The 259982-nt window shown below is 36.7% G+C and overlaps 21 protein-coding genes and 4 long non-coding RNA genes across 36 annotated transcripts; 12 read left to right on the top strand and 13 right to left on the bottom strand.

Annotated features, from left to right (window-relative positions):
- Positions 1–23236: 23236 nt before the first annotated feature.
- On the bottom strand, positions 23237–25753 carry RYBP (ring and YY1 binding protein). Its single transcript, XM_065313025.1, has one exon. It carries the CDS (start codon positions 25542–25544, stop codon positions 25047–25049), a length of 498 nt encoding a protein of 165 aa, XP_065169097.1. The 5' UTR covers positions 25545–25753; the 3' UTR covers positions 23237–25046.
- Positions 25754–37591: 11838 nt separating this feature from the next.
- On the bottom strand, positions 37592–42776 carry Ppa (Partner of paired). The gene has a single exon (XM_065311447.1). It carries the CDS (start codon positions 42474–42476, stop codon positions 41058–41060), a length of 1419 nt encoding a protein of 472 aa, XP_065167519.1. The 5' UTR covers positions 42477–42776; the 3' UTR covers positions 37592–41057.
- Positions 42777–48284: 5508 nt separating this feature from the next.
- On the top strand, positions 48285–54194 carry LOC135799817 (uncharacterized). The gene is made up of 4 exons (XR_010550067.1): positions 48285–48936; positions 49062–49095; positions 50627–50653; positions 52817–54194. It is a non-coding gene; the product is annotated as an uncharacterized lncRNA (long non-coding RNA).
- Positions 54195–55090: 896 nt separating this feature from the next.
- On the bottom strand, positions 55091–90217 carry LOC135798911 (uncharacterized). 3 transcript variants are annotated; one of them, XR_010549803.1, is made up of 8 exons: positions 90080–90217; positions 69465–69548; positions 57051–57102; positions 56849–56996; positions 56681–56732; positions 56517–56568; positions 56353–56404; positions 55091–56240 (listed from the first exon to the last, which is right to left on the bottom strand). It is a non-coding gene; the product is annotated as an uncharacterized lncRNA (long non-coding RNA). The 3 variants fall into 3 exon arrangements; XR_010549802.1 differs by having other exon boundaries at positions 56849–56900; XR_010549804.1 differs by lacking the exon at positions 56681–56732 and having other exon boundaries at positions 56849–56900.
- LOC135798910 (protein Wnt-5b-like) lies at positions 63213–95747 on the top strand. Its single transcript, XM_065311893.1, is given in 8 exon segments — positions 63213–63954; positions 69398–69550; positions 75721–75956; positions 78746–78781; positions 78784–78925; positions 80439–80550; positions 90054–90156; positions 94758–95747. Coding segments are annotated over 7 exon segments (1125 nt in total). The 5' UTR covers positions 63213–63954; positions 69398–69410; the 3' UTR covers positions 95114–95747.
- Positions 95748–96163: 416 nt separating this feature from the next.
- Positions 96164–98519, top strand: Gint3 (GDI interacting protein 3). Its single transcript, XM_065310770.1, has 6 exons — positions 96164–96323; positions 96379–96616; positions 96678–97314; positions 97423–97668; positions 97731–98018; positions 98074–98519. Exons 3-6 carry the CDS (start codon positions 96784–96786, stop codon positions 98323–98325), a joined length of 1317 nt encoding a protein of 438 aa, XP_065166842.1. The 5' UTR covers positions 96164–96323; positions 96379–96616; positions 96678–96783; the 3' UTR covers positions 98326–98519.
- On the top strand, positions 96331–96757 carry LOC135799885 (uncharacterized). Its single transcript, XM_065313118.1, has 2 exons — positions 96331–96616; positions 96678–96757. Exons 1-2 carry the CDS (start codon positions 96331–96333, stop codon positions 96755–96757), a joined length of 366 nt encoding a protein of 121 aa, XP_065169190.1.
- Positions 98509–102565, bottom strand: nito (RNA-binding protein spenito). 2 transcript variants are annotated; one of them, XM_065310768.1, is made up of 2 exons: positions 102370–102565; positions 98509–102140 (listed from the first exon to the last, which is right to left on the bottom strand). In XM_065310768.1, the coding sequence occupies exon 2, from the start codon at positions 102122–102124 to the stop codon at positions 99875–99877; it is 2250 nt and encodes a 749-aa protein (XP_065166840.1). In that variant the 5' UTR covers positions 102125–102140; positions 102370–102565; the 3' UTR covers positions 98509–99874. The 2 variants fall into 2 exon arrangements, with proteins under 2 accessions (XP_065166840.1, XP_065166841.1); XM_065310769.1 differs by having other exon boundaries at positions 102454–102565.
- A 373-nt stretch (positions 102566–102938) lies between these two features.
- Positions 102939–111186, top strand: LOC135799816 (kinesin-related protein 4-like). The gene is given in 5 exon segments (XM_065313026.1): positions 102939–103333; positions 103409–104222; positions 104531–108010; positions 108012–110610; positions 110669–111186. Coding segments are annotated over 5 exon segments (7377 nt in total). The 5' UTR covers positions 102939–103182; the 3' UTR covers positions 111002–111186.
- Positions 111187–116175: 4989 nt separating this feature from the next.
- On the bottom strand, positions 116176–120831 carry Cul1 (cullin 1). The gene is made up of 7 exons (XM_065311282.1): positions 120653–120831; positions 119510–120101; positions 118638–119450; positions 118130–118578; positions 117857–118078; positions 117570–117789; positions 116176–117506 (listed from the first exon to the last, which is right to left on the bottom strand). The coding sequence occupies exons 2-7, from the start codon at positions 120065–120067 to the stop codon at positions 117426–117428; spliced, it is 2343 nt and encodes a 780-aa protein (XP_065167354.1). The 5' UTR covers positions 120068–120101; positions 120653–120831; the 3' UTR covers positions 116176–117425.
- Positions 120832–121339: 508 nt separating this feature from the next.
- On the top strand, positions 121340–127871 carry LOC135798675 (DAZ-associated protein 2-like). Of its 5 annotated transcripts, XM_065311572.1 has the most exons (6): positions 121341–121675; positions 122624–122755; positions 125162–125254; positions 125373–125497; positions 125616–125780; positions 125837–127871. In XM_065311572.1, the coding sequence occupies exons 2-6, from the start codon at positions 122743–122745 to the stop codon at positions 126017–126019; spliced, it is 579 nt and encodes a 192-aa protein (XP_065167644.1). In that variant the 5' UTR covers positions 121341–121675; positions 122624–122742; the 3' UTR covers positions 126020–127871. The 5 variants fall into 5 exon arrangements, with proteins under 5 accessions (XP_065167643.1, XP_065167646.1, XP_065167644.1 ...); XM_065311571.1 differs by lacking the exon at positions 122624–122755 and having other exon boundaries at positions 121340–121675; XM_065311573.1 differs by lacking the exon at positions 122624–122755 and having other exon boundaries at positions 121351–121675; positions 125628–125780.
- Positions 127872–127877: 6 nt separating this feature from the next.
- Positions 127878–128302, bottom strand: LOC135798676 (uncharacterized). The gene is made up of 2 exons (XR_010549764.1): positions 128203–128302; positions 127878–128139 (listed from the first exon to the last, which is right to left on the bottom strand). It is a non-coding gene; the product is annotated as an uncharacterized lncRNA (long non-coding RNA).
- Positions 128303–128558: 256 nt separating this feature from the next.
- Positions 128559–132583, bottom strand: Cyp49a1 (Cytochrome P450 49a1). Its single transcript, XM_065311278.1, has 9 exons — positions 132483–132583; positions 132148–132394; positions 131834–131950; positions 131025–131101; positions 130759–130960; positions 129508–129676; positions 129199–129447; positions 128882–129115; positions 128559–128820 (listed from the first exon to the last, which is right to left on the bottom strand). Exons 2-9 carry the CDS (start codon positions 132360–132362, stop codon positions 128707–128709), a joined length of 1377 nt encoding a protein of 458 aa, XP_065167350.1. The 5' UTR covers positions 132363–132394; positions 132483–132583; the 3' UTR covers positions 128559–128706.
- An 8852-nt stretch (positions 132584–141435) lies between these two features.
- LOC135799217 (mitochondrial intermembrane space import and assembly protein 40-B) lies at positions 141436–142262 on the bottom strand. Its single transcript, XM_065312232.1, has 2 exons — positions 141889–142262; positions 141436–141830 (listed from the first exon to the last, which is right to left on the bottom strand). The coding sequence occupies exons 1-2, from the start codon at positions 142124–142126 to the stop codon at positions 141634–141636; spliced, it is 435 nt and encodes a 144-aa protein (XP_065168304.1). The 5' UTR covers positions 142127–142262; the 3' UTR covers positions 141436–141633.
- Positions 142263–142798: 536 nt separating this feature from the next.
- On the bottom strand, positions 142799–147728 carry Rab8 (RAS oncogene family member Rab8). Its single transcript, XM_065312231.1, has 4 exons — positions 147207–147728; positions 145989–146049; positions 145281–145626; positions 142799–144568 (listed from the first exon to the last, which is right to left on the bottom strand). The coding sequence occupies exons 1-4, from the start codon at positions 147328–147330 to the stop codon at positions 144473–144475; spliced, it is 627 nt and encodes a 208-aa protein (XP_065168303.1). The 5' UTR covers positions 147331–147728; the 3' UTR covers positions 142799–144472.
- Positions 147729–147786: 58 nt separating this feature from the next.
- On the bottom strand, positions 147787–148691 carry LOC135799215 (rab-like protein 3). The gene is made up of 2 exons (XM_065312230.1): positions 148506–148691; positions 147787–148449 (listed from the first exon to the last, which is right to left on the bottom strand). The coding sequence occupies exons 1-2, from the start codon at positions 148582–148584 to the stop codon at positions 147812–147814; spliced, it is 717 nt and encodes a 238-aa protein (XP_065168302.1). The 5' UTR covers positions 148585–148691; the 3' UTR covers positions 147787–147811.
- Positions 148692–149222: 531 nt separating this feature from the next.
- Positions 149223–151795, top strand: LOC135799209 (probable tubulin polyglutamylase ttll-15). Its single transcript, XM_065312220.1, has 2 exons — positions 149223–151458; positions 151532–151795. Exons 1-2 carry the CDS (start codon positions 149797–149799, stop codon positions 151640–151642), a joined length of 1773 nt encoding a protein of 590 aa, XP_065168292.1. The 5' UTR covers positions 149223–149796; the 3' UTR covers positions 151643–151795.
- Positions 151796–151823: 28 nt separating this feature from the next.
- Positions 151824–153921, top strand: LOC135799211 (probable tubulin polyglutamylase ttll-15). The gene is made up of 2 exons (XM_065312221.1): positions 151824–153517; positions 153577–153921. The coding sequence occupies exons 1-2, from the start codon at positions 151919–151921 to the stop codon at positions 153685–153687; spliced, it is 1710 nt and encodes a 569-aa protein (XP_065168293.1). The 5' UTR covers positions 151824–151918; the 3' UTR covers positions 153688–153921.
- On the bottom strand, positions 153514–155480 carry LOC135799213 (N-acetylneuraminate lyase-like). 2 transcript variants are annotated; one of them, XM_065312227.1, is made up of 7 exons: positions 155338–155480; positions 155207–155277; positions 155075–155148; positions 154679–154999; positions 154458–154603; positions 153944–154100; positions 153514–153885 (listed from the first exon to the last, which is right to left on the bottom strand). In XM_065312227.1, exons 2-7 carry the CDS (start codon positions 155266–155268, stop codon positions 153719–153721), a joined length of 927 nt encoding a protein of 308 aa, XP_065168299.1. In that variant the 5' UTR covers positions 155269–155277; positions 155338–155480; the 3' UTR covers positions 153514–153718. The 2 variants fall into 2 exon arrangements, with proteins under 2 accessions (XP_065168299.1, XP_065168300.1); XM_065312228.1 differs by having other exon boundaries at positions 155207–155274; positions 155338–155474.
- Positions 155481–155758: 278 nt separating this feature from the next.
- Positions 155759–158656, top strand: LOC135799208 (synaptic vesicle 2-related protein). The gene is made up of 9 exons (XM_065312219.1): positions 155759–155989; positions 156046–156205; positions 156278–156499; positions 156561–156624; positions 156710–156835; positions 156894–157108; positions 157169–157462; positions 157527–157701; positions 157770–158656. The coding sequence occupies exons 1-9, from the start codon at positions 155827–155829 to the stop codon at positions 158124–158126; spliced, it is 1776 nt and encodes a 591-aa protein (XP_065168291.1). The 5' UTR covers positions 155759–155826; the 3' UTR covers positions 158127–158656.
- Positions 158657–158704: 48 nt separating this feature from the next.
- Positions 158705–161592, top strand: LOC135799207 (O-acyltransferase like protein-like). Its single transcript, XM_065312218.1, has 11 exons — positions 158705–158972; positions 159030–159181; positions 159234–159484; positions 159536–159800; positions 159878–160011; positions 160062–160230; positions 160294–160478; positions 160535–160655; positions 160714–160906; positions 160973–161124; positions 161448–161592. Exons 1-11 carry the CDS (start codon positions 158705–158707, stop codon positions 161574–161576), a joined length of 2019 nt encoding a protein of 672 aa, XP_065168290.1. The 3' UTR covers positions 161577–161592.
- LOC135799212 (zinc finger C2HC domain-containing protein 1C) lies at positions 161578–175425 on the bottom strand. Of its 4 annotated transcripts, none has more exons than XM_065312226.1 (6): positions 175286–175425; positions 168233–168361; positions 163191–163865; positions 162451–162903; positions 162347–162391; positions 161578–162270 (listed from the first exon to the last, which is right to left on the bottom strand). In XM_065312226.1, the coding sequence occupies exons 2-6, from the start codon at positions 168257–168259 to the stop codon at positions 162010–162012; spliced, it is 1461 nt and encodes a 486-aa protein (XP_065168298.1). In that variant the 5' UTR covers positions 168260–168361; positions 175286–175425; the 3' UTR covers positions 161578–162009. The 4 variants fall into 4 exon arrangements, with proteins under 4 accessions (XP_065168298.1, XP_065168297.1, XP_065168294.1 ...); XM_065312225.1 differs by lacking the exon at positions 175286–175425 and adding an exon at positions 170977–171520; XM_065312222.1 differs by lacking the exons at positions 168233–168361; positions 175286–175425 and adding an exon at positions 164054–164396.
- On the bottom strand, positions 173152–188715 carry LOC135799214 (uncharacterized). Its single transcript, XM_065312229.1, has 6 exons — positions 188554–188715; positions 183773–183820; positions 181246–181525; positions 181026–181053; positions 179538–179592; positions 173152–177232 (listed from the first exon to the last, which is right to left on the bottom strand). Exons 1-6 carry the CDS (start codon positions 188606–188608, stop codon positions 176874–176876), a joined length of 825 nt encoding a protein of 274 aa, XP_065168301.1. The 5' UTR covers positions 188609–188715; the 3' UTR covers positions 173152–176873.
- An 8328-nt stretch (positions 188716–197043) lies between these two features.
- Positions 197044–243952, top strand: Nrx-1 (Neurexin 1). Its single transcript, XM_065311764.1, has 21 exons — positions 197044–197297; positions 197665–198428; positions 204539–204592; positions 220817–220952; positions 230687–230842; positions 231529–231689; positions 231750–231776; positions 232156–232314; positions 232728–232880; positions 233720–233827; positions 233892–234084; positions 234348–234539; positions 237653–238041; positions 238272–238380; positions 238447–239241; positions 239356–239475; positions 239531–239709; positions 239770–239941; positions 240114–240355; positions 240500–240800; positions 240859–243952. The coding sequence occupies exons 2-21, from the start codon at positions 197826–197828 to the stop codon at positions 241572–241574; spliced, it is 4965 nt and encodes a 1654-aa protein (XP_065167836.1). The 5' UTR covers positions 197044–197297; positions 197665–197825; the 3' UTR covers positions 241575–243952.
- A 703-nt stretch (positions 243953–244655) lies between these two features.
- Positions 244656–255847, top strand: LOC135798435 (uncharacterized). Its single transcript, XR_010549704.1, has 3 exons — positions 244656–244714; positions 247330–247373; positions 253481–255847. It is a non-coding gene; the product is annotated as an uncharacterized lncRNA (long non-coding RNA).
- The last annotated feature ends 4135 nt before the right edge of the window (positions 255848–259982 follow it).

The following is a 259982-nucleotide window of genomic DNA, read 5'->3' as shown; positions in this document are numbered from 1 at the left end:
TATTCTCTATGTGTGACTGAATTTTATGTCGCTTCCTGTACGCCAGGTGCATCTTGAGTCTGCGAAACGCAGTGTGTGGTTCTTCATCCTTGCAGAGTGCAAATTGTAAATTGCACCCTCCTAGCGTTCGAGCCTCACACGGCTCTCACGTCTCGCATTCCCCCGGTCGCCATCCGACTTGATGAGACTGCTCCATGCTCGCATCAGTTTTAGTTGTGTCGTGATGCAAAATGCAAAATTACTAGCACCGAGAAGTGGCAACATGATCACGTCACATAATTTCAACCCTTATTTCCGCTAAAAGATATAAGATATTAATAATCGTGAGAAGAAACAAACATTTTGGAACATTTGTTAGTTACAACACGTATAACTCAAGAACGAATGGACAAATTTTGATGATCTATGATTTGTTGGATTTAGCTTAGCCCCGAATAGAAGAATAACTATTAAAATATTAAAAATTATTATTTAAGGGGTGTTAAATAATGGAAGAAACTTGATATAGAGATTTACACATAGCTATAGTTAAATAATTAAATCCGAGGTGGCGCTAAAGTGCAATATTTGTATATTTTAATTAATTAAAATAAAAATGCTAATATTATTAATGGAATCTACACAAACAAGGTTTTAAAAAGAAAATAAAAATTAATTATAATTTTTAATAAACACTACGATGAAGAAGTCACTGACAAAAATCTACTTCGAAGCTAAATGAAAAATTGAATAGAAATTTTTACTCGAATTGGTTTGCTTGACTCAGTGTGATGTCTAGTATGCTTCCCAGTGTGAATGAAAATATGCGAATGTCAGCTGAGACTTATGGTGCGATTCTGTGTTCACCACTTAACAAACGAACGTACGAAAGCTCCAAGACGCTTCGTACGGCGAAGTTATGGATCGGCCTTAAGTGGTATTCTGAGCGCGCATCTATATCTTTACCTAAAGTCAATCCCGCTGCACCCTAAAATTTGACAGAAAGCGCGCGAGTTTCAAATGTATGGGTTCTTCAATTATTCAAATAAGCAACAAATATGTGTTAATACTTATTATTTCTATTTCGGTTCAATACTGACGTTTGAAAAGTCGCAATCAAAAGTTGTTATTGTTCATTGTTTTGATTTTTAAATTACCTTTGAAGAAACACAATCATAAAATATAAATAATCTTGTATATGCTACGTATTTGGCTCATTATCAGCAAATACTTGTGAAAAATTGACAAAATATTTATCTCAAATTTATTGTTTTTAGGAGTTTTTTTTTTTAATTTGAAATTTTTGCTTGAAAACGTGGAATTTTGCATTTGAAAAATACAGATACACTCGATGCGTGCAATTCTTTGTCATCTTCATCTTTTTTCACATCTGCTGAGCACACGGCTCGGCAAAATATTCCACTTACCAATTTCGATGAATAGGCAGACTGAGACAGCAGACGACCGAGTGCGGTTGTGAGTGAGAACGAAGAGCTGCGGTAAGGCAGTTTCACCCGCGCCAAGAGAGCAGCGCATGCGTACAACATGTTACGAAGGCTATCGGCACCCTCAAGCTGCTCGAAAAATTGAGGCGACCCGAACCCTCCAAAAGACCTCCGTTGGGCACTCAGAATTGCAATTTGCCTTCGTTCGACAGTACGGCACTTCGGGTGCTGCTCAGAATAACACCATTATTGTGAGCTCAAGGTTATGTATAAGAACTCTCGTTGCTCGCCCTCCCAATATCACCTTTTGAAATTCGAATGTCGCATGTATTCGAAGGGTAGTTTTTAAAATCGAGTATAATGCATCGTGTGGGTCGAGGGCCGTCGAATATGAAGAAAGCCAAAAGAGGGGTGACTGCCAATGTGGCAATGATTTCGAACCCCTATTTTTTATTTCATGTCAAAACTGGATCAATCTTTAAAACTTTTTCTTAAAACATTTCCAAGTTGTTCGCGTAATCATTGTTATTCTATTTCGTACAAAAGTTGTGTTTCTGAGTCTATAATTATCCGAAACGTTTAATTTCGACTTAGTTTAAGTCGCCTTTTTTTCTGTGTGTGGTTTTGTGTGTGTCTATTATTTTATTTTGATTTTCGGCTGTGGTCATCAGCCGTTTGACTCGCCTTTTCGGTTGTAATGTGTAATTTAAGCGTTTTCGGTTTTCCGGCCGTCGCAACAATGCAATCGAGGCGCAATACCTGTCTATCAGCGTTAATGCCACGTCGGGCGGCGGCGTCAGACTTTTCTTTCGAGACGACGTCTCTCGAGGAGACGGGCCGAAAATTACAAGCGCGCGCGCGAGCTCGCAAAGAAGAAGCGGCCTATAACTGCTTACAACCTCACCGAAAATCATCAACGTCAGCCGAGAAAATTACAGGTTATGCATACACAAACACACAAGCGGAGCAAAGGTTTCGATTTAACTGGAAACCAGATTTTTCTGTTTTTTTATGATTTTAATTTTAAGTCATTTTTTTCTTCAGTAAAAATTTGCTCTACAATTGCAGGCGGTTGGAATTAGTTAGTGAATAGGATCACGTAGCGAATATTATTCGAAATTGCAGCTACTGATATACGCCATCCATGGTATTCTCCGCAGCGTGTTGTAGATTTTTCTCGCTTCATTCATCAGCCGAGGTTGCATCAACATTGCGCATAATTGCAGTAATCAGTGCAAGTGCGCTATTGACGCAAGAAATCAAGACTCAACAACAACGTGACCGCAACGTGATCTCTTATTTGGTCTTTTCTTATAGAATCTGGAATTCTCATGCGATGACATCGAAACACACAGCCGCACACTTTCGTCATCGTCATCATTCTCAATCACGAAATCGCGTTTTCTGCTTAGAAACGTGATATTAAGCGTTTTAAAATGTAAATAATTAACGAAAACAATTTAATTTTCTTTATTGTATTTTTTTTCTATGAATTCTGCAACATGCAGGACTCTAAAAACTAAAAGTCAAGCAAAGAAGTAAAGCAGATGAAGCAATTAAATATTTAAGAGTAATTAGCGCGTCGCGTCGTTTCGCTTCTCACTCTTCTTTGACGCTTTCTTGCGTAATAGTCGCAGAGTGCATTTTTCACAAACACGCACAACTGGTGCAATGGCAATGTTTTTTTTCTGTGCTCTTTGCAACTGAACGAGCGAATAGTTTACGTTTGCATTGACTCTATGACTACTCTAGTCGGTGGTTTTTTTCGCGTTGCGGCATTTGTGTGGCTGCGCCGTCGGGCAGAAAATTAAGCTGAAAAAACGCGTTCCGCGTCCACGCAGCCGTTTGCATAAATTTATGAATTTGTGCCACGCACATTGAGCAATCGGCGAAAAGCCGAAGCGCAAGTGGAGGATAAACAAACAAGTCGTTGTTGTTGTAGTATAGAGCATCTGACAAAATCGGTGGGAACTAGGATAAGTCGAGTCGAGCGCGTCCAAGTTTTTATTTCGCTTTTTATTGCTCTGCGAACAATGAGAATCTTGCTAAAGCTGGTACTGCAAGAATGTGAAATGTGAAGTAATAGTGTGTTTTTTGTTTTTACTTTTGTTGACATTCTTTTGGCACAACAAGCACATTGTTTACGGCGGCAATATTTTTTTCTGAATGCACACATGAATGAGAGGAATATAGTATTTTCAGAGATGCACCGAATAGTTGCGGATTATTATGCAAAAAAGTTGAAAATTTAGCCAATTATTTTATTGGTTTATACCAAAATTAGTTGGGTTAGTTAAAACATTTATAACTTAAGAGCGGCTGGACAGATTTTGATGATCTATGATTTTTTGGGGTTGTCTCTGTCTGGAATAGCAGAATAACTCATAAAATGTCAAAAATTAAAACTTGAAGGGTGTTAAATTAAGGATTGAAATTAGTATAGATGTTTAATCATAGTTGTAGCTAAATAATTAAATCCGAGATGGCGCTAAAGTTCATGTTTCATTTCTTTAAAATAAATTTGTGATTGTAAATTTGTAAATATTTGACAAATCATTCGAAATTTCAAAAACATTTTTTTTAATTTTTCCGAAAATGTAAAAAGAAATAAAATTCTTTCGAATTCTAATTTTAATATAGCATTGCTCATTTAATAGTCGACTTGTTGAGGGAAAATATCGCGCCCACCCCTGTTGTTCACCGGCATTGTCGCGTCACGTATTATTCGAACGTCTCCCGTTCGTGGGCCCGCGCCGAAACGGGAAATGAAACCTGCAGAAATTGCATTGTACGACGGCGCCAACTATCCGCATGCACCTAGATATATTCCGAAAGGGTGGTTTGCCCATACCCACACCCTCCGACCATACGTACCTCGTGCGCGGCATGCACGCACTGCGCGCGTCCACAATTCGCGAATGTGCAACACTAGGGGTGCAAGAGTAACTATATACCTATATATACTGTAGTAGGACTGAGGGTGTGCGGTGCGGCGGTATTGGGGTGGTCGAGGCGCCCCCGAAAAGGGTGCAGTAATTTATGAGGCCGGGGTGCAGCCTCCCCAGGACGCGACCATCAATCATTGGGGGTGGTTTGCCCCCGGGCAGCGGCAGCGCCAGCGCAAGTGCAATCTATGACACCGCTCGCAGACCAGTATCTGCAACAAAACTGCAATTGCACATAATTATATAGAGTGATACCAAATTATTTAAATATAGGGGAAAGTAGCCATATTTGGACCGTTTTTATATTTTTTGATTTATGAAGCCACATATAAACTGTCAATAAAAATTAAGTAGCGGAAAAGTAACTCACAAGGCTTACCAACACAATGATATTTTTGATTTAAGTAAAAATTATATTTACACCCCTCAAATTTTAATTTTAAAAAATTGTGTTTTTGGTCCAAATTAGGAGACCGGTTTCTTAAATTGGACCGCGCGGTTTCCTAAATTGGACCATGCTTTTTTAACGGCAATTGACACAATAGTAAATTTTAGTTTTAGCACTAACACAAGCACATTTTGTATAAACCAAAGTGCGGCATTTCATACACTGGATCATTTCGAAGATTTGTGCTCGTCCACAAGCTTTTCTAGGAGGTCCAAAAAATGATATACGTTTTCACTGTTAAAACCCGATGCCTGTCTTCGGTCCAACTTGGGCAACTTGAAGAATTTATATTTAATGATCAACGACAATCTTAATATAACATAACCTCTCAAAATTAATACTATAAATTATAGATAAATAAATAAGCTTTCTGATGATATAATAATAATCGGTAAAACTAACGTTTAAACGGCTTGACAGCTTTTGCACTTACGTCGTTATAATAGATTTGATAATCAATGATACACAAAGTTGTTGTCACGACGCAAACACGCGGCAAGTTTTAACCCAAATAGTTGCATTAATTGTTTATAAATACGTGTAAAATAAGGGACCTGTCTATTTTTGCACAAACTTCAACAGTCCGCGGATATCGTGGTGGTCCAACTTAGGCGCTGGTCCAACTTAGGCTACCTTCCCCTATATAAAATAATTATAATCAATACTCATTACAATTAAGTACACCTGACTTTAAGCAGACTTAACATAATGAATATAAAGTGCGTAAGATATTACAATTAATTAGCGGATTAAAGCTCATTAGGAGAATCGTAGAAATCGATTGCGCATGCGCATCATTTAATGAAATGAAATTATTAATGTAAATGATGTGTTAATTAAATAATTTGTGTTAATTATTAATCTTTAATCCGCGGAGTTAATTTAAATATATTTATTACTATTGGCAACCAATAGTAATTAGGAAACTAATACAATAAAATCCACCGTGGTGAAACTAACCTCAAAATATTTTTCTTTTAGTTTGTTTGTTGTTGTTTGTTAAAGTTTAAATTATTGGCGTTGGACTTGCGCCCCACGGTTGTGTCGGTCGGGGTCGTTTGGTCGTTATTAATTATGAAGGCTTTAATTAAAATACTTGATGAATATTTAGAGCGGCTCGGACGTGCGAGCACATGCTCTTTAATTATAATTTAACTTTTTGCTAATAAAACAAAACTAGCGCCGCGTACGTCGTACGCATTCGCACGACAATAAACTCTATCATTTATTAGATATTTTTATTTTGAAATATTATTACTGGTAATAAAAAAATAAGTCATTTCATATTTAAATTTTTTATTTTTTTATTTTTATTTTTTGATATGATGATGATAGATGGCGCTGTGGGGTTTAAGTAACATATGTTTGACTTGGTCGACTTTAGCACCTTTACGTAAATATTTTTTAGCCTTTTTAAAAGGCAAATAATTAAGCAAGATGTGGAAATTGTCTGCCGGCAGCAGGTGCGCGACTGGACTTGTCGGTGTCATGCCTTATGTCGTGATGGACACTCCCAACTTGACTTAAGTCAGTTAACTCGCTATTCTGTCAAGTTTAATCAGTTTTTTCACGCGTAAATATAGTGGACGATGAGAAACTTTTTCCTGAGACTACTTAAGTATTTTAAAAAGCTAATAATTAGGTTTAATTGATTTTTTTTTAATTTTTTAGTTTTTTGTTTTTTTTTTAATTTTTAAAAGTTGAAAATCAAGTTTTATCATTTTTGTTACGCTTTATACTCACCTAGACTCTTGCGCACCCCTTCATTCATTTTCACCCCTTTTTGCGTTGGAGTTTTCGGATGCACACTTTGAAAAATGGTTTAAACCACTTTTATCTCCAAATATGCAATTTCTCTAAGCGGCGGGAGGCGGGCGCGCAAGTTAAAAAGGGATTTCGTGGGGATGCGACGCAACGTAGCATGTCGCTGTTAAATGAAACGTTGGCGGCGACGGCAGCGGAGGCGGCAAGGGTCCCCGTTTGCTGCCACCGCCAACGGCAAAGCAAACACACTTTTCCGAGAAAACGAATGCGTGCATTCACATTTCACATACGCGGCGTACATTGCCGAAGGGGGTAGAAAAGGGAAAATACGCCGTGGAATATGTGACATGGAAATGTGTACGAAAGCAACATTTACTCCACGCACATTCGGGCGTATCTATTATTTGGTTTTTAATTACAAAAAAATATTTAAAGCACAAAGAAGTAAAGGTTTAAAGAATAAACTTAAAATGTGAAGGATAAAAGAGCAAAAGAGAGTCAGGGAGGTAAAAAAAACGTAGTATAAGAAAAAGAGCTAAGAACGGGTGAAAAAAGTTTTCGCTGAAATGCGACACTGGGCCATCGGAATGGACGCACTTAATGCAGCGTGAAACTGATGCGAAAACTTTTCACAAGAAGCGTAGAACAGCCGAAAAAAAAACAGAAAGAAAAGTCTAAGGCAGAGTCGCAAAAAAAACGAATAAAATAAAAGGAAACAGAAAACGAGTAAAAGTATGAAAGCTTCGTAAAAGGAAGGATTTACAAGATAAAAATACATTTTAAAACACGTCTAAGGAAAGAACAACTTCCGGTTTTCGGAAATTTTACAAAATTTATTTACTTTTATCTAAAATTCACAAAAAAATATTTTTCACTTTAAAATTTTTCTGTAAATTTTTTTTCTTTAAATTCAATTTTTGTTATTTTTTGGTTTCCAATGTTTTCCCTAGACGTCAAAGTTAAAAAAATGTGAAAGTACGCAAGCAAACAGGACGCAAGAATAATCCTTGAAAATTCCCTCACACTCTCAATGCGCACACTGCCCAGCATTTCTATCTTTTATCGCAGTTTTTCCCATCCGGAAAATTCGCCTTTCTTTTCCTCTGATGCAATCCGTGAGCACTAGAGGGAAAACTAGCGGCACTAGCCCGCCGCCCGCACGCTGGCACAATGTACGCTGCTGCATTCGTACATTTTTCACGTCGTTCGGCGCGTTTCCACCCTCGCATCGACCCGATGATGTTATCCTTGTTCACCTCGCTTCGTGCATGGAGGACGAGGGCTACGGCGCGATAGGGAGCACTATCTATAAATATCGCAGTCTATGCTGTGCCATGCCATGTACTAAAACGCACACCAACCCAGTAAGATATAGTTATCCTGTTTTACTGCGAAGCGTTGATGGTGCTAGAGAGTGAGGGCTGTAGCTGTACGCAACCCTTTCGTGTGCATGCCGAGGGTTATTCTTGTCGCGCTTGGAGGTTGTCAGGATAACGTTGTCCTTGTCAGCGTCGCACGCCACGAATTAAAGGGGATGTTTACTTCGATGTTGGCAGGATTCAAGCGGATGTATTCGAATGCTATTTAAACAATTATTTTAAAAATATTTTTAGAATACTAAATTATAAAATATAAAAAATTTTAAAAAATGATTGTTTATTATATGATAATATATAATATAATATTATTCGTTGAATGGTTTAAATCTGAAAAGTTAATCCTTGAAAATAAAACAATTCTCCGCGGTGGAATCGTGTTTGTCTAGTTTTATCGCTTTATTTAACGAATCGCATTGATTTCCTCGTCGGTTGGCGTTGGTGGAATTGCGGAATTAATTCGACAAGTAAACAACCATGCACCGTGGCGGAGAGTGCATCAGCGTGCACAGACATCAGGTACCTCTACATATATATAACTTTATGGTGGGTGTATTGGTGTGTTTGCTATGGTGTTGATTTTTTTTTCGTTGTTGTGTGTTTGTTTGATTGCGTTCTGTTTGCGCTTTACGCTGGTCGGTTGCGGCGTTTTTGCGCGACGATGCACCCACCGCAAGCGGCGATCCGTCGATAATTCGTTTATTGCCATTGCAACGCGACTTTCAGATTCAAAGGACGAAGGAAAAAAAGAGATTTAACTGGAAGCATGAAAAACACTTTCACTTTTAGAAAAAACAAAAAAATAGAAGGTAAATAGCAATGGCTTTAATTGACCAGAATCAGAAAATTGTTTAAGTGCCGGAAAAATAGGAAAATTTTGAAAAAATTGTTAAAATGCATGTGAGATGAACAACCCTAGAGTGAGGTCATCTATCTGATGAGGAAAGATTTAAATTTTAGTTTAATTTTTGATTAAAATTTGTTTTTTTGGATTAAATCCAATAAAAGTTAAATTTTTCGCTTTGTAGACTCAACAATGACGTCATAAGCAATACTATACATTTTCCTGAGTTCAAATAACACAAACTCTTAATATTTACTAAAAAAAATCAACAAATTTCTTCAAAAAATTAGTGTTTTTACAAAAAATATTTTTTTTTGTCATATTTTAAGTCAATTTTTAAAAACCATGTTACCATACTGATTGAGGTAGATTTACGGGTGTGTTAATAAATTGTGTGTTTGTTTTCGGTGAGTTTTTGAGGGCAACAGGTTAAAAACAAAATCCTCTTACGTAACTTTTCATCTCATCCAGCTCGTGACACTCGGCTGATGGAGTCAACATCAACTAGACTCTACTAGACACTCGTCGCGAAAACGCGAATCGGCCGTGTTTACCGCGGCTGACGACTACTCTTGCGCTTGCGTTTTTGTTGGCGGTGTCGGAGAGCGGAGGTGGGGCCGTCAGCGGCGAACGAGATAGAAAGATAAGTGGAAGCGATTGCGGTAATGACGCAAAGTCCACCGCGCGCCGCGAGAGTCGCGAAGTCCTCGAGCACGCGAACAAGAGGACGGCACTCGACATTGCTCAAGACCTCACCTAATTTTCACCCACAGAAAAAAACACAAATTTTTAAAATTTAAAATTTTTTTATAAAATTTTATCAAAAAATTGTTTTTTTTCTGGATTTTTATGCATTTTTATCGAATTTTTCTGAAAATAACTTCAATTTTCTTACAATTCTCATCAACTTTTTCCAAGTTTGTTTGTAAGACTGTGAATCGTTTCGTTTCATTCCGAGAACTATTAAAATCTTGACGTTATCGCATCGTATCCCGTCGTATCGCATGACACTGTGCCTGCGTTGTTGTCATATAAAATGTGTAAAACGCGTAAATGTGTAAAATGTAGAAACGCAGCGTGGAATCTCCAGAGATTCCTTGCCGATAAACACAAACTCCAACTCTAGACGCCAAAGTCAAACTAAAGACAGATAAAAACACTCGGATAGTATTTGTATTCAAAACTAGAGAGAAAAGTGGAGAGAGGAAAACAAAACGCTAAGAATCTTCCATACAGCGTCAATCGAAGAGTTGTCGAGATCGAGATGGAGATGAGAAGATGCAGAGAATGCAGAATATACAAAATATAAAATATTCCAGCGATGCTCCACTCTGACTTTACTTACTTTACTTTACTCCACTCTAGTAAGTTTAGATTGCGAGTGGCCGCTTGATAAACGCTGCTGCTGCTGCTGCTGCTTGCTATCTCGTCATATTTTCATATTTTCCAGAAAAGTAAATAAAATATAATGAAGCGCATAAACCGTCTCGACATTCCAAGTATATCTCCGATCAGATCCGTAGCGTCATGTGTGTACAATGTGTGTTCACTTCTTAGACGGGACTTAGTTTTAGTTAATTAAAATATTCTCGGGCGCGCAAATGAGCAAAGCGTCAAAATATCGGATGACTTATGATGATTGATGGAAACGACGATACGAGCACAGGCGGCGCGCGGGTCAAGCCCACTCGGAGATGAGTTGTGGAGAATCGTAGTAAATTGAGACATCTATATGGTGTCTAGAAACTGGAAACTGCGGTTCACAAAAAGTTGGAGTTTTTAAAACGTTTGTGTCAACCGAAATTGCTTGACCTTTTCGTCAAGTGCGTTCGAACTATAAATTACTATGAGAGGAATTTAAAAATGTCAAAATTTACATTTTTAATTGTTTTTTACGATGACTTTTGGTGAGTCAATATTTTTTTCGAGGGAAATTTGTTAGAATTTCTTGGATTTGCTTCTTGCATTCTAAAATGGGGAGCGAATGTTTATCTCTATCGTACTTCCGCAGGAATACTCAGGAATATTGCGGGTCTGTGCGTGCTCAATGCTAGATTCTACATTCTACTAAATGTCTAAATTTTTACCAAAATTTTCGTAAAATTACCAAAAATTATGTGTAAAAATCTTTAAAAACCAGAAAAATAATTATATTTCAATATAAAATATATATAATTTATTATTTGATGTGATTATCCTTAAAATAATCTAAAATTTGAAACATGAAGTATTCTCACAACGTCGCTATCCTGGAAGCAGGTCTTGTCTGGTCCTGCCCGGCCTGGTCTAGCCGCGTCCTGATAAGGCTTCGAGGTGCTCTACTCGACCAACTCACACAACGCGCATGCGCGCCGCCGATTTTGTTATTCTACATCATCACAGCTCGCCTGGGCGACTGTGTTATCCTTAAAGCGATAGATCCTTGCGTGGGTGCGCAGCGAAGCATGCCGGCGGTGCGCGGGGCGGTTTCCCACCGGCTGCGCGGCTTTAACGTCGACATTTCCGAAATGAAACGCAACGAAATAGGAAAAAGACGACGGCGCGACGCGGAGGAAAGGCTGGAGGCGGGCGGGCGGGCGAGCATGAGAAACGAGGGAAACGGGAGAAAAAAGTCGGAAGACGAACGACCCGAGTTTGTGCGCGCGTTCGCTCCCAAACCACCCCCAGCACATAGAAACACAACGCGCATATAGCCAGCAACAGTCGCAATAGTAACAAAAAGAATAATGTTACAACATTAATAAGTATTTTGATGTTAAACTAGCATAGACTGAAAATTAACATAATAATAAGTGTGCTTTGTGCATACATACATTTTATCAATAATAATAATAATATGTGCCGGGTATAATTATTCGCAGAAATAATTGCGAATTGTTGCTATCGCTAATTCTCTATCGAGTGGATAGGAATCTGCAGATATATTTTCCCGCAGCATCATTCTGCGTGCCTGCAAATTGCATGCTTCGATTGCATGCGATATTATGCAGATGAGAGCGCCTCGTGGACGCTGCTCTCGCTTTGAAGTGCGCAAAATATTATAATCACGTTCAACAACCCGAAACCCTCCCCTCGAGCACGCCGCGAACACGAAATATTGCAGATTTAAATATTATCTTGCGCGCTCGCATTAACAGAGCGCGCGCGGATTCTAGTTTAATTCGAGCGACGATAACTTGATGCGCGCGGTGTTTGATATTGGAACATGTTTAGGCCAGTTGAGTTTGTGAAAATGTTTCCGCTGCGCGTGGAGATGTAGAAAAATGACTGACACTCGTCCTGCATTCGCGTGCATTGCGTGTTGCATGCTGCATTGATCTGATCTAGGTTATGTGCGTGTGTGTGTGTGTGGGTTTTGTTTCGACGAGTTTGGTTCGGTTCATGTTTATATGCATGACCGCAACAATTTTCCGCGTTGGCACTGCGTGCACGATGCGTTTTCCTCTCTGTACGTTCAATTTGCGCACATTTTCCGTACGGATTCTAATGATTCAACATAATATTCTCTTCTGTATATGCATAAGTATAAAACTTGTGTATTCTTATCATGCAAATTCGACTTTTCAACCCCTTTTCTTAGTTTTGAGGATCTTTTATTTCACTTGACGCTTTCTTTGCCTTTATTATTGTTGTTGTTGTTGTTTGCGCGCGCGTGGTTGTTGCGCATTGTTGTTGCTGCCATCTCTGCGCGCATGATAATGCTCGCGTATTGGGGCGGCTGCCAGCGGGGCGGTAGATAGTGGTGTGTGTGTGTGTTGGTAATATGCCGGCGCGCCGCCGAAGCGAATGACTGATGAGGCACATGGGAGAGACCTCGTTGCGATGCGCTCCCTCGGCGGGCGCGAACCCTCCAGGAGATGCGGAACGAGCGAAGAAACTTTGAGGATGCTTGGATGGGTGGACGGGGGGTTGTTTGAAAGGGTTGATAAGACACAAGACGCGAGCTGTACACAAACGAAACGAAAACGTAACACAAACGCGGCGCGTTTATTACAATCTTGTAAAAACATCAGAAAAAGAGGTTAGGAGAAGAATAAGTTTAGAATATTCACTCATAGATGGCACTGAATATTGCTGTCTGTATTTTGTGAAGGTTAGATCAAAAGATATTTTTTATTTTGGTTTAAAACTTTTATTTTGATAAAAATTGGTTAGGAGGAAAATAAGTTGAGAATATTTAGTTATAGGTGGCGCTGTATATTACTGTCTATTATTTTTGAAGGTTATGTTTAAAATATTGCTATAGGTTACTTTTGTTTTCAATTTTTTATCTTTTTTAGTTAAAAATAGGTTAGAATTGAATAATATTTAGAATTTTCAATCATAGATGGCGCTTTGCGTCTTTATTTTATACAGTTTTGTGAAGGTTATATCAAAAAAATGTTGCATTAGGTTAGTTTTGTTTCAAAACTTTTTTTCTCTTTCTTTATATTCCAAACTTTCAGTCTTTCTGCAACTTTATGCAAGTTTTCCATTCTTTCATGCGCTTGTTCTGCATTTGGTAGTGGCACTCGTGTTTGGTCATGTCGTACTTCCCCCCGTTTTGGTCGCGAATGTTTCGCCTTTCGTTTGTTGCTGGTTTTCTTAGCGAAAACATTGTTTGCATTGTTCTCGGCGCGCTCTCGCGGTATTTGGCGTTTGTTATACGCGCCGCGCTTTGCTTTCGGCTTTAGACACAATAAAGTCGTCCGAGAGTACATATCGAACGCGAACACGATGTACGCCGGCCACAGCCGCAACACAACATGCACACGATACAAGTTAAGATACAACCAACAACCACAACACTCACACAGCATAGATTACTAGACAATGAGTGTGCATGTACGCGTAATAACCGTCTCTGATCTTGACACTATTACGCCGCACGTTCCACTTTTGCAACGGTTTCAATGCTCAATGATTCAATCGCGCAGCATTTACAAATCCAGCATATTGCTTCGCTTCTCTACTTGAGTGGAGGACAAAGTCCGAAATAATTTTAGTTGTACGCACATATAACATTTTTAATGTGTGATATATGATGTGCCGGCGTTTTAATGATTGACAGACATTTGTCGGTGCGTTAATTTTTTTTCTTTTATTTTATGGATTGCGTGAGATATTGAGAATTCATTCGCACGAACAAAATCCATGTCGCAATCGGATGTTTCAAGGCTGGTCCGCTCTGATTGTCGGCTTGAAATTTCGTTTTCAATGAAGAGAAAACGCCGCCATATACTATTATTTTATTTACGCAGCTGTATTTGCATTTATCACTCAATTCAACACACAAGTCTAAACATTAATGTTTAAATATTGATAAAAATGAATAATCTATATTTGGCGCAAGCCGACGATTTATGCGCTATTCTAATGCGTGTGTGTATTTAGTTGCCTATGTTGTACATGTACGCATAATAAATGTCGATGCCATGTATTCGGCGCATTAACATTCGTGCAACATGCGCGCCCCTCATGCGGCGCAGTGCTACCAACCACCTCACTATGGTGAGTTAGTGAGCTATCGCGACTATCGTGGGTGTAGGCACAACGCACAACTAATGTCTAATGCGACCAGCGTCCATGCCCGACATGCATCACCTATAAATACACGTTATACACGATATAATCGGCGGCTGCGTAGTGGTGCGCACACATGGACGCGCACAATCGTAATATTTATGGCGCTGTGTGTGTGCGTGGACGAAACTTTTAATTAGGGAATATGTTGTGTTGTTCTACATTTAATTAGAAAGCAGGGCGCACTCACTGAGTGCACATGTACGCCAAACGGAGGAATTGCATATTCGTGGAATTATACAGGGTGTTTACTCATAATAAAAATTAATTTTATTAAAAATTGTGATTTTAAGGGTAAATTTATATTTAATTTTTATTATTGGGTGTTTTGGGTAATTTGCAGAATTTCAACCCTTTGAAGCGAGATTCTGATGAATTTTTTTTTAATCGGATTTCGAAAATTTTTGCGCGTAAAATTAGCGGCCAGCGTTAATTTAATAATTTAATTTAAATACATGATTTATCGATATAGCCGAGCCGCAACCAAATTAATAAATATTCGCCACCCTTCGCGGAATATAATCGAAATAAATTACATGCGGCGTATATCTGCCGATAGATAATTTGATTATCAAAAGTTTGATTCAATTAGCAACTACGTAATCAAAAAGTTTTAACCGGCACGTTTTTAAAAATTAATATTCTCTAAATTTATAACAAAAAATACACAATTTAAGCGTTTAAAAAATATTCTAGGATGATAGTTGTGTTCTTATCGTGTTTGATGATAAAATATTGCTCTCGTTTCCTTGCTCGCTTTTTTTTCTTAAGACACTGGTCTGTTTCATAAAATTATCAGTTTATTATCGGTATCTGTAGCTTCATATCTGCCCTCATGAGTTTGTGTGCTTGTGTGAACAAGAAATACAGTATGCCCATAGATATCTTTCCGTTTGCAGGCCTCTGTCGGCTTTTCAGACTTTCGTGTTTCTATTTACGAACGCAACGTTTTCGTTTTTTTTTTCTTGCGATTTTTTTCTTATTTTAAACATTTCTGTACGTGAATCTCGCATCCTGCAGCTGTGTGTGTTCGGCACGTGTGTGTTTATGCGCCTAGGTGCTTTAATTCCTTATCACACTCGCGGGCACGAAAGCAAAAACCGCCCGCCGAATGTTTTCTTTGCGCCGCCGCCGCCGGGCAGAGCAAAGATTTCCCAGCGTTTCCAATATTCCAGCCGCGCGCGTTGGTTGGTACTGTGCTGCACAAAGCAAGCACAAATCCACTGGATGTTGCTGGAAAATAATTAACTTTAAAAAAATACGAAATTTGAGTGTTTAACGACGAGTTTAAAGGGTTTGCACTATTTTTAAAGCGTAAAACAAAACAAAAAGCAAGTTTTCCAACAGAAAACTTGTTAGAAAAGGTTGAATAGATTTAATTCCAGCAAGAGAAACAAAGAACAAGCCGTGCTTGCTAAGAAAACACACCAAACGAATATCTAGTGATAGAGAGAAGGAGAAGGAGAGCTGTGATGAAGTAAAGAAAGAAAATGTTGGAAGATGTGTTGTAAGGAGGAAGAAGGAAGCGTCGTTCTTGGGAAACTCTGCTCCCCATGCTCGAGCGTCCCAATGACAAGTGTACATTCCCAACCTCCAGTCGCCTCCATCGCACCCCGAACCATTCCACACTCTGGGGCGCTAGCAGCTCTGCTAGCAGCGCACTACCTACCCTTATCTCTCTTCCTTCTTCCTCCTTCCGCCGCCGCCGCCGTAGTCTATATATGTGTGTGTGTTTCTTGCTCGAGGGCCGCACACGAGAACGGACCGACATTCCCCCCGAAGCGCACACGTACATTGTGGGGGGAGCACGCCGGCGTCGTCGTCGTCGCGCGCGCGTGCGGGGGTGGCAGGCGGGGGCCGCTGCACGAACGCGTGGGAAGGATGTGAATCGGGGCGCCCCAGCGCTCACCCATACTCCCCTCCAATGATGAGGTGGGGGGCGGCGGACAAGTTTTTGCGTTGTGTACACTAAAGGGGAACTGCGCATGGTTTCCCGGTGGGAATTTCCCGAGCGCACGCGGCTTTAATGCGCTTTTCCAATGGATAGACCGGTAGAAATTCCTAAAAAAATTAAACTTCGCGTAGAAAAATATTAAAATATAAAAATTAAAATTTTACACAATAGATGGCAGTACAATATAACAAAAAAAATTAAGAATTTTATTATTATTCAAATTGATATTAGTATATTTATATTCAGATGTTGTTTTGTAAACGAATGCTAAATACACATTGACGTCATTCTAAATAGGGGTTAAGTGGCCTCAATTAGCCGTAACTGTAATGCGTAATTTGTTCGAAATGTCCGCCTGCGTGTGTGGCGCTGTCTGTCTCGCCACGGATATGCAGATATGTGATATGTATTTATATTTCTCGTGAGCTGTTGAAGATCTATACGGATACCTATAACAACTGTAGCGGGTATCATCTTACCTACTTTAGTACTCAGCCGTTACATTACATGTTTGTTTTGTGTTTGCATACATCTTTATGCATGTTTACTTGTTTATGTTTAGTTTGGGTGAGCGGAAGAAAAAACGTTTGAGGTTAGGTTGAGTTTTGTGGGTTTTAACCTACACTAACGCCATCTTTAGCGGAATTACATTGTAAACTCTGTGTCGATCGACTATGTTTACATTGATTGCAAAGGTTCGCAATTAATTTTGCACGCAAATACCAGCCGAGCACCACTTGCAACTCACCCCATTTGTGCTGGCCGCCTCCCGGCATGTCCGTCAGGTCCATCAGCGTGTGTGCATTATGCACATGATGCGTACAATATGTTTTTGCCGAGTGGCGCATGATGGTGGTGTGTGGCCGGTAGCTTCGATTTGCCAAACAGCGGGAAATTTCATCAGTTTCGTACAAACAAAACCTCTTCCATGGTTATGTTACAGACGAGTGAGTGTTTACACGCGCTGCTTGTGCAAATTTTCCATTATAAACAAGTCCAAGAACTTGTAGCGAGTGGGAAAATTAATAATTAACAAATAATCAAACATTGAATGTACGACAAACAGCGAATTTATTAGAGAGAATAGATTAATATTAATAATAAGAACAGAGTTTGTTTTTGTGTAGGAAATAAAAATTTGTGCTTGTCCAAGATGAAAACATGTGATGAAATGAGCAATTCCGCGTCGCGGGGAGCAATTAAAGTCCGAACGGAGCGCGCGAACTTAAATTACACTCACACATTCACATATACAAGTGCAGAGAAGTGCAGACTGCAATATTCTTGCGCCGCGCCGCTTAATTGTCGTTTGACTACAATGCCCTGAAGAAAGAAACGAAATTGTACGACGTGAAGAAGGAAATAAGAAGTTGTTGTTTGTGCACTATGCAGCTAGAGATTTGTTGTAGGCGCCTTCTCGCTTTTTGCATTTCGTTGATTAATAATTAACGCAATTAGCATTAATGTCGTAATGAATTGTTAATTATTGCGAATGTTATTAGTTTCTCGCTAGATGCATTCAACTCGGCACCAGAAGAGAGACAGAGAAATAGAAATATATTGAAATTACTAAATGGATATAATTTGCAAATAATGAAGATATTGTTTGTAAAATTGCAGTTTACACACAAACAAATATTATAAATTAGTAGAAAAAAAGCCCACAGCGCAGGTTAATTATTATTTTTCATGTCTTACTCGACGCGTACTTCTTGGTCGCTGGCGCTCGCTGCTTAATTAGTCCGTGTAATGTTTATTAATAACAGTTCGTACGTTGTGTACGGTGTTTATGCGCTTATTCAGCGCGCCATGGTCGTCGAATCCGGGCGCGATCCAACCGAATCGAAGCGGGCATCGCACGAATTTCCTACGTATGAACGCATCCACTAACGAAGGCGTAGATATTTTTTATTTTCTTGTTTTTAATTTTAACTAAACGGTTCAAACTTTCGTCCGACTCCGTTATAATAGACGCTAAATAATTTATAATTTTCGAAATTTCTTTTTGTTGAAAAAAAAAAAAGTTGTGCGTATTTTTTTCGTGTTCTTGTTTTTGTTGGAGGCTAGGAATGTTTGTAACTTGAGAATTAATTCCGCGTCCTGCGAGGCTCGGGCGTCGCAGGCTCCTTTCCGACGTCTGAACGCTGGTATCTCGAATTTCTCTCTTCGCATCTCTCGAGTTACACACTAGACTGCGAATGTGAACTCTGCGAGCGCTGTTTGCCCGACTCTCATACAAGCACAATGTCCGCATGTGTGTATGCATGCATTGCGTCTGTCGAGTTTTGTTTGCATGAATTTCTGAGTATGTTTGCGTTACACTCTCTACATACATACATGCACACATACTAATGTAATCATAAATGTGTGCTGGATAGTATGCAGATGCGTTTGGTTTATATCAATTTGTATGTGTGTGTGTTGGGTGTAGTATAGTATGCTGTGTGTTAGTTTGGTTGTCATGGCAACGCAGAGAGGAATCCGGTCGGCGGGCCCTGGCACGGCGTTGTGTGTGATAAGAAAACGTCGTCGGACTCGCAAGCCACTTGAAACTATCCAACGATTCGACAAAACATGCGCTAACAACAAACTTGTATTTTTTATTTGTGTGTGTGGGTGTGTGTGGCGGAAATAAAACTAGCGCGATAATATTTATTTAAATAAATTGTGTTTATTGTTTGCCAAAACAAAAAATAATAACGAGTGTTGGCAGGAAAAACACAGCACACAACCAGACAAACAAAAACAGCAAAGAAATAAGGCTGCAGCAAACACAAAAAAATGGAAAACAAGTGAAAAGTAAAACGAGAAGTTATACAACAAAACATGAAGGTACAAAAGCAACAAAACGAACATGTACAACGCCGAGCAGCACGAGAAAACAGAAAAAAAAAACGGAACGCGACCGACAGCGGCAAACATACATACAAAAACTCGCTGCCCTCTGAGAGAAAATGTGAAATGTGAAAAAGACGATGCGAAGGAAAACTTACAAGCGCTCCAGGAATGCACAATGCTGGAAAACATTCGACAACCTCGAAAAAATAAATAGCAAATTTAATAAGGAAAACAATGCACGAGGAAAAAATAACAAATTAAAATAACACAAACATTCGCGGTATTTTTTCGAAGGAACTGAATAAAAAATGAAAATATTTTTTGTGGAAAGTAGATCACGCACTCACCGACCAACTGCAGTAATTAATAATTAATTATCCAGATTAAAAAATAATGAATAATATACACTATAAAGAAACGTTTTTGTTTGTTACACTTGCTACACTTTTGTTTCGTGTGCGTCTCACACGTTTCATGTTTCTTTTTTTTTGCGGTTGCGTTTCAGGCCCAGGGAACGCACACTCGCTTTCGTATTAAATTTATATGCTAAATTTCGTTAATTAATACAATAAAAAGCGGCACACACGGCACTCGCACAAAAACTGATGCCGAATTTAATTCCACGCGATGGCGTGAAACTTTAATTAATTAAATTAAAATTAACATTTTACACCAGAGAGAAAAAAAGGTGCGGAAAAAATAAAATTTGAAGAAAAAGTATTGCACGCGCCCAAAATAACTTTAAATAGATAATAATTGTTTGTGATGGCATTGAGGTGATTTTTTACAACGCGAAGTGAATTCCTGATTGTTCCTGCAATTCCTGCCGGTTCTGACTCATGCCAATTGTTCGATCACGACATCAAGGCGAAACCTCGCCGAACCTTTTGCATCCTCGTCGATGCAATAACAATTTTAATTTATTCGCGCATTTACTAGAGTAAAATAACGTTTTCTTTTTTGTTTGTGCTTACTCAAGGTCACCGAATGCAACAAACATAATTCCTTTTGTTTTATACCAGCTGAAAAAAGGTTTATTATTTAAAACTTCTAAATAACTTCACTTTTGACATGTTTATGTGTTGATTATGATTATAAATGTTTTTATGTGTTGTGGAAGTTGGAAGTGGCAAATGTTGCAAATCATTGCAAGACTCTGGCTGTTGGTTGCTTTCGGTATTTTTTCGCCAAGATTTATCGGTTCGCTCGGTGTGCGTTCTTTCTTTGATGTCATTGTTGCACCCACGGAGGCGCAAAGTCGTGTAAATGTTGTGCGCCGGTTGCGCGGCTGCAGTTTTCAAGGATTTCAATGATTACCATCGTTATTATTACATTGCGTTGATTGTGTGTGTGTGCATGTGTCGGTTTTTACACCTTGCGGCTAAATAAATTTAAATAGAATTGCGAAAACTTGGAATATATATATATAAATATGGAATATTTATAAATATTGTCAAGGTTTTTTTTCGCATGCGTTTTTTTGTATAATGGAATTGGTATAAAATTTAGTGTTTTAATGAAAGTTGGTGTTTTGTTTTGTTTCGTCGGGGCCATTACATCACATGTCATAAACAGCAACGGCTTCAGAGCGGCACGAATAAAAGTGTCGACCTTCGCGTCTTTGAATTCGTGCGCGCCCGATTCACCGTTAGTTCGCGACGGTCGCGAGGAGTCGCGAGCATCACGGATTCACGGCGAAGAATAACAACAACAGAAAAAAACGCGCTGGAGTGTCTAGAACATAAATGCCGACCAAGATTATTTCAAGAAACTCGGTATTGGAACTTTCTTACTTTTTTGTGACGATAGATGGCGTCAGTGTCTATGAAATTTCATAATATTACTAGCAACAGTCAAAAAATTGTTTTTTTGTGTTATAATTGCGAAAAAATGGGAATTTGTTCACAAATTATTTCTAGAAATATTAATTTAAGTTTTCTTTGATTGAATATTCTTTGAACACGCTGTACATTTAATATTTTCATAAATATTAGTTTTGAAAATAGTTTATCGTATTTCATTGAAAACTATTAAAAAATCATTTTAAAAATTGAATAATTTGGGAAAACCAACCAAAATAAATGTTTTTTGAACATCTTTAGTAACTGGCAATACTTAACCCTAACCTAGATGTGATTTTTTACGCGTTAATAACTAAATACTTATCCTATATTTGAAATTAAAAAAAAATGTAATTACAATGCAGTTTGTTGCTGATTAATCATTTGTTTACATAACGTTAATTAGATGCTCAGTGGCAAGTTGCTGCCGATCCATGATAACTAAATTTGTTGTCGGTCGTAATCGTGGCGTCCCGGAAATCGGATAATCAACTTTTAGGCCATACCATACACGCTTTGATTCGAATGTGTGTATATTGCCATTTGCCAAATTTGAAGTCGATTTCTAATTAATAGAATTTCCCAGTGTGTGCGCGCACGTTGCGCGCCTCGGCGCAAACAGCGAATTTAACATTTTCGAGCGTTGATTAGAACAAACGAATTATAATTAAACTCTAAATACATATTGTTTGCGGTTAAAAATTGAATCGAACTTGTCAAATATGTGTCGCCATTTTGTGTTTCGTTTTGTTGTTTATGTTGCTGTCGACAATTTTCACATTTCAAAATAGAATTTAAATTAAATGTGCGCAGCGCACAGTGGTGAGTTTTGTAATAAATCTGCTTCTGTAGGCAATGGAAAATACTATTGCAGAACTATTGCCGAAATGAGTATGGCGGGTCCCGGTTCTGGACTCTAAAGTCTGACGCTAACCCTAAAACATAATGGCGCTGTTGGAATTTCATTTCGGCAACCATTAATATTGATCGCGCCACGTTTGCTCATCAATATAACAAAATTACGCTTTTGTGGGGCGCACCATCCCTGGTTGCCTAGCTGCAGAGCCTTCGCACGTCACGAAATGAACTTGGGCGAACTTTGTTAACGCTTAACTAACAAAAGTAGTGTATAAGTTAACTAAAATACTAATAGTAAAAGTTTACACTTTAAACTCACGGTGATATTAGTTTTGTGGATGATATTTCAAAACTACTAAGTCACAGAGGTCGCTAGTTGTAGTACACATCTATATATATATGAAACAAACTTACTGATATTGTGCTATTTATAGCTATATTTGAATTAATTTTCGCTCAAATGAGCAAAATAACTATTAAAACATCAAAAAACTAAAGACAAAAGTTGTGTAATGCTAATATATCAGAAACATGAATCTTATCTTAATTATAAACCTGAAAATTTAGTAAAAAGGGGTATGTATGATTATATAATTAATTGTGCCGTAGAATAAGAAAATATTTGCGTAATTTTGCTTTAAATCGGTTTACATTGAACGGTTGAAGCCCGGTTTAAGTTTGAAATAGAACGTGTGAAAACTATTTTCCATTTTCCACGTGACGCGCGATGCCAAACATATCGCACCGCTACTGACGCTCTCAAATTTTCTATTTTCCTAGAAAGTTTTTTTCTCCGACTTAAAATCAGGGCACATGTGAGATAAACACATTATTTCCTTGAAACAGAAAAAATAAAATAAAACAAAAACTTTTCAAATAAATACTTACCAAAAATATGATTTACGACTATTTTAAATTAACTCCAGATAATACATAGAAACACCCTGTATAATAAATATAGATTAATATGAAATATTGAAGATTTGCGTCTTTTTTGGTCACTGCTCCACGTTGGTTGGTTGGCAGCAGTGGCTAACACCCAAAATCCGAATTAAGAATAAGCCACACATTTTCCAACTCGTGCGAACCGTCCGAACAGCTGTAACTACACGTGAGTTATCGACAACGCGACGAGTGCGCATTGTAAATTACAGCTAACTGCGGCGCGCAACTGAAATAAATAGGTGCGCGCGTCGTACGCGGTTTCAAAGGAGTAAACAACATTCACAAACCGCGCACAAACACCAGGAATCTATGTACCAACTATATACAGGAGTACAATTCCAGGTGAAAACTTGATCAACACATTACACACACGCGTGTAAATAATACAGCCATCAAATAATGTGTAAATAAATAAATCGCTGATGACAATAACAATGTAATAAAATAAATCGCCGTATATTATAATTCATTTAATAGTTTTACACGTCTCGTCGCCGTCGACACATCATCATAAATAGTCATAATATTCATTCATATCAATATACAATATCAACAATGAGCAATTAGGTAATTTCAATTTCCATTTCCATTTCGATTTCAATTTGCGTGCAGCGCATTGATTTAAATACAATGTGTTAATCGTACACTTTTGTAAGCGATAATAGAACAGCTTCTATCGTGTTTTTTTTTTACGTAGTATAGTTTCTTTTTTCGTTTCTCATCTCAACGTAATTTACAATTATACAGTATTTTACATACAATAAATGCATTTTCAATGCGAAGCTGTAAACAAACTGATTTCATGTGATGTGTTTATCGTTTTCGAGGTGCACTCGTAAAATGCGCATTTAAGGATGTGGGAAATTACTGTGTGTGCATGTGTGTTATGAATTAATTAACATATGTAGGCCTCGTTTTTGTACTTTTTCCCCCCTGCAGGAAAAAAAATTAAGATTTCTTTAGTTTACGATTCATTTGTTGTTCGAAATACATTATCGTCATTCTCATTCCGATTCGGTGTGAAATGCGTGATGTAGATAATTTTATCGCTTCGTTAATTGATAAGCAAACACACATACACACACTGACACACTGCGTGTGGCGTTCGTAAACGAATTAGAGACCAAACAAAACATTTATAAAAAAAAAAACGCGCGCGCGCCGCGCAAAAAACGGCAATTTCGAGCCGAACAACAATCCCAAACACGCGTTCGATGAGGTTAGTAAATAAAGCTGAAAATTGCCGCGCGCGTGCACAAATGCATCCCCTTTTCACAATTTCCACGCATGTGGAGAGATGCATGTGTAACACGAATCGGAAAAACGCTGCGCGCCCGGTGCGCGAGCGTGTTAATTACGGCGCGCCACTCGCGACGTTCAATTATAACCAATTTCGCCGGTCGATTCCATTAATTAAAAACGCTCGAAAAAATAATGCGACAATTACGCGCGGTGTGCACTGGCAATTAATTCGGCTGCTCTGGTCGTGTGTCGCGTTTTTTGCACCCCCTCTCTCTATTATCAATTTGTGTATTGTTTTGTTTTGTGTTTACGTGCGTCATTGTAATCTTATCAGTCTTGTTTTGAAGAATTCAAGTACAAGTAAAACAAAATCAAATGCAAGTCCTCGAAAACAAATAATTATGTATATAATTTTGCCAAGTATAAGTCGAAAATTAATTTAACAAGTGAAATATTATGGGCAGTGTACATTTGTAGTGTAAATAGCGCCAATATGACAGAAACACATAGGATGTTTCATGAAGTAAACAAAATTGCAAAACAAAATCAATAAAATTAATTTTTTTTTTTAAATATGGAAACACCCTATGTGTTTAAAAGTATGGCAGTTATGGCGGCTGATATAAACAAAGTCCTTGGATAGTAATATTCCTGAATCCATCATCTCATGCAGTTTCTTCATTGTCGAATTGTGTTCGCTATGTACAAAATTATAGGTAACCATGTTTTCTGTCACTGTTCGTGCACAACACCAAATAAATAAGTTCTTTTTGGCAAAGCAAGTCCTTCAAGTTCAATTTATCACTGCTTCTGTTTCTCTGCGGCGCATGCGCAGTTAACGCAACATAATTTTCACTTTAACTAACTAAAAACACCACTAACTAACAAACTATAACAACGCTGTGTTGTTAAACAAAGTCGTGGTGAGTTCTCGATTGGTTTTTCTGCCGTTGCAACGGTTGAAGTCGTATTTGTTGCGTTGTCATCGTTTTGAGGTTATGGGCCTCACCGCGCGTCCATGCTAGACTCACTATGCGATTCCGAGGAAGAACTGCTGGTGTTGGCGGCCGCATCCTGTGACTTCGCTGCTTTGGGCTTGTACTCGGTGATGACGACGGTGACGCTGTTGACGGTCACCTCCCTCGTCTGCGCCGTGCTTCTATCGACATTCTTGAGCCGCGCTGGATGGCGACGCTTCTTCAGCGCGCGTTTATCTTTGCCTAGCCCGCGTGGATGATGATGGTGGTGTCTACCGACCGGCGGCGCGGGGTGGGTGCTCGTCGCCGCCGGCAGGAATTGGCTGGCGACCTGCTGGGCCACCAGCTGCGGATTAATGCGCGGTTTTCGCGTCGACGTGCCCTTTCGCACGTCGCACATGAGGCACTTGAACGCCTCGGCGTTGTTGCGGTACGTGCACACGCTGCAGTCCCAGAAGTTGTCCTCGAGGGCGGCCTTCGCCTGCCGCTTGGTGCGGCGCATCGGCGACGACTTCTTGTGGTCCATGGAGGCGGCGGCGGCTGGGTTGGCACTGGCACTGCTGCGAGGACACCGGCACCGCGGCGGCGGCCGGGCATCAGAGGACGGCAACGCGGCGGTGATAACGCTTGCTGAACGCGGCGGTCATTTTGCGGCGCGGCGATGTTGATCGTGTCGCGAGCGAGCGGCCATTTTTCGGCTTGTGTGCGCGCCGCGTCAAGCGCCAAACCCCCTCTATACGAATACTCCCAGTCGCAACGTTGCCAAGCGTATCACCAAATATATTTTATTTAAAAAATAATAGAAATACACGTTAAAATTAACAAAAAACATCAAAAACATTTAAAATATAACATATATTAACATACAAACTAATTATTATATGAATAACACTAAAATTTTAAGATTAATTTATGTTTACGAATGAATTTAAAATGCGACGTTGCCGGTTGTCGGTTGTATTTGAGTTTGCTCCATTCACACACTGAATCTCCTCGCTTCTGTACGCCGTTCACAAGCATACGAATGCTTTACGTATTTACGAATAAATCACAAACGTTTGTTTTTATTTATCATCGGCGTTTGCCCGTCGCAGCATGCTTTTATTGCCCACTAGTCGCGTGATTTATCGAGCGGCTGTTTGTTTAACGTTCGGCGCGCAGTCTTCCCAAACAACTTTTACCACTTTCAATCGGAAAGATTAATCTACAACCTGCTTAATCTCTGCGTGCTACAAGTGTATTTTCCAATTTTGTCAATTGCACAAAATGCGCGCGCCTTTGACCACACATAGATGAAATGTTCCAATTCACCATCAGGTATTCGTTGTATTAGTAATATTTGTATAATCTAGTTTGTAATTAGTCATGATGAACGCCGACGTAGAATGCGCAGCTATGCATCCATAGTTTATGGCAATTTTCGATTGTTTATGCAAAGTTAATTTTATCGCTTTGCTGGACGGCATAGTCCATTATGCTGTCTAATTTGGACGCGGATGCCGCTGATACCTCACAATCGCCCCGAGGATGCGAAATTGCTAATTTATGTGGACGCGCATTACCCTTCTGATATACATGTTCCAACATGACAGATATGACTATTCTGACACATGTCATACATAAATACATAACCTGCAGATCTACATAATCTAGAGAAATTAAAAATTAATTTTTTTCTGAAGAATCTAAGTGATTTTTTACCAAAAAATATTTCTATTCACTTGAATAGCATTTTTTTCTTTGGATAGCGTGCACGTAGCCACGATCGCATGCTGGCTATCAAGTCAGACGTGTACTACTCCTTCGTACAATACCTTCGCACGCACACTCATACGCTGAAAAAAAAAACACACACAACAAAAACGCCGAGCCGAACTGAAAAACTGCTTCAACATAGGTAGAGGTAGAGACTGGTGACTGTATACATTCACGATGCACGTCAGGCGATGCATGTCTACCTCTTCTACATCCACCTAAACTTCTGTCCCGAGACTGAAATGCATGCGATGGTTGTGTCTGTGTTTGTGTGTATACACTATGCAGTCAGGTACAACCGCGACTGGTGGAAAAGAATTCGAAATGAAGAACAGAGGAACAGAACCGAACACGCATCGCACGTCGCCCATCGGATGTTGGTGGATGTTATACCCTTGCGAATGCACAAATGCACGTGCAACACAACGTGCAGCGAGAACTCTTGTTGCACGCGATGCAACACAATTTTGAAGTTTGCTAAAATGAAATGAAATGAAATGCAACTTCAAAAATCGTTGATTTTTGCATTGGCGGAAATTCCGTGTTTATTGTTTGCTTGATTTATTATTCTGGATAGTTTGCAATGCCTATGTTTGGGCAATAATTGCCAACGTGGCTACGTTGTTTTCACACCGCTAAAGTTGCAAAATGTTTTCGCTTTTTTTGCCCCGCGCAAAAGTTTCAAATTTACTAGTGAGATTTCCCAAGCTGTGTGTGCGCGCGCGAGTTCCACGCATCGATGACTTCATCATGTTCTTTGTTTACGTTTTTTTTTGTTGATTTTTTACGTGCGTCAGCAATATAATCAAAAAAATTCAAATTAAGCAATACTATAGCTTAAAATTTTTAAATTAATGAGTTTGTGTGTGTTTGTATTGATGTATTGGAAATATTCGAAGAACAAGTGCATCGTGAGTCACCTTTTTCTTTTCTCACGTGCGTGATAATAACAATAACAATATGAGATCACGAAGGTCCTTTCCTGGTGATTATGACTCGGTCACTTTCTTTGTGTGCGTTTTTCATGCGTATATCAATGGTTTTCTCGGCTGAAAACCACGTGGTGGTTATCGAATTCTCTTTGTCGTCTTTGGGAATGTTTCGGCAGGTAGATTCCTCCATCCGCCCTCCTCCATCGGTCGTCTTATTTGATCATCGTCTTGGCTCCACAAGAGAAAAAAGCGATGCTCTGAGTTTAAGTACCTGATGCAACAGAAAAGAATGAAGGCACGGAAAAAATACGAATGCCAAAGATCCGAACTTCACAACGTCAAACACACACACTGTGAAGAAGAAGAAAAAAAAAACACACCGAAAACGTGAAGCCACTGAAAATGTTGGACTTGGTCTTGATTCTCGACCGAGAAGACACAAGGAGCTTCTTGGAACACACCGCAACGCAGCGCTCGAGATGCGGTAACTTTTTTTCCTTCGATGCACAATTCCAAGAATTCCAACTCGAGTTGACTTTTTTGTTTCTACGCTCAAGTTTTAGTTTCGGAATGCAACTTTTTGAAGTACTACACATACACATACACAAAGAGTATAATTAAAAATTAAATTTTCATTAGTAATCTCAGAGAATTCCGTGTGTGTGTTGTGATATGTTGAATTTTGAATTCTGTTCCCTTTGTAGAAACAAACCAACTAAACCACCTGAGGTTCTTCCTCTATGAGTCTAAGTTAAACCCTGTGTTTAGTGAAGAAATTGTCAGTGCATGTCTGACTCCAGCAAGTCAAGACAAGGAAGGCCTAGTGGGGTTGCACGAGGTGGTCCTCGCTTTGCAGGCAAGAAATCCACGTCGCGTCAAAGTCTAACTTGGAAGTCGACGTGCACACGCATCCCTCGGCTTCACCCTCGACTCCTCCAACCTCCCCGCCGGCGTGCCAACACACTACCCCTCGCACTGGGTGGCGTGGAACAATATCCAAGCGTCGGACCTGCCAAGATTGCACCGCGAAGGCTGGTGGAAAGCCTTCGAAGACATAAACCGAACCCATGTAACTGTCACGCGTGACAGCGTTGTGGGGGAGTCTGACGCCACGGCGCGCACAACCACCGACCGATATGAATATCGTATGCCGGCGTAAAATGCATAATTTATCGTGTGAATTACGAACTGAGCACATCATCCTTCATAGACCCGCCTATGTTGAAGAAATTTTCGGGAAAGTGAAATTATTTCAAACGCAGAGAGAAGAAAAAAAAGTTGATTTCTGTTGATGTTGAGAATCTGGCGCAAGGAAACGAAGTTCACAAATTGGAAGCAAGCAAAAGGTGGAACCGCGCGACAATGAAGGGCGGGTATGGGGTATATGCAAACCCTAGGACGCGGGGTGCGATGAAAAGCAAACCTAACGAACGCCGTGCGCAGCAACGCACAATGCTACGCGGGATGGAAATTGTGAAACCGTATTTGCGTTGCCATCGAATTGTTTCCGTGTGAATCGGGCGTAAAACAAACTCGACTTGCCGCCCCTACGACTCTTCCATCGCAAGTTTTCCAACTTTGATTTTTACGCTTGCCAACTTAAAATAATCAAATACAAACACGCCAAACATCATACAAACTGTTTATTCAATATTAGACATTCGTATATTGCAAAATTTCTTTCATAGCTATTAAAATGGCGGCTGTAGGTTGAAAAAAGTTGATTTTACGCATTGTGGATGCGAATATTTATAGTTTTTTATTGTAAAGTCTCTGTGTGAAGGTTGTCCCCATGCAAATGTGTTTCGACGGCGGTTTCAAGCCGCACACCGCCACCGCAAAGCGTGGCACGACCACACGCTATCTCTCTCTCGCTCACTCGCACTTCGTTGGTCTGCTATGTTCTGGTCTGAGGTTGACGAGCTTGCGGTGGCGCTCTGCGTTACGAATTCGCAACGTCAGCCAGTTTCATTTCCAGCGGCGTGTGCCTGGTTAGCAAAACTATTGAAACCGAATTTAGAATTTTACCTCAAATTTAAATTACATTAAAATAAAATAAAAACAGAAAAAAGCAAAAAATTTAAAAAAAAGTGATTTTACATTTTACACGTGTCTATGTTACGAATTCTTCACGAGGATGCTGATGTTGTACCTATTCTGGTTCTGGTTCTTGGTGGAAATGATGGATGCGCATTATTAAGGCACGCAGCTCGCCGGAGACGTTAATAAGCCGCGTTCAAACAGACATTAAAGAACGATATTCCCTCATTAGCGCCGGGCGAATTTACCACTTGCACCAACCTGTCCTGTCACGCTGCTAGTCGTATCGTAAAGCGAAACGATTTTACGCCGTTGACGATTTTTCATCGCTTTGGCAAAACTTTGTTTCTTTGTTGTCCTGTTTCTTTGTATCCAAAACGTGAAGAGAAAAAAAAAAAAACGTGGAAATGAAGCGGAAGAATCTAAATGAACGCATTTTTCACAAATTGTTGCATGAATCCAAAGAATTCCAACTAAATACAAAAAAGAAAAACAACAACAAGACAGAAAACAGTCAGGAAACTAGTGTAATTTATTGATTAGCCGAGCGTTTGCGGATTGTATAGGTTTGAGGAATTTGATTAAGTCGCAGGTAATGGTTTAATTTAATTAAAACTCTCAACTTAAATTGAACTTTGCGAATATCTACGAGTTGAACATTTTTTGCGCGTATTTCTTTGTTTTTTGTTGGTTGTTTCGCGTGGAGATGTAAAAAATTTAAAAATAGAATCGCAGTTAATTGGAATGTCTGATTGATTTTCGTATTGGTGGAATTTCATGGTGCTTTATTAGGTGTGCGTTTTTTTCGTTGTTTGCGAGATAATTGCATAAGTAGGCCTACCGGCTAGCGTAACGAAACGGTGGCGGTCGTGTATTATACCCATTGCTGCGCGGGGGCTCTCGTGTAATTGATAGGTTATTCCGTATCATTATCGCGGAGGCTTTTTTTCTGTACATTTTTCTACTCGGCGTGCTACTATTAGGCCACTCACACCGCATGCGTACAAGTCTTACTTCCGTACATAGAAATCATTTTTATTTTTCGAGTTTTTCGAGTTATGAATGAATCCCGCCCGAATTTTTTAGCTAATTATTTATTTTGCATTATGTGCGATTTGTTTTCGTTTGGCTGGATAAATAAAACATCGATAAAATCCATTTCGGAATTTTATGATTGCGAGTTGATTGCGATATGTTTTATAGGACGGCGACGCGCCGCTGGAAAACGGCGCACTATATATTTAAGGCTTTCGGCGTGCTGTGGAGCTGCGGAGCATGTAAGAATACATAAATGATTGCGACGCGCTGAATGGCGAAATGCTTTAATTACGCTTCGGCAGGATATAGTCATGAAAGCACTTCCGTCTTGCGTATAAAATATAAATACGGATTGGAGTGGAGCGTTGAGCGCGCTTATTGTCGCGATAATAATAATTTGAGCAGCGAAAAACAAACACGGGTGGAAAAATTAAGAAAAAAATTTTTTCCTGAAAAGTTTTATGCAAAATTTTAACTATTCTGATAGTAATTTGATGTTTTTTGCACATAAAACAATAATTGTCCAATGCAATTGTCATTTCCTTATAAAATTCAAGGCAAGTCGCATGGTCAATGACGAATCGGATGAGTAATACATCTAGATTCTAGAATAAAGAATACCTTTGCCCAAGAATGACTCTAGCTTGAACTAAATATATAATATATAATTTTCCGGCTTTTCCACACTGGCCTGATAAAAATAGTGTGTCGCAGCGTAATAATACGAGTTCGCAGTACACCGTAGGTAAGTACACCGTGGGCTTTCGGCTTGGCCTGGCTTCGGCGGTGACTTGCACACACGTGAAGCCGCTGGAAACGAACGGAACAGCAGCGTGCGCGCGCGCCCGAAACGGGAAAACCGTACGCGGCGCGCGTATCGAGGACGCCGTCGTCGTCGTCGTCGGCGACGGGCGCGACTCGCCGGCGCGGCGCACGGAGGCAGCCGCCGCGATATTAAAGTGGCACATTTGATAGCGACGCGCCGCGCCGGCGATATCTGCTTTAGTCAGTCAAGTGAAACGATCCGATGAACCGTATCGCGCGCAGCAGCAGCAGCGAGGCAGGCCTGGACCAGCGCCAGTGCCGCCAGTGTCGGAGATGACTAGACTAGCGTCAGCGAGACTCACGAGACCCGCGAGTAGTTCTCTTGCATCGCACACATGAGATCACACACATGCAGCCAACAGCAGCAGCAGAGCAGCGCGTACGCTCCGCCGGTTTTCGCCTTTTGCGCGGAGGCCGCTACAGGTTCTTGTCATTTACATGCGCCAACTCGCGAATGCTCGGGCATACCTACGTACACTTTAGTTTGGCTTACCTAGTTTTCGGTTTCCTGCCAGAAAACTGATTTTAAATGCTATCAATTATTTAATCGTACGAATTTCCACCAGTGGAACATTTTTAACCTTAAATTTAGCTTTTATTCAGCGTCGATAGATGGCGCAGTGGTACAAATGTTAAAATACAGTTAATTACAACTAATTTACGCAAATTAAATATTAAACTACTACTTTACAGCTGTCTATTTGCTTGTCTCTTACTTAATGTCTTAACTAATACGTTTTATGCTTGTGTAATAATATTTTATTTTTTTTCATAATTTTTAACCTTTAATTTCAACTTTTACTCACCACCAACAGATGGCGGAGCATAAATGTTGAAATATAGTAATTTACAATTAATCTACGCAAATTAAACTTTAAACTACTACTTTATACTAACTACCTACTTGCTGGTTTCTTACTTAATTTCATAATTAATGCATTTTACGAACATGTAATAATTTTTTTTCATTTTCTTTTTTTGCAGACACAGAATGATTATTCGAACGCCCTGAAGATGGTGCTACTTTCCAGATAAGTACGGGATTAGCTTTTTGCGTTTATTTATTTATATATTTATTTAGAGCTTATATCAAGCCGTTTTTATGTTTCAATCCTATATTATACGCGCATAATCTCGCAGCCGGATCGCCACACGGCCACACCACCGCGTTTTTTATTGTTATTATACGCGGTTCGACTTCCAACGTCCAACTTTCCGATTTGAGCGAGAAAGAAAAGGCGACGTGCGGCTGAAAAAAAAACACAACACAAGCCAAGCCGAGAAGTTTTAATAATTATGCATATTCCGGAAAAAATACCAGCGCTCGACGATCGGCCTGGTGTATAACTTGGACTTTGCTTTGCTTCGCTTCGTTTTCTTAAGTTCATATTTTATTTTTTATTATTTTTTATACGTTTTTCTGGCGTATATATAATATATGTGTGTGCGCGAGTGTTGTGTGTGGCTAGTCTGTCGGTTTGCCCGTTCTTGAGACTTGGTTTGGTTGGTTTGGTCGCTGGCTGACAGGTACTCACATACATATATACAAAATGTATGTATATATATCTACAAGTTGCGCACATGGGCGTGCATGCAAATGAGCTCCGACACACGTGCACACACGTACGCATGCATGGTCGAGGCTTTTATGAATCTAAATCAGGAAATATGCATAAACGGAAATATGCCGGGGCTTCGTGCGCACACTCACACACACGGCGCACTTAACCGGCCGACGCAAAGTTTTCTTCTGAAACTTGTAAAACTGAAAACTAATAATAATCAGTTATTAAAGTTGAAATTTGCGTTATTAGCTTTTGTTGCAGTTTATAGGTTATGGTGTTGCTTAATATGAAAAAAATATCGAATTTGGAAAACGCGTCAAAAGATTAAAATAGTTTTAAGGTTCATTTAGGGCATTGGCAGATTTCATTTCAATTCCATAACCCTTAAAATTGATTTCAGTTATTTCAATTTCCTCTCGGCTGTATTTTATTCGCTGCTACATATTTATAACGCGTCTGTCGAATCCATGCATTAGACATTAGACGACGGACGCTCGAATATTGCGCGCTGGCGGTCGTGATTCAGGCGACCCACTGTGATGTCGTCATGGCAACGTGAATTATAATTTGTATCGGAATTATTATTATTATTATCATCAGCGCATAGCAGTATGTACGAGTACTGCAAGCAGACTAAAAGAGACTTTTGTTGAGCTGTTATGTGATATTACAGATAGCATATAACATTATATACACAGAATGGAATAGGATATTATATTATAAACAAATGTGGTGACTTGTCAAGGACAGTGGTTTTATGATTCAAGTCGAAGAATTTGAAAAAATGGGATATTCTTCCAAAATAACAAGATAAATGGTAATATTTGCTAATGATATGGGAAAAGTTAGGTTATGAACCGGATATTATATACAATTGTAGTGAATATTGAAAAACAGTGATTTTATTGTCTAAATTGAAGAATTTTACTCAAAGAATTCATTTTCTTCTCTAAAATAACAAACTATAAAGTAATATTTATTAGTAGTAGGGAAAAAGTTAGGTTATCAACAGGATATTATAAACAAATGTGTGGATTAGTCAAAGATAAGAGTTTTATTGTCAAAGTCGAAGAATTTAACCAAAAAAAAAGCAGAATTTCCTCAAAAATAACAAGATATATAGTGAAATTTGTTATTGGTAGGGAAAAAGTTAGGTTATGAACCGGATATTATATACAAATGTAGTGAATATTGAAAAACAGTGATTTTATTGTCTAAATTGAAGAATTTAACTCAAAGAATTCATTTTTTTCTCTAAAATAACAAACTATAAATTAATATTTATTAGTAGTAGGGAAAAAGTTAGGTTATGAACAGGATATTATAAACAAATGTGTGGATTAGTCAAAGATAAGAGTTTTATTGTCAAAGTCGAAGAATTTAACCCAAAAAAAAGCAGAATTTCCTCAAAAATATCAAGATATATAGTAAAATTTGTTATTGGTCGGGAAAAAGTTAGGTTATGAACCTAAAATGAGTTAAAAAATCATAGTTTATGATTGAAAAGTTGAGATAATTGTAAATCACTATAAGTTGAAAGTATGTACTTTCCTATTAAAACCAATTAGCAAATTGATGTTTTGCACTATGCCCGCATGCGGCAGCCGATAGCCGCCTCTCCCACTCCTCCCCTGCCGCCCCCTTGCGCTGAAAAACGAAACGCACGTTTCAATCATATCGTCGCGGCGCACGTAAACACTTGAAACGCGAGTTGCGACGATAGGAGCAGGAGCGACGCACACACGTATCGATGACTGTGCTGCGCGAGGAACAATAGCCCGGCAAACACAAATAGAACTAATAATGGTCGCCGCCGATCGCGAATCGAGTGATACCGCGGCTGCGAATTTAATCCGGGCGGTTTCCTCTTCTCGTCCCGCGCCCCCCACGCGCGCTAGCATGCAATGTTTACTTGTAATACCAAATGCGATAAGCGCGCGAATAAATAAAATCGAAATTAATTGATTTCCAAACGCAGTGTGCATGCAAATTTCCGAACAAACGAAATATTTGTTCTCGATCGTGAAACAAAAAGGGAAAAATTCTCGGCGCTGTGATGAATTGACGCGAGGGAGAGTAGAAATGTCCCGGCAGGCGATGAGAAATACGGAAAAAATAAATAAACAATGCGTGGCGTTTGTATGGCGAAAAATGCGAAGAATTTTATCAACAACATTGAGTCGAAAAATTCGCAAATAAATGGGGAAACAGGGAAATGTAGCACACGTACGCATCGGATGTGTCAGCTGAATGTTTGACAAACTCATGAATACCCAATGTAAACATATATTTATAATATCAGCTGGTTCAGCAGGTTTGCATACTTTTTTGAGGTTAAGTGTGACATTCACTTAACCTAATACCAGTTTTTTCCTCTATCTGTTAATTCAACGTTTGTAGTTATTTGGTGAGCACAAAGTTGATTAATCGTTGTGGTAGGAAAAAAGTTTTGTAGCCAGTTATGACGTTATGATGTGATTTATTGTGTGTTGCGGGAGTGCGCGCATTCGATGCAATTTTCACCCCACTCCACTCCATCCTGAGCTACAGCGCGACGACAAGTCGACGGGTTCGGCCGGGATGGGAAGGGAACACACCGAGAACAGCACACAATATGCAAAGGAAGCAACTTGTTGCTCCTCGCTGCCGCCGCGCGCGCTCCGCGGCTCGCCAGCGCCCGATGACAAACAAACAGCGACGGAGGGGAAAAAAACGAGGCGCGCGCGCAAAAAAATTTATCGCTTCTGTTTTCGATTTCGGATGTTCGCATGCACGGCGGCTCACCTCGTGTGATGGATGCTCAACTACACCTAAAACATAATATGTAGATATATGTACGTATTGTGTAATTACTAACACACTACACTGCATAACTACCGATGTGTTTTTTTTTTTCGCATCTGAGAATTGTGAAACTGATGCTGTGTGTACAAATTGAAATATGGAGCGTCGAAAAATTACGTGTGTATGTGTGGTGGTGTTTGCGACCGATGCGGCCTTGAGTGCCAATTATTTTTTATTGCGGTAAGTGGATTACACATTACTGCCATCATCCACGACGAAACACATTCCGCACACAGTTCGTAGGCAGAATATAAGATTCAACATGGAAGACAAAACCAAGGTTTCATTTTTGATAAGAAATGTCGCAAGTTTTTTGGTTGCAAAGTTCTCAGGGTTATTAAAGCAATAAATTTTGCTTAAATTTCATTATTTATCTGAAAACTAAGAATATAGTGAAATATTAATTTTTAGAGTTGGCAACACTGCAGCTGTCATTCGTGAGTTACACAAAGAATATCAGAAGAAATTAAAACAAAAATGTAAAATTTTACTAAAATTTAGTGAAATTTCTATTCCTAGCGTTGGCAACACTGCAGCTGTCATTTGCGCAAAACACATGCACATGAGGTAATTTAAGGTTAGCGTAAAAATGAAGAGTTCTCCGGCGTCCAGCGTGTGTAGTCGAGAATAATATATTATATGGAAGGAAGCTTGGAGGCAGGAAATTTCAGAACACGCACGTCCGTCGCGCTCCCGTGCGCCCGACATTTCACCATGCATCCCAGAACATCAAATGGTAGGTGCAATTTTAATACTGTACAGCCTACATATACTCATCACTCACACACACACATAGCCAACAATTCTCTTGTTACTATCATACGAGTTCCGATTGCACCTAATGTTTATTGGGACGTTGACTTTTGAAGGACATCAAACCATATCGTGCGCTCACAATAACATGTCACGTTATGGCAGGCCTAATGGCTGCAATCCCAGACATGCAGTAGGCATATTTTTAGCGGCGTTATCATTTTATTAATTACTACGTATTGCATACGTATTGTGTTTTTGTTTAAAATGTGAATGTTCTCTTGGAAGAGAAATGCAATTCGTCACGTGAATGTGCAGGCAGGAAAATTGCAATTGCAGGCGATTGGCACCGTTTGTAGATTTGTCATTGCAACTCGTGTAGACCAGTTCACATGATATTGCAGCGCATTCCCAGACCGTGTCCGATTCGAGACACTGTCAAGCGTTCACCGCCAATCATGCATTTTAAAAGCCGTCGCGAAACACGCCGAAAATCGTACTGTTTCAACACCACATTCATGAATTCGTTGTCAATGATCACGCACATTCGACGTGAGTTAATAACGTATTGTTATTAACGTGCAGCAAATCCGTAAAATGACTAAGTGAGTTTCGTGCACCTTGAATATCATTAATATCTCCAACAACAAAACGCAGATTAATCGAATGAGGCATGCATTAATGCGATTGTGTTGTTATTTTGTTAATTGTTGATCCACACCATGATTTTAATTAATTTCACTTACCTTTACATGCGTGTATGCAGTGTGTAGAATCATCTGTAATAATTTTTTTTTCGGGGAAATGAATACAATGAGAGATTTGATTTCTCAATAAAAATGTATTTATTAAGTCTTAGATTTCGTTTTCTGTAGTTTTCATTTTCGCAATTTTTAGTTTGTAATTAATTAATTTGCATCTCTTCCAATTCTCATTTCTTTATACAAAACATAACATAATTTCTCAACAAATACGCATCCAACTTGTTTGGTTCTTCGTTCTTCAATTATTTCTTGCTCGGTTGTCTTCTTAATATGCTGTTTTTGGGAGGAAAACATTCTTGAAACAAATTACAATATATTTGGTTTTTCGTTTGTGTGTTTTTGAATTATCTTTTACGGTTCACAAGACTTTATTAAAATTGTGTATGATGTGAGTCCGTACATGCATTTTCTTCATCCGGGTCGGTATTTTTTTTCGTTTGCTCTATTATTTAGAGTTGTTTAGATTTAGTTTTAGTTACATATGTACAGGAAAACAATTTGTCGTTTTGGTAGGAAACGAATTATTTACAACAAGCCAATTGCGCGTCGCCATTTTTATTTATTTTGCGTACGTGCGTGTTTTATTTTTGTGTTTCAATGTTAAAATTTAAATTATTTAATGATCAAACGAAAACAAACAACAATTTCGTTTTTTTTCGGTTACGTAAACATAATTTTCTATACACAAAAAAAACTACTGTACAATTAATGGTAAAATTAATTTTGAACACATTTTCTCCTCACTTCCCTAGAGTGCTGGTTGTAATTTGAGATAAACTACAAACAAACAAATTGATCATCACGAAATTGATTGGAAAAATTGGGAAATTTTTAAATTGTTGCATTAATTATCAGGGGAGCTTTTAACAGAGTACTCTCGCATGCGCTGTAAACAATAAACAATGCTCGTTAACAATGCATCAAAATTTTACCAATGTTGTATGCACTTTGTTGTCACTTTCAAAGCGATATCTCGAAATAATCATTATATTTCGTGGGTTTAGATTTAGAATTTGGGCGCAAAAAATTCTCAGGCCTTGGGTTTTAGTTTAGATTTTGAAGAATAAAGACCCCGACCCGTGGTATTCACTAGTTTTGAGTGACAGCAGCAGGTAGAACCCGCCGCGCCACACACACACACTTCGGGGTGGTTTTGTTCCACGAATCTGAGAGATTTCCACGCTCGCCAGCATCAAAAGAGAAAAGGTCTCGTTGGGTCGAGGCTTCCGAGAAGCAAGCGGCGGCGGTCTGTCGAAGGGCGCATTACGTCCGAAAAAAACCCTCGCTCATACACACACACACACACGTATTAAGAGAGGGTGTACCGGCCCGTTTCTTCTTCTCCTCGGACAAAAGCACACGTGCAGCGCACATCTTCGCTTCCTTTCGGATTGGATGCGAGAAGAAGGGTCCCTCGGTTTTCGAACAGGTATGCGCGCCCGGCTGGTTTGGTTTTTGCTGGGTTTGCTTTGAGCCGAGCACTTTTGAAAATATGCTGCGTGCGAGAAACGAATGGATGTGCTGCGCGAGCGAGACGCGAAGAATTTATATTTAACAAGCGTCGGCGTATGTGCTGCGGCCCGAAAAGAACGGATGCAGGTTGGGTGCACCTTCGGAGATGATGCGCGGCTCTTGCCAGACGAAAATGTCTGGAAAGAATAATGAATGCCGAGACCGCGACGCGCCGAGCGAAGAAGAAAACGGACGAAAAAGGCGGACAGCCTGTGCTGCCAGCCAGCGTCATGTGTGTATGTGCGCTCTGTGTGTGCTGCTTCTTCTCTTCTCGTTTGATTCGGGGGCCTGAAAGAGCAACAGGCAGCTCTTATTCTCATGCCAAAACCAAAAAGTTGAATACAGTCCACGTCTCCACATTATACACTCGACACGCATCCAATGTTACACATCCATATCTACAGCGCGGGTTTTTTCGCTTCTTTTGAAAATAAATTTTGATTTTTGACATGGCTGACACATTCTGAACTCTTTGAAATGTTGTCGGTCGTGGTTAGTTGTCGCGTTTGCAAAAACTGGATTCGACCTGTTTAGGCATTCGTGTGGCCTCTGCGCTTTGCAAGCATGCACATATACACGTTGTTCGCAGTTTGATCGAAATTTAGAATTTTTAATTGCTTTGACTATCGTAGAAAGATATTAAGCGTAAAGCAAAACACGCTTCTTGCATCTTTATCAAGGTGTAATTCCGCGTTTCGATGCTTTCAGCGCTCGGCTGAGCGGCGCAAGATCCATTTTTATATCGTCGTTTTTATTTTACGTTTATGCCGCTTGCGTCAGCGCCGCTTCGTTCGTTATGCTGTTATACGGCTTCTCGGCTTATCAGAATCTCGCATTATTTCTTATCAAAAAAATAAAAAATGTAAAAGCACACAACTGGCGCGTAGTCTTTTTGCTGCGAGGGACATTAAAAAGTCTACTCTAAAACCAAGAGCCTAAAAATATCATATATAAAAAAGAAACCGTACGATAAATGTTCAAGGGGAAAAAATGTGTGTTAAATTTCGATTCGGCTTGGAAAAACAATGTTGAGGTGCATACAACATGGCATATTTTATACTATTGCTCGCACGTTGCGATGCGAGGTGTGTAATGTCGTTGCAAAATTACTTGGATTTCGAAAACAGCGCGCAGCAACGGCGCCCGCGTAACCAACAACGCCTCTAACGCAAAAAGCAAAAATGTGTCGCAAGGCGAAGTTGCGGAGTTGCTCTAGCAACCAACAACCGCGCACCTCGCACTCGGCGTTTTCCATTTTAATATTTTTCTTTTGTTGTCTTGTTTTTTTCCTGCTGTTCATTCAGTAGTATCTAGGCGATTCGCTAGACGCAATTGTTTCGCACCTCGCAAATTTGGGCATTGTTCATTCAAAATCGTGTTGTATGTCTTGAAAAACGAATTTGTTTATTGTTCACAAGCGAGGTTTTTGGTGGTGGTTGCAAAATTATACACATAGGTTGTTCCAAGGCTTGGTTTGACGCACGAAATTTCGCTTGTTTTCAATCGATTGCAAATTGTTGCCATAGGTGAGCAGCGCCAACCACTTTCAAATTTTCCACCACACAGAAATGTGGAAAATATAAAAAAAACAATGATAACAGAGATGATCTTAGTTTGTTTGATGATGAAATCTATCTCTGTGTGGGCGATTGAAGGTGGTTGGCGTTGCCGTTTAGTTGTATACTCGTGTTTTGCGTACATAGGTAGTATAAGTGTAATAATAAAGATCATTTAGTTAAGTTACCAATTTAGTCGAACGGTTACATCATTCGTTTATAACTATCACAGCTCATTGCGCACACATCTCGGTACGTGGTTTAAATTTTTTTCTCTTCAATTAACTAAATTTAATATTCCTACAATTATTTAAATTTCATTGAAATTGTCTGTAAACGTCCTTCTCTCTGCAAACTTATCACTTGCTCCCGCCATCTCGGTAGAGTACTGTACATTGGAGATCACCTTTGTTCGTTCACTAATTTGTTGCAAAAAACTAACACGAAATGATGTTTCACCTAACGTGCCACAAGCCCAGATTGAGTATACTCAGCTGCGGTAGCTTCATGATCCGCTCCAGGCCCACGGTGGTGATGCGTGTGCATCCGTACAAGTCTATGCACTTGAGCCGCGTGAGGCTTTCGGCGATGATGTTGAGTCCGCGATCGGTGACCAGACTGCACTGGCCGATGTTGAGGGTCTCCAGGTCGTGGAGCGTCTTGGCGATGCGTGCGAGCCCATCGTCGGTGATCTGGCATGCGCTGAGCGAGAGACTTTTCAGATTAAACAACCCCTGCGATATGTGCACGAGTGCCTGATCGCCGATCTTATCACAGAACGAGACGTCCAACGAGGAGATGCGTGACCCGCCCTCGGCGAGGTACGCCATGCCGATGTCGGAGATGTTGTCGCACGCGCGTAGATTCAGTTCGCGCAGGGAAACCATCTTGGCCAAGTGTTTCAGCCCGCTGTCGGTGATGCTCACGCAGAAGCTGAGATTGATGGACTTGAGCGATGTGAGACCGGTGGAGACATGCTTCAGCGCTTCGTCTGACAGCCGCTGGCAATCTTGCAGACCAAGGTATTCGAGGGACTGATTACCGGAGGCGGAATCGCTATTGAGACCTGCGAGATGTCCAATGCCTTGGTCGCTCACATGCCAGCAGGAGCGCAGGTTCAGTCTTTTCAGATGCTTCAAACCCCACGCGATTAGCACCAGCCCGGTGTTGGTCACGTTACAACAGCCGCCCAATTCGAGCACCTCGAGATTCTTGAGGTACTGCGCTATCCGACCTAGAGAGTGATCTGTGACTTGTTTACAAAGGGAGAGGTTGAGTTGGGTGAGCGAGGTGCTCTCGGTGTAGAACGCGTTGACGATGCCGATGTCTGTCACGTTGTAGCAGCCGCTGAGGTTGAGCGACTCCAGATTGGGGATACCCTGCATGACGTCGCGCAAAGAGCGCCGAAGGGAGAGCACCTGCACGCGCTTGATGCCACGCTTGACGAGCGAGGCGAAGAGCGATGGGTTGGCGCGCCGCAGGTGCAGCTTGGCTTCGACACCGCGCCACACGGACTTGCGGTACGCGGCGTCGCGCCACGTCGTGCACACCTGCGCCGCCCGGCCCTTGTCACGAACCTCTAGATTTCCGAAGATGATGGCAAGGATCTCTGGATACAGCGATGAGATGTGTGTCTGTCCCGGATCAATCTCGACGGTCTCTTCTTCGATGCACTCACGTTGCAGATAGTGCAGCTCCTGTACGGGGGTGTGAAAATGCTGGGGCTGGTGCAGCCGATGGTGGTAGGGCTGGAAGCGAGTCGTACCATGATGATGGTGTCTGAGTAACGCCGCCGTGGATAGCAGCGGCACTGGTAGCTCTGTGAAGAGCACTTGCGTCGGATCTTCCATCATACTGGACACTACTGATATCATAGGAGCATGTGGTTCAAGAACTTTTCGAAACTCACACTTAACACACACGCGCGCGCGCACAATGTGGTCAGCGCACAGCTAGTTGCGCTCTTTCGACTTAAGTCACTTTCGAAACTTGTCACTGAATTCAAACGTACGTACGTACACACTCGGATCGTGTCGGGTCTTACGTATACGTGCAGAGCGGCGGATGGGTCTGAACGGCACTGCTCGCGCTCGGACCGAGCGCTCCGTACGAACTGACGAGTTGAGGAGTGTGTGGAGCGCACGGCACGCAGTCGGGTCGTGGCGTTGTGCCGCCGTTGCCCGCCGTCGGTCGGTCGACGCGTTTGGGGAAGGCGCGCGGCTACGATTGGTCGGAGCGCGCGTCACGTGCGTCGACAGCCTCGTATCGATTCGGTCGCTCGCGGCGGCATTTTTAAGTTTCTCGCCGAGCGAAGGCTAGTTTTCGAAAAACCCATCAGCCCGCTCGTGTTCCCCACCAAACGCTGCTCGCACGCCGCATGCACGCCAGCCAGCGCTGCGAGGGCGGCTTGCCGGCGACGAACCACCTAGTGGGGGACCCACAGCGGCAACACACTATCTCTGCGCCTCACATGTTTACCATGGCGAGCGTAAAAAATTGCCATGTTGGGAAAACAACTTGCAAAAATGTAGGGTTTTCCTTACGACGCACACACAACCGTTATCTTGGTGCTTCCAAGAAGCCGACCGCGGAAAAGCCTAGAATTAAAACCCGACAAGCATTTGCAATTCTTACATTGTTCTTCTAATTTTCCAATTTTCATTGTCTGCAAGAATGTGCAACAAACGCTCTCCGCAGAAAGAAAAATATTCCGCATTCTACATGTGAAGTTTTGTGTTTGTTTGTCGAGCTTTTGTTTTGCGAGTGTTTGGTCGTTCGCTTGCTTTTTGCAAACAGAAACTTTTTCCCCAGCACTGGGCTAGCGCAAAAAGCAGCAACAAAAACGCCGCGACTAGAAAAACAACAAAAAAGAAGCGCACATAGAGAGTATAGTTGGAAGAAGCGGTAGGAAAAAAGCGCCCGAGCGCGCACATGGAAAACGAGTAAAAAACGAATGGAAGACCGAACGCGCTCCGACTCGGGCGTTCTCTCGTTCGGCGTGTTGCGTGCCGCGAGGCGAAAGAGGAAGCGGCGCGAATCGGCGTGGGTGGAACTGAGACGACGCGCTGTGCGCCGGATGGCGATATGCGCTTGAAAATTCAAGCGGATAGATTCGAGCGTCGAGCACGAAACTCGAAACGCCGCCAGCAGGCTAGAGCAGGAGGGCAGGCGAGGCAACGCAGTCGTAACCCAAACCATGCACTGCATACAGGATCTTACAAACGCCGTCGTACCTCGCTGCCCTCTTAACACATCGCCGTCCAAGCCCCTCTAGAATATATCGACATAGCAATGGCAAAAGGTGGATTTATTTTCCGCGTACTCGTCGTTTGTTGGTGAAGGTTTCAGGGTCCGAGAAGGTTCGGCTGGTTGTTTGGATAGCACCCGGTGTGTGGGATATAGTCTGCAACACATAGAACAAGTTCCATGTTCCAACTTCAACTTCGGTTGCGACTTGGCGAGGGCGAGTCACTGCGGAGTTGGCAGTGGCACCGCGGCGAAGGCAGCTAGGCGAGACCCAAGTCTCTTGCGTGGCTTGTGCACATGGGCCTCGGGTTCAATTCGTTCTTGTTTCAACCATCCTGGACGGGCTTCGTTCGTTCCTATCACACAGTTTCGAAAAATTTGTTACGTGATTCAAAATTTCCTTCTTTTATCTTCTTCTTCGCTCAAAACTCGCGGCATTGATTCTTGACAACATCTTCTTTTCGCTTGAAAACTTGTCAAAAGTTTGTTATAACCCTTTGGTGGTTTCGCCTGTTTGGTCTTTGATCAATCATAATTGTGTTTTTGCGTTCGTTTGAACATAAACTTCTGGCGGGCGCATCGAACGCTTATCGATTGTGAATATTTTCGAGCCTTTTTTTTCCTTTTCTTCGTTGCAAAAGAAACGAGGCGGAATGAAAGGCGAACCGCCGAGGTCCGAAGTCAGAGTCGCTGAGAGACGTATCGAGTTTCCAACTTCTCGACGCACTCGGTGCGCGTAACACATTTGGAAGATGGAAGATGGAAAAGCGAAATGAGAAACAAGATCTCTCGCGGGCGTTGTTGCGAGCTGCGCGAGGCCTTGTATTTGCTTTTCGTGCAGACTCTCGCAGCCCAGAGTAATATTAGTCAAGTACATGTAGCATTATAAAATGTACGCAAACCAGAAAATAAAACAAATACAACCTTCACGAGATGCTCTAGGGGGCGAACAAGAAAGAAGAAAAAATTCAATTTTATAACAACAAGAAGAAGAAACAAACACAACGCGTACTAAATTCTCAAATTGAACGTCCTGTAGATTATGTGTACATTTATTATCAATAGCAAATAGCCTCAGCGTATATACATATTACACATAATACATACTTGAATAAGACTTGCCTGGCCGTATATTTGGATTCCCTATCCGCGGCGATGGCGGAGTGCGTCAATAAGTTATGAAGTTTATTCCATTCCTTGCCATTGCTATTGGTTCACGTTCGCACGGTGCGTATATACTACTCAGTTCCCATGCGTTGTGTTTGCTCATAGCAAACTTTGCATACAGTGTAATTAAAATTTAAACTCTTCAAGTCATTGAAAATATTTTTATGCGGGCCATCATCTTCTGATAACGAAATCCATTATAAGAGTCATTACAAAACAGCCAGTTTGACCACTAGCAGGTTAGTGTTTACACCAATCTATTTTTAATTTATTAATTAATGCAGGTAATGAATGCACGAATGTTGAAAGTTCTATTTCATGCGTGTTTTGCAATTGCAAATAACGTTATTTTCATATTATCGAAAAATATTTTTAATTTTTATTTTATATTAGATTTAATTATCTCCTGTGACTCTCCTCGGGGTTGGGATGATGTTTGTTAATAAACGGACTCAAATAAAGGAAAAATAAATTAATTTGTTTCAATATTAAAAAAGTGATAAAATATAATAAACGCAAAATTAAAATAAAAAGCTGCCGAAAGCTGGAGTACACGTGGCCCGAATTCGGCACTAACGAGACGAAATTAAATAAAGTAATGCGCGAAATAGAAACGAATCAAATGAATTAATATACGAGCTCACATATCAGAATAATAAAAGACCTAACGAAGCGCAAATGTCGAAAATTGCGCGTGGATATAAAAGTTGGGAGCGCTCGGCGCAAATAAAACAAAAATTAAATTAAATACAATAAAAAATGCTAACAAAAATGAAAACGAAAGTAAGAATTGTGCTAGGGTGCAATTTGTCTCAATTTAGTGTATATTTTTATTTATTTGACATTTATTGTTGATTAACTTTTGCTTGACTTTCCGTGAATTATGTATTTACATTTAAATGTTTGTAAATAATTACCTGTATTGATTATATATTGCTGCAACTGTCAATTTTATATTGCCGTCACTAACGATAGTTGAATGAATTTTTAATTTCTGTAAAAATTCTCAACCGCAAATTTCCACTTTATGTGACGCACATTTTTTGTGTTCGATGGGAAACGATCGATGCGACGAATAAACGCGCCCGTTTCGTACGTGCGCGACTTGTGTGTTTTGCGTTAATATAATCATCATAATTCGCAATAAAATGGTTAGCGCTTAACCATAAAGATAACTACGAACCGCATAATTACGTTTAATTCGTTTCCACTCGCTCATTCAGTCGGCGCGCGCTCGCCGGCGCGCTCCGCGTTCGTTACCTATTCGTTATTCGCGTTATTGTGATTACACTTTGGTTCATTCATTCTTCGCGCATATTTACGAGCGGACGCGTTTCATTCATTTTCGCGTGCACTTTTTGCACCCGTTTTTCATTTCTTTCGCCAGCGCGTTTGGAGCGTCAAACACTCGATAATTGAGGGATTTCAAGTTTAATGAATTGTTTTGCCAACTGCACTTGAAAAAGTGAAGAGGAAAAATGTAAATTTATCGATTCACACATATTACGCAACTGAAAACGAATGCGAATGTGGGCGGAATTGCAATTTTCCGCGCGGCATTCTTATGTAATTCTTTTGTTTTTCATTCGCATTATAAACGCTTGCGAATATTTAATTTTTATCTTGTATACATTCATCTCTGAATAAGTTTAGTTTCAATTATTCAGATTTAGAATTGGACGGCGTGGACTTTTACTTTTCAGCTGTTTAAACAATCTTTGGTGTAGTAAATCGTTTACAGCTTCCAATTTTCCATAAAATAAAATGTATTATTGCTATTTACGGAAATATCTAAATAGCATCTATGAAGTAATAAAACGATTTTCAGACCTCGGACGGTATATTTTTGAAGATTATAAAATCTGCGCAAAACGACAAGGAGTTATCGAAGATTACGCCGACATTGCAACCGGCGACCCGGAGAATTAGAGGTCGAGTAATAAAATAATTAGTTTACAAGGGGGTTTCGTCGTAAAGTCATCATGCACCGTTTTTCGGCACTGTCGGCGTCGCTTTCCAAATTCTCTCCGGCGTTTACGAGCGGCTAGTAGGCGAATTTGTTTACCGCCCGCGTAGTTTTTAATTCTATCTTTATGATGCGCAAAGCGCGCCCGGCTTATTGTCATGCGATTCTTTTTCGCTATGTTACAAATCTTTTAAGTATTTACCTAGAATTACGAAAGTGGTGCAAAGATGCGATACGCTTAGGGATTATAACGGAGTATCTTTTATAATCTGCGGTAGTATAACTGACCGGTACCTACTGTGTTCAGAAATCCCAGAAGCACATTTCGAAAAATTGATGCAACAAGTATCGGTGCGACAAGTAGCTAGAACTAAATATTAAATGTCTTAAATAATACTACTAAAATTTATAAATTATTATTTAACACATAGGTATTTAATTATGTGAAGATGCATCACAGATATAAATATTTTTCAATCGTATGTTTGAAGTTAACATCTTGCTTTTGACGCCATTTCTAAACATCTAACCAGGTATAAATATTTTCGAATAGCGAACAGTTGTTTGCCTTCACAGAAACATTCTTTTCGGCACACAATTCCGCACAAACGCTAAATGTTGCCTGATTATATTGAGGTATTGTTAAATCATGCGGCTCGTTAATATTTTACGTCTATTTTCGAAAAGTCTAAGTTGAGTTTTGTTGACTACACTAGACTTGCAAAGATCAAATAGTGCCGAAATTGTGCCCAATCACTACCAATTGCCACAATAAATCTTTGACGCGCCATCCGATTTTACCCAAAACTTATTCTGCAATAACTATTGTGTTGGACCAATGAGGTGATAAAATGTTGTCATCAATTGTATATAATTTTATTTATATAATTATTATGCGCATTTTTATTTTATTATCACAATTATAATTTGAATGAATGAATTTTCATGCATTTGTATGATTAATACGATTATGCTGTTTTTATATCCAGTGTTAATAATATTAACATTTTGTTGAACCAGTTTTAATGTTTTGATCAAGGTTTCACCATAGGCAACTTATTGTGCACTCAATGTGTATTATGAAAATGTAAGCGAATTTTATAAATTTCAAAGATTTCCTTATTCAAGAAGCAAAAGGCATCCAATTATCTACACTATCTAGAAATTAAAATAAAATATAAGCTGTATATATCTTGTATATACGCCGACTCAACTATCTAGCACTAGCTAATTTTATAAATTTTAGCACAGTGTAGTCGACCCTTTAATTTGTGTACTACAAATAAATCTAGGTACAGTTTTAGTAATCACGAGATCACTTACGGTAAATTATATTTCCAGAATACATGAACGCGGTGCGTTATTAACATCCAACAGACTGGTAATCTATCAATAATTCTTTAAATCAAGCCTAGATGGCGCTAGAATGCACATATTTGTATTAAATTCGAAGCACAGTTATCGCTGCCTGTTGTTGGTAGGTACTAGTGAGGGTACATAGCCTTAAAAGGAATCGTGCGTGGCTGTGTGTGATAGTGTGAATTGGTGCAGCAGGTTTTGTTTTATCTGTTAGATTTATTTGTTTACGTCCATGAGACGATGTGCCGTCGGAACTCGGAACTCACACTATTCATGGAACTCAGGTGATTCAATTCGCGCAGTTGTGAATGACTTATCGCCGTCGCCGAAACATACTGAGTCGAGTAGAAATTACGAGTATGTGCTCTAGTAGTTATTCTGTGTATTTCTTTCGCGAGTTGCCATGTTCCGATAGCGATTGATTCGGTAAATTGAGTTATACATTCTATCACGTATCAACGCAATGTAATAATAACAAGTGTGCCGTGCTACTGATGATTTATAGTGTGTGCAATGTTAGAAAACGTGATATTTTTCTCTGTCGGATGTTGGATGTCATGGATTACAATGACTAAGTCGCGAGAACATGTTACCTTGTAAGTAATACATATCAATGTGTATACATGAATCATGTTTTAATATAAGGTTTTATTTCACGGTACTTGATGTGTAATATCTTAGTATCATGCAAAATGTTTTACATAGTATTATTTTGTTACAGTAGGTACTTGCCGTACATGTATGGAAGATGACTGGTAAGTAAATAATTAAATTCACCTCAGGCAGGCTCGCACAGGTAGAAATCTAGTGTGTTGTTGTTGTTATTTGGGGTATTTTATCTCAGAATTATCAATTAAAAATCGCATCATAGCTTTTCGTATACCACGTCGCCTATTTGGATTATTAATGAATATTGCAATTATACTTTTCATTTTCTGTAATCGCGTACTTGTGGATTTTCAATCGACAAGATCTGTCAGAAAAACAATTCCAAAGTTTCGCTAAATATTTTGCCTATTTTCTGTGTTTTGTGGTGGAAAATGAGTCATATCTTGAGAATCATTTAGATAATCACAGTTTTCTCGTATAGCGAAAATGCTGTTTTTTTAAAATGATATGTAGGTAGCACAACCGCCCAACCGCAATATTTTCAATGTTTTGGGATGGAAATTTGGTCCATATCTCGGAAATAATTGGAAAATTTTTAGTTTTTTCTTGCTCAAGTTATAGAGAAAGAGTTTGTTTGTGAAAATCATGTTTCTTTCAACCCGCTTAGTCTACTAGAACTACCAGAAAAACACCCCTAAATTTCGCGCATTTTCAGTGTTTTAAGGTGGAAATTGGATCATATTTCCGAAATAACTGTGAAATTTTTATTTTTTTCTTAGCCACGATATAGAGAAAGAGTTGGTATTTAAAATGATGCTTTTCCAACCCCTTTAGTCTATTAGAACTACCCGAAAAACGTCCTCAAACTTTTTAGCCTTAGCCTTGGCTTAAAATCGCTTTTACAATTACATATTGTGAATTTTTGAAACATGCGGTGGAAATTAGTCGGTACCTCGCGAACCATTGGTGAGATTTGAATAATTTTTTATATTTAGTTAGTGCAAGAGTCATTTTACGCCGTACGACATTGCCGCCCCCAATAATCATGCTAGATATGCCTTAAAGTCGCTCTCAAACTTTTACAATTTTTGTGAATTTTTGAAACACACGGTGGAAATTTGGTGGAACTATACCTGCACATTTTATTTTAGTGCATATTGTAAATGTTCAATTTCAGTTCTACACGCTTACCTATATCGAGGTTTGCGTATAAACAACTTTTTAGGTATATCGTGATAAATGCCGCAATGCTGCACTCACGCTGCGATCGTTCGACAGTTTCAGTCGACAGTTTCAGTCTGTTCTTACCTGCATGCTGCTCGGTACTTTTCTTTCATTCATTTCGACTACATTAATTACATTACATTTTATTATCGGCACCTAATGACAACAAAAGTGTGTAGTGTTATGCTAAGGATGATTTGCACTAAACTCGTGTTTTCATGTGAACGACGGACCACTACGTCAGCTATTGCATTATTTCGATGATGAGAATTCCAATGAGATATGTATCCTATTGATAATTTTGAGTAAGTGTAATTATTGTCTGTTCTTGGCAGGATTTACCGGGAATGATGTCGATTAAAATATTACTAATCCATTATCCGACGGAACGTATTTAAATAAGTGTACATCATAGTGCGTGTTCTCACACAGGTGTTTTCTTTTCTGTTTCAGTACTTTCTTTGATTACCCGATACATAAGTAAGTTTGTAAACATATTTACATCATAATTACATTTTTGCCTTAAATCACATGTAACGTGAGTACGTGAGTAACTCAAAATTGACACATGCTGTCGGGTGCGTCTTTCGTCTCGCTGCACACTTTGGACATGTCAATCACCGATTTAATAGCGTGAATTTATTCCAACTCGCATTTTCTCGCGTTGACGTGTTTTAGTAGTTTGTCAATTAATTTTGAGAGTAATATATTTGTAGAAGACGATTTAAATTTCTCTTCGCGTGTGGCCATGAGTTGCCGTCGGCCCACACCTTTTGCCTTGCTTGTGGCGTATTTGGTATAAATGAAGTAATTTCCAGTTTGCAACACCCTGTATGTTTGTTTTTCTTGAGTTCCCATTGTAAGAAGTGACTCGTGTTCAGGGCACCGTATGAGGGTAGCGGTAGAAGTGACTCGTGTTCAAGGCACCGTATGAGGGCAGCGGTGGAAGTGACTCGTGTTCATTTCGTACGTGGATGACTGTATAGCTGACTCCCATTTGTCCATTTTTAAAGAATTATAATTTCATTTCTGATACATGCATTTCAATTAGCTTATCTTATAGAAAATTATCCGTAGATTAGTTTACGAGATATTCGCAATTGAAATAAATCGCCAAAAATTGAAAAATTGCAATTTTTAACAGTTTCAGTCGCGTTTTAGAACTTTTACCACTTTAATTTAATTATTTTACATTTCCATCTGATAGAGAATTTTCCATTCTTCCATAATCTACAATTTTCTGGTTGCTATCTCTTTTAGTTTAGAAGATATTCACTGTCGAAAATCGGGGAAATAAATTATCAAGTATCTCGCGAACCGTTCGTGCGATTTCAATGATTCTTTTAAATTTGCATAGCGCGAGAGACATTTTATACGATACGGCCTTGCCGCCCCCCAAAATCTCGCTAGAAGCGCCTTAAAATCACTCTTAAATTTTCACGATTTTCATGAGTTTTTGAAACACGCGGTGGAAATTTGGCTATATTTCGGGTACCGTTCGTGTGATTTTAATGATTCTTTCAAATTTGCATAGCGTGAGAGACATTTTATATGATGCAGCCCTGCTACCCCTCAAAATCACTCGGGAAGTGCCTTAAAATCGCTCTCAAACTTTCACGATTTTCATGAATTTTCAAAACACGTGGTGGAAATTTGGCTGTATTTCGGGAACCGTTCGTGGGACTTTAATGATTCTTTCAAATTTGCATAGCATGAGAAGCATTTTATAAGATACAACATTGTTGCCCCCCAAAGTCACGCTGGAAGTGTCTTAAAATCGCTCTCAAACATTCACGATTTTCATGAATTTTCGAAACACGCGGTGGAAATTTGCGTATCTCAGGAACCGTTTTTGCGATTTTAATGATTCTTTCAAACTTGCATAGCCCGTGATGTATTTTATATGATACGGCCTTGCTGCTCCCCAAAATTATACTGGAAGTTCTTTAAAATCGTTCACAAACTTTCACGACTTTTATGAATTTTCGAAACATGCGGTGGAATTTTGGCTGTATCTCGGGATCCGTTGGTGCAATCGTTTTTATCTTATTTGTAAGTTGCGTTGAAGTTTATAACTGATGTGAAACATTATATTGTATTGTATTTTAGTGCACATCTGAAATATTTCGGTTTCAATTCTTCGCGCTTATCGGGGTTTGTGTATAAACAACTTTTTGTCTCGCGATAAACGCGCGCAATGTTGAGTTCACGCTACCAACTTTCGATCATTTTAGTCTTTTCGTAACTGCACCCCGCTCGGAATCTTCCGTTTATTCATTTCGATTACATTAACTACATTATTATTTATTAATTAAAAATCGGCATAAATATCGGCACTTAATAACAATAGACGTGCATAGTGTTTTGTGCATGATGAATTCCGGGTAAAATGATAATAAAACTTGAGCTTCATCCATGCGTTAGTGGTCCCTCGGCTATTGGATTACTTTGATGCTGAGAATTGAAATTAGAAATATGTATCCTATGGATAGTTTTGAGTAAGTGTGATTAACGTCTGTCTTTGACAGGATGTCGCGGGAATATTGTCGGTTAATATAGTGCATGTTCATTATGGGACGGAACGGGTTTAAATAAGTGAGCATCATAGTGCGAATTCTCACACACGTGCTTTTTTTGTTTCAGTACTTTCTTTGATTATCCGACACATTGGTAAGTTTATAAACTTTATTAAATCACAATTATGTAATTACATTTTTGTCTTAAATCACACGTAACAAGTACCGTAATAACTCAAAATTGACGCGTGCCGTCAGATGCGTTTTCGGTTTCGCTGCAGACTTTGCTTTTTCCATGTCAATCATCGATTTAATAGCTTGAATTTTTCTTCGCTTGCATTTTCTTTTAATGTCATAATGCTCCAATCGCGGAGACATGTTTTAATAGACAATTTAAATTACTTCCCGCGTGTGTACAGACTTGCCGTCAGCCGACACATTTTGCCTTGCTTGTGGCGTATCTGGAGAACCAATCGCAAAGTAAATTTTAGGATCTCAATAAAATCATATTGATGTTTTATTTATCCATCACTTTCCTACCTTTTCTTTTTTTAATTTTACATTTTATAAATTTTAATTTTCTTTGATTTTTCTTCTAGCTCTCTATTCTTAATTAAAAATGCAGTTGTAGTTTTGTTATGTCACCCTCTCGTGAATCTAATTCTCTGCATCGAAAATTTTTATTATCTTATTAAATGTAGCTATTTTCTTCTTATATCGCCCTATGCATTACTTTTCCTTGTCCTCTCATGTAAAACTGACTAAATTTATCGTTTCCTGGTCGTTTTCTACTTAAAATTTGTATTTTGTTTTTAAATTAAGGAGTTTCCTATTTGTAATACCCTGTATGTTTTTTTAAAATTTCCCATCATAAGTTTTCTAAATTTATTATTCCCGAATGTTTTATTTCTTGAACACTTGATTTTCTTTTTGTAGCACCCTGTATATTCATTTTCCATGTTGTTTGTGAAAATTTAGCTTTATCTGTTGTTTTTAGGTTTTTCTTTTCACTTCGAATTTTCTATTTGTAACACCTGTATGTTTGTTTTTCTTGATGTCACATTGTAAGTTTTCTAAATTTGTCATTCCCTAGTGTTTTCTTTTTTGAACTTTTGATTTTCTTTTTGTAGCACCCTGTATATTCGCTTTTCTTGTTGTCCGTCAAACTTTAGCTTTAACTGTTGTTTTTAGGTTTTTCTTCCTTGCACTTCGAATTTTCTATTTGTAACACCCTGTATATTAGTTTTCTTGCTTGTCGATGAAAACTTTTTGTTTGCACTTTAAATTTTCTTTTTGTAACTCCCTGTATATTTGTTTCCATTTTTAATCACGCAATTAGGTATTTAATTAATTTCTTTATCCCGGCTGTACTTTGCGATGTGCTACTTGCTTGCATGTTCGCGGCTATGCAGGTCGTAAATCCTGTTTCAATATGGCGGCATGTATTTTGTTGACTTGTAAAATCTAAACTTGTATTCTATTGTTAATAAAGAAATAGTAAGATATATTGACTTCTTTGATTTGTGTGTACCCCTTCTATCATTTCAGGAACAGGTCTCTAAGAGAGTTCCCTCTCTCAGGGGATGATCCCCACTATAAAAATTGTTAAGGTTTACTTCATGATTTGTGTATTCTTTCTCTCATTTCAGGTACTGCTCAGAACTTGTAAGAATATTTTTAAGTGTCTCCTCTCTTGAGATGACTTAAAACTTAGAAATATTTTTACAAGTCCTTATAAGGATTGTCCTTATAAGGAGTTCCCTCTCTCTGGGGATGATCCCCCACCATAAAAATTGTTGATATGCCTGAGTATCCTGGGGATGAAGCGTAGAGACATCGTAGCTGTAGGTTGGGCCGGGAGCGATGGACGCATTGAAGCAGTTAGACTGTCATAACGACACGTGCCAAAAAATTTAAAAATCTAGGCCTCCCTGTTCATCTATCCCTCCTCTATTCTCTACTTTACTCTCTTCTTCTCTTCCTTCTATCTTCTCCTATTCTTTACTTCCTTTAATTTCTCTTGTTCTCGTTTCTCCACTTACTTTCTTACTTCTCTTATTGCCTTCACTTGTATTTCAATTTCTCTTATACTTCATTGCAATTATATATGCAACCCAAATTACATCTGATATTTTTATATTTGAGAAAAATGCCTTCTATACCTGAGATTCGATCCGTGTCTGCTAGCATGCCAGCAGGTGCACGTCTCCACTCGACCACCGAGTGCTTTTATCGTTAATATTTGAATCTCCTATTTATGTTTCTACTATATTCAACTTTTTAAAAACAACAACACAAGCCTTACCTATGTTGCACTCACATAAACTTCATATGAAATATGATTTAAAACGCATATCCTGAAAGCGACAAAGAGGATGTTACAAAGAACTATGAATAAGAGTTTCATTTTAAATTGATTTTTATTAATTGTATTTAGCAATACATTCTTCATTTTTTTAAATAAAACGAACGTACGTACGATTCAAGCCATTTTCCTACGTATCATCAAGCCACAACGCTCTCGTATCAAAAGTTACACACAAAGTAGAATTGTTAGTAGAATTGATGTTACTACTCACTGAATTGCTTTTGCAATTAACAATACCATTTTGGCCTATAAATGCAATTGGAATCCGTACGCCCAACGTAAGAGATCCGACGGCCGGCGGATGATGGCTAACACACGCGCAAGTATCGAGTCGATTCGAGATAAATCACTTGTCCAGTAGTTGATAGCAATTGATGACTAAACAATTATAAGGCTTGCACCTTATTAAAATCGCCCGAAATCGCGACGAACAAGGGCGGAGAAGAAAGAGAACACGCGCGCACAGCACAATTCCGTGCCACTGACTAAACAGGAAAAAATAACAGCCAATACGTCAGCGCAAGATGTACTGAGCAGTATAGCAAATTGTCACTTGAACCCGACGACGCACGGTGACCAGTGCGGTACTGGTCAAATTTCAAATGGCAGCGCACGGCGTGCTGCGCAAGCCAAGGTCGAACGAAAAGTAAAAACAAATTGTAGAAAATTCTGCAGATCATATAAAAAACATGGATTGAACATGAAACTTAGAGTATTGCTCTCTTATTCTAGCTCACCTGCTATCACATCATCCTGGTATTTCTATCTCAGTCACTTGAACGAAAATTAATAAAGCACAATCCATGTTATATATAAGCCAAAAACTATTCAAAATGACTAAATGTAAACAGTTACAAGTTATCGACATAACAACGTACGAAACGTACAATTTATCTAACAATACCGTTCTACAGGTACATCTCCTACGACATTAGAATATAACGCCATGAAGAATTGAATTTTACATCTTTAGGGACCTCGCTGATATTACGCGGATGACGCGTTCATGTGCTAATCCCCGAAAACCAGCAAAATCAGTGCGTCGAAACACAAAAAGTTAATTTTTCTCGCTAATTCATAAGTGATTCATATAAGTTACATATGAAAATGATAAAGAAATTAATTTCTTACAATCTGATGCAAGAATGGTCCTTCTACGATGTCAGATTCAGGTGCAATATCTCTAAAACAAGCAAAAATTAGTCCTTCGAACATAAAAATGCAATTTTGGGGGTCAATTTGTGAGATAATCGCAAAAGTTATTTAGGGAAATGATAAAGAAATTAAATACTTACAATCTGATGTAAGAATGATCATTCTACGATGTCAGACTCAGGTGCAATATCCCTAAAACAAGCAAAAATTAGTCATTCTCATATAAAAATGCTATTTTAGGGGTCAATTTGTACGAGAATCACAAAAGTTAATTAAGCAAATGATAAAGAAATTAAATATTTACAATCTGATGTAAGAATGGTCCTTCTACGATGTCAGATTCAGGTGCAATATCTCTAAAACAAGTAAAAATTAGTCCTTAGAACATAAAAATGCAATTTTGGGGGTCAATTTGTGAGATAATCGCAAAAGTTATTTTGGGAAATGATAAAGAAATTAAATACTTACCATCTGATGTAAGAATGATCATTCTACGATGTCAGATTCAGGTGCAATATCTCTAAAACAAGCAAAAATTAGTCCTTCGAACATAAAAATGCAGTTTTGGGGGTCAATTTCTAAGATAATCACAAAAGTTATTTAGGCAAATGATAAAGAAATTAAATATGTACTTACAATCTGATGCAAGAATGGTTCTCCTATGATGTCGGGCTCGGATGTCGAACACCTAAAACAAGCAAAAAGTGAGCCTTTGCGACACAAAAATGTAATTTTTGTCACTAATTCAAAGGCAAACTTAAATTATTGCCAGACACTCATCTCCCTGTAAAAATTACAAAATTAAGTCATGGATATAATAAAGATTTGCAATACTTACAATTTGAAGTAAGGATTATTCTGCTGTAAAGTGCCGTTCAATTCCTGGAGCCCTGAAACAAAAAGTGTAAAAAACAGTCAAAAGACAAAAATTCTATTTTAATGGTTTCCACGTATGAAAATCACAAAACTACATCATGAATTTACTAAAAAATTACAATATTTACAACAACACTTACAATTCGATGCAAGAATGATTAGTTACACACATACTTTATATACTGAGAAAGAAACCAGGTGTTAAGCCGTGCAACGTGCGGTGCAATTCTCGTGCAGACTCAATTTAGGCTGATTTAAATACTATTCCGACAGAAGTTGGAGTTCGCACAAACGCTTATCGTTAAGGGTAACACTGCCACTATTAAAGTCTATATATAAAATGTAGACAAAAATGAAAATATTGAATAAAACACAATATACAAAGAGTAATACGCACTTGGCGCTGATCGGAACCATACTAGTTTCAAAACGTGCGCGCTGTTGTTTACATAGTGCGAAATACTAATAACTGCTTCGTGATACAAACATTTTAAAATGTATAGAGCTATTGCTAATTTGAAGGTAATATACGAATTATTTTCTAACTGCTACTCACGTTTATAACCATTACAAGCGAGGTTATTTAATATTGGAAATAATTTTAATATTGACCTGTTTCGTAATTGCCATATACCGCAGAGAAGAGTGACTTGTACGCTGCAATTTGAATGCAATAAAAATGAAGCCCTAGCGGCACCTATGAATGAGTATTTTAATTTAGAGCAATATATCTAGTGAAATACAGATCGCCTGCGCTCTTTTATTAAAGCAGGAACCTAAAGGAGGTAAAAGAGCAGTGCAACTTGCATCCAAGGAATAACAACATAATAATTTAAAAAAGTATTGAACAATTATTAAATATATACACGTATATATTTTGTACTTGTAACGTATGTTGGTTTGCCTACTATAAAAGTTCAATACAAAAACCACAGGCAACAACCCATTCATGCAGATGCCTACTGCATGTGACTATTACAGCTTTGGTACGTGTAAACCAGGTGGCGGTGTAAGTCTGTACTATATTTTTACTTGTAATCATTCATATAAAAATTTATAGAGGTGAAATGAATCCACGGCAAGATTTTGCTTAAAACAATGATACTTATTACAGCCACCCATAGAAGCAGCCATGCATCTGTAAAAGATATCAACTTGAAACAATAGACGCTTTAATCATTTCGCATTGCAAACGAAACAAGGAGCGCCTTGTTTTATCCGCTCTTGCACTTATTTTGTGCAAAACTTCACGATGCTACAACAAAAGTTTTGAAGTATAAAGTTGCACAAAGAGAAGAAATAAATATGGTTTTTGCATTTTTGCATTTACGGTTTTGCACGTCGTGCCTACGAGCAATTATGATAATTAATTGAAACAATGAAGCACTAATAGATTATAATAATGGCCAAAGCCCACACGTCGTACGTGCATACGTGTAAATTGTGAATGAGCGCTGTGCAAAGCAGAAACGTTTTCATGTTTGAATGCGCGTGGTTGAACTTAGCACTCTTTCTGCTTTATCATACCGAACGCAACGATGCACTTTTGTACAAATGCGTCTCTGGGAAATTGTGCAGGAAACTTTAGCCATTTCTTCGGACAAAGACATTTTTAATTAACAATCATGTTCGGCAACGCACGATCAAATCGTGTGAGCGTTTAACATTAAAGCGCACGATTAATTATTATCATTATTAATTAGCATATCAATAGCAGACATAGCGGATAAACAATTTTTAAGCGTAAAGGTGCAATTTATCATTTGTTCCGCGCACAAGAACCTTCTTCTTGCGCATGTGCGTTGCTTGTTTCTACTTGTGGGAAACGCAAATAATACTCATAAAAAGTAATTAATCGCATGCTTTCATCTCGTTCGCCATCGCCATCGTATTAAACATTGATTAATAGCCTTAAATGTTACAAACCACGAAAGTGGAAATTAATTACGACTACAATTAATATTTATAATGCATTAAAACAAATAAAATATGATCATTCAAATCAGGGGTCAAAGAAAGTTGTGTCTCGTCTCCTTTTTTTGATTTAGATTTTCGTGTGAGGCTCTATCGATAGCGTGATTAGTAATTTAGATATAAATCAAAGTGGATGGCATGGATGCCACTGGGGAAGCTAATTAACTACGAAACCCTTAATTTCAAGCAACCCGTCTGCAAACGACTACCCTACGTGGCGATTTATCGTCATTATGTCATTAAATGCGGTAGGAATCTTTCTTCTCGCCGTGCGGAACGAAACTGTAATTGAAATAATCACAAATGACGCTGGCGGGTTGAATAACAATTCGAAAAAATCAACCCGACAACGAAACTTGCGAGGGGCCACATTTTTTGGCCACCGTTTGGTGATTCTCAGGTAAGAACAGAAGATAAATTTGAACATGAGAATCGTTTTCGGACGAAAAAGATTTAAGTACTATTATAGACTCAGGTGTATTTAATTAACAGTTTGAAACTTTGGTTTCTATCACTAAAAAACGAAATTTACACTTTTAAATTTTAGTTTCGCTAAAAGCATCTGTGCAATCTTCGCAATCTTTTAATTTACGATAACGATTAACTTAATATTCGCATTGCGCATCTGACGTCTGAACTCAATCTCCTTTTTTTGCGGCGCGCGCAATTTCCACTTTGTTTATTTAACACACAACCAGCGCAAAAGATTTTATGAGAAGCCATTAATACATGATAGGCATTTCGAAAGACTTAAAAGTTTCATGAACTACAACTTAAGAGTTACAACTAAAGAGCAAAGAAAGTTTTAATTCAAGCTGTGGTTGCAAGTAGCTGCATGCAACATTGTAATGTGTAAGTAACTACATGTCAACAAAATAAAATAAAAAACCGACGAATGGATTGATCGATCCTTACTCGTACCATGTAAAAGTACATTACAAGTACAAGTAATATCGAGTGCATGTTGCCCGTAGCGCCCATCAGTGAATGAAGAAGATTCACGCAGTTAAAGTGGAGGAAAGCGTGTCAATCAATCGAAGTCTGTGAAGACACAAAGGTGGTGCTTTGCTTAACTTTCTAATTGATTTTTACCGAGAAGTTGATGTCCTTTAATTTACATTTTGTACCGCAATATGTCACATAAATATTGTTAAATTGTTCTAACGCAACCAACGTAACTTAAGTAACATTTAATACCTCACTAAGAAAAATAAATTTATTTTAACGATAAATTTTACTTTACGTAGTAAGAAACATATGTTGGCACATAGCTGATTTTTTAGTTTCAGGGGCCATAGTATTACTGAGTTTAAATATAAAAGACAACTCATTTCTATGAACTTCCTAAATTTTTCAAATAAAACTGCGACATGTTTCGTCAAATTACATATATAAGTATTGTAAGTAGCAAAAAAAAACAAATAGTTTAAACTCCATTATTAATTAAAATAATTCAGTTTTAAGCAATGCACCATGAAATTTATTTCACCTATACTCGTTAATCACGACACTCAGTCATCGAATAAATTTATCACAACGATCTGAGCTGTGCGAGAATTTTTTTAAATATAATTATTATTTGTAGACAACAATAACCTAACCTAAATGTCGACAAATTATACAAATTTATAAGTCGCTTACTTTAATAAACACTAAAATTACAGCATAGACAACACATACTAACACGTTGCAGGCGTCAGCGGTGATAAATATGCCTATGAATATGCAAATTCGCATGATGTGGACGTGCATTATGGTGCAGTCTGGCGTTTTCAAGCGGGAAACATATATTATAAAATTCTTTGATATATTAGACCATTGTCCTATTGTCACATTTAATAACCTAATTGTGCATAATAATCATGTCAATTTACACCATTATGATTTAGTCGATTACAGTGTATCTAAAAATACGAGCCAAACAAAGACATTGCATATAAATTGAAAATTGCTCTAGTTTGTTGTAAACATACAAAGTGTTATCATATTATATAATTGATATTTTCAAAGCCTTAAATGAGAAATATCTGTTTGGGTGGAGTTTTAAAGCGAATAACAATAGCACACAACCCAAAAAATGCATCAATAGAAAGAATTGATTTACGATTCATGAATAGAAATTGCCCTGCTTTGATTCCTTGATGCTGGGCAGAAGAAAAGATTCGCCGCGATTCTCTCGAATCACAATCGACATTCCGACTGTGTGGTGCATTACATTGCATTACACATCTAATATTACCATCATCATTTTTTATTCCTTGCTGTGTAACAACACCTCTCTAGAATTGTATTAAAGTGCTTATTAAATATTACACACAATTTAGCTGATTATCTAAACGCTTAATATGTAATTAATTAAAACCGAACAGAAATCTTCGTGTCCGATTAATTTTTATCGCATTGAAATCAACTCGCAGGAAATTTATGTACTTACTGTGTGTATTATTTTGTAGTGAGTGCATTATGCGCGTACAACAATAAGTCAATGTGTCAATATGAGCGGAGCGTGTGTGGTCCTCGGGTTTCTCTGTCGAAGAGACCTTCCTCTTATGAGTGCCTTGCTGTCGAAGAGGGACTTTTTCTTTTTTAATTAATTCCATTATTGCATTATTATTGGCGTCGTACGGTAGTTTCGCATTTATTGCGCGCGTATTACGTGCGTTGAGACGAAATTAAAGAGGCTGTGTGCTACCAGAGAAGCTGATAAATGTTTAAAACTCCCGGCGAGGACAAAACGAAACTGGTTATGAGTGAGTAAATTGCCAAATTTTCGTAATTACAATACAAAATACGAAAATAAAATGAGATATTATGGCTTTAATTTAAATTAAGTATAATAATGATAATTATTTCTGTACACAATCTTGTTTTAAATTATATCATGTATTTTTTTGTTAATTATTTTGTACTTTACTTTACTTTGTTAATAACACTTTAATATTTACATAAAAGTGACGATTTTCCTGCTGCCGCTTGTTGATTTATGCTTGTTTGTTCACGCGGGAAACCTTCAATTTAATTTGTTTATTATAATGATTACAATTGCGATTGCAATGTGCATTCGCACCGACACGATTACGTTTCAATTGGCATATTGTGATTTGCGTTCGCCGGCGCGCGCGTTCAAGTGACAGACGCTGTAAATTTAGTCTAAGGCCACACCGGTCACAAAACGCCCAAACAATTAATGATTTTGCGCTGCCGCGAGTGAAAACACACACGCTTTCGTGTCGGAAAACAAACGCACAGCGTGTGCGAAATCAAACATGCGCGAAGTTTAATTTAAACACAAACGTTACGCATAATGATCTAACAATTCTCTTACAAGTCTCTCAACAAGTATGTGTTATGATCGCAGAAAGTAATAAGCATAATGTGGGTGTGTTGTTATTCAGTTTACGATTTGCACTAGTTATCATCGTTTTTCTGAAATGTGTGGAAATGAACACGATCTAAATTCACATTGCGAATTAAATTTTGTTTGATCACGTCATGTCCTGTCATATCATATTGAAAATTTCATGACTTTCATTGTGGATTTTGAGCTGTCAGGCGAGCATTGTGCTTTTTCAGGTATTTTCCAGTTTTTTTTTTAATTCGAGCAATGAATACCGAACTTGTATGAAGTACACGCAGAAGGGTAGTTACCACCCGTACCGGTGCTTCTGGTACTGGTACTCAAAATAGCATAACTAATTATTAAACCCCAAAAAAGGGGTGACCGGTATTCTGCAAGTAAATAGGATTTTTCTATGCAAAAATACCCAGGACCGTATTACATTCTTTCGAAATAAAAATAATAATATTAGAACATCTCAAAAATAAAATACGAACTTTTAGAGGTTTTACTGCGCCTGCGCAGTAGTTCACAACATAATATTATATCAAAAATATTATTCTACAACTTTTGAGGTTAAAAATAAAATTTTAAATGCTTCCCTGATTGCGCATTGTAGTAAAACCTCGTATTAGTCGTATTAACGTGTGAAGCGCAACAACAAAGGCCCCGCAAACGCCGGTGCAAACTGTTTCATCCCCCTTGTCGGCATCATCGGCGTGCCCTCCTCGCAGCGTGCGTGCCCGTTTGTCGGTTCATTCATTCATTCATTCATAGGTGAGCGTGTCCGGCGTATATCCGCGTTCTCGCGGCGCGCTCTCTTCAGTCTCGCGCGAACTGGTGCGACGGGTGGTTCAACACAAGAGCTGCTAGACAGTCTCTAGGTGCTGAAGACATAGAAGACGTCAAGTACGAGTACGAATCTCAAGAAGACTAAGTTTTATTCAGCGAAATATAAAACGGATATATTTATATTTATAGACTGATTAAACTTTCCGAAAAAGTGTTCGTACAAATGTGACATTGTCTCAAGGTGATAAACTCTTCAACTTGTTCGGTACCAGTGTTTTTTGTGATTTAAAAATTTCGCTGATGTGCCGATGTCCAGTCTGATGCATTCGCGAGCTGTGGGTTTAACGCGGCGCGGCGCGCCTTTGATGAGTGCGATACGCCGCCGTCGGCGGGTTTGATTAAAGAACTTGGCGCTCCGAACTCGCCCAAGAGTGGTGCATAGTGCCCAGAGCCCATTGCCCAGCGACTTCTGCCCGACGACACAAAAGACTCAATAACTCGACGGACACGCCGGATGAAAAACTTTACGACTTTTTAAAGCGAAAGATACCAACTCGCTCTGCGGCGCGCAGGACGATAAAAGATACGCGAAGAGATACAACGCGAATCATTAACGCAAACTGATGTACCAAAGTGTACAACGCTAATAAGCAACGCAAAGTTTTTGTTTCATTAAAACCATCCACATAAAAACTTAAGTGAATTAGTTATTAAATTAAATTATGCATAAAATAGTGTGATTTGGATATATTTATTTAAAAATGTAAGTATTAAAATTAAAAACTAACGCCATCTGTCATTGAATAGCCTTAAAGCTCCCATTTTTATTCGTGCACTTTCTAACATCGAAAGAAATACCAATGCGAATTATGCAAATCTATCGCATAAATAAATAAGCAGAGTTCTACAAGTTGTACACGACGTGCAAGAAAACCACATGTACACTTCTTGTACTTCAAAGTACATGTGCGCACACGGCACTCATGCAATATTCATGGCAATTAACGACGACAAATAATTAATTAAAACGCGCACAAGCGCAATGCAATGCAATGCAATGCGAGAAAAGGATAATACTTGCTACAAGCTTTTAGCGCTTAGGCGCATCATGACTTAGCCAAAAAGTCCAAAGGCTTAAGCTATGCATGCGCGGCTTGATCGTTTTGAATGTAGAAAATAAACGAAAACAACGCGTGAGATGTAACCGAACCACGTGTAAATCATTTGAAGCGAATGTTGTACGGAATGTTTAGCATAAAACAAATACAGCATGCAAAAAGCCAACTTGTAGTTGTAGTGACATCGAAAAAGTTAATCATGCACCTACGATATCCGCATTATTAGATATGCTAAGTTTATGCAAGCAAATTGAACAGGAAATTTATTCGTGTACCAATATGTATAATGTATTTAAAATAAAACTAACGCCATCTCACGAGTGATAGCTCAAAATGTGTTGTCTGCGTTTTTGAGTTGATTATTGTTGCGTCCGAAGCAATTTTCAGCGCACAGACTTTACATAGTTGTTTTGCAAGTACGCTTCATTGCTGCCAGAAGAAAATGCCACTTGTAATTGCCCTTTGCAATGCCCGGTCTGCAATGGCGATGTGCACAATGAAGCTTTTGTTCCTCGTTCCTTCGCACGTACACTGCAGTTAGTCGCTGGTCATTCTATCCGAAGATTGCGTATTCCTCATTCCTTCTGGTTTCATGCTTCATTCAGCATTCCAGCGTTTTCATTTTTTATTTTCAATTTTTTTAATTGTTTTGCTTATTTAAATATTTCATACTTAATATTTACACGGCAATAAATGATGCGTTCCAGGTTTAAGAATTTGAGTATTTAGCATTTGAACGTTTATGATTTGGGAGTTATTTAAATGATAATTACTCGCCGTTCACGCCCAATCTCAACACTATTCGTACAAGTCGAGAGGAAACGCTCTCGGCACTAATTCAAAAATTATTTTTTCACTCAATGACTTGATGACTAAAATTACGAAACTAGTTTATACCAAGTGTCTCCAATTTTTGACGCTTAAACTATACAAAAATTAAAGCAAATATTAAGTTTTTGTTGAAGTATAAAATATATTTTAATATCTGACCGCATGCTGTGATTATTTAAGAGGTAAAGAAGTAAAAAACTAAAAATTAAGTGTTAAAAAGCTAAAAGTGTGATATCAAGCGCTTAATTTATATGTTTTTAATGTATATTTGATGTTCCCTAATGAACAAGCATGAATAAACTGAAAATTTAATATTTTCTTCAAAGATTTCGACACTTGCGCCACAATTTTGTCATCACGCATTATAAATATAAAATAATACATTCATAAAAGTCATGGAAACTTACAAATCCAGTTGTAAATTAAATAAAACCCTGAATATTCATTTTTATCATATCATGGCTTACCAAAATTGCAAATATTGACGTGAACAATAAACAAGGATTAAAAAGGATTAAATTCTTTTCAAAATATTTTATCAAAAGTTCAATGTTAATGAAATTAAAAGGATTAAAACCGAAAAGCAAAAGTTGAAACTATTTTAATTAGCTACCGTTTATAAACTTGAACAAAAAACTAAATAGATTTATTTTTTGTTGCGTCATTTTATAAACATTATAATCAAAACCACACACGCATCAAATTCTAGTTAAGTATAATTAACCCGATAAAAAAATATCGGATATTAATATCGAGCAAAATTCAATTAAAAACCTGACGTGTAAGATGAAACTTGCTATAATTTTGGTTTCAAGCCATCTAATGCCAGTGAATGTATGAGGCTGAGCGTGTGGCAAACACCAGAAGTTGAGAAGTTAATAATTACCGCTGGTGTCTTTACCTCCTGCGTGTTTATTGCGTTCTGTTGGCTGGCAATGAGATGAGACTAGTTGGACATCTCACCTGCAGTTTCTGCAATGTGATGCTTAGCTGTTTAGCTCTTCGGTAGGTCGGTAACGAGTTGGCATTAATTGCCGACCGTTTTAATTCAATATAGCTTAATAATTGTACGGCTACTTGGGAAAACCGCGACTAAACATGAGATGACTTGACACTACGTGCTGTTGAAGAAGTTTACAACTTAGGGACTTAAAAAGCTAGAGTACGGAAGTTGTTGGAAAGATAAGTCCATCAACAGTTAAACACGTAAATGTAGACGATGTAGATTTTTTTGCCTTTTACAGCGAAAAAACAGTAAAAATATAAATTTATGCGAGTTTTATACCCAGCTATGTTAAATGACATAATCTTATAGAGGTAATTTTTGTTTTTCTTTATTTTTTCCTTGAATTTTTTCGATATTTTTATGTTTTAAAGTAAAAGTAATTAGTAATTTAAATATGGAGTATTCTATGTCAAATTATACATTCTTGCTTCAATTTTTTTCTCTTAGAATTTAAATAATTTTTACAATTCCTACAAAAAATACTAATAAAAAAGTAGCTCGTTGACGATTTTATGATGAAATAGAGATAAAATGCCGTATGTGCCCTACCTAACCCCATTTAATCAAAAATAAATCTTTTAATGAATAATAACCGTCCTGCATTAATTTATTACCTCTTCGCTGAAGAATAATGTCGGTGATTATGTTTCGCGTAATTATAATTGCAGCGACCAGCAATGGTAATGGAATGAAACAAAAATTTCAATTGTGTACTTTCACAAAATTCCATTTTCCAACCTAACCGACCAACCGACCGTCAGTTAAAAGCTTTAAAAGTTTCTTGTCTTAAGGCTTCTTTGTACCCACCGTGCGCAGCATTTACATATCTTAAATCTCGCTGAGTTATTACAATAATTGCGCGGATCCGCGGCGGAATCGGAATCGGAATTGCGGCTTTGCTGGAAGGCTGGAATTGCATTTACCGACTCACCGATTGAATATCAAAGGTCAGGCATGTGCTTTCCTCGCCGCAGCAACCGGAGAGTTTTCAATTTTACCGCGAACACCGAAGATACACTCACTCGCTGAGATACCCAGCCAGTTGTTGTTAATTTAGAATAATCTCTCTATATATAATCATTTTAAGCAGGACTCTCCAATATTTGTCAAATTAATCTAGAATGTTTATTTTATTTCAGCAAAAATGTTAATTTGAAAATTTCATAATTACAGTGTATTATTATTTTCCAAATATGGCGTTTAAAAAGTTAATTTAAAGCTTTAAAAATGACAAATTGTTCAAAAGCAGTTAATTATCATTAAACGTCATGTCCGTGTCATGTTAACCACGTAAAGTCAGTTTTTCATGCGCTTTAACACCAATTTGCCTCTTGAGGCTAACACGAAGCGCAACAACAACCGAAAATAACGAACAAAAAGCACTGAAACTAACTCGAAGGCAAAAAAAAGTTTACGCTTGTATTTGTTGTATCCTGATGCTAAGTAGGCTTAAACTCCATCTTAGCTTAGAGCTTAAGCGTCATGTTGGGCAAATAGCCGCGCAACCGAATGATCTATAGCTCGAATGGTGGTGATTTATCGTCGCCACATTAACTTTTCAATGTTTTCTTCAAATGCGTACACTAAAGCGCTGCATTTCTTTTTTCTTTCAACTTGTAAGTGTAAAAGTTAAAGACGTGCTGTAACTAAAAGTCAATGAAATTAAACGTTGACTTGAGCGTGTTTAACGATGATTGCACTAGTGCACGTTATATACAAAGTGTCCGGGCAGGAATTTTGCTTCTAGTGCTTATCAAGGGCAAACAGGCAATAATTCAATTAATCTGTAGGTTTATCAATTGGTTTAGTACTGCGCAAAGTGTTGTTTCACTTGTTTCCAATTAAAATGGAATTTTATCATGGATTGGCATTGATTTGTCATCAGACGAAAGCAATTTTAATTTAAAATCGAATTAACATTTGAACTAGACAATTATTGTGACTGTGCGACTTTTGTTAAACATTATAATATTATTCAGCTTCGAAATGTTTAGATAAACAGTTGAAGAGTTTGCTCAAAGACTTGAGACTCGCGAGAGACGTGTTTTTCTCCTGCTGTGCGCGTTATTGCTAATTCAATCGATAATTTAACGTCTTCACAAACGATTGCGACATTTTCGAATTATCTACATGGTGTTAAAACAACAAAAACAACAAAATTTTCTAAATTTTAAATTTTTGGAGTTTTAAAATAGGTTATGTATATATAACTGGTTGCCTATACTACAGGAGTAACAACCGGTAGACAATTTTCGTCGTCTCGCTATTAATAAATTTACAATTATTAACACCTGCATGTATAAAATACTTCCAAGTAGGTAGTTTTCAAGAAATTCATTATCCATTGCTGCTCGTAATATTTATCGCTGAAATGTGTTAATAAATGTTTGGAACGACGAGCCGTAAATTCCGAAACTAGAAAATCAAAACCGCAAGCAAGCGCAGCGCACAACTGAAAGTGCAATCGAAGACGTCAAGCTCAGCGAGAATTATTTATTGACATTTCAGCGACGATTTATGGATAGTTTCAACAAATACATAGCGCTACAAATTATCAAACATTGTATAAATGCGGTTGAAAATGTCAGCTTTTCTTTTTCATAAAATATACAAGATTCCAACGAAAATGCTACTTGTTTTATCAATAACACAAGATACAAACCGCCAGCATTATTTTATTGCCTTCTATATCAATGCGTGTTGGTTAATGCTCGATTCATGTTGGAAAGTTGTGTCAGTTACTTCTAATTTAGTTTAATTTTGAATCGAAATAAATCAGTTGTTATGACCGATATTATCCATTTCTAACGATGCAATTGTCCGTGTCGTGATATTACAATAATGGATAATTTTCAATGATAGAATGTAATTTCGGATAATAATAACAATTGTGCGATGCTGTAAATTGTAAGGAATTCCACGTAGATCTTGTGACGCATGAGTATTATTAGTTTCAAAGTTGCTTTCATCACGAAATCACGACAACGCCATAAAGTGCACTATTGAAATTCAAATATTTTACATATTGAATGCATACAAATTAAAAAAGAAAACTGCAAAACAACAACGAGAAAGATTCAAAGGATGCAGAAGATACAAAAGAATTTAGGTTAAACTTATTCGTATTGCTTGCGCATGATAGGTCAAGACAAAACAATGCGAAGAATTTAACGTTTGTGGACAGAATGACATTCAATTGTTCCATATTTGCAGAAAACAGAAAATTTTAATTATTTTGATGTTATTTTCAGATTAACCATCAAAATGACTTCGGGTAATGATACAACAAGTACGAAATTTCGTCGGAAACCAACTTACCTAATCTTGAAGCGTGCGTTCGCCATTTTGATTGTTTCCGGTTTGGCCGAAGCGGCGCGACGATCGACTCCGAATGGATCATGGCTGTAAGTAAACAAGAAATTAAATTTAAATTAACAATACACTTTTAACTTGATACCACAAACGAATTAAAATAGTTTCGACTTTCTTGGCTTGTGCACAAGTGTAATAAAGCAAGTTTATAATAATTTTTTTAATTTACAACTTGCATTCTACAAGTAAAGAACTTAAGAATACCAGAACGCAGTGCACTTTTCCAGCAGCATCACAGCATCTCACTCTGACTTAATCTCGATACCAATATCTTGGTTTAATTTTCTTCGTTCCATTTCTTATGCACGCGCTGCTCGCCGAGTAAAAAGTTTCTCCTGTTACACTATTTGCACGTTGCGCGTTTGCTCGCCAACGTCCGATATAATGTAGATGCACATAGTCGCAGGCTTTGTTTTGTCTTGTGGTGGTTGTACACACAGGTCGTAACAGTTTCTCTTCGGTAGAGCAGCGGCGTGACAGTCGATCGTCGAGCGTTTTGAATTTATCGATTTCTTGTCGCTTCGATTGCTTCTTCGGAAGCAAGGCGCGCGCGAGCGACTTGCTAAACAACAAGTGGGAGCAGTTGTGAGCACAAGTTGTGCGCAATGAAATCAGAAATGAGGAATGAGTCCAGCAAACGCCAAACAGTCCTTATACGAATGGTGTCTGCATGGTAAATAGCCACGAGCGCGCAGGTTATAATTGATAGTTGGATGATATTTTACACTTTACACCAGCAAGAAGAAATCAATGCAAAGATATTATTTACATCATAATCAGCAAAAAATCTAAATTGTTGCATTAAATTAATATTAATTGTAAGATTATCATTGATTTTCTTGAATAAATATATTAAAAATAGAAGTTGTCATTGGCTGCACCCAAAAGTCCGGCACACATGCGCGAGATTCTTAAATTTCACCGGAAGTAAATAAATTATCGAGGATTACATTTTCAACATTAATAAATACCTTCATATGCACTTTAAAGCTTTAAATTCTTAACTAGAAACAGCGCAAATTATATTGGTGTTAATTAAATGTCATTAAATGCCAATAAACGTTGAAAAGCGCATTCTTCGACGCGCTTTGACACAACTCTAAACTCTCTAATTTATAATCCATACATTCTTAAAGCTGTTAAGAAAAACAGCACAATTAAATACAATTTTTATTAAATGACGAGAGAAACACGCGGACATGCAAACGTTTTGAAATTATATTTAATTTAATTGAACAGCTTCCTGATGTCAAATAAATTCTTGTACGTAGAAATATCCAGTGTGATAATAATCAAAGATCATCGAAGCGTCGTGTATAAATATTCATATTGAAATCGATTCGTATTCGATTAATATTTGATGTAAATTGAATTGATTCGATTCGATTTTGCGATTTTCTGATTTGAGATTAATTTAAATTGCCAACAAACCTGTATTTTAATATTCAACCAGAGATGAAGATCCTAAAGAACATAGAAAGATCTAATAATTAAATATTTTGTGCGTTTATAATATTAGCAACTTTAGTTGAATGTCACTATAACGCTTTATTTCTTTAAACTTGACTACGTTGTATATTCACTTAATTTAATAATCAAGAGCTAGTGTTAATTGGAATCTTGAATATTTAGCCTTTGAAGTTCGTTAATAATATTTTACGACGTATTAAAACAATTAAAATAAATGTTTGAAACGACCGCAGTAGTCCTTAATCATCATAAAAATAATCAAAGCATAATTTAATAAAAATGAATTTTATGTTTAAATAATACCAGAATTTGTCCATGATCAAAGTAAAATTAAATAAAATTAATTATTTTTCTGAGTTTTGGACGCAGGAGTGGGTATTTCTGCTCCAAATGCTCCAAATGCTATAGAAATTAGAAATACAAATAATAATAGCATTTTTATTTTTAAACCCTAATTTTAGACCCTTTAAGTAATATTTATGCAACAAAGAATAGTCTATTAGTTTTTCCTAGGTATAAAACATCTCTATACCAAAATATATCAAAATTGGTTCAGTGACTTTGATGTGAAAGCGTCACAAACATACAAACATTTTTAGAATGTGTGTATTAAATCATATCTTAAGTGATCTTAATCTTTATAAAAATGTTAAGTCAAATAAAGCTAGAGATTGAGATCAGATTGTGTTGATAGTACAATACCGAATTTACAACCAGAGTATTGACGATATCGGAGATATTCGCAACCTACACTAAATTTTATTTTCATCCATTTTCTTTTCAACCTCCTCCAGTTACAAGTACCTACACTAACTAACTACATTATGGACTGTCTATGGTTATGGCCGGCGCAATGCATTCAATGCATTTAATTCCCATTTTTATTGCTTTATTATTGTGATGTGCTTCTACCAAGCGTCAGTTTGATTCGTAGCATTCCGAGATTCCAAAATTCACACCCATGTTTGGCGCTGTCTCGTAATAAGAAGTTGAAAGTACTTACACACGGCACTGCTACGTTCTTATCACATTTATGTAAGAATAATAATAGAGTATCGTAATAATGCGAGGTACATGTTCTATTTATGAGCCACTTTATTCGGACGCAAGGCAGCATATGGTCTTGCCCAACTCACAACAACGACAAAAGCAAAAGCTGTGTGTACCAATGTTTAAAGTCGACGTGTTGTATTGAAGCTTTCATTCCATATATCGATTTGTACGCCAAGTAATATTCGTACCTATCGGGCACTATTTTCCATGTGAAAGCGAAATTTCATCGTTTTGTTTCAATTTAAGGAATTGCGTCTTTTTATTCTATTGAAAATATTTATTTTATTATTCCTTTTATTCCGGTGCGCATTGCGTACCTATATGTACAATATTTTATTAGCCCGGTCATGATATTAAAACTTCAAACCGGAATAAAAGCACTACAACAAAGGGTATACAATGGCACAAAGAACAGAATCGAGAAGGGTTCGAAAATCAGGTCGGCAACCAACTGTTCCATGGAATGGAAGTACCTTTTGCTTGTGCCTCTAGAAGTAAAAGGTAAAAGCGTGCAACGAAACAAAAAATACCACCAAACATGAAGGAATGCCGTAATAATGTCAAGGCTCATTCAGTAATTGTTATCTATGGCTATAACTTGGCCCTGGGAAACTATCATAGAGAAGTTGATGACTGAAAGGATGACAAGAAACAAAATGTATTTGGACAGTTCTGAAATAAATGAATAGTTGGATTTAATTAAAAGTTACAACAGATGAAAACAGTAGCTTTTATTAGTTTAAAATCTAAATATTAAATACTAGTTTTGGCCCGCGACTTTATTCACGTATATTTAAATAAAAATTGCCTAAGTTATTACTTTTCATGTTTCTTAGGCGTCTTAAGCTGAATCCGAAAAATTAAATTCAAAATTTTAACCTAAAGAAATAAAAAATGCTAATAATGCACATTGCGCTATCACAGTTTTAATTATGTTACTAAAACTACAATAAAATGGCCATACCATCTTTCATCCCTTATTTTACACCCTTCAAGATATATTTATACAATTAAAAGTAGCCTATTTGTTTTTCCTTAGTTAAAAATATTTCTATACCAAAATTTATCAAAATTCGTTGGAAAGTTTTCATGTGAATGCGTTACAAATACACAAAAATACAAATATTTGTTCAGTGTATTTATTAAAATAATTTTGTGATTTTCTTGGATTGTACAATTTTGTATGCGAGTTTTACATGTTTCGCCCTGTGGGCATCATCAGAAACTTTTCTGATACAAAATTTTTCGCATACAAAATTGTAAAATCCAAGAAAATCACAAAATTATTTTAATAAATACATTTTATAAACCATGGATTACGTAATCAACTTAGAAAATAATAATAATAAAAAATTTGTTCATTGAATATAGAAAACTAGGTAAAACCTTTTAAAACCACCAGATTTAATGATTAATTACAAATACAGTAAAAAATCTGAAAGCAAATAAATTAAAAGAAGCAATCAAAGAAAGTAATAAGTAAAAAGCAATTCAAAGCCATAGAACTCTAAACAAAAATAATAAAAAGCACAAAATGAGAGAAAATATAGAAGAAACTAGTTTTTCAATTAGTGCCTTATCGGAAATCAATTATTGAGACATTGAATCACTCAGGCAATGATGAAAACGAGTGTGCTCTAATTAATCGTGAACTTTATCAACTAGTTTATAGTTTACTCGTAATGCGTAAAAGCAATAGCAATCAAAGACATCAAAGTAGTGGAAAGCACCAGCTGCGCATGCGGAAATTTAAAATCTTATTTAAAATAAAAAATTTCATTTTCAGGTAACAAAAATGTCTTATCCATCAATCATCTGAATATAAATATATCTAATAAATCAGTGAATGACCGAATGAGTGAAAACGTATTTACCAAACAAAATATCAAAGCTTTGCGTGCGCGCTTGTGTCGTATATCAACCATGGCATGTTATTAATACGATTATTATAAATATCAGCCAGGTGTATGCGCAGTGAATTTAATTAAACGTTGCGTAACGAGCCGAGAATAACGAGTCATTGCAGATCGTGAGCCAATAACTGCAATTTCAATTGCTTTCAATTTGATTTCATCGAGTAACTACCGTCGTATTTTTCAATTGGTAATAATATTAATTAGCGCAAGATACTTATCAATTCATTTCAAGTCGTTAGAAATAATTACGGCAGCAATAATAACAACATTGAGGAAATTAAATAAGTAATAAAAATACTGCGCCACCTAGTAGTGAGTAGCTCTAAGTGAGTCATAAATATCACGAATGTTTTAAAAGTAATTCGTTTTTACGAGTTTTTAAGGCATAAAACAAAGAAAAAAAGTTGCAGATTCTCGAAGAAAGGTGAAATAATAGCTGGTTTTCACGCACGAACGGACACATCCTTCGAGAGTGTCCGCGTTCGTGCAGAAACTAACAATTTAACGCGTTTTCTTCACAATGACCACCTCTGGACCAAAACTACCATCGCACCAGTGTGCGCGCGCACACTTTACTTTCTTGGGCGACTTTGTACCAAGTCTCCGAGGCGTGTTGTTTCGCGATCGCAGAGGAAATGCGCATGGTCATCCCTTTTAAAATTAACGTCAATTAGTTACATGCCGCGCACGAAGCGCGCGCGGTTCTCTGAAAACACACTCAACTGCTAACACTGACCAGATGCATTGTAGATTGTGCACTTACTGATGATGCTGCGCTGCTGTGTAGTCAGAGCATTCCGGTATAACGGACTGATTTGTGTGCCGTAAAGATGTGCGCTAATTGTGCGCAGTGCGAGCGAGCAACCAAATCGTAAAGTGCCCTTCACATTCCGGAAATATTTACGGATTATAAACATACTTGTACTCCACCTAGAGGCGAATAGCCTTAAAAGCGCAGCGTATATTTATTTTTTTCATTTTCATTAATGTTATTCCGAAAAGTGCGATAATTCCATTAGTAAAGTTAATGTCTTAATGCTCCAATCTCGAAAGTGACCGTACATAAATCCTGACAAAAACTCAACACTTTTAATTATACCCACCATAATCAAACGTAAATTTAGACAAAAAAATTAAAAGTCTTTCAGGGTTACAAAGATACACGGCACAAAAAACGTGGTGGCATGCATAAAATTAAGATATTTGGTATGAAGCATTTTTCAAATACGGATTGATTGGACTCGAGCGTAAAATGGTATCTTAACTTTACTTAACTTAAGTTGAATGCAAACATAGCGACTATGGTTTATACACGACGAGAGTATCTAGAAATAATTTTATTAATTAAGAAGTAAACCCAAGTGAATTATTTGTTTTACGACTTTGTATGGCGCACAATCGCATTTTTTCGACGCTTTTACGCAGAAGATTTATTGCCAATCGACGCTAATGATAGTCAACACACAACTTCCACAAGACGTGTCACTCTAGTCAGAATAGAAGGCACATTAACAGACTCCAAAACCGCAATCAAGCCTTATTTACCTGTGTGTGTGTCTTGACTTCAATTCCTGATCATGTGGCTCCCGTAGAAAATATGTATCGACCTCGTTTGTTGTTGCTTTTGCGCTTGTTTTATCGATTCAGAGAATTATACAACGTTAAACTAATCATTAATTAGATCAGTTTAGCGTTGCGTTCAGTGCTTAATTACGTTATTTATCTACGGATTGTTTTGTAATGTTTTATTTTGCTTTTTGCAGGCGATTGGGGATGATAGTTAAAGACCTCAACTCGGAAGCACCGCCAACATGCAAGAATCTGCCGGGGCTGAGTGCTGGTCAAAGCAATTTGTGTAAATTGTATAGTGATCACATGCTTCCGGTTTCGATGGGCGCGCGACAGGCGTTAACAGAGTGTAAACATCAGTTTGCGCATCGGAGATGGAATTGTTCTCTTTTGGATGGGGAGAATGTCCTAGGACCAACTATAAATTACGGTAAGTTTATGAATTTTTAATACTTTTTAGCAAATTTTTGTGAAAAAATGCAAAATTGATGTTTATTTAAAAAATCTGGAAAAAAACGATAAACGCCAGGATATGTAAAACACCAATAAAAGTGAACAACTCAATACTGACGGGAATAAATATTGGCAACGCGGGTTGCATACAAATTCAAAAAAATCAAAAAATATAAATTTAACCTTATTATTCTTGAATAATAAATAGTGTAATTTCGCCGACTTGGTTTTGATAAAATTTTAAATCCTTGAAATGATAGCCAGGCAAAAAGAATAAAAATCGCACAAGAATGTTAATACGCTGCGATCACATCGCAGAGTGAGTACAATTACTGAGAATTGCCAAGAAGTGCGAATTACTTTCATGACGATTCCTGATTGAGGATTCGTCGCACACTGCAAACCCGCGAACATACAAATCCTGCGCTTTTTGCACGCAGTTTTGTTTTTTCGCGTTTCATTCCCCAGCAAACCGCAACAATTGCAATTTCAACCACGTCTGCATTTTCTTATTCTTCTTAACTTTATAAGTATCACGTTTTTTACGAGATTTTTCTCGACTCGTTTCCGACGCGAATGTGACGACGATGCGCCGATAATGCGTGTTATATTTGTTTTTTCACCAACATTAAGCCAGAAAAAGACAACACGCTCAAATAAAACAGAGATACGCGCAGAAAAAGATCGAATCTGTGTGTTCTTATAGCTGCACTTAGCTGTTTTGAGTTATTTTTATGACATTCATACCAGCGGCGCGTGAAGTCAAGAAGACGCAGCGCAAAGAAGCAGGAAAAAACATTTCATATCGGTTGAAGTCATCAAGCATCAGAAAGACGCAGCTTGTGGCTTGATCATCAAAGTGTAACTTTTACTAGCTTTTAGTTTACCTGGAAAACGTTTTATGTGGCGCTTTTGTTCTACCATATTTACGGAAAAATTAAATTTCTAGGAAACTTCGAACAATACATGTTTGTGCTACTACACATGCGCACACGCATGATGTATTAACTACATAAAATTGATTTGTTTCTTTCAAGCGTGACTATGACTTAGACAATATAATAGCTAAAGTCGAGCCGAGGAATAAAACGTTTCAATTTATGTACGTGTGTGTATTCGATACGCTAATAGATTCAAATGTAAGCAAATTATAGTTCAATAACAGTCAATCTGGGCAGCAATAATAGATTTTCATTTTCATTGCAGTGCTTTACAAACTGTACGGGTTTGGATTTTTTTCTATTTGACCCCCAGAAATAAATTGTCTTTAATGATTCGAAATTGCGTCACTTTAAATCGGATTGATTCGTTTATTAACTTTATTTGTTCGAAGAAATTTTATGATTCAATTATTCAATACCAAAGAATTGATTTATTTTGCTAGTTTTTGAACATAATTCTCAAACTTTTAAAATTAAAATTTTGTTTCCTGTGTTAAATTTCTTTACCTCTATTTATTTACACATTTACTTTTGTTGTTTGCTATGGTTTTTATTTGTATTGTTTGTATTTACTTGCGGATATGCTTGACGTTTGGGTTCTTCTATTTTTTAATTGTTTAGTTAGTTCAAATGTTAACACAACGCATTTGAGGTGCGTTCGTCTTCCGACTATTGTAGGTTATTGTCAAATATTTGTTTTGGGCCAAGTTGAAGTTTAAAGCGAAAGGTGCCGCCGTCACGATTTTTTGTTTTGTTTTATTTCGACTAGGTTAAAGTCTAAAAAGCCGCCTATACATACAATGAATTTTTAGCTATGCAACAAAAATAAGAATCACTAGTGAAATTTGCGTATCACCTAGAAAGAGTTTGAAATAAAATATTAATGCAATAAAATGTCAAACATTTGGCAAGCGATGAGAAAAACTTCTTAATTTCAATAGAAAACAATAAAACAAAATAAATCCAACAAAAAAGACATAAAAACCGCAAGTTAACGAAATTTGCAAACAATTTTATCTCGTTTTTGTTGTTAATTTAGTATAGTTCGCAAACAAATAAAAACATGGCCTAAATTTAGTAACTAAACCAAATAAATCTGGTTTTTAGGTTATCATCTACCATTGTATTAAATAAAAACGTATAAATTTATTTCTTATTGTAATTTTTTGCCGTACAAGTGAAATTTACATAACGAAGCGTAACTAATCTCCGGACAGTTTAGCAGTTGGAATTTATTTCACGCATGAAACAAAGCTGCCCCTCCTGCAAAGCTGCACCGAACATTTAGTTGAGTTATAGATCCGTAGATCCATTTAATGCACTCTTTCTTGCACTCGTTCTCATACAACTGGTATTTAGTCACACACAATGTTTTTTTTTCATATGTGTTCTCTACATGAACATGAACTGGTTGGCAAAACAAATAAACTTAGTCATAATCCTATTGACTGCAGAATATCAGTTGGAGAACAAAACCGGAAAATAAACTAGGATTGCGTATGTATACTTCTGCTTCAAAACTAAATCCGATCATAAAACATATAAACACGACTTTGCCGGGGGTGGTGCTCATCCGTGCATCAACTCGCAGCTTAGGGGAATAAACCAACAGTTTTCCCTCTTTATGAGGAGATTTACCACTTGAGTTCAACCACAATTTGAAGATAGACTGAATCGGTGAATGCTACGATTGTAAAAGTAGTGAAAGATGTCTTTAAGTAAATTTAATGTCGTCTAGACATCATAACTTGCAAAAACTAAATTAGAAACTGTGTTTATGCGAATTGAATTTGTGTTAAATGCTTGCTTAAATTTTGTGTTTCAGCAAGTCGTGAGAGTGCCTTTGCTCATGCATTATCTGCAGCGGGGTGACTCATTCGGTGGCACGCGCTTGCAGGGATGGTCAGTTGCAGTCCTGCGGGTGCAGCAGGAAAGGACGACCGGCAAATCTACGGGAGGAGTGGGTTTGGGGAGGATGTGGAGATAATCTCGAATATGGATACAAGTAAGCATAAACAATCTTTATATTTTTGTTGGAAATGAGTTTTAAAGTGGCTATTCACTACCTAGACAGTAAAATAAATATTTTTTACTTCTACCTTTAAAGCGTCAATTTTCCACGGTTTTAAGACACGAAAAGTGACACTTTAATCATAGGAGTCCAAGGTTGTGACTAAAGTACTTTAGTCACGAGTATAACTTGCGCATACGCATTTGCTTTTACCTAGCGTGTATTTTCTGTTAGCACCCTGTATATTTAATTTATTTCCTACGCGTATTCGCTTCGCCGCTTGTCGGCCCGCTTGGCAAGCGATACATTTCTATTTTATGTCCGAGGATTAACCAGATACAAACAGATATTGTAGATTGCAGGATATTCCTTATGCGCGGCGCACATGTGACTGGAATTGATTCGGATTCGGATGCGAGGATTCGTCGCGCCGTCGCGTTTTACTAGCGTCGCCGATTATGCTTCACGCCGCACGGATTTGACGGATCGGCAGGGGTGGTCCCGCTGCATTCAATTCACATTCATTCATTCAAAGCGGCAACTGATCTCGCTCGTATTTCACGTTGATTTCGGCCACAAATAACCGTCGTCGGTCGCATAGCGCATAGAGAAATAGATTTCGTTTCAAAGTCGGCGCAGCAGCGGCTCTCATCTGTGCCGACGCGGACAGTTTGAATGAACGAGGATCGGTTGGCGGCAGCGCAAGTTGGTCATCGCAATAATTCATTGACGTGTATTATGCGCGTATAGTGAGACGAAACGCAAACGAAATCACACACTCCAATTTACTAGATAGCGTACAGCCCCGGTCTTGTTGCTGCTGTGGAGGGCAGATAATTCGACATGCGTTACGTTCGCGTGACGAATCATGTCATGCTCGGATTTACATTCGTAATGCTGAAATTATCACAATAGGATGGCGCAGATAACTAAAAATCCAATTTTTCGAATAATTTTAAAACCCAAGGGTGGTATATACTCAATACTCCATTTATCTAGTACTTTATTTTTTAAATTTATATTTTTATTGGTGACTTTGTACTGTTAACCTAAATTCTTTTCTCTGTATCGATTTTAAATCCATAAATAATTAACAGACAAATGCCTACGGTAGTTTTTCACATGCCACTTGAAAGTTAGTCAATAAAAACTAGTGAGAAATGACTCGATGACACGTTGATAAACAGATAAAATAACCGAAGTGTAGAAGTGATGAGGTGACGTGCGTAGCGATGTCGAGAGATCAAGAAATGCAAGATTAATGAGCTGGAAGGCGCATTAATTGGCCGCGATGGCTTGTCGCGCGTCTCTTCAAAGTCACGAAATCGAAGCGATTGAGACATTCGGTTTGATGAAAAGTTGCCAATGAGAGATTAAGTAAATAAACAACTTCCGGCTGCTATTTCTATGATAATAACACGACTTGTAAAGAAGCGTAATATCAGCTTAAACGGAGTGATCTTGAGATTGAAGCGTGTTGATTATTTGGCGTTGTGATGTTTTACAGGTTTACGCAAGGATTCGTCGACGTTCGTGAACGCGAACGTAAATTTCGACGAGGCAGCAAGGATCAAGGCAGATCATTGATGAATCTGCATAATAATGAAGCTGGAAGACGGGTAAGTTACCAAAAATATACATATTTAATCGCAATGGCAAAAAATATAAATTTTAAAGTTTAAAAATTAAAACAAATAAATCTCATCATTATCACCTTAAATTTATGGAATTGAAAACAAAAACACGTTGAAAAACGTTGATTTTAATCATCTAAATTTTGGAAATGCAAATTCTTTCATTAATACTATTTTTTTCATCTAAAATAAAGTAATAATATTCTTTCTTGTGCCTAAACCACTACTTGATATACAATGACAAATATTTCGATGTAAAACAATATTCAATGACACGTTTCGAAATGTCAAAAACAATTGCTTGTATGTTCACACTCGTGCGCGCTCGTTATTCGCATAAATTTGCATTAAGCGTTCAAAATTGTCTGCTTGTACCCGTGTGCAATGCACGCGAATCCTTATTTACATTATTATTACCAATGCAGATGCACCACTCACTGCGTCCTTACCATACACACACCTCTCTTCCAGAGGAGAACGCAAACAAATCGCAAATTGAAAAATGTTGTAATTTCAGTTTTCGATCGCGCGGGCGAATAAATCAAGCTCACACTGTCGTTTGATTTATGTCTGAATGTATGAATTTATCATGCGCTAATAAATTTATTACAAAATTACAAATACACTGAATGTTGCATTAAGATCAAGCAGAATCACAATCAATGCAATAATAAATCATAGATAATAATATTCATGATTAAATTTATATACTCAGTGTGGAATATTATTATGAGTAAGGCTACATTGCATCCATAATTAAATTAGTGCATTAATGGAATTAAATAAATGACTGAATTACAATGTGTGTAAAAGTGCTACACTACAGGCTGGTGTAAGATGGAGGAGAATAATCAAAAGTCAAGTGCATTCAGTGCACTTACTCTTGGAGTGCAGCGACAATCGACATTTATTTGATGTTTCCATTATGCAAATTTAATGCGAATCGAAGGACATTATGCACCATGAGGACATTTATCAAGTTTATCGCGGGTATTTATTTATGTAGATATTTGTCGTTGCATAGAGGCGCGTCTGTGCAAAAACAAACATCGAGAATATTACAATTTATTGCAAATTTATCACATTCCTCAAATGAATAGCAATGATTTTTTTTAACATAGGCAACCTCTATAACCAGACTATTATTATTTCAAGCGTAGACCACCCACATTACGATGTAATCATAAATTCGTAGTAATTTTGATGTCTTTTTAAGTAATTTTAATTTGTTCCACTGAGAATTTCGAGATGATTTCTTCTGAAAAGCGTGGATACTTTTCTGAAACGCATTAAAAATACTCTCGTAGCCCATGGAAATTACACGGGAAAGTTATGTAAAGTTGATTCGCTAATGGCTGTGACGAGATAATGTAATGTGATGTAAAGTGACGTGGCGGTAATGTGGGCACAATGCCCGGAAACGTGGAATTTTCAGCTGTGCGCCGCTCGAAATTTACGAGATTGCTACCTGACAAGAGATCAAGTAATGGTAATTTGGTTGCCTAATTACAGGGTTGTTATATATTATTATCGAAAAAGCTTAGTACACGTGTAAAAAATAAGATTTCACTTTAAAAAATATATTTAGACACGTAGAATGTAAATATTTTTAAATACAAACGCAAAATGTGAAGAAATCATAAATTATTCAAAATTTTGAAACAAATGAGTTGTTAACACTCGTTTAGCTGGTTCACTTGATAAGTTGCGATTGAATCATCATCATCATCGGTGATGTAGGCCCCGCAGTATCAAAAGATTGCGCCACTACATCACGCTGGAAGCAATGGAAGCGAAATTGAAGTAGCGCCAAGTAGCGAATTCCGAGTGGCAATCAAAATGCAAATTTAACGACAAGCGCGCACGCACTCACAGACTCACTCATATATTCATACAGTGTCCACATACTTGACTTAAGTCAAGATGATCAGGTTAAACTAAACTGAAAAAACTATAAATTTTATCATTTACATTATGAACAAAAAAAATGCAAACGTAAAATATAATCAATTTTCACTCACTAACGGAAATGATCCGGTGCTAATCTTTAAGTTTTTAATTGAAGTTAACTTAAGTCAAGTTAATCTAAATCTCAACCGGTTAATACATGCTCAGCGTTCAATTTGTAAGCACTACAAATCTATGGATTATGACAAGTTGCAAGAAAATTGGCCAAATTGGCAATTTGCTTACGCCGCGCACTACGGTTACTAATTGAATATTGAAATATTGTAATTTATACGGCGATTAATATGCACTTTGAAATTTACGCCCATCAGAGTATCAGATGTAATTTAATGAATGAACCATCATTATCGCTATCACTGTCGGTCATATTTGTATTTAATACTTTAATATTTTTATAGATCGGAATATAGCTGCGTGCATTTAAATTTATTTAAATTATGAATTAACAGTGTTTGAGTGTTAATATATTCATCATCCTGCGACGGTTACAGACAGCATCAAACGTTTCCTAATGGCAATTGATACTTCCTGATATTATAAATGATAATAAGTAGAAAAAAGAGCAATAAATTGACATAAAAGTCAAAAAATTTATATTTTTTAGCGGATGAACATCCGTTATTTTGATTTATTGTGTAATTTAAACTGGAAATCTACTTCACACCTTGGGTATTGTTCTAATTATGTATTCAAATGCACTTTACATTACTTCGGACTAATTATTATTATGCATTGTTACATTCTCATTGTTCACACACTTGAAATCTGCATGTTTTTGTCTAAAGTGTCTAAAAACGTTCCTTTGTTTTCTTGTTTTTTTGGCTTTAAACATAATAAATCTAAAAGTTTGACACGTTTTAATTAAACGGTGTCAAGTGTTGCATTGTTCATTAGTTTTTTGTTCTATTCCAAGATCAGTTTCTTATTATTTCCTGTTTGGGAATTTTAAAACGCGCGAAACGTAGTAAAATAATAAAACGTTTAATACAAGTTCAAATAAAACTTCAAATGCATTTTTCTGATTTTAAAAGAACAAAAATATGTAAAACAGTAAAATAAAATTCATTTCAAAATGATTTACGATAAAATAAATGCAAAAAACGCGTAATATTCAAATAAAACAATAAAAAACTAATTCTACAAGAAATAAGTCTCAAAATGCATTTCTCTAATTTTAAACAAAAATATATATAAATAACGATGACACAAAAGTAATTGCATACAGATTATTAATAAAATAAGTGCAAAAACGCGCAATATTTGAGTGAAACAATAAAAATCTAATTCCACTTCAAATAATTCTTAAAAATGCATTTTACTGATTTTAAATTCACAAAAATACATATAACGGTAAAATAAATTTAATTATAAAATGATTAATGATAAAATAAGTGCCTTCCCTAGATCAATTTACTCGAAAAACCTACGCGTTTGTGACTAATCTACTTGTAATTGTACTCCAAACATCTCAAAAACAACAAAACCACTAATTTAATGCTTGCACCAAACACGATCTCAAGATTAAGATGTTCCTCGATACTTACATAATCTGTTTACACACGTTTAACCAACTTGCTATAATTAGGTAGTTGAGATAAAGAAGACGAACTTGTAATCCTGATTCGATTTCGATTAATTACAGTGATTACTTTAATAGTAGGAGATCAATTTATCTACAGTTATTTTGAATAAATGTTCAATTTTTATCCAACCTATGCATTATTATTATAACATTGTAGAACTCTAAGCATATTACAAAACATTGTAATATATAAGTGTTTGAAAATACATGTTGCAACTCAATTTGTTTCAGAGATTGCATGCGCGCAAGCTCATACCACATAATTAATACAAATTAAGATGTCAAAAGTCTCCCGACATCCTCGACGGACTTCCTCGTTCCATCTCATGACTCTAGCCGTGTCTAGTCGTGATAGAATTTACTTTCTTGCCGACGAAATTGTTTGTTTCATGGCCACAGACCGCGAAACTATGACACGACATTGATTGAAAGATCACTTCACTTTGATAATTTTATTTACCACGGAAGAAAATTTCTAATTTCCAATTTGTTAGACGCAGTCAGTTTACGATCCGAGAAGATTTACACTCAACATTTTATGCATACTTGGATACATTCTAGAGGATTATGATTATCACTATCAGCATTGGCAAATTTGCTGCGTAGCGGCATGGCGGCTAATAAGCAAATATCAAAAGAGATTGAATAATTGACTAATTTAATAGGTATATTGATATGATGCTGATTGCATGACAGCAACAAACAACAAAAAACGCATCTACACGTGCATGCAATTTCCGAGTAAACTTAGTACCGTGAAAATGCGCTTGTGCATGTGATGCAGGTTTGCGGTTTGTCAAGGTGTAATTGATGCCGAGATGGCATGCGATAACAAGATGCCGAGATCAAAAGAGATCAGCACAAAACTAAAACTAACTTTACAGCCGCCACGAAGACACTGTAGTAAAATCGTCAACATCTTAACATCTTATCTTTAGTATCTGCTAGAGCGAAAATCTTATACAGTTGTAAATATTTTAAAAATATTTAAATGATAATTTATTAAGTTCTAGTTGAGTGCTTCCAAGTGTATCTGTATCTGAAGTAACAATAGCCAATACTTCAAACAAGATCATCAAACTCTTTGGAAAGTTATCAGTTAACAACTATCTTTAGGTAACAGCATTGATAAATGAAGTAGTAAAGCAAACAAAAATTCAATCATAAATTCCAATTGAATATTCTAAGTCACAGTCGGAGAATAGCACTCAAAGATCAAAATATTCAATCTGTAAGGTTTTGACTCGTCGAGGAAATTAATTAAGACTAAAATTTCGTAATGTTTGATTAGTTTGACGACTTGAGTATCAAAATCGTTAGTAATTTCAAACTTTCATTAGCATTGCATTAAAACTGACATTTTTGACTGGTTTTTGTTGATTTTGTACGCGTTTTGCTCGTAGGAGTTGATAGGCAGCTACTAATAAAACTGACGGTTGTTAATTAATTCATCCCGGTTTTGGTCATCAATTAGTACACGTCACTAATGTGGGTTATTACCAATTAGTGATTGACAATGATTATTGACTTAAAATTTTAATATTTAGTGCATAATTTTCTTACTTCAGGCATTTTTTCAACATAAAACTTTTCAAAAGTTTAGAAAATTGATGATAATCATCATTATACTCATGATCATCAATGTTAACAGTGAAACAAGCTCTATAAAGCTCAAGAAATGCAACAATCATGAATTATTATTATTTATACAGAGTGTATCAATAAAAGTATGCAATTACTCATAAAATATGTAAATAATAACAATAATAATACACTTTGTATAAAACATCCCGTGCGGTTTATCAATATGCGTAATTAAAAGCCCGACTCAACGTGGGCAGTCGCTCCTAATATAAAGTCGCGTCACGCCGCTAATGGCTTTATTAACTATATTTTATTCAACCAACAACCAACAACAACTAAAAAGCCAACGTGCATCTGTGTATTTATAAAGTTCTCCGTTCATGATTCCCATTATTATCAGCTTCTAGCCATCCGCACGTTCACTAGGATGAGAGTAAAAGATTCAACCAAGAAACAACTACATTAAATAATAAAACCTCGAGATGTGAGATGTGAGCGGCGTGCATATTCAAAGTTATGCGCAGATTGCGTGACTATTAACAATGTTTATCTTAATTATTTCGGCTTCAAACGAAAAATTAATAACGCCGCGCCGCAGACAAGTCGAAACATACGTTAGCGAGGAATGAAGTGGGCAGCAGAGTAGTAAAATAGACACCGCGCTCGAATATCATCGAATCCGGTAGTCGATTATAAAATATTTCAAAGCTTAGCGATTATAGAATACAAACAACGTTTCCAACAAAATAACTAGCATAATTAACTAGTCATCTACCTATTAATACCTATAAAAATGGGAGCAGATAAGATAACATTTTAATGTTTATATTCGACTTAAATTGATTTTAATTAAAATTAAAAATCTCGAAGCGTTGACATAATTATCGCGTTTATGTCCGCGATTATGAATTTATAACTTGTCATGCGTATAAATTTCGCGTGCGCGCTCAACCCCGCTGTAATTAATTAAGCTAATCGTGATTAATTGGGTTAAGTCACAGATCCGCGGGTATCATAATCCGCGCATGCGGATTTTTATTGCAAGGGAAATAGCATATCGAATTGCGAATGCAAATGCAAGCTGTAATTGATATAAAACTAACTGATGTGAAACTAAAGTGATTGAATGATTTTCTTAGAAAATTTAGAAAAATTATGTTTTAATAGTTCTAATTTCCTGCGAAATCAAATAGTTTAGACTTTTTGTTTGATTGCGCTTACGAGTAGGTGAGTAATTTGTTTGATAATTTCTATGTCCAGAAATGCGGTGGATTAACGCAAGTGCAATACGTTTATGACGCAGTTTAATGCGAATTTATGACTGGGGATTATGCGTTTATGCGTTTATTAATGCCCCACATGCTCCACAATGATTACACCGATCAGCGGATATCAACTTCAGCTATAACATTGATTACAATCTGCAAGCACGTTCTCGCCATATGCGTAATCGTATATTATATCAATTTTTGATACTGTGGAAAATATATAAAGTTGATTTAGTAAAATAAGAAGTGTAATTCGGTTTAACGACATTTGAACGAATAGTGAATTGAGTTATATACTCAAGTTATTTTTCATACTATCTATATATGTATAAAACAAAGTTCGGTTAGTTACAACATTGATAACTCACGAACGCGTGGACAGATTTGGAAGAAATATGATTTGTTGGATTTGTCTTCTTCTCTAATAGTAGAATAATTAATAACATATCAGAAATTATGACTTTAAGAGTGTTAAATAAGAAATAAAAATTGATACACAGGTTTAATCATAGTCATAGCTAAATAATTGAATCAGAGATGGGACTAAAGTGAAATATTAGCAATTTTCATTATTTTTAAATAAAATTGTAGCAAATTAAAACATAAACTTAAAATTTTATCACTTTCATTTGCGAATACGTAATCTAATAACAGAGTTTATGAAGATGCCCTCAGGGCGAAACATGTTAACTCAACATATAAAAATTGGAAATCCAATATTCACGTAAAGTTTATAAATAAATATTTCAAAAAACTTGTAAATTAATTCAAGTTTTGAATATAAGCTTATCACAAATAACAAAAATCATCTAAATATCCATTTATTTCACAGCACAAAAAGATAATGCAGATTTAATTACTAGCAGGACCACAGCAAATTCATAATAAACTTATGACTTTAATAGGAAATCGTAAATAATGTCATTAGACGTTGCGTTTTCCTTGAATTTAGATGCGTAGTTTAATAGATTTAATGATGGATAAGAAGCAACTAAACAGATTATGAAAATTACGAAGCATCTGATGAGAATGCTCCGTAATGAAACAAGATGCAAGAAATTGATGAGAAGATAATACGATTATAATCATGTTTTTTTCTTCTTCTTCTCTTAACCAAAGCTACGTGAATTAAATTAATAGGTACTTAACAAAACATTCGAGAGAAAACACATATGAGAAAACTGATTATGATTAGAACTTTCTTCTCATCAAAATATTAACGCGATAAAATTTACTTTTCTATGAAAATATGCAAGTACGTGGAATTATTAAACTGAAAATAACTCGTCGTGACATAATGGGTGTCGATTTACAAGCGATTCCAGCGAATTGACATGTAATAAGTGCTATTAGCGGCCTTTGTAAAAGCCGCCATTAACGAGCTCAATAATTATATAATTATGCGCGAATGATTATTGAAACATGCAATTAAATTAATTACGTGGGGTACGCACGCATGCAAATTCTACATCTATGGTTTTTCAATATCTTTTAGTACTTCTGATTAAGTATAGGTCATTTATATTGCCTAAGTGGCTATTTCTCTATTTACGCATATTGCATTCGTTTAATTGATAAAAAATCAATTCCTAGTCATTTTCACTTAGTGCAGTCCTGATTGTCATCATGAAAAGAGATTATGTAGAAACCATTAGTGCGGAACTTGTGAACGCAATGAGCAATGACTATCAGAGTTGAGTTGAGTTAATGGTTGTTCATCATGGTGGTAGGTACTTATTAACAGTATATTACTTATAACAACATAAAAAATAATAATATCTTTTCCAAAGAAATCATTAAATGACTAAACCGTTAAAGAAAATTGAAGATTTTGCAAGAAAATTGAATAAAATTTAATTTTGCACAAACTGTTAATTCTTTTTTTCTATTATTATTAATGGTAAACAAATCCGTGAATCCGTCACGCTCTATTTATGGATAGTAACGATGATCGGAAGAACCTAGAGCAACATAATGCAAAACTAAAGATGTGAAAGGTGCAGAAAATCCAAGAAAAGCGTGCAGCTTTGAAAGAAACTTGAAGTGATTCTCTAACAACGAACGGTCCACTGGACATGAGAACACCGGGAGCGAACAAACGACAGCCATAGACGGTGAATAAATAATTGTACTCGTAGTCAGTTTCATTTAGAATATAATACAGTGGTTAAGAACAGGTCGAGTCCAAACCACAAAACCACAAACTTTAAAGAAATTACAATTTCAAACTAGAAGAAAGTACTGCTTGTACTACAAATGCGATAAGTTTAAGATGTGTTTGTAAAATGGCTAAAAAATAATGGAAATCGGTGAATAATTTCTCTAAATGTTATTAAAACTCCAATTAATTGCAAAATTTGTGTTTTAACAAGCAGAAAATGTAAAAAAAAAATAAATTAAATTCTGTGACATCAATAAGGTGTTAATTAAAAGCGCAATAAAATTCCTTCAAAACCCATCGAATAAATTTCTTCTCACAGGAAAAATGTGAAAGATAAGCCTACGAAATGATATTTCAAGCTGCGTGTGATTAGTATTTATTGTAATAATAAAATAACACGTCATAAAATGATTTAATGACATTCTGAAGGTAAATGCGCCGCTGGCATGCCCACCAGCTGAAGAAAACTCACCGAAGAGTATTCAACACAAAATGTTTGTTGCTGTGCGGGCATATAAAACCAATTTAAAATAAAAACTAATATTTTATATCATTTTTATGATGCGCAATCAAACTATATACACAAATTTAATTCCTGTTGAAGGGCAAGGAAAGTACACATATTAAAATAATGCACCTTGGTGAGTTTGTTTACAATCTCGATTCTCAGATGTTAGTTCCGAGTTACGGAAAAGAGAAAGCCGAACACCATGGGTACCATGGACAACACACAAAATGTGTTACTAATTAACCTTAAAAACTACCTAAATTAACTTTATTTTAATACTATCTAATAAAATAAATACTAAAAACAAAGGAACTTTTAATAGTATTATTTGTGCATATGTACATATTTATTTGATTTAAGATTTATTTTGATTTTAATGTCCTAATATTTTTATGTTTCATGTTCGGATATCAACAGGCAGTCATTAAGAAGTCGCGAGTTACCTGCAAGTGTCACGGCGTTTCAGGCTCCTGCTCTTTGATCACCTGTTGGCAACAGCTGCCGACCTTCAGGGAAGTTGGTAAGTCTATCGCGGCGCATCGCATCGCAAAATCACAGAACACTTTTACACAACTTTATCGAATTAACAAAAATCATATTTATAAAATTTGCGATGCGGAACTACGAATGATGACGGTTGAAAAGTAGGAAAAGACGTAACTTGTAGGTTAGAACTACGTGCAAAATAAATACCCCAGTTGGTGTTTTCTAGGGTCCCTAGAATATTCGTGCATACTCGTGGTACACTCGGGTGTTAATATGACATTCAAATGACATATTTTTGTATTGTTTACTAAATTTAAAAAACAATACAAATGAAAATAACACAAAAGAAAGTTTTTTAATACTTAAAACATTTAATTAATTGAATTCAAACGCAGTCATGCAAATAACAAAGAATTTCTATGACCTTATCAAGTAATTTATTGTCTTCCTTGCCTGCGTCATTGAAAAGTAAAATTATTTCTCCGACAAGTCCATAACAATTAATAACGACTTGTTTCCTGGTTGTTTGTAGCATAACTTGTCGGGCCTTCGTCAACACCTTCGTGCAAACGAGTTAATTAATAATTATTTAAAAAAGTACCCCGCGCCTATGTTTCTTCATGCACGCGCTTCATGCATCGTGTGTTTTGTAACAAATTACGTGCCTCATCGCGCTGATATTTGTAATACGATATCTTCCACTTATAATTATTAACATTTAACTGAAAAAAGTTTAATTTATTGAGAAAAAGATATGACGTATGAATTATGAATACATATTATCGATATTTATTACTATATGCACGAAGAGTTGATGAATATTTATAAGCTGTATGAATATTAATTAAAACGTCGTGACAATCGCGATGATGGCATGAAATGCATAAATTGTTCATAAATTTGCACGAAAAAACCATAAATTACATTTCAATAACGCAATACATAAAAAATGACGTGTTTTACGTATTTTTACGCATAAAAATTAAAGATTTGAGAAAGAAAATTTTTAGGTTAGAATTTCGTGTAATTTGGTTGAACACAGAACAGGTTGGTGTCATCTAGGGTCCCTAGATTATTTGTGTATATCTGTCATACACTTCGCAGTTTGTTTTAAGTATTTTTACGCGTAAATATTAAATTTTGCGTACAATGTTGAAATATTTTTACTTCTGTGTATTCTGCGTAAGTAGTTATGAACAAATTTGGAAATAATTTGTAGGTATTACGCCTAGAAGAGTTAAAACTTCTCTTGAACATGCACATTTAGCTCTCCTAATGTATTCTAATGTTCCCTATCCGGTTCTTAAGTTCTGCTAAGCTGTTTTTACCACAGGTTTCAGCCGGCATCGCATTTACGATTTAAGAACACCGCGCCGCGCACCAGAATCATCCTCGCCGGACGAATCCACGAGGGTGGTCATTACATGCGCATCTTTCTTTCGATGCGCGCATAAACATCGTCTCGACACGAAAACATCAGCATGACTTACAAAGCACCGACACCCTTTTCGTGATAAATTACAGTCATTTCAAATAATTGTTTGAATGGTCTACGTTTGGAACTTACAGACCACAGAGAGTAAAAAATAGAAAAGTTCAAGTACGCATGCGCGGGTTTTTATTGCTTCTTTAGGTACACTTACTTTTAAAAACATAGTTTTTGGTGAAACGGTGTTGAAAAGAATGTTTTCCACATCGGGTGTGGAAAATACTTGACTTTGGTAAATAAATCACTTGACACGCGACAAAACTCAACACAATCTGCAACATAACCTCAAAATCTATCATATTATCAACTTTTTTCATGTATTTCAAGAAAATATTGAATTTTTTTATTGAAAATGACGTTTTCAACTTAGGAAGAAGATAAATGAATGAAATTTACTAGAAAAATATTTTTTCCGATGTTTTCCACTCTAGACATGTAATACGCAGGATAATTCTAACCTAACTTAATTTTGAAGGTTTTAGAACAACTTACAATGTAACATTTGGAGTTTATAAATATGCCCACCTGATTTATATTCAATTATCGATTGTGTAGTGCGCAATTTTATTACTTTTATTACTCCGACGACAGTGGTGTGTAAATTATGAACGCAGTCGCCGATTGTTGCGGTTTACGGCTCTTTGTGCACTGTCTGCACGCTCTGTACTTGCCAAGCACTCGCCAAGAGGTAAGATACAAACGCGCCAATTAAGAAGCGCCGTTACAGTTACACATTGCGCAAATGCAATGTGTTTGTTTAGCGTGCGCGCGCGCAAAATGGCGGCCCCGGACATGCCGCACGTACAAATTGCATCGCCTTTTGTGACACGCATGCATTTGTTCTTACCTCGAGCAACAAGTTGGACTTTTTTACTTGGTTTATATGTTCACAGTTGTTAGTTGCTGACTTTATATGTCGCTATCTTGATTATTATTTATGATTTACATAAATGTGCAGCACCAAAAACTAACAACGCATTAAATTCAACAGATTTTATCGGTTTTAATCAATATTCTTGGTTTTTGTCGACTACGATTGTTCGAAAGAGGTGTTAAAAGGAAGTTGCAGCCTCTTTGCGGTCCGAATTCATTTACACATCGTGTTATACTGGGATTTTCAATTGAATTATTTAAATTTTTGACTTTCACTCACATTTCGTATGCAACGATATACGATATCTTATTGTGAGAATGACTGGCAGCTACAACTTGTTAACATGTTAACTTTTAAACTATTCATTAATTTAATTTAATTCTTTTTGTAGTAAAAGAAATTATTACTCAAAGTAATAACTTTTTGTCACGATTTTCTTTTGAATGTCATTAAAATTGGTCAAATTTCACTTTAAAATGGAAATTTCTATCGTAAATTTACTTTCTACGACTTATTTTTGTATGAACAAATAGTTAAGAGTAATTTTTTCTTTTGTAAAATGATAAAAACTATAATTTTTAATATTTGAACTCGGCATACTTTCTTTTTTACCCAAATCAGTGGTTAATTCAATAAATTTGTTCATTCCCAGCCGTATTTTGTCGCATAACATGTAACTTTAACTTTCAACGTGCGAACATAAACACTGAAGCTTCACACAACATTAACATTGAACAATTCTCGTGATTGTGACATCCTTTGTTCCCTTGGTGTTAGTTTCACTGCGTCTATACCTTTATTTGCTTTTCATTTCGTTGCTTTCATGTTCTTTTCGGACATTTAGGAGGTGTTAATAGTTATTTTGTTTTTATGTCCACAATTGACGTTTGAAAGCTCACCGCTACACGACTAGTAAACCTGCTGACCATTCATCTTTTGAATCTTTTCTTTTCTGTTAAGCCATGTTTTTTTTTTGTTTTGTTGTATATTATACTTAGTCTTTTTGACTTTGTTTTCAATGAATGAATCCTTGAGCATAAGGCGTTCAACACACTGTGTTATTGTGGTACACACCCGTAATGGTTGTCCTTTTAAATAGTCTCCTGCATGTTGTTACATCTCTCGCGCGAGATGATGCAGCTACGATTTATGCATCGCTTACGATTGTAGGCATAAAATGGGCGCCCCGAACCGCTGAGATTCGTGTGCGACTTCAATCGCATCGATGACCGCACACGTCGTGCGTTTGCATATGATACTTGCATGTGATGTACAAAAGTACAAAGCGTATAAACAGAGAACACAAGGTAGGTATAAGTAAAGAAAATATAAAGAGGACTTACCTGTATCAAAAGCAAAAAGGTTGTAGGTGATTGTTTAAAACACCTTGTAGACCGGAGTATAACATCACTGTGTTTATTTATATCGCCATAAATTATCCATCAACTATTATTGTGTACGCGAATAGTGTTTTTAGGTTTTAGATTTTATTTTATACCAACTTTTGCATTTGGAGTTTTAGGTTAAATTCACTAAAACAGTCGTTTTTAACGTGTTAAAGTTAGGCAACCGAATATACACATCTAAGATGCAACAAGCTAATATTCTGTTAGGTTTTTAGTTTTATTTTATACCAAATTTACTTTTGCACTAATAATTTTTAGGTTAAATTCCCTAAAACACTAATTTTTAACTTGTATAACTGAGGCAACACAATACACACGCAAATATGATTTTAAGTTTTTAATTTTTTATGCTGATACTAATTTTACTTTTGCTTTTGTAGGGTTTTATCTTAAATTCCCTAAAACAGTAATTTTTAACGTGTGTGAGAATTAGGCAACCCAATATACACCTCTTAACACGCAGCAACAGTTACATAACTTTACACAAACTTTTTTCTTACGTTTTCTTGTTTCGCCCGCGTAGCAAATGGTGGTAATGATAATGACAGGCCATTACTTGCGTTTCGTAGCTTGATGCTCGAAGGCTTGGCCGCACTTTATTACCGCGGTGCATCCATGCGCACGTAACGTAATTAATAATTATTAATTCTAATATGAGCCGAATGCATCCCGTAAAATCAAGCGGTTTCGATTCATTTATTTCGACGCTCGACGCATATTTTACCGAATAAATTCCGATTTGGGCGTATCGCAGAGGCGTCCTGACTATTAACCATTAATTATCCAGCTAAAATTACCAACACTTAGAATACCACATTTCCGAAACATACTTACTGCAAGTTTCTCATTTTTGTTTTATGTTGTAGGTGATTATATTCGTGAAAAATACGACGGCGCAACTGAAGTTCGTGTGAACAAACGAGGCAGGCTTCAATTGGATGATCCACGTTATCGAGTACCCACAGCTAACGATTTGGTTTATCTTGAAGAGTCGCCTAATTATTGTGTGGCTGATGCAACAATAGGGTCACATGGGACTACAGGAAGAGCGTGTAACCGTACTTCACAGGATATGGACGGATGTAATCTGCTTTGTTGCGGAAGAGGATACAATACTCTTAAAACTACGATTAAAGAAAGATGTCACTGTAAATTCAAGTGGTGTTGCGAGGTGCAGTGCAAGACGTGTCTCAAGACGGTTGAAATTCATACTTGCAAATAATTCAAAGCACCAAGTGTCAAAAAATGATTTTTTTCTGAACTTTTAAGTTTTTTTCTAAATTTCGACGTCCAATCATAAGTTAATACATAATAACTTATATAAATAATTTATATTCTTGTTTTCTAAGAAACTTTGTACTTTAATGTACTCTTAAGCTGTATAAGCATGAATTTTAGAACTAAGGCTGGTTGTACTTTTGATTTTGATATGAAAGTGTACAATAACAACTTAAACTCAAACTGTAAACTAGAAATGAAGTAAATTTACTTAAATTTAGCTTTAAAATTTAGTTTTAGCATAAAATATCTCTAAAAATCTCTGATATAAAGTATTATTTATGTTTAGTTAATTTTAAGTTGTTGTTTTAGTGGATTATTTATTTGATTTTTATATTATACCCATATTGATATTGATAATATCCGATATTTGTAAATATTTTATACAACACTTTATAAAATCGTTTCGAAAGTTTCGTACGTAGATTCTATAAGTGTAATTATAATAAAACCACATATTATGTATGTACCTTAGTCTTAAATAAGTTATTAAAGGATTTATCAAGAAGATTTTTGGTGAAACAAACAAAATAAAAACATGTAGAGGCTGTTTGTAATAAAAATGATAACTGCAAAAACTGATTGGAATAAAAACTTTCTTGAATACCTAACAATCACTTTAAACCATTTTAGGTAATGTAGATCATGTTTTAAGACACCTATTAAAGATTTAGAATGTTTAGGATGCGTTCTTTTAGAAAATAAACGACTTAATGCATAGAAATAAAGAAGGTTTCAACATTGCAGCGCCATCTACTGAACAAATACTAAATCCTGTAAACATTTTTTGGTTACGCTACTGTACCAATTGCTACATTTAAACAAATTTATGAAATCTTTTTAACAAATATTTGTTAATTCATATATGTCATCAATAGGATATTATTTATGTACTATTTAAATTATATTTCCTTTTTAATTTTATATTGCGGCTACAATTTCTTAAAATTAAATAAAAACTGTCCTTGAAAAGTTAATTGTCATCTGACAATCATTGACAACACTTGTCCAGCAGAATCAGCAGGTTGTGCAGGAGTCAGCCGTGTCCTTGCCTGTTATATTGATAACATACAAAAACACAAATCATTCCATTAATTGCGAAGCCAGAGGGCAGGGCAACTGTCACACGTTTCACCTACCTTGCGTAGACTCGTGTGAGTAATGAGTGCGACTTATGTTGACCAACTGTTAAATTCCACCCTCATTCAGACGATACTTGCGTACGTCGACCACGTCCCGCACATCTGCAGCGAGACTCTATTATCCCTAGCGGACAGGAGAGCCGTGCAAGAGCTGCTGGCGGGGATTCCGCAGTCGCTGCGGTTCGACGACTTCCAGTCCACGCTGCTCTACAGCTTCTTGCTCTTGTTCACAATCAACATTGTTCTCATCTGCATTGCCTGGAGTGTGTTTGGAAAGAGCATTTGTGAACGGTTTATGAAACCAGGTAAATTATTAATCATTCTATTTATTTATGTATGATTTACTTATATTAATGTGTTTTATAGCTACTTCTAAGGCTATCGAAGAATTAAAAGCAAGTGTATCGAGACTAAAACTTCCCAAAGAACACACACCACGGATCTAACTCACAAGTTTCAAATATTTCACACAATGGCAGAGAAAATCAAGAAGTATTTTCAGAAGAAGAAGACAGAGGCTAAATTCAAACTAGCTGGACCTGGACATAAGTTAACTGAAGATACAGCCATTGTTGGGCCAAGCAAGAAGAACCAAAAAGGTGCATATCAACCACCACCAGCAAATAGATCTGTCACTGAAGCAAATCAACATGCTGCCATTGCAGCAATGGCCAGAATTAACAGTCAGGCTAAAAGTTCTGCTTTTAATACATCCCTGGCTGCAATTCAAGCACAAGTCAAAAGAGAACTTGAAGCTGAAAAGAAAAGTGAGCTGGAAGCAATGTCTTCTTCATCAAGAGGACCAACAACCACAGAATTGGAAGCTTCACCATTACTGGCTGCCAAAGGTGTATTTTTCAAATGTCCTTTGATAAGTGAGGAGATTTTGAGTAGAGATGAATGGAAAGTGAAGATTAAGGAGTTCTTAATTGAGCAACTAGAAGAAGAAAGAGGAATTACTGCTTGTCTTATGATCCAGAGTTGCAATTATAATAGGAGTAAAGTAAGTTGATGTTGAAATGTTGTGCAATTCAAAATGGCGCAGTTATGAGTAAACAACTTTTGTTCTATTAATGATATCAAAATACAACTCATGGTTTTGTGTTTCTAGGTGTCAGATTGCATAGATATTTTATGTAAATACCTTGAAAATATACTGGCGAATCCAGAAGAGACGAAATTCCATAAAATTCGCTGTTCTAATGCAGCGTTTCGTGATAAAGTTCTACCGCTCTTCGGAGCAGTGGAATTATTAGAAGGAGCAGGTTTCCGAAAACAAACACTCAAGCATAATGATGCTGACGAGGAGTTTTATGTGTTTGATGCAACCAATATTCCAGAAATTGGTACTTTAGAGGTAAATGTAAACTGATTTCTTACTAAATTTAAATGTTAAATTAAAATTCTTTTTTAAAACAGTTTTTAAGAGATGCTCTCCGCTCTGAAGACAGAATCGAGCTGGAATTAGAACGAAATCTTCAAGTTTTGTCGCCATCGCAAGCAGCGCAGCGTTGCAACCTGCCCACGGAGTTCTACGCGATGACAGCTGATGAACTCAAACGTGAACAGCAGCGGAAAGTTGATGCAGCTGAAAAACAATTGGAATTACGTACGAAGGCGATGCGTGAAAAGGACGAATTGAGAGAAATCAGGAAGTATAAGTTTGCTATCATTAGAGTACGATTCCCAGATGGATTATTCCTACAAGTAAGCAAAAATTAAACCTAAAAATTTTCAGAATATAAAAATAAACAAATTTTAGGGAACATTTTCGGTTTATGAAAAATTCTCGGAAGTAATGGATTTTGTCCAAGAAAACGTCGAAGATGAATGTCCCAATTTCATTCTATCCTCGCCAACCGGACACCGCCTTGAAGAAACCGACAGGGATAGCAGCCTTTTTGATTTGAGACTTGTACCAGCAACGATTTTATCCTTTCAATGGAAGGACGACGCTATGAATCAAGTGGGTTTCCTCAAACCTGAAGTGATGGTCCTAATTCAATCAATGTAATGTTAAACTATTTTCTCACCGATGTTTACCCAGCCTATGATAACCAAATATTAGAGACTTATTTATAATCAATAACTTTTTTCACAAAAATCATTTTAATGTTGTTAATAACTCACTACGAAGAACTAATCAAGGATTATGTTTCACAAGGAATCTAGAAAATAAAATGTTACAAGTTGTGGCTTGCGTTCATACATTCACGTTTTAATAATTAATGGTAAATTTGAAATATAAAAAATATAAGATGTTTCCTATAAACACTGATAATACCGCGTCGAATGTTGCGCGGAATCGTTGAGATGATGCTAAATGAAACAAACATTATTATGTGTCTGTGAAAGAAAGCGATATAAATATTATTCCCGTTCGCGACGATTCCATGCAACATCCGACGACGACTGGCTGTTCATCACCGGCTCACTGTAAGTTTCCTGTAACACTTGCAACACAGAGCAGGGTGCCAATGATCGAATTATTACTGTGAGTGTGAATTTTGAGACAAAAACCGATGGCTGTCCCAAAAGTGTCGGGAAATAATACTCCGCGGCGCATCTGGAAAGCACCAAAGAACTAAAAAGCAATATGAATGAAAAAATGCACACACAAGATTCATCGCAATCTATAGAATCAGCAAATGCTAGAAACATCACCATGTCGCGCACAATTTGCACATGAACAAAACTTTTCTCTCTTTTGCGCGGATTATTTTGATTTGGTTTGGCCGAAAGAGTTCACATGATGACACAACACGATCAAGCGCTCGACTTCATAAGAACTTCGTAATAACTGAACTGTTTGTACGGAGATTAACATCACAACACTTTTGGAACGCGCGTTTTTATATATCAAAATTCGATATCCAAACCTAACTTTGAACGCACATCACATGCACCTCACTATAGGCACGGCATATTTCTTTTCGTTACACATTTGTTTTTGGTTTCTTTTCGTACACAAATCAAGTGTTTTCGACACAGAACGAATTCTTCAGCAACTCTGCGCACTAGTATCAAACAGCACCGTCATTTTGTTACGCACTACCATCGTGAGAAACGTTTCGCTTCTTTTTCATTATTTTTAGAAACACTACTGAACATCTTTTTTTTGTCTGTGTTCGTTCCACTACATACTGAACATTTGTTTATAACAAACAAAACTGAACTAAACCTCTTCGCGTCAATCGTGAGTTAAATTATGTAAACAAATTTAAAGAAGAAGAAAAAACCAACAAAACTTGACACTTTGTACACACCACACGATAGAATTATTTACGTAATTTTTGTTTATAGCGCACAAACTGTAACTTTAAAACTTTTCGTCATCTTAACTTGAACTGAATATTGTTTGCGTCAATCGGTTCCGTCTCTCTTCGAACGATAACTAGAAACTTTACAATCAGATTAGGTTATTTTTGCCCTCATATCTTTCTTCGCGACTTCACTAATCTCCTGAAATAAGAAAAATACTTAAAAATCTTATCGCTACCCAACTTAAATACCTATATAGCGTTGCGCGCGTTCGCAGTTGATACAACCGGGGTGCTAGAGATTTACGCAGTACCACCACGTACCACGACTATAACGAGATGGTCCTCCTTGAGAGCATCGTCGGGTAGATTATGACAGGTGCGTTTCAATAATTCTGTAGAAAACGCACACGGTGGGAACGAGTATAATACTCCTGTCGCTTCGGTTTCTTTATTAAGCAGAGATATTACGCCAGCTGCTTCTTTCTGTTTCAAATACGAAACTAAATTGCGCAGAGGACGCGTCTGCACGTTGGCATCATCATTGCTCACAGATGCTGTAGATCCAGCCAGACCCAGGAAGATAGCATGCGAGCTAGCGCTGGAAATCCGTTTCTGGACATCCTCGAGCTTCGGCTGGTCTAATCTCAATCTCTGCGTAATGCGCAACGCGTGTTTGCCTTCCTCATCTTTCATGAGGCCATCCACAATGTCGGTGTCACCATCAATCAGATGGAACTTGGCTGGGAAGAGAGAATTCTTCAGAATCAAAGCTCCCTGCCATGTTGTTGAACATTTCCTTGCTACTTCGGGTAGTGTTCGACTGGTTGCCAATAAACCAGCTCTTCTTGATCCAGAATCTGAGTCAGAATCCATTGATCTATGTGGTGATCTAGATCGGGATCTATCTCCTCTTGATGCCGAGCGACGTCGGTCAAAACCATCCGCGTCAGCGGGGCGTGTCCGGCCCCATTCGTCTTCCTCTGGGAACCATCCACGGCTGTTTGCCCTACGTTCAGAGTAAGGTTTGCGGTCGTATCGTGAATACGACGCTCTGCTTTCACCGGCCTCGCCGTACGCAGGTGTATCAAAATCTCCAGGTGCACGACGTGGAAAATCACCTCCTTCTTCATAGGTTTTAGGTCTGTATGGCGCCACAGGAGTGACATCGGAGAAATCAGTCCGTAGACGATGATCTGGTCCACCTAGTGGAAATCCTCTCATTTCTTTCACAGCCGCTTGAGCGGCATCGATGCTATCGTAGAGGATAAACGCATGCAGATCACCTTTACTATAGTCAATCTTTTTGATCGCGCCGAAGCGGTCGAATTCTCTTTCGAGTTGTGTTACAGACGTCCATGGGCCTAAGCCACCTACCCAGATTCTCGTGGTGGGTGTAGCTTTACCATAGCCAATTTTACATTGGAATTTACCGATGTATTGACCGGATAACTCGACTTTCGCGCGATGCGCCATGTCCAACGTTTGAAACCGTACGAATGCGAATGCATTACCTGTTCCGGGCAGCGGCCGCTTGATGTCGATGTCCTCGACAGTGCCATATCTGCCGAAAATACGTCGCAGCTCCTCCTCGGTGATGTTTATCTCTAAATTACCTGCGAATAATGTCCTCGTCGCCAATGGATCGTCTTCCGGTTGTACATGATGAAGATAATTAGGGAATTTATCTTTTTTGTTCTCTTGTTTCTCGTAGGGTGCGCGTGGAACCATATTTCTAGGTGGTCCATATCCACCATGACCACCACCGCCGCCTCCATGATGCCCACCTCCACCGTGATGCGAAGGTGGCATATGCGGTGGACCGTGGTGCATTGGCGGTCTCGCCATGTATTCATGATGAGGTGCAGGCATCGCCTCACGACGATATTCCCGATGCATCGGGACACCTGGTGGTGGATGTCCGTAACCTCTTTCGTACCTATCCATACGCGGCATTCTGTCAGGACTACGAGCGTATTGATAAGCGCGGTCGTATTCTGGACTGATGGATCTTGGTCGTCCTCGATACATGTCGTTGGATGATCTCGCTGCTGCTACCTCGTAGACGGCTTCGACTAATGCAACTTTGTCGTAGATGATAACCCGTGGCTTACCGTGTTTCGCATCCCGTGCGTCTTCGGGGTTACGAAAACAAACGTATGCAACCCGCTCGTCCATGTCGTGAGTAAGACGAATACTGAGGTCTCCAAACTTTTTATACTCTCTGTATAATGTGTCCTTGATGACTTCGTCGCTGGCTTTCGGGTGGAGCGCGCTCACGCAGAGCACCTTGTATGGATATGGACGATCTGGTGGACGCATGTATTCCTCACGATGCGGTGACGCTGCGTAGCGGGCGCGTGGGCTTGGTGATCGCCCGCGACTTCCGCGACGGCGTATTCTCTCTGGTGTCATCCGCTCGTCCGATGAATCGTCGTACCGGCCCATACTGGAGCGCGAACGCTTACCGCGCGGCGGCGGCGTGTCGCGGTCGGTACTACGCTTCATGTTCGAGATACGGACGGTGATCTTGTCTCTTCCAGCGGCGTTCATACGCGTTAGCACTCGCCTGCAACCACAAAACCACCCTTAGTCAAACACAGAACTATCCAGCATCAAATAACACCACCAAACACAATCCATCAGCATTACACTGCAGCTTACTGTATATGCAAGATATTGTATCATAAATAATAAAATACAGCTGATGAAACAAAACAAGTCTATGAGTAACTTTAGATTTATCTTGAACCACCATTTTAGTATTGTTTTATAAATGTACCAGCTTTAAAACGTACTTGGAACTGAAAATACAAGAACTACACGGGTCACTGGGGCTCCGTAACGAAAAGAGATTTACGTAGTTTTAACGGCTCACACACCCTTCCTGATTAGTGCACGCCGAGTCTTGGGGAGTCGAAGTTGCACAGCACAAAATGGCAGCCAGGGATGACTAATCACGCTTGCACAACCAGCCACACCACAACGCCACAAACAACTGCCAGAAATGAAAACGCCACGACAATGACGCTAGCGGTTGGCAACGATTGGCAGCACTGTAGTTACTACATCACTGCAAACACACATTATTCAAAAATCATAAGTTTGTTATTGATATAATTCACATTATACGCCAAAAGTTCTCATTTATATACTTTAACTTTTAGTAATAAATATATTTAAATATTATTATAAGCTTCAATATTATTTATCATTTATAAATTCCGTAAGAAACAAATGTTTACAATAAACCAACACTAACGCCTAGAGGTAGACAACTTCTTATACACATCAAGCCGTTAAAAATGCATAAAATTTTACTCTGCCGCCAAAAGAGTAACCTATCTCATGCATATTATTTGTAACTTGGTCCCGTTTTTGCATTTATGCATGCTGATCAGTTGCTCCGGTCCGCCTTATCAGTAATATCGCTATCAAGGCGGCCGCATTGTCAGCAATACGTGAGTGTGCGTTGGAATGTCGAAACAAATGTCTGAACAACGTGCTCTTTGTTGCTTTCAAACATTCGAACAATTTGTGTCAATTTGTGTTGTGTAATTGTCCGGTGTGTTTATCCAATGTTCGCGTTCTTGTAAATTGTTGTCGTAAAAATGTGCGAGGATAATATCGCGGTCGCAATTCGTGTGCGCCCGGTGATCATCACCGAAAAAAAGAAGAAACTTGCCGAACAATGGATTATCTCCGGCAAGGAAATCTATCCGAGTGAGACACTCAATCGAGAATTTGAAACTTTTACATTTGGTAAGTTCTTATTTTTTATTTAAATATATACACAAATTTTATTAATGTATTACTAAACTTAAATCATTTTTTTAGATTACATCTTGGATACATCTGCAAAAAATGAACATTTATATGAAATAGTCCAGCCATTAGTTCGATCGACATTAAATGGCTTCAACGCAACGATTTTCGCATACGGCCAGACCTCATCTGGAAAAACTCACTCTATCCTAGGAACTGAATCAGATCCAGGCATCATTCCAAGATCCACTCAAGACATATTCTCTATAATTGACTCAAACATCACACATAAGTACATAGTGAGAGTTAGTTATGTAGAAATCTACAATGAGAAGATTAATGATTTGTTAGATGTGCATAACAAGGATCTAAAGTTGATAGTCTCTGAGGATGGCAAGGGTCACAATCTGATTGGAATGCATGAAGAGATTGTGCACAATGAGGAGGAGATGATGGCTGTGATACAGAAAGGCAACAAGAATCGTCAAATCGGCGAAACCAAGATGAACGAGCGCAGTAGTCGAAGTCATGTCATCTGCGACGTGTTGATTGAATCCTCATCCATGGAGGAGTGCCAGGATGGGGAGATTGATCAGAGCACTCCAGTGAAGGCAGGACATTTGTATATTGTGGATCTGGCCGGTTCGGAGCGTGTGGCGCAGACAGGCGCAACAGGTGTTCGGTTCAACGAAGGCATGCACATCAACAAGTCGTTATCGACGCTCATTTCTGTCATTACGCAGCTTAGCAGTGGAAGTAGTTTTGTTTCGTATCGAGATTCAAAACTTACGAGGTTGTTGGCTTCTGCACTGGGGGGTAATTCAAGAACGTTGATTGTTGCTGCTATTACTCCGGTTTCTCTAGAGGATAGTTTATCAACATTAAAGTAAGTTTTATGCTGTTTTGAAAAATCGGCAAGATATGTTGAACATCAATCAAAATGATCAACTTAACATTGTAGATCTTGGCCAAAGGCAACTTTGATGTATTTTATTTGAATTGAAATTTGTTTTCATCAAAACGTAATTTTTTAACAACTAAAGTGATGATTTCTGCTCAAATTCTTAATTATTGTAAGCAATATACCATTTTCTCTGACATCATGCCTAGAAATCTTTTGTTTTTGCTTGAATACGACTTAGAATATTGATTTTTCTGACTTCCACATTAAACAACATAAATTGTTTGTTTCAGATTTGCTAGAAGTGCCAAAACAATCAAAACAAAACCCCGACTGAACGAAATTATGAACCAAGAATCCATCATTAAGCGTCAGCAATTCCGCGAAAAGAAATTACTTCAAGAACTCGCCGAGAAAGGCGATTTAATCTCAAAACTAAACTCGGAGCTGCAAGAATCTCGAAAAATGTACGTACCATTAAAAGTGTATCCCAAACCGAGACCCGTGCGTCGTCACACAATGGGAGTACCATCTGATATCCGGAGCAAACCGATGATGGAAGCCATTTTGGAACATCCCGTCAATGAAGAAGAAGAAAACATGCCAAATAATCATATTATTCCTCAGAGTCATTCAGAAGTAAATCTACAAAGTGAAACATCTTTGACTCTATACACACCTGTGTCAAACCGCGGTTTTTCAGAACCTTTAACAAAAACAGATTTTGAATGTACTAAGGAGAAGGAATGTGAACCAAATGTAATTGATGAAGCAAAGTATCATGACTTAATGACAAATTACAATAATCTGGATAAATCTCATGCCACACTGAAGGAATTTACAAAACTAGAGCTTGAAATTCACCTGCAAGATGAAACTATGCAATTGCGACGTGAACTTGACGAACTCCTTAAACAAAATTTGAAGTTCCAGGAGGAAATTACACGGTTGAAACAGAGCTATGAGGTTTTAGATGTTTCTCACTTTGATTTGAAAGAATTCACTAAAATTGAGATGGATCTAGCTGTGGAGGAACGCACTCAGAGACTTCAGAAAGAAATTGATGAGTTGCGAAAGAATGAAATCAATAACAATCTGCAACAGGAGAATGACAAGCTGAAGGAACGTTTGAGTATCATGGAAAGTGAACAGGAGTTTATGCAGCAAGCACAAAACCAACAACTTCAACGTCGTTGTGAAGAATTACTTTCTCGAATCACGGAATTGGAACGTCAGCCAAATCAAACAACTAAACCTTGTGAAGATGTAACATTTTCGGTTGAAAATGACAAGTGTGAGGATAAAATAAACTTGGAAGCTCTCCAAGATAAATGTGGCAAGTTGGAAGCGACTATAAAATTCACCGAAATGCATTCAAAGCTTTTATTAAAAGAAAACAATGCACTCAAAGGATACAAACCTAAATTAACTCGTTCTCTTAGTGATACGAATCTTGCAGATAGCGGTGAGGGTCTTCAAGATGAAGAATACAATCGGGAAGATTTTCAGCGTATTTTCAAGTCTTTGAGGTCTTTAACAGCGACCATTATTTCTGGTGTTGATTTGGAACAAGCTTCTTCAATTGGTACTCCAATCGCAATTGATCGTAATCCGATTGGACGCATGCGTAGTAAAAGTGAAAAGCCTTCGTTTAGTGATAGAATGTCTGAAGGTCTGCAAGAGGATGAAATTGATGATCTCAAGAAAGAAAATGTTATGTACAAGGAGCTAACGAATGATCTTCTGGCTAAGTTGAAGAATTTGAACGATAAATTTAACGCTAGGGATATTTCTCAATATGAAGAGACTATTAAAAGACTAGAGGAGGATAAGAGTGAGTTGGAACTTAAGTTACGGAATATACAAGATGGCGGACAAAGTGAAGAGAGGAAAGTTGATGCTGGTAATGAAGCATATCTACGGGAATTGGAGGATAAAATAAAACAACTTGAAGGTACTATGCAAGAATGTGAAGGTTGGATGGGTGAACAGAAATCTTCACAGGCTAAGATTGAGCAGCTCACGAATGAATTGAATGCGTTAAAGAATCAGGAACAAGATGGGGTGAACAGTGATTGTCTACCTAATCAAAATTCGAAATTTATTGAAGAATTACAAGAGAAGCTTAAGTTAGGTAATGATGTCCTTCAGCAAAATGAAATTGCTATAAAACAACTACGGGAACAACTTAGTCAGAAGGAAAAGGAACACCAGGAATCCAATGAAAAGTTGAAACTGTTGGAGGAAAAGATTCAATCGAATAATTTATGTACTGAAAATTTGACTAACAAGGTTGATAACAACTTATCTGAAGAAATTGAAGAGCTGAAGCGACAAGTTGCTGTAAAAGAAGAGCAAATTGTTAAACTTGAAGCAGAGATAAAGCAAAAAGAACATGATCACTACATGGATAAAGAGGCTTTGGAGTATTCATCATCAGAGTTGGATGAAGCCATGGTGAAGATTAGAGAGCTTCAGGTGCAGATTAAAAATCTCAAGGCAGAAGAGAGCCAGAAAGTTGATCAACTTCAGAAAGAAATAGATTTATACAAGGAGTATAAGACTGCAAAGGAAGCCGAAACTGTTAAAGTTGAGCAACTTTCAACTGAGATAACAATCGCTAATGATATGCTTTCCGAAAAGAATGTGTTATTGGAACAGACACAGAATGAACTAGCACTTTTGCAAGATGCACTTGATAAAACCAAAATGGCAGCGGAGAGTGCCCAATTCCAACATCAACAGGAAATTGACGCGCTGAAATTGAAGATGGATTTATTACAGGCTGACCACGATGAAAATAATGTGAAACTTGTTAAGTTTGAGACTTTGCTCGCTGATAAAGAGAAATTATGCGATGAATTGCAAGTGAAATTGGATAAACTTGTGGAAGAGTATCTGATGACTACAAATGTTCATCGCGAAGTGGTTCAGAAGTTAGAAATCAAGATTTCGGAACTTAATATTCTGATTGAAAAGCAACAACATCAATATTCCACGGAAGAGACGCAGAAATTAGAAAACGAAAAAGGTGCAGCAGTTATTGCAGAAAAAAATGAATTGATTGAAGATTTACAAGCAGAATTACATAACTATAAGATTTCTGAACAAAATATTAAATGTGAAATTGAGACAAAAGAGTTACGTTTGAAAGAATTAACACTGGAAATGTCTGAATTGCAAGGTGAACTTATTGGTGTTAAAACTCAATGGGAAGATGACAAGAAACAAATTGCACAAATGCAAGATATGTTAACAAAACAGGAAGGAGTTATCAAAAACCTGGAAGAACAATTTGATGCGGCAAAACAGGAGGGACACAATCACATGCTGGCAGCACTCTCAAATGAAAATAAGTTACAAGCGTTAATTGCAGAAATGGAGCTTCGTCAAGTTGAAAACGGTCGTTTGAAAGAGGACACAACAGAGAATGATTTGAAACTTTTAAATACTTTGCAAGAACAGTGTGATGATGCAAGACAAGAGTGTCTCAAATACAAAATGGCGGCAGAGGAAAATCAAAACCGTGTAGAAGAGTATAAAAATATGGAAATTTCGCTCAAGGAACAACATAAACTTGAATTAGATGCTTGCAAATCTAAAATTACTTTATTACAAGAGGAAATTGCAAATATGGGACTTCTGCAAGATGAAATTGTTGATTTGAGAAACGAATTGGTGGAAATAAAGAATATCAATATGGAAACTCAAGAAAAATGCTGAAAGAGCATGAAACTATCTTGGCAGAGAACAAATCAAAAAGTATTGAAGTAAAACTCAACTTGAAAATGAACTTCATGTTACTATCGTGAAACTTAAGTCACTGGAAAAGGAAATTGCTGCTTTGAAAGCAACATCTGCAGAATATTTAGATCATGGTGCAGAATTACAGGCACTTAATCAAAAGTATGAAGAAGCAGTGGCTAAAATTGTTTCTATGCAAGATAAAAATAAGGAACTTCGAAAAGAATATGATGCTAATTTGGCAAATGCAAAAGAAAGTTATAAATTTGAATTGGATGCTTGTAACACTCAGATATTAGTGCTAAAGGAAAAGCTTGCTGAAACAGAACATCTTCAAGTAGAAATTGAACATTTGAAACAAGAGTTGGTAAACATCAAGAATATTCATCAAAACGACCAAGAAAAATTAATAAAACATTATAAAGACTTGTTAGAAGAAAGCAAGTCAAATAATGAAAAAGATCATGAGCTTTTGACTGCTTTACAAAGACAGTGTGACGAAGCTAAGCAGGAGTGTCTCAAATACAAAATGGCGGCGGATGCACACGAAAACCAGGCGCAGGAGCACAATAAAGTTGGATTATTACTCAAGCAACAACACAAACAGGAATTAGAAGCTTGTCAATCAAAAATTTCTTCATTACAAGAAGAAGTTACGTCTATGGGAGTTCTCCAAAATGAAATAGTGCAATTGAGAAACGAATTGGCAAGAATTAAGGACATCAATACAGAAACTCAAGAAAAATTGGTAAAAGAATATGAGAACAAGTTGCAAGCAAGCAAACCAAAGACTAAGGAGGTCAAAACTCAACTTGAAAATGAACTTCAAGCTACAACCGCGAAACTTAAGTCACTGGAGGTGGAAATTGCCGCGTTAAAAGCAACACCATCAGCAAACACAGATCATAGTGAAGCTTTTATTGAGCTTAATAAAAAGTATGAAGAAGCAGTTGTTAAAATTGCTTCCATGCAGGATGAACTACAATCATTGAAAGCTGTAGAACTTATGGTGACGAAAATAACAGCAGAACAAGATCGTTTCCTTAAAGTATTAACTTCTTTGAGTGATGAGGAGAAGATTAAACGTTTGGAGGATGAATTGCATAAGAAGCGATATGAACTACGCTTGGATCGCGATAAGAGTTATACTCTCCAGAGAGAATATGACTTAGTAGTGAAAAGTAAAACAGAATTACAGGCCAAGTTGGATGCATTGCAAAGTGAAGCTAAACCAAAGACAAACAAATTGCTTTCTGGTCTTGCGAATAAAACAAACGAGGCAGTTATAAAATCTCTTGAAGAAGACTTGTCAAAGAGTAATAAAGCTCTGAAAGAAGCAGAAGAGACTATAAAAACTATGAAAAAAGATCAGGATATTGCTCTTAACAAAATTAAAGAATTAGAAGGTCGTTTAGTCAGCAGTCGTGAAGAATTAAATCAGAATTACGAGCAATTGAAGCAAGAATTCTATATTAACAATCAACCGAAACTCAAAATTGATGATAAGGAGATTGTGGAACTCAGGAATGAGTTACAAGCCAATCAAAAGTTACACCAGAGGAAAGTGGCGGCCATGACAGATGATTTTGAGAATAAGTATCAGGCGCACAGTGATAAGTACGCCCTGTTGAAGAAATCACTGGAAAGCACAACGCGAAACAAAGACGCCATTATTAAAGAACTGCAATCTCGATTGGAGCAATCCAATAAAGAAAACACCTCGAAAACTGCACTTGCAGACGAAAAACAATCAGAAGCCAATGCAAATCGCAAGATATTTATGCTACAGCAACAATTACAGGCTATCAAAACTGATTTACAACAGAAACAAACTCAGTACGAGTATAAAATTGATAAGTTAAAAGCAGATTATCAAATGAAATTGAACGCGATGAAAAGTGAACTGGATAGTATGAAATCCGAAGTTGTACTACCATCTGAACATGACTTGGCCGGTTTCAAAACGAAGGAACAATTTGCGAAACGAATTGACACAGAATTATTTAGTATTCCATCAAAATTATCGATACTTTTGAAAATTTCAAACATTAGTATTCTACCATCTGCATGTGGCATGTGTCGACAAATACAAGGCAGTCTTTTAACGTTGATTGAAACTTGTAAGAAGCATTCATCCTGGTATCGTTTCAATCCGCATGAAACAGCCAAAGATAAACAGATTGGCACTGATCGTTTTGATTTGTTGGCTGAGACTAGGGATGTTTTTGTACAAATGTTACAGCTGCGTGGCAATAATAAAGAGACTAGAGATTTGATTAAAGTTCGCCTGGATGCAACCACACGCGAAATTGATGATTATGTGAAATCGCTGGAGGAGAAACACAGTTTTCTTGCGGTTTTGCATGAAGCGCTGAAAGCATCTGGTGTGGGTATTGCTCAACATTTGAATGCTGCTGGTGTGGCTGTACCGGGCTGTGAACAATGTCAACTGTATAAGCTTTGCTTCAATGTTGTGTGTGCACTTACTGAAAGGATCAAGTGTAGTTTGATTATCATTGAAGGATTTGAGAATAGGTTGAATCCTCATCAGTTTTGCATCGATAATGTGAGAGCTTGTGAAGCAAAACTGGAACAGTTGATGGTTAAACTCAATGAACATTCATCTGATGTAAGTATTATTACCGGTAAATACAACATAACCATACTTAACTATACTTATTTTTAAGGTTATACAACAAAAGCTTGATCTGGAGAATTACAAGGAGAAGTATAAGCGTGCGAAACGCATGGCGGAAATACGTTACAAGGACGTGAAGATTCTCGAAGAGGTGCTAAACAAAGAGAATTATATTATTAACTTTAAAGTTGACCCGATTCAAATTACAAAGCAAACTCCCAAGCAAAATATTATTGAAGACGACAATCCGAGACCGTTCATGGGGCGTTCCAGGGATTCTGGGAGGAAGTCACTAGGAGCAACTCCGAAACATTTCTCGCCGTTTTTCGTCACTCCCGATGAGCACAAAGAAGCGAAACATCTGGAGCGACGCCATAAATAAACGAATCTCTGCTACATGTTTATAGATGCCTTAATTTATATATTAAAAATACTAATATTACTTTGTTGTACATTTAAACAAAAGACATGACCTGATATAATGTAAATATTAGCGTTGCAAACTTGTGATTTATATATTGTATAATATTTTTTTACCTAGAATAATAAACTAATAATTTAATGCTTTGGAATTGTTTCGATGCAGGCTCTGCGTGTGTTTGAACTACAAAGGTGGATAATAGGTTTGATGTGCTTGATTCTTTCATGCGTGATGGCGATTTTAATGCTAGATTGGCCGGGTTGTTATTTTGTGGTGTAATGAGGCGGATGATTGAAGTGTAATGCGAATTGGTTGCAAGCAGATTACAGATTTGCATTTTGTTGACAAGTTTTTGATTGTGTTATTCAAGAACTGCGCATTAGATTAGTTTGTTTTACGTCAATCTGATTGTTTATAGTTTATTATTCTTGAGTATTATACAGCGCACCAATTTGTCAATGGAAGCAAGTGGTGGTAAATATAGAACAATACTAATACCTTTATTCATGTAAATTATAGTTTTTTATGGTTACAGTCTATAGTTCTATGGAACATAGCAAAATGATGGAATTGTACAAAAAGAGTGAAAACAAATCACGATAAGACACTTTTGCGACTGGTCAACCCTTATTAATTCGATTAGAGAACAAAGGAGAACCGAGAAACCTGCGACTGGACTGCTGGGCAAGTCAGAGATGACTAAGCGCGGAGCGCACTGCGAGCGATACTTTTATACCTGCGCTGGACCCGCAAAAAAGAGTGGGGGTACGTGCTCCGGCAAAGTATACCTTGATAAGCCTGTTTAAAGTATGTGGTGCAGGTTTTTTGGTCTCTGTGAATACCAAAGGTAGTAGAGACGGGATTTAACTTACTATGAGGATGTTTAATTTACCAAAAGAATTTGCCGCAGGTATAAAAGGCCAGCTCAAGGATATTACTCAGACGTTAATTCCACCTGCTAAAATTGACAAAAAACTGTCATAATTTGTAATATTTTGTTCAATTAATTGACTTGAACATTTGAACTATGATCATAAAGTCAACTAGATCGATGAGTCAATCTCATTGGGATCTTTCTTATTTAGTTACATAGATTTATGACTTGTTTATTATACATTCAAAATTATCAGCAGACGCCATTGACAAAGAACATGAAATAAAGTTGTAAAGTGTTTGTTGTTGCACTTTAATAGCATGCCAATATAATTATTGTAAACATTGTCGGCAGTTGGTAATTGTGGTAGTCACAACCTACCCATACTTGTAATTTACAAATTTAGAATTTTAATTGCAAATTCAATGTTTTTAAACACGGCTCAATATTTTATTAGTCATACTCTGTATTCTATGCATTTACAATGTATGATAATTACATGTCTGGTCGCAGGTAGACATGCTCGATAGTGCGAATAAATTAGACCATTGTATGAACCAAAAAAAAAAAAGTAATTGTAGTGTTGAAATCAAAAAATTACATTTTTTCAAGTAAAGGACATTATTATAGTTATTTCTGCGCATACTCAACTCAACAACCCTTGCATTACTTTTGTCAGGTCATAAAACTTTTGACCTTAAGTGATAAATAAAGAAATAAATATGTTTTTACCTCTGACTACCTTTGAAGTATTCAGTTTCCTAATCAACTATTAAAATTTATGGTCATATCAGGGTCATTTAATAGTTTTTGGTACTTTTTATTATATTTTACGATTTGTTAGTCGTCTAAATTATGGCCAATTACTAATTATGGCAGTATGTATATCGTGATCAATTTGGTAATCTAGGTATAATCTTTAATTTGCAAAACAAGTTTAGATAGAAAAAGTATTTGTTTTGACGTACACAGCAAAACACATTTTGCAATATCTAAACATCAAAATTGCTTCCATTTTTTCTCCGTTGGACTTACGTTGGACGTGTATATTTTTATTTAATTAAATAAAAAATATTAAGTTTCAAAACTTTGGACCTATAGGTACCTACCTATTATTTATAATCAGCTAACTTTTGGTTTTTTGCACTTTCCGTACATTAATATAACATAAACACAATGGAAAATAAAAAATTACATTTACCAGACATATTTTTTGCGATAATATAATTAATTTTCTTAATATTTACTAATTTTTCAAAGAAAAATAGCAAATATGATAGGTTATGTTGGTACATTAATTTCTTAATGCATTTTCACACTATATCGCGTGTCCCTGTGTAAATTTTGCCTCATAATCAAGAGTTTCAAGCTGTTTTCCATACTCTGATGTAGAAAACATTACCGACACGAAATGCATTGTTTTCAACGCCTTGGAAATAGATTAATTACCGAAAAATAAATACAAATAGTATTTAGATATAACCACAGCACATTATTTCACTCTACTTATCTAAAACTTCTATTTGATTCACTAAAAAGTAAAAGTTTACTTAAATTTGGAGTGGTAAATAATTTTTGTTATGTATACCTTCATCGTGTGTTATCCAATCTCATGATGGCTAATTCGAAGATGTAATAAATGTTACGACCAGATTGTTGCCGATTGCGTCGATATAAAAAAAAAAACACACGCGAACCGGGGCGAAATTCCGCCTCGCGTGTTCCGTTTACCTGTTCTCATGCCTGTTCATGTTTACACGGCAGTCATTCGCGGCGCGACTTTCTCCGTGCGCGTAGCGACACCGACGAAAAGCCGTTTGCTTCCTCGGCAACTCCAAAAAGTTTCAAACTTAAATCTAACATATAAAACACCAAAAACCAATTTCAACTTATTTACACAAAACAAATTAAATACACCAATAAAACAATTAAAAAGTTATAAAAATAAGTTTCGAAATATCACAAATCACAGACAAAAAAAAATAAAAATAAATCTGAACTTGAATCTATGAAGCAAAACCTTGAATAACATTTCAAATACTTAAATTATTAGGTGTACATAAAGTGTGGCGAAAACTTACAAGTGCCATTAGCTGCACGTCTCATCTCCCACTCGCTCAGCTTTAATTAAATTATATCGAAGTAAAAGCCGCGCATAATTATCGCCAATATCAAGTAGATACACCTCAAGTTTGACCTAGTTCAAACGTAGTTTGATTCTAATATGGGGGCGGATAACACAACGACAGTTTTCAACAATAACACCAACGAAAAAGAGCTGCGAAATTCAAAATGGCGGCACATCTTCTTATCAGTGATACTCGTGCATCATCTGTATGCATTATATAGTGTTGTGGTTACTAGTCAGGTGGATATTAGTCATTTGAGTGAAAATGTTCGGAAAACATTGAGGATTCACACGGAATTGGGGTTGCGATTCTTGACAACATGGAACTTTGTAAGTTTTTTTAAATATTGTTGCAAATTTTAGTATTCAAGGTTGCGTTTATTGCTAAAAGTTTAGTTTCTTATCGTTTTTGTGCATTTTTAAGAGATATTTTGGCTAAAATTAGTATTTTTGCAAAAAAAATTATTTTTGGTAAAACTATTGATAAAGTTATTGAAATTATTCAATATTTTCAATTGAGTTTTAAATTTAACACTGAAAATTAATTTTGCGTTACTTTTTGCATTCACTGTAACAAATTTTCAATTGAAGGTCAATTTAATCAATGATTTACATGCAATTAAAGTGTAAAATGATTCAATTACAAGATAATCAAGATGAAAACATTGTAAACACAATTACATAGGCATTTCTGCTTTATTTAATTTCGATTATGATTCAATTTCTATGCCATTCATTAATTATCCATGCTTTTACAATTTGCACTTTTTCAGTAAATAATTAATTTGTTTAATTATAGGTAGGACAATTGGTGTATGTTATTATGGAATTGATTTTGTTACTTCTGCCGAGTACAAAAACTACGAAGAAAATCGAAAAATTAAGCTGGGTCCATTTTGTTAGTCTAATATGTCCGTCTACGTTGTTTATAATGGGATTATTCTGGTCTTTATTTAATATAGATCGTGAATTAATCTTTCCACAAATGTGCGACATTTTGTTACCATCTTATTTGAACCATTCGATGCACACATCGATTCTTGTCCTTCTTATTGTGGAGACTTTTACCTCAACAAGAGATTACCTACCAAAAATTTCGGTTGTACGAAAAGTCAACTTTTATTACATGTTAATGTATTGTTTCACGTGAGTATTTTAATTAAAAGTAACCTAATCTATAATAATTTAACCTAATTTTTGAACTTTTTTAGGTTAAACTTTACGTTCTTGTGGGACGGCGCTTGGATTTACCCTTTCATAGCGCTGATGTCGTGGAACCAACGTTATTTGTTGTATGCGGCCACTTTTGCTTCGTGTCAAGTGTGTGCTTACTTAGGATACTTTGTACTTGGATTTCGATGCAAAAATGTTTCAGAAAAAGTTGAGAAACTGAAATAATGTGTTAAGAATCTTAATTTGTCCATTTTTGTTGTGTTATATGTGTGTTTATGTATGGTGTTAATTCACAAAATGTGCAATTGTTTCAATCTAGGGATACTAGGTTGATTAGCTACTACTACTACTAAGGATTATGATTGTTATTGTCGTTGTTAAAAGTTAATAAACGGGATATTTAAGTTCGGATTTATAATCTGGATACTAAATTAAGGATTTGAACTCCTTTTTGTTGATTGGATGTAAAATACAGACATGTTGTGGCAGTCCTCAAAAAAGTTGGATTTGTATCCGACTCAAATAGCAGAATAACTCTCAAAATATCAAAAATTATAACTAAAAGAGAGTAAAATAAGAGCAAAAATTGATATAGAGATTCAATCATAGTTGTAGCTAAATAATTGCATCCAAGGTAGTGTTAAAGTGCAATGTTAGCATTTTCCATTCCTTTAAGCTTCTTTTTTAGGTCCAAGAGAGCAAAAATTAATTACATTTTAGAAAAATACTACTGGGACAAAGTAACCACTGGCTTTTAGACCTTTGAAATGTCTTTTTATTAAGATCATAATTAATTTCGTACTTAATAAACAAATGAATGCTCGTCTTGCATGCAAACCCTTCATAATTAAAGAAATTTCAATAATTTGCAGTTGTAATAGTTACAATTGTTTATATTTATATTAACAACACTATTAGGTCAAAAATGATAAAATCAGGGTATAATAAATACAACCTGTATTGTTTTTTGAAAATATCTCCTTATTCAGACTTTATTTTAATTTAAAACTCGAATATACACTGTTTAGTTTATAATTTGGTTGTTTGCGACGCCATCTTGCCTCCAAACATAAGTCCGCCACGTCTGCGTTGTTTATATGCACCACATCCGGCTTGTTTTACAGTACAGCTTCGCGAGTAATTTTCATATTGTATAACTATCGACATGCGCAAATATTACGAACGAACAATCAATTAAATATATGATCAAAAAATTCGATGCGGTCATCGGGTTAATCAGTAGTCCGCGTTGATCCATTCTTGCATGCGATTAAGGAGGGAATCGTAATGTCAATAATACGCTAATTTACACAATAACTTGATAGCACGTACGATAGTAATGTGAGTGTGTAAAATAAGATGTGACCTATCAAAATGTTCCAGCATTTTCCTCAACACCGTCGAATTCATTGCATGTTTTCGGTTTAAACATAAAAATTACTTGGTTACACATTAATGGGCAAAAACCTAGGTAAATATCTATACAACAAATAACGTACGTTTAATAGTGTGTAGCGAATTTCGTCTCTTCGTTTAAAACATCGACTAAATCATCTTGAAAACGCTGATAAATTAATGAAATTAAGTCTAACAAAATAATTGCAGGTTCTCTTTCCAAATGGCGCCCCCGGTCAACATTCGATAATCAATAATCAATTTAAAAATTAAAATTCAATATTCTAACCAGCCCACACACAGCTCATGTGTCGGCCATTTTAATGGATATCATTCACACGCCCTACATTGTTTCGTGTCGCCGGTAGCTGCCGCTCATTCTTAAGTGCTGAGATTTTGAGGTATCACATAAGTATCGGCAATTTCCATGTTTCCTGCGCCAATGATAACAGAGAGATGAAGAGAGTGAACATTAACATAATATAAGTGTGTGTGTGTGACACAAAGAGCCAGAAAGAAATTAAACTAATAAAAGACAATATTTACAGAATAGTATACACATTGTATCCGTTTGCATTGGCGCACACAGTCACACAAATCTGTCGGTGTGCGGCGGCGTGATCGAAGTAATAAATTTAATAATAGGATACAATGTAAACGTAGTCACATGTAAAGCTGCTGCTGCTGCTGCGGCCGCTGCTCGCCAGCACTGCGAGGCGCGACGAGCGATGTAAGGTTAATTTTTGTTGTGGTTTGCTGTTTTTTCGTGTTTTGCTGCGTTGCGCTGACATGCGTTACGTGAACGCTGAAGGGAATCATGCCAGATAGCTGTACGTGTCCTTTTCGCCTTCGGTCCGCTCTAAGTATTCTTTTTCAATTAGTATGTCTATACATTTCTGTAAATTCAAACATCAAATTAATTAAAACAAAGAAATTTTTAAAAAATAATAGAAATATACCTTAATAATGTGAACTTTTGGTTTGAATCTTGTGCTGAGTTGATTGAGCACCTCCGCTACCAGCTGTTGATGCTTGTAGACTTTGCGCATTTTCATTATTCGCACAATTGCGGCCTGAATGAGCAGTTTGCGGTCCTCTTCGATGTGCTTCTGTGTTGTTTCCTGCTCCAATTTCATTTCTGTCTTCATAGGGATATTTATATTCACTCTTAATTTTCGACTAAATAAAAATAAAACAATTTTTAGTATTACATCATTTAAAATATGAATTTATAAGTTGTACTTACTTTTTATAACCCAAATATAAATTCACCACCGATTCAGGTTTTAAATCCGCCTCGTCGTCATCACAAGTGATCAATTTCGCCTTCAGTAGAATACTAATCACCTGCGTCATATAGTCGTGCTTGATCTGCGTGTTGTCAGTCAGTTGCGAGAGCGTCCACGACTCGGCGACGTTGAATTGCAGCAGGACAGCCATTTGGAATGTGCTCGCTTGCAATGTATACCTTTAAAAACATTATTAAACCAATTCAACTAAATTAAACCCATAAACTTACCTATTTTTAAAGCAATTAGTATGCAACTCCCCCTTAGACATGTTGTACAGCCAATTGAGCTTGCGTCCAGAATGTTGCCCCGAATAGAAACTGGTGAAGCGATGCACACTGCGCTCCAGCTCTGTGGGCAGTCCAAATGAGAAACTTTGCTGGAAAGGCCACGACCCTGACGAGAGCACTTGAATGCTAAAGTCAATATCCAGTGGTTCATTTGAGTTCTTCAAATGGTTACGGAACTGCTCGTTGAGGTCTTTCGACACACCAATATCCTGGAACATGCGTTGCAGTTTTGACGTATATTCAAAACCGCACGCCTGCTTGAGTTTGGAGATCATGGACGCCTCGGCGTCATCACTGGCGCTCATATGCTGCACGAGGCGTTTCGCTAGCATTTTGGAGTAGAACTTTTGGAAGACGTCTTTGTCTTCGATGTATTTGAATACCACCATCTATAAACAATAAAAATTAACATATTTTTTAACTAATTATATATCTTTAAATATCTTACGACTTGATTAAGCGTGTCTTCCAATTCGGCTTCCTCCGGATTCTTACTTGACTTCTTCAATAAGAGATCACAATACTTGGCGAGTAATTCCGGCGAGCGACTGCTGCTATTCGCCATTCTGGTCACCGCATTCGCATTAATAAACCTCCCGCATGCTTTGTCCAACGCCGCCACGAAACCGCTATCATTATGAAACGCAACCAACACCAGCGCATTGTATTTCTTGTGCACCTCCAAAATTGTGCTTACGTAAACCTTGGGATCATTGTACGCCGACTCTCCGCACTTTTCAATCGCCGCCAATCCTTGATTAGCAATATGTTGTTCTAACAGCGTGCGTAACTCGGCCAAACCGTCCTGAATCCTCGCCACCAGCAGGTACATCCGTCCTAAATCCGCATCCTTCTCTGCGTCCAACAACTGCTGAAATTCCGCGTGGAATAACTCCATGTGCTTCTGAATCAACACGCGCTCGCATGTTTTCGCTAGACGTTCGGCTGTGGATTCATGCAGGGTAATCTGGACGCGTTTTTGTTCCTCAGTTAAACGTTGCTCGACTTTTTTCATGTATTCCGTGATGTTGTTCTCAACAAGGAATTGGATTGATTCACGGAAATAATAACGCTCTGTGTCTTCAATGAAAACGTTCTCAAAGCTTTCTTTGTAGATGCTTAGATTGGGTCCCTTTGTGCCTGGCTCGTCTTCATTGAGACCCAGCTCCACATAGCAGTTTATCACGCCGAGAACGAGACTAGAGTTGATCGTTTCGCCGTTCCTCTCGCGCTCGATAAGTTTTAACACTGCATTTGTGACCTGAACAAAGATAAACAATGAATAAACCGTGTTGGAAATTGAGTTGTAGTGATACATGCCTGTTTATTCAATTGTTTAAACAAATGATCTCTCCAAGTGACAAGTGCTAGTTGATAGATCTCGTAGATTCCCTTGCGACCTTCTTCGCATTCACGTTTCACCCAATGACGATTCAGATACGCGCACATACCGCTGATTGCCTTCGAGCTGAAACGATACTCTTCCCACTGCTTGGTGTAGAATTTCAGCACGTCTTCATCCATGCGATTAATGCCCGCTTGGAGTTTACCCTGCACGTAATTACGCAGGAACTCTTTCAGCTTCTTATACAGCTCGAGCCCGACAAGCTGTGCGCCGCCCGTCACTTGATTTTTGCGATTTTTCCCAACGACGTTTGCTGTTGAGCTCTTCTCTGGTGGTTTGTGCACCGACGTGCAGTAATTGTGCACGTGCGTGTAGAGCTGCATGTACTGGCCCTTCGTGATCGACTGGAAGTTGTACATGTGCTCGATTCCGGTGTTCAGCGAGCCCCATATTTGGTCCAGCTCGATCTGCTTTAATCCCGTCGTGGTCGTGTTGCCTCCAACGCCGCTCAACAATGAGGCTTTCGATGACATTTTTGTGCTTGCAATATCAATTATTTTCTATTTACTGCAACATAATGAAACATTTTAGTCAAAGCTACTTGCAATAAGTAGATATATAATGATTTGAGCTTGTAAAATGTGTAAAATTGAGGTGATGAAGTTCATAATTACAGTTATCTGGTTTCTGGGTCAAGAGTACATGCTAGGCCAATTTTAAACCTCTTTAACACTCAAACAAACACTGTTTTGCTCTTTAATATTACAACGCACCCCGAGTAATAACTATTCACGCTTAATTGGTCATAAATCTGGGTAAAAGTGAAATTTTTCGCAGAGAAGGAAGTTAAGTAGCTGTAACTGTAAGGTTAGGTTGTCACAAAAAAAAATCAAAAAACAATAGAACGCCAACGAAACCAGTAATTTTCCAAGCACGAAATATTACCCAACAATTGAACGGCGCGTGAAATGAATAATTACGCGGCGTGCAAGGATTTCGGCCAAATTGCTTTCTTTCTGCTCGTCTCCGCTTGGCTCGCAAAACGAAAGTTAAACATCATGCTGACACTTGGTCACATACTTCATTGCGTCGATGCGATTCGCCCGGATGGTACTCACCAGTCTGTGTATCATCACCAGCGTATGGACACTATGTACAAAACGTCGCTACAATTCCGAACAACTTAAAATTTATTATTATTTACTAAAAAATAATAATTTAATCCGTCTCGTTCTGTTCAACCACGAAAATCACAAAATTGACAGCTGACGGTCGAGTTGCCAACCGCCACTGGCGGAATGTTACTAGTGGCCACCTAACGAATAATACAACAAACTTAAGTGCATGTACCATGTGTAATTGCTCAAAATATTAAATAAAAAAGTGTTTGTGCCTAAAAAAACAATATTTTAAGTATATAAACACAATTTTAGACTATGTTTTAGTAATTGTAAAAAACATTTAATTGTATTATTTATTAACAAGTTTAATTTTATTTCTAAAGTTATTAGTTTTTCTTTGAACGCTTGGTAGAATAATAATCTGGTTACTTTTAAAATTACTAAGTCATGTGACCATACAAAATCTTATTCTTTTTGAATTTGCCAGTTTTATGTAAATACTGTTAAATGACAGAAGTAAATAGGTATAAAATAGCTAAAACAAAGTAAATATTTTTATTAAACTTTAATTAAAATGAGTGAAAGACGTTGCAGGCAAAATAATTGTCAAAGCTTAGAGGGTGGTTGGTAGATGTAACGTGACAGGTTTGTAACTAGATTTTCCGCACAGGTCGATAGCGCCTATTTCATTTCCACCACATTCCTGCTGCTGCGCTTTGTCTCTGTCAACGGCGCGGGGCGACGTCTTTGGAGCACGGAGATTGCTGCAGAGAACCCCGAACGGCACAGCGAGCGAACAGGAGCGCGGAGTCGAAGTGTTTTTGCCCTGCGGAAAAACGAGTCGCATATTTCGGTGTTCATTTCGTTCGTTTCGTTTGTGCACCAGTTCCCACGTCCTTCATTCATTCGCGAGAATCAACTCCCGTGCCGAGCGCTCAGCAGTAGTCCTGTGATTCACCCGCGCGCGATCGTTCTTCAAACCAAAACACAAACACAGTTTGATAATGGCCGATAAGAAAGGTGAGCGATTTTCGTTTGTTTTTGTTTATTTCGTAGTAAATGTCGCCATCTTGCGAAAGAGGCACTGGGATAATTTATAAACATTCGCACAAAACTTTCAATTGCTCTTCAAATATTAATGTTTATTTACGAAAGAAAAAAAAAAACTAAAAGTGCATTGTGAATTTGAGTAATAATAAAATAGGAGAGTGTGTTATTGATATAAATTCGGCGATGGAATTTCAAATTTTCCAAAAACACAACATGGAAAATCAGTGGCATCGGCTCTCGAGAGGAAAACGCTGAAAATCCGAAACAACAATGGTGGGGGATGAGGACGGCAGGATGTTCCCAATCAATACCGCGGCGCGGCGGCGCGCTCACTTGCTCCTGCCGCTGCTGGCCGGCGGCGGCGCCGTCGGTGTCACAGTTTGCGTTTTCCCCTTGGCCTTGTCCCACATTGTGTGTGCAGCGGCAGCCGGAAGAAGCGAGCGAGTCGGCGCGCGCGGCGAAGGCCTAGTTTCCTGGTAACGCAGTTTCCCGAACCTGCATTTTCCGACCGTGTGCACGGAATTGATTATTGATTTCTCTCGTTTCTCTCATTTTTATATGCCGAATGTGGACGCATCTACAGATGGAAATTAAACTTCCGCTTGGATGACAGTTTTATCACTAGATGTAGGGAACTTTTTTTTTCATGTCATTGTCAGAAACTACCGGATATTAATGGCGCCGAAACGCAATTTCACATTCAATTACCATCTTGAATTATTTTAACATCAAATTATTATTTCTATCATCTCATCTCACCCTGATGCCCAAAAATCCTTAAAATGAAGATTTACGTCGTTTTAGGTCGTCCTGCGGCTAGTTTTTAAGGTTGTGTTAGGATGTGCACTCAAACAATTGCTCAACTGATGCTTTCGTAAATTCTGATGTGTGCTGATTGCCTGATATGTTGAATTGCAGCGCGTTAATGTCCTCGCAAACTGTCTCTCGGCGTGTTTTGGGTGGCGTGCGCGCACTTGGCGACGGAGAGGCAGAAGCAAAGGCGATGATGCCCCCAGAGGCGGCGGCGCGACGGCGAAATGCCCGAAAACAGTACCTATATTATTTTCATGTGTTTATTATTTATACAGTGGCTGATGCTTGTTGGTTACCCGCTCTCAACGAATTTTACAATATAAATATTTGATATATAACAAACTCTATATATACATCCTTGTAATCGTGCGATGTATATATTCAAGAGCAGAGATTCCTTCACTAGATTTTTGGTTGGGATTGCTCACAGTGCTGCATTTCATCGGCCGCACGTCTAACACACAATTTGTTGCCACTAGATCGAAGGGATTTTGATGTTTTTAAGATATTTTTGCAGAAATTGTTAGTTTGGTTGGTAAAAAATGTAATGTTCAATGTTTAGTTAACGCAATGGAAAATTTGACGTTTATTGGGTCGTAATCCGTGAAAACAAAATTAAATTTTAATAAAACAGTCGCGTTGCCGTAGTTGACATTAACGTTCGCGGAAGTGACGTCATTGTTAAGTTGTCCTACATATTTTGTCGATTTTTTTAAATTTTGCGGTTTTTTCTTATTCAAATTCTTAATAATCAATTTTGTACTCAATAAAAAGCTCTTCAATTGTTCAATTTCTTCAATTTTGATGTAAAATTTAATTATTTTGAATTTTTTACCAACAAAACAGAAATATAAATTCTTTGATCTAGTGAATATTTTTTTGTATTTCATAATAATAATTTTTCCGTGTGTGCGTTTTGAAATGCAGGATTGTAACATTTAATATAAATATTAACCAGTAGCTGATGATGTACAGAAATCATGATTATCTCGATGGTCGTCCGAACATTGACACGATGTGTATTTTTGCATGAAGACGACGTTTCAATCCTCACATAACTCCACACTTTACCATAGTTCAACTATTAATAATCGTACCAATAAACACGACTTCAAAAATTTACGGACGTGTGAGATGCATACGTGAGGATTGAAAATAATTACGTACACGAGAAATATGTTTTTCTCTCTCTTCTCCGATGTGCCGAAACATTTCACCAATTACACCCGATTGGTGCAGACATACAGTGTGTCCATGTCGTGTCGTCAACTCCTTTGTGCTATTTGGGTGTGTGTGCGATAACGGACAATCAACATATTCGTGCCTAGATTAATTTTACGTTTGATTTAATTTTGGTTTTGGTTTTTTAATCTTATCTTGGATACTTGAATACTTGTTTCGATTGTTTTATTCATATTCATATTTGATAACATTTTTGTGCGAGTTGTCATCTGATCTAATCTTATTTAACGTATATTTATTGTGAAATTTCAATTTGTTTGGTCGCGATTGGTCATATATTATATCTTGATGAAAATGGCGCAACGTCGAAACGCAAAAAAGACGAATTAAATGTTTCTGCATGTTGGATTTGTAATTGTTGGGTGTAGAATTTGTTATTGTTGCATGGTATTGTGTTTATATGAGTTTTAGTTTGTAGCGGGTGAAATTTGCATGGAAATTTTCAAAACTGTCACAAAAATACGTAAAGAATTGAACTAAAATTGAATATTTTTGATTTTTTGGCAGTTTTCGCATGATTAATTTAAAAGTTTATTTCATATATAATTATTATTAATTATTATTAAAGATATTAATTAAATTTTAACTTTTTACATCGATATTATTAAATTTTTCTCAAAAATATCCAATTTTAGTTTTAAATTCTTTAAAAAAATATTATTTGTTTATTTTAAGCATGTTTTGTGGAGTATGGTGAAAAAAACAAAATGGCGGGTTATTTTAAAACGGCAGCCATTTTGTTTTTCGAATAAAATTTAAAATTTGTATTTTATAACAGTTTTACAATGTTTATAATCAAAATTTAATGGCTAAAAGTTGTTATAAAATACAATTGCATGTTTAATTGATAAGATATTAAGATATTTAAATATTTTCGTAGGTTTTGTAGTGAACAAATGCGTGAAACAATAAAGGAATGACAAAAATCTGACATACACATTCGAAACTGGCGATTTTGCGGCGAAAAATAAGTCAATTTTTGTTTTCTGATTGCCTCGTCTTGTTTTGCGATTTTGTTACAACGTCGCACATTTGGACATTTTTCACTGCTAGGTTGTTCTATGTCTTTGGTCTTTACTTTTCTCACTTACTAACAAAAGAACTTAAACTTAAAAAAATTTAATCTTTATTTTTCTTAATTATTTTTATTAATTTTACGTTTAATTTCAACTTAGTCATATTTCTGTTCTGTTTTCTATTTTTATTTCTTTTATTTTATTTACGTAGTTTAATGATTAAAAGAAACCATAAACCATGTTAGTTTGATATAATTATTATTATTATATATAAATATTACAATTATAAATATAATGGATTGTGGAATTTTGCTAAATATTTGGATGCGCATCGTGGTGGGCGTGTGGTGCGTGTGTCGTCTGACGTGGCGTGTTCGTGTTTTAGGTGCCGGCCTTCCGCCGCCCGCTGCACCGGCCTTCACTCAAGCACCGCCGCCCCAACCCAATCCAGCCGTTCCTGCTCCACATCCATACGGAGGTAAACACACACACAAACACACACATACATAAACATCAATTTTCAACAGACGAACAGCATGAGTACACCCTGTAATCTATATTCGCTCGTTACGTTTTGTGCTTCCGCTTGCTTTCAGCAATGGTACCGGGCGTGCACGGCGCCGCCCCTTACATGCTGCCTGGCCAGGCGCCCCTGTATCCACAGGGCCCGCCTCCGACGTACGATCAGGCGCTCACGCATCCAGCTATCGTCGGTCAGCCCGTAAGTCTACTTAAATCTGTGTTTGTAGTTGGTTTTTTATTGCTTGGTGGCTTTGTTTGTGAGTGTTTTAAATTGGAAGCGGCGCGTTAGGACGATATGTTTAATCGCGCTTAATTAGCGAAACTTTCAGGTGTACCCGCCGGGCGCCACTATGTACGCAGCTGGTTATCCTGCCTATCTAGCCGGGTATCCTACTTACGCACCGATGCAGTACTACCCAACACTAGGTGGCTATTCCTACGCCATGCAGCCGACCCAGATTAGACCTACGATAATGATTCCAGTAAGTGTGGGAACATAAAATCTTGTTATGAGTCATAAAATTGTATTTGTTTCCAGAATGGTTATGATGCTGGCGCACGTTTCGATGGTATCGGCCAGCCTGTAATCCCGCCCGCACCTCCGGGTGTGCCACCATCGGCGGCGCAAATTGCCGCCATGGCCGGTCACCATGTTGTGTTGGGTCAGAAGAAGGGCTCGTTCCTCTCCGGCGGCTCAGACGGTGGCTATACATTTTGGTAGGGCACAATGTAGCCGGGTGCGCTCTGCTCTTGCAAAATGGGCGATGACCCCGCCGCCGCCCAGAAAAAAAAATGGTACAATCCACCAAACAAAAACAAAAGAGTAACACACACACAAATCTATCTCTATCAATAACAAAACAATTTTTATTAGGCGTTTTAAGAATATTTAAGAATTAGTACGACTACATTACGAACATGCGCGCGGTTATGAAGAGGTGGTTAACACAGAGGACGCGAGGGGATGATAGATGAAGAGGAGCCAATCACAGAGCAGACAATTGCTTCAAACGAGACGCTTTGAATGCAATATGTACAAAAATGAAACATACGCAAGACTAGATAAATTATAAACTAATGTTATTAGCGATTATTTAACGCATTGAGAGGCTGAGTTGTTGATTTTTTCATCGTTTCACTGAAAACAAGGTATTATTCTATTGCTTTATTTCTGTGTTTTGATGAATGACGTGTTGTAGGTTAATATCAGTGCCATAACCTAAAAAGAACTTAGTGCAATACAATGTACACACCCAAAATAAAGCAATGGAAACCAACTTAACCTCACTTTAACATGAAAAACTTGACAAAGGACAAGAAAAGAGGTGGATACATTTATGTTTAGTAAAAAACAAACGATTCACACAAGTTGCGATGCCATTAGTACGCGTTAAACGATGGTTGACTTAAATTTAATTTTTTACACCCAGTGGCGTCGCAACTTTTGTACCAGATCAGATTTTCAGACCTATTTGCATTCTCTAGCTTAAAATTGTACCTGGGAATGTGATGTGGTCTCAAAACTTGAAGTTAATTTATTCTCGTTGATGCTGGTTATAATTTTCTTTGTTGAACATTTAAAATTTTATTTCTTTCGATTACGGTTTAACTTTTGACGAATAAAAAACACATGAAAAGAATCAAGAATCGCGGCGTAAAAAAAAAACAAGTAATAATACCTTTAAGAAGGCAATAGATTTAGACGTTTCTTAAAAAAAATCGAGCGAGTGTAAAAATGTAAGAAACAAAAGTGTAAAGGTACTTTAACAAAAACAACCAAAAACAAAAAACAATCATAGGGTATGTACGTATTTACTACACAAACACACACAAACAATGCGATTACATGCGATTTTTAATTATCGATTATTATTAGATAAAAACAAATAATAAAACGCAAACAATAAGCAATCGAGTGAGCGCGCGGCCGCTCAACAAACCGGAAACACATGAGACACAGAACACACAACATGACAAATTGGCGTCGCCGAGAAACGAAACACCAAATATAGTCGAAAGTGCTAAAGAAACATAACACAAAACACACGGAAAATGACAAATCGATGCCATTTGATTGTTACTATTGTTATTATTAATTACTTAATAGCGAGGTTGCATACAAATTGAGAATAATAATGAACAGACGCGCGTGCGCGCGGAATAATAATAAAACGAATAAAGACAAGCGATGCAACCATCTGCAGCAAGGGGGGGAGTAAACTGAAAGTTACCAATTTGTAAGGCGCCATCTTGGTTTCGCAGCGGAATGGCGGCTTTAAGTTGTAAGCATTGTAAGTATCAGTTCATCACGCATATATTGTACACACGTGTAAAGTAAAGTATATTTGTACGAGCGAAAGCGATAAACAAAATTTAAAACTTAACAAATTGCAAGCGAGATGAGTGTGATGTTAAAAAAGATGTAATGTAATGCTAACTGGTGCAGGAAACGATGTCTTCGAAGACTGTTATCTATGATCTTTATTATTCTATTATTATTACTGATCATTGATTGATTCGACAAACAAATATTGTATGAGAAAAATAAATACGAAGAAAATTCTTGACAAAAACTGGTATTTCTGGAGCTAATAATTAATTTATTAACAATCAAGAAATATTTAACAAATTTACATAATGTAAATCGGCAGATGCGTATATTTAATCGAAGAACTGTGAAGAATTACCTTAAAACTTTGCAGGAAATTGTATCTTGAAACATTCGAGGTGTTCTTATAATTTATTTAGCTTCGTCACGATGTGCCAAGAGACAGAAGGCGCATTCACGAGCGTAGTTTGGATTGGCGCTATCACAGGAAATCATACATGCGACTGGTGTTGCTGTGAAGATAATTTGACGTTTTATAGTGCATAGAACACTTCATTAAATGATTAGGATCTTACCCGCCATTACGCTGGAGATTGCGAAAATAGCCACGAGGACCACAACGAAGAGGTAAGTGAAGTTGAACATGTTTTCTTTCTGTTTTCAGGAAATATCTAGATACGAATGATTTTTTTCTTTGTGTTAGCCTTTTTATTATACCCAGCTCTTTCTTGACGTCATTTAATTTGTGGCTTACGTAAATAACTTTAAAAAATATAATCGTATTAGTTAATTAAACAAAACATTCTTAATTTTGCGCGAAAAAACGTGATAATTATGATGTGATGAGTTTATCATAAACTAAATATCTCAAACAAATAAACATTGATTGTTTACCAAAAAATATTACTTTTAAGGTCAAATAATAAAAACGTCTTTTTGAATTATTTATTATTTACCAGAGCGTGATTTTGTTACAAAAGCACTTGTTTAACTAACACACTTAATATAAGATGTCAAAGGTTGAAAATTATTAAAGCTAAGATGAGGTTAGGAATTGGGTTATGATGAGGTTATGTCTTTTATTCATGTCTCTCCACTAGTTTGAACTTGAGCGGTTGTTCGGGGACATAAGTAGGAGTGATTTTGTAACTAAGTTGTCCATAGTTGTATTCTACTTTGTATTTTCTAAAAACCTAAAAGACAAAATTTAGTTGTAGAAATATCAATTATAAAATTAGAATTATATTATTATACCTTAGCAAGGAGTATGTGTAGTTCTGCTTCTGCAAAGCGTCTACCCAAACAACTTCTCCGACCGTATCCGAAAGGAAGCGAAACAAACGGATGTATTTTTTGTTGATTTACGCCGCCATCTTGACTATGTGGACACGAAGCATTCCGCAGCCATCTTTCTGGCATGAAAGACTTTGGTTGCGTAAAGTAGTCTTCGATATTTGATACCACCAAGTGTGGAAATATCACGTGAGTCTAAATCAGTGAATAACATTCAATTTAATTAATTATAACATTTGTTTTAGAAGCGTATATATTTGTGATTTGATATATCTTACTCCTTTTGGTACATTGTATCCGGAAATCACAGCGTCTTTCTGTAGACTTCTTCCGTTACCAATAATTACCGGATACATCCGTAGGGTTTCTTTGATACAGGCTTTCAAGAAAGGAATGTTTTCTTGAACTTCAACGTCCACTTTTGACTCCTTCGTGGGCATAACGGCACGTAATTCGTTGTATAGTTTATCTTGTGCGGCTGGGTTTTGTGTTAGTTGATATATTGTTGATGCTAATGCGATAGAAGTCTAAAAATGATCAAAACATTAAAATTATTTTGTTTATATTGTGTATATTATTAAACACACGGTATCCACGCCGACTAAAAGTAAATCTAGGGCTAGCACAGCAGCTAGTTTTGGATTTCCAGTTTTCTGTAGTATACGTTCTACAATTGAAATGTCTTCTTCTTTGATATTATCATAGTTTTTGTGTTCCATATTTTCCATTGTTTCTGTTATATATTTCATACAAACACTGCAAATAAAATAATATATCATATTATTAATATGTTACTTAGAACACCCCGTATAGTGGTATAAAGAATATTATAAAGAATCCCCTAAACCTTTTGGATGTATCCTAAATTTAAAAATTCGTATCTTTCTAAAATTTTGACATATGGTATGGAAAACACCCTGTATCTCGGTAACTAATTCATTTATCTTATGTTTCTGACTGTCGTAGTGTAGCTCAAGAGACCCTGTATTCTATACAAACCATTTCTACCCTATAAACCAACTAAAAGTGCCATAAAATGCGCTTTTAAAATTTGTATATAATAATTCTTGTTACACACTTTAATAAACTCTTAGAATTTATATAAAACTAGAGGTACGCACATTATCAAAAGCCTTTTAAGGTATATTTATTTCGCAACAAATCCCAATCAACTTTTGAACTTCTCGCTGATATTTAGCATGAATACAAAACAATCAATAGAACTCATTAGTACGAATAGAAAATCACATTCAACATCTTCAAAGGTTGTGCGTAAATGTTGATTTCATAGATTCTTTGATTTCTAAGTTAAAATTAATTCATAACCGGCTATGACTAAGATGCGTAATTTGTATATTTAAATTTGACCTACTCTCAAGTCTCAAAACTTTCAATTTCAAGCACTTCCTACCCAAATAAAATCTGAATAAAACTGAAACTGCTAAGTCATCAAAAGTGCGTGTAACATTCAACCAAACAGCAAGAAATGGTACTTGGTCATCAATGAGCAAGCATTTTAAAGTGCATAAAATTTGAACGCACGAACGCGCATTAAACTCGGTGAAACGAACAAGTCGGCGAAGTAAAGATAAGTGAAAGTTGCCATTGACATTGAACTCGTTTTCCGATTCTTAGCGTTCTCGACTCTTCGCGCGGCACAGAAAAAAATTATATAATCGACGATAATCGGACGAATAATACAAGTTATATAAGAATTGACACCAAGTCAAATATCAACAATACATTATGGAATATAACACTTTTCATTTACCATAAAATAAAATTTGAAACTTTTCGTGAATATAAAATAAAAAATATTAAATATTATTAAAACTTACGTTCGGAAGTTTTCTAAGGCTCCAATATACTTTTTAAACGATTTATTTTTGTAAACTCTCCACACTGGCATCTTCAACTCAACTTCGGCGACGTTCCAGAAGAAAACATTGATGGAATCGATGATTTTTTGAGATTCAGAGTCGCTTGCAAGGTTTGGATCGAGACAACCGAGTCTTCTGTCTAACGCAACACGTGCTACAGCTAAAAAATTATATAAAAGTAACAATGAAAGTTAAAAAACACAAGAAATTAATTGAAAACTCACATTCCAAAGCCCATTTGTAGATTTCCGATAGAAAATTTTCCGGTAATTCCTGATTTTCATCTCGCATTGCTTCCATTCTAAAATTTAATTCAAAATTGCAAAAATTAATTTTTAAATTTATTTAATTCGTGTCGAAATTTTGTGCACCGATTAAAAATGTTATCTAAGATAATTACAGACTAAAACATTTGCGTGATTGACCTAATGTCGATGTCGATGTCGAATTTCATTGCTTCACATCAATCACCTGCACGTTTCAAACATTCACGAGTACAACTTTGATTTCCTTATGTAACAATCCACGAGTTCAACATTTCGATTGAAACTACGAGTGATAATTATTTATTTCGTTGTTTTGGTTGCCAGCTTATTGCAAAGTAGTGTTTATACTCGGTGGCTATGCATTTGTTTGACTTGGCCGCCATTCTGCACGCTGAGTACATTCACTTAACCCAGTGACTTAGTTTTACGCAGGTATTAAGGAAGCGATTACGTTCGGTTCAACGTCTTTCAACGCAATGTATACATTTAACTATTAATTCTTTCTTAATGCGGGCCAAACGAAATTAAATTATAACATGTTACATATTACATATGTTTTGAGTGCAAATGTAACGAATATTACAAATTGGCATTGCGATATGCAGGACATGCAACCCACAATGACACAAGTGAAATATTTATGAATTTATAACCAAAAATATCAATGTAATAAATTTGATATGATTATGCATATGATAATTATATAATGAATAATTTAAAAAAATTGTTTGTTAACTAGTAAAATTCAATTAAAGAAAATGACGTACCTGTCGAGGAAATCTGTGGCGATGACGTTCAATGGTTCAATGTACTTCTTTGCTGTAGCCGGCGGCAATAAAACTTGTTGCACTTGTTTACGGAATTGATCCCATTTTACACCATGACTTAAATAAATAAATTAACATCAATATTTGATTGTTTAAAATATTTAAATATATTTTTCTACTTCCACCTTTAAAATGCTTTTTTTCCATGGTTTTGAGACACAAAAATTGATATTTTATTCACGGACGGCCAAGGCCGTAACTAAAGTACTTTAGTCACAGGCTTTAGTCACGGAGTGGAGCAAATTATTACTTACATGCCTATAACACCCTCATTTCCCTCAAAGAAATCCTTCTGCAACTGTTGTTTATAATAATGTAGCGAAGGCATTGATGGCCGATGCGGCAACACTTCCTCTTGCCGGAAAACACGCTGAATATCATCACCATTAAAAACAAACAGTAAATCCGGATGGCCAACCAGTCCACCGACTTTCACTATACTTCCGTAGTCCTTGTACAAGGACCACATGACTTTGTCCAGTTCATGGATTTTGTATTGACCTTAACAACACAAACAATAAAAAATAAACATAAACTTGAACACAACCATAAATAACATTTAATTAATTAATTGTTGTAAATTAATTACCTATAATGGGTGCAAATCGCCATGCATTTCCGATGAGTGGCAATTCTTTCGGGCCTGGAATCGCACTATAGTCTTTAATTGCAGGCGCTGTTTGCGTGACGTCACTCTGACCGAATACTAATGGCGCATCGTAGAGTTCCTCATAATACTCCGGTGATAAACCAAAGGCAGTCGAGTAAGTACGATCGGATTTAGTTGAATATCGACATATTTGAATGTTTGATCCATGAATTTTCACATATTGCTGGATTTTGCAACTATTTAAAATTGGTACCAACAATTTGACTGGTTTCATTTTAATGATTGTAACTACTTATTATAATCTACAAAGAAATTGATACAATATAAAAATTATGTAATATAAAATTATAGGAGGCATTTAATATTTAAAATGTCGGCCACTATCTTACATGACAATATTTAATCGTTTAGTAGTATTACTTTTGTGGTAGAACCAATAGAATATTGTTACATTATGTAACATGTTCGTCTTTTTAGTATTCATGCCTCAAAGTGTGAAATGAAACGATTACAAACGTTTTAAATTATTTAAATTGTGTATTAATTCAAACTGTTTTGATTAGTCGTGTAACATAAATTAGAAAATGTCAAATTGTTGTTAATTTTGTAAAAAAATATATTTTGTATAAATTGTTGTAATTTTGTTTTGTTTATTTGTAAATAATCAGTAATATTGGAACATCAACATGCGCAACAAAAAAGTTTTTTCTTTTGTAGTTTCTCAATTGCATCATTTTAACGCTGTACTTTTTTACAGTGGAACTAAATATTATAAACTTTAATTTCTTGGTAATTGGTTTCAAGTTTCATTGCAATTTTCACGCTAAAAGTATACGCAAACAAAATGCGCTAATAAATACTCATGAGTACCTAATTATCTACTTTTGCAAAACACAGTGCAACTAATTGTTAATTGCAATTACTTACATTAACCAGCTGCAAAATGTCGCAAGTTTAAATTTCTGTAATTTTTAATTTCCATGATCTTAATGAACCTAAACGCAAAAACGCAAAATTACAAGTTAAAACTTAAGAAAAATTAAATTAATTAACGTAACTATAAATGAATTTTGTAATAAATTTATAAAATCAACGTTTCAGGAAGTTTAATCAATAAAAATTTATTTTATTGAATGATTTTTATTATATCCTTAATTAAAGATATTTAGTAATCCTTTAAAATGATATCCTAATAATATGTAATTTTAGTATTAAGTCATAGCATGATAACACGTAATTGAATTGCATGCGCATAACCTATTACCATCGGAATATTTTGCATGTATCAACGATTTTGTTTTATGACTCTCTTCTGGCAAGCCTGATTGCGGTTTGACCTACCGGTATTGCAACATTCAAAGAGTTGTGACCGTTCTAACTCGGCGCGACATACTCAGACAACGCAACGCAAGTTGACTATAATCTTTACAGACTTAAGTCAATTACCTACACCAATATGCTATATGCTATATTATATGTATTAGCGACTAGAGACTTACACTTTTTCATGTGTTTATATTTATATGTTTTAAAAGATCATAAAAAAGTAAAAGCTAGTGATAGTTATTTAGCAATAATTATATGAGATTGACAGATTACAGGTTATAATGAAAACGAAGAAGAAGTATTATTTATAGTTTTTCTTTTAATTATCATTTATTATTGCTAAGTGTATCAATTAATTTTGTTATTTTGATAATCAATTTATGAGAAATATTCTTAGAGATTTAAACTTCAAAAAAATCAAATATTGGATTGCAAATTGAAAAAAAAATATCTAGAAAAACTCACATATTCTTTAAGACTTCTTTTTTTTCTTTTCGGCAATTTTCTTTTAATTTTTCTAAATAAATTATAATTATGCACTTACCTTTAATTTGTAGTTAAAAATTAATACAAAACAATATTTCACTTATAATTTCCCAAAACACAAACTTTACATTAAACTTTTTAAACTTTAGAATTAATTTTTAAACTTTGAAACACAATTCCTTTAAAAATATTAGTATTTTATTCTTCAATGTAGCTATTAAATATTCCCCCTTATTGCTGAAAGGCTCAACTAGTTCTGACTTGACTTTAAACCCAAGCCTTAACTTAAATGCCAAACTTTGCCTTGCTTTCCGTATTAAATAAACTTATAAAACCGCGCAACAACCATCGACCAACAACGGCCGACGAAATCATTGGTGGGGTCGGCCGCCGTCACCGCTAGTGCTGTTGCGCCCTCGCATCAGTCACCACAACACTCAACACGCATGGGAACTGGCTTAACTCAACTCTTATAATGTTAAGTCACTCAATTCAGTATTGCTCAAGTGTTACTCATTCTCCATGTACATAAATAATACACGTAAAGCACAAGAAATTAAAGAAAAGGTAAGTAATGAAAATGGCTCCCCACTTAAGTCACTATAGTTACTTTTGTTGCAATTTGTGATCGTCGATTGTTTTGTATGGGGCAATCTACGCTAATAGGAAGATGTGCCGAATAAATTATTGCAACAACTAGAAATTTCAGAAATACAATGCTACTGGAACAAACGCCAAAAATGCGGTGCGTGTAAATTAAACAAGAAGTAAACAACGTGAAACACGTGTAATGTGTGCTTGTGTAACACGCACGCACCAAACAAACAAAATTTAAATGTAAGGAAAATAGAAGTGAATAAAAATCATTCGTAATTATATTAACTCCTTTTGGTGTGTATCATGAAGCAAAAGACAAAGTTAAACAATTGCCATATTGCAATTTCAAATGACATTCAGTTGAGTGTGTTGCGCTTGCGCAACTCGTGCGAAACGAATTAATGCACGCGACGCACAAATAGACCAACGCGCGAGAGTGTTTGAACTTCCTCTTAGTGTCAATTACACTTTGCGACATTATGTAAAGATTGGCAAACAAAAGATTTTTATCAATTACGAGACGCATGATTTTAATTGTCAATGCACGTCTTAACCAAACATTCCAGGACCTAGGTTTACGACTTAATATTAAATCCACCATTTTAAAAATTGATTTGTCATTAGAAGTGTAAAATATTGATTTGTTGATGATTCAATATTGAAACCGTTAAATAATCATTAAAACAAGTTGTTTAAATAGACATGCACACATTCTTGAGTTGTTTGTAGTGTAAACAAATGAATGCCAAAGAGAATTTCGAAGCAAACACTTAGATTCAACATAACTTAACCAGAAACAATTGAAAAGTTTGAAAACTGTGGTTGAAACAAATATAAACTAGGAAATTATGTGCTAAACGTGTGTTTACCAGTTAAAATATGTAATAAACACAAATTATGCATTTACTTTTGTTTCTATGTTGAAACAAAGTTTCTATGTAATCACATTACATTGATTTTGTGGTTTTATTGAAGATTTTCTTTCGTTTTCTTTCGTTTATTTCACATTTTTGAATGCGGTGCATCTCAATCTCTTGGATTCTTGTTCCTTGTGGCTTTCATCTTTTCGCTTTTGTTGCGCTCGTGATATCATGATGCGTGCCTCACATCGCGACACACTTACCTGCATTCACACCATGGCGGCTGTGGCGGCTAGAAAAGTGTCACTGTTACATAACCGCACTCGAGACTCAATCCGCGCGACGTGAACCACACGTAAATAAAGCAAAAAGTGATGTAGTAAAATGAAATGGAAACGAAAAGTATTTCACGCTCGCGACTCGCGTGTGTGCGTTTTAATGCTCCGCTAATTACCGATTATATCATTGATGCAATAAAAAACACTAAACAAAGAGAGGAGAAAAAGACAAACAGTAATTAAACGCGGCGCCATTACAGGAAAGTGGTTGAACAAGAAATGCAAATTTGCACGGGATTTTTTTAAATGTAAACCATCAATTTGTGTCATTGCACTGACTTGAGTTGATTTAATACTGAAACGAAGCATATTGTTTACAGTATGTCAGTATGATTGCATGTATAATGTGTAATTACATTTTATTTTTGAGGTTATGTAACTTTCCGGCATTTCATTCAAATTTACAATATTGCAAACATGTAAATTACTCAAATGTAATAAATTAATATCTCTGTTCAATAAAATTGATTGTTTTACCATTTTTTTAAGTAAAAACACAATTTTTAGTAAATTAATACCTACAAATTATTGTAGTTTTTTGAAAAATTAGTACGTGTTTACCTTTTCTCTTCTTGTATCTTTGTTAATAGTGTGTTATATAAGTAGATCAAATGAAAGATATCACGATAGTAATAAATTTAGCCACACAGTGCAAACCCGACGTGAAATGAAGGCGATGAAGACATAAAATTTACAATTCTACTCACTACGCACGTAGTACCTAAGTATACACTCAATTATTTTACTGGTTTTATTATCTTCAATTGTTTTATGAGCGTGACTACTGCTGAAGAAGATTGATAATAAAACGCAGAGAAAAAAAATATTTTTGTGTCACGTGTCCTGGAAGCTAATATTTTTTATTCAGACTATATTTATTAAAAACAAAGAACAAAAACACAAACAAAACGTTAATATTTATAAATTTAAACACAAAAGAATGATAAAAATGCGGCAGTGAAATAAATCTGAATAAATAATATGAAATTTCAACATTTCTTGCAAAATATCAACAAAATATCCAGCTAATGAATTTTTAAAATGATTTTATTAACTTTCTGTTCACGTTGCAACATATCAAAGCTTAGAATGACTGCAATATAAAATTTTGACGGTTAGTAGCACGTTGAACTTTAAATTTCAACTTTTTCGACTTTTACTCTTCAATTCCCTTTCTTTCGAGTTATTTTTTGTGTTACTATTACTGTAATACTCATATGTGTTGCGAATCTATGCAATAATGATGGTTATTATTATTGGTACATTATTAAATCCAGATTGAGCAAACATCTAGACATCTTGTAATATATTCACTGTTTTTTATTTATGAATGTGAATGTGTTACCGGGTATGGGGTCATACCACTCGTGCCTAACTTGCGCGGAAAGATATTCGATTTGTTCGGATTAATTTTACGTTATTTTACCAACTTGTTGCTAAATTCCATTGTTATATAATGCAAACCTCCGCGTCGCTCCGTAAATTATTGCTACGAGCGGTTGAGGTTTTCGATAGTGGCACACATTTCGTGTTAATGCGCTAATAATATTTGTTTCGTGTGTTTGACCGCAGGTTCAGAAGAAACTTTTGTTGAAAAGTCAAGATAATGACTAATGCAATTCATCCATATATTCGCAAACACTCATTTAACTTTTAACATGTTTTCTTTTATTCTTGTATGAAAACTGGAAAGGAGAGGTTATTTACAAACGTAAATTGTGTGATATAAGAAACTTTATGTATTTTGAAACAGTGTTTTTATAGTTAGAGGATAAAAAAGTAATACCTTTATTTACTTCTACCGGTTTTTACAGATATCTGCAGCTCGCGTACCCATTGTGCTTACCCCCACCACTTTCTGAGGGTCGACCTCAGGTACACAAACCTTCTACTATGCAATAAATACCTTTTGTCCTTTTAGTTACTTAGTCCTTTTAGAAGTGCGCTAAAATGTCCGGTAAATAAGCATTAAAAAAATTTAAAAGATGGTATGGAAAACACCCTATATCTTGGGAACTAATTGACTTTATTGATGTTTCTCACTGCCATGTCAGAGATAGAGAGTCTTTCTACACCGCGCATATTGTTTCAACTTCCTAACACTATTGGAAGTGCGCTGAACAGCCCTTTAAAAATAAGCAATTTTCAACAAACTTAAAAACATTGTGTGGAAAGCACCCTGTATCTCATAAATTAATGGACTTTTTCAAAGTTTCTTACTGCTATATCAGAGCTGGAGAGTTCTACTACGTGATGAATACCTTTTCAACTTCCTAGCCCTTTTGCAAGTGCCCTAAAATACCCTACAAAAGTTGGCAATTTTGGTGAAAATTTGAAAACATTTTTTAACTTTATTAACCCTGGGGAAGTATCTTAAAATACGCTTAGAATATCGCTGTTTCGTCCAATAAATTTCATTTTTGGTCAAATAACAGAGTCAAACTTTTGTGTTTAAAATTTTTTTGGTCGAAGAACAGGGTTGAACTTATTTTCTTCAAAATATTTTCGGTCGAACAACAGGGTCGAACTTTTTTCTTTAATTTTTCCCGTGAAAGCGGCGAGATTAAATTGCGATTATCTCGAGAACTAAAAGGGCTACGGAAAATAGGACTTCATATTCTTGATCCTTAAAGAATTCTCTACAAGATAGTGCACTTCTTAAAAAATTACAAAAAATGCATAAAAAATTTAAAGAAAAGATTTTGTTATAAAAAAGGCAAAAGATTTCTTTTTTTTTATGTTCGAAATTAAAAGTTGGAATTTTTAAATTTTGTTTTCAGATTCGGATAGATAATTTAATTCTATGTCGATTATTTTAGTAACTTTAGCAAGTTTTAGCTAGCATTTACCGTTAAGGCCCTATTTGCAATTTAATTAAAAAAATGTATGTTATTTGAATAGCGAAAAAGGGTTATTATTATCAAAAAGCTATATTATAGAACAAAATTTTATTAAGATAAAGTATGTAGAATCACATGTTCTTCTATATTAGGTAATAAAAAATTATAATTTCCAATTTTTATTTTTTGCTTAGGAAATGCTGGACAAATTGAATAAGCCAGTTTTTCGCACTTATCTTGAAAACCATTAGAGATAGAGAAAAACGGTTTTCATATTTGTAAGTAAAATTACATTTTACATTATATAACATGTTAAAATTTACAGTTATTCATACTTATGTAATAATTAAAATTGGTCAATAACTTACAAACTAATTAAGATAGCGCAACCAAACTTGGATTAATGGATTCCTGGCATTCTTTTACATTGATTTGGAAAGTTTGAGGAAAATTGGTGAGGTAGATTTATTTGATCAGTTTTGAACTTACCACCCATTTTCCAAAATATTGATGTTATCGGAAAACTAATTTCATATCTTTCATCCCCTTGGAAAACTCAATCAATTAACGTTTTCCATTTTCTACTAGCTTCATTTTGAATTTTTTGGCCAAAAAGTAGGTGAGTGTAACCTCTTGACTCTTTTCAGCAGATTTTTGTCAACTTTCTAGAATCAAAAAATTGAATCTGCCATTTTGTAGAACCTTGTTATGACATGAAAAAAGTGTAAAAAGTTTCATTGTAACATTTATGGTTCGCGAGAAAATCGCATCGGAAAATCATTTTTCAGACTCTGAAAAATATTTGTTTTTAATCACATCTTATGTTTAATTACATGCTGAACGTTATCCTGTTTTTCGTTTTTGATTATCTTCATTAGTTCCCGAGATAATTAGTTTTAAAGAATAGCGGCATGTACATGTTACAAGTAAATGCGTTTGTAGGGCAATCCCTTTGCGCTATTAATCAGGAAGTTGTGTAAATAATGTAATTATAAGCTTTTCGACACAATAGTATTATTAATCTTTAATAATTTAAAAAAAAATAATTTTAAAATGTCAGGCACCTCCGCCAAATTTTGAATAATTAATTCATTTTTTTAGAAAATTAAAAAATTTATACTTTTTATTGCTTATTATCAAAGAAAACATTTTTATTGATAAAATATTATAATAAATATTTGTAATTTGAATTGAGATTAAAAAAATATACGCTAAATTCTAACTGCATAAATCTACCTTAAATGAAATAATTAAATTCATCGTAGGGCCTAAACCAAGAGTGATCACTTGAAATCTTACTTGGATATATTGATAAGAATTAATTGTTGGTTTAGATTCTGAAAGCAGAAGTTCAAAATTCCAACTTTTAATTTCGGACATAAAAAAGAGAAAAGATTTGACTTTTTTATGACAAAATCTTTTCATCGATGTTTCGACTTGAAATAATTTAATCAAAAATGTTCGGCCCTGTCTTTCGACTGAAAATAATTTAACCAAAAAAGTTCGACCCTGTTGTTCGACCGAAAATATTTTAAGAAAGTAAGTTCGACCCTGTTCTTCGACCAAAAATATTTTAACAAAAAAGTTCGACCCTGTTGTTCGACCAAAAATATTTTAAGAAAATAAGTTCGACCCTGTTCTTCGCCCGAAGAAAACTTTAAACAAAAAAGTTCGACTCTGTTATTCAACCAAAAATTAAATTTATTGGACAAAACAGCGATATTCTAAGTGTATTTTAAGACACTTCCCCAGGGTTAAAAGAGTTAAAAAGGTATGCATTGTGTAGAGGAATTCTCGAACTTTAACATGACGTTGAGAAATGAGACAATGTTTTAAAATTTTTTGAAAAGTGCTTATTTTTAACGGGCTTTTTAGCGCACTTCCAAAAGGGTTAGGAAGTTGAAAAGATATGCATCATGTAGAAAGACTCTCCAACTTTGACCTAGCAGTGAGAAACATCAATAAAGTCAAGTAGTTCACAAGATACAGGGTGTTTTCCGCACCTTGTTTTTAATTATCATTTGTTGCTTATTTTTAAAGGGCATTTTAGCGCACTTCTAAAAGCGCTAAGTTTTTTAGTTATAATATTAGAAACTAATACGATTTTCTTTTATAATAGAGATAGTATCATAATGATGTGTTTATTTCGCATAAATTTATATTTATTTAACGCATAATTGACATTGCATGCTACTTCCTTTAGTCTTTTATTGTATTTTCTGCACGTTTCTTCATTTGGCAATTATAAGAATGGGGTTGAAGTAATTTTGCGCATAATACGCTGTCAACAGCGATTTCAATTGCCAATTGAGTAGAATTACAGGCTGCAATACGCAGAACACCATTACGTAACGCATTGTTAGAAAATACAACCTGAAAACAAACAAATAAGTACAATTATTTGTTCGTTTCAAGGTTTTAGTACTTTCTTTACCTAAACAACACAAATTTTCACAAGATATGAATACAAAAATAGCCAATATAGTTGTAGGTATAAATGTTTCAGCTTTATTAAATAGAACAACTGTTTGCCTCACATTTATCACACATACAAGTTCTCCATCATCAAAAATAATTACCGCAAATTGTAACAGTAATACCAGCTATTTACGTAAATATAAAACAATTGTAATCACATCACGTGTCTGTTTGTTAACTAAAGAAAAACAAGTATTTGTTTAAATTAATTACTAGCGCTAGCTGCTGCAGCCTTGACTTTGGGCACGCTTGTATTTTCTTCTTTTGCTTCCTTTGCTGCCAGCTCAGACTGTTGAATCGCTTCGGAGAGGTCATCATCGTCGGCGATTTCTTTATTGTAAAGTCTCGGGTATCGTTGCATACAAGTTTGCATAATTTTGAATTTATCAAAACAATCAGAACCTAAAATTAACAAAAATAATAAATTTCTGTGTAAAATTTAATTTTAAAATGTATTTACCTTTTGGTTCAGCACCAGAGTAATGAAAACAACTGAATGCTTCCCTAAACTCTACCCCACAAGGACCTGTAGCCATTCCACCCAAACAAGGACAATTCCAGTTGATGTCTCCATTGGAAAGTATCAATCCAGGCTGGGGATCGGGCTCAGACAACTTTATAGTGCTGGGTTTGCTGTGATCATCCTTGGTTGCAAAGATAACCAGATCTTTGTGATTTAATTTAAATTGTTGTGACATATTTCTTTACTAGTCAATAATAATCCCAAAAATTTAATGGATATAATCTCTGCTATCTCCTTGAAGGCTTAGCAGAAGAGGACTTGCTTTGTGAACGTAAAAATTTGCAGGGTTCCCTTGAAGGTTCAATGATAAAGTGAGACCAGCTCTGACCTTTACGTATTGGTCAGCTGAAACTCTTATTATGCCTCTTAATGATTCAGGATTATACTTCAGTAAATCAATGCAGAATGCTTGAGAAGCAAAACCAAAGAGCGCTGATAAGCCCTCGATAACCTGCTGCTTGAAGAACGCTTCCGTCAACTCGATATGCTCAGTTTGCCTAAAGATTTAAGGACATTTTTAAGGTTAGCAAATTAATTTAAACGTTTTGCGTTAGTTATACTAGTAATATGCGTTAAATTACAGAAGTAAATAAATTAAACTTACAAGCTGATGTCCAGGTAATAGTACTTTAACATTTCATTGTTTATTGAGGCTAAATTAAGGTATTTATTACAATTTTCGGCGTTTTCACTGATTTCACTTCAAAACCATGCAGGATTTGAAGTGGGCAACCAGTCATACAATACTTTCTCACTAGAAACTTTTGAATTTAAAATTCTTTCTTAAAATAGGCAACTTTTGTTACATGTTTAAAGAACAAGGCAAAAAATAAGCAATTCACGTTGATATTATTATACTTTTCGTTTATTTTTTGTATCAATGTGTCATTTAATTCATTTGTATTTATATTAGGTTCGTTTATGTCTATGTACAATAGTATTCAGTTAGTTTCGTTTCGCATTTCGCTCAAAAATTCTGCGTTGTCGGTGTTTGCATTTGCAACAAATTCGCGCATCAAATTTCGTTCGTATTTATAAACTTAATAAAGATGGTACTAACATAAATAAATTAACTAGAGTTTCATCGTTAATAGGACTAATCGTACACACAAACTTCTCGCAAATTATTTTACAACTTTTCGATAAGCAGAACAAATATTTGTAAAATCGCATTATAAGTAATAGAACATTGTGTAGATACATGGTGCGTGTTCGCTCGTGTTTCACGTTTAATCAATATAATATCAAAAGAAATCTGAATCACCTCGATAAATAACTAACCTTAGAAAGAAGCATGAATTGAAGCACTGGCCAAAAACTTTTCTAAAACCGTAATTTTAACAGCATGAACTGGTTTATAGCTAATTTGACACAACTATTGCGTTATGTAGAAGATTCGCAAGCGTTTAGCAGATATTTTGGTCCCACATTTTGCAAATTACAATTAACTTTGCAAAAAAGGACCGCTATTAAAGTAGTTGCGCATGACCAGTGCTCGAAATGCATGTAAATTATAATAATAAAAACATCACATGTTTCATTCCTCAGTTGGCTTTCACCAAACGTTAAATCAACCTAATCTCAACAACAGAACAATTATTTCAAACCAAAACACCTCAAGTCAAGTATAAAGTTTATACCTGTCACATATTTCCTTGTGTTTCGAGTTATTTTTGTTTCAACGTGTTTTCAAGTGGAATTATCATAGAAAAAGTATATATTATTCCATAGAGGTGGTGATAAGTGATTGTTTCATCTGTTGGGGTTGTATTTCTTCTCAAAATCCATCAGTTATGTCTTATTTGTAACAAATACTATTTGCTTATAAAGTTATTCAATGTCAAGATGATATCTAACCTCATGCTTGTATACAACGTGTAAACATCTCCAAGTGATCGGTGTATATTTTTCAAAATTCCTGCCGCCATCGCGAAGCAAGCAAAAGTTTAGTTATTTCTTAGTCTTTTTGTTTAGTTAGTCTGCTGGTATCGCGATCCCTGCTAGTTTCAAGTGTCGAAGCAACAAAATGTACAACAAATACGATACAAAAATGAGCATAATCAGCGCGTACTAAATGCTAAACATGCGCGCACGCCTACGATTTGCATAGAAAATTCGTTCGCTTCTTCGAAGCACATAAAAAAATCGTTACATATTACATTTACACTTAAGTAAAGTTAATAAAGTCTTCAGTTGTTTTTTTTGTTTTTCAGTGTTATTACCATATTTCATGCCTGTTATCGGTTAAATTTTCACATTGTTCGGCCAGTCAGAGCCTGGTTTGCCTGCGTGCCGCTACAGGTTGCACATTAAATTCTAACATTTACTTTCGTTTAACATTATACATTACCCCAAGTATTACATTTATTAATTGAATCCGGACCGCCGCGCGGTGCTCACTTGTCTCGAGATATAGAGTGTTCTGTGCCCCTGCTGCGCCCTCTTAATGCTTAATTATTATCGGTATATTCATATTGTAGGTAGTATGTATAAATTTGATAACGTCACTAGCGGTAGATGGTCAGAGCAGAGTGCAGCGCGACAGCCAGTTGGTGGGCTTCCGCTGCGGCTCGGACGCTTTCAGCTGGTGGCCGCCTTTCGGTGGATTGCTCGCCTCCTAAAGAAACAGAACCAATTGCGTCATTAGTAATTATATCATCATGACACAATATCCAAACAGAGCGCGAGCGATACATGCGCAAGGTGGATGGGTTAGTAATCGATCGTAGTGAGTTCTTGCATAAATTATTGTCGTAATTGTTTATAAGCGTGTGCATAAATTGACTAATGCAAGCACCTGAACATAGAAAACAACTTGCATCAAACGAATACAGCATGTAATGGGTATAATTAGAACACAGACGTCAGAAACACTTAAATTTACAGAAAACAATGAGTTATCATATAAAAGCTGAGTTATTATGATTTTAAGAAGGAATTGTTTTATGTTTTTGTTAATGTTATGGAAATTAACTAATGGTATAGCAAAATGGCTGCTGTGAAGGTATTTTTACTAATCTAATCTCAAAATATTGACAATTCTTTAATTTTCAAGCTACTAATCAACAAAACTACTCAAAAATACACTAAAAACGTCCAAAAACTTAAAATTTTTATATCTAACACTACAACCATATTATTTGCAATAAATTTCCATGCAACAAGCAAATTTCAAACCCGGAAAACATGCCTATAACCATATAACAATTATTTACCTTCTGCCCATCACAAGTAGGATACAAGAAAAGAGAAAGATTCATATTATTAATCACAAAACGCTACTTCCACCACAAACAACATAAATAAACAAAGCATTCACATAAACCTACCAGTTTCTTTTCCATTTTCGCCTTGATATCCCTCGCGAGCGTATAGAAAGCATCCTCGACGCGAATGCTCGCCTTTGCGCTGGTCTCAATGAACTTGATCCCGTACTCAATCGCAAGCTGTTCACCTCGCTCCTTGGACACCTGCCGCTTATCCTCCAACTCGCACTTGTTACCCAGCAGCATCTTTTCCACGTCCGCCGACGCATTCTCCTCGATGTTTCTTATCCAATTCTTAATATTCTCGAAACTCTTCTCGTTCGTTATGTCATAGACGAGCATAATGCCCATCGCGCCACGATAATACGCTGTGGTTATCGTTCGGAAACGTTCCTGACCAGCCGTATCCCTAAAACATTAACCAAAAACATGTTTTAGTACTAGTTTATGTTACACGTTACACCTGACAGTGTTTTAGAGTTGGTGGAGTGAAAACAAAAGTTTTGTTTAATCAGTACTATGAAGTATTGATCAAACAAATCTATTCATATCTTTTGTATATAATAAATTAGCGAATGTTCAGTGAAAAAAGTGTTTTATGTAATGTAACAGCATGCAATTTGTTTTTGTATGGAATATCCACAATTCAAATAAAGGGAAGTACATTATCATTATCAAAACAGTTATTTCTGTAGTTTTTATCAACATTATGACTGTTTTCAACACAAAAAAAGATTAAATATGTTCTTGTAATATTAAAATAACACTCACCATATTTGTAATTTGATTTTTTTACCATCTAAGTCTATCGTTCGAATTTTAAAATCAATACCTGCAACATTAATACATAATTAGACACAATTTCACTACATACAAATTAAAATGTAACACTATATGAACTTAGTAACTTGAACCTGTGTAACAAGTGTAACAATCATCTATCATCAACTTTATCAATCACTCAAAGATGATTAATATAATTTCTCGCGACCACATATCTATCATTACTGATTGCAGTCTATTGCTTCGTTTACTATGTTAATAATTAAATAATTAAGCAGTGTAATGAAGTGTATTCAAGCAAATTGATCGGAGTGATGTAATGCGATTCTTAAATGTGCAACAATTGACAAGGCGTAGGTGCGGTGTGCTTCAATTTCAAGAAGAGCCTCCACAAACATCCAGAGTTAATGAGCCAACAAAACAGGCCGCAAATTACGTCCCAGCGCTCGCATCAATGGGTTTTATTCAATCATATATGAAATTTAATACGGCGAAGAATAATATTATGCATTTTAATGCAGATTTCAGTTGAAATGTTTATATTTTCAATGATTCAATGAAAATATTAGTTTTATGATGAATTAATATCAATCTGAAGCATAAAACTTATTTATTTAATGATTATAATGAGTTTCAGTGAAGTTTTTACTAAATTTGTTAGTGAAAACGTTTTTAAATGAGTTTTGTTCAATAAAATATGAAATTTAAACCTCCAAGACTAATATCATGAAGAATTGTTTATATTTTCGATGATTCTAAGAAAATATCATCTTTATGATCTATTAATATCAATCTAAAGCCATAAAATGGTTGATTTAGTGATCATTTTAAGTTCAAGTGAAGTTTTTGCTAAATTTTGTACTAAAAACGTTTAAAAATGGCAGAATCTCGATACTATGATACTTTACTAGAAAAAAAAATTGAAGTGAAACAAGTTTCGGTAAAATTATCTCAGCGTGTGAGTGTGTCCCGACGTGAGCAAATCATACAAAAAATAAATAATTACACTCGCGTTACAAGTTTCGAAGCGGCTCGGACAAAATACAACTATATAAAATAAAATAAACTCTCGCATGCGTTTCGAGCCGTGCGCATTGTGAATGGTAAATTCAATTCATTGTCCCAACATCCAGCGATGACTCACAGAACTTTCAATCAAATTCGTATGAAAACAATAGCAATCATTATTCTTAATTCTGTCCGTACCTATCGTTGAGATAAACGTTGTGTTGAACGCGTCCTCGGAGAATCGAAAGAGCACGCATGTCTTGCCGACACCCGAGTCGCCAATCAGCAGCAGCTTGAAGAGGTAGTCGTATGTCTTCGCCATGGTGGTGCTAGGTGGTCGAAGATATGCTTCAGAGCAAGTCTATGCCCGGGGCATGTAGGGCGGTAGGTGAAATCTGAAGGTGAGATAATTCGATCCGGGCACTATGCATGCACCACTTCTCTTCGTTTAGTTGTGTTTCGTATCCGGGGCGTTCAGCGGACACGTTCCGCTGTCGCGACTCCGCACTTTTCCACTTTCACTGCGCGCAGCGCTGGCATCCACCGAGCTGTTTTTTTGGTAAAACGTGTAAGCTGGAGGGTTTGATTTGAGGGGGATGATTGGCGGCGACCTTGTCTACGTCGTCAGGGCTGAACTGTGCCTGGCGAGCGACTTCGTCGACGTTTTACACAAAACAAGTGTCAGTTACTGCTTTCTGGTGCTTGCTGACGCATTTCATACTAAACAGTTGGCTGTACTGACAGTCACACAACAGGACCGTACCTAAACTAGAAAATATTCATGATTTAAATTTTTATTTTATTCAATCTTGATGAGAAGTTGCATAGAATCGAGGCGGTAAGTTTGGTGAGAGTGAATTATACCTATCACTATATGACGGTACAGAATTTCTAGTGTAATACTGTTTTTCTATAACTCTATCATAAAATCTACTTAGTTTCACAGCATTTGTTGTGCCTGCAGCTAAATATCTTGTCTGTCTGCAATCTAGGAGAATCTCTTCAGCATCGAATTGATTTCCTAGTTTGCTGGTCCTATTCACACATTTCTTGTCATCAACTTGATCCAATTTGGTTCCAATTACCAAAATTGGAATTTGGATGCTTCCAAGGAAGTTCTCTGGGTCAGCATCATCAAAACTTTGCATGGAGAGAAGACTGACATCCCTGTCCTTGTAGGTATCTTTATTGGCAATCTCATACAACCATTTACCTAGGTTTTCTTCTGATTTGCGATTGGTGAGGTCATGCACCAATATGACACCATGGCAAGGAGTGTAAAACACTGGTCTTGTATTGTGATGGTTAGATGAGCCACCAACATCCCACAATTCTACAAAATAGGTGACTTGTCCTGGTGTGCCTTCCTTGTATTCATGAAGTTTTACTTCTACAGAACAACCTACTGTCCAGCCAGGAGTTTTAATTGGTTCATTGTTTGCTTGAATGAAAAGTTGTTGAATTTTTGTTTTTGTTGTTTTTAGTGTTAATAATTACCAGCCATGTGTACAAAGGATGTTTTACCAACTCCTGAATCTCCGAGGACCATTATTCGAACCCGATCTATTCCAGACATGTTTATTTATTTACAAAGTGTGTGTTTTTATAACTTTTGTTGGGAAGTTATGAGATAGTCGGTTGTCGATGTCAGCAAAGAGTTTAAAAAGTTGCCTACGTTCAAACACTGCATGAACAAAATATATTTCATTTCATGCTTATTTTCGGTGTAATTACTTATGTTTATTCAAATTTAATTATTCCTAGGCATAAAATAGTTTTTAATTACTTAAAAATTTTAATAAATCACTGTTAATTAACAAATAATTATATGGTAAAGTTGAATACCATCCTAAAAAGGAGTTTTGCAACAATTCAGAAGGTTGAATAAATTGTAAATGTTAAAAAAGTTTAATTATAGCGTAACAAACGTTTTTAATGGTAAAAACTGCATTACAATGAATAAAAAGACATTACCTGCGTTACTAATATCATTGGTATATTTTCAACTTCTATTTCTGGAATATTTTACCTGCCCGCATAATTAAAGAGAAATTTTATTTGATTCCTTCATTTTCTAAACGATTTACAGTACTTTTATGAATATATTATGCATATATGTTACTGTATCACCTGTATAACTTCAGGTGAAGGTCGCATCCATCTTAATTACTCAATTACTGCATGAGAAGACGTGTGCTCGACTCCGAGTGCAATGCGCATGCACAGTTAGATCTTTTGTCCTTGCAGACCGTACTTAGCGTAGTGCAAAGCAGATTGACGTTTGTTAGTTAATGGCACTTTCTACCAGTCTCACCAGTCTACCAGACGCTCCTTCTTCAGTACATCCATTACTGGCGCGACATACATTCGCATTAAACGTATTCTACGTACATATAAAATCAAAAATTCTCGTCACAAGTTTGATTTCCAACTTTTGTGTACCAGTTTTCTTTTTCGTTTTGTGACATTGATTTTGATTTCACCAAACAACGCAAAAAGTTTATTGTTGTTTAATTTAGTAGAAGTTATTGAACTGACTTAAGGTCTAATTGAAATTGAAGAAGGTGTGCGTGTAATGTAAAGTGGAAGATCATGTGTTACTCGCGTGTGATTCGGCGACCTGAACGCGTGTGACTTCCAAACCGGCTGTACCGTTACATTTTTATTAACATCAAGATTTCTCAGCGCCGAATTCTTAAACGAAACAGAAATGTGTGTTAGTTATCTTTAAAACATTGTTTAATAATCATCCAGTGCCAAAAAACATCAAAAACAACAAAACAACAAAATGAGTGACAAAAAAGATACAGAAAAGTCTAAGAAAAGTGAAAAGAACAAGAAAAAACTCTCAAAACGTGAAATAAAAGACACACAACAAGACAGTGAACAAAATTCCTACGATAGCACACAAAGTGACCAAGAAAACTCATCAAATGTAGCCAGAAAACCCCGCCATTTTAGAACAAATCCCGCAAAACATCAAACATTCATGGAATACATAAATTCCTGTGATAAACTAAACGTCATCTCTGTTTTGGTTACAATAATTGCTGTTATTACAATGGCGTACATCGGAATCGATGAATGCAAGCGTTGTTTCTACGAAATGGCTGACTGTCAAGTAGATAGAATCAACCAAACCCTAACCAATCATCAACTAATACCTAATAACCTCAAAAACAGAAAATACTGGACATATTTCCGAAAAGAAGCAACATCTACAGACGCACGATTGAAACACGTTTATAGAGTTTTAGACGCTTTTGGATATCATCAAGAAACGCCTGTATCCGGAAAAGATATTTCAGACATCTCTTCAGATTGGGATCTTCTTTGGGCGTTTGATTATCCATTTGTGAATCAATACGCGCGTTTAAAGAACTTAAAACCTCATCAGAAAGTGAATCACCTTCCTGGCTGCGGATATATTACAACTAAAGTGGAATTAAGCACAACTCCATTGAAGTATATACTTCCGGCTTTCAAACTTCCGAGTGACAAAGAAAAGTTTTTGAATTTCACGGAGAAACACCCGAAAAAGAAATACGTGATAAAAGATAATGAACATCGCCATATTAAAGTGAAATCTTTAGAAGAAATCAAAACCGAGGGACATCTGAATACAAACGGATCATTTGTTCAGGAGTTTTTGGATAAACCTCTGTTAGTTAGTGGACATATGTTTGACATTGGGATTTACACCATTATTACATCAGTGGATCCTCTTAGGATTTACATTTATAACGGGGATGTGTTGCTTAGATTTTGTCCACAAAAATTAAAACCCTTTGATCCTAATAATCTTGATAAATATGTTGTTGGAGATGATTACCTTCCGATTTGGGAAGTGGAGAAAATTCAATACTGGTACAAAAAGTTAGGTTATGGCATGCGGGATAGTCTCAATGCTTATCTGGCTGATGATGGCCGTGATGGTACTACTATCTGGAGACAGATTGAAGAAGCAATTGGTATTGCTATACACTCGAAACAGTCCAAAATTGTAGAAATTATAAAAAGGTTTAAATCTAAGAGAAACTTTTTTGAACTAATGAGATTTGATTTCCTTGTTGATGAAAAGCTGAATGTTTTTCTCTTGGAGGCTAATATGAGTCCTAACCTATCATCAGCGCACTTTAAACCTAACCAATTGCTCTACGAGCAGGTTTTGTTTAATTTGTTTGGATTGATTGGGTTAGGTGATAGAGTAACTAAAAGTGTGGCTTTGAGATCTCTTGAGGATATTGCCATGGAGACCAGTGAGAAGAATATTATGGTTTTGCCTAATCTTTGCTCAAGTGCACTCTGTAGGAATAATTGTGATGATTTGGACTGTCGATTATGTAAGGCTTGTTTGGCTGAAAACAAGGAACTGGAACAGGATTTAAGAGAAGCTCATAAGGAACATATAAATAGAGGAGATTGCAAAAGGATATTTCCACCAACAATGGTAAGATTACTTTGAACTCAAAGTCGAAAATGTAATTTTCTTATTTTGTTTTGTTGTTATTGTTTTCTTATAGGAGCCATTTAAAAAGTTGCCGAAAAGTCTCCAGGAATTGCAGATTAGTGACCAGTTGATGTACATGTGGTTCCAGGAAAAGTGTAACTTGGATCGTACTTGGTGTTGGTAACAACCACAACTATTTTTATGTATATTAATAAAATCATACTTTATTGTACATTATTTGTAATTTTAATAGACGATATGACTTTTTTTAAAAATTTCTCTCTTAATGCTCGGGAAATTATATTGTTTAGAATGAATAAAATATTTTTGCAGAAAATTTTGGTTTAGAGGCAAAAATTGAATTTTTGAATATAATTATATAGTTGGCTTTGAAACGCTTTTTAACTCAATTGATTACAACAAAGTTAAAATTTTAAGTGTCAATAAAAATTCCTATAAAATGGCTTCCGAAGAATCCATCCAAGAATCTAATACAAGCGATTTTTATATTAAAGAGACAACCCCTTTTCCGCTTGAAGAAGAACTAGAAGAAGTTCAAGATCCAGTTGAAAAATCAGGAAAACCTGATTCAAATAGTACTAAAGAAATATCCCAGGATAAACTCCCAATTAAAGAAAATCAAACACCCTCGAGTCCTAAACGTCAGACATTTATAGAATGTTTATTAGCATGCGAGAAACTAAAAGTAACATCAATATTGATTACTGTCTTTGCCATTATAACAATGGTGTACTTGGGAAGAATAAGTGATGATCGGAAACAAATACAAAGTTCTAGAGTTTATTTAACCGACGTTACAATTGACCATGTTACAAAAGGAAACACTTTAAAACATGTCTGGAGAGTTTTAAACTCTTTAGGGTATAGACAAGATAAATCTATAACATCTCTCAAAGATTTGTCTATGGACAACAAAGATTGGAATTTATTATGGACATTTAATTATACTTTTATAGACCACTATGAAAAACTCAAAAATTTGGGAGTTTATCAAAAAATAAATCACTTTCCTGGATGTGAATACATAACAGAAAAAGATAAACTCAGTACAACACCTTTGAAATATAATTTACCAGCTTTTAAGCTTCCAAGTGAAAAAGAAACATTTTTAAATTTTGCCGCAAAACATCCTGAAAAGAAATATGTTATAAACCACAACAGGCAAGGTAAAATCGAAATAAAATCTTCAGAAGAAATAAAAACAGGCGGATACCTAGATACAAATGGATCATTTATACAAGAATTCTTAGAAAAACCTTTATTAGTTGGTGGTCACATGTTTAACATTGAAGTCTACACTATCATAACCTCAATTGATCCACTCAGGATTTATATTTACAACGGAGATTTTCCTTTGAGATTCTGTCCAGAAAAATTCCATCCATTTGATTCTAAAAACGTTGATAAATATGTCGTGTCAGATATTCATCCGGATATTGATATAATACAAAACTTATATGATAAGTTAGGTTATCGTTGGCGAGATAGTCTTTCTGCGTACTTAACTATTGCAGGTCGCAACACTGCTTACATTTGGAATCAGATTGATGAAGCTATTGGTATGGCTATAGTCTCAAAACAATCTGATATCAAAAAAGTCATGGCACAGTATAAATCAAAACGAAATTTTTTTGAACTACTAAGATTTGACTGTCTTATTGACGAGGATTTGAATGTATTTATATTAGAAGCAAATATAAGTCCTAAACTAACATCAGAGCGCTATGGAAAGAATGTGTTAATCTATGAGCAGGTTTTGTTCAATTTGTTTGGTTTGGTTGGACTGGCAGATAGAATTCAAAAAGATTTATCTCATAAATTTCAAGAGAATATTGAAATGGAAACAAGCGAGAAGAATATATTAGTACAGCCGAATGTTTGTTCTGGATCAGGTTGCAAAAATAATTGTGTTGATTTGGTTTGTAAGGTGTGCAAATTCTGTTTACAACAAAACAAAGAACTTGAACAGGATCTCAGAGAAGCTCATAGGGAACACTTAAATAGAGGCGATTGTAAAAGAATTTATCCACCAGCAATGGTAAAATCTCTTGTTATAATACTAAGATATTAAAATGTTGATTATATTAAATGTTACAGAAGCAGTTTAGCAAGTTACCAGAGACATTAAAAGAATTACCTGAAAACGACCAACTGATGTATTTATGGTTTCAAGAGAAATGCAATTTAGACAGTACTTGGTGTTCATAATGATTATAATCCTAAAGAATCACTCTGTACTTTACATTTTCACTTTGAGCGACAAATGTTTTTCGGTGATCGCAAGCGATTGTTTCATTTCTGTGACTTGTTTCTCAGTCAATGCTGGTAATGGTGCTCTAACAGGACCATAGTTGACGGTGGATTTTAAATTCATTGCCACTTTCATTGATGGTACCCAACCACATCCTAAATATTAGAAATAAAATAAATACATAGATTATTCATGTTTTTGTTTTAAATTTACCTTCTTTGGTTATTAGCTTCACTTCGCTGATTAATTCAAGTTGTTCTTTTTGCCTTTGGGAGTTAGACTTGGTTGTATCCATTATTTGTGTGGTGTAAAAGTTCAGAGACGTTGCTATTACTGAATCGAAACCCAAGTGTGAAGCGGAAAGCATTAACTGAAAATATTAAAATGTTGAGGTTAGAAACTAACCTAATTTAATCTTATTTAAAAAATATTTGAGCCAATAACTTGGTTTTTGCTCCAAGAAGTAGAATAACTATTAAAATATAGGAAATTTTCAAAGAGAAAAAAGTTACCAAAGAAAAAGATTTTTTTTAGTGGAAATAAGTTATGATTTTGCCCCAAAACAAAAATCTTTGCCCAACCTAACCTAATTTAAGTAGACTTTTAAAATCTTCGATTTGTTGGAGATGTTTTTGATCCAAAAACACAATATCTATTAAAATATCAGAAATTTTCAAAGGAAAATCATTTTTCAGTAATGTTTTTGCATGAAAACAATAATCCTTACCGTGTCTGCACCTAAGAAAACAGAAAATCCCGTTTTTAACGCTTCATATCCCTCATCCAAATCATTAGAAGTGAACTTAATTCCAACAAAAGTAGGAATACATCCTGGATTTTCACGTACATAACGTAAAAACTGTCCCATATGAACTAAAAAACCAAATAAAAACAAGTTAAATAAATAAACAAACATATAATATACTTATACACGCAATTGCCACTTACTATTGACATTGGTAAACATAGGAATGTGATAATATAATAACGGAGTATTAGGAGCCGCTTTCGAAACAACTCGCAAATACGCCACCAATTCTGAAATATTCCTTGGCTTCATATAAAGATCAGGCAAACAAAGAATTGAATCAGCTTTGATGCTTTCTGCATGTTTTGCCAACTCTAGCACATCTGGTAAAGAAGTACCTCCAACTTGAATCATCACATGAGATGGATTCTTTTGTGACTTTACAGCTGGCATCCAAGCTTGAGCTGTGGCCTTTCTTTCAGCTGTATTCATAGACATACCTTCACCACTAGTTCCATTAACTGATTAGCAATATTAAGTAATAAATTAAAAATTGATTCAAACTAAATTTGACGAAGAAATTGAAGAAATCTTACCAAGAATACCAGTCAAAGACTTATCTTTAAGTAAAAGCTGCACACATTGTGGAATTACATCCAAATTTACATCCCTGAAAGAAAATTAATTATTTTAGTGTCAAATTTAATTCAAAACAAAATAAAATTTACCCATTTTGTTTGAATGGTGTAAAAACCGGCGCAATTTCTCCTTTTACTTTAAATTCCATCATGGAAACCTACTAATTGAGATTTAGCAAGTTAAGTAACACTACTTAAGTATTAAAATGTCATAAACTTACGGCTGCAGATCATAAACAAATAAGATAAGACATTTTGTTTCTATTTGCGCAGTGTGTACATGAGTGGCACATATATTTGCTAGGATTTGTTTACTTAGCATATCTTTGAGGTTAAAATCTTGGTCGGATTCCAAACCATGCTCAGCTGTTTTCCAGTCCGACGGGTTCGTGACTTGAAGTCGACTTGACTCACCTCCCCCACTTGCATGCTTCTTGCGCCGAAGACTCCGAAGTTGGTGATGACGACGACGAAATTTACCGTTTAACAACAGCTCACCTCAACGCCAGTTGTAATGCCGCGAATGCAAGAACGCGACTTGAACTTGACTTAACTTAAGACAAAAATTTATGAATATAAGTAATAAAAACTTGAATGAATAAAATCAATTGCAACAAAAGTGACATTAATAAATAATAACCAATCAAATAAATAGTTTAGTTTCTTTTTGTTTCTGCGAAAACATATTTCGTGTTTGTGACGTGTATTAAATGGTGCTAAAAAGAAACAGGGGCTATGAAGACATCGACAGCGGGTCGAGTAATCATGGGTCATACTCGTCGCAGATTAATCACGTGGTACCAAGGCACGGGGATGATGAAAACGGATTACCACAGGAGATTGAGATGGCATCAGTCTCTGTTGTCCCTGATGGTAATTTATTTTATAATAATTTACTGCTATCAACTTTAAAAATTGTTTTTCTTTAGATACATTCACAGTAACGCAAGCTGTGAACGCCTTGGGTTTTGGATGGTTCCAGGTGAAGTTATCCTTATGGACAGGTCTCTGTTGGATGGCTGATAGTATGGAAATGACTATTTTGTCTATTTTATCACCTGCATTGCATTGTCATTGGCATATATCTAGGTATAAAGATATAAAATATATAAAATAACATAACCTTAATTAACAGCTATATTTTGATGTATTTTATTGTAGATATCAGCAAGCGTTGACGACAACTGTTGTTTTCTTAGGCATGATGTTGTCTTCTACGTTCTGGGGTAATTTAAGCGATAGATATGGCCGAAAAAGCGCGTTGACTTTGTGTTCGGTTTTGTTATTCTACTATGGCGTGTTGAGTTCGATTGCTCCGAGTTATATGTGGGTTTTGTTTCTGAGAGCACTGGTTGGTTTTGCTATTGGATGTACACCACAATCGTAAGTTTGATTTTTGGTTTTATTTTGAAAAGTTTGGTTATATTTTGGGTTTCTATTGTAGTGTGACATTATACGCTGAATTTCTACCGACCAAACAACGTGCAAAATGTGTAGTACTATTGGATGTAAGTTGATAATATCCATAGGTTAAAATATAGGTTATGTTGGATTGCTTGGATGTTTTTGATACTATAATTGCATTTTTAATAGTGTTTTTGGGCCTTGGGAGCATGTTTTGAAGTTGCAATGGCGTTGGTTGTGATGCCAACTTTAGGATGGCAATGGTTGTTATTTTTGTCAACGGGTCCTTTATTGGCTTTCACTTTAATCACACCAGTAAGTCATAATTAGATACCTACTATATTATTAATATTAACTATTTTTTTTTATTTAGTGGCTACCAGAATCTGCTCGTTTCCATGTTGCTAGTGGGCAAACAGAAAAGGCACTAGCCACTTTAGAAAAAATAGCAAAAGATAATGGTAAACCTATGCTTCTTGGAAGGCTTGTGGTGGATGATGCTAACGCTGCGTCCCCACACCGTGGACGTTTCAGAGATCTTTTAGTTCCATATTTAAGAAGGACTTCTTTGCTTTTATGGTTCATTTGGTAAGCTTTTATTCATGAACCAAATTTAACTTAAATTTAACATTATTATTTTATATTAAGGATGTCATGCGCGTTTTGTTATTATGGTTTGGTCCTGATGACAACTGAACTCTTTGAGAATTCTGAAAACGCCTGCATGGCTAAACCCACCCGCAATATTGAGACTTGTTCAGCTGAATGCCGTCAATTGCAAACTAAAGATTACATGGATATTCTCTGGACAACTTTAGCTGAGTTTCCGGGTATTTTTGCCACTATTTTCATAATTGAAAGATATGGACGTAAAAAAACAATGGCGGTGCAGTTTGTTGTGTTTGCTGTTTGTGTATGTTTCCTTGCAGTATGCACAGAAACGTAAGTATACTTTAAATCATTATAGGTTAAGTAAAATTATTAAAAAATGTAACTTTGGCTTTAGGAGAGCGTTTTTGACGTTTATGCTTTTTTTGGCACGCGGTATCATTGCCGGTGTTTTCCAAGCCGCATATGTCTACACACCGGAAGTATATCCGACATCTTTACGCGCTGTTGGTGTTGGTTCCTGCAGTGCGATGGCGCGACTAGGCGCTATGATAACACCGTACATTGCACAGGTAAACATTACTTAAAAAAGTAATTTAAAACAAAACATAGCCTTAAATTAACAAATTTTAAATTTAAGGTCCTAGTAAAAACATCAATAAGTGCCGCTACTACAGTATACGCAGTGGCAGCCATCTTGGCAGCCATAGCTTGCCTTGTCCTACCAATCGAGACACGTGGTAAAGAACTAAGTGATAACATCGAACAACAAAAACAGTATCAAAAGCAAGAAGACTATGCAACAATGCAACAAACACAAGTACAAACAAACGCACCTCAATCCGATACAGTAACTTCAACTTCAACATCAAATGAAACAAATGGAGGAACACATGTGGCGCCTCCATCTCCAAGTGAGGTTATACAACAGTCACGAAACTCTACGAATGAAGTCGATGTCGAACACGACGATGAAAATGCTACCAAACGCATGTGATACTCATACATCACGTAATTTTTGTAGGTTTATAGTTAAAATGCTAATAACACAAGACTGCCACACTCATCCATAAATTATAACCTCACATGATACATGTGACGTCACACTTGAGTATTTCTATGTTTTAGTAACATTTGATGTAATACTAATCAACGAATTAATACCAAAGCTTAATTAATATTACTTAAATGCAAAACTTTACCAATATTAGGTATTAGTAAGAGAATTAATATTTATTTATTATTATTTGTAGGTTATACTACTGTTACTTAATTGTGTATGTTACTGGTGCTTGTAATCAATTTGAAATTCGCATGAAATCTAAAACTTGTTATTTTCTTCGAATATTTATTACGATACTTTGTTGTTTAACGTAATTTTAATTGTATTTTTGTACGTTACACTTAATAATGATGATGACGTTATGTAGTATGACGTAGAAGGAATTCTGGATGTCTTAATTGCAAAATACTCATTTTGAATATGTGAAAACATTAAATAATGGTTATCATTCACAATTACCTTGACATATATGCGAATATTTTAAACATTCTTCTAATTCCTTTGCGGGTTTTATGTTTTTATGTAAAATTACGCAGTTACAGTGTAATATTACAGCTGTTACAATGCGTAATTTTAAGTTTAACGTTTTATGTCAAATTATTTCTTTATTGTGCGGGTGGTTTAGTGTGTGTGAATGTTTAGAAGTTGATAATATTGATAATTGGATTTTTACGTCGGATGCTGAGGAGAGGTTAAGTGAAAAGTGCCGGAAACAGTTTTTAGGTTATATTACACAACATGGAGATGATCAAAAGAATTTAATATCTAAACTTGAGCTGTGTAAATAAAATTTTTACAGTTTTTATTCTTTATTTTGTAAATTTATTGATTTTTTAGTTTATGATTTGAATCAACATTTACCACTTACTGACTTAAGTGACTTTCCAAGTTTAGGCGATTATGGACGATGTAAATTTCTGTCAAAAACTTTTTCATTGAAATATTCGACACTATTGATTTATATACATGAAATCGATGAGTACCTAAACGTAATATTTAAATAACTAAATGTATTTCAGTGTTTATTATAGTTAATTGTAGAATATTACACATGGAACTTCTGTACTCTTTAAAAGGTATTCAGGAGTATGGACAGCAAGTGCAGTAATTGGTGTTTGTGTCCCTAAACCATGCACAAGTAAAGATATACTTGTTTTACAAGATGGATTCCAAATAATTGATTTTTACAAACATCAAAACAAACATAACCAAACTTTGAACATAGATTGGGATTATACTGTGATTGATGTGACTAGTGATAAATTTGACACTCCAAAATTTTCGCTTGTTATGTATGTTTAAATAATTTATTTATATTTATTACCTGTAATTTGTTGTTTTAGATGGATATTCATAATATTTACTGGTTTCGTTTCGCTGATTAACATTACATCGATGTTTACCAAGCGAATTTACTTGAAAAACAACTTTCTTGGCTGTTTTAATTTGAAAGTGTTTTTGATAAAGTTATTGGATAAAAGTACTGAACCAGCTAAGTTTCAAGTGCTGGATGGAGTGAGGACTATATCAACATTGTGGGTTTTATACGCTAGTATATATGAATTAAATTTGTATTTTCCTAATGTTAATGTTTTTGATGCTTTTGAAGTAAGTATTGAGAGAATAGTTGGTTGCCTATATTGGCAACTATTAATAACGTAAATTCACAATAATTGTTACTTTAGTGGCTTCAACGGCTTCCAGCCGCTTCAGTTTTCATGGTAGTGATGGTTTTATATCAATTTCAAACTATAAATGGCTTTTTGATGGGTTACATGGAACCAACTTTCGGGACAAGTTTAAAACAACGTATTTTTGGGTAAAAAGCGAACATAGTTTGCTATATAAAATTTATTTGTATATTTTTAGTGTTATATTACCAATGTATCCATTGTTACTCATCTTCCACACAAGTTTGATTGATTTGGGAAGTGGTCCCATGTGGTTCACGACACGTAGATATCTAAAGAACACATGCAGTCAAAATGTGTGGACTAGTTATGCTCTTATACAAAATTATTACAATCCTGATTCAATGGTAAATTTAATTTTGATTGTTTTAATCTGTAAACTATGTTTCAATAGTAATTGTTGTTTGCAGTGCACAATTCACACTTGGTACATGTCTGTAGACTTCCATCTTACTCTTGCAAGTCCAATACTCTTCTTTTTGATGAGAAAAAGTTTTAAAATGGCGGCATATTTTGTATTTATTTTAACTTTCTTATTTTGTGTGATGGCAACTAATGTTGCTTATAGTATGAAATTGGAACCAACACTACAATCGTAAGTTTCATTATATAATAACTAGTCAACTACCTAAAATAATTATCTTTTTAAAGATGGCTTACAGATTACTTTAGTTATATATACTTCCCAACACACATTCGAAGTCCTGTGTGGTTATGTTCACTTTTAGCAGGATACGCTTACAAGAAGAAAATATTAAGTCATTATACTCCGGTATCACTTTTAAATCAACTATTTTACTGAAATAAATCCTAAATTTATTTATTTTTAGCACCTTAACAAATATTACAAACATGGTTGTATTATAACTTGTTTTTTGGTATTATTCACCACAATGTTTACAATGTATGCGCCATATTTAAATCTTCCACGGTTGGTTAAGGCACTTTATATTGGTTTTTATAATTTAATATGGTCTCTGATGATTTTGTGGATTATATTTGTTTATGTTGAAAGTCGTTCAGGTAAATAATAAATTTTTTAATTAAATTTTAAGATTAAATAAGTTTTACTCATTAAATATGTTATAGGCAGTGCTGGTGTGATTCAAAGGTTTTTATCAATGCATATTTTCACTGTTTTGGGGAGGTTGTCTTATGGTTTATATTTGATTGCTCCTTTGGTTCAATTATTAATCGCTGGGAGTAGGGACGGTGCAATCAGTTTTGGCGTTTTATCAAATGTAAGTTTGTTTTATGTTTTAATTCCATCAATGTGTGTATATAATTTCATGAGAATGAAATTCATTTTCTACTCAAAACATGGCATACGTATGGCTGATTTTTGAGGTTATGTTGTTTAGCAATCAATCCAGACTGTTTCATGCTGTGTTACGTATCACAGTGTGTTTTTCGTACCAAAATCAATTGTTTTCTTCATCAAAATAAGAAAAACAATATTTTAATGAGGTGTATTCTTCATTTACTCATTTTCGGAATTCTGTGTTTTGAAATGATACCATAAATAATAATTTTTGCAATTTTACACATTTTCTTCTATTTTCAGGTTATGGATTTTTGGTATCAATTAATTTTCAAACTCCTTCTCTCACTATATTGGTATTTGTTTATCCAATCACCCATAATATCACTTGCAACATTCTATTTCCAATCAGAAGCTACAACCAAAAAATAAATTTCTTTAAAAAATATTTTATTTATTTATGCTTGCAATTTTAGTTTTACAAATAATTTTAAAATAATAACGTTCCTAAATTTAAAGCGTTACAGCTTAATAGTAATTAATAGCACAGCACCAATAAAATAGTTTCTTTTCCTTAACAACATCTCACATATTTTCATTCTTCATCAACATATCCATTATCCATCCGACACATTAAAAAGTAAAAACAATACAAAAATTATAACAGCAATTTTTAGTTTCTATTAATTTCATTTTACACACTCGACTAAAACTAAGTGTGTTAAATATTCAACTTCAGTAAATACATTTTTAAATTAATTAGGATTCATATATAATTTTAGATTCTCAATTTGTAATCAGTCTACAAACTAAAAGCAGGAAACAATTGTGATTTAACCATAAGATTAATAAATTTAGTCATAAATTATTTGCGTCCTGGTTTGGGTTTGTTAAATTGATAGTTAGCGCATTTTGGAATGTGACGCGCTGCAGCAGATTCATTAAAACGGCGGCCACAATGCGGACACTGCACATAATCAGGATTTGAAGATGGCGGAGGTGGAGGCAGGTCACGAATATCACCACCTTTAGCGATATGCGCCTGCGCTTGCTTCGCCGCACGAATAGCAGCGATAAATTCCTCGTGTTTTTGCCTCCAACCGGTATTAGACGTTGTTGCTTTACTCTAAAAACATAAACACACATTAAATAACCTCAAAAACAAAAATAACCAAAAATTGAGGTTATGTAGTTAGTCTAACCTTAGTTGTGGATTGTCTCTGTGCAACCTTCTCACTGGCTGCATTCTATCACATAAAATAATTAGTCACACACATATTTCATTCTAAAACCCAAGAAAACTAACCTTATTCACCGTTTTCGAGATTCGTTTCGCATAGGGTTCAACATCAGTACCAGACACTCGATGTTTAGTCGAATCGAAGACCTTCCTCTTCTTTTTCGCTGTCCTCCCACAAATATCTTCATGTTTCTGAATGCGATCAGTCTGGAATCGCCTTTGACAGAATCTACACGCTGTCAAATCATCCCTCTGCACGCTTTGTGGTAGTACCGAGGTTCTGGCAGATGGACGAGCGGTAGCTGAAGATGGCGCTCGCATCGCATCTCCACTTTGTGGAGGACGCAACGGACGTGACATTGTTTTAGCTGGAGAAGCCGTAGGCGTTGATTCTTTACTACTATTACCAGAAGAAGAAGATTCACTGCGTGTGTTATTATTACGACTGCTGGTTAAACTGGTCGCCGGGGATGGGGGTGCCTGCTGCTTGATCTGGGCGGGGCGCTGCTGTTGCACGAGCTGGAATACGACAACAGATCGGTTTTCAACGAATTCTCAGTCGGAGCGTTTGTTGTATCAGTTGCAAGTGGTTCACTACTAGAAGTTGTACTGGATTGTGAAGATATTTGACGGAAGAACTGATCGACTATTGCAGGATTATCAAGGGCAGCTCGGACTTGCCGAAAGTGTTGTTCAAACATTGTACAAAAAGGATCAAAATCAAAAGAGGATTTGTGACAGAATAATTTAGAGGTAAAAATAATTTTAAACAAATACTGTCAAAACTACAAAATTGACATACGTACCCTTTTGGCAGGTGGTTTACCAACGCCATTTTTATTTGTTCCTGGTTTAGTAGTGCTTTTAACCTCACTTTTCTGAACAACAATTTGACTTGGAAGCTTCCCTCCTACATTCGCCAACTTTCCAGTGAAAATATCCTCATCATAACCTAAATCATCAAAGCCTATCCTCGGCATCACTTCATCCTCCAAATCATCATTAATGTTGTTTTTATTCATGATCTTAACCAAATCTTCATGCTCCTGAAGATATTTCTCTGCTTCATCCATACCTCTGGAGTTGTTATTATTGTTGTATAAACCTGTATTGGCCAAAGGTTTCCTCATGGTACTGTTTAATTTGGTGGTAGTCCTGGTGGTTGTACGACTTGTGGTTTTTATAGTTTGATTCAAAGGTCTTCTATCCAAACTGTTGCCTCTGGTGGTATTGGTCTTGGAAGGCACAGGCATGGTCTTACTTAATGGTTCCAATGGATAACTCCGATCAATTCCAGCTTTCTGCCTTCTTTCATCAAACATTTGACGGACTTTACCATTTCCTGTTGTGATATTACTCAAGGAACCATTACTACCAGCACTACCATGGTTGACCTTGTCGAAGGCCCTTTGTTGTTGGTTCTCATAGAGTTTCAGGAGTTTCTCTTCCTTCTCAGCCATCTGACGTTGTTGGAAACGTGCCTGTAAAAGTAAATTCATATTTTATGAGATTTTACTTGTTGCAAGTGTTCAAGGTCATAGCAATATCACAAGGAGTGGTCCTTAAAATGTCGTTAAAGTCAGATTATGATTATGATGGTTTGATTGTTGGGTTATTAAGGTCACAAAACGATTTCATTCATGTTTTTTCTGTGGGGTTGTTAGCTTACGTCATATTTTGAGTTTCTGAGCGCGTCCTGAAGACTGCGCGACGCCCACGAATTGTCCAGGTCGCGAGAGACCACTGAATTCCAACTGGATGATAAATATTTATTCATTGTCCATTTGAGTGTAGTTTAAACACGTTTATTACACTTTATTGGTTGAAATTTCAAGAAATTTGATTTTAAGATTGATATATTGATATGGTTAATGGCGTCGTAGTTTCAAGGGTTGCAATCTACTCACTAACAAATAGACAATCCACGCATTGTCTGATGATATTTATGCGCTGTGGTTTCGATCGTGCATGCGCGCCACCCGCGCTCCTCGCACGTTTTTACACCTCGCCGCTGTGATATCGGCAAAGAGGGGGTGAGAGGGTGGCCAGGTGAGCTCAAAGAAACGTTGCGTTGCTTGGCAACGCTTGTATTAATACAATAATGAATTGTGTGTGGTCGCGCGCTTGTTGGTGGCTTTGATGAGTTGCGTTTAAGTTTTTATTGGAATTTCTTTTGCTTTATCAGATTGGTTTATCAAACATCAATAACTGGAGATAATTAACTTTTAAACAACGCGTTTGGATGAGTTTTAATTTTTTATTTCTGAACTGACTTTGAACTACATTTTTAGGTTTTGACGTGATAGTTTCATTCATTTTTTACGAATTCTAGTAAACCAGGTTGTGTGTTGATGGGTTGTAATGGGGTACAGACCATTTCCTCATAGGTTACTTGGTCAAAGGGCCAAGGCATTTGTACACATGTTGTGGATATATTAGAACCTTGTGTTTATATCGATTACGCGTACATCAACAAGGAACATCAAAGAAAAGATTATAATCAGTGATTATCTATATTGTAACACGTGTAGGGATATTTTTAAACATGTTTATATTTATTTATAAAAATTTATTTTAAAACGCGTATTAATTGAATTTACTTGAGTTTAAATATTAATGCAATGCACTTTATTTATTAATTAGAATTAATTTTGCAACGTGTCCATACTTTATAAATTAACAAACCTAATTAATTTCTTTTTTTTTATTTCTCCGCAAATTATGGGCCAAATGCGTTAATTGGAGTCGGAATTTTAATTTAATTTAATGAGAAATACCTCAAATGCACTTTAGTATTATTTTGTCTTGAATTAGACTATTATAATTATTAAATCTGCACACCAACATTAATTCCTTTTTTTAACATACTTAAACTTTTATTTTTGTAACACAAAGTATCCTATGTCCTATTTTAATGTTTTAACTAAAATTATGTGAAGTTTCATTAAAATTGGTTTAGTAGTTTACGCGTAAAAGAGTAACAAACATACAAACTCACATTCGCATTTATAATATTGCTCATAATATCAATACACAACAATACAGACAATACGTTATGTTATATGATATAGCAACTTGCATAACAAAACATAGGCAACCAAATAATCCTCTACGACTTACACAAAACAAAAACATTAAACATTTTCTTTTTATTTATTCTGTTTAATTTACTAATATTATTAATCCCATAAGTATACCCAAGTGGAAGTTGTAGTAATGAAAGAAAATGAATAGTGTGTTGTGTTTCGTAACCTTGAATTTCTTTTCATGTTTATTTTTCATGATCGGTTCCGCCCTTCTATCAACTTCGAACCACCCGTGTTACGCATTAATATTGATAGACAAATTAATAATTAATCAGTTATTAGTTGTCATATGACCCTAAGATTCTAAAATTAGTAGTTCAATGTCATCAATCCCTTAAATTATTTATTATTCCCTCCAAAAAATATACAAAAACTGTTTTTAACCATTTTTAAATTTTTATTTTGCATTAACTATACAATACTTAAATATGGCGCAGGATACACAAACGTTGTCGCTACCAAACTTGGTCAACCAAAATAACCACACTGACATTGTGTTTGCTCACCGAATGCGTTTCGTACATGGATTCGCCTTCAATGGCTTATTCAACATTAGTTTTACCTTGCTTATTGCTTATACTTGCTTATAACGCACATTGAACACCTATTTTGCATTTACATTTTGTGTTGATTGTTAACAGTCAACCGTTGACGGCTGATCGTTTCGCCTTCTTTGCCTTGATTTGGCTGCACGTTCAAGTTGGCAACAAGCGAAACACGTTATGCAATATGACCAAAAACCAAACTAATTTCACAAAAATAAACTTTTAATTCAATACAAATACAAATCCAAGTAATCACGGTGACAAATAAACAAAAAACAAAAACTCATACAATACAAGTCTTTTCACATTATTGTATCAAGGTAAAAAGACTATGAATCATCTAATTCAGTCGCCATTAAAGTAATATGAGTGTAAGATTTTCGCACGTCATGCTCACGTCCATTTTTGATCGAAATAATGTTATTCTATACCATTAACAATCGCGTGGGTTATCAACACTTCAACAGTTCCTCTCAGGAATAAAAATAAAAAGTCAATTCAATTTTTTTCTTTTTTTTCTCTGCTTCGGCGTACAGTTCAATAACATTCATGAGAATGAATAATAAACAATATTCATCGGGTGATACATATTTATATCTTTTGATTTACGTGCTGTAAATTATTAATACACATTTCTCATGTCGAGTGTCGAGGTGAACTTGAATATAAGAAATGTGAGTAATGTGAGAAGCGATGGGAATCACAACATGGGAAACATGCAGATATGGATAATTTTATTGTTTTCTGATTTAATGTAGCAGTGGTGTACGTCTAAATGTCAACTGTAGTCAATAATTTATTTTGAAATAAAAGTTCGAGTGTAATTTTGTTTTCAGGGTCAGTACTTTAAATGTAACGGTAATATTTCTATCGGTTTGATGGGTGGAACATCTGAGTGTTACGTGTTTGTGTAAATTACCAGCATTTCTGTAAAGTTTAATCACTAAAACTACAAATATCTGAAATACCATTGAGTTTGTAATAATTTTATCAATATGGCATTCAAAACGGTACTTGGGAAGTGTTTTGACCTGTAGCAAATACAACATAACCTCAAATGTTTGCAAATATTAAAAAGTAGTCAACCCACCAAACTTTCTGCAATAAATTTCGCCGGGAATTAATTTTTACTAAGTTTTGGATTATTTTTACTGGAATAAAAGTTTGAAAACAGAAATTTCCCAATTTTTGGGGGTGTATAATAAAAAAACATAGAAAAAACGTTAATTTGATAATTTTTAACGTAAAATCACAAAAAAATGATAACAAAAATATGAAAACTTTTCTAAGCTAATATTTAAACAATCAAACATTTGATACAAAAGCCAAATTTTAAATATTTTAATATTTTTATTGACGTTTGAGATGAAATATAAGTATTGAACATGACGCAACCAAATATACAGCAATTAATTTGTTTCTCATTGCAATACTAACAAACTGTTATGACACAGTATGTGTGCACGTAATTAAAAATTGTAATTGATAATTAATGGTTCAATTCTCGATTAATTGATTGCATGCAATTGCTTGTCGCTGTCAAAGTGTCGTGCGTCTCATTACTCTTACTTGTGTCGATTCAGCCTCGACATGCAACAAACTAGGAGTGTTTTCTAATCGTAGTACGAGTAGACACACAACTATGACAAATAAGAATGCAACATAGTTAAAGCATTCGTAAACTCTGTTCAATAAATGCAAGTGAATAATGATCCGAAACGAGTGTTTCGCGTGGGTTCAACGCTGGTTGCATACATTCAATATCAATTTAATATTAAAGAAATAGATAGATAGCTATTATTGCGTTTCGTATGGTTGTAATTTTAACTTTAATTAACAAAAGTTATTAATTTGTCAATATATCAATATATCTAGGAAATAAAAATGCTTTTGTAGCTATTATACTTCCTACTTATTAATTATTAATTTAATCTGTTCATAACTCATTCATGTTTTCGATTTATTTTGATCATTTAAATCAATTTTTGGCAAAACCAATAATCACACTACCTACACTTCAAAAAATTATACTAATAACAGACGTGGAGTGAAAAAATAACAATAACAACTAAACAACAATCATATTCATAAATTTATGATAATTGTTTGAGAGCATACAAAACTCTGCATTTTAAAACACCAATTTAAACATGTAGATGATTGATATTTGCTTGTAGGCGGTGTTAATAAGACAAACTAGGAAATAAAATAACTTACCTGCATCTGCGATAGTTTTGACGCCATGTTTTGTGGTAAAATGTTGTAAAATCTTCAATATATAAAGTGTAGTAGGTATAAAATCAATTTATACTTTGATGGACATGATATTCAGTCGATAAACTTGTTCTGAAACAAATATAAACATATATAAATAAAAATTTTATGAAATAAATGTATTGGATTGTAATGTAAGTTGCCTATAGTAAAACTACGAATTTTGTTTTTCAATATCTATGTTTTTATCATTTGTTTACGTTTTTAATGTAAATAAAACTCAAACAAAGACAAATCTTTGTGATATTCACTTCTATAAATAGCAAACGTTCCAGAAACAAATAAATACCCAACGTATTATACACATTTAGCATGTTTATGATGTTCTTTGTTGCTATTATTTAATTAACAGTTAATTACAAACGTCTAATGATGTGCACATGTGGGATTAACAAGTTTTCAAGTCGATTGTGTTGTTTTATTGTTTGAATATTTGCTTAACGCTTTCTCGACTTTTTTGGTCTTCCAGGATAACAATTACTTTCATTATTCATGAGTGGCCTACTTCTATTGATTGCACTTCTTTTATGCAATTTTTCTCTCATTATTACAACCTCCTTCGCCCTGATTTCGCAACAAATACCTCGACCTGCCCTAAATTATACACTTAATGATATATTAATAAGCAAAAGAGTGCAATATTCTTGGTGTATGCGTTCATTAATTTAATTTCCCCGAAGGGTATTGGCTGCGTGAGGTGACTTCCGGTTGTAGAATGAAAATGTAGGTCAGATCGCTATCAATCACTATAAATATACAATACGCGTGTGTTTAAAGCATTCGGGAAGCAAGGGAAACTCAGCAGGACTAGAAGGGAAAGTTGAACGAACCCTCTCGATGTAGAATTCTTGTGTGTTTCCGGTTATGTGGAATTTCGTGCACGTGTAAATCGTTTTACGATGTCACAAACTGTCACAGAGTAATGATTTTTTTCTTTTGATTATAACAAGTGATATATTGTATTTAAACAATTATAAGCAGGAGAACTTTCACCGTTGAGCTCATTGCGCGTGTAAAATTTATGCAACCAAACTGGTATGACTGGTGTCGTTTCCTTTTTGAAAAATCTTAAGTGTTGAACTCATTTTTTATGCGTTTATATATGGAATCATGGAGTGGTTGAGTTTCGCTCATTGTTTGTTCGAATCTTCCTTATATGGAGAGCCAATTTGTGTTTTTAACTGCCTGGGCAACTTTCATCTTCTTAAATTTATTATATTATTAAGATATTTTACTGTCTAAATTGTAAAATGGTAATTATTGAATTGTCAAATAATTTTTATGAATTTTATGTTTTAATAGCAGTATTACATGATATAAAAACTAAAATATATGTTTTTTTATCTTTGGATTTAGTATAAAAAGAGTTTTGTTAGTTAAATCATTTATTACTCAAGAACGCTTTGACAGATTTTGATAATCTATGATTTTTTAGATTTGTCTTTATCTAGAATAGGAGAATAACTGTTAAAATATTAAAAATTTTGGTTGAAACAGTGTTTAATAAGAGATAAAAATTTCTATAGCAAATTAATCATAGTTTTACTTATATAATTCCAACATAGAGGGCGCTGAAGTGCATTATTAACATTTCTCTCTTTTTTTAATAAAATTGCGAATTTTAATGATTGAATTGAAGCAGATAATTAAATTTTTACTAAAAACTACGTCGTGGATAACGTGTTGTTACTCGTATACTCATTTTCTGAAGGTGAGGATGTGCAATGGTGCTAAACGAATAATGGATGACAAAACCACAAAATCTACAGCGTAGCATAAGGTATGACACACCATGAAACACTCATTCAGCTCAATGAGTAACTTACTCACACTCATTGTCATGCTTATAATGAGCGATAGTAATACTCATGAAGAAGTATAAAAAAACTAGGAGGTGACTTGTAAATAAGCTTTTATATACCCATATATACGAGTATAAGGTATGAGTAGAATGCACCAGGTTTCAACTTTTTGATTGTAGCGTAGCTTGTAGAGGAAGATGCTTCACGCTTGGCCAAGCGTCATAACAACCACAACCGAGAACTAACGAGTAACAACTACTTGGACAAGAAAAAGCAAATATCCAGCAACATTCCGGTGAGAAACCAAGAAACTCGAAATGTGAAGTTTCAAAGTAAATACTAAACATGAAAGGAAATGTAGAAAATGTATTTAAATTACGGAAAACGTAAAATTATGTAAGAAGTAATAAAATTTGATTTTAAATGCTTAAAATGTTTTTTCGGTGTAAAATATTTAATTATATGGATAATAATTTAAAATGTTTCATTTTCTTAAAAATTTTAAAATTTTAATTTGTTTTTGTTGAAAATGTGTTTTTCTTTGTAATCTATTGATGTTTACAATTTCTAAGAAAATGTAGCTAATCGACTTTCATGTGATCGCATTGTGGCGCACGTAAATAGCAGATTTGCATAATTAATGACGAACTCCTTAAATAAACAACGTACTTCAAGCTAGCCAACATCAACGTCTGAATGCTGAATGACTCATGAGCTCGCTCGATTCGAAACCGGCGAAATTACACTAACTTTTGACCATATTCAGAAATTCATCGGCTGATTTTAAATCTTTATTATTAAATTTTGTGAGTCATTGGGGCATTATACGTCATAAAATAAAATAAAATATAAAAATATAAAAAATAAATAATTTTTTATACTTACATTTATTTTTCTTCAAGAAGTAATTAAAAATGTCCTTTTTGCAATTTAAACTTTTTATTTACTCGTGGTGTTTATGTGAATATTGTAACTTTTTATTAAATTTAATTTTTATTTTATTTTATGAACCGTTGAATGACACGACTCTTCGTGAACTGTTGATGTGTTGATTCGTCGCGAGTTCGCAAAACTTTTCGCCAGTCGGTGTCGCCTCCACACACGAGTTGGAAGAGAGTTCTGCGGGCACTTGTGAACTTACTTGTTGGTCGGTCGGCGCGCGAAGGTTGCTCGCCGATTGCCCGATTGCGAATGGCTCACCTGGTTCACCTGAACTCGCGCGTCGCGACTTGCGACTTGCAGCTCCGACTACCAGCAAGCTTCCAATGTGTTCCAGTACACTAGGAGTGCACTCAGTATAGTATTAAAATATATTAAAATGTTTAAAATTTGTAAAGTTAATGTACGTTGTTTTGTTTAATGCGTCTTTAGTTTTAATAGCATTTTTGTAGTCTTGTAATGAAAATGCACTGAGAAATGTGGGGGATGTTTACTGTTGAACACACAAACAGTAACTGAAAGTTTGGTGAGCACGCGACGCGAGTCGTGAGCTTTATCGGTAGCGCACCGGATAATTGTTTTATCAACGGATAGGTAACCAGAAAATGTAACATTATGTATGTGAAAGTCGTAAAAATCTTCAAAAATAGTTTTTTCTTTCTTGAAATTACAAAAATCAATTAAATTGCAGTTGATTAGTATTGTGGAAGTGACGTCAGTGTTGAATTGTTTGTTTTGACTGGAGTTCTATACATTTTGGTGATTTTCCGTATTTTGAGTTTTTTTATGTTGAAATAATTATCAATTTCGCATTTAATAATAAACTAAAATGCGTTTCCTATATTTTATATTTCAAATTTTATTAAATCTATATATAAATGCATTGCGTTAGTTACCGCACTTATACCTCAAGAACGGCTGGACAGATGTTGATGATCTATGGTTTGTTAAATTCGCCTTAGCTACGAATAGCAGAATAACTATTTAAACATTAAAAATTATGACTTAAAGAGTGTGAAATAAAAAATAACAATTAGTAAAGAAATTCAATCATAGTTATAGTTGAATAATTTAAACCGAGATGGCGCTAAAGTATTTTATTGGCATTTTTCATTTCTTTAAAATAAAATTTCAAATTTCAATGATGAAATCAAAATATACTCGATTTTAAACAGGAAAGTAAAAATTTATTCCATTTTTCTAAAAATTACGGAATTGACGTAGCGAGGAAAAGCTAGTAAATATATAATTTTATGTATATAGGGTTGCATACAATCTCTGATCATTTAACCAACTCTATTCCAAATATCCTACATATCTAACCTCAATTCAAGAACAAACATTATGATTGAATTAATTTTAAACTCATTTAAAGAGTCTATCTTGTTGATTTAAAGTTTATTCAACTAGAAAATTGTTTAATCCGTATCATAAAAATGCCAGCTGATGATTTATGCGGCATTAATTCTTGTCTAGCGTCTAGCCTAAAATCACCACTCATTATCGTAATTACACCAACATGCTATTAATATTAGCAAATAATAACAGTGTTTCAATGACTGATTTTTCTCGATGACGGTTATAAATTATTCATAACTAGCGCTCCAAACTCAGCAAGGTTTTAATGTTGGCGTTTGAATAAATAAATATTCATGCGGATCATTACCAAGTCTTTTGTTTTCTAATAACCTAACGTATGCAACCAACTATACTACTTTTTATTGATCCACTAAAACTATACTATTAAATCCAAACAAATAAAAAACAAATCAAAATAATCTATCAATAATATAAAAATGAATCGCAAAATCTGTTGGAATGCGCATAACTCAACAACGCCTAGACTAATTTGACCAATTCTTTTTTTAAAGGTTCATTAAAGTCCAAGGATGGGTTTTACGGCGAGAAAAATTCGAATAAGGCTAGAAAACCCCTAATAACAGCCCTTTTTATAGGATACAAGTTGGCATTGAGATTCAATCATAGTTATAGTTAAATAATTGAATCCGAGATGGCGCGCGAAGTACATTATAAGCAATTCTTTATATAATTAATTTCTTTAAAATAAAATTGCGAATCTTATTGATAGAATTACCACATACTATGTTTAAAACAAAAGAGTAAAAACGAATTACATTTTTATTAAACACTACCAGGACGAAGTTGCGTGCAAAAGCTAGTAACAAATAAAAAAGTAGATCACTTGTGCTTTCATCATACATTTATATTAATACACGTCTTGTACAGCAATTAATATAATCTTGTATGTCGTTACAATGTGTATGCGATAAACATTTAAACAAATGTTTAATACTTCTATGAATATTACTCTACTGACGAATACTCTGCATTTGTAAGTTGTAAGTTGTAGCGTTTTACGTGTTTGGTTTTTCCTCTATATAAAATTTACAAATCAATCAATTCGTGTAAATATTTGTCTCATAGTATGCGGGTAAATATATATAGCATATATATCGTATATATTAGGTAAATAAATACATATATCACATTCAGTAGGTTTGCTTACTTAGTGTCAGTGTTACTCTCAACTTCACTTTTGTTTCTATCAAGGTATATAAGGTATTGTTTATAATAATAAGGGTTTTTCATTCCGTTGGCCACAAACTCCACAATTTTGCAATATTTCTGTTCGTAGTTACATATTTAGCTATTATTTCCTAATTATTTGTTTAGTTACTTACAATAGTCTAAATACAGTCAGCTCTATCAATATTATCATTGAATTAATTTAAGAAATCATGTTTTAAAATTTTTACTGCGCATGCGCGTCGGTATTAACTGTCAACACAGATTGTAACCTAACAAAAACATGAATACATTTCTAAATCTTTTGTTAAATATTTTAATTATAAAACTTACGACTAAGATTAGGGACAAAATTGATAAATGCGTTTCCATTTGCGTTGCAATGGCAAAAAACGTTACCAACGCTCGTGAAAACGCTCGCTATTCTAGTTTCGGGTTGGAGTTTCAGCTTACAATAATCAGAGATGATATATAAACTCGATAAAATCGAAATACAAACCAACAAAAACCAACGACGGGATTAAACGTGATTAGATATATCGGTTAATAGCCTAGAGTTAGATTACCTTTCATACACGTTACTAAATATTATTTTAATTTAATTTAATTTAAATATCAACTAAATACAATTAGTATTATTTACTTTTTACTACTATAGCGGCCATGTTTTGGCTGTTGGACGTTCGCATGTTGGCTACTCAAACCAGCTGAGCGCCGCATAACGACAATTCCAATCAAACATTAATCTTAGTGGTTATAACCTCAATTTGGGGAACACAATTTGCCTAACTTATTAATTTATTATAAGATTGTTATGTTACTTCGACGTGTTGAGGTGGCATAGTTATAGTATTCATTAAAAACCATTACTAAATTTAAATTTAAAAATGTAATTCATAAATGGCGTTAGTTTGAATATATACCAACTGAAAATATTATTAAACTATTATTTTAGATTAATTTGTGGATTAGTTTAAAATGTTTTTCTTTTTTATATCTGGCAGTGAAAATGTACAAATTATTTGTGCTCGGTTGTTAAGTGCTATCGGCGTCCAGAGGGCGCCACTTGTTTTTGGTGTTTGGTGCTCGAAAACAAACCAAAAATTCATCATTTTTAATACGACCACACTTTTCTAACCTACAAATACACGTTACGCTTACATTTACATCGTCTTTCAGTCTAATTACTTAGCGCTATATACTGTGTGTTTCATTATAATTTACGTTTTGTTTTTTTTCTTCTCTTGGCATTTCGAGCAAACTCGTGCGCTTGTGTGTGTGTCAGAGTTTGCGTTATAGATTTAGAATTAATACACCTTTGCATCGATACAATATACAATGTTAATGTTACATTGTCGTGTGTATATAGTGGGCTAATTATTATATCTAGATGATTAATTTTGGTACACGTGGAATTTCTCAATTTCTCCGAACACCCTGTATGTGTGTACGCTACTGTGATGACACAAGTATAATTATTTCGCGTGGGCTTTTGACGTCGATATAGTGCTTCTAAAACATTTCAATGTTCATCTAAACATTTACATTTATATAGAGTTTCATTAGCTGAGCGCGTATAGCGCCATCTGTGTTTAAAATCAACACTTAGAAGACGCCATTTCCAGTTAAGTTCTTCAATCATTATACATATCGTTATATAGCATGTTTTGTTTTAGAGGTTAGAATAAGGATTTGTGAGGTTACATACGTGATTTACAGGTTATGTTCAGTGTGATTTTTGCAGTTCTTATTTTTCTCCTATATGAAATAGATTATTCGTTTTATTTCTCGATTTTATCAAATCAAAGCAATAAAAACTCATGAGGTCTTGCTATGAGTGGATATTAGGTGACGTTTAGTTATAAAAATACACTACTGTGTCAAATGTGACAATATGTGTGAAATAAATGGTTATATTTATTGTAAACTGTCACAAAATTATTATATTGAGTGGTAACTTGCGCCATCTGGTGTGTAGATGCATGTACTGCGTTTATAACGCTGTATTTATACTTTGTGACAGTTTTCTTCTTTTTTCTCTATTTTCTTCTTATATTTTATACCTATTGGTTTTTGGTTTCGATTTGCGATTATTTTTAATACGTGGAATTTGGTTTTACGATTAATTAGAATATTATACTCTTCATTATCGTTTAATGATCTTAATAATATTTCCCTATCAGGCGATTTACGTTATTCATTATTCGCGGGTTTTATGTGGTCGGATTTTATCTGCGTTCTGCTTGAGGTTTACGATTACGATGATATCATGATTACGGCTACGCTTTAATACGCGCTGCGAGCCTTTTATATACACATTTAATTTATTTATTTCATTGGAAGGAAAATAATTATGCGTGCCGCAATGAACCTGCATTGCTTTAGGTTAGACTATAGTTCTACTTTGAGGTTAGGTGAGTTAGAAAAATAGCTGATATAGTGCGCATGCGCAAATAATTTCATATTTGATTTGATGTGAAATAAAAATATTGTGTGTTGTGTAACCGCCCCCCAAGATGTCGATGTCGATATTTTGAGAGATTTGTTGAATGAAAATAATGGCGCGCCTGGTGCGACTGTCGTGACATCGGTTTGGCACCTTCGAACAATTTAGATGTAAATGGCAAAAAGTTTGCCCAGACGTTCGGGCTCGACGCGCGCTTTGCTTTACTAGCGAGAGCCACCGCCTCCCGCTGGGGGGCGGACGCGTCTTCAATCGTCTTTTATTGCGTTTACTTTGCGCTTCAAACGATCCGGCGCGCGCGAGTCGTCGACCCAGTCGACCCAGCCGTTGCCGCCCCCTCCAAAAAACATCATTTTCATAACCGAAAATAAAAAAAATCCAAATTCAACTAAATCTGCACTTGAAAACTATTCGAATTTTATGCTTCAAACGACAATTGTGTAAAAGTGAAGGACAGATTATGAAAAGTCGAATCAAAGTCACAACATTCACATCTGTGTTGGCTGCTGTTGATGTTTTGCAAACAATCATATTTTACGCAGACAGCGCATATTGCGATTCAGTCGATAAAATGCAATTTGAGCATAAAGATTTCATTCGTGCACTGCCAGCGCTTTGAAAACTTACAAACTGTCATAACGTCGCTGTCGCTGTGCTGTTGCAATATCTTCTCGGCTAGAACATCGAATGTGTTGTTGTTGGGTGAATGCTGAACTGTTGAACACGCTTATGGCTTTGTTTTCGGCTACTCGTGACATTTCCGCTTGTGTTACACTTTGGTTGCGTACAATGGGTTGCCTACCTTTAGGTTTACCAAACATTTAATTACGGATTAGAAACTGAAGTCTCCGAACGAACTCCAATCGACTTCTTCGTAGCCACCTATACCGTAGTCTTCTCCGCCGTTACAGAAGAGTCCAGCGGAGGGGACTACCGCCGCCGTCGCCACAGCGTGATCGTGTAGACAAGCGGATTGTGCTGCCCATGCTGCCTGGCCCCAGCCCCAACCATGGCCCCAGTCGATTGCTAAGCCTGAAAGAGCTGTGTGATCCGCGTCGGCTTCCGGTCCAGGTTTGGTTTGTTTTCCATTCATGTTCTTTACATCCGATGATCTGTGACAGTTTGAAGTGGCGTGGTTGTGATGATTTGGGTGGTGGCCATTGTGGAGGTTGCCATTTGATACATAACCATCTAAACAATCAGAAAACAGAAAATTTTACTAAGCAAACTTGTAACTAACTAATATAAATGCAAATGTTGGTGGATTTGTTTGTTTGTTGCTCTTTCACGCATAAATTACTGAACCAATTTTGATGGAACTTTGCTATTTTGTTGCTTATTCCTTAAAATAGGAGATAGGCTATTTTTTGTCGTAAAATAAGTTTAAAAAGGCGTAAAATAAGCGATGAAAGTTGAAATAGAGGTTTAATCATAATTATAGTTATATAATTTGAACCTAGGTGGCGCTAAGGTCTATTATTAGAATTGCTCCTTTTATTAATTCAAAATTTTGATTTTTATTGACAAATATTAACATAATATGTCAGAGAAAACAGGAAATAATTAGTTAGGCAACTTTTTCTACATCCACGTGGTTGAAATTGCGTGCAATAACCGTAACATAATATACCTTGACTTTTATTGCGAAAATATTTACTTCAAACAGCGTTTTTTTTTCTCGCACACAATAAAAAAACTTCCCTTCGGGGTTGTTTGTCCTGTAGAGTTGTTTACATTTTGCGCGACAATAAAAAAACGTCGTGAAACATTTAATGCGACATACGCGCGCACAACCCTTATTCATTTTATCCCTTATTCTATAGATATCGTTTTCCGTTTTTCCGGTTTCGTATTTTTTTGTGTATTTTACTTGTACGAACGCACAATTCTCGCAACTCGAATGTATTTTGAGCGTTTTGAGCGCCCATTATTCGCCGAGTCTAATGTATATTTCACGAAGACGTTTCGCCGAGATTTTCGTATAAAGATTCGTATAAATTGCGCTCGAGAGCGCACAAAGGAGCGGCGAGCCGAAATGAAAGTTTTCGCATTCGTTACTCATCCCTGGCTGGCCCACAAGCGGGGTGTGTTTTACGTAAGGACGTAAGCGTTTCGTTAAGCAAACTTTCCCGCACCGAACTTCGGAGATCCAGAGATGAACCACTATCAGTCGAGTTCAAGTGTGAATATATTTTATGCTCGAAGATCACAAATACAAATTCTACATCTAAATCTAAGATAAAATTATCTTTCCACAATTTTTAGACACAAAAAGTGATAATTTATATACAGATGACCAAGCCGTGAGTAATATCCATTATCTACGGGTATTATTTACGGGGCGGAACTTGCGCATGCGCATTTGTCTAAGGAGAAAAGTCGTAGAAAAAATAGCGATTGCATCACGTGGCTAAACGTTCTTAACCACTCAATTAATCAATCTCGTGAGTAAAGTCCCACTTTAACCACTTGATACTTAATATAATTTTTTACATTTCACACAACTAAATATTTTGAGTCTGAATATGGTGACCACAAATTTTCTGTTTTTGCTTTGATGTCACATCACACATGGAATAAAATGTTCTCTTTTACTTCCACTTCCTTTGCGTTAGCATCTTGGCGCGACCCGTAAATTATGCACAACAGACGCTGAACCATCTTTTCATTATCGAACCCACATGAAAGTCTCGTGGTGCGTTTGCAAAATTCACATCGCTTTGGTTCGCTTCCATTCAATTTGACTCAATTCTCTGCTATTCATCCCGGTCTCAGTTCAAAGCGAGACCCGAATTTCCCATCGCACCACACACACGTGCGTAGGTAAAATGCGGAGTGTATCAAGTGCGAGTAGTTGATTTTAGATTGCTTTCGCTTTGATGACAAAATGTCACTTTGTTGCAGCGCAACGCGCAAGATCTTGTAATTATGCTAATGGCGAATGCCTAATGGAGTAATGGTCGATGCGAGTAGGGCGATACCTTAAAGCGGGCGTTGGTAATTAAATAATTCTAAGGAGTGCTTCCGAGCGCGTTTATTTTAGTATTTCCGAGTTTAATTTGTGCAATTAGTGCGGCGCTTTTGAAGCTGACAGAGGACAAGAGGTCTACTCGTATCTGTGGGTAATTGAGGGCTCTGTGGATGCAAGACGCAGCACTTTATAGTATTAATTTACTTTTGATAGTCTTGAAGATAATTAAATTCTAAAAATAAAATAAATCAGTTAATATAGGCAATTTACGTTGCAGTACATCAACACTGTTGGTTGCCTACATTAAACATGCTGTATGTACACTTTTAGTTCTAACCATACTCATGAAAATTGGTCGTGCACGAAGTAAAATAATCAACGTTGAATTATTGACGATTGCGAAGAGTATTTACGAGAGTCGAGGGTAGTTGAGTTGAGACTGGACAAAACCCCTCGGGGATGATAAAGGGATGTTCGCGACGTGTGAATTTCAGACGGCACCGCTAGATTAAACACAATACTCACTTGAATGCGACGTCAACGACAAGCGCTTGATGGGAATCTGATCCGGTGGTGGCAGCTGAAACACACAGAACGAAAACGTGAATAATAGCAATAGCGATGGAAATTTTAACGAATGGAAAATTCGCAATTCTAAAACTACAAAATTCCACTTCCAGAAAGTTTATTATCGTGAATGACGCACTTGCAAATGCAGGATATAACACGTGATGCACTCATATGCACGTTGTCGATGGCCGAAGTGGAAGAGGACACGCGCTGGAGCTATATTCGTCCCAGTCTCGAGTGTCGCACGTGTCGCACACGCAAATTAGTGCGTTTCGAATGCGCTCGCACGTGCGACAAACACTTGGCGAATTTATTTTGCGCGCATGAAGAGCATGACGAAGGATAATTGACGTTTAGTGATGTTAACCAACGCGAATCTGTCGTTTACATAACCCGACAAAACATCACATCACAACTTTTTTCTCTCTAGCTTAGGCAACCAAATTTACATTTTCACATACATACAGCGCGGAAATATGTTTTAGCAAACAAATGTGTCCTGTTTGTTCGTGAAGTAATAAAACGCGCGCCATGAAAGTTTTCGCTTGTTGTTTTGGGCAAACTTTTCATTCCAATGTCGTACATCGAATGTCAAATGCTCTCGCAATCCAATACTCTATCGAAATGAAGAAAGTCGAGACAGCAAATCGGCGAGAAAAAGAAGTTAACGAAATGAAAAGTCGGTAAATCATAAAAGCGATCGAATCGCACGCACAAGCGGAGACGCTAAACGCGAAGCCGGTACGAAGCATAATATAATAGAATTCGGGTGGATGAAGAATAATAGCCAGGACAACGCTGGGTCCGATATGGAGAGGATGTACGAGTGCCGGCAGCGGGCACAAAAGACGCTCACAGATTAAATGTAATTTAATCCTTTTATCCGGCCAAGGAGCGAGGGTAAAAGTAAAAAGAAAAGCACAGCCATCGAAGGATTTCCATTACGCATCCATTCTTTTTTCGCCAGCAGCACACACACAGTTTGCTTGTTTTTGTTAATATTAGATTTTTGCCTGATTTCAAACGCAACTTTTGTTCGCTGTGTGTGTTTCTGTTTTGTTTTTAAATAATGCTTGTTTTTGTTTTGGCGCTGGGAGAAAATTTCTGAAGCGGTAACGGAAAACAATCCATCATTCGAACTCTCATCGACTTCATTTATATTCTTTGAGAGTAGTGAACGCGAGTCCATTTACTTCTCATCTAGAAAATAAGGAGTGGAGGATAGAAAAAAATGAAAACTGAAAGTGTGCAAAATAGATAATAAAAAAATCTCCACTTGGACGCATGTCCCAAAATGAGAAAACGATGAAAAGATGAACGGAAAAAACGTATTTAGTGGAAGCATCCATCCTCTCTGCGATGAGGAGAAGCGAGGAAAGGAAAAAGGTTTCATGTGGTCGCTGAAAGACGGGTCTCACTGATGCGGTGATTGATCGCACTCACCGTGTTGCTTATCGCCGTCATCCAATCGCTGGGCGAGAGTGCGCGTGAAATTGAATGAAAAATCAAATTTATTATTAGAACATAAACACCACAACGCTTTTAAACCGTTGGGGATTAATTTCATAACCAAATATAACCAAAACACGTATTTATTATTTTCACAGAATAAATAAAGTATATTTGGTTGCATACCTTAAAAATATGCTTTACTTTGACTTACTTAAGTTCTGATGTTGATTGTGCCAATAACCAATGAACAGGATCGCTTTGAGACCTTCCGGTGCCAATGGCCAATAACTGGGCGACACGACACGCTTCCGGTATACGTGGACGTCGTGGTACCTGCGCAGTATACTCCCCAACGGCTAGAAGATCCGGTGTGTCACCAATGCGTACATAACCTTTGGCTCGACTTAAACCCTTGTCGGAAAACCACGCCAGTGTTGAGTCTTCGTACAAAACAATCCATTCTTCACTCCAGCCGTTACAAAAAAATCCTTCTGTAAACAAAAATATAAACAAATTAATTTATTTCTAAAAAAATCAAGTAATCTAATATTATTTGTTTATTTATACGTTTTATCTGTCAGAAAAAAGACTCAAACAATTTTTTGTATTCAAAAAAAGTTTTTTTACTTTTTATTATTTTACTATGAAGACTCTAACTCCTGCCGCACGTGCCCGTATGAGGGAAACACCAAGATACAAACGAACAGCACGTTTGGTCCTTGCAGCACTTTGCGACTATCATAACCTATACAATAAACCTGTATCCATACGGAGTTTGGTAAAGTATATTACGCGTGAGTACCACTTGCATGAAATGGAGTTTCGTGATCTTGTACCGCATTGCATTGCAAATGGCGTCGCGTTCGGTGCCATTCGGAAGACCAAAGGAATGTTTACTCTTGGATCGGCTTTGCATTCGCATAGTCTTCATAACCTACCAGTTGTAAGACAAGCACTGTTATTGAGAGGTAACATTGGAGCTAAGGAAAGAACTAGACCCGGACCAAGACCAAGAGTGTCACCAATAAAAAAGACCCGGAAACGTCCTGCAAAACGCCGTTTTAAACAAAATCAAATTCTAATCAAAGAAGAGAAAATAATACCACATCTGGAACCCAAGATGGAACCTGCCTCATCCGAGAAATCAACTACTGATGATGAAGGCATGTGGAAAGTCGAACCGCAGCGTGAAAATTGCCCGTGATCGACATTTTGTTTTAAGCATGGTTACACAGAATAAAAAAACATTTTGTGTGCCATTTTTTTTCTTTTAGTTTTTTTTCTTGCTGGTATGACACTCTAAATAATCCATAGCGATAAATTTCCAAGCGCTTTCCCCGAGCGCCAATATTTTCCCTCCCCGACACTTGGCCCGCCGATCTCAGGTACAAACCGAGGGTGCTGTAAGCATTTACACGGCGTCTCTCCAGAGGTGGAAGCAGAAGAAACGAATTAACGATCGAATGAACACCGGCACTCTCTGGCTCAGCGCAGCGGTGCCAAGAAGAGTAAGGGCGGCGCGATAGTGTTTAGGGAATTGCGAGCTGGCGGGCCGGAAACGGGAAACTGGAATGTCGAGGTAAAATTCCGACAAAACTTATAATTTACTAAATTATGCCGGGCAGCGAGAAGAAAGTGCTGGAATTTATGAGCTCATTTTAGGTTCGCTTCCTTTTACTTAACTTTATTACGTTGGTAGTGAATTATTTTTATCTTGGATTAATATTAGGCGAGTGTGAGTTTGTTTGGTCATTTACAGGAGAACCGCTGAAGGGATTTTGATAAATTTTGGTATGGATATAGTTTTAACTATGGAAAATTGCATAGGCTGCTTTTTGTTGCAAAAATTTTACTGGAAAGGTGTTAAATAAGGGACTAAAAATTATTCTGCGTCTCAATCATAGTTTTAGTTATATAATTTGAGGATAGGGGGCGCTATAGTGTTCTATTAGCATTTTTCATGTTAAATAATTAAAATGAAGAATCATATTAGCAAATTCAGCACTAATAGATCTTTGGAATTAATGTGCAATTAAAAAAACTAATTTTTAATTAAATGAGTGTGGTGAAAACCGTGAGCAAAAATAAAATAAATACAAAGGTGTCACATTGGTTGCCTACCTCAAAACATGTATCTACCACAAATTAAATCGTAAAATATGAAAGTTAGCAGTTTGCGTAATTATAACTTTAAATTAAAGCAAGAAAATACATTTTAAAACTCCAAGCCCGCAGATTTGTTGACTCCTTATCTCGCAATGAAGCGATTTGCAGATAATAGAAACGCGAACGTAAGTGGGAATGAAATGAAATCGGAATGAAAACGAAAATGAAGGCGCGGCTCTGGCTAAAACGCAATTTATATTGGCCCGACACGCCGGGAATGACCGTAATGAAAATGAAAAAATGAGTCGGCAAGGGCGCCGCGTCGGAAAACGCAGATAATGAGAGAACAAGCGAAAGCGCAGAAAGGGTCCGAACTCGTTACTCTCGCTAATGCCGGGGAGATTTTGCCCATCACACACAGGGAAAAAATCTGTGAGCCTTGAGCGAGTGCCGGTGATTTATTTGATTGTGAATTAATCTGGTTACAAAGTAAATAAGTAACGTACAATAAATCACCGACGAAAATCTTTCTTTTGGACACACATTTAGCAATAAATAAATTAATAACCGCAAACAAACAAACAAACAACAAATCATAAACTAATTAATTTAATTATTTATTAAATACTTACTTCTGTATCGCAGTAGGTAACCACCTTTGATTTGTTTATTTTCAATGTCTGCAACAAATTAGAAAAAATTAATTAATCCGTGAAATTTGAATAAATTTGTGCGCATTATTCTTCGTTAAGAGTTGTGCGAGTTGTGAGGGAAAAATAATTAAAAGAAAACGTTGTAACTAAGGATGACTAAGAGCATAGCAGCAGAAAACGAAGCTGCTGAGTGCAATTAAGCACAAAGACAAAACGCAAGCTCCGCACTTAATAATCAAGCAAGAGAGAAAAAAAAAAGCAAAGGAAGCCTTGTGCTCGACCTGATTTTCTTTCACTTAACTCTATGTATCATCTTTGTTCATTTAACGTCTGCATTTGTGCACTATACTTGAGTAAAACTAAATAAAATTTCCGCCGGAAAAACGATTAAAACAGTTTTAATTAAATTTATTTCCCAGGTAAAATAAAAACTCGGTAAAAACTCATTAAAATTCCTGTAATGTTGCAAACTAATTTTATTCAAATATTATTTTCTTGTAATTTAAATTTAAATTAAATTTCGTGTTTTAAGATGATTTTTTTTTGCGTTTCTTGTTAATTTTACTTCTTCCTGATTTCTCGATAAACGCTTGACGATAAATTTTTCTTCGCGTCGTCTTTGTTTGTTCGATCAATGCGTGGCAAATTGTGTCGGAGTGTTTTTGGCTTGTTGTTTCGTTATCGTAAATATTTTTAATTAATTTCATTTGCCAAAGTGCGCGCCGAGCACGGACGTCAACTTAACTGCGGCGGTTTGGCGCACAATTTCGTGCTTAATAACGTTGCGCGTTGAATTAATTGAAAGCAAAACGCAAAACCGAAGGGAAAGAAAATTTAAAAATTTTAATTCAGAAAATCTAACTAAGAATTATTTTCTATTATTTTTACTTCAATGTATTACGTCGGAAGTGTATTATTTTTCTCTTAAATTAATTTTTTATTGTGATTATGAGTTTTTTGTATGTTTGTGACGCTTTCACGCATAAACCACTGAACGGATTTTGATAAATTTTGGTTTGAAGATAGTTTAGGTCAAGAAAAAGAACATAGAATACTTTGTGTCTTAAAAATATCACTTAAAGGATGAAAAATTAGGGTTGAAAGTTAAAATGATGATAATTCACCCCAAAATGATGAAATTTTCACTTTAAAAGTTTAAATTCATAAAAATGTAACAAAATAATTCATTTTCTTTAATTTTGTTTAAATTGTGCATTTGGCTTGCTTTTCATTTGCTCCCACAGGACGCGAATTTAATCACGTCTGGATCGCCTCGCGGTACAACTTCAACGGTCTTGCCTCGTTAAATTTTATTCTTTGAGCGCATTTTTCTTGCTTACAAAAAATAAAAAGCAGGTATATAAGGTATAAAGTAGATTGCAAAGTGCATTTGTGCATGATTTAGCGCTCGCTTGTTTATTCCAACGTTTTCAGCGTTATCTTTTTTCGCCGTGTTCGAGTTGAGGTTCTCCCATTCTGTTTGCGTTCGCGTTTTCTTTGCGTCATGATATTTTCATCAGTGAGCTCGTAATATTAATGCCTTCCACCGCTCGCAGATTGCACTTTTTCATCTTCGGCTTCGCTCTCAATTATTTCGATGCCCGCCGGTTTTATTATCATCGTCTGTATTCGTGTTTTACGATCGGGAAAATTGTTCCAATGCGCGAAAACAGAAACAAATTCACGATTAAAATATTTCCACTCAAAAACATTAGGTATTATAAAAAATTAATTCTAAATAAACAAACACGTGTGTACGCATGTGTACGCTGTGGTTTTGAACTGAAATTGTAATTGGCAATAATATTTGGTTACGCGTGATGCGCATGGATCCAATCGAAACGCGATTGTCGGATTGGGGGAGAAATGTGACGATGCGAAAACGAGCGACGCAATATTAATCCATTTCGGTTTCAATTATGCCATTCGACCCGACGGATGTGCTCGTTTTGCTTGTGTTCCAATTTTCCACGCGCAATTTCCATTTTCGATTCGGCAGCGTTTTGCACTTGAAATTTTTCTCCCCAGACAACAGAAAAAATGGAATAAAAATTAATTAACATGCATGTTTGGTTGCATAACTTGTTAATAGTGATTAAAGTAATTGTTAAACTTTGCAAAGTTTAATATCATTTCAAGACTTAGTACAATCCTGTAAGTTTACGAGACAAGCAAACTTAGTAAATCTCTGTCGCAGCCGCGGTCGGCCTTAGGTGAGCACGTAGAAAATTTAATTAAGTCATAAACTAATCTCGTCTCTCTAATGCCCTAATAACACTTTGATATTAATGTCGCGTCGAAACGTCGAACGCGTCGAACTTTCAATGGCTGCAAGTCACCAAAGTAGCGTCATCATCGTGTGCGTCATATGGTATAGAATAAATTAATTACCGGATATTAAAATATATTAAAATATTAATTAAGTAAAAAATAAATCTTTGTATTGATTTGCAATAGTTTTATATAGTAATTTATCATTTTGGTTTGAATTATATAGCTATAACTATGATTTAATTGACATTCAAACTTTCAACCCTTATTTTTCACAATTTGAGTTAATTTCTTGCAATAAAAAGTAGCCTATGTTATTTTCCATACTCAGAACTATTTCTATACAAAAATTTATCAAAATCCGTTCAGCGGATTTTGCGTGAAAGCTACACAAACATACAAAAAAATATTTTACTCATTTATAGTATTTAAACTATGCCAATTTGTTATAAAATGATCGATATTTCAATACTGAAAGTACAAGTATCAATTTTCACATGTACGTGTATGTAGATAATATATCCGTTTCAAGCACTTTGCCCGGATGAGTGTAACTGGCGCATCGAACAATTAGCGATAATTGTTACCGATGTATTTATTATGTCTGCAAATTGTAAAGCGCGATTCTCGCTAACGACCTACACCTCCCCGTTTCTATTCGTAGGTAACTCTCTAGTTCTCAGTGAACTGTCTTAAGTTTGAGTTTCTAAAGCGTGCGGAGAGAGAACGCTCACAGTGGAAGTGAAAACAATGGGTGAAACAGTCGCATTTCACTAATGAAGGGGATTTCATAAATAGGGATAGGGATAGGGATAGTCACGCAAGAAGAGGAATGCTTTGTTTGTGGATATATGTGTGTGTGAGTGTGTTTATAATTATGCTTGATATTAATTAATCTGTAATTTTCAATTAGTGTTTTCGTCGCCATTGTGCGGTTTCCGGTTTGGTCCCGAGGGTATTAGTGTTGTTGAATTGACATCAAATAGTTTAATGGTGATAGTACATTAGTAAACTGATATTTATTTTGTACTAGCTTTTAGATTTTAATTAAAACATTTGACTAATTGATTTCTTGTTTCTTTGATCAATTATATGTGGAATTTGTTAATAATTTTCTTAATTTTTAAAATAAAGAAATCAGAAATTCAAATATTGCACTTTTGCGCCATCTCGGAGTAAATTATATAACTATAATTAAATCTATATCAATTTTCAACCCTTATTTAACACCCTTTTAGTTATATTTTTGCAACAAAAAGTAGCCTATGTTGTTATCCATAGTCAAAAATATTTCTATACCAAAATTTATCAAAATCGGTTCAGTGGTTTTTGCGTTAAAGAGTAACAAACATACAAAAACTCACATCCCGCTTATAATACCTATTTATTAGAATATTTCCAACGATAGGCAACTCAAAAAACTCTTAAAAAATAAAATTAACTTTTCTCCAAATATTAAAAGTTCAATTTTTCATAAGTTGTGTTAGTTTAGGATTGTTTTGACTAAATATTTGTTTAAATTCAAAATAAACTTTATGTTTACCTAACACTACAATACCTTTAGCAAACTTGTGTTCCCAGTCCCAGATAACTCATTTACGTGTTCAATTCAATTATTCCAAGATTATCTGAATGATTCTATTATTCTTAGCACATTCCACGTGAATTAGCTTTGTGTGCAATGGACATAATTGATAATCTAATTGCTTATCAAGCCAAAGACCCGCTTAGCTTATAATGAAGCACGATCCACTGTCTTATCGTCTCGCTACCAGACACTATATTATACAATATTGATAACAACTGAAATGCTAGAATGAACACAACCAATGAAACCCGATTCAAAACACAATCGATTTGCTTCAAGATAAACTTAAACTTAAACATAAACTACTACTAATAATAATAAAATAAATTTATGCGCGTGGGTAGACTTATCAATTATGAAAATGTTTCGCAAGTTTATGGACGAGATGCCCTCATTCATAATTAAAACTTATCCGAAATTTCATAGTGTTGCGCCTGAATTATTTAATCAGTTAATCAAATATTCCGCGCAAAGTTTATATGTTGCAAAACATTTTCTGTTGGTAATACCAACAAGATGTTGTTCACACACGTCGGTGTTGTGTTGGGGGCTGAAATGCAGGTCGCCAGGTGGTTGACTTGCACGCGGGATGCGTCATGCGCATCGCGGGCAGGCCGCGTGCACCGGGGGCGGCCGCTGCTCCACATCGCTCTACGCAAACGAAGGAAGTTTCCACCCGGCCGCCCGCAATTCACTTTTGTCAAGGGATGAGTGTTTTAGAGAGACAGTTGGAAAATTGGAAAGCTCGAAAGCTCTGCAGTACTCGTACATCCACTGGATTTAACATGTGCAATACAATATGAAATAACAATGCAATGTTTTATTTAAAACTTAGGTTATATTAAAATTTAACCAAAAATTAATTTTTTTGTTTTGTTTTTGAATTTTTTGAAATACTTACTACAATTATTTGAATCCCGATGCGGTGGCCCCCGCGACATGCACAGCGTGAACATGTCTCCGCTCTTCCGGTGATGTCGCGGCACACGACAGCACCCACACACACTCGCTGGGCGGCGGCGACTGCGGGCGGAGACGGTGAGCACGCGAGCGCGCGACGACGACTGACTGCCGCGCGGTGAATGCTCGCCGGTGCTCCCGACCGACCCGACCGTTTCGTTCATCGAGCCACCCGCCGCCCCCGCGCACTGCTGCCACCTCCTCCACGCATCTATCCAGCTCTCTCGTGATGCTGGCGTCGATCTATACCACGCAGCATGAATGGGAATGGATTCGACCGCCGCCAGCCTGCCTCAACGTTACTTACCTAGTCTTAGATGTTATGAAAGTTTTTTTTTTATTTTCGGATTTTTTTTTGTTTTTGACTTGGCACTTTGTCGCATAGGTACTTAAACTTTTGCTGAGACTGCTACACGTTCATGTTCATGTAGGTACTCATCTTCGTCTTTATCTTCGCCTTTGGAGTTGTGCGAAACGTGACACGAGTGCGAACGGCGGCGGCGGGCGGTCGCCGCTGTTCAATATTTATGCATCCTGCCAACCGATGTGCCAGCAGTAATGCACACTGTCTGCCCGAATCACCTGAGACGGAAGTTGAAGATATTCAATTTTTCAAATTGTCTTCTATAGAATTCAGCACGGAACACAAAATTTTTCCAAATACATTTTTGTATATTCAGGTATATTCAAGGTCAGCATTTTATTGGTTTGTTTGTGTGTTTGTTATAATTAATACGCACAATAATAATTGGCATTCAAACTTTCAACCCTTATTTTTTACCCTTTAGGTTAATTTTTCGCAATAAAAAGTAGCCTATGTTATTTTCCATAGCCAAAACTATTTCTATACCAAATTTTATCAAAGTCTGTTCAGTGGATTTTGCGTGAAAGCGACACAAATATACCCAAAAATATTTTTCACATATATAGTAAGGTCAACATTTTATTAGTTTGTTTGTGTGCTTCTTGTGCTTTGTTAGAATTAACATGCACAATAATAATCGGCATTCAAACTTTCAACCTTTTATTTTTACCCTTTAAGTAAATTTTCCGCAATAAATAGTAGCCTATGTTATTGTCCATAGTCAAAACTATTTCTATACCAAATTTTATCAAAGTCTGTTCAGTGGATTTTGCGTGAAAGCGACACAAACATACAAAAAAAATATTTTTCACATTTATAGTAAGGTCAGCATTTTATTGGTTTGTTTGTGTGCTTGTTGTGTTTTGTTATAATTAATACGCACAAAACCACGAATGAGCAATTTATCTCAACAACTTAAAATTACGCCGAAATAACTTGCCGCCCACAGAGTGGAAATAAACAATGTCTCCCCTTGGAACTGCGTTGTCGCGTCGAGGCGCTAAATTAAATTGATGACAATGAATTCCACGAGTGCGACCAGCCCAATGAGAGACCCAACTGGCGGCTTCGAAATTTATCGAAGATAAACCAGTGACAAGTGTAAATTAAATTTAACATTTAAATGAATGCAATTTATTTTTATGTTATGTATTATATTAAATAATGCTCATATGTATTACCTTTGGGATTTTAGTTTTGGGAAAGTTGGTTAATTGTTTAGAGATTTGATGTTTGTTTCGGGGCTGATTTTGATTGTTGAACTTTAATTCGGGGAAAGACGAAAAACTGCCGTTGTAATTAACTCGGGTCAGTGGGTTTCGTATTTCGGAGGTCGACGTTTTTCTCGGTGTTTGCCCTTTAACTGGATTTCTACTCTATAGGGATGAAAAAAGATGTTTGAAAAAAAAGAAGCAATCAATATTAAATTTATCGGTTCAACAGAATGTTAAAAGTTGTTAAAGCAATAAAAATATTCGATTTTTCAATTTTCTAAAAAAATTAAATTTAAAAGTGAAAATTTGGTGGAGGCGCTTTATTACATAATAGCAGGTATTTGGTCACATATTGTGCATTTGCATTTATTTTAAAGAATTTAGGATGACGCATATTAACAAGGATATGAACCTTAGTGAGACATCTGCCGGTAGCGGCTTGTATCAAGCACATAACCATAAAGAAAATCAATAGAAGAAAATTTGGGAAATGCTGCGTTCTATTATTTGAAGAGTTCTCCTGCTACTCAACAAATTAGGTTTAGGGCAAGTGAAACCGAACGGCGCTATGTGAAATATTAATTTTCTCAATAAAATTATCTAGATACGTAATAATAATAATAAAATATTCAGCATAAACGATATTTTCAGACCTCTAGCAACGAAAAAAATGTACTTTTCCCTCTTTTCAATCACAATTTTCAAAATTATTGCAATTTCATTACAGGTGAATTTTCCTTAAAACCCTTTACTTGCAAATCCCAAATCCTCCAATTGTTGCTGATGCCCACGATAACCACAACCAAAAGCTTTAGATATGTGGTAAATTTTTCTGCAGAACGTTTTTCCTCACTTCACTCACTGGCATTCGATCAAATTGAAAGCTATTCGGTTTGGCTGCGACTTCGACTGTCGTTCAATCGATTTTAATAACACCGCAATGTTGAATTGACGTTGATAAAGTGTCCTCACAGCTAAACGCTTTCACTCCGCCAAACCTTCAAAGTCCAAGCTTTCAAACTTCCGAAAAACTTGCAGCCCAACCCATAAACACACACAAAAAATAGTTTCAACATTTCCCTTTACAAAATCAACAAATATTTATCTCTACAAAAAAAAACTCAAACTCATCAATTTAAAAAGTCATCGCTGGTGTTATACCATCATGCAAAATTACGCTTGGCAATTGCTCCCGTCAATTATCTCAACGCCGACGATTGATTGACTGACTGATTGATCAATACAGCAATAAATTAAACACACGCACATGCAGCAAACGGGAAAACCATCCCAGTTCTCGACAATTTACTTTATTTAATTTATCGCATGAGCGAATACGAAAATCCCGCAGAATTTGCACTCGAACGCTTTTTCTTCCTGTGGCAGCCAAGGCACTTATCAGTAACTTTAGTAACCCACATCCGACGTCGGCTATTCTTGAGCCAGCGCTAATTTTAAGTAGCAACACGTAGCGTCCCCCCAGAAAAAGACGCGACCCAACTTCTTCCTGCTTCCTGCTGAGGTCAGACGACGCTGCGGAGCGGAACGAAATTCTGCAGTAACCTTGTGCCATCTACGTGCGCGCCATGACAACCATCCACCGAAAATCAACTAACTATCAAGAATTGCAAGAGGATCAAAGATAAAATAAAGTTAAAATAAAATAAAAATTTCAGCAAGCAAACAAGAAAATTACATTATGCAATATGTGTAGTGAAATTTATACGCAAACATCGTGCTGTAATTTAAATTAAATATGCGCGTAATTATTTAGTGATCGTGTTTGCTAAGCTTTAGTTTGTCACCGAGAGCTGCTGCTGCAGTGCGATTAATTTCGAACGTTTTGGCGTTTTCCAATATCCATCGAATGGGAGTTTTCATGATGGTGCCATTTACTTGCTGCGCTTTGGCATTAATTATTAATCCCACCAACTGTGTGGGTTTCACCACGGGTTGAATAATCTAATGAGTAATTAGTGATGCCAATCGCACAAAACAAACAAAAACGTATTTTGTGTTAAAAACAACACAAAATTAAAAAAGTTTTCTCTAAGACTTGTGGAGTGAGTTTACTTGTGGTGTTGTGGGGAAGGTAAGAGTGGAAGTGGCGGCAAGTTAACAAATTGCAAGCAGCCGTCGCTTACGGTTATGCAACGCGCACGCAACACGACGTGGGTGGAGATGGCGGCAGCGCCAGCAGATGTTTCCCATCCGTAAGACGGAAAACCGGAACAAGAACAGCGCGTCATGTTCGCAGTCGTGTTTATTACGACATCAACGGCCGCCACGCACCGAGCTTTCGTTTTAATTACGCGCTTAATTAATTATTACGCGCTGCTGCGTTGTACGAGCACGTGCGTAGGCGGTGAGCGTATTTCATTCATGAGATTTCATCATAAACATTTATAAACTTGATTTTCATTCAGAAAATATTTATAAACAGAATTAGAAATTTTTGTTTAATTAATTAAAGAACAGAAATTTGTTTTGGTGTTGTGAGATATTTCTTAGTAAATTTTCAGGGGCCGCCCAGTTGTTTATAGTCAATTCGCGACTAGCACAACAAGAACAAAGTTAACGCGGTAATATGCGTTGGGTGTAATTGCGCCACGTGGCGTGGGCCCAACCCAATGCGTCCCAATCCCGGCGGCGGTCCGGGTTTGCCTCTAATGAAATGCGACGACGACGAACGCCTCGCTTCTCATCCGAAACATGTGCGCGCGGCATAAATATCACTTATTTTCCCTGTTGCTCCAGCCGGAAACCAAAACTACCCCTTGTCACACAACAAAAAATAACAAAAAACAAAAAAATATAAAAATTTTTTTACAAAAATATTTATCATTGAAAAACATAATAAAATGTAACTGAAATAAAATTGAATGTTTTCGTGTCAATTGCAAGCAAAAAGAAAGAAAAACACTTTTCTAAGAGAAGAAGAAAATATGCGGAAATCAATTTACGGAAGATTTGTTGTCGCGTACGTGAGGCACGCGTCAAAACCGTCGAATAATGCGTCTTGCCAACATCCCAGCTCCAGCATGCGCCCCTCGAACGCAAATTGGAACGTGCGAAATAAGCAAGAACGTTCGCGAGTAAATAGAAGCCATAACATTCACAACTCTTGTGCAAAACATACGACTGCGTCTCCAAACTTCCCACACACACAACACACGCAGACATAACCTATATTCTAATAGATTACAATGCATACCAATACGATGGGAGGGAAAGCGAGAATAAGTGTAGGCAACCAAACGTGCATGAAGCGGCGACGGGTGTTGTTCGTGTTCACGCTCGAGGGGATGATGGAAAATTGTTGTGTATGTAAGGAGAAGAAGCCGCAAAGCACTCTCGGAGAGAGTCTCATGACGATTGCGAGACGAGACGACATAATAAAAGAAGGACCTAAGAATAATATTCAAGGAATTTTTCAAGTTGAGAGTTTATATTTTCGGGTCTTGCATAAAATAATTTCTTAGTAAAAAATATTCGGGCGGCCATTTTGTACAAGGTAGTTTCATTATCAAATTCTATGAAACTCAGTTGTTTCTATTATTACATTCTTTTGTAAGAAACAAGAAAATAAAATAAAAGTTCAGGTTGTAAATTCGCTTGGAGCGTGCAATGTGCATTTTGTCGGCGTGCAAACTTCATTTCAACTTTTAAATTGTCCTGAAGACTTAACGCAACTTTGGATCAGATGCACGCGCCCGCGGCGTGTGCACGAAAGTCTCCCTTCCGGAGAAAACTTACGACAATATCCACCAAAAATGACAAAACAATTTTGTGCTGTGCAATTGTCATAGTCTCAAACTATTATCAAGCGAATGCGATTACAATTAGACGAAACTATTTTAAGACGCCATTTTGAAAGCTATTAGTAATCGCATCATCCTTTTACATAACCACATTTCCAGCAGCACTCAGCCGCTTAATGCAATTACACGCGGCGAGTTAAAAAGTGAAAATGTTAAAATGTCGAAACACAAGCAATAGAAGCGCGTTGCATCAGTAATAAACGCGCCACACTCAACTGGAGTGAACCAATTTAACAAAAATTGAATTTCCGCTCGGCGCGCGCTAATGCAAATCGTATTAATGCTTGCAAAGGCACTCAACAAGACGATACAAATAAAAAAACACATCCTGTGTAATATAGGCAACCGAATATACCAGAATATAACTGTATTTATCTACGAGTATCTTGAATCGCATTGAAATAGTCTAAGTTTAGTTGCGGGCGGCCATCTTGTATTTTATGACGTCAGTGCTGCCAACTTTGCAAATCTCCGAACATCCTCGCAGGGCATAACGATAAGTTTCAACTTCGACAAACACGGCAAAACGCTATGACCAAAGATTTGAATACACAAGTGAACTATTGAACTAGAAGCACAAGTAGAACTCGCGTTTGTTGAATTGTGTCCGCAAACGATGATGATGCACGACACAGGAGAATGTGAAGACATGCGAGGAACGGGGGAACAACTAACGACTCGTAAACTTCTCGGTTCACGACTGTTTCCGAACTGAGAAACTCTCAAATGTTCGATTCAGCAAAGAGACACTCATCATAGCATCATATAAATAATTATTCATAACGAGATACATTTTATTATACCTAAAATTAAATTTTGTTAGTTACATCTCTTATAACTCAAGAACTATTGGACGGATTTTAATTATTTAAGTTGTATTAGATTTGTTTTTGTCTAGAATAAGAGAATAATTATTAATATAACGTGAAATGTCATTTACAGAGTGTTAAATACGGGTTTAAAGTTTATATAGTGATTTCATCATAATTTCAGTTGAATAATTCACTCATAGATGGCGCTATATTAACGTTTTTTTTTTACATCTTAAAATGCATTTATTTACATTTTAAGCGATTTGTTTATTTTCACACACAAGTGTTGAGCAAAGTTAGGTAGAGAGGCTTTGGGTCTCTGACAAGATTTCAGCACGATGTAGATTCTCCACCGCAGAACACAATCGTCGGGTCTGATGCAACGCAAAAGTTTACAACTCGAACATAAGTGGCTTTAAGTTAAATACACGTTTGATATTAATAAGTCATTTGATGCTACAAACACCAGCCGCGAGTGAATCCTGTTTTCATCAAATTTTACAAAAATAAATAAAATACCACTTTTAGACTTTTTTAGTTTAGTTTATTTTGATCATAGAAAAACTTTATGGAGTCTAATACAATCAAAATTTCTTTCCCTGAAAGTTTCATGATTGATCGAAAAGGTGCACAATGTCAAAGCTGCAATTTTCTCTCGTGCGCACCCGCAGGAAGCGCTGAAAATAGGTTATGTACTGCCGGCGAGGCAGCCATGCTTATTATGGCGGGTCACGTAGTGTATTACACGCGTCGTGATCCATCATTTTATGACTTTTACATTTTTTTCTAAAACTCAACTATTCCCCACAATTCAACAAAATAATTTTTTATATTAAAAAAAATGATTTAAAAAACGTGTACATTAAAATGTATATGTGCAAATTGTTTCAGCGGATAACTGTGTGTGTTGCAGTTGTTGTAGTTGTTCGATTTGTTATCACATCCGGTTTTATCCGCGCGTATCCATCAACGTTTACAGCCCGCAGCGAAATATAATTTTTCTCGCGCGTCGCTAGGGAATTACGCAACGACGACCCCGGCACGGCTTCTTTATATTTTTTATCTACACGCCGCCCCCGTCCAACCGCCCACACACTCACATCGCGAAAAGGAGTTTACACGTTTACAGTGGCTTGTTTCGTTTTATCATCGCGTTTTATCTGCAACGCTAAAGTTAGCAAATGCACACGATCCGGATGCTGGCTGGGGGTGGCAGTGGCGGTGGTGGCGTGAACGTGCAGCAAAGTGAAACTCAAAACTGAAAACGCGAAACGCCGCGGCATGAATGTATGGAACGCGACGCAAAGACGCGCAAATACTTTTATCCTCATAAAGCACGCCGTTTGCGCCGAGTGACTACGGAGGCGGCAAAGAGGGCAGAGAGTATCAACGCCACGGAAGATTATTCCCGAATGTGTGCCGCGTAAAGCTGCAAAGCTTTCACCGACGCGCGTTATTTAATTTTGATTTTTTCTGCGCGCTTTTCAATCGCGAAATGATCAAGAAATCACTGCCATCTATTGTATTATACTCTGAAATAAAATATTATATTATATTATACAGCAGATGAATTAATATTTGAATGCCTGGAGTAAAATTTGCGTAAAGGTGAAACAATAACGATCGCACGCCCACGAGATATGAAACTTTATACAATTTTATCCAGTTATTTGAGCGCATCCCACGCTACGTCACGGATGACATGTTCATCATTGCCGCCCCCGTGTAATTCAACGAGTTTACAATGTGTCTGAAGTGGGCGGATAACCGAAACAATGTTTTAATAATATGTTAATATTAAAATAACAACCTCACAAGTTGTAATACTGTTCGAAACTTTGAGAAAAACACCCCTGAGGTACTTTATTTTATTTTACAACCTAAAATATAAAACGTTAAAATTTTTAATTTAAATTTTTGTATTTTTAAATGTTTTCTTTGTGTTGTAAATACTATTGCATATATAATTTGACATCAATTAAAAACTTAGCTTATTACTCACATGCACATCGCGACAGGCTTTCATCTTTTCACCCCTCGTGTTATCCTTTCCGTTATCCGTTTTCCGCTTTCCGCCTCTTTTCGCTGCCGTAGCGCTAGTCGAATCTGTCCGCATGCAGGAGTACCACAATGCGCATGCGCGTGCTGCGCGCACCGTCCCAGTAACGACCGCAGTCGATGCTCCCCGAGCGCGTTGTTCGGCGATGGTGCGTCGCGGAACTCGGCGGCGGCAGTGCGACCCCGACGTTGCTGTGCGAGCCCCGAAGACGTCAAACGCCCGTCGTTTGTGCGCAAATCTAGCAACAATATATCTCAACAATAACGTGCCGTGAGTTGTCTCGCGTCGTTCTTATCCACAACGCGTTCGTGTCGATTGCAGTGCAGTGCAGCCATTTTAACAAGCGAATATCGGACAGGATAAACAATTCGCATCAGACACAAATATTGGATTATTTTATTACCGTTACATTAAGGTTAGTTGGTTTTAACAATATTTACATCGGTAATATTTGCGCAATTGGGTGATATTGATGTGGACGCATAGAGATAGCATTTTGGTCGTCACCTTGAAAATCGACGTATTCGGATGTCCGTGTGCACCTTGACGCCGCGCCTGTGTGTGCGCGAGTGTGTCGGAAAATTCGGCCGCCGCCGGAAAATTCAGCGCTTACCACCGCCGCCACCGAGTTTATTTTCTCACATCTCCGCGTCGCGCACTGCAACGGGTCGATGAGGCGCGCGAATTTCCACACAGCATCACAAAAATTATTTTCACAACGAATCATCAAAATAAACAAAACTAACAACATGTTTAACCTTTTTGTTTAATTTCTTTTCCAGGTCATCAATGAGCCTACAGGGCGTTACAAAAACTACAAACATGTGCTGATGAATAAATAAAAAAGACATCAAACCAAAAAAATGATAAAATTCAGTGCGCGTGCGCGTTTTGTGTTTAAATAATTTTCCTCTTTAAATTCAACTTCTTTTTCCGCTTTTAAATGAAAATGTGTAGAAAATTATTGTCGGCGCTGACGGCGCTTGCAATGCTAGCATTCACAGCGTCGGGTTTCCTGCTGGACGGCGCAACCAATTCATACTCGCAGTTCCGCAAGTGGGGCGGCGGCATCAACGGCAGTCTAGAGTTTGAGTTCAAAACCGAACAGCCGAATGGCCTATTGTTATACACCGATGATGGTGGCACGTATGACTTTTTCGAGATCAAGCTGGTCGAAGGCGCGCTGCGGCTGCGATATAATCTCGGCGGCGGCGCGCAGATCATCACCGTAGGCCGCGATCTCAACGACCGCCATTGGCACAAGGTGCACGTGCAGCGGCACGAGGAACGCACCACGCTGGCTGTCGATGGACAGTCACAAGTGCGTACATCGCGTGGTAAAGACTTCACATTCGGCCGCTTCTCGACTAACTCTGATGTCTTCGTCGGCGGCATGCCGACGTGGTACAATACCAAGCTCACCTTACTCGCGCTGCCGAGCGTCATCTTCGAGCCGCGCTTCATCGGATCCATTCGGAATCTGGTCTATGCGGATCAAGAGGGTGGTTTACCACGACGGCAAGAGACGCGACCAAAGGATCATAGGGTAAGTTATTTTTTTTTATAATAAATGTTTTAAATTAATGAAACACTCAGTATAATCGTGTTAAATAGACGATGAAATGTAGAAAATATATAATTATCGCATGAAATGTAAAAAACAAGCGAAGGGATGATGCGGTGGATGAAGGGATGCAAAGGGGGTGAAGGGGATGATTGAAACGACATGCAACTGCGCCATTATGCCGCCGCCGCCCGCCGCGCAAGGCTGTAATTACGCAAAACGCTGAAAAATGCCGCTCGCACGATTATTTAACCAACTCGACGAACGTAAATTAACAATTTGCATATGCTAAGGAATGACACGTGCCGCCATTGCCATTAATTAAAAATACAATTTAGAAAATGCTAATTTATAATTACTATAAAAACTAGAACCTATCAAACAATCAATAACAACGAGTGTGTAAAATAAAACATTTATTGTACAAATTGTTTTTTGAGGAAAAATTTATGAGCTACCCATTTGAATAGCTCTCAATTTGAATGTCGTCACATCCGTTGTGAATTATTTCGTCCGCTAGAGGGAGTTTGTCGCGTGTCATTCACGTGTCGAAGAGCGCGCATTTATTTTTAATCGCACCACGGCTCGAGCATAAATTTAGCTCCCCCACGTTTTATAATTAATAAGCTAATAGAATGGAGGGGTTGCCTGAAAGGGGGAATGAGGGGCGGGTCGGTCCGCCGATGAAAATAAGCGACTTCAAAGTGAAAAGCGAGCGCGGCGTGGACGTGCACGGAACACTGAATGAAAATCTTTATTAATTATTAAAAATAACGTCGATGGTCGACTGAGACAGGGGGTGGTTTAAGCGAGAAAACATGAATACGACCACGCCGCCGCCCCCACTCCTAAACTCGTTTCCTCAATGAAATGAAATTAATATGCTTCAAGTTTTTTGTTTAAATTTACCACGAGGCCAGCGGCTAAATTTAGGTCGTTTATGATCGGGAAAATCAATCTTATATACAATGTGTTCAAATATGCGATGTGTAAACATAAGATTATTTTGTGATTTTTTTTTTGGGTGGAGGAAGTAATTATCAAGGTGAAAAGCAAATATGTTGTCGACATGGAAATGAATGCGACAATGTGTTGAGGTAATAATTACAGTGGCCAGTGGCGCAAAACCACAGAAAGAAAAACAGAAAAACGCACGCAGAAATTAAATAAAAAGTGACGGGGTGAAAAAGGTGCAAAGCGTTAAATAGAGACGTTGACCGTGATTTGTTCGCGTGGGTGGCCGAAAGTTTTATGGTCGCGTTAACTTGCGCCACCGCGTTGACATTTTCTATTTTTACTAAATTTGTTTACTGCCCGCTTTATTGCGCGCATTTTTATACTGGAAGCGTATTATATTTTAGTATTTTGAGGTTATAAAATGTTGGCAACCCACATATCATCACTGCTGAGAGCTATTGACATGCGCAATATGTATATTTACTCAAGTAATGTAAAAAATTAAAGTTTTTTGTTGGTTTTTGTTGATTTTTGTTGATTTACAAGCAGTTTTTGCGTTTACGTTAAACAAACTGAGTTTATGAATTCAAAAGGGTTGAAAATAACGTTAGAGCAGCCCCGGAATAAAAGTCATGTTTATGTGCGAGCAAAGTGAAGTAACATGCAAATGACTGCGAAGCAAGACTATAAATCAAAAATGAAAAGCACAACGATAGCCCGCAACACGAAGGCGGCGCAGTCCTTTGTAGGACTAAAGGAAACCCGCTTTTATTATTAGAAAATATGCAAACATGTCGAAAAAATTCGCGGATATAAAATATTTACAACAAAACATACAAATTCTGCCATTTTGAAAAAAAATCTAATTTTGTTAGGAGTTACGACTTATTCTTTATGTGTAAATGTGGTTGCATACGATTGATCGATTCTTCTGGGAAAAACTTGTTTAATTTAACTCGTTTGTAGTAAAAAAACGCTGTGGAAATAAAAAGAAAATTATGAAAATCTCATGAATGAACAAACGTCGAACGGTAATTGGACGCGGACTAATTTCCACCACCACGACGAGCGACAAAAACGAAACTGAATGCGAAACAGGAAAAATGCAAATGGTTGCGTTGAGCAAAAAAAAGCGCTCTAACGAGAGGCGCGCCGCGAAGGAAAATCGTAAATCACAAAAGCTTCTTATCGGCGATCGCAGTGTTTTCTTTTATTTTTTATTTTCCTCTATTGTGCCGCCCCCGCTTCCCTTTCTTATATATGCATGTAAATTTTTACGCCTCGTTTTATTATTGTGGCCGCTGTAGAAAAATATGTTTATTTTTAAACTTTTGTTACCATTCTCTTTTACAACTACCAAAATGGCGGCAACGCTATTAAAATGGCGTCGTGCGTTGGAGGTAAAACATCGAAAATTTCAAGCGAAAGCAGCTTAGATTAGCGCGCAGGTTATCGCATGAAATGTTTTTTCACGCTGCTTTCACGTCGAATGCCGCCGTCGGCGAAGAAGCCATTGAATTATACATGAAAGTTGTATCACGCGCTGTGGGCCGCGATTATACATAATACATTAAAGCGAGAGCTGCGGGCCGGATGGCGGATAAGCAACCGAAACGCACAATACGCGCGCCGACGAGAGCGCATTTCCTCCAAGAGTCGGGCGGACGACCAAGCGAATTCGCGATAAATAAGCGAGCGCGAAATAAATCGACGACTTGCGCTCCAAGAACAATGGCTGCCGAGCGACTACACAATACTGCCAACTGTGATTGTTGCCAACTCACCAGAACACCAACACAAAAGTCCCTAAAACGAATTAATTAGCGGTGCCAACTTAAAACAATAAAATCCACTAAAAATAAAAATTAAAATTTTCAATTACATTTTCTGTATTAATGATAATGTAACCTAACCTAACTTAATTTATATACATAATTCGTAGCGTATAATTCAAATTTTTTTCTCTGTTCTGAAATCCGAGTTTTAAACAGTGTTGCCAACTCACCATTAAAAAGCACCAACACAAAATATCTGTTGATATTTTTTCTCTGTTTGATATCACAGTGCTGCCAACTTAAAACAAAAATTTTCCCAAAAGAAAATCAAAAATACGCTTTATAGTTACATTTTCTATATGAAATATTTCCTAACCTAACATAACCTATTATTCATATGCTTACATAATTCGTATAATTCAAATTTCTATTCTCTGCTCGCTAATGTGAAGAAATTTCGAAAACACGCGCACGCGACATCACACCATCCTTCAACCTGCCGCCGCCACGGTTGCCGCCTCCAATACCTCAAGCTAATACAAAACGTCGTGTACATTACACTTATACAACACAAAAGTGTTGTGTTGGAAGCGACGTAAGCTTGTTACGACGAGTTCACCGATCGAAAATGTACACCTACCCTCACTTCTTCGTATTTCTTTTTTTTTTCAATTACAATTCGAATTTGCACTCGCCTCAACCCATCCAGGTATATTTATTCATGAGCGTATTTTGATTAACAAATTTGTTTCCGAAAAAACACGAAAATTTGCAAAGATATAATTGGATTATTCAAAATTCAACATTTTACGAATTATTGAAAAGTTCAGATGGCGTGAATCTAAATAAAAAATTATCCTGACCTCGTTTAGAAAACATTATGGAAGAAAGTTACTTCAAAGTGCATTAGATCTAAAACTTTCATACATAACATTAGAGAAAATAGAAAAAGTTTGTGTAAAGTTGATGGAAGTTCAACCGACGGGAATAAATAATATGAAAATGTTTAAAACAACTGTTACCCATGCATTAATAGGTAATTATTGTCGCTGCTATCATAAATAAATACATGAAATGTATTAAGTACCTATCATTGTTATTATTGTTATTTCATGTCGAGCACAACAGGAAAATCGACCGGAAATCGATTTCGACATGGCTACCTATAATCCGCTATTGTTGTTGTTGCTGGATGTTTGGAAAAATATAATAAATACGCAGACATTATCGCTGCTAATGTACGCATCAAATATTGACGTGTAATGGGGGGCGGGGGGCGGCGGCCGTTTCACTGTTGAGGTGGGACAAATTGCGGCCCAGAGTTCGATTATAATATCGCTCGCGCTGTTATAATACGTGTTTTATGTCTTCCATTAAATTAATGGAGAAATTTATGTATTTTCTTCATTTATGGCCCACACGCCCAGCGGTGAAAAATAATGCGAGTTGGCACCGACTTTGATTATGAGTTTTAAATTGAATGCGACGCCATCTTGTCATTTAAAAAGCATTATCAAGATTATTTACTTTTTATACATGCAATCAATTAATTTCAGTGCAATAATAGTTTTTTTCTACTTTTACTTCTTTTTCTACGGTTTTGGGGTCTGAAAAGTGACATATTAATCACGCCTTCGGTGCAGTTGTTAAAACACTCCGTTTATTAAATTTTTGCTGACTTGTTACTAAAATTTCGTTTAACGCACTTGATATTTAATATACTATTAGTGGAAACCTTGAGAAAATCACATTTCTTCTTTTTTGTTACCAGAAAAGTGATATTTTAGTCACGGACGGCAAAAAACGTAACTAAAGTACTTTAGTCACGAGGTTGAGCTTGCGCATGCGCACAGTAATGTGCGAAGCTTCCGCTCGTGTTTAAATAATATCGTGACTAAAGTCCTGTTTAGCGCACATGATTTTTAATACATTATTCATGTAAACCTTCCAAAATGAATAGTTTTATCAGCAGATCAATATTCATAGCAGTTTCTAAATGTTTGTGAGGTAAAGATAAGTCCCATGACGATGTGAGCGTAACAAAGTTCCATTCGGCTGCATAATAATTGCAGCCTCTTCACCTCATTTCGACGATTTCAATATGAACTCGCATTTCGCGTTTGGCAAACTTAAATTATAATCTCATCCGACTGCATCCCGCGACTGTATTATTGCTACAACACGAAATGTCTGACCTGAGCTGCGATGTACGTGTGTTTTGGCAAGTATTAAATGACCATTAAAAAGTTACAAATGCAGCACGGCGCAAAGTTACACCGCCAGCAGAGTGGTAGAGGTCAAAGTTTTAATTGATATCGTTGTCGCGTTTCTGCGCATTTTGCACAAAATTTTGCAAACGCAGCGATTCGCAATTTATTACAAAGAGTTGAGTTGAAGCAAAACACATGGTATGCGAAAAGGATAATCGTTATTCAGAACAGACAATTGCGTTTTAATGTAATGTAATGATGGCGCGGGTGCTTGAACTTTCGTCCTCGTTGAAGGAGGACGAATCAAAATCCAACTAACGAGCAAAACTAACACAATTTTCAACGTAAGTATCTTTCCAGAAAACAGAACAATAATCAATAAAGTAATAAAGTTGTATTTATCTACGCGCGCCATCTAACGGTGAAATTTTAAATTTTAATAAAACATAACCTTGAATAGAAGGAAATCTCCGGCAATCCTTTAAATCTAAATCAATAAGAACTGCTTGGTGGGTTCTTTGGTGCTTGGTCCTTGGTCTTCTCGTTTTCATTGTGAAACCGCCGAAAAGTATAACTAGCAGTATCAAAATTGTATCAAAGACGTGGGGTTCGGGCGAAAGGGGAAAAGTTGGTCGAGCGCGAAACGTCCGCAATACCCCGACGCAGAACGCGCGACCCGAATACAAATCGCGATGCAAAAAGACAAACGGAACGATGCCAACACAGTTTTCCGAGTTTTCCGGTTTTCCGTTCATTTTCAAAGCAGAGGGAGAAAAATTCTATTCGCATAAAATGGCGCTGGTTTTTGAAATATACAAAAATAGGCTTAGAAAGCGCAACATTTATTCCGGAATACAAAAATGTTATACTGGGTGTTTCAAAAATAATTTAATCAATTTTTGTATTTGCACTTTGAAAAATATAATTTGAAATTATTTTCAGCACATTTAATTGTCTAGCAGCACATCTAGAAACATCCGGCACCGCTTTTTTTCCAGCAAATTTATATAAAAAATGTTTTTCTCTTGCACTTAATTTTGTGAATTTCTAACTTGAACATGTTTCGCCTTCTCTTGCAAAAAGTGAATCTAGGTTAGAGAGTTTGTCGAAATGACACCTATTTGCCAACCATAACCATGTGCTGTTGCAGTGCGACAACGGGATCGTGGCGGGCGCCGAAGGGGTGTGCATACCCCAGACGAGGGTGAGTTGTTTAGAGAGCCGAAAAGCAAAAAAACAGCTTTAATCAGTACCAAAAGTTCGAAAAAAAAACTTTAGTCGAAAGAGCAAAAACAAAAAAAAAAAAGTAATTTAATTTAATTACTAAACAAACAATAGCCGACCAAAGTTTCAAAGTTTTCATTAAGACAAAAAATAACTAAAACACTCTTTAACTATTACACTAGAAACAAAAAAATAATTTTTTATTTTTGAAATAAAAACAAAAAATCTCAATGAAAACTTGTTTCACTCCAAAATTCAATTTTCGAGTGCACTTTTGAGTGAAGGAGCGCTGGAGCTTACCCGATGGGCTTACGTGCTTATACCTAGTGATACCAATTAGAGCCGAATACCGTTTTAGCAGTAGTGAAACTAAACACCTAGTGTATTTGCTGGTCACTTACTCACACATGTTTTGTTTTCGACTCTGATTTTCCTCCGTTTGATCTTTGTTTTTCATTGCCTTCGAGTGATTCTCGCTTTCAGTTTCAGTGATTCGCCTTTTTCAAACATCAACAAATCAAAAAACATATCACTCGATAGGTGCCTCTTCTACTAACACACATATGGTACCACAAGTAGCGCCATCTGTGTTTTAGTAGCTGTGCCTTCTCTATTGCTTCTTCTCTCATCAGACGTAGTCGAACTGCTTGAGATTGAGACTTTAGAGTGATTGCACACAATTCCAAATAAACATCTTACTCGTGCTTATTTATTTAGTTGTTTTTTTTTTGTGTTTTTTTTTAAATTTTTGTTTTCTCAATGGCACAGTAATGAACTTTGAACTTAGATGACGCTAATTAGTACCGAATTTTGTGATTATACAATTTATATATCGATGAACGTAGTTGTGTTTTTCTGGCTTCTCTAGATGACTTACTTTTGTCATGTTACGATTACAACCCGCTCACACGAATCCATTTTTTCTTAGATATGCAAAGTAATATGATACGCAAATTTCGTAATCTATACTGTGTGCAATAATCTCTATATTCTTTTTTAGCCAGTGTGAATGTATACCTTCAATGTGAAAACATGTATGAAACACCCTGTATTGTAATTCTTGCTCACTGTCTATTATCTAATGTAAAAATAACGTCCTCACGCTGCTTTACTCTGCGTTTTAATCTGGAGATGAGGAAGAAAACGCTCTGCGACAATGTCCTCGACGAGAAAAACGGTGAAAACGGCCAAATGGAAAATTGCTTTATTATTACTTTATTGTCGACGGCGCGGCGCGGTCTCGTCACGTTCGCAACCGGGCCCGGTCGACGACTCGTTGACGATGCGACGTCCTGACTCGTGTTACGCCGACCGGAATGTCGTTGTCCTTTTAATCCGGGCATCCGGGGCCCGTAACGTAATCCCGGCGTTTTCTTTCTTATTACGCGTCGGATTCCCCGTAGACTTAATTTTTTCGCCGAATAACAAGACGTGGAAAAAACACGTTATGCAAACGCGCGCTAGCTGCGAGCTTTAATGGTGATTTGAAAAGATAAGTTATATAAAAAAAAATTTGGTTGGCAATAATTTTATTTTGATGCACTCGTTGCGAAGTTGGTCGCAACTCGACCGTGATTCCGTCCGCAAAAGGACTAAGACTAAGCCGACCGTAATGCCGACCGTAAGACGCTCGTCGTTATTAGAATCGTTTGCCGTTCGTCGGCGCACGATTCTCCCTTCAACTGTCTTTGAAGCTTCGACGGACGGGCGTCTAGTCGGTTATTGTTCTGCGCGCGATGTCTGCAACAATGGCGTGTGATTCCCTTGGTTTTATGAAAGAAATCCGCTTATTCTTTTGCGCAGAGTGAGGGAAAACTTTCGACGAGAAAGAATCGTCGTGTCGCATTTAGTGTTTTATCACCTGCTTGTTACTGCAGATTGTTGGTTGTGGATTGGGGATTTTCAATTGTTATTCTTGACAGTTGTGAATGTAAAATCCACACGCGCAAGAAGTTTGAATATTTGTCAATCACATTATTATGAATTTTACGCGTCGGATTTGTTTATGATTCCAAAAATAAATATAAATATGAATAAAAAACACTACGTATAGAATGAAAATAAAAATAACAGTGTATAAACGTATAAATTACGCGGCGGAAGAAATAAAAATATGTTGCCTTGCATTTTTCGACAGACCGCAGAAAAAAAATTGTATAAAGTGGAATTTTGAGCCGCTTGAAAGCTTGAAATGAATGAAAAATATACGAAAAAGAAAAATAAAAATATTCCGACCATAAATTTGCGTTTAAATCGTGCGTATAGAAAAAATAAACCGAAAAATTCATTAGATAAAATTTTTATTTGCATTTTAGACAAATTTTTAAAGTAAATTCGTTTTTTTGTTAAAAATAAAAATTATTGACTTATAGACCACTTTAAGATGGTCGAAGCAGGTCGGGTCAATGTCAATACACCGCATGCGGCTAGGATTATGATCACAGTACCCAAGGAGCACATAAGACATCACCGACGCACGCTCCAACGCGCGCGCCTTCGGAGCATTAAATTACCGTTTTGGGAAATTCCGCAGCGCCGGCAAGAATTTCTAAAGAACTGCGAGCCGAAAGAATCGAAGGACTCAAAGTTTAGGCGCTAACCTAAACCAACACTCCTTTCACGCATTTCACAAAAGAATATTATTCTTACTCTTAGTACAAAGCGCATAAAAAAAGCTAACAATATTGACACTATCAGAGACAACATCAAAAGTATACGATAGCGTACATATATCGGGGTTAGTGTAACCGTGTCATTTTTTCGATAATTTTTCCCCGCCTTTTTTGTTCTAAAAGCAAGCGTCGAACCTCAAACGAGTGATTTTTTAACGGTTTTTTTTTCGTATACTACGCTAGACGAAAATATCAGGATTGGCACTATTCGACGCCTGCGAGTATACTCGAGAGGGTTTGATGGCGCCGGAGCGCCGCTGAACGAACGAAATTGATCGAAAGGGAAAACCATCCTCTTTTACCCTCACCAGTACTTTCCGCATCCCCTTCTTTTACCCGGCGCGCGACGATATACTTCCGAACGCTGTTCTAGACACTGCGAATCGTTTGTCTCCTAAAAGAAGGAGGAGAATGAGGAAAAGACGAAGGGTAACCTTGGATTTTTTGTTTAATCACTAACCTAAAAGTCTAACCTCAAATCGAACACACGTCGCGTTATCGCAGATGATGGATTAATTGTTAGAGACAGGAAAAGAAAAAACGAGTTTGACAGCTAAATAAGCTATAATATCATACAGGGTGTTTCAGAAACAATATAAAATGTCTAATGTCTAATATCTAATGCTTTGTATCTATTTGTACTACTTCTGTCACTGTTATACCTACTTAATACTTAAGTCACATCCAAAATGCTTCTAGTCAAGCACACGTCACGCTAACGTTTCTTCGCACAGGCACGAATGTCACCGCAGCGCTGGCACACCGACGAACGCAACTAATTTGCACGAAATGTGCGCGCCTGCCGTTTCAAACTAATTTCGAATTTTTGTTGCAGGTGAGTTCGCAAATTCCATTTCACAAGATTCAACAAGCAGCAGCTAAGTAAACTCATAGCGCGTAGTATTTACTCACTACACAAAGGCAATAGTATACCGAGTGTTTGCGTAAGTATATTTACAATTGCATTGTTTCGTGTGATGTGGAACAACATTCGGCAGGGCGCTCCAAACAAAGGAAATTTATTTTTCTCGAGGAGTGCGCGCGTACGCCATGTTGACTTTTGGTTATGTTCGGTTGCGGTTGACACGAGTCGACGAGTGGCGCGCGTGAGCTTTGTCTGGGAAAGCACGTACTTCACCTATATTTCCATTTCCGCGATCTTAGGAAGGCGGAAAGTCACTTGCAACGCTCCGGCGTTGATGTTTCGGCATGTTTTCGTATTTTGTGAATTTTTGGACGACTGAGTTTTACCAACCTGTTTTGTGTTTGCCTTGGCGCGGTTAGCAATTCTCTCTAATTTTCCCGTACTTTATTACGGCGTGTTTGTGTTGGAAATATGTCGTTATCTCCAGCTTCCATTTCCGCGCGTTTTCTTTCATTCGGTTTCTTCTTTTCGCAAATACGGAGAACGTGGGAGCGGTTTGCCTGTGCGTGTGGCATAATTGTAATTTGTAATTGTAAGTGTTAATTGAAATCTTAAATTGGAAGAATTCATTACGTTTTCTGTTTTCCGGAATTTGTTTCCAGACGTTCGGGGAGACGCTATTCGGCGTGGCAGGCAGGCAATTATTGTGTTGTCACTTGCAGTGTTTGCCCGACGGGCGCTTTCTCATTATTTTCTATTTAATTTTCGTCCTCCGCCGCGTTTGCTATTTAATTTTTCCATCTGTCGTCCGACGTGGAAACGATTCAATATTGACCTAGGAATATCGAACTGACAAGCGACACACCAGCCAATTTAAATTGAATTTACATGCCAACTATGCAACCGCATAAATATTTTGTATTATATTTATAAAAAAAATAAGTTGAAACTAATTTTAAGTTTATGAAAAACAGGAAAATACTTTATCTTAACGCGTAATCGCGTTTCAAATTAAATTCTTTGCGTGCGATTTTTTTGCGTTTCCGGGCATTTCAAAAGCAAACTGCAAAACGCATAGAAATGCAGAAATTGCGCATAAGCGTAGGAATGTTATGAATATTATTGCGCTTTAACTGGAATGGGAGCAGCCGTCGGCGCGTTTTTAATAAACTTTTAATATACCAGGCCGGGCGTGCTGCACTCTTCTTTTATTTAATTTTGTGTTCCATTTCCGGCTGGCTCTTAGAAACCGCTTGCGAATAACTCTAACTAACGTTAATGCATCGCCGAAAGCAAACATAACAATAATAACGCTCACCAAACATTAAAAAGCTTAAAAACACGCGAGTGTAGCGTAAATATTAACAAAACAAATATTCAACAATTTTTTATATTGGCGGGAAACATTTTTTGTGGATTTGACATGTCATATGCATAATCGAAGGCATCTGGAGGTGGCATTCGACGGCGGCAGGCAGAGTATGCGACCGCCAAAACTCGTCGAACGTCGAAATTTAAGCGGGCTGCGGGAGTGCGCCGTCCTGCGCGTTTCGTCCGCGCGCCCGCATATTGATCGCGTCTGGCGGCGCCGGCGGCAGCACAGCGGCGACGGCGGCGGTAGTGGAAACCGACCGCAGCGCCGCTCGCCGTGTACTATCCGCGCCAATACTATATTACGGCACTCGACGACTTACTATGCACTACAAAACTCGCCTGCCGCCCCCGCCGCGAATTTACAAACCTGTATTACGTCGCATGCTCGTAAGTGTAACCGGCGGCGTCGGTGGCGTACACAGCAAGCCGTCACGCTTCCACCCCAAGCGCGTCGCATGCCATGGCAACGTCATCGAACGCTGCGGCCGCCTCCGACATAGCACTACATCCTATCTGTTTATTTACTCGCTGGGAATAAATTTCGCGTTTTATTAAAAGATGTAAATCCGTTTGCAGTTATTGCAATTTAATGCGATTTATTTTAAATTACAATGCGTGTTGTTAATGTTATTTAAATATAGATGACGTTTTGAGCCGGTGTTGCCATTTCCTCAGCTATTTATTTTCAATACATTTCTAAACGTTTTGTGTTACAACACCATTAAATGTTTTTTATAACCTCACATCATATTTTATGCATGTTGATGCATAATTACCTCGAACAAGGACGAGTCAACGACATAACCTCACTTATACATGTTCGATTGGTGCGTGAATATTACCTACTCTATAGAAAAACCAACAACAATTGCGTGGTGTGCCTTATTTTTCGTTATTTCCTGCGCGTTGTTGGTTGTTTCGTTCGTCCTTAGTGGTTATTATTCAATATATGCATTCATCGGCCATTCATTCGTTATTATTCATTTAATATAAATGGCCGCCGGTGGGCATTGTAGGGCACGCGTCGGGCGAGCACGTCGTTAGTCCTTTTATTGTTTGTCGCCTGACGGCCGCGCGCGTTTTACATATTTAGAATTCGTGCTCAGAACTGAATAAATATACATGAAGGATGTGATTAGTATTTAGTGGCGGACGGACAAAAAACAATCACCAGCGATAATGTGCGAGGTGGAAATTTTGTCGAAACAAACAAGTTGTTGAAAAATCCAAAGAAGAAAACATTTGTTTGTTTTTTTTCTTCTTCTACTTTCAATTATGTAAAGTATAATGCGAGGTTTAAGGACAAAGGTTTAAGGACTCGGCCGATAGGGCCAAGGGCCACACTCTACAATTCCGATTCCGGGGCGAAAAAGTCACGGCCACCGTTTATAGTTCACGGCGGGCCGGAATGCATGCACGAAATTCCGTGCGATGGCATGTCGGGGTAGGATATTTTTAGGCACCGAATTATTCTACAATTCCAGCGAATTATTACGTAAGCGCAAGAACCATGATGCTGCCTGCCGGTGTTCCAAATTTCAATTTCAATTAAAACCCGTTTCGAAAATGCATGGACGAGTGGCTGGAAAAGTGCGTTTAATTATGCACGCTATGATAACTGTCAAATTATTTTCATACAGAGTGCTAGGGGATAATTTTAGGGAAAAGAAATCACAATATAATAGATTTACATCAATTTTTCTAAAATTCTACTAATTCCTTTTTGGTTTTTTGGAACAAATCCATCAAAAATTTTAATTTTTATTTGAAAAGAAATAAGAAATGTTATTAAAAGATTTTTACGCCATCTCGATTCGAATTATATAACTATAAATATGCTTAAATCGTCATATTAACTTTCATCCCCCATTTACCACCCTAAATGTTAAATTTTTGCAACAAAAACTTGTGTGTTTGTTTTTCCTATGTCTAAAATATATGTATACAAAATTTCATCAAAATTACTTCAGTGGTTTTTGCGTGAAAGCGACACAAACATACAAATTCATATTTACCTGCATTTATAATATTAGTTAACTATCGGCGTTGATAGTGGTGAGAATAAACGACCCCTAAATTTATTCCACATGCGATATTGGTGGTGGCAGTGGCAGGTCAGATAAAAGGAATTCAAACACGAGAGAAACGATGTCAAGGACGTGGTGGCCGTAACGCGTAACCGTATATCCTTGACGTGCCATCGCCGCCGACGCCTCCACCGCCTCCGACAAAGGTGGCCGTAACGCCGCGCGTAACGAGAATCATAATAATAAGAATCGAATTGCTTGTTGGTTTGCAGCCTGCAGAATGAGCTATTTCCTCCTTTTACAAACTTAATTTTCCATCTGCCCCCTTCCTTATACCCACTACGGATACCATATATCTACAGCGTATAAAAAAAAAGCCTTATCCGTATCGCTGACCATCATCCATAAAAGTGCCGGAAGAAAAATGAGCGCGAAATGAGCGCGAAATGGAAGCGCGGCCAGAAGAGAGACAGGTGGCGGAAAGGAAATTGTAGATAAACGTGTGACTCGTGAGTCGTCGCAAATAAAAGGCCGGGCGCGAGCAAATGCGAATAAAAGACGCGCGTTTATTTGATTGTCCTGGATAAAGGACATCTCGAGTCCTTCCACACGCACGCCGGACGTAAAGCGAACGCGTTCGAGTTGAATTTCAAGGATCCAAGTTGAAATTGCATTTATTATCTTGTATAATATTTATTTTTATAGAAAAAATCAAGAATTTTAACAAACAGAAAGAAAAAAAGACATTAACGCCATTTTTATATTTCTTAACCTAAAAATGTTCGTATTTAACGCGTTTTTATAGGTTAATGTTAATTTTTTTGAGGTTATGAATACCAGGGCAGTTAATACAAGAAAAAATGGTGAACATTTAATATCTCATAATATAAAAACACAAAATAATCAAGTTTTATTAGCCCTACAACCGGAAATAACAAAAATATCTCAATTAGAAAAATTTTATGAGTTGTGATATCGACTAACACCGGATACATTCCAAAAACTCAACCCATTATTGCTATAAATGGATAATCGCACACGTTTACGCTTTTTCCGGGACATTTTAATGGATATTTCACTCAGTTTTAAATCGACATGTTCTGCCACTAATTAAATAATGACCGAATTTAGAATTCCTGCAAATCAGGTCAAAACAATCGCCCAACTCCATAATGAATTACAATTAAACAGTCGTAAATTTATATTCTGCATAATACTTCCACCTGAAATATTAATAAATTCATTTCCGAGTTTCCCGCTGAGCGTACATCCATTTAATATGAAATCACGCATTAAATTTGATTAAATTTGAATAAAAAATATTTTTTAATATCGCATGCCAACAACACACGAACCGGAAGAGTGTCGTCGGCCATTTTTCGAGCACGCCAGGCGGAAAAACGCACGCCGTCCGGTTCGATCGGATATTTATTGAATTATGTGCAAATGTTGAACGCTCGAGCGCCGCGCCGACGTCCAACATAAATTCCATGTTTACGCGCACACCAAAGCAAAGCAGTCGGGGGTTGGGGGCTGTAGCGTTCGAAATAAAACGGGGGCAGAAACGTTGCAATTCTATTGCGATGTACGAGCCGATATGCATGCGCAACGAAATTTATATTCGTAATTGAAAACAACTTTATTTATTTCGATGGTGCTTCGGGCCCGGTTGAAAAATGCAAAAACGGAAAAATGCCAAACGAATAAATTTGCGTCAATTTGGTTTTTGATCGTGAATAGCATCATCAAATGACAACACAACGGATATGAAGTTATGCAACACATTTTACACACATGTTTGTGAAATATGAATGTATTTCAATTTTTGTTGATGTAATTTGATGAATATTTGCAAACAAATGATTCTGTCGACGTTGTAACACCTCGAGTAATTACCCCCGAACATAATAAATGTTCCTTTCTTCCGAGTTTGCCGATGTTTTCCGCGTGCTATTTATAATTTTTTATTATTCGCCAATTCGGGCGCCGTTAAACAAATTGCGCGCGCGTAAAATTAATTTGCAATTAAGCTTCCATTCTCTGTGTATTTTCGGCATAACCCTTCTTGTTGTTGATGTTTGCCGGCGGCGATGTTTGTTGTCGGCTGTCGTGAGATCTTTTGTTATTCGGTGTTCTATTTATTTAAATCACCTGCTACCTGCTGCCCGTTGTCGAAGGTAGAGTAAACACGGGTGTCGATGCGCGTGCCGCGCACGCAATCATTTTAAATAACGATTTTCGGTAATTAATCATCGGCGGCGGTGATTTCGGCAACGAGGAAAAACGCGCCGCTCTGTACAAAACGTCTGCTTTCAGGGCGCAGAGCGTGGCGGTGCTTTTTTCCAAGGCTAATAAATCACGCTTCCTATGACAGTTGATGGCTGATTGCGGGCGGAAAGCACCAGCGTACTCCTCCCACCTCAACCCACTTTTATTCTAAGTCAACAAAAGGAAGAAGCAAATATTTATGGAAACATATTTTTCGATAATAGAGTAGACTTTTTTTCAATAATTAGGTGAAGGAAGTTATGGTTGCATAGATTTTTATAAGAAATAGCCTACAAATAATTACTTCTTTTATTTTTAAATCAATTAGGGGTTGAAAAAGTCAGTAATATTCAAAATTTTAATTAAAAACAATAAGATATGCTTCTGGTTCACTCGAGCGCCATCTAGATACAAATTATGTAACAATAACTATGATAGATTCACTTTATCTTCTTTCATCCCCAATTTTACACCCTTCTAGTTATATTTTTTGGAACAAAAAGTAACCTATTTTATTTTCCTTAGTTAAAAGCATCTCCATACTAAAATTTATCAAAATCCGTTCAGCGATATTAGCGTGAAAGCAACACAAACATACAAATCAACTCACATTTGCATTTAGAATATTATTTAATTTGTGAGGTTGATAAAATTTAAAAAAATAGATTTATGTTTTAATTATCATGATAAAATCCTCAAAGCTTGAACTAAAATCATTTATTTATGTGTTTTCTAAGCGTTTGCATTCCTTAGTACCTATTATAAAAAAACAATTTTAGCATGATTTTATCATAAAACTTAAGATTCCATAGTATTGTAAAGATTAAAAAAGCGCAACTCCAAGCTAAATATTAAATAAAACATAAAAAAGTTACAATATAAAAAAATGTACAACGAAAGAGTAATTTATGTGAGTAATATTTATGCAAACTTCATAGTTTTACATTTTTATGACCGCCGTTAAACTAGCAACGTGCTCCGACGTACTGCAAACACAAAAAAACAAAGCGTTATGTTCAAAAAAGTTTAAACCTGTTCGCAAACACATTTTTTCCCTTCGCCATTCTCTTCATCCCAGCGAAAGGAAAGTTGAAACTGAAGAAGACTCCTTGGCGTCTGGTTATCTAGGGGTAGAAATTCGGGTGTGAGTATCAAAAAGTCTGAAAGGACCCGCACACGACTAGGCTAATCAAAAATTTACGGCTCGACTTTTTACCTGGCTTTGAACACCGCCGCGAGTGCGAGCGAAACGCGCAAAAACTGCCTATGCTGGTTGTTGCTAAGGGTAGGTAAATGCAGAGCAGATAGTCGAGTTGGGAAGGTGGAGGCGGCGGCGAAGAGGCGAGGCACTTAAAAGCCGGCCCGCTTCTCCTCATCAACCCAAAACGGATATTAGGCTGCGCCGTTCTTGCATGAGCTAATGTCGACAGTGGACGGTCGGTAACCACCCCTGAAGTTGGTACACACGCAAATGCCGGAGCAAGAAGGGATGCGCAATCATCGAATACAAACTTTGAAAGAGAAAAAAACATGGAACGGAAAGCAAACGCTGAAATATGGCATTATTAGAAATATATACAGGGTGTTCAGATTTCAAAACCAATTTTCATCCCTTATTTAACATAATTTTTCATATATTAATAGTTATTCTTTTATTTGAGATGGAGATAAATCCAAAAAGTTAACGATCTTTAAAATCGGTCCAGAAGTTCTTGAGTTATAAGCGTTATAACTAACACAATTTTGTTTTATATATATTTATACATGTGACAGTAATTGCCTGGAAGATTAACTCCATCTGCGTTCGTTTCCTACCACTTTCCAACACCCTTTCGCTATCTTTGTCCTTCAACTGGTCCTTTGGCTTCGAAATATTGAAAAAGTTGCGTAATTCGAACGGCCATAAACGCACCAAAGTCGCTTCAAGTCGCATCCGCCCTTCCACCCCCTAACCCTCTTCCTCCGCTGGTCGTAAAGTTTGAAAACGAAAACGGCGCGCCAAAATTCACGTCAAAGTTTAAGCATGCAAACACCGCGCGCGGCAGGAAGAAGCATCGACGGCATTTTAATAGCACACAAACTTGAACTGCGAAACTGTTGAGCAAGACGCTGCGCAAACACAAAGAGGCCACGAACACACGCAAAGTTTACGATTAATGTTTGATTAACGTCGCGTCTATCCGTCCGCAGAGGGCGCTGTTTAAAACTAACTTTAAACACGGCTATTACTCACAAAAATAAACTAAAACTTTGCAATAAATTGGAATTATTAACTCGGTGAGATTTTTGAAGTCATAACTACCGCTATCAAATTGTAAATTGGTTCCGCGTGTATGGCTGATCGAATAAAATCGAATAACGCGTGTCGCGGCACAACAATTTTTCCGATTATTCCAATCGAATGGACCTGCCGTTTTCATCGTAGATGCGCTCCATGTCCATACGGACTCATATAAATAAATAACCGAACGACAGAAACGCCGAAAGCCGTACGGCCGCAAAAAATACACGAAATACGAATGCGAAACGACGTGAAAATCGGCGGCCAGACAGGTCAGCCGCGCAAAAAATAACTCAGGGAAACGTGTTTTTCTACAGCCACGCACGAAAAATACATGCGTATTGATTTTCAATTCACGGATTAACAAAAACCTGGTGCAAAACAAATATAGTATTCATTAAATACGAATTTAATTCAAAAAAAAAAATTTGTTGAATTGAATTTTGTGTTTTTAATTTTATTGGGAGTAAAATAAAATATCTGAGCAAATGAATTTTTAAAATGAATTAAAGACTGTCTGGGCCGCCAGTACATAAACAACAATGAGTAAACAACAACAATAGAAGATGGAGGTTGCTTGATTGACTTGTTTTCTTATGTAAATGGCTGCTCAATATAAAAACAACATTAAAATTGATTACAAAAACTTCAATTACTCCAATTGCATAAATAACAAATACTGATTTAAGAATAATAGTTAAACAATTCGTGCAATTGGCAAAATCAACATTTTTGCTTACATCTGCAAAATTTCCACGAGCAAATCCGATGAATGTCTTGAATGTGAACACGCCATGACGTTCGAGTATTTCAATTAGGTGCGGAATGCGGATTAGAATGCGTGCGTGCGCCGCCGCCACTCGCCCGCTCCCCAGAGACTCCGCAGAGTAAATATTAAGCAGGCGAGAGCTCAAGCGATGAAAAGAACGTCGAACGCTTTCTTCGCCCAACCCTTAACTCAAAGACTTATCCCGCCGGCTTAAAATAACGGAATACATTTAAATAATTTGCTATAATCTTCATCTCTTCATCGCAAATGAATACGGAAAGATGATGGCTGAGACAAAGAATTGTTTAGCAAAAAATCCACAAACAAATAAAAAATACAAAAGTGTAGAGAGAAAAATTAGCGAAAATTTTAATTTTATTTTAATTAATTTTAATTTTAATCTTTAAGATATGAAATTATTTGTTCGAAGAAAAGTGTTTGAACATCGGAATGCTCTCTCAGATCATAAATTCGTTAAATTGCAATTTTGAAAATTTTACGCGAATGAGAAATTAAGCGATTGCTGCGGTCCAAGTAGATGGAAGAGACTTTCAAACATTGAAGCGAAAAGCGATTCCACTCGCGGCGTAATAGGAAGAGTGCTTTTCATCGTCCTGCTCCTGGCCGGATAACACAAAAAGCTTTCTTTAATCTTCGACCTCGGCGCTTCCGCGCGCCAGCCCGCAGGACACTTTCGACGGCTTAATTTTTCATTAAGCCTTTTACACGCCTAAGCGCTTTACAAATATGTGTTTAATTTCGTGCAATAATATTTACTCACACCGTGAATGCAATTTTCCAAACAAAACCCTATTAAAATGATGGATATTTATCAGATAGTGCGAAATGACTCGCTGGTCGAATAGTCAAAACAATTAAGCAGTGGCCCGAGCAAAGAAACGAGATAAAACGATAAAGCACACTCGTCGACGGCGCGTTATAGCATTAATTCCTTTAATTAAGAAGTTTCGCGAGCGGCGAGTAAAATATCGTCGCGATTATGGCGACGCACCCCCGACGCGTCTCGCTTAATGGCCCAAAGAAACCGTAAAAATACAGTACCACGCAAAAAATTAATGACTCAATTATTTATCGCCTCTGGGTACAAATTATGCGTAATTTTATTTTGCATAAACACCTGGTATATTGTTTTTTATGCTTTATTCGTTAGCCATTCAGCAAATTACGAAATAGTCTTGAAATACGCGCCGAAATCTTTTTATAGTTGCTGCGCTCGGATTAAGATCTTAAAATGTCCTTAAAGCGTTCTTAAATTGTCCTGAGAACGATTTACAACAGTTCTAAATTTCACATTTTCTTTCGAATGTCAAACTTTGCTTAATCCTTAAATTTTAACGACAAAATAAAACAAATTTGTTTTCAATCACAAAAATTACTTTAATTAAATTTTAAAATAATAAATCTTGTCATCTTACTGGGTGACACATGGTAAAATATGTATTTTTAAAAAAGAAAATTAATTCTCAGCCAGCAAGAGATGATAAACTGTCCGAGGAACTAAAAGAAAACTTGAACGGGTGGAAATTATAATACGCGCGAAACGAAAACGAATAAAACATGAAAACGAGCGAAAGGATGAGACAGGACTAACGATAGGACGAGAGGATAAAACATCCCGAGTTGTTAGTCCTCCGGCGCACCATCCTGCCATAAATATTCATAAATTATAATTAACCGGATTATTTTTAGCAATCCGATCCGAGGACCGTTATGGATACGGATACGAAAATTTTCCCCATGATATTAAATATTAAAACCATAACGCACAAAATATTAAAAATATGCTCTATATTTATGTGTCTATGAATGATATGCTATTAAAATAAACGACGCGCATAACATATGCAAGCGCACATGCACTGGTGATTGCATTATGCACACCCGGTTGCCTACAGTCGACGCGATAGCTATGCATGCATAACCTAGCATAACATAAACATAAAAATTGATTCGTTGTACAAGCAGACGAGTATCACGAGTATATCTCTGCAGCAAACAGTAAAATAAAGCGATAAAGCGCTTATCGGCAGACAGCGACGCAAAGGAATACAATGGAAACGAGTAAAATCGATGTAAAAATCTCTCGTTTACACTTTGCTCTCAAACTTGATAACGCGTTGTGTTGCACTCAGACGTCTTCATGCTGAATGCAGCAGGGCTTGCATTTTCCGGAGATATGCAGTTGTTTGTTTTATAGTATCGAGAAAATCCCGTGTGTAAAGTAGACACCTACTTTCCATCCGAGATGGAACAAAAGATGAAAAAGAACAAAATCAGCAACAGCGCTTACTGTAAGTAGAAAACTATCAGAGAAGAAAAGAGCAAAGGAAAAACATAAAAAGCAAGAACTATGAGACTATAACCAGCATGAATTGAAAACATACACACAAAGGAAGTGAGTGAGAGAAGAAGGAAAAAATTGCAACTAAGTAGAAACGAATGCAAACAAGCAAACAAGAGAACCGACGAATAAATCCTCGCGAATGCATCCTGCGTCGGTGGTCTGTTTGCCCGCTGCATTATTCACTGGTACCGCCGGCATATTTCCAACTAGTTCTTGCATCTAAGCGCAATAAATAACTCATTATTGGACGGACGAAAGCAAGCCACGAAACGATACCGCAAAAAACACACAATACTTGTATATTTCGCATCATTCAAACCGAAAATTTTGATTTAACATAATTTAAATTATTAAACACTCGGTGGAATTTTTGTGTTCGCATAATCAAGTTGTATCAAGTGTATTTAAAGCAAACTGGGTCACGGAGAACGCCTTTATGTATTTTTCTTTAGTTTTGCCTTCGACTCACACACGCCAACTCGCAAAATTCCAAGCGAAGCATTTATCATTGTTATAAAATCTATTAAACAATCTGCGATAATAAAGTTTATAATTTTACAGTAATATTTTAGTGCTCGTTGATTAAGTTAAACAAAATAAGCGAGAATGATTGAGTAGTTTATAATATAGGCAACCAAGTATACACTGACTTGCTACACCACCTGTTAACTACTTTCACAACTAAATTTTCTTGCTGTTGTTGTTATACTAGGCGTAATTATGTTGTTCGGTTGTTCGGATTAAATTGAGTAGAAATATTGCAATTTTCCACTTGTAGATGTGGATAATTTGTTGCCAATTAGGTGATGCAATTAAAATAATTAAAATAACTTCGCAGGCTTGGGAATAGTTTCGGTGTAGTTTGTGAACTTTCTGGTTGAGGTTAAAAAGATCGTTAAACCTTGGTGACTTGATTTGTGATTGGTGTAAACGCTAGACGATCTTAGTGACGATATGGGCTGCTTGCATGTTGTGATGGAAATTCAGCAGTAGTTTAGTAAGAAAATGGCTTCATGTAGTTAATCTGGGCGTAAAACTAAAAGGTTTAGAATGGGCAATTAAAGGCTTCAAAAGTGCACAAAATCGTAAAAAATTTCATTTCCGTCATTGTGTCAATCACTACACGTGAAAATCTATAGAAATTTATTATCCTGTAATATAATAGATACGAATTTGTGTTTTTATGTTTGTTTGTTACGCTTTTACACGAAAACCATTGGATCATTGTTGATAAATTAAGGTATAGAGATATTCTTGACCATGGAAAATAATATAGACTGCTTTTTGTTGCAAAGAAATATTTTTAAGGGTTAATAATAAGGGATGAAAGTTTGAATGTATATTTAATCATATTTATAGTTTTATAATTTGAACCCAGATGACGCAAAAGTGCATTTTGTCTTTTAATTTATTTTTTAACCAAATTTAACAAGAAACAAGAAAGAAAATACTATTGCCATCTGTTGTTGATGAGTAAAAATATCAGTAGCCTATTAAATGAATGTAATACGCTGCTGAGGTCTAATATGAATGTTTTGTTTGCGAAAATTGTGATAATAAAAGGGTTGTTTATGATTCTGCAGATGCTGAAGGGGAATAGCAGCGACGCGTGCGAGATACGCGACCCGTGTCAACATGGCGGCATCTGCATATCCACTGACAGCGGCCCCATCTGCGAGTGCCGCAATCCCGACTACGAAGGCGAATATTGCGAAAAGGGTGAGTTTATTATTATTATTACCCAAACAATATAAAAAATTAATTAATGAATGCAAATATTCACTAATATGCGTACTTTGGGTTGATTGTACATTGTGTTGCCTAACTTAACTGCTTAACCCACTTAGTACTCGTTCGTAAATTGTCAAATCTCAGCACACAGAGTTGCAATCTGTCAATAAAATACACAAACGCGGAAGTAATTTGAGGTGAGGAATAAATCGCTTTGGCACAGTACATGCATACGTGTTATCGCCTCGATGGGGGTCGGCGGCTGGGGGCGGCAATCGTAATTCGCGTTATCTTCGCGACGCGAGTACGCGACGTTATTAACGATATTACATTATGCCACGGCGACGACGTCGCTATTCTCGCTGCCATTACCGCTCATTGCGGCGACGATGTGTGGCGGCTGAAGTGGCGGGACCGATAGCGACGTTACAAGCCCTTACATCTGCACGAAACACGCTGAATCCTCACGGCGCACAAACCGCACGATGTGCACGATGCACGATTTTCTCCACGCCGCCCACACCCCCAAAGGAAGGGCAAAGAGGCAAAGAGGCGAAAAGCGGATTAATTAAATGCTCGACTCTCGAAGTGAGAGTTAGTGCCGCCTCGCAATTTCTTCGCTATTAATTAATCCGCGGGTGGTGGCGGTGGCGGCGAGCACGAAAAGCTGCCGGATTGTGTTTTGTGCCCTTTGCAAATTCTGCTTTTCTAATTTGTTTGCGAGCACAACGTAAACTTTACGCTTTGCTAACCCAGAGATATTTCCCTAGAGTTATTAAAAAATAAGAAAAACATTGTTTAAAAATCGATACAATTTACATACAAGTAAATATAGCTCACATATGTTCTGGGAAATAATAAAATATGTAGCATATCTATTAACGAGTCTGATAATTGCAGTAATTGTCGAAATGTATGCCGTGAGGTGGAGGCCGGCGGCGGCTGGAGGCGGCGTACTCGCTAATTCTCTTAATTCCTTCCCCATTTGTAGCACGGCGTGCATTAACGTGTTTCGCATTAGCGCTGGCGGCACGTGTGCAATTGAAATTGAGAAACTCGTTTGCGTCCAATTTGCAATTGCCTGCCGCCTACCAGGCGGGCAGGCAGCCATCGCTGTCAGCGTTATTAATTAAATTAATATTGCCATTGGCTTTAGCGAGAACCCTATATTTATATGCCATTTTAATTTGCTCAGTATAATAACATTGGATCTAACCTAACATAACCTAACATAACCTAATTTAAAAACTAAAATCAAAAAATTTAAAAAATAAAAAATTTGTTACGTGTTACGCTAGTTAAACGTAAATGCATGTTCCAACTGATAAATTTCCCACACGAACATGGCGGTGGCGGTAGTGGTGGAAAACTCGTCGCCACCAAGTGTGACTGAACAAAATTGTGGAAATCGTTGCAATCGTGGAAATAATTGAAATTGTTGCACATCCGTACGCTGGTACACATGTTTTCACGCTTGTATTGAGCGCGCACCCTCATCCCCCAACTACCCCAAACCCAACCATCCCTAAAACATGCATATTGTCACGCCACAACGTCCTCTTTTATTGATGAACGTTTACAAGACTAAAACCAGAATGGTATTCACAAGCAAATAGACAAAACACCACTATATATCCGTTCGAGAGCTGCGGGCTGAAGATGAGATTAAGGGATGAGAACAGCGAAGTACGAAATGGCAATATACAAGCGAATTGCTCGTGGCGCCGCGTTAGAGTGTGGTCGTAATAGATGTATGGATAGATTATTCCCGGATAATTAATAATCTGTTTCGGCGTTCTAGTGTTCCACGCACCCCTCGCATGAATTACTTCGCCTCGGCATTCGAATAGCGCGTGCCGCATTCAAATGCGAAAATTGGCATCAATGTGTTCCGAGTCGTGTTGCGCATTATCAAGTGCGATCCATAATTAGTAGGACGACGCATATACACATCCCCCATAAAATATCAATTTAACACTAAAATATTCGGTGAAAATGTAAATGGGGGTGAAATTTTAAAATTGAAATTGTTTTTTTTTGGTTTTTGACTAATGTGAAAGAAAAAAGCCGCAAAATAAGCGCCAACAGTCGGATGAAATGTGATGTAATGTAATGCTATGTAAGCACAACCCTTTTCGAACACAAACAAAACATCCGAAAAACCACAGAAACCACCGACCCAGTAAAGAAAAACCGCGTTGTTGTCTAATGTTCATGTCTTGTTGATTTAGGACCAACATTACTTGGACTCTTTTATAAAAATGTCCGCTGCTGACCTCAATCGTGATTAAATTTACACAATAATATTATTAATGTATGTTCGTTGCTTGATAACACAAAAACCACTGAAGTAATTCAGATAAAACTTAGTGAAGTTATAGATTATACAATAGAATAGAGTATAAGGTACTTTCGTTGCAAAAATTAAGTTTTAAGGGTGTAAAATAGGGGATGAAAGTTAATATGGTAATTTATTTATATTTAAAGTTATAAAATTCAAAACCGGATGGCGGTAAAAGACATTAGGTATTAGTATTTCTCATTTCTTTAAATTAAAATTGAGAATTTTTATTTTAATTTATGTAAATCAACGTAAAAACTAATTTAAAATAAAATACAAATCACAATTTGTTATTCACCGATGACATTTTACGATAAACTCCTCAATAGAACAAATTTGTAGACAGATGTTTTATACGTCTCAATCTCGTCTTGAGCGGTTGGCAAAATAACGACTCAATAAATCTGCATGAATTCCAAAGGATTCAGGCGTGAAACAATGCAACCCAATAGCTTTACTACCACGCTGCGCCACTAAAGACGCTGTGAAGTAAAACGAGGACGCAAAACGAAAAAAAAGAACCGCGCCGAACTAGTGGCAGGCGGCTGAGTAAAAAAGCGCGGAAGAAACGTGCAATATATTGTTATGGTCTTTATTTTATAGTCCGTACCGGTGTAGTAGCTCTTCTTGCAGGATATAGGACTAGGGCCACTAGGACCTATGCCAGACTATCAGAAACTTCAAGCATTATCGATCGAACACCTTTCTACTCCTCGAGTAGAAGTTTTTCATAAAAAAACACAAAGAAAAATAACTAAAGATCAAGAATTAAAAAAATATACCAACAGAAACAAGAAGGGAAAATGTTTATGTTTACAACTACATTCCTATTTGTTTTCTTTTGGTCTATTTTTTGTTTGGTTTATAATATGTGCCTGCAAGTTACAGGCGGGTCGAGGAGTGAATTTACGCAACGACCGAATGCGCGAGACTATTACGTCGCCCGTCGCTTATATTTCACTAGCGGGGCTTGGTGCGGGTGTGCGCGCGCGATCCGAAAAGATGCGGAAACATCTAGGCCCGAAAACGGAATGGACTCCTGCCAGAACCCTCCTCTCACACCCAGTCGCCAGTGGAAGTATGTGTGGTACCTGGCACATAAATTTCCACCCCTCCAGCCTCCCGAACAGAATGAGAGCAGAACAAAAGCTATGCTCGTGAACGTAATTTGTGTCCTGCTTCAGGAATTCCAATCATTGTCCAGGATAACCACTAAACTACTCCAAACCAATCCTTAAAAATTCCTTTAAAAACATCATAAAAATTAGTTTTTATAAAATATTAAGCCTTAAATGAAAGCAAAAAAAATCACTGATTTTGATTTTGTGTTATGGGTGGTATTGGGGTCAAAAGGGTTGTCTATATAGAACCCTTTTGGGTTGTAGTCGATGGTTCAGTTTATGTTCACTTTTTGGTCGCATTTTCTCCGCGCATCCCAATTCCCACCCCTGTTTTCCATTCGAGATGGACCTTTACTACTTCCGGATTTCACGTCGAGGGGTGTTCAATGAAGTGAACTTTGCATAGGTCAACCAGGCACAAAGCCGGAATGAAGCAGCGATGAGAAATCTGCATATCAATAATTAACATCTACCGCATCTTTACAGATTAATGACGTTTCCCTAAAGAGATTCGATCATAATTTCAAATTCTATGCCGGGATGACTTTAATCATATTTATTACATTTAATATTTCCGCCTTTGATATCCGAACGGAAACATAATTTATCATCTTTTTCGGATTTAATCCAAAGATTCGTTTTTCTTAGCTACTTTTGCTTTCGATTCAATTCGGACGTTTTCAATTTTTACTTATTGCGCTCGAGCACATAGAAACTATCTCATTTTCCGGCTTTCCAACGTGGCGCCGAAAAGGCGCAACTAGCGCATAAAGAGACGTCCCTTTCACCAAGATATCCAACGCATGAATATATTCTAAGGATGCTTCCACGCCGTGCTCAACGAGATTTAAATCTATTTCATCCATTCGACAAGAAACTCCCAATTCACAACGATGGGGAGGAAGTTTAAATCACGAATGGAAAAAAAAATATTTTGTTGAATTTTACAATATATAAATGCCAATGAATTTGTTATTGTTTATCGAATTTTAGGAATTATTAAATGAAATCAATCAAAAAACAATCAAGAGTTAAATATTGAGGATTTATGTGTGTTTGTAACGATTTCACGTGAAAACAATTGGGCAAATGTTCATAAAAATGTACAATTTTATAGTTTATTTATCGAAATAGAGGTTAAGGTATTTTTGTTGCAAAAATAGAACTTTAAGGGTGTAAAATATGCAATTAAAGTAGATATGCAGATTCAATCATAGTTATAGTTATTTAATTTATATCTAGATGGCGCTAGAGTGCATTATTTACATTTTCTTCGTTTTTATTTATTTAAATTTAAATTGAAAATTTTTTGACGGATTTGGCACATAAAATATTCAAATTACGCAAAGAAGGAGAATTTTGTTAATAAAATAAAAAGAAAAATGGGAAATAGCAAACAAATTGAAAAATATTAATATTAGTTTAGGTCATGTCGCAATAGTGCATTTTTCCCATCCGTAATGAAACTCGATCGGCGAACGCGACCCGCCTGCGCGATGGTGATAAATGCGCTTTCTTAATGAAAAACTCTCGAGGCTTGCGAGCGTTACACGACTTGACTGTAAGAGAGATGAGCACGCTGAGAACAACACCGAGGACCCGAGTCACGTATGACTCGGCAGATGTACACTGAATTGAAAATACGAGCGTGTTCTTTACTTCAGACAGAAAGTAACACAAGTGGAAACTGAAAAGTGGAAAACAAGAAAAAATGAAGAAAAAACAACAAGAACAAGTGTATGTTGTATACTTGAGGGATGAAAACCTAAAAGCTAGCTGCTAGTGAACCGGAGTCAAACAATGAAATAAACACTTGAGAAGAGAACTGCACGGAAAAAATTAATCTAGATCAAAATAAATACAAAATACAAAACAAAATAAAATTATATAACAAAATATATATGTGTGGCAGTTTTAATGACTATTCATAACGAGATGGCGCCTCTTGAAAACTCGGTCGATTATTCAAGATCGACGGATTGGGAGCAGGAGCAGAACATTGGAATGAGCACACAATTAACGATTTGCGCTTGACTCCTGCCTGTGTGCATGTCTGTAAGAAGATTATTTCTATGAAATACAAATCGCAATTAACGGCGCGCTCGTAGTCGATCGTTTCGGCACGAAGCAAGTTGTGAAGTATACGTTTTAAGCGCACTTTTAAAACTCTCTCATCCCCCAACCCATGACAATATTTGTGCGCCAACGGTGGCCAATTAGCGTGCAGTGTCTCTCGCTTTGGCATGCAGATGAAAACGAAAATAATAATAATAACAACCGCGCAAAATACGAAATACGCAAAACAGTAAATGGAGGGAATTATGCTTTGCGGATTGAAACTCGCGCAACTCGGGCACGGTTAAGCGGATTATTATTCGCCAACAGCGCCCTCTGTTAAATAATAACAACGCAAACAGTTTGAAACGACGAAAAAAATTAAATCCAACAAAAAAATGTTTAATACTTTCTGTTTAAATGTGAGTAAATGTTTTGTGAAGTTAGAGGTCCGGTGGAATAGTGTTGAGTTAAAGATTGAGTCGTGGTTTGTTTAACATCCAGAAAGGATAGGGCCCGACGACCCTAGTTGTCTAATCGCCGCGTGACAAACAACCCGGGCTCCAGGACTTAATTTACTAAGTGTTAATTGACTAATTTTCAATCCTGCGACACTGCGACAATTCATTCGAGCAAATCTTCCAACCTCAAACAAAACTATACCTAACCTGCAATCTAATTCACTTTGAATTTATATGAAAACTGACGGTAATGCTGCGTTTGAGGTTATGTTGATGTTGACACGTTTCGGGGGGAAAAAAACGTGGCGCAAACAATTCGAAATGAGAAAATCGTTGCGCGTTCGGTTTGCTCACAAACGTTCGCCTTGGATGAATAAATAAATCACCGACGCCGCCGCCTTCGAGGATAGTATTTGGCGCGTAGAACACGTCATGCACGTAGAGGCGCGCACGTCTGGCAGACATGACACGCCACGGTTATTGGACGCCATTGGACGCCATCGCCGTCCGTTTTCGTTAAGTCGCGCGTTTTGCTTTGCGCGTTCGCATTTCATCTTGGCGCATAAAATATTTACCGCCTAGACCAAAAAAAAACAATCGGTTTTAAAGTAAATATTATATGTGAACAACATAACCTCAATTAAAGATTTAGTAATTCTAATTTCAAAACTGATAAAAATCTGTCAATGAACAAACGTCAAAAATTAATTAAACCTAACATAACCTAATTTAACCTAACCTAACCTAACCTAACCTAACCTAACCTAACCTAACCTAACCTAACCTAACCTAAAATAACCTAACATAACATCTACTAACGATTTACTAAAAAAATAACCTCAAAGACTGATAGAGATCTGTCGATGAGCAAAACGACGCAAATTAACTCGATTATTTGTGATGGCAGATTTTCGAAATGTCTAGACACCGCAGAGACGCACACATAAGATTCATTAAATCAAAGAGGTTCGGCTTTACATATCTACCACCGCGCCCAGCGAGCCAGCAAAGCGAGTACTAAAGATTCGCCCCATTTATACGGTCGCCCGACCGCAAATTCAGCCTAGCAAAACGTCTACACGATTTGCGCATGATGTTTTGTCCGTGTTTCGCCGCAGACGGCTTTTAGATTACTTTATGGCACGTAAAACGAGTTTCTCGCTTTTTACGGCGGTCTAATACTAAACGGTAAATGACTTCGTCTGATAATATAAATCAAATTATTTTTACCGATCTCTTTAAAATCTACAGATCTACCAATCCAATTAATTTCAACGTTTTTATACATTTTATCGTTTCTGAAATTACAAAGGTATAATTTGAGGTAAAAATGGTTACGTAAATCAACCCATATTAAAGCTACACTAAAATAATTCAATAATTAATCAAGCTTACGTAAACTGGTAAACTCTTGCATGATTTAATAGCGCATTCGGTGGGGACGTCTTACCGCAACGCAGGAATACGTACTCGTATTCCAGTGCATTATGTGTCTACTAATAGATATTAATAGTGGCGGCGCCGCCCGCCTCCACGACGACGACGCGAAAGTAAATGCAACGAAAACTTACCGCAAGTTTTGCGACTGTCTGAAACAAGTGTGAGAGCTAATTAATTATTGCACAACAAACTTGACTCGAATATCTACTCAAATATTAATCGATGAATTTATTCAACGTGACAATAATGATGATTAATTATCTTGTTTTTTATTTATAAATTGTTTATACCAGCAACTTTAGGGGTGGACATTTTATTTAAAATTTAATTAATATTTGTTTTCTTGAATTTTGGACCTTGTATTAGTCGATCATTCAATAATATCAGCAATTTTATTTTATAGAAATGAAAAATGCTATTAAAGCAGTTTAACGCCATCTCTGATTGAATTATTCAACTATAACTACCATTTAACCTCTATATAAATTTTAATCTCTTGTTTAACACCCTGTATATCTCAATTTTTAATATTTTAATAGTTATTCTGCTATTTGGGTCAAAGAAAAATCCAGCAAATCATTGATAATCAAAATCTGTCCATCCGTTCTTGAATTAGAAATGCTCTAACTAACACTTTTCTTTTTTATATACAAATATTAATATTTAATTGAAAGCTTTTAATTCTAATTAAAAAAAATATAATTAGCTTGTTGTCGACCCGCAGTTATTGTGTTATTGATTCGTGGTGTTTGAGGGCGATAGCGGCGGCAGCAGTGGCCAGCAAGGGAGGCGGCGCATCCGTAATATTACCCCCATCGCTCATCGCTAATGAGTTATTGCATGCTAGTAATAAAGTTGGCTTCGACGCCACTGCTGCAGGCGTCGACTCTGCGTTCTCTCCCGCCGCCACCGCTGCCGCCCCCAAACGCACTGCGAGTTGATTAAATCTTTTATGTCTTTGTACTGCGGCATGTGTCGAAACCATGTGCTCGCGTTGGCCTATCGCCACCACTACTAGCGGTGGAAATGTTAAAAACAGTTTGACATGAACGGCCATGTCGCTTGACTACAATTTACAACATTTTCGTATTATTTACAAACGACCAACATGACAACAAACCGACAAAACAAACAACATGATAGTAATGATTTTAGTCAATTACTTAATTAAATACTAATATTTGTGTTGTAGAGGGTTTAATCTGGCAAAAACATATTTTTTAGATTTTTATGTAAAATTTTGTTGGTTTTTTAACAAAAATATTCGTTGGAAAGTAATTATTAACTAAATTTAATTTATTTTTTTAAATTAAAAACAAATAAATACTTAAATGTTATTTTTTAATATTTTTCAATATTTTTCTTGTTATATGGACTGGAGATAAATGTTAAAAATTAAAAATCATGAAAATTGAATTATTTTGGTAAAAAAAGACAAATTAAGAAGAAAAATTACATTTAACGGTGTTTTTTATAAGGTTGCAGCATTTAAAATTTGAAAAAGATGAGAAAATACTTGAAATAATTAAAAAAACAGTGAAAAATATAAAAAAAACATTTTCAAAAATATGAAAAATAAAAATACAAACGTAAAATATTTAAAATCTGTTGCAATTTTAAGTTAATTTAATTTAATGTAGTTTAAAGTGTGCAATGTAATTCTCTATGTTAATTAATAACTAATCAACGCGCCAACTCCCAAATGTAATTCTACATTATACCATTTCTAATTTGTAAATGCAAAAAACAAGGCTCCGTAGCACTAGAAAACTTCCCATGTCGCGTTTTCTGGCCATTATCACGCATTATTGTGGCCCTTACATAATTCCCACATAACTAGCGCCTAATTCAACTCGGACTCCTGCGTTACCCCCCGGTGGACGGCGCCATTATTAAGCCTCGTTGGGCGTCCTTTAAGGACCCTCGGCTCGAGTTTTAATGTTTCGAGGACGCATGCACTCGGTGCCGTGTTGTTGTGTGTTGCGCTAAGTGCAGCGGCGTAAGTGCTGCCGGCCGCGGACGACGGCCATATTGACTTTCATAATGGCCCGAAACGAGGCCGAGCCGTGGGGTTAGAAGCCGGGAAAAACGTGCGGAAGCGAAAAGAGTGGCAATCGAGCGCGGCTACAGCGTGTGCGAGGTTGATGAACTTCTAATTTTCCGGCGTAACGATATTACATGCACTTTAAGCAAAACTACATCATGTTTACAACCCTAGAGTCAAAAAAGACTATAATTATACGAGGATGATTGAATGTTTACTGGTTATTAACTTTTATGTGATTTTTTTTTGTTGTTTTGCAGATAAGGCACCATCTGAGGCGGTTTTCCACGGCGCTGAGTATTTATCTTACGATTTGACCAAGAAAGGTGGGGAGCCTATTGTCAGCGCACAGGATTCCGTTACGTTTTACTTCAAGACACGACAACCCAATGGGTTGTTGTTCTATACAGGTACAGGTAAAACAAGGATCATTCATTTTTCATTATTCACGATAGATCATAGTTGTAGCACAAAATTTAGAACTTTAAACAATATTGCCATTCAAAAATATTGTTTTTTTACTTTTTGCACGGTTTCAACAGAAAGTGGCACTTTAGTCACACACGGCCGTGACTAAACTTCTTTATCGAACTAGATCTTAGCTCTATACATTGTTCCTCAAACATTTCAAAATTTAGTTTTGCGTGGTTTTGAAAATTAACACATTTCAATTCCTTCTTGCTGATTATACAGAGTATTCAAAATATAAATGTAAATAATTTTAACATACTTTACTCGTATTGAATGTTAAACGTGGTGAATATAGCCACCGCCATCAGCCTCTAACCTTTTATGCGCATTCATTTAGCCAGCGCGCTTTTAATTAAGTCCTTCCAATTATCTCAGTTAATACGAGACGACAGCGGTAGCGGTGGCGGCGGAGGCGGTAGTGGGAAGCGCAGTCAGGTGCGTTTACCTTTTCGCCGGCGCGCACCGCTGCTCGCTCACAGCAGTCTATTTATTCAGCGCATTTATTTTCACTCCCGCTTCCGTTAGGGCTTTCAAATCGTCCTGCAAATCGCATTCCGAAAGGAAACATCCTAATTCACTCCACTGATGTGAATAACTATATAGAAACTACAAAGAATATTTTTTAACACAGGAGATAACAATGATTATCTGAACGTCGCCATTAAAGATGGCTGCTTGATGCTTACAATGGGTCTTGCTAATGGGAAACAGGAAATGCAGATACGACCAAACAAAGTGCGTTTTGACGACAATCAATGGCATAAAGTTAGTGTTCATCGGCGAATTCAAGAGGTAAATATAAAATTGTTTTGGAAAAAATTAAAAATTAATTTTTCGGTTTTTGTTTTGCAGATTTCAGCAATAACCAGTTTCTGTCGGGTGAGTAACCTGTTTTGCCTATCGTGTGATATTTGTTTATCTCCATTCGAAACCGGAAATGAAGGATAACTACACACATCCATGGCAGTTGAACGCAACGCGTTTGAGATATTAGATATTCCTATCTATCGCGCGCGAGTTGCGATGAATGCAAGTGTAAATTGTTCAACGCTCGCATGTTCGCGCGCAGTTAGAGGAACCAATTTGGCATAATTGAAGGCGATCAGTTAGCCTGCATCAAACATCACGTACTACAACATTATCTAATGTTATCCAACAACAATCCGACGTTTACGTAAACACGATATTTTTAATTTTCAACAAACATGGAATATTGACACAGAAAACAGATTTTTTACACTTTTTTTTCATTTTGCAGTTGTCGGCAGTTGTGGATGGCGTCTACGCCGACCACTCGCATATCGCCGGCAAGTTCACGATGCTCTCGTCGAGCCGGCTGTACGTGGGTGGCAGCATCAACGTGCGCTCGCTACCCGGCTCGCGCGTTCACACCAACTACGTGGGATGCATGCGAAAGGTATTTATCAATTCGCCCACGCGCCACCAGCCCGTATGCAATGCGTTATAACACTAGCAACTGTGTTTAGCTAACAACAAACACCCGGGTGTATTCTCTCCTTTGTGTGCCGAAAAAAGGTTTTAATTTATTTCCTTTTTTTGTGTAAACCAAAAAGGTTTTCAGGCTTTGTGCTTTGTATTTAACCAACAACAAAGAAAATAATTTTATAATATATTATATATTAAAAGTATATTTTTAAAAATTTAGGATTAAAATTTTTGGAATAATTCCTTTTGCCATTTGGCAAAGACACCTTTGACAGTTTGTAAAATAATGACACTTGCGCGTTTAGTTTCGCACACATAATTCGTTTTAATGCGACCGTTTGCTAAAAACTTTTTCCGCAATCTGAACGTGGATGTTTTTCGCAGGTGGAGTTCGTGGCGGACACGCTGCGATTGAATCTGCTAGAACTGGGGCGATCCGGCAACGATCTGATTCAGGTCGTCGGCCGGCTCGAATACAAATGCCCGTCGGGCGAGACGCACGATCCCATTACGTTCACGACGAGGGAATCGCATTTGGTAAGCAAAACCCAAGCGCCCAACCCGACCATCATACACAGAAACACCGCGGTTCCGCTTGTATGAGTCTAAGTGCGAGTGCAGAAGCGCTTCGAATGTTTTCGCAAGCGGTTCGCGCGACGAACTTTTTCGACGTACTCGACGTTTCTCCACATTTGTGATATTTTCACATGCGCAAATGTGAGCGAATGGGACAAGACGCACGTTAGCCATTTTGCATTCGCCAACAACTCGTTGCCAATTCGCCTAATGACATTCTGAAATTCGCGTTGCGACTAGCAATATACTAAAAGCAACTGAACAAATAAAATCCACCATGGAATTTCACACAATATTCAACAATTAGTGAAACACTATTAATTGCTATGCATTTTGTGTTTTCTAACCTCAAAAAACCTTTAAAATAGATTTTTATTAATTCTATGACATTTTGTGATTTCTAACCTCAAAACATCACAAAAAGTAAATTTTTAACAGATCTACTGAGCCATTATTAAAAACACATTAAAATACCGGAAGTGTTTTCTTTGAAGTTAAGTTTGACGCATTTTTCCACCGAGTACAAAGCCAAAATTATTTCCTGCGCGGTATTTGTAGAAAAAGAAGAGTTTTCTCTTCGACTTTGAGTCCGTCTGCTCAAAAGAAGGCCCCAGCAAAGAGGAAAACCATTAAAAAGACTAAGCGCTCACATAACCTACTTTTTCTTGGCGAGCGCATTTCCTCCATTTTCGCGCACATCACACGCCATCTTGCATACCATTCACATCATACGGACGCGAAACTACCAACAAATAAAACAAACTCGTTCTCATTCTTTATCTACAATGTCTTCAAATTAGATCCTGCCTGCGTGGAATGCAAAGAAAAGCGGCAGCATAACCTTCAAGTTTCGCACAAACGAATCCAACGGTTTGATCCTATTCAATGGCGGCATACGACGACCAAGAGTAATTATTGACATTCATTGTGTGCTGTATTATGTAATATAACTGTTGATGTTGACCACTTTAGGCTGATCTGTTTGCGATTGAAGTCTTCAATGGGCACATCTACGTGCATCTGGATCTAGGCGCTGGGCCTGCGAAGCAGCGAGCGTCGCGACGACGAATCGACGACGGGAAATGGCACGAGGTCGCATTCAGACGCGCGGGGCGCGATGCTCGTATCACCGTGGAAGGTTTTCACACGGATTTCAAGACACCCGGTAAGACCGCCCACCACCTATCTTTGCGAATTCCTCAACGCGTATCTTTGATCGTCCTTCTGAAAAGCCCGCAGTGTGTCTGCAATGTCCTTCAATTGTCAGCTTAGTTCGCAAATGCGATGGCCACTACGCCGCTGGTAAAAAATGCGTTCTGTTCCAATAAAATCTTAAAATCCTTCAAGATATAAAACGTCTCTGGGGTTTTCGAGGATTATTATATGACAAATCTAGTATGAAATCGTTTTCTTTGCTTTTTTTCACAGAGGGCTCAACTAGTCTGGAACTGGACGGAAATCTGTATGTCGGTGGGCTTGGACCGCCATTCACGGACGTGCCAGTGCCGTCCGGATTGTGGACCGCAGTCCTGCAGCAGGGCTTCGTTGGGTGCTTCAAGGATCTGGTCATGAATAACGAACCGGTCGACGTTAGCGGATACGCCAGAGAGCAAGATTCCGGTGAGTTAAATTTTAGAAATAAAAATTATAAAAATTTTATGATTCTGCATTGCTGGAATAACCGAGCATATAATATTCAAACTAATATTAAAAAGGCATGCAATTAAACAAACTTTATTTTTTCGATTTTTAACTTGTCAATTCATGAAATGCACTTATAATTAATGTTTGCACTTAAAAATACAGAACTGAACTTAAAAATAAATATTTGCACTTTGAAAAATGAATTCCACTTGAATAAAATGCTTTGCACTATGAAATTAATACTTTGCACTTATAAAACTTGCAGTATTAAGTACGTGCCGTACTCTTAGCCGGCCCCTTCTATCACCCCCCCCCCCCACCGCCCCTCAAATAATACCAAACAAGGTAGCCTACCTAACCACCACCCCCACCCCCCACCCCCCCCCCCCCAACCTCCCCACAAATAATACCAAACAAGGGAGCCTACCTAACCACCACCCCCGACCACCCCAACCGCCCCACAAATAATACCAAATAAGGTAGCCTACCTAACCACCACCCCCAACCCCCCGACCGCCCCACAAATAATACCAAACAAGGTACCCTACCTAACCACCACAAATTATAAAGTTTCAATTTAAAAAGTTGATTCAAAGCAAATTTAAGCTTAAACCTGAATACCTATATAAGTGCATTGTATTAAAATATAAGTTATACAATCTATAGTGCATAATATGAATTTCTTAGTGCAAAGTATGAAAACTTAAGTGCGGCTGTTCAAGTGGATTGTATTTTAACTAAGGTGCATTTAATATATCCCCTATTAAAAATAGGAATGAGAGATTGTGTGTTTGTATGTTTGTGTCTCTTTCACGTAAAAACCACTCAAGCAAACTTGATAAATTTTGGTATTAAGATATTTCTGACCATGGAAAAGCAGATAGGCCACTTTTTATTGCAAAAATTTAATTTTTAAGTTGAAAATTAATGGTTGAAAGTTGATATAGAGGTAAAATCATAGTAATAGTTATGTAATGCGGGCCTATATGGCGCTAAAAGGCATTATTAGCACTTTTTAAAGTTATTTCTTAAGTAAAATTGTAAATCTTGAGCAGATTTAGCACATAACAGGTCCAAAATGCAAGAAATCAATTAATTAGGCAACTTTTCATTCAAATCTACGCAAAATAACAGTGCAATAAGATTGAGTTGATTTTGATCTTTCCATGTTTGAATTTATATATCCTTGGGCATTCCATTCATTTAACAAGCATTACAAGCTTAATGCCGAATGTCGACGATGCTGTTAATCCGCGCCCACGCCACGGTTAGTCCTCGAAGAGAAACGAGGCGGCGCCGCACGGTCCCAGTCGTCGCAGTCCTTAATTAATCGAATTACACTCTAATAAAACAGTCCTGATGGCATAATGATTAAGCCGCCAATTACCGACGGGACTACTGGCCCGGCCAGGCCATCGCAATGCGCATTCGCATTCGGCATTCAATTTCGACGGCGATGCGATGCGATTAAATCACGGCTAACAGAAATGCGAAAAGCAAGCAGAAACGCCGGAAAAAATATCCGGGAATAGCGTCGTCGCATTCCGGGTCGATTCGAGAGCGAATTCAGCCGGCCAGTGGAGCGTAATCGAAGAACCGCAAATTATTTCTGGCCACCCGATCGCACACAAACGAAGTGCAAAAATAAAATCAAGGAGAGAAGTGGAAAATGAAGAAAATCGGTAAAGGCGCTAGGCGATTACATCCCAATAATTCCATAGTTTTTGGCGAACGCCCGAAAGTCCAAATCGAATCTGGCCCGACATAAATTAACCACCGAAAATGAACGCTGCCGACCAGAAATAAGAAAAGAAACGAAAATAAAAGAAAAAGGAAAGTGTTCGAGAGAAAACCGAACCGATAATAATCTCTCGCGATTTATAGTCTCAGTCCTAACTAACCTCATTCCAACCTGAAATTTTAACCCAAAAACAAACAAATTTAATAAAAAGTCCGAAAGAAACAGCGAGGAATAGGTTCATATTTTGCTCCGCACATTTATCTTTCCAACCCAACACACATCCGACACTCTGGAAAACGGAAAAAGTTAAACTTTTTTCACAAACTGAAATTTCATTTGTAACAATCCGATTTTCGTGAAATCCGCGGCGTTTTTCGAGCGTCGCTGTTATTCCTTTCCAATTTAATTTTTTGTTACTGCTTTTCCGTGAATTGCGCGCCGGATGGAAAGGGTTTCAAAAGTTGGATATACTCGAAACTCGCAGAGATAACATGTGTGCGAAACAAAACTGTTTTGTTTCAGGTTTCAGCCGTTTAGATTACAATTTAACGCGAGAATGTAAACGTCAATCATGTTTGAACGGCACAATTAATTTTTCAAACAAACAGCACAACTTTTTTTTGGGTTTTTAATTGATGTGATATTTTTTGTAACACTTTTTTTAAGTTTTCGTGTTTTGCGGTAATTTATCAACGATTAATTTTTACTCTTTACTTGTACACACATGTTCGTAACACGCGTATCGCAAAATCGCAGCTTGCCGAACGCACATTTCACCATAGCGCAGGCATTCATCACGTGAATTTGCATAAATCGAAACCTTTAAACGATCTATAATTACGTTTAATTATACGGCCATTTGTTTCCCAAGACTTCACGTGAAACGCGCCAATTTGTTTCACCAGCGCAGATTTTTCGGTCTCCGAAGTCAAGAACCGGCGTAATTTCAATCAAAACTATTAACAACTCACAATGTGCGGTTGGAGGCGGCGAGATAGTCAAAGCTGGACGGTGGAAAGCTAATGTGAAAGTTCGCCGACGGTTGAAAGAGAAGATGTGGGTGGAAAACACGCCGATCGGGAAAAGCGCGCACGGCGAAAGTTTTGTTTGCTTAGGCTTTCCGCCGAGCAATTAATTAAACTCGAATTAATATTAATGTCTTCGGGCAAACGAAATTGCCCCGGCCATTGTTCATTTGTTTACGCTGCGTACCACGGATAAATAAATTGCGCAAATTGTGTAATAAAGTTGCCAGCGTGAACAAAAGCATAATCGACATCAAAACAGTAAAATCAAAAACAGAGAATATAACTTGTGATTAAATTTTGCTTTTGCCTTTGGGTTTCAGGAGCTATTAAAACTCTCTGCCACGCAACTCCGGAACAATGTCCATCGCAACCATGTTTAAATGGTGGAGTATGCACCGAGGGCTGGAATCGCTTTGTCTGCGACTGCACCGAGACCATGTTCACCGGTCCGACATGCGGGAAAGAAGCAGCAACGTTAAACTTCAACGGTAGTCAACACATGGAGGCCACCATGGACCAAGAACAGCTCACTCAAACAGAGGACATCGTCCTGCGTTTCAGAACAAGCAAACCTCTCGGTTTACTCTTGATTACCAGCACGGTACAGACTGGGGATCGCATTGAGTTGGCTGTTGCCGCCGGGCGAATTAGGATGGCTCTGCGACTGGGGGTCAAAGACAAGAAGCAGGAAGATAAGGAAAAAGATAAGGTAGGAAAGCCTTCGCACTGGGTCATAATAACATGTTTTTACTTTTTGGGAGTATTTTTTCCTGTTTATTATTTAATATCCCCGATAACTCTCGAGCAAAGTATGAAGACCCCTTGGAGAGTGAAACATATGGCTGAGAGAACTAAACTAAGAAAAATACCGTCGTAGTATAGAGAAAAATAAAACCGTAAATAATCTACAACGTCGCCTGAAATTTATCGTAATTTCAGATCTTAATGGCCGGCCAGAACGTGAACGACAACGAATGGCACACGGTGAAATTCTCCAGGCGCGGTGCGAACCTCAAACTGCAACTAGACGGACAACCTCCAAACAGAGGTAAAAAATTGTCTTCCACTTGTATCAATAGATACGAGTACATGTGCTATTAATTTGTATTTTCAGCTGAAACCTTTGGAAAGTATAACACTCTGCAATGGCGCACAATCCACCTGGGAGGTCTTTATCACCAGGAAGAAGAAATCTCTATGACCACAACAGTTCCCAACTTTGTCGGTGATATCCAACAGTTCTATCTGAACAACATTCCTTATATCGAGCTAGCACGCTCCTCTAGTTCAGATCAATCAATCCTGGGTTTCCCAAATATCAAAGTTGCAGCTAAATTTATCAAACGCGCGACGGATAATCTGCATCGACCTGTGACCTTCCGGTCAAAACACACATTCATGGGCATGCCAATGCTACGGGCTTACTCCTCAATTCATATTGACTTCATGTTCAAAACAAGGGAACCTAATGGTCTTATCATGTTCAATGGAGGGAAGAAAGAGGATTTCCTCGCGGTGGAACTGGTTGAAGGTCATGTTAACTATGTGGTCAACGTTGGTGATGGGCCGATTCATATCAGAGACACAGTACGGACTAATCTGAATGATAACAGATGGCATACTGTTGGGATTAGGCGACCATCTCTGAAACAACACACATTGATGGTTGATGAGGATATTGTGGTTTCCACTAATGATGGAACTGGAAATTTGGAACTAGATGGAATCTTGTATCTAGGTGGTGTGCATAAGGATCTGTATGCTCAGTTGCCTCAAGATGATGTGAGGTCTAAACATGGGTTTGAAGGATGCTTAGCTGGAATTGATTTAAATGGAGAGAGTCCAAATATTATGGAAGAAGCAGTCGTTCATAGCTCTTTGGTTACTGCCGGATGTGAAGGTAACACTGGTATGCATCGCCTTCATTGGGTCTTGCACACTAGAATTTAGTACTGTCCAATGTAGAGTGTTTGGATCAAAATGTGCTAATAAATTTGTTTTGTGTATTACAATGTTATTTCAGGACAATCACAAAAATGCAGTCAGAATGTTTGTGCAAACGGAGGACTTTGTGTTCAGCAATGGAATGCTTATACCTGCGATTGTGAGATGACCACATTCACAGGTCCCACATGTTCTGATGGTAAATATTGTTCTAACCTTTGAATCATAAGTGATAATTTTTATTTTGTCTCCAGAATCGGTTGCTTATGAATTTGGACCTAATCGAGGAATTGTCACTTACACCCATCCGGAAGACCGTCGTCCTGAATTACAAGAAGACAGCATATCGTTAGGGTTCCTCACTACTAAAGCAGATGCAGTTCTGTTACGCATCGTCAGTGGGACATCCAATGATTATATCGAATTGGAAATTGTACGATTCTGTCCTCTATTTTGTACATTGGTTTAACATAAATTCTATTGTGCTTTGCAGGTGGAGGGTAACATTTTCATGGTCTACAACCTTGGCACAAATGATCATCCGCTCGGTGACATCTCTGTGAAGGTTAATGATAATCAGTACCATGTTGTGCGATTCAAACGCTCCGGGGCAAATTCAACTCTGCAAGTGGACGACTACAATGTGCAATATTCTTATCCTACAGGTATTGATTTTATGAGATTATAGACTTGGAAATTGCTATCACCCTGTATGTGTACGACGTTCAATATTAGCTTACGGCTTTCCCTTCCATTTGCCCGTAATTGAATAGCACTCTTCATGTCCTGCCGGGCGGATTCGATTAAACTAATCTTTTTCCTACTTTCCGTTACCAGGACATCAGCTGCACGTATTCAACAGCCAATCGCAGATTCAGATCGGTGGCAAGTGGAGCAAGGGCAAGTCAAAGATTGAGCGCTCGTTCGTCGGTGTAATCTCCGGTGTGGTGGTCAACGGCATGCGAATTTTAGACCTGGCCGCCGATAAGGATGTTCATACGTCCATCAGAGGAGACGTCCAGCTGATATCTAATATTTTAGATCGACACGGATCGGATTCTCTGCAGAAGATGCAACAAGTACGTAGCGTGCGCTTTCTTTTGATGTTTGTTCACAAACACATTACATGTAAACAATCCTTTACGGCTGTGTGATGTGGGTAAATGTTTGAGGTCCACATGTTGAATCTGGGTATCGCGTGATGATTAATTGCCGTTTTGCAGACGCCCGCCTCCGGCTTTCCGGGCGTGATGGATGACTTGGTCTTCAGCGGCGCCGGGTCCGGATGCAACGGCGACGACGAAGACGAATGCCCCCCGCTGCCAGAGTCCGGTTCCGGCGACGATGACCTCATCACACCCGTCTACACGCCGACCACAAGACCACCGCCCACCGCTAAGCCGCCCCGACGACAGCAGACCAAAGAAGACGGTAAGCCCTGCGATGACGAAGACTGTTTCCCGGGATCCGGTTCGGGAGAGGTGACAGAGGATGGTGGCTCTACCACTACAACCACCTCTAAAGGTAATTGATGCATATTTGCTTATCCCCAACAATGTCCTATAAAAATATTACTTTTCAGAAACATCATCGGGATCCAGTTTTGTTACAACTGATGTCAGCTCAAAGATGACAGAAGGATCTTCATCTGCGGGTACAGGAACACACTCAACAACTACCACCGCCGATGGAACAGCAGGTGTTGGAGGTGGTCATCATACCTCAACAGGAATTTCAACAAGTACTGGAACAACGCGCCATGAAACCCCAAGTACCACTGATCAGGAAACAACCAAGTACACAACCCCACTCACCTCAACAGAGATGAGAACCACAACAACCACCGAACGGTATATTGAACCGCCTATAACGCGTCCTCATCCTCCACCTATCATCGACTATCCTGCTTTCCCTCCAACTAAAAACCCGCGTAAACGACCCGAACGAGTCAGTTCTGAAACATCGGAGATTGTCGCCTTAATCATAGGCATCATCGCGGGTGCTCTCATCGCGATTATCCTTATAATTCTCGTGATACTCAAGTTCAAGTCTCGAGGGGACACCTCTTACAAAGTGGAGGAACACAAGAACTACCAACAACAAGGGCCCAATGCCGCTCTATTAGGAGCGGCGGCCGGTAGCGGCAGCAATACCAACGGTCAATACCCTCTAAATGGGGCACTAAGGAACGGCGACAAAACGCAACAAATGCAGCAGCAAGCGTACGCCGCTCAACAGCAACTCGCCGCGCAGCAGAAGAAGCGCGGCAGCAAGGACATCAAGGAATGGTACGTGTAAGCCGGTGAAATGTGCGCGCGTGCCATCCGGGTTGCCCGGTGGCGAAACGAGACACTCCGAGCCATAGAAACTTTCAAGATATGAACTGTTAATGCAAGACGCGGCAAGCATAATAAACATAAACATTTTGTGTGAACACTGTTAGCATCCAACCTACGCAGAAATATTAATGGACAGACAAGGCTTAAAATCGTAACTAACGAAAAAATGTGTACAATTAGCAAAACCAAAGAGAGTAATACCTACGAGAAATGTTAAAATGCTCATAATGCAAATATTTTACAAAAAAGTAATACACCCCGAAAAATTATATTATTATACAGAATAAAAAAAGTGTAGAAGAAGTGCCACCGCATTGATAGCAACTGAACGAAGAAAATGTCAAATTTTGGCATTACCTAATAACATAAATGAGTAAAATTTATAATTTTACAAACTATATGTATCAGCTGAGAATCAGGTGGCATTTCAATGAGCTAGGGGTACAACTTAGCACACACGAATGAAGCTACACTAATTAATTAAAATAATTAATTAAGAGCAAATCGTAAGCAAGATAATGCTGTAAAACTGTTGAAAATTGTTGAACCTTCATCCTAAATCAAACATTTTAACGCTAAGCATCGATCATCATTCATTCAAGTGCGCGTCATCGAAACATTTAAACTTAAACAACTAACACGTAAGAGAACTCGAATGATACCTATATAGGAAACGATGATAAGAGGTGATTGTATAAAGTGTGCAAAAAAAAGTAAAATTGAGGCATGATTGTCACTCGACCCATTCACCATTTCTTACATTTAATGACTACGATAGTTACTATTAAACTACCTAAATTAAATTACCTGTATTCAATTTGAATGAAAGTTTTGCATTAACCATTTTACATTCTAAGCTTCGTTTAGTTCGTTGTAGATCTCACCACTTAGACTACTCACTACGGAATATCCATCATGATAAGACAATGGCATATTCTGACGACTGACGTTTCTAAACGAAATCTACTTAATTTAAACTGTATGTACTTAAATGACGACGGGCAAGATGAAGGAAACATACGGCAATGAAACAAAATGCACATTTTACAGATTGATTAAGGATCCATAATGAAACCAATTAGTTTTAGCGACTTGAACACACAAACACACAAAAAGTAATACAGAAATAAAGCGCAAAAGATACATGTTGATCACCAAGACTGCTCTTTGAACTGATGAAAAATAATTCAACTGAAAAATGAACGCAACAGATAAATATCGCACGAATCATATCATTTTTTAGATTGTCTTTTGTCTTCTTTTCGCTCTCCGTGGACTGAGAGTGAGAGCGCCACGAGTCTGAACACTATCAAAGATTTCGAAACCTACTTAACTAAAACAAACCTAGCTAGCAAAATGAAGCATTAACGAAGAAAACAATCGAAAATTGTAGAATCGCGCGAAAACAAGAACCTAAGAGTCGCTTTTTTAGTTCCTAGTCATGCAGAAATTTACGTAGCTCAAGTCATGTTTTCGTAAGAAAAATTGTAGAACCAAACAAGAAACAAAAAAATAACTATTACATAAAAATTTACATGCTAAGAATGAAGAAAAATTGGTAAAACAAAATGGAACCTTTGTAATATACAATTGTACAGTTATTCGGAGCATTTCTAGGTTAAATCTGATGATTATGGTGATCGTGAATTATGTAAACTCAATTTTCCGATTTAAGCGATAAGGACATTTGTAATTATCACACTGTATAATCGTCGAGTCTCCCTTTCTATACCCCGTTACCACCCTAGCGTCCTAATCCTATGAATTATATATATATCCGTGCCTGCTGACGAATTTACTTTTATCATCTACATTGATAAGAAATCATGATCAACAAAACGATAAGGTGTTAGGAGAATCATCAAAACATCACAATTCACCACCCCAAAAAACGCCCGAAGAATAAAACAAATAACTAGCGCAAATAACTAAAGTAATTTAACTTTATATATTACAATATAAAGTTTTTAAGTAATAAATTTTGCAGAGTGGCGCAGCCACTGGATTAAAATTGACATAGAAAAGCGATGTTTGATGATGGAGACAACACAATAAATCATTAATATTATTACTTATTACTTAACTAAATAATTTTACCATAAGTAATAGCAATATACGACGACGATGAGACCGCGGGGATGAAGAAGATCGAGTAACGTAAATAATTAATCATATTATTATAGATATGCCATTGCCCCGTATGATTTTCGTACATTTAATAATAACGATTACCTAATGAAGTAATGAAGATAGTGAATTGCATCAAATCCGCAATAAAAATTGAATACATTTCGTTGAAGAAAAACATGTGCAATTATCGAAACGATGAAAAATTTGCAAATGTTTTTGCAATGATAGAAAATGGAAAGAGATACACATGAACATTAATTATTATACTGAAATGACATTAGTTGTTAACTATTTGTTGTGTAAAAAGTTGTACGTAGACAAAACGGGTAGAGGACTTTTGTATTATACTTTTTTGGGATTTTGTTAGAGCTATAATAAAATGGCGTATATTTGAATGTTAAAATTCTTGTTCGCACAGAGTTAACTTATTCGCACGTTTCAATTTACAGGAAAAATTATTTAAAAGTCCATTCATTCATTCATTTTTAATTTTATATTTTATTAAAACATCAAATTTCACTTGTTATGCTTGCATATTCGAATTGTTATCGTTTTCTTCTCGGCTCTCTTTTATCTGTGTTTATGTTGAATGTTTTTATCGCGGTGCACCGCGCGCATCTAGCCGCATGCGCCATGCGCGCACCTAGCTGCATGAGCCAGGCGCGCAAGTTTTCAGGCCAGTTGAAGTCCGGCCGCCGGTAAGCACGCGCGTATTCCACGCGCGTATTCTTCGTGGCTCGCGATCCAGTCTGCATTATATAATTCAATTTTTCGCGTTATATTTCGTTGACCATCGAACGCGAGTGTTCGATTGTACTAGTCGCATATTCCGCTTTGCTATAGATTTATTTTATCAGTGGGCTGTGTGCTATTCAGTGAATAGTGCACATTGGCATTGAAGAATTGAGACTAACAAGCAACACGTTTTTGGTATCCCTTCTGTTTTTTGGTTTAAGGAGTTATATTCTGGTAAGTTTACAATTCTTAATTGTAATTGTTGTGAATATACCTATGTTTGTGTAGACATTGCACACAAGAATTGTTTTCATTTTCTGCTCTAGGCTCTTAGTTATCGTTGTAGTATGTAAACAACTTTCTTATCGCGTTGAACAACTAGCCGCGTGGTATGCATTGTCTTGTACTGTTAGTTCAAATATTACTGCAAAAGTGTTGTTGGCCCCTGCCCGCCTAAGAAATCAGTAGTTTTCAAACTATTTGAAAACCACTCGGTGGAAATTCGGCTGTATCTCTCGAACCGTTCGTGCGATTTCAAAGATTCTTTTTGTTTAAATAGGGCGAGAGTCATTTTATACCATGCCACCTTGTCGCCCCTTGAATAACACTAGAAGTGCCTTAAACTCACCCTAAAACTTTGATCACTTTTGTGCATTTTTGAAACATTTGGTGGATATTCGGCTGTATCTCGCGAACCGTTTGTGCGATTACAATGATTCTTTCAAATTAAAATAGGGCGAGAGTCATTTTATACCATGCCGCCTTGCCGCCCGCGGAATCACACTAGAAGTGCCTTAAAATCACTTTCAACCTTTGATTACTTTTGTGATAACGTCATATTATAGTTTAAGAGACGCTGTACTTGTTAATTGACAATATGTACTGCATATAAAAGTGGAAACACGTGGAAACATTAATTACTGATTACACAGGTCAACACAAAATTTGCCTTTTCGTTTAAAGGTTTAATTTCGATAATTTAGGTCATAACTACACGAAAAAAAAATATATGACATAAAGAAGTTTGCTTCTGTACTCAGAATTCAGATTTAACTATATTTTTCAAAATTTGGGATTTTTATGTTTAATTAAGGATAGAACTATACAAATAAATTAATTTATCATTTGCATGAATTTTTACTATTAAAATAACTTATAAAAAAGTGAAAAATAGTTTAAAAGTGTACATTTTTGCCCTTTTTTTTATGATCATAACTGTTTTCTCTCAATAAACCCCAGATATAGTCTCTCATCATATTTTCATTATACTGGCCTTGATATCGTTGTTTGAAGTGCATGATGTCCTGATGAAAACGTTTTCCTTGCTCTTCGGAATATGCCCCCATGTTATTTTTGAACTTATCTAAGTGCGGATGAAGCAAATGTACTTTCAAAGACATCCAGCAAGACATCCCATGGCCTTAAAATTTTTCAACATGTTTTCAACTAATTTTTCGTAGTTTTAGCTTTGTTATTTCCTAAGAATCCAGTTACTACTACTTTAAAACTGTTCCAACTTGCTTTTTGGGTGTGATTCAGCAATTTTGAAAATTTTTCATCGGCGTAAATTTGCCTAATTTGCGGGCCAACAAAAATTCCAGCTTTAACTTTTGCTTCAGATAACTTGGGAAAAAAAATTTTCAAATAAGTAAAAGCTTCTGAGGTATTGCCAAACTGTTTAACGAATTGTTTCATCAAATCTTTTCTCTCCTCGATACCAACCTAACATGTAGAAATAATTACGAGTAATTTCTACAATAACAAAATCAATGAAATGACAAATGTTTTCCCTGTTCCTTCAGGTGCTTTCCCTGGTGCTTTCCCGCTTTTCTATTCGAATTTTTCTACCATTTTCTTTGTTATATATCTCTCTGAGCCCGAGACCTATCCAACAAATGCAAAACCGTGAAAATCGGTTGGTGCGTTCTGGAGTTATAGCGACAGGAAGGAAAAGCCGTCTTATTTTTATATAGTAGATTTGAAAATGAGTATTATTACTACAGATATCACAAAAGCAAACTTTATACCAAAATGAGGTATTCGCTGGTAGTTGTTGCGCATAATTAACCCAAAAATCATAAAATAAACTTTAGGCAAAAAATAAATTTTTTTTTGTTGAGCCGTGTTATAATAGTTTAAATTGTGGGACTAGTATCTATCACATTCATAGATGGCACTAGGATACACTAAAAATCATAAAATCGAATTACACGGCTTATTTTTATATTTATCGACTAACGTGGGCACGAGAATAGTTTTGTATACAATGCTGTTATTTGCGATTTGGTGTAAACAACGTTTTTAACGCATGTGTCTCGTGCGCTGTCTCCTAGCGCCGCATCAACTTGCTGGATGCAGCGAAGTCTAGTTTAGTTTAGATCACCGGTATTATGTGCCTATTGCAAATTCGTGTGCCTATTTCAGCATGCACTATCGGTGGATTGCAGCCAGTTTCGTGCCGGTCGCTGGTTGGTCCAGTCGTGTGTTGAGAGACTTATATCGTTTATTCGGACTTCAATATTCTAAATTTGTGTTATTCATGAAGATCAATCGACTATTTATTTGCACTTGCGACTATAGTAATTTGTTTAATGTTCGGCAATGCCGGTTTTTGATCGCGTTTGTTTTGTATATTACAAGTCACGTGATAGTGGATTTGATAACATTCTTCCCTCGGCGTTGTGTTTGATGTCAGTTACTAAATTAATCGGGTATATCGGGCTCGTGTAAGTATTTTTTAACTAAACAGCACCGATTGTTTTTTGTGTTGATTGTTAATTCGTGATTGTTAATTATAACATAATTCAATTGTATGAAATATTTTTGTTTTAATTTATGTTTTCGTTTAGTTACAGCACTCGTTGTGCCTGGCAGTCCCATAAGCTGTACACTGGTAAGTTTATGATTCAATTATATTTTTCGGTCAACTTATACGATTTTAGTGCTTTTTTGAAACACACGGTGGAAATTCGGCTGTATCTTGCGAACCGCTTGTGCGATTTCAATGATTCTTTCAAATTTAGATAGTTCGAGAGTTATTTTCTAAGATGCGACCTTGCAGCCCGCCGATATCACGCTAGAAGTGCCTTAAAATCGCTCTGAAACTTATACGATTTTAGTGATTATTCGAAACACACGGTGGAAATTCGGCTGTATCTTGCGAACCGCTTGTGCAATTTCAATGATTCTTTCAAATTTAGATAGTTCGAGAGTTATTTTCTAAGATGCGACCTTGCAGCCCGCCGATATCACGCTAGAAGTGCCTTAAAATCGCTCTGAAACTTATACGATTTTAGTGATTTTTCGAAACACACGGTGGAAATTCGGCTGTATCTCGCGAACCACTTGTGCGATTTCAATGATTCTTTCAAATTTAGATAGTTCGAGAGTTATTTTCTAAGATGCGACCTAGCAGCCCGCCGATATCACGCTAGAAGTGCCTTAAAATCGCTCTGAAACTTATACGATTTTAGTGATTATTCGAAACACACGGTGGAAATTCGGCTGTATCTTGCGAACCGCTTGTGCAATTTCAATGATTCTTTCAAATTTAGATAGTTCGAGAGTTATTTTCTAAGATGCGACCTTGCAGCCCGCCGATATCACGCTAGAAGTGCCTTAAAATCGCTCTGAAACTTATACGATTTTAGTGATTTTTCGAAACACACGGTGGAAATTCGGCTGTATCTCGCGAACCACTTGTGCGATTTCAATGATTCTTTCAAATTTAGATAGTTCGAGAGTTATTTTCTAAGATGCGACCTAGCAGCCCGCCGATATCACGCTAGAAGTCCCTTAAAATCGCTCTGAAACTTATACGATTTTAGTGATTATTCGAAACACACGGTGGAAATTCGGCTGTATCTTGCGAACCGCGTGGGCAATTTCAATGATTCTTTCAAATTAAGATAGTTCGAGAGTTATTTTCTAAGATGCGACCTTGCAGCCCGCCGATATCACGCTAGAAGTACCTTAAAATCGCTCTGAAACTTATACGATTTTAGTGATTTTTCGAAACACACGGTGGAAATTCGGCTGTATCTCGCGAACCGTTTGAGCGATTTCAATGATTCTTTCAAATTTAGATAGTTCGAGAGTTATTTTCTAAGATGCGACCTTGCAGTCCGCCGAAATCACGCTATAAGTGCCTTAAAATCGCTCTGAAACTTATACGACTTTAGTAATTTATTGAAACACACGGTGGAAAGTCGGCTGTATCTCGCGAACCGTTTGTGCGATTTCAATAATTCTTTCAAATTTAGATAGTTCGAGAGTTATTTTCTAAGATGCGACCTTGCAGCCTGCAAATATCACGCTATAAGTGCCTTAAAATCGCTTTGAAACTTATACGATTTTAGTGATTATTCGAAACACACGGTGGAAATTCGGCTGTATCTCGCGAACCGCTTGTGCGATTTCAATGATTCTTTCAAATTTAGATAGTTCGAGAGTTATTTTCTAAGATGCGACCTTGCAGTCCGCCAAAATCACGCTAGCAGTGCCTTAAAATCGCTCTGAAACTTATACGATTTTAGTGATTTTTTTAAACACACGGTGGAAATTCGGCTGTATCTCGCGAACCACTTGTGCGATTTCAATGATTCTTTCAAATTTAGATAGTTCGAGAGTTATTTTCTAAGATGCGACCTTGCAGCCCGCCGATATCACGCTAGAAGTGCCTTAAAATCGCTCTGAAACTTATACGATTTTAGTGATTATTCGAAACACACGGTGGAAATTCTGCTGTATCTTGCGAACCGCTTGTGCAATTTCAATGATTCTTTCAAATTTAGATAGTTCGAGAGTTATTTTCTAAGATGCGACCTTGCAGCCCGCCGATATCACGCTAGAAGTGCCTTAAAATCGCTCTGAAACTCATACGATTTTAGTGATTTATTGAAACACACGGTGGAAATTCGGCTGTATCTCGCGAACCTCTTGTGCGATTTCAATGATTCTTTCAAATTTAGATAGTTCGAGAGTTATTTTCTAAGATGCGACCTTGCAGCCCGCCGATATCACGCTAGAAGTGCCTTAAAATCGCTCTGAAACTTATACGATTTTAGTGATTTTTTTAAACACACGGTGGAAATTCGGCTGTATCTCGCGAACCGCTTGTGCGATTTCAATGATTCTTTCAAATTTAGATAGTTCGAGAGTTATTTTCTAAGATGCGACCTTGCAGTAGGCCGAAATCACGCTAGAAGTGCCTCAAAATCGCTCTGAAACATATACGATTTTACTGATTTAATGAAACACACGGTGGAAAGTCGGCTGTATCTCGCGAACCGTTTGTGCGATTTCAATGATTCTTTCAAATTTAGATAGTTCGAGAGTTATTTTCTAAGATGCGTCCTTGCAGCCCGCCGATATCACGCTAGAAGTACCTTAAAATCGCTCTGAAACTTATACGATTTTAGTGATTTTTCGAAACACACGGTGGAAATTCGGCTGTATCTCGCGAACCGCTTGTGCGATTTCAATGATTCTTTCAAATTTAGATAGTTCGAGAGTTATTTTATAAGATGCGACCTTGCAGTCCGCCGAAATCACGCTAGAAGTGCCTTAAAATCGCTCTGAAACATATACGATTTTACTGATTTAATGAAACACACGGTGGAAAGTCGGCTGTATCTCGCGAACCGTTTGTGCGATTTCAATGATTCTTTCAAATTTAGATAGTTCGAGAGTTATTTTCTAAGATGCGACCTTGCAGTCCGCCGAAATCACGCTATAAGTGCCTTAAAATCGCTCTGAAACTTATACGACTTTAGTGATTATTCGAAACACACGGTGGAAATTCTGCTGTATCTTGCGAACCGCTTGTGCAATTTCAATGATTCTTTCAAATTTAGATAGTTCGAGAGTTATTTTCTAAGATGCGACCTTGCAGCCCGCCGATATCACGCTAGAAGTGCCTTAAAATCGCTCTGAAACTCATACGATTTTAGTGATTTATTGAAACACACGGTGGAAATTCGGCTGTATCTCGCGAACCGTTTGTGCGATTTCAATGATTCTTTCAAATTTAGATAGTTCGTGAGTTATTTTCTAAGATGCGACCTTGCAGCCCGCCGATATCACGCTAGAAGTGCCTTAAAATCGCTCTGAAACTTATACGATTTTAGTGATTTATTGAAACACTCGGTGGAAAGTCGGCTGTATCTCGCGAACCGTTTGTGCAATTTCAATGATTTTTTCAAATTTAGATAGTTCGAGAGTTATTTTCTAAGATGCGACCTTGCAGCCCGCCGATATCACGCTAGAAGTGCCTTAAAATCGCTCTGAAACTTATACGATTTTAGTGATTTATTGAAACACACGGTGGAAATTCGGCTGTATCTCGCGAACCACTTGTGCGATTTCAATGATTCTTTCAAATTTAGATAGTTCGAGAGTTATTTTATAAGATGCGACCTTGCAGTCCGCCGAAATCACGCTAGAAGTGCCTTAAAATCGCTCTGAAACATATACGATTTTACTGATTTAATGAAACACACGGTGGAAAGTCGGCTGTATCTCGCGAACCGTTTGTGCGATTTCAATGATTCTTTCAAATTTAGATAGTTCGAGAGTTATTTTCTAAGATGCGACCTTGCAGTCCGCCGAAATCACGCTATACGTGCCTTAAAATCGCTCTGAAACTTATACGACTTTAGTGATTATTCGAAACACACGGTGGAAATTCTGCTGTATCTCGCGAACCGTTTGTGCGATTTCAATAATTCTTTCAAATTTAGATAGTTCGTGAGTTATTTTCTAAGATGCGACCTTGCAGCCCGCCGATATCACGCTAGAAGTGCCTTAAAATCGCTCTGAAACTTATACGATTTTAGTGATTTATTGAAACACTCGGTGGAAAGTCGGCTGTATCTCGCGAACCGTTTGTGCAATTTCAATGATTTTTTCAAATTTAGATAGTTCGAGAGTTATTTTCTAAGATGCGACCTTGCAGCCCGCCGATATCACGCTAGAAGTGCCTTAAAATCGCTCTGAAACTTATACGATTTTAGTGATTTATTGAAACACACGGTGGAAATTCGGCTGTATCTCGCGAACCACTTGTGCGATTTCAATGATTCTTTCAAATTTAGATAGTTCGAGAGTTATTTTCTAAGATGCGACCATGCAGCCCGCCGATATCACGCTAGAAGTACCTTAAAATCGCTCTGAAACTTATACGATTTTAGTGATTATTCGAAACACACGGTGGAAATTCGGCTGTATTTTGCGAACCGCTTGTGCAATTTCAATGATTCTTTCAAATTTAGATAGTTCGAGAGTTATTTTCTAAGATGCGACCTTGCAGCCCGCCGATATCACGCTAGGAGTGCCTTAAAATCGCTCTGAAACTTATACGATTTTAGTGATTTATTGAAACACACGGTGGAAATTCGGCTTATCTCGCGAACCGTTTGTGCGATTTCAATGATTCTTTCAAATTTAGATAGTTCGTGAGTTATTTTCTAAGATGCGACTTTGCAGCCCACCGATATCACGCTAGAAGTGCCTTAAAATCGCTCTGAAACTTATACGATTTTAGTGATTTTTTGAAACACACGGTGGAAATTCGGCTGTATCTCGCGAACCGCTTGTGCGATTTCAATGATTCTTTCAAATTTAGATAGTTCAAGAGTTATTTTCTAAGATACGACCTTGCAGCCCGCCGATATCACGCTAGAAGTGCCTTAAAATCGCTCTGAAACTTATACGATTTAGTGATTTATTGAAACACTCTGTGGAAAGTCGGCTGTATCTCGCGAACCGTTTGTGCAATTTCAATGATTTTTTCAAATTTAGATAGTTCGAGAGTTATTTTCTAAGATACGACCTTGCAGCCCGCCGATGTCACGCTAGAAGTGCCTTAAACTCGCTCTGAAACTTATACGTCTTTTGTGAATTTTTGAAACACCCGGTGGAAATTAGGCTGTATCTCGCAAACCCTTTATACGATTTTAATGATTCTTTCAAATTTAGAGAAGTCGTCCTTTTCTTAGATGCGACCTTGCAGTCCGCCAAAATCCCGCTAGAAGTGCTCTAAAATCGTTATTCAGGTGCCTTGAATAAAGTCACTTCTACCGCTACCCTCGTACGGTGCCCTGAATGGGAGTCACCTCTACCGCTACCCTCGTATGGTGTTTCGAATGGGAGTCACTTCTACCGCTACCCTCGTACGGTACCCAGAATAAAGTCACTTTTACCGCTACCCTCGTACGGTGCCCTGAATAAAGTCACTTCTACCGCTACCCTCGTACGGTGCCCTAAATGGGTTTCCCATCAATCGCTGTCTTCGTATGCTGTTTATACGAATAAGAGACAACGTCCACAATATAAAATCATTTTATTACATTGGATTGCATCCACAACATGAATTGTTCATAGTTCTCACCCTTGACTTTAATCGGTGTTTGTGTGCAAACAACTTGTTTTTTATTGTGTTGCTGCTCGTCCGGCGTGTTCAGCAGTATTTGTTCTATTTCTTACTGTCGATCGTGTGCTGCGGCCTGGTGTGCACGCGTCTATTTGCGCGCCGATTTTCGTAATGACTTATCGCATTTCTTGTGATTTTAAATCGGTTGTTGAATTAGAATCGGTCAGCAAAGATAATATTTAGAATTACCAGACAAATGCGGCGTATAGTTATTGAGATATCGCGCGTAGAACTCGGAATTGGAAATTACGCAGGTATTTCCCGTCAGCCGGCGGATATCTTCCGTCGGCTAATAATCCCTAGTGGTTTTGTTTTGTGTATTCGTTAATTATTAATTTGATTAAGATTTCTGAACTTTTACACCCTGAATTTTAATTATTTTCTTGTTTTATCTTATAAAGAATTTTCCAAATTTTCATAATGTTTAATCCTATGGCTGCTAGCGCTTTTAGTTTAGATGATATTCGTTACTGAAATTACTCACAGAGCAGGATGCAGCAATATTTTTTGATATTAATTATTTTCCTTATTCTCCAAATTTTATTATCTTATCTTATAATTTTTTTTAGGTTTAACGTTTTAACGAGACCTTACGGATATCTAGGACCAGCTGTGAACTGCATGCTTCTTCCAGAAGGATTCGATAGAAAATGGTAATATCCGGTAAAGCAAGAAACATCTTCAACGATTTCAATGATTCTATTAAATTTTGACAGGCCAAGAGGTATTTATTTTTTTTAATTTTGCAAGGTTTAGTGTTACACTTATAACACTGTAACACTGAAATGAAAATTAGTATAAGTATACTGGCATATTAACGTGTTTTGTAAAGTGTAAAGTATGCTTTACAAACACCATGTGTGTTAACTAAGCCTCGGTAGTTTGACGCAATCGACACAATTATACATAAAATATAATACATAAAACATAAATATATAAAGTTTTACATTTGTTTTTATTAAATTAATGGTATAACTTAAATAATTATTTATTTTAATTTTCGATGATTAGGGTTATAAATGTATCACTGTAGTACTGAACTGGAAATTAGTATAAGTTTACTGACATATTAACGTGTTTTATTAAGTGTAAAGTACGCTTTATAAACAACATGTGTGTTAACTAAGCTTCGCGAGGTTGACCCAATCGACACAATTATACACAAAATATAATACATAAACCATAAATATATAAAGTTTCACATTTGTTGACGTGATAACGTCTTTAAAATCGTTTTAGTCGGGTGACATGTTCAGAAACTGTGTCACGAGGCCTCTCGAGGCCGATCGCAGGTATACCCCCCTCTCGTTATAACGAGAGAGAGACGGACCGATCTCCCGTCTCATCTCGAGCGCTGCCAGTCATTCCGTGAAACTTGTCACGCGGAATCCACACGAGCGGAGGCAGGCATAGCGTTCGAGTGAGTGGACCGATCTTCCGTCTCTCTCACTCTAGCGGCATACAAACGAATGGAGATTTTCTCGTGCGGTTAAGTTTTCGTTGAATGTTTAACAGTAAAACAAAATGTGAAGTGCAAGTGAAGTGTTACAACAATTGCAACAACTACGTGTTTATCAGTACGATTGTGTATAAACAACTTTTTTTGTTCGACGGACTCGTGATATCACTGCATACCTGCCTTGTACCCGGCTACGCGCAGCGCACACGGCAGTTGTTTCACCGCGTGGTCCGCGAGCGTGTCTCTCTAATCGTCACGCGTTTTGAGGTTTTAATTGTATTAATCTTCGTGTATTCTTTCGGCCATCGGCAATATATTCGCAATGGGCATGTGTGCCTGTTTCGTTTAATGATTTATGGCGGTTAGATTCTTCTTATGTTAGAAATAAGTGTCCGTTAATCCCCGCGCGAGTTTTCAGTTGATAGAATATATTACAGGATAAAAAATCTCCTCATCAATGCACAGGTGGGTGGATAATTAAAATTTTTTGCGGAAAGTTAAGGCGGTTTAACTTATAGTGGCATGCTTGATTTAATTATTACAAGCACGGTTTTTAAAATTCATGTTGTCGATCACGCTTACTTTGCCGTCGGTCGTCGGTTCGGTCATGCTTTCGATGATCACGTAAACATTTTTAATAGAATTGCATCATTAAATTAATAATTTCTTGGTGAAATAAAATCTTGAACGGTGAATAGTTCTTCGTGTTCACAGTCTCAGTATATCTTAATATTTATAAAGAAATAGTTATTTTTATCGTCTTTAACCACTGTCTTGCTTCGCGCCGTCGCTTGCCGTCTGTTGATTTAGGTATTTTCCGCCGTATATTCTATCAATTTGTAATGATGCTTTGCCCGTCGGCTACTTTATACCGTTGATGCTACCATCAATTAATAAATATACATTTAGAATATATTAAAATGTAAGTGTTTTATTTTTGTAGCACCTTCAATTTTTCGATGTTTTTCGGGTAAAATCTCTGATTGTATATTAATATATTGTTGTTAATTGGTAAATTTCCCTCTTCATATTGTGAATATTGACTCCTTTTGTAGTTTCTAAAATTTTCTTTTCGCAACACCCTGTATATTAGTTTTCCTTTGTGTTCGTGAAAATTTTGCTGTCGTTTTTAGTATTTTCCCGTTTGCACTTTGAATTTTCTTTCTGGAACACCCTGTATATTAGTTTCCCTGATCGTCGCGTGAAAACGAACGGCGTTTGTAGTGTTTTGTAGAGTTTTTTGTTTGCACTTTAAATTTACCTTTTGTAACACCCTGTATATTTGTTTCCATTTTCAATCACCTAGAGAATTGGCTATTTACTAATTTCATTATTTCGGTAGAACTTTATGAAGTAGTACTTGCTGGCATGTGCGTGGCTATGCAGGTCATAAGTCCTGTTTCAATATGGCGGTATTCTGTTGACTTGTAAAATATAAACTTGTATTCTATTGTTAATAAAGAAATAGTAAAATATATTGACCTTTTTGATTTGTGTACCCCTTCTATCATTTCAGGAACAGGTCTCTAAGAGAGTTCCCTCTCTCAGGGGATGATCCCCACTATAAAAATTGTTTAGGTAACCTGTATGATTCGTGTACTCCTTCTTTCATTTCAGCAATAGGTCAGAACTTGTAGGAATATTTTTAAGTATCACCTCTCCTGAGGCGACTTAAAACTTAGAAATATTTTTATAAGTTCTTAAAAGGATGTCCTTATAAGGAGTTCCCTCTCTCTGGGGGTGATCCCCCACCATAAAAATTGTTAATATGCCTGATAATTTCGGGGATGAAGCGCAGAGACATCGTAGCTGTAGGATGGGCCGGGAGCAATGGACGCATCGAAGCAGTGGGCAGTGGGACCGTAGACTGTCTTATAACGACACGTGCCAAAAAATTTAAAAATCTGATCCGCTCCTGTTGCTCTTTCTTCTATCTCCTCCTCTTCTCTACTCTTTTCTGCTATTCCTTCTTCTACTTCTCCTCCTATTTCTTGCTCTCCGTTTCTCCACTTACTCACTTTCTTACTTCTCTTATTGCCTTCACTTGTACTTCAATTTCTCTTATATTTCGTTGCAATTCATATATGCAACCCAAATTACACCTGATATTTTTATATTTGAGAAAAATGCCTTCTATACCTGAGATTCGATCCGTGTCTGCTGGCATGCCAGCAGGTGCACGTCTCCACTCGACCACCGAGTGCTTTTATCTTTAATATTTGATTCTTGTATTTATGTTTCTACTCTATTCAACTTTTTAAAAATAACAACACAAGTCTTAGCTATGTTGCACTCACATAAACTTCATATGAAAGATGATTTAAAACGCATATCCTGAAAACGACAAAGAGGATATCACAAAGAAATATGAATAAGATTTTAATTTTAAATTGATTTTTATTAATTGTATTTAACAATACATTCTTCATTTTTTTAATAAAACGAACGTACGTACGATTCAAGCCATATCCTACGTATCATCGAGCCACAACGCTCTCGTATCAAACGTTACACACAAAGTAGAATTGTTAGTAGAATTGATGTTACTACTCACTGTATTACTTTTGCAATTAACAATACCATTTTGGCCTATAAATCCAATTGGAATCCGTACGCCCAACGTAAGAGATCCGACGGCCAGCGGCTGATGGCTAACACACGCGCACGTGGGGTCTTAAGTCTCGAGTCGATTCGAGATAAATCACTTGTTCAGTAGTTGATAGCAATCGATGACTAAACAATTATAAGGCTCGCACCGTATTAAAATCGCCCGAAATACTAACAGTCGCGACGAACAGGGCGGAGAAGAAAGAGAACACGTGCACACAGCACAATTCCGTGGCACCGACTAACTAAACAGGAAAAAATAACAGCCAATACGCCAGCGCAAGATGTACTGAGCAGTATAGCGAATTGTCACTGAAGCCGACGACGCACGATGACCGGTGCGGTACTGTTCAAATTCCAAATGGCAGCGCACGGCGTGCTGCGCAAGCCAAGGTCGAACTAAAAGCATAAACAAAGTTCAAACAAAATTCTGCAGATCATATAAAAAACATGGATTCTGCATGAAACTTAGAGTATTGCTCTCTTATTCTAGCTCACTTACTATCACCTCATCCTGGTATTTCTATCTCACTCACTTGAACGAAAATAAATAAAACACAATCCATGTTATATATAATCCTAAAACTATTCAAAATGACTAAATGTAAACAGTTACAAGTTATCAACATAACAACGTACGAAACGTACAATTTATCTAACAATTCACGTTCTACAGGTTCATCTCCTACGACATTTAAATATAACGCCATGAAGAATTGAATTTTACATCTTTAGGGACCTCGCTGATATTACGCGGATAACGCGTTCATGTACTAAATCCCGAAAACCAGCAAAATCAGTGCTTCGAAACACAAAAAGTATATTTTTCTCGCAAATTCAAAAGTTAATCATAAAATTTATGTATGAAAACGATAAAGAAATTAAATACTTACAATCTGATGCAAGAATGGTCCTTTTACGATGTCAGACTCAGGTGCAATATCCCAAAAAACCAGCAAAAATTTGTCCTTCGAACATAAAAATGCAATTTTGAGGGTCAATTTGTGAGATAATCACAAAAGTTATTTAGGAAAATGATAAAGAAATTAAATACTTACAATCTGATGCAAAAATGGTCCTTTTACGATGTCAGACTCAGGTGCAATATCCCTAAAACAAGCAAAAATTTGTCCTTCGAACATAAAAATGCAATTTTGAGGGTCAATTTGTGAGATAATCACAAAAGTTATTTAGGAAAATGATAAAGAAATTAAATACTTACAATCTGATGCAAAAATGGTCCTTTTACGATGTCAGACTCAGGTGCAATATCCCTAAAACCAGCAAAAATTTGTCCTTCGAACATAAAAATGCAATTTTGAGGGTCAATTTGTGAGATAATCACAAAAGTTATTTAGGAAAATGATAAAGAAATTAAATACTTACAATCTGATGCAAGAATGGTCCTTTTACGATGTCAGACTCAGGTGCAATATCCCTAAAACAAGCAAAAATTTGTCCTTCGAACATAAAAATGCAATTTTGAGGGTCAATTTGTGAGATAATCACAAAAGTTATTTAGGAAAATGATAAAGAAATTAAATACTTACAATCTGATGCAAAAATGGTCCTTTTACGATGTCAGACTCAGGTGCAATATCCCTAAAACAAGCAAAAATTAGTCCTTCGAACATAAAAATGCAATTTTGAGGGTCAATTTGTGAGATAATTACAAAAGTTATTTAGGAAAATGATAAAGAAATTAAATACTTACAATTTGATGCAAGAATGGTCCATCTACGATGTCAGACTCAGGTGCAATATCCCTAAAGCAAGCAAAAATTAGTCCTTCGAACATAAAAATGCAATTTTGGGGGTCAATTTGTGAGATAATCACCAAAGTTATTTAGGAAAATGATAAAGAAATTAAATACTTACAATTTGATGTAAGAATGGTCTATCTACGATGTCAGACTCAGGTGCAATGTCCCTAAAACACGCAAAAATTTGTCCTCCAAACATAAAAATGCAATTTTAAGCGTCAATTTGTGAGATAATCACAAAAGTTATTTAGCAAAATGATAAAGAAATTAAATACTTACAATCTGATGCAAGAATAGTCATTCTACGTTGTCAGACTCAGGTGCAATATTCCTAAAACAAGCAAAAATTAGTCCTTCGAACATAAAAATGCAATTTTAAGCGTCAATTTGTGAGATAATCACAAAAGTTATTTAGGAAAATGATAAAGAAATTAATTACTTACAATTTTATGTAAGAATGGTCCATCTACGATGTCAGACTCAGGTGCAATATCCCTAAAACGAGCAAAAATTAGTCCTTCGAACATAAAAATGCAATTTTGAGGGTCAATTTGTGAGATAATCACAAAAGTTATTTAGGAAAATGATAAAGAAATTGATTACTAACAATCTGATGCCAGAATGGTCATTCTACGTTGTCAGACTCAGGTGCACTATCCCTAAAACAAGCAAAAATTAGTTCTTCGAACATAAAAATGCAATTTTGAGGGTCAATTTGTGAGATAATCACAAAAGTTATTTAGGAAAATGATAAAGAAATTAAATACTTACAATCTGAAACAAGAATGGTCCTTCTACAATATCAGACTCAGGTGCAATATCCCTAAAACAAGCAAAAATTAGTCCTTCGAACATAAAAATGCAATTTTGAGGGTCAATTTGTGAGATAATCACAAAAGTTATTTAGGAAAATGATAAAGAAATTAAATACTTACAATCTGATGCAAGAATGGTCCGTCTATGATGTCAGACTCAGGTACAAAATCCCTAAAACAAGCAATAATTAGTCCTTCGAACATAAAAATGCAATTTTAAGCGTGAATTTGTGAGATAATCACAAAAGTTATGTTTGAAAATGATAAATAAATTAAATACTTACAATCTGATGCAAGAATGGTCCTTCTACGATGTCAGACTCAGGTGAAAAATCCCTAAAACAAGCGCAAAAATTAATCCTTCCAACATATAAATGCAATTTTGGGGGTCAATTTGTGAGATAATCACAAAAATTATTTAGGAAAA

Source organism: Atheta coriaria, unplaced genomic scaffold, assembly GCF_025399875.1.
Source record: "Atheta coriaria isolate IRGN ID8LTWV9N9 unplaced genomic scaffold, Caltech_Dcor_3.1 hic_scaffold_9_pilon, whole genome shotgun sequence".
Lineage (NCBI taxonomy): Eukaryota > Metazoa > Arthropoda > Insecta > Coleoptera > Staphylinidae > Dalotia > Dalotia coriaria.
Note: the sequence above shows the minus strand (reverse complement) of the source record. Positions and strands in the feature narration are given on the sequence as shown.

Excerpts from the sequence above, each read along its gene's own strand:
- Nrx-1 (XM_065311764.1), top strand. The coding sequence starts at position 197,826 with ATGAAAATGTGTAGAAAATTATTGTCGGCGCTGACGGCGCTTGCAATG. Across the intron at positions 204,593-220,816 it reads TGTGCATACCCCAGACGAGG|ATGCTGAAGGGGAATAGCAG; the intron begins GTGAGTTGTTTA and ends ATGATTCTGCAG. Across the intron at positions 238,042-238,271 it reads AAGATAAGGAAAAAGATAAG|ATCTTAATGGCCGGCCAGAA; the intron begins GTAGGAAAGCCT and ends TCGTAATTTCAG.
- LOC135799213 (XM_065312227.1), bottom strand. The coding sequence starts at position 155,268 with ATGATGGAATTTAAAGTAAAAGGAGAAATTGCGCCGGTTTTTACACCA. Across the intron at positions 154,101-154,457 it reads TTTTCTTAGGTGCAGACACG|TTAATGCTTTCCGCTTCACA; the intron begins GTAAGGATTATT and ends TAATATTTTCAG. Across the intron at positions 153,886-153,943 it reads GAAGCTAATAACCAAAGAAG|GATGTGGTTGGGTACCATCA; the intron begins GTAAATTTAAAA and ends TCTAATATTTAG.
- nito (XM_065310768.1), bottom strand. The coding sequence starts at position 102,124 with ATGAACGCCGCTGGAAGAGACAAGATCACCGTCCGTATCTCGAACATG.
- LOC135799214 (XM_065312229.1), bottom strand. The coding sequence starts at position 188,608 with ATGTTCACGCTGTGCATGTCGCGGGGGCCACCGCATCGGGATTCAAAT. Across the intron at positions 183,821-188,553 it reads TCGGGATTCAAATAATTGTA|ACATTGAAAATAAACAAATC; the intron begins GTAAGTATTTCA and ends AATTTGTTGCAG. Across the intron at positions 181,054-181,245 it reads CAATCAACATCAGAACTTAA|CGATTGGATGACGGCGATAA; the intron begins GTAAGTCAAAGT and ends ACTCTCGCCCAG.
- LOC135799217 (XM_065312232.1), bottom strand. The coding sequence starts at position 142,126 with ATGTCACAACAATTTAAATTAAATCACAAAGATCTGGTTATCTTTGCA. Across the intron at positions 141,831-141,888 it reads CTCTGGTGCTGAACCAAAAG|GTTCTGATTGTTTTGATAAA; the intron begins GTAAATACATTT and ends TGTTAATTTTAG.
- LOC135799207 (XM_065312218.1), top strand. The coding sequence starts at position 158,705 with ATGTTTTTATGTAAAATTACGCAGTTACAGTGTAATATTACAGCTGTT. Across the intron at positions 159,801-159,877 it reads ATGTTTTTGATGCTTTTGAA|TGGCTTCAACGGCTTCCAGC; the intron begins GTAAGTATTGAG and ends TTGTTACTTTAG. Across the intron at positions 160,012-160,061 it reads TTAAAACAACGTATTTTTGG|TGTTATATTACCAATGTATC; the intron begins GTAAAAAGCGAA and ends GTATATTTTTAG.
- LOC135799212 (XM_065312222.1), bottom strand. The coding sequence starts at position 164,161 with ATGAATAAATATTTATCATCCAGTTGGAATTCAGTGGTCTCTCGCGAC. Across the intron at positions 163,866-164,053 it reads TCAGAAACTCAAAATATGAC|GCACGTTTCCAACAACGTCA; the intron begins GTAAGCTAACAA and ends TTACTTTTACAG. Across the intron at positions 162,392-162,450 it reads TCTCGAAAACGGTGAATAAG|AATGCAGCCAGTGAGAAGGT; the intron begins GTTAGTTTTCTT and ends TTTATGTGATAG.
- LOC135799209 (XM_065312220.1), top strand. The coding sequence starts at position 149,797 with ATGAGTGACAAAAAAGATACAGAAAAGTCTAAGAAAAGTGAAAAGAAC. Across the intron at positions 151,459-151,531 it reads GGATATTTCCACCAACAATG|GAGCCATTTAAAAAGTTGCC; the intron begins GTAAGATTACTT and ends GTTTTCTTATAG.
- Cyp49a1 (XM_065311278.1), bottom strand. The coding sequence starts at position 132,362 with ATGTGGTCCTTGTACAAGGACTACGGAAGTATAGTGAAAGTCGGTGGA. Across the intron at positions 129,677-130,758 it reads GCCTTAGAAAACTTCCGAAC|TGTTTGTATGAAATATATAA; the intron begins GTAAGTTTTAAT and ends TTTTATTTGCAG. Across the intron at positions 129,116-129,198 it reads GATACAATGTACCAAAAGGA|ACTCACGTGATATTTCCACA; the intron begins GTAAGATATATC and ends TCACTGATTTAG.
- LOC135799885 (XM_065313118.1), top strand. The coding sequence starts at position 96,331 with ATGAGTGCGACTTATGTTGACCAACTGTTAAATTCCACCCTCATTCAG. Across the intron at positions 96,617-96,677 it reads TGAACGGTTTATGAAACCAG|CTACTTCTAAGGCTATCGAA; the intron begins GTAAATTATTAA and ends TGTGTTTTATAG.
- Gint3 (XM_065310770.1), top strand. The coding sequence starts at position 96,784 with ATGGCAGAGAAAATCAAGAAGTATTTTCAGAAGAAGAAGACAGAGGCT. Across the intron at positions 97,315-97,422 it reads GCAATTATAATAGGAGTAAA|GTGTCAGATTGCATAGATAT; the intron begins GTAAGTTGATGT and ends TTGTGTTTCTAG. Across the intron at positions 98,019-98,073 it reads CAGATGGATTATTCCTACAA|GGAACATTTTCGGTTTATGA; the intron begins GTAAGCAAAAAT and ends AACAAATTTTAG.
- LOC135799215 (XM_065312230.1), bottom strand. The coding sequence starts at position 148,584 with ATGTCTGGAATAGATCGGGTTCGAATAATGGTCCTCGGAGATTCAGGA. Across the intron at positions 148,450-148,505 it reads ATCCTTTGTACACATGGCTG|CAAACAATGAACCAATTAAA; the intron begins GTAATTATTAAC and ends TTTTCATTCAAG.
- RYBP (XM_065313025.1), bottom strand. The coding sequence starts at position 25,544 with ATGGACCACAAGAAGTCGTCGCCGATGCGCCGCACCAAGCGGCAGGCG.
- Rab8 (XM_065312231.1), bottom strand. The coding sequence starts at position 147,330 with ATGGCGAAGACATACGACTACCTCTTCAAGCTGCTGCTGATTGGCGAC. Across the intron at positions 146,050-147,206 it reads AACGTTTATCTCAACGATAG|GTATTGATTTTAAAATTCGA; the intron begins GTACGGACAGAA and ends TTAATGTTGCAG. Across the intron at positions 145,627-145,988 it reads AAAATCAAATTACAAATATG|GGATACGGCTGGTCAGGAAC; the intron begins GTGAGTGTTATT and ends TTAATGTTTTAG.
- Ppa (XM_065311447.1), bottom strand. The coding sequence starts at position 42,476 with ATGATATCAGTAGTGTCCAGTATGATGGAAGATCCGACGCAAGTGCTC.
- LOC135799208 (XM_065312219.1), top strand. The coding sequence starts at position 155,827 with ATGGTGCTAAAAAGAAACAGGGGCTATGAAGACATCGACAGCGGGTCG. Across the intron at positions 155,990-156,045 it reads AGTCTCTGTTGTCCCTGATG|ATACATTCACAGTAACGCAA; the intron begins GTAATTTATTTT and ends GTTTTTCTTTAG. Across the intron at positions 156,836-156,893 it reads CTTTCACTTTAATCACACCA|TGGCTACCAGAATCTGCTCG; the intron begins GTAAGTCATAAT and ends TTTTTTATTTAG.
- LOC135799211 (XM_065312221.1), top strand. The coding sequence starts at position 151,919 with ATGGCTTCCGAAGAATCCATCCAAGAATCTAATACAAGCGATTTTTAT. Across the intron at positions 153,518-153,576 it reads GAATTTATCCACCAGCAATG|AAGCAGTTTAGCAAGTTACC; the intron begins GTAAAATCTCTT and ends TAAATGTTACAG.
- Cul1 (XM_065311282.1), bottom strand. The coding sequence starts at position 120,067 with ATGTCATCGAAAGCCTCATTGTTGAGCGGCGTTGGAGGCAACACGACC. Across the intron at positions 117,790-117,856 it reads TTATATTTGGGTTATAAAAA|TCGAAAATTAAGAGTGAATA; the intron begins GTAAGTACAACT and ends ATTTTTATTTAG. Across the intron at positions 117,507-117,569 it reads CAAAAGTTCACATTATTAAG|AAATGTATAGACATACTAAT; the intron begins GTATATTTCTAT and ends TTGAATTTACAG.
- LOC135798675 (XM_065311571.1), top strand. Across the intron at positions 125,255-125,372 it reads TGCTCCACATCCATACGGAG|CAATGGTACCGGGCGTGCAC; the intron begins GTAAACACACAC and ends GCTTGCTTTCAG. Across the intron at positions 125,781-125,836 it reads GACCTACGATAATGATTCCA|AATGGTTATGATGCTGGCGC; the intron begins GTAAGTGTGGGA and ends ATTTGTTTCCAG.